Consider the following 261,001-nt stretch of genomic DNA (forward strand, 5'->3'; position numbering starts at 1 on the left):
AAGTTGATGTAAGGTTCTATATACTAAACCCCATTTTGTAGAATGCTGAATGCAAGCACTTACTACCTCGTGCAAAAAAAAAAAAAGTTTGTATTTAGATTATTAGATTAAATCTTTGTATTTAGATTTTTTATTTCAATCATTGAATGAATTAATGAATGATTGATTCATCTCATCTCATTATCTGTAGCCGCTTTATCCTGTTCTACAGGGTCGCAGGCAAGCTGGAGCCTATCCCAGCTGACTATGGGCGAAAGGCGGGGTACACCCTGGACAAGTCGCCAGGTCATCACAGGGCTGACACATAGACACAGACAACCATTCATACTCACATTCACACCTACGCTCAATTTAGAGTCACCAGTTAACCTAACCTGCATGTCTTTGGACTGTGGGGGAAACCGGAGCACCCAGAGGAAACCCGCACGGACACGGGGAGAACATGCAAATTCTGCACAGAAAGGCCCTCGCCGGCCACGGGGCTCGAACCCGGACCTTCTTACTGTGAGGCGACAGCGCTAACCACTACACCACCGTGCCGCCCTAATTGATTCATATTTATGTATTTATTTATTTGTGTGGCGGCACGGTGGTGTAGTGGTTAGCGCTGTCGCCTCACAGCAAGAAGGTCCTGGGTTCGAGCCCCGTGGCCGGCGAGGGCCTTTCTGTGTGGAGTTTGCATGTTCTCCCCGTGTCTGCGTGGGTTTCCTCCGGGTGCTCCGGTTTCCCCCACAGTCCAAAGACATGCAGGTTAGGTTAACTGGTGACTCTAAATTGAGCGTAGGTGTGAATGTGAGTGTGAATGGTTGTCTGTGTCTATGTGTCAGCCCTGTGATGACCTGGCGACTTGTCCAGGGTGTACCCCGCCTTTCGCCCGTAGTCAGCTGGGATAGGCTCCAGCTTGCCTGCGACCCTGTAGAAGGATAAAGCGGCTAGAGATAATGAGATGAGATGAGATTTATTTGTGTGCTTGCTCATTTGTTGACTATTTTACTTACTAATGTACCCACTTTATTTTTTGGTACATTTATTCTGTTTTTGTGGCCTCTCCTGTTCATGATTTCCTTATACTCTCACTGGCCACTTTAATAGGAACTTGTTCTTGATTCTAAAACCACACTCACAACCCGCTGTGCGTGCTGCTACAGGCGGTCTACGGTAAAAAATTTGGCGAAACCGTGCTTGAGACTTGCGCGACACTTGCGTGTTCAGCGCCATAGAAGGTCGCAGACTGGCCGTGGAGACTTTTGGTCCTGCACATGCAAATTCTAAGGGTATTGCGAAAAATCAAGAATACATACACTATGTCCAGGACCCGTACTCATTTTGTACGCCTGAACCAAGTCAGCAGCATGGCTAGTAGGGGCTTTTTGCGATGACAGTAAGATGCACGGTTTTTGTACAAGTAACGTGCCTCTACACAAGTACTCCACACTTGCTATTTGTGCGGCCCCCAAGACAGAAGTACATCTCACTTTCTACCCGTATGTGTGGCGTGCACGCAGCACACGTGACCCGCATGCGACACAAGGGGCAAGATTCTGGGGAGGAACCAAGGAACTGATTATGTAGCATTATAGAAGGGAAGAAGATGGCTGTCGCCATACTGTCGCAACAGTTGCGGGAGTTGGACCTTTATGGGCAGATGATAGAAGCTGAGGAGCAGCACGAAGCGATACTGGCTTTGCTAATACAGGAACACCGATGTCAGAATGCGAGGCAGTGGTCTCTGTTCCATCTTTTCCCAATCACTTCTTCTCTCTTATCCTCTGCTGAATGCAACCTGTACTTGACAAGTACTTTGCCCGTACTCCTCCCCCAAACTTTCCCCCGGGGTCACCGCGACCCTGCGGCGCGGCTGCGAGCTACCAAACCCTGCGACCCGTGTGTGTCCAAAACACTTACGGCAGGTTGAGAGTGTGGCATAAGATTCCTATTCTTGGCTGCAGGAGTGGAACCCAGTGTGGTGTTCTGCTGTTGCATGCTGAGATGCTTTTCTGCTTATCACAGTTGTAAAGAGTGTCTATATGAGTTACTATATACTTCCTGAAAGCTAGCTCAAACCAATCTATGATAGCACAAACATCATTAAATGGTAGAGCAAGCAGCACAATGAACACACTCTCTCTTTCCTAGTTAAGATGCTCTTAACATTAAGAGGCTTTTGGGAAACCTACAGTACCCTGGCCATTTTCCTCTGACCTCTCTGATCAACAAGGTGTTTGTTTCCATCATAGAACTGTCGCTCTCTTTTTTCACACCATTCTGTGTAAACTCTGTGTGTGAAAACCCCAGGAGACCAGCAGTTTCTGAAATACTCAAACCGGTCCATGTGGCTCAAACCAACACTCATGCCACAGTGAAAGTCACACTTCGAGAGCACGATTTTTCCCATTTTGATGTTTGAACATTGTGAACATGAACTGAAGCTCTTGATTTGTATCTGCATGATTTTATGCACTGTGCTGCTGTCAAGGCTGATTAGAGAGCTGCATAAAACAGCAAGTGGATGTAGGGTTGTACCTAATAAAGTGGTCAGTGAGTGTACAGTATTGTTTACGTACATGTATGACATCCTTATTTTGTTGATCTTTGCATTATCTCATCTCATTATCTGTAGCCGCTTTATCCTGTTCTACAGGGTCACAGGCGAGCTGGAGCCTATCCCAGCTGACTACGGGCGAAAGGCGGGGTACACCCTGGACAAGTCGCCAGGTCATCACAGGGCTGACACATAGACACAGACAACCATTCACACTCACATTCACACCTACGCTCAATTTAGAGTCACCAGTTAACCTAACCTGCATGTCTTTGGACTGTGGGGGAAACCGGAGCACCCGGAGGAAACCCACGCGGACACGGGGAGAACATGCAAACTCCGCACAGAAAGGCCCTTGCCGGCCACGGGGCTCGAACCCGGACCTTCTTGCTGTGAGGCAACAGCGCTAACCACTACACCACCGTGCCGCCCTCAGTTTTTCTGATATCTCATCTCATTATCTCTAGCCGCTTTATCCTTCTACAGGGTCGCAGGCAAGCTGGAGCCTATCCCAGCTGACTACGGGCGAAAGGCGGGGTACACCCTGGACAAGTCGCCAGGTCATCACAGGGCTGACACATAGACACAGACAACCATTCACACTCACATTCACACCTACGCTCAATTTAGAGTCACCAGTTAACCTAACCTGCATGTCTTTGGACTGTGGGGGAAACCGGAGCACCCGGAGGAAACCCACGCGGACACGGGGAGAACATGCAAACTCCGCACAGAAAGGCCCTCGCCGGCCACGGGGCTCGAACCCAGGACCTTCTTGCTCTGAGGCGACAGCGCTAACCACTACACCACCGTGCCGCCCTCAGTTTTTCTGATATAAAAAAAAAAATGAGACCACAATAAATAATTTCAAAACTTTTCCAACCTTTAATGTGATCTATAACCTGTACAATTCAATTGAAAAACAAATCTGTTAGGGGAGAAAACATAAAAAATAAAAAAAAATGTACAACAAGTTGGTTGCGCAAGTGTGCACACCCTTAAACTAATACTTTGTTGAAGCACCTTTTGATTTAATTACAGCATTCAGTCTCTTTGGGTCGGAGTCTTATCAGCCTGCCACATCTAGACTTGGCAATATTTGCCCACTCTTCCTTGCAAAAGCGCTCCAAATCCGTCAGATTGCGAGGGCGTCTCTTGTGCACAGCCCTCTTCAGGTCACCCCACAGATTTTCAATTGGATTTAGGTCTGGGCTCCGACTGGGCCGTTCCAAAACTTTTTTGGGGTCATTGTCATGCTGAAAGATGAAATTCCTCTTCATCTTCAGCTTTCTAACAGACATCTGAAGGTTTTGGGCCAAACTTGACTGGTATTTAGAACTGTTTATAATTCCCTCCACCTTGACTAAAGCCCCTGTTCCAGCTGAAGAAAAACAACCCCAAAACATGATGCTGCCACCACCATGCTTCACCGTGGGTATGGGGTTCTTTTGGTGATGCGCAGTGTTGTTTTTGTGCCAAACACACCTTTTGAAATTGTGGTCAAAAAGTTCAACTTTGGTTTCATCAGACCATAACACATTTTCCCACATGCTTTTGGGAGAGTTGCTGTCTTTTTTTTTTTTTCCTGCAAAATTTACTCGGGCCTGGATGTTTTCCTTTGATCTTACCTCATAGTCCAGACATTTGTTGAATACGGGAGATTGTTGTCACATGTAGTACACAACCAGTACTTGGCAGAAATTCCTGCAGCTCCTTCAGTGTTGCTGTAGGCCTCTCGGCAGCCTCCCTGACCAGTTTTCATCTTGTCTTTTCATCAATTTTGGAGGGACGTCCAGTTCTCGGTAATGTCACTGTCGTCCCATATTTTCTCCACTTCTTGATGACGGTCTTCACTGTGCTCCATGGTATATCTAATGCCGTGGAAATGTTTTTGTACCCTTCTCCTGACTGATACCTTTCAACAATGAGATCCCTTTGACGCTTTGTAAGCTGTCTGTGAACGCTGGCTTTTGCTGGAGGAGGCAACTGAGTAAATGTCTGAGCTTTATTTGGGGTTAATCAGTAATTTTAATCAATGGCAGGTGTGAACCCAAAAACACTGAATGCTGTAATTAAATCAAAAGGTGCTTCAACAAAGTATTAGTTTAAGGGTGTGCACACTTATGCAACCAGCTTATTGTACGTTTTTTTGTTTTTCAATTGAATTGTACAGGTTATAGGTCACATTAAAGGTGGGAAAAGTTTTTAAATTATTTATCGTTGTCTTTTTTTTTGCATCATTTTAACAGGGTGTGTACACTTTTTTTATATCCACTGTGTCATAAAAATGTCTTCAGGTATTGACTGAAGTGTGTTATTTGATGTTTGTATGCAGACTAAATATAATCAAAATATAAATTCATATATAGAATGAAAAAGCGAAACTTCTTGAAAACCTTTGAATTGAAAACCATACTGAAAACGTCCTTTTTATAAATAGCAGTGTCAATTTTATGAGCCATTTGGAATCATGTGAGCTGTAAAAGCCGTTCTGTTCATCCTTACAGAGCTTTTATTAACTCAAGGCAGGGTGGAAATTAAATCTCAGGGCCGCACTGCGAACGTTTTTGTCACATCTGACACTGCTTTTGTCTTTCTGTCATATTACAGGAGGGAACGTGCGTTCGATGCCTATCAGCGGAAAAAGATGCGTCACACAAGCGTTTGTTGACATTGCAACAAAGTGCTTTGATTGAAAGGATATTGGATTTTCACTGTCTCACTGTCATGTTCCATGTAATCTCGTTTACATGATTATGTTTGAGGAAAAAAAAAAAAAAAGTACCAGTGCAGGCAAAACATCTTGCTTGTATGAGACACGTAGCAGATTAATACCACCGAGTGAGTCCTTATCATTTGTCCCAATATATTTGAGTTATTTAAAAACACCGTGTATGCAGGGCCGGATTAACATGGCCAGGGGCCCCTAGGCTACAAGTTGCTGTAGGCCCCCCCCGGCCACCACCATCTTATCCCATCTACCTGCAAAGAACTGTCTATTTTCTACATTTTAAAGTTTTTTTTTTGTTTGTTTTTTTCATTATTAAACTTTGTACAGCTGGGCCAGCAAAAACAGAACACCAAAAACTATAAGGTTTAGATTGACAACAACTTATCACAACTTATGCAACTGTCAATTGAATGTGCCTGTAGGCCTTTTAGGCAACTGAACTTCTCAAGTACATGATGAAGAGGCTATAATGAAAGGCAATAAAGACAAAGTAAACAAATTAATGATCAACAACCAGTATCATTCTTAAAAGTTTGTCCTCCTAGCTTTTCTTGTAGAAAAGTCATCAATTAGACTTGAAAAATCCAATGAACACAGAATGTCACTTTCAAGAGACATTAGAGACAGGTGATTCAATCTGCATTGGCCCATGGTGGATCTCAGTCTACTTTTAACCAATCCCAGTTTAGAAAAAGACCACTCTCCACTGGCATTAGTCACAGGCAAAGTCAGAAGGAGTCATAGGGCAATGTCAACATTTGGGAACACCGGCAGCAAGTTCCTCGTTCTCAAAACTTGCAGAAGAGATCTAGCAGAGGTGCCCTGGTTCTGCATTTCACTAACAAACTGTCTAAACTGCACAAGCTCTTCCACAAAATCTGCTTCCACATCACCAGAATATAGTTTCTGGAGCTCACAGGCATCCCTGCGGAGATCTGGCAAGGGCATGGACACGATGTTATTCAAAAATCCGAATGTTTGGTTAACTGTTTTGTAGGAATTATATCTCCGATCTAGTTCTGCAACGAGACGGTCAATTATCGTAAGAAACACCCTTGTTCTAAACCAGTGGCGGCTGCTGGTTTTTAAAACACGGGAAGCCCATTTTACGTATTCATCGTAAAACCTCATCTCATCTCATTATCTCTAGCCGCTTTATCCTTCTACAGGGTTGCAGGCAAGCTGGAGCCTATCCCAGCTGACTACGGGCGAAAGGCGGGGTACACCCTGGACAAGTCTCCAGGTCATCACAGGGCTGACACAGACAACCATTCACACTCACATTCACACCTACGGTCAATTTAGAGTCACCAGTTAACCTAACCTGCATGTCTTTGGACTGTGGGGGAAACCGGAGCACCCGGAGGAAACCCACGCGGACACGGGGAGAACATGCAAACTCCACACAGAAAGGCCCTCACCGGCCCTGGGGCTCGAACCCAGGACCTTCTTGCTGTGAGGCGACAGCGCTAACCACTACACCACCGTGCAGCCCATCGTAAAACCTGTAGGCCGGATATCAAAGCATAGAAAAGTGTGCCCCATTAGCACAGTGAACTAGACAACCCTACCTAGTGGCAGAAAGTATTTTTGCTTGTACATTTCATGTTATAGTCTGGCTTGCCAGGCTAGTGCCTCATATCCTTAATCAAAAATATCAAACATCCAAAAATCACTGGCTATTCAACCAAGAGCCTTGAACATCATACCCTGATGTGCAACACAGTCTTTAACACAACACCCAGCTGTGCAACACATCCTTGAACATCATCTGCAACACAGTCTGGAAATTCATAACCAGGTAGGCTATGCAACACACAGAACCTTGAATATTATACCCAGGTATAACCTATAACACAGAGCCCACCAGTCTCTTAACATTACTGAACAATATACACACTTCACATTCATGAACACTATTTATACACAAATTCTGCCCTCCGCTCCTTTTCCAGAAAATGGTCTGTGACCCTGTCATACCAGCTGGTTGTGCTTTCCAGAGACTTCACCAATTTCTGTTAGCAGCTAGCACTGCAGATCCCAATAAGGCTCAAGCTAGCCTACAACCAGATTGAACTACAAATGAAATAAACGAGTGAATTCACGAATGATCAAACTGATAGAATGGATGAAAGTTAACGGAGCACAACGAGTAATATTTACATTTATTTACAGAGTAATGTACAGAGACATCAATGAGAAGAACCGTTTATATGAAAAGAAATTCGGACAGCACTTTGGCACACGACTACACTTTCTCGACATCCGCGAGGGACTGACTGATCATACTTCCGTGTTCCTCGCCGAAGTACCGCCCTCCTCATGTCTTTCAAACACCACCTCCAATAATCCTTCATCAGCCCGGCTTCTTGTCCCTCCCACTGTCTCGTTTAGTCTCAGAGAAGCCCGGCTTCCCTGGAAGTGACGATTTTGTTGATTTTAGCCAATAACAACTAGCCGAAATTGGCTGTTCAGAGCCGTCTCGTAGACTGCAACGGATACCCGGCTGCCAGTCAGTGTTGCCAGATCCTGCTGACGTTTTCCATCCCAAAATATATTCAAAACCCGCCAAAATGCACTTAAAACCGCCCAATCTGGCAACACTGCTGCCAGTCCATAGAGCCCATTGAAATAAGAAAGGTTACAGCCTGGCAGCAAAGGTGATTCTCGTAGCGAACTGCAAGTTCGTCAGACATCACTCAAATAAGTTACAGGATAGTTATGAACATAAATACCATCTTGGGCATATATTATGTTATGCAAGTTATTGTTTTAATGAGAATTCAACGTCGTAGATGCTGCAGTTTGGGGAGAGAATTTTAGGGGAAGCTCAGCTTCCCTTGTTGTCTCTGAGAAATCGCCCCTGTTCTAAACGCGTATGTCCTTGATTACGATCTACTGTACTCGATCTACACATTTTATGAAATTTGTCAGAAAAAAACAACAATTTGATACTCTGAAGCAAAGTCTTTATTTGAATCATGGCCATCCAAGTAAAGTGAAACACAGTACAAGAACTCACATTATCCAAACCCTGTTGAATTCTCGATTCTGAATGGTTCTAATACATTATCATTTCTATAGGAACAACTTACACAAGAAGACTACAAGTTATTCAACAAAGCAAACAAACATATAAACCTTTTTATTCTAGGCACATTCACTTGATATGAGCAATGGCGCACTCTGATTGGCTACTTTACTACTAGGCTAATCAGCTCATATACCGTGAGTAGAGGAAAAACAAAATGGTGAAGCATGTTGCTGAACCAACTGAGGATAAAATAAAAACTACTTGAAAACAAAACCCCAAAAATTATCAAGTATTTAAAAGAAACAGAAATAGCTAAAAGAATATAGTTTGTTTGTTTTTCCCCCCCAATATCGCTTGTTCCACACTCCAGCCCAGTTGGTGGTGGTAATGCACCTTTTAAGTTGGTTTGTCAACCGCCAAAAAACCCTAAAGAAGAACAAAGAAAACCCAAAAAATACAAAAAAAAAAAAAAAGCGCAACAAAATATGGAATGAAAGTATTTGATGGCAAGAACGTATCTTTTTTCTTTATTTTTCAAGAATTATTATTGCATTTTTCACAAACTGCTCCCGTCATTTCACCAGTTTGTTTACATTCCAAGCGGAACTTATTTTGTCGGATGTTTTGTATGAAGATTTTATTTATTGAATTTGCAAAAAATAAAAATGTTCCGTATCTCAAAATCCAGTGAACGTGGATAGAATAAAACAGTTATTCCACTCAATCTCGTCGTACATGGATTATATACGTACATCAACTCATGTACGACTCGATTTCATGGAATAACTTAAATATAGTGATGTTTAACTGACAGTGAGATGTTTATTATGATTTTATGGAAGGAGTCTCCAGTGTCAGTGAGGCATTTTTTCCAGAAAAGAGGAGTTTACTTATATTTAGCGATTTTTTTTTTTGATAGCTGCATGGTTTTTTTTTCTTATTAACTTCAAGACAGCAAAAAGAGAGAGAGGTGAGGGAATGACTGTTTATAGCTGCTATAATGCAAGTGATAACAGGAAAACAGATTTTTTTTTTTAAAAGCATGACGTGTTGTTAATTCATTACTACAAAGTTGTAATCGTTGACAAATTGCTGTGGTGCAAGAGGAATAAAACACTTCAGGACGTGATTCAGATTGGTAATAGTACAATCTCTGTTGTTGATTCTTTGCCTATAATAGCACACCTGAAGTGTTTTATTGCTTACAGTGTATGTGTGTGTTACTCCTCAGGGTCAGCATCACTCTCATCACTCAGGGGGAACTCTCTACATTGACGCTCCGTGCTGTAGCTCTTCACGTGCATGGGACACTCCTGGTTTAGAATCGCCTGCAGGAAAAATAAAAATAAATAAGCAAAGACTGAAGGCATAGTGTGTATGTGTGTGTGCGCATGTGTGTGTGTACCATCTTCTCCTCCTGAGCAGCAGGGTTTTTCAGAAAGAAGCAGAGGGGTGCGTAAACAATATTGACCACCCCGATGATCACCATAAGATACGGGAAGCCGATCGCTTGTACTATAGCGCCCCCAGTAGATGGACCTATGTCATAATAAAGGTCAAATGTCTCGGTTTATCTGCTCCATAACAATAAAAGAAAAAAAAAGCAGTATTTCACGTTTATCAATGCATTCATTATAAGGATATGGCACTCTTTAAAGGTGCAATTCGTAATTTTTTTTTTTTTTTATCCTCGAGACGTGTGTTTATCATAGAACTTCAAAGATCAAAGCTCCAACCAGCTGGATCAATTTCACCATCTGTTTACATTTTTCTGGCCCGGAAATGATCCTTGCGCACTGCTAAAACAAACATCAGCTACTCCACTTCACGCCTTCCTTAAATCCTGACTCCTGTGGCATTTAGAGTTTCAGCCGTAGTGTTGCAGATAACAGTTATTGCAATTCATCACATAAGCACCAGAGGGCTCTACAAATGACAAACTGCCGCTTTAAAAGTCTTACATCATCCTGTAATGATGCTGCTGGAATTTTAATTTCCCTGAAGGAACCCTCCAAAAGGGATCAATAAAGTTTTATCTAATCTAATCTGCCATAAGAACAATCGTTCAAGAATATTTATTTCTTTTAAAGTTAGAGCTAAATGTCAAATATAAATCTTTACCTATAGCGAATCCCATACAAAGTGCTACATCTGCTATGGCGTACACAGTTCCATACACAGAGATGTGTCTGATATCCACCAGGTAGCCCATTATAGCCATCATGGAAGAATCAACCATTCCTACAAACACAAAGTACGGATTCCAGCGTGATTAGAGGAAATGCATCAGCGTTCTTGATGCGTCAGCGTTACCAGTGCAGTGCTTACCGATTGCGAATCCTAGTCCTCCATTAGGGCCAATAAGGCCGTAGATGTTTTTGGCCAAAGGAACCTGTTAGAAATGACCAGTTTTAGTTTAGTTTTTTTTTCCCCATCACTAGCGAGTCACTTCCTGTACACAGAGACAGCTACTATTCCTGAAAATAGTATAATCTGTATAATCCGATTAAATAAACAGGAAAGATCACATTTACATACTGTAATTTACATTTTACCTCAAATGTTGGAAAAAAAAAATTTGATTGTCTTAGGGTTCAATCTTCGGTGTTCGCGAATGTCATGTGTGGACACCTGAGACTTGGATGAGGTTGCAGGAGATTTTGTACCAAGCATTATTTATACTGTAGCTCTACACATGTAAAGTAATAATTAAAGCTAGACGGCTTTTCAATTTCATAAAATCGGTGAAATTTAGTTCGCTCTGAAATGTGGTGATTGTGATACATGTTTATTTCTGTAATATCTCACAAAATATCTGGCCATTCTGTGGCTGGGAAGTTATTTAATTTGAGGGGATTAAAGCAAATAATGTGCATGAAATCGCTCGCTTCGCGCAGTCAAGCAGACAGAGGAAGTCCGTGTGTGTGCGCATGCGCAGGTTTACCTTTGAGCGTGCACTGACAGTTCCATCATTCTGTCGCTAAACGAACAGCTGATCACGCCGAGGTGCTCGCTGAGCGCCCATATTTATTAGTTTGGTCCTGCGTTTCCTTTCCTTCATATACAACCCTGATTCCAAAAAAGTTGGGACAAAGTACAAATTGTAAATTAAAACAGAATGCAATGATGTGGAAGTTTCAAAATTCCATATTTTATTCAGAATAGAACATGGATGACATATCAAATGTTTAAACTGAGAAAATGTATCATTTAAAGAGAAAAATTAGGTGATTTTAAATTTCATGACAACACATCTCAAAAAAATTGGGACAAGGCCATGTTTCCCACTGTGAGACATCCCCTTTTCTCTTTACAACAGTCTGTAAACGTCTGGGGACTGAGGAGACAAGTTGCTCAAGTTTAGGGATAGGAATGTTAACCCATTCTTGTCTAATGTAGGATTCTAGTTGCTCAACTGTCTTAAGTCTTTTTTGTTGTATCTTCCGTTTTATGATGCGCCAAATGTTTTCTATGGGTGAAAGATCTGGACTGCAGGCTGGCCAGTTCAGTACCCGGACCCTTCTTCTACACAGCCATGATGCTGTAATTGATGCAGTATGTGGCTTGGCATTGTCATGTTGGAAAATGCAAGGTCTTCCCTGAAAGAGACGTCGTCTGGATGGGAGCATATGTTGCTCTAGAACCTGGATATACCTTTCAGCATTGATGGTCTCTTTCCAGATGTGTAAGCTGCCCATGCCACACGCACTAATGCAACCCCATACCATCAGAGATGCAGGCTTCTGAACTGAGTGCCGATAACAACTTGGGTCGTCCTTCTCCTCTTTAGTCCGAATGACACGGCGTCCCTGATTTCCATAAAGAACTTCAAATTTTGATTCGTCTGACCACAGAACAGTTTTCCACTTTGCCACAGTCCATTTTAAATGAGCCTTGGCCCAGAGAAGACGTCTGCGCTTCTGGATCATGTTTAGATACGGCTTCTTCTTTGAACTATAGAGTTTTAGCTGGCAACGGCGGATGGCACGGTGAATTGTGTTCACAGATAATGTTCTCTGGAAATATTCCTGAGCCCATTTTGTGATTTCCAATACAGAAGCATGCCTGTAGAAGCATGTCGAACTCCTTTCTGATATTGCTCCACTATTTGTCGGTGCAGAATTAGGGGGATTGGTGATCCTCTTCCCATCTTTACTTCTGAGAGCCGCTGCCACTCCAAGATGCTCTTTTTATACCCAGTCATGTTAATGACCTATTGCCAATTGACCTAATGAGTTGCAATTTGGTCCTCCAGCTGTTCCTTTTTTGTACCTTTAACTTTTCCAGCCTCTTATTGCCCCTGTCCCAACTTTTTTGAGATGTGTTGCTGTCATGAAATTTCAAATGAGCCAATATTTGGCATGAAATTTCAAAATGTCTCACTTTCGACATTTGATATGTTGTCTATGTTCTATTGTGAATACAATATCAGTTTTTGAGATTTGTAAAATTTTTTGCATTCCGTTTTTATTTACAATTTGTACTTTGTCCCAACTTTTTGGAATCGGGGTTGTAGAACATAACGTCTTCTCACTTTCTTTCCGTTACTGTAGTCAGTCTTTCACATTTCATTCGTACACTCACGTCCTCCATTTTTCTCTCCTATTTCAAATTTGTATCCCACTATACCTTGTGCGAACGGGGAAAGCCCACCACGTGATGCATGACGTAGTATCTTGTATTGCGTCATGGTGAAGCAGGAAAAAATAGGGGGGAATTTAGGGCCATGTGGAGATAAATTCATTAATTGTTCCATTAAAAAAAAAAAACAACTAATAAAATTGGAAGTCTGTGATTTGAATTCAGTAGCTTTCGGTCCACTAAACAAAAATAATTGGGTGTTGGGGGAAATTCTTTTTATGACCTACACTTGAAAAATCTGAAACGCAGTGTAGCTTTAAAACCACCAGCTTACTGGTATAAAATTTCTTTCAGTATCCAAATATTTGCTAGTGTAGTAGTTATTTATGGAAAGGTGGTCTATAAATTAAACTTATTATTGGGGGCGTCGTGGCTCAGGTGGTTAAGGCGCCATACCATGAATGCGGGCGACCCGGGTTCGATTCCGGCCCGAGGTCATTTCCCGATCCCTTCCCGTCTCTCTCTCCCGCTCATTTCCTGTCTCTACACTGTCCTATCCAATAAAGGTGCAAAAAGCCCAAAAAAATATCTTTAAAAAAAAAAAAAAAAAACTTATTATTATCACTACATCAATCAATTAAACAATTAAATATGTCCAGCATTATGTGTTTTTTTATGCACAATTTTGTTCTGAAAATGTTTTAATATGAATTTTAATATTTAAATTAAAAGAAGTTATCTATCATTCTGTACATTGTGTTCTTCTTTACAGCAAGGCACTGCAAATTCCTAAAGTATTAGTCCTATCATTTCTATTAACGTTTCATTAAAAAGCAAATGATGTAATGATTTTAAGATGGTTGAAGAATTAAATCACTATTCGTTATTTATTTTGATTCCTGAAAAAGGCTGAGAAGTCCTGTTTTAGTTTTCTTTACATTTTCACGAGACCGACAAGGCTAGTGAGGCTAATGGAAGATCATAGACATACAGTACTGTGCAAAAGTCTTAGGCACCCTCTATTTTTTTTTATTACAAACTTTGCTATAGATTTCTATTTTATGACTACATTATCGAGTCAAAACTTTACAAAACGATTTTAGAGTTCCAAACGCCCCGGGGGGGAGGGGGGGGCCGGGTCCAGCACAAAATTAAATGTTACAGGAAAAAAAAAAAGTTTGTATCTGAGCAGCATATTCCATAAGAGAGCACTTTTCAGATTAAAAAAGAAAACATAATGAAGGCGACTGGGTTTTGGTGCAAAATGAAGAAGTGAGTGTGACAGTGTCCAGAAGAACTGTGGCTGGTTCTGTAAGATGCTCAGTAAAACCTACAGCTCATTTCCGCATAAAACTGCACTCACTGGACCTCAGACTACTATTGTTTTTTTTTTTTTTTAAAGTAAAGGGTCATCTCACACCAAATATCGACTTTGCATTTATTCATTTATTGTGGCTTACTGCTTATAGTATTTTTTAATGTTGAAACACTTCATTTCATTATTTTTAAGCCATTTTTGGTCTTACAGCATTTCTTTACATGTGCCTAAGACTTTTGTACAGTATTGTATATTTCTATGCCTTCACAATATGGTGAGAAAGAAAGTGATTTGTCTTCAACAAGACTGTCAAGTTCCATGACGTCCTTTTGTACATTTTTAAAATAAATTTGACAGAGTCTGACAGCGTCACAAACCACATCAGTAAGCCTGTCTGAGATAAACAACAACTTGACAAAGCAATTTGGGGCACACGTGTGATGTGGTTTGTATGACCCGACGTTACTCACACAAAGGAGGCTGATGCCAACAACGACCATGCCGATCATGGAGCAGAGCCACCTAGTTAAAAAAAAAAAAAAATGAAGGTTATAAAAAGTGACTCATCCGATTGTTTTAAAGCGCCATCTTGAACGATTTGCACTGCAAACATATCTTGAATATGGATAAAGTGCAAGATCTAGTTCACTTGATGTCACTTCTTACCCTGTACATTTGACCTAATAATAATAATAATAATAATGTCAAATTATTTTTAATACGAACACCATTAAATAATATTTATATGTTATTAAATTCACCAGAAAGACACTTTACCTGCCCATTTTGTTGGCCAGCAGGCCAAACAGGTTGGTTCCAATTAAGTAAGACACACTAGCTGGTAGAAAAGCCACCCCTGCAAGATCAGCAGCCTCATCAGTGAACAGAAGAAAAAAAAAAAAGAAAAGAAAAAGAAAAGAAAAGGCAGCACTCATGACGTCAACAGATAAATCAGACAGGGAACACACACGCCGCCGTCTTTGGAATACACTCTCAGACATATCAGTGCTTTAGATCAGGCGACTGAGCCTCATCGAAAAAGCAATTAAAGTAATACCCTGAGGCACTGATGTCCCGTGGAGAAGTCTGGAGTCACCTCACCTGTTTGCTTTCTGTCTTTTAGATCAAAAGGTAAAAGGCAGAGATTTTCACAGAATTTTGCTTTGAAAGTCAAAATTAAGGTACGATCCCTTCAAAGCACGGGCGATTGCTCCAAGACAACGAGGGAGGCTCAGCCTCCTCTAAAAATGACGAACATCGTGTAGGATGAATTGCGCTAGGCTTATGTTATAGCCGACCTTATAACATTGCTATTTCAGATCCAGAATCATAGAAATATATGTGCTCAACCCACTACAGTGTGAAATCATTCCGTTATAACTTTCCCCAGTTCGCCTAATGTGTGCGTGAGTTTTTCCCCCTCGTGACAGCGCGATGCAGCCCAGCCTCAGTGGACTTCCATGGCATTTGGGAGCTCTGCGCTTTCAATATCAAAATGCAAGACGGTTATTGGACTTGTTATTTCTGTTATTATTATTACTTATATCAGGGTTCTTGGTTGTTGTTGTTTTTTATTGTAATGTGATGCTGGGTATGAGAAAGGCACTATGCAAATGAAACATTCTTGTTATTATTTTCATTATTTCAAAACTGCTGACCCTACCTTTAATATCTGGTTCAACAGTTGCATAAGACCAGTTACAAGACCATTGCCAAGTGGTAGGAAATAGTTAGTATATTGTAAGATTTATTTATTTTTATTTTATCTGTAGTATGAAGGAATGAAGCTGGTATAGGAGATTCTTACCAAGCTGCCATTTTGGTGAACACATGGTTTGCATCATCCATATAGGGAGCGTGGGCTCCAACATGGCTATGCCCATGTTGGCAAAACACAAAGCTCCTGTGAACAACTTCACATCATTAATATCACATACCACTGTGTTGTAGTTTAGGAAAAAAATAATTTATTGTTCTGGAAATAATTCTGAATTTCGCATGGCAACATATAATGCTCATGTGATAGCTATACACAAAAGTAATTCCTTGATAGATGCTAAGTACCACACACACCTGCACTGATGAGTATGTAAGGGTCCTTCAGCAGAGTTAGCAGTGGTGTGCCCTCTACACTCTGAAAACAGAAAAAAAAAAAACAACATACTTATTCGATCTTTGCTCAAAACACAAAATCCCACAATTAAAGGTGGGATAAGTGACATACACCCTGAACATGTATCCCATTTTTATGGGCTGTAACCGAGCACAACCAACAATGGTATATACTGTATTAGGTTTACGATTTATTATCTCTCATCATCTCAGTCATCTCTATCGATAAACGGTTTTGCTACAGTGACTTCGGACTACCCTTACAAAAAAGAAGTTTATTCAAGTGTGCTTCGAGTATACTTCTTTTAAACCAAAAATAAGAGAGTATGCTTTCAGTTTACTTTTTATTTACTTAGAGATATACTTAATAAAGTTATACCTAAGTAAACTTGGCTTATACTGAAAAGTATATAGGAAAGTCTAAATATATTAAGCTTAAACTTTTGATCAAGATATACTTAACAAAAGTGTAATAAAGTATTAAAATATTTGTGCCTTATGTTTAAGCGGACTTGCCCTGTAGTTGTGCTTATCCTTTTGATAGTGGCCTATAAAATACGCCTTTTTCACACATATTGGCTTCTTTGTGATATATGGCAGCATGTTTTAAATCCCATCTTTTAAACCGACATGTACTACAAGTTTGTGGTCAGCTCAAAACACTTAAGTTGTCTCCTGGTAGTGTACATGAGGTAAGGGTTAGGGCTCGAAAACTAATAGTATACCTAGAAGTGTAATTGCAGTAAACTTCAAAACTAAAAAGTGGACTAGATGTATATAGCCAGTAACTAATAGTATATTTCCAAATGCTGTAAAGTATACTTTTATAAACTAAAAAGTGGACTAGAAGTGTGTAACGAGTAAACCAATAGTATATTTCCAGTATACTACAAAGTATATTTTAGTAAACTATAAAACAAGTAAACTCATAGTATATTTCCAGTATACTATGAAGTATGCTTTTGTAAACTAAAGAGTGGACTACAAGTATAGAACTAGTAAACTATTAGTATACAAGTTTACTTGTGGTATACTTGCAGTACAAAATAAAAAATACTAGTTGTATACTTAGAGTTTACTTCTCTTAGACTTAAAGTATACTTTTTATAAACTAAAAGTGGGCTAATTTAGTCCCAAGAAGTATTAGATTAGTTTACTTACAAGTATACTGTAAGTACATTGATATCAGTACACTTGGTACACAAAAGTATACTTAAGGAAATATACTTTAACATTACTTAAGTATACTTAATAAAATAAACTTGAAGTATACTTATTTTTGATAAGGGTACAATTGCCATTCTAACTTCATGTTAAAAACAATAATGAATTTCCTGGATACACAGTTGCACTTTTTGACCATATAGGACACAATTATAGAAGCAAATTATTTATCACCCAGATGAAACTGGGCTCCCTTTTGAGTCTGGTTCCTCTCAAAGTTTCTTCCCCATGTCTTCTTGGGATGTTTTTCCTTGCCATCGTCATCTCTAGCTTGCTCATTAGGGATACATTTATAAATTCATACTTGCAAAATTTATAGACGGAATTTATATATTTCTGTAAAGCTGCTTTGTGACAAAGTCCATTGTTAAAATCTCTAAATAAATACAATTGAATTGAATTACAGTTAACTATATATACACACATATATATATATATATATATATATATATATATATATATATATACACATATATATATATATATATATATATATATATATATATATATATATATATATATATATATATATTATACACTCAAGAATTTGGTGCACAGGTTTTATTTTAATGTTTGGTTTTCTGAAATTAACACAGGCTCAAAATTATGCATACAGAATCATACATTTACATACACCCACTTAGATTATAAATTCTTCGCTTCTTAAAGTTCCAAAATGTCTTAATTTGCCAAGGCCAATACAAGGCCTCTTAACTTCCTGTTAGTGATGATGATGATTGATTACAGCTGGTAGATTCTTTGTGCGCAACATAAAAAGGGTTTGTTCAAGATCATTCATTGGATTGACCAACACACAGGAAGGTCCCAGGAGCTCATTGCAGATCTGAGAAAGAGGATCACAGATTTACACTCAGGAAAGGCTCTTGGAGCCATTTCTAAACAAGTGCAGATTCCAAGATCATCAGTTCAAACAATTGTACACAAGTACAAGTTACTGGACGGTGTAGCCATTTTGTTGGAAGAAGACCCAAACTGTCACTGTCAGCTGAAAAGAAGAAGTTTCTAGAACTCTGTCTACAGTCAAGCAAGTTTTACATTACTATGGACTGAGAGGCTGCTATCCAAGAAGGAAGCCTTTGCTCCAAAATCAACACCTTCAAGTTTGAATAAAGTTTGCAGCTGACCACATGGACAAAGAAAAAGCCTCCTGGAGAAACGTTTTATGGTCAGATGAGACAAAAGATCAAGTTGTACGAGTACACCTGAGAAACACTGTACCAAATGTGAAGCATGATGGTGGTAGCATCATGCTCTGGGCTGTTTTGCTGCCAGTGACAGTGGATGGAATAATAAAGAACTTCAGAATTTTTCAGCATAACCTTAAATCATCAGAAACTTGGACACAATTGTGTAACAGGACAATGACCCCAAATACACATCAAAGCTGGTTACAGAGGATAAAGCAGGAGAACATTAAGCTTAAAACAAGTCCTGACCGAGGTGCTCACTGAGCTCCGATATTTATTAGTTTGGTCCTGCGATTTCTTTCCTTCGTATATAACATAACGTCTTTTCTTCTCGCTTTCTTTCCGTTACTGTAGTCGGTCTTTCACATTTCATTCGCACACTCACGTCCTCCATTTTTCTCTCCTGTTTCAAATTTGTATCCCACAATGCCTTGCACAAACGGGGAAAGCCCACTACGTGATGCATGACATAGTATTTTGAATTGGGTCATGGTGAAGCAGGAAAATATAGCGGGGAATTTAGGGCCACATGGCTCTAAATTCATTAACTTTTTTTTTTTTAATCGAATAAAATTGGAAGTCTGTAATTCGAATTCAGTAGCTTTTGGTCACCAAACAAAAAGAATTGGGTGTCGGGGAAAATTCTTTTTATGACCTACACTTGAAAAATCTGAAAGGCAGTCTAGCTTTAATCTGTTTGCAGTTACATTTAATGTTGTGGACTGTCAACAAAATGAGAGTTCCTGTTATCACTTCGGTTATAGCAGCCATAAAGTGTTCTTCTGTTGTGAATAAATGTAGTGAGGAGACAGGTGAGGTGTCCATGCTTACCCCGGGAGATATCTTGGAGGGCTGCAGGATACAAAGCTGGAGTGCTTTGTTGGAAAAAAAAAATTAACACAAAAACTCAATTATAAATCATGAATACAGAAAGAGAAGAATTTTAAACATTTCACCTTACCTCCATCAAACAGAGCGAGGAAGGCCAGGACGAGGAACGGAGAACTTTTGCTCACAAACTCGTACATGACGCTGCCGAAAGGAGCACCAACTACACACACACACACACACACACACACTTCAGCCACACTAATAGTGGAATCTCTTGCTGTATTAATTAGTGATTATCGTGACCGACTTCCAATAGTCCCGGCACTCACTGAGCACACCCATGGCGAGTCCTCCTAGTGCTATCCCCATTGCAATCCCTCTCTCATTATCATCAGAGTATACACTGGCCAGCATGCCCAGTCCTACACACACACACACAATGATATGCATGCAACACAATCAGTAATATATCTACTTTGGTTCCTGATATACACTACTTGGATGACTTCTACACCTACACCCAATTCTAATCTGAATTTAGGAAACTTTTTTATTTATTTATTTTGCATTTGCAGTAGTTTATGTTAAAATAAATCAACAGGGACCAACCCAATGTGTACACAAGGCCAAAATAGTCACATATTTCAAGCAGTATGGGGATATTTGGTCACCGTAAAGGAATAAATATATTCCTCACCCCCTCATATAACTAACACACACACACTCTCTCTACCTGCAACAGAGGAGAAGGAGGAGCCAATGCCCTGAAGGGAACGAGCAAGAAACAGCAAGGCGTACGTCTCTGAGAAAGCAAACACTGCACGGCAGACAGACAGACAGACAGACAGAGACACACACACAAGCTAATTATATTAGATCAAAACAAACCATTAAAACAGATGGCATTAAAACACACCCCCACAAACCACATTGTAGATGTACTGTAACGAACAAAATTACACAATAATGAATTCAACATGTAATTATTGCCTCACGTCATTGTTGTGTTATTTTTCTGCAAATCGTTTAAAATACATTTAATACATTTCATACATGGGAGACGTCCCTCTGGAGAGAAAGAACAGCACTGAGCGTCTTCCTGTAATGTCTAACAAGATTGGACACACTTGTAAAGGACCTTGTAGAGTTCTCTGTGCAGAATGTTTTAAATTCCTTGATATTCTTTATATTGTGCATGTGGACAGTTTTCAATTCAACGAGGGTTCAAACACATAAGCTGAGCCTCCTTATTGATAAACAGTGCTTCTGTGTCCTGCAAACGTTTCTCCGGGGCATGATGGTGGCACCTCATGCAGCCCATCCACTGCTCCTCACCTCATGGCATGGTTGGTGCTGAAGGGACAGCTACCTTCAGCACTGATGTTTTGGATAGTATGGTGGCACATGGCCGCAGGGTGGAGCCACATAACCAGTTCCAGCTGAAGCCAGTTAAGTGGTGCCTCTCTTCACCCTCCTCGACACAACAGGGGATGATAAGGAGGCACCACCAACACCCAAACAGGTCAGTCAAGTTTAGGCACAGCTACACTGCTCATGCTCCTCTCTCCACGTAGGCCACATAGTCGCTGCTACACTCAAGCTCCACCAAAAACACCCCAGTAATTCCTGCCTGCTTCAGCAAGGGACTGAAGAGCATCAGATCTCCCTCCAGCACTCTCTGTAACCCTCGTGCATCCTACTGCCTGACCAATGCCTCTCACTGCCCTGCACCTCTGGGACAGACGACTCATTCTCTCTGCTTACCTCGATGGCAGTGGTACAGAAGATGCCCGTCTCCAGATGGGCCTCACCTCCACAGCCCCGTTTCCCAAAAGTCACTGAATAAAAGAGCATTTTTCTTTCCCCTCATCTCCTGGGTTAGTGTTCTGCCTCGCCTAGTGTTCCCATTACAGTGGATTATTAATGGATCTTTGGAGACATTATCTTAACATCCTGGCAGAAGCAGACAGGGTTTGGACCAAGATATCCTGGTACATAGCATGGTAACATGTCATGATGAAATACATGAGGCATTTATGAGCTCATCTATGCAGAAGAGGGTAGATAGCTTCCAATTAACTCTGGTGTTCTCCAGGGGGACCCTTTAGCTCCTTTTTTGTTCATTGTCCTCGAATACGCTCTGCGACAATATCTTGTTCTCAGATGGCATCATCCTAAGGTGCCATCGCAGCTCTCGTCACCCAGCTGCTCTTGATTAAGTCGATGACATCGCTTTAATGGAAAACCTGATTCGGAATGTAGAAGCCCTCCTCCACAAAGTAGAAATAGCAACACAAGCCATTGGGCGCCACCTTAATGCCTCAAAAACAAAATGCATCCATTACAATCCCTCCTATGAAGAGCCTCTTCACGCTCTCAATGGCTCAGAAATCGAAAAAAAAGTCACTGACTTCAAGTATTTGGGCAGTTGGACAGATACAGCACGATATTGAAGTGAGGAAGGCACAAGCTTGGGGTGCTCTAAATGCACTCTCAAAGGTGTGGGCATCCCCAATCTGTACTGAGACCAAGGTTCGCAACATCAGTCAGTCAGTTGAAACCATCCTCTTCTACAGTGCTGAATCATGGACTCTCAGAAAGTCACTTGAGAAATCTATTGATGGTACTTACACAAGAATGCTCAGGGTGGTAAAGAATGTGTCCTTGTGTGACCATTTGACCAACAGCCAACTCTATGGGAACTTACCAAGATTAACCATTATAATTAGGCAGTGTCGCCTTGCCCTTGCAGGCCATGTGGAACCTCCAACTTCTGTCCTCTTCTGGGAACCCGAGGAGAAACGAAGGATTGGTCCCTGACTAACTTTGAAGGATGTCATTAAAAATGATTCTGGCCTTGATGGTGAGGAGCTGTTGGTGGCTATGAAGGGTCGAAGTTGTTGGTGAAAGGATTTCATATTGTCACTGACTGTTGTTGGATGACAGTAATGCTACCAAGTTAGAAATGCATAATGCTACCAAGTGGACCAATCATAATTGTTGCAGTCTGCGTTCCTGCGACATGTAGTGACATTTCTAAGGAGGCTGTGTCATAGGATATGGTGTAGGCTCTCACCTCACCATACCTACACCATAGAGTTTATGCAGATGTATAAACTGGCCTTAACGCTGACTGATGTAACATGAGCAGCCATCCAAAACAACATGGATGATTTTTGTCCCCTATTTTTTCCTTTAATTTAGTCAGTAACAGGACAGGTCCCACCCACCAGCCTGCTCTCACCTATCATACGAAAGCTACCAGCCAGGAAGGGTGAAGGCTAGCACCTGCTTCATTTGAGGTAGAAAAATGGAGGGGAAATATATGCAGGGTTAGTCAAAATGGTGTTAACACTAACGGATTATTTTTCTCCTGAATGTGTGGTGTGCCGTGACCATTGCTGGCATAATTGGGCCCTACTTTTTTTGACACCCCAACAGTGACGTCAGATGACTACTTATAGATGGTGCAGCAGTACGCCATTGATGAACTTCCACAACAGATCCGATTGGTTTCTCCCATTTAAGTGTTCACATAATTTTGACTAACCCTGTATATACTAAAAAAAAAAATTGACTTTGGCCAAATAACCACAATAAAACAGTCATATCTTACAAGAGCTTCTGAGTTTGTGTAAATTTACACATAATGAAACTCGCTAATGTGAACCTCAATTGATCATTTTCAAATTATACATTTTGGTGAGGAGTTATTCAGTGTTACTGGAGCTTTTGTAATTATGGCAGGACCTTACTAAAACTTTACAAAAAGAAAAAATGAGGCTTAATGTGTGTAATCTTTGTCCTATACAGTCATTTTTGCCCATTCGTCAAGGGTGCCAATAATTCTGGAGTTGAATACAAGCAGCAAAGGTTTTAAAAATGCATTTTTTTGTATTATTTAGTCACGATTATCAAACATTTTGAAGGTTTTATAACATCATGGCAGTTTGCAGGTGAATTAGTGTTACATACGCATGCTGGCTTGTTACTGGATGTACATGTTTAATGCCTTTGTATTTAAGCATTACGTTTTGCTTACTTATCGTGGAGACAAACATGATGACAAACCCAGCAAACATGGGTATATGGTACCCGATCCTGAAAAAGAAAGAAGCACGGATCACAAATCAGCTCACTGAAGGCTGTATGTTTTGTACAATTGCATTTGTTAAGCTTTAATTTTTAATAATTGCTGGCTTCACATGTCTTCAAAATACACAGCATTTTTTTTTCCTAACAAAACAAGTGATGTTTGTATTTCATTCATGGTAAACGGACTTAATCATTTGTATTTATTTGATTTAATCTAGGCGGCACGGTGGTGTAGTGGTTAGCGCTGTCGCCTCACAGCAAGAAGGTCCTGGGTTCGAGCCCCGTGGCCGGCGAGGGCCTTTCTGTGTGGAGTTTGCATGTTCTCCCCGTGTCCGCGTGGGTTTCCTCCGGGTGCTCCGGTTTCCCCCACAGTCCAAAGACATGCAGGTTAGGTTAACTGGTGACTCTAAATTGACCGTAGGTGTGAATGTGAGTGTGAATGGTTGTCTGTGTCTATGTGTCAGCCCTGTGATGACCTGGCGACTTGTCCAGGGTGTACCCCGCCTTTCGCCCGTAGTCAGCTGGGATAGGCTCCAGCTTGCCTGCGACCCTGTAGAAGGATAAAGCGGCTAGAGATAATGAGATGAGATGATTTAATCTAAATTCCTAATGCCCTTTTAAAAGTACCTTTATATTAAGAGTACCTTTACAGCTAGCAAAATAACCGTTTGGAAACTCTTTCATCCAAACCCCCATTTTCATTTTCAATTAATTACTATAAAGCTTTTACAAAGAGTTGTTTTTAGGCTGGTCCAAAACCACTACACTCTGGTTCTTCGATTTGTCTCACTGGAGGAATCTAAACCCAGTACGGTTTCCCTTTTAGAAAACGTTCCAAGAACCCCTTTTGAAATCAAGACTCATCAACTGTCCAAAGAACCCTCGAGGAAATCTTTTTTGCTTTGAATTGTTCTCCCGAAGAACATCAGAGAAACTCGGAAGTCTGAAAGAGGAAGCAATCTTCCAGATAGTGGAATTACAGAAGGAAGAATACATAAATACATAAACACCGTTAGATTACCAATGGAATTCGGTTCAAACAGAATAAAGATCCCTTAGATAAGATGAGGATTGATGTTGGCAGTCTATCAGAAAGCGGACAAAGAACATAATATTCTTCTTAGTTAATGTCCTATAAATTCTCTTCTTTTCCATCCTCTATCAAATTTCCGCACCATCACTTCCCACACCCCTCACTACTATATTATTCAAGCCTGTCCATCAGAAGCAACGCAGACCTCCAGCTTAAGTTCTCAGAGTTCTCTTCGTTCCACAATCACACGCCATACCATTTAGTTTAAGAAATGGTTTGAAATTCTCATTGGTATTAGCAGTCAAGCCACTGCACAACTACGCACCTGTTGGTCAGCGGACCCACGAATGGGTTGACCAGAAGCTGCACTATAGCTTTGGAAGCAAACATTAGGCCGACTCTCATGTTCTCATCCTCCAGAAACTTCCTGTCATCCTTGCAGTCATCCGAGTCAGAGATGCTGGCATTCCCATCAGAGTCTGGAGTAACAATTGAGGCACTGAGGTTATCCTGGGTTATGGTGTTGGTGTAGGTCACGTTATCAGAGAGAGAGAAGATGGAGGAGAAGGTGGGCTGGTCCATGGTGGGAGGAGATGGAGAGGAGGAAAGCTCATTTGGTTGATGCTCCATGGCATACAGGAAGGTAGGGATGATGGGAACTATCAAGCACAAGAAAGATGATTATCAAAAAAGTGTGGTAATGCTGGTAATGTTGTAAATTCAGGACGTGAGGGTAGTGTTACTGTCATACAGGAGGAGTTTAGGGGAAAAACAGTGTTACAGAAGAAGAATCCTTTATTTGTCACATATACATTGCAGCACGGTGGAATTCTTTTCTTTGCATATAGTGCAGGTTCAGCTATGATATGGCGCCCCTGGAGCAGAAAGGGTTAAGGGTCTTGCTCAATAGCCCAACAGTGGCAGCTTGGTGGTGCTTGGGCTCAAACCCCTGACCTTCTGTTCAGTAACCCATTGAGCCACCACTGCCCCATATACAATTTTTCCCATACCCTGAACGTAGTTACCACAAGTTAGCATGTCTGCCTCTCGACTGGGAGATTGACAGTTCTACTTGCGGTCGGGTCATACCAAAGACCATCATAAAAATGGTATCTACTGCCATCTGGTGAGGCCACAGTACAGATGTGAGTATAGAGTCAAACTCTTGCGGTTACCAGAGGACCAGCCCCCCACTGTAAACCTAGCTATGTAATAGGCAAGAGGCTGAGCGATACTGAAACGGAGATTGGTGTTGCTCAATGTGCCTTGTGGCATGAGAAGGACTTTGATTGACCTGGATGTAGTTGATTTGCTTCTCTAGTTTGCGATGGAACTAACAAGTACAGGAAGTCTATTTCACCCACAATGTTTAAGAACACAGTGTGACTTATTATAATCTACTGTATAATAATAAATTATACACTTCAAAATGTGGGTTTAAAATAAGTGTATGAAGATTCAAGTTGGCAATGATTTTACGCAGGTAGAGTTGCTGCCTCACAGCTCCAGGGTTTCTAGTTCAATCACATGTCTATTTGGGTTTCCTCCAGGTTGACTGGTTTTCTCCTCGCTCCCATAAACAGGCCAGTAGACCATCATAAATTGCCCCCTTGTGTGTGAATAGTGCCTCACAATGATCTGGCATCTTATCCAGGGTGTATTCTTGCCTCACACCCAGTGTGAAAGACCCTGGATCTACTGTGACCCTGACCAGGATAAAGCAGTTACCGAAGCCTTGTAGCTCCAGTGCAGAACTAAAGTAGTAAACTGCAAACACCAAACATGTCTTGAATAAGGGGAAAATTGTTGGAAATAAGCTTGATTCTTCTTCTAACATAATTTTTCCCACTTCTATGTGGGGTCAATGTGGATAGGTTGGGGCAGTATGGTTAAGTAAGGTTACTTGCCCAAGGGCTCAGTAGTGGCAGCTTGGCGGTGCTGGGGCTCAAACCTTGATGCTCTGATGAGTAAACCAGAACCTTAACTATTGAACCACCACTGCCCCAGTGGTGTCAAAGTCCCTCCCATGCCAAGACCTGTTCTTCCCAAGCAGTCTCCCATCCTAGTACTAACCAGGCCCTTAAGGCGCACTGGGTGGCACAAAACTCCGTTTCTATAGCCCTCAGCCTCTCGTCTATTACATAACTAGGGTTACAGTGAGAGGCCCGTCCTCTGGTACCCGCAAAAGTTTGACTCCCTTCTCACCAGATGGCAGTATGTACCATTTTTATGATGGTCTTTGGTATGACCCAACTGTGATTAGAACTTGTGATCTCCTGGTTGAGAGGTACCGGTATATACACTATCCACTAGGCCAGCTCGTGGTCACTCCAATAGTATAAGCCTGATTTTTTGTCCAGTTCAGTTAACACCTGATGAAAATCTGTTAAGAAAACTGTGGCATGAGAGTCAGTGTGGTCCAGATGCTAAATTAGCATGATCGTTAATGTGTGTAGGGCTACTGACTCACCAACGACAGTCAGCAACATGTTATCCAGCAGCAGAGCCACACACACCACCACCAGCACAAGGCGCCTGGAGCCCCTGCTCTTCCTGATCCACTCCATAGGATTCAACATAGCCATCGCCAAACCTGTTCACCACACACCAGAGCATTTTTTAAGGATTTTCCACTAGGAGACCAACTGGTCTGGGCAATACAATCACAGGACCCAGAGTCCATGCGGCTGCACCGCTGCGGCATATTCTGTGATGCAAAATGGTTCACCAATCACCATACAGACAAACACACTACAGTGACTACACACCTATCAAGAGCAATTACCAAGCACAAATGTTATGTCAAAGAAACTCAAAGTTACACAGTAACGACATCGGATTCTGACATCAGCCATCTCATGCCCCTTTTCCACCAAAGCAGTTCCAGGGCTGGTTCAGGGCCAGTGCTTAGTTTGGAACCGGGTTCTCTGTTTCCACTGACAAAGAACTGGCTCTGGGGCCAGAAAAACCGGTTCCAGGCTAGCACCAACTCTCTGCTGGGCCAGAGGAAAGAACCGCTTACGTCAGCGGGGGTGGGGGGGTGGAGTTGTTAAGATCAACAACAAGACCTCGAAAGATCGCCATTTTTAAGCAACGAGAAGCAGCAGCTGTACAAACGCGAAGTCATCCATTATTATTATTGTTGTTGTTGTTGCTGCTGCTGCTTCTTCCGTGTTTTTGCTTCGATATTCGTGCCAAGGTTTATGCAAACGTAGCGACGTAACTGACGTATACAACAATGTAACTGACATATACAGCGATGTAACGACGTGGCTTCCCTTAGCACCCTGAGCTATGGAAAAGCAAACTGGTCCTCAGCTGGCTCGCAAGTTGAACGAGTTGTGAACCAGCACCGGCCCCGAACCAGCCCTGGAACTGATTTGGTGGAAAAGGGGTATCAGTAACCAAATTTTAGTTTTGTTTTTCTTAACCAACACAATCTTGTGTGTATAACATAGATCTTCGTTTTCCTTGTTAAATGTATACTTACATGGTACTTGGTTAATTAATTGCAACTGATTGAACCAAATGATAAGACATAACTTGGTTTAAAATTTGGTCTCCCAGTGAAGCTGGTTTGGCATTGACTAGGAGACCAAATCTGGCCACTGGGAGACCATTTTGTCTCCCAGTAACTATGTTAAAAAATGCTCTGCCACACACACACACACACACTCTTGTGCACTGCAGTTATACAAACTTTTACCATGGGAGTACTTGATGTTTTATGAAAAAATGAGCATGTGCAAACATGTTGAAGATTTTAGTATACTTTTTAAACCTGGGACACAACACTTTGACTCTGCACATTGTTACAAGCCTCAATTGCATGGGTGTCACCACCATTGAATGCTTCACATTTCATAATTCTTCGTTTGGACCCCCCCCCCACATTTAACATAAAATATTCTTTTGTTATATGCCCTCAAAATTAACCCTAGGCCACGTTAAATTAACGTTCAACTAAACAATGAAATAAGCTTAGCCTAATAGGGTATTCTTGGTTGATGATGAATTGTTTGCAGTATTTGCTCCTCCCCAGACACAATGGACATAAGGACATTCTTTACAAAGAAGCAGAAAGTCCGTCAGAATTTCCCCACAGGACAGGGTTCTTTTTTTTTTTGTCCCAATGGAAATGTTAGTGCAGTTAGCTGGCTAGTCAATGTTAGGAGATGTATCAGCTAGCTTAATGTTAGCTATCATTTAATTCAAACCCAGTAGGCCTGCCTTACTGTAATGCCGAGAATGAGGTCAAGTCTGCTCTGATGATATTTATTGATTCCCTGTTGTGATTTGAAGAACTTGTTTTGTCTGGTCTTTGCCAGTTTTCTGGAAAGTAACATGGGAAATCAGTGTCTGGGGAAGGAATAGTACAACCCCGATTCCAAAAAAGTTGGGACAAAGTACAAATTGTAAATAAAAACGGAATGCAATAATTTACAAATCTCAAAAACTGATATTGTATTCACAATAGAACATAGACAACATATCAAATGTCGAAAGTGAGACATTTTGAAATTTCATGCCAAATATTGGCTCATTTGAAATTTCATGACAGCAACATCTCAAAAAAGTTGGGACGGGGCAATAAGAGGCTGGAAAAGTTAAAGGTACAAAAAAAGGAAGAACTGGAGGACCAAATTGCTACTCATTAGGTCAATTGGCAATAGGTCATTAACATGACTGGTTATGAAAAGAGCATCTTGGACTGGCAGCGGCTCTCAGAAGTAAAGATGGGAAGAGGATCAAGAGGATCACCAATCCCCCTAATTCTGCACCGACAAATAGTGGAGCAATATCAGAAAGGAGTTCGACAGTGTAAAATTGCAAAGAGTTTGAACATATCATCTACAGTGCATAATATCATCAAAAGATTCAGAGAATCTGGAAGAATCTCTGTGCGTAAGGGTCAAGGCCAGAAAACCATACTGGGTGCCCGTGATCTTCGGCCCTTAGATGGCACTGCATCACATACAGCCATGCTTCTGTATTGGAAATCACAAAATGGGCTCAGGAATATTTCCAGAGAACATTATCTGTGAACACAATTCACCGTGCCATCCGCCGTTGCCAGCTAAAACTCTATAGTTCAAAGAAGAAGCCGTATCTAAACACGATCCAGAAGCGCAGACGTCTTCTCTGGGCCAAGGCTCATTTAAAATGGACTGTGGCAAAGTGGAAAACTGTTCTGTGGTCAGACGAATCAAAATTTGAAGTTCTTTATGGAAATCAGGGACGCCGTGTCATTCGGACTAAAGAGGAGAAGGACGACCCGAGTTGTTATCAGCGCTCAGTTCAGAAGCCTGCATCTCTGATGGTATGGGGTTGCATTAGTGCATGTGGCATGGGCAGCTTACACATCTGGAGAGACCCCATCAATGCTGAAAGGTATATCCAGGTTGTAGAGCAACATATGCTCCCATCCAGGCAACGCCTCTTTCAGGGAAGACCTTGCATTTTCCAACATGACAATGCCAAACCACATACTGCATCAATTACAGCATCATGGCTGCGTAGAAGAAGGGTCTGGGTACTGAACTGGCCAGCCTGCAGTCCAGATCTTTCACCCATAGAAAACGTTTGGCACATCATAAAACGGAAGATGCGACAAAAAAGACCTAAGACAGTTGAGCAACTAGAATCCTACATTAGACAAGAATGGGTTAACATTCCTATCCCTAAACTTGAGCAACTTGTCTCCTCAGTCCCCAGACGTTTACAGACTGTTGTAAAGAGAAAAGGGGATGTCTCACAGTGGTAAACATGTCTTGGAATGTCTTAGGTCTATAGCATGGAGATTCAGTCGGAGAAAGCGAGGATCGAGAGGAGGAATCCGCCAGTGAGTTCGTGCAAGGGGATTCAAACCTCCACTCCCAACTATCATCTTATCTAACGTGAGGGCACTGAGGAACAAAGTCAACGAACTACACACTGCCACACAGCACCTGTTTGAATACAGGCAAAGTTGTATTTTATGCTTCAGCGAAACGTGGCTGAATAACTATGGAATCAATTTTGTGCCAAAATGTTCATACAATACTTTTGAAATATCAAATGAAAACGACAAATCAAAATACAAAAAAAAAACAAACCAAAAATAAGTCAATTTTTTTAGCCTGGCAAACAAATTATTCGTGTAATCGTGCAAAATATCAGTCTATTACTCTTCAGAAACCTTTTATTTTTGTTCCGCGTCTCTCTCAGTTTTGTTTGACGTAATTTATTTTGGTTGCGATTCCAGCTTTCTCGTTTGCGCTCCCTGACTTTTTGCTTGCAGTTTTGGCACAAACTTCACGTGTGGGCGGGCTGTCCAGGCACGCATTCCCATTGGCTAACTTGTGTTTGACTGACAGCTACGCTCAGCCATTTCCTACTCGGATTCTGGCGACTATGATACTGAATTAATTCAACAAAGTGTAAATTCAATATCATAGTCGCCACTGAAGTCCACTCGATCCTTGTTTACCGTCAATGGATTGCTCACTCGTCAAACAGTCCGCCAGAATCTGAGTAGGGAATGGCTGAGCAGAGCTGTCAGTCAAACACAAGTTAGCCAATGGGAATGCGTGCCTGGACAGCCCGCCCACACGTGAAGTTTGTGCCAAAACTGCAAGCAAAAAGTCAGGGAGCGCAAACGAGAAAGCTGGAATCGCAACCAAAATAAATTACGTCAAACAAAACTGAGAAAGACGCGGAACAAAAATAAAAGGTTTCTGAAGAGTAATAGACTGATATTTTGCACGATTACACAAATAATTTGTTTGCCAGGCTAAAAAAATTTGACTTTTTGTTCTTTTTTTTTGTATTTTGATTTGTCGTTGGGGCGGCACGGTGGTGTAGTGGTTAGCGCTGTCGCCTCACAGTGAGAAGGTCCTGGGTTCGAGCCCCGTGGCCGGCGAGGGCCTTCCTGTGTGGAGTTTGCATGTTCTCCCCGTGTCCGCGTGGGTTTCCTCCGGGTGCTCCGGTTTCCCCCACAGTCCAAAGACATGCAGGTTAGGTTAACTGGTGACTCTAAATTGAGCGTAGGTGTGAATGTGAGTGTGAATGGTTGTCTGTGTCTATGTGTCAGCCCTGTGATGACCTGGCGACTTGTCCAGGGTGTACCCCGCCTTTCACCCGTAGTCAGCTGGGATAGGCTCCAGCTTGCCTGCGACCCTGTAGAACAGGATAAAGCAGCTAGAGATGATGAGATGAGATGATTTGTCATTTTCGTTTGATATTTCAAAAGTATTGTATGAACATTTTGGCACAAAATTGATTCCATACATTCTCCAGATGGGCACACGCCCATTACTTTAAGTTTGTGAAAAATAAGGATGTGAAGAACATCGTAGTCAAATGCAGTTTGTGTGCTAAACCTAAAGAACTGTCCACTTCCCGAAATAGCACCAGTAATTTAACTAAACATTTCCAGAGGTGCCACAGTAACATGAAGTTAGCAAGGAAACAAGCGGAGGATGAGAGTGGCGATAAAATCACAAAGCAGCCAAAATGAACGTTCTGCCGCTCTGAGCTGCTCCTTCAGCCTCAGGAGGTTAGGAGACTTGTGGCGGAGTATGTTGTTGAAGATATGCTGACAGTTTGTTTATATTTTTGTCCTGTAAAACTGAGGGTTTTTTTCTGGTCGGAAGTCAGACTAAAGTGATTGAGCTGCCTTTCCTTCGAGAGCTAATAGGCCTAAGCACTTCAATATCATTAAAAGCACTTTGATTTTATTTCTAATTCTGTTTTTCGAAATGTGACTGAGTAGCCTCATATAGCTAATAGTCATTGTCTAGCTGTGATTTAAAAGGCTTGTGTTGTTTTTTTTTTTTCAGGCCAGTTTTATTGTAGGCTACGATTTGCCATAATATGTTCATTTTTGTTAAATTTCTGAAATGGAGTCATATCCCTTAGGGCTAATCTTTTTTTTTTTTTTTTTTAATGAAGCATAAACTATGCTTAATGCTGTAAACTTGAAAACAATAAAGGCATAGAAATGCTAATTTTGTATCCTGTCATATCTTTAGACATTACAATACAATACAGTTCAATTAATGTTAATATGAATAGGCCTGGCGGCACGGTGGTGTAGTGGTTAGCGCTGTCGCCTCACAGCAAGGTGGTCCTGGGTTCGAGCCCCGGGGCTGGTGATGGCCTTTCTGTGCGGAGTTTGCATGTTCTCCCCGTGTCCGCGTGGGTTTCCTCCGGGTACTCCGGTTTCCCCCACAGTCCAAAGACATGCAGGTTAGGTTAACTGGTGACTCTAAATTGAGCGTAGGTGTGAATGTGAGTGTGAATGGTTGTCTGTGTCTATGTGTCAGCCCTGTGATGACCTGGCGACTTGTCCAGGGTGTACCCCGCCTTTCGCCCGTAGTCAGCTGGGATAGGCTCCAGCTTGCCTGCGACCCTGTAGAAGGATAAAGCGGCTAGAGATAATGAGATGAGATGAATAGGCCTAAAGTTACAGTATTTCTATCACAATTTGCCAGACTTTGACCTTTTGTCTGTTCTTGCGATGATTGTTCCTTGTATTGTGCCATGAGCCGTCACTGTGGCTATTATATTCCAGAGTTTTTAACCATAAGCCGAGCTCAGTCAGATACCACATCACCTTCCACTGGATGTGTGATGAGCTAATTAAGCGTCTTGAGCTACATTTAGATTGCCAAATCCATACTTCCAGTTATTTTGGTAAGAGTAACTTAAAAGTAATGCAATAGTAGTGTAATGCCTTACATTTTAAATACAGTAATATTGTAATGTAACTAATTACTTTAAAATGACAGTAACAAGTAATAAATAATGCAAAACAGTTTTGAAGTAACTTGCCCAACACTGCGACTCACAGATGGTGTGGAGAGGAATTAAAACTATGATTGGACAAAGTAATCAGCCAAAAATTCCTGAGCACTCAGTCGAAGAGGGAAATGCCTTGAATAAATGTTTCGCTAGGTGGGAGAGCGGTCTGCGGCCTTTTCCAAACTGGCCGGACAACGTAACAGAAAGTGCATCAATCAGTGTTTGTAGCAGGGAAGTCAAGCGGGTGGTTCTCGCAAGCCAAACCCCGTAAAGCGGCTGGCCCTGACAAGCTACCGAGTATGGTTCTCAGGACATGTCATGAACAACTCAGCCATGTTTTCTGTGACTTGTTCCAAAAGTCATTGGACACACACATGGTACCTAAAATTTGGAAAACAGCTGAAATTCTGCCTCTGCCGAAAAAACCGAACCCGTCCATTTTAAATGAATTTAGGCCTGTAGCTCTTACCTCCGTAGCAATGAAGTGTTTGGAGCGGATCGTTTTGACCCACTTAAAAAAACAAACAAACCCAGAAACTCAAATGGACACACTTCAGTTTGCATATAGACAGAAAAGGGGTGTGGAAGATGCAATTACTACCACGTTAAATGGAATACACAAGCATTTGGAATTACCTTCATCATACACTACCGTTCAAAAGTTTGGGGTCACCCAGACAATTTTGTGTTTTCCATGAAAAGTCACACTTTTATTTACCACCATAAGTTGTAAAATGAATAGAAAATATAGTCAAGACATTTTTCTGGCCATTTTGAGCATTTAATCGACCCCACAAATGTGATGCTCCAGAAACTCAATCTGCTCAAAGGAAGGTCAGTTTTATAGCTTCTCTAAAGAGCTCAACTGTTTTCAGCTGTGCTAACATGATTGTACAAGGGTTTTCTAATCATCCATTAGCCTTCTGAGGCAATGAGCAAACACATTGTACCATTAGAACACTGGAGTGAGAGTTGCTGGAAATGGGCCTCTATACACCTATGGAGATATTGCACCAAAAACCAGACATTTGCAGCTAGAATAGTCATTTACCACATTAGCAATGTATAGAGTGGATTTCTGGTTAGTTTAAAGTGATCTTCATTGAAAAGAACAGTGCTTTTCTTTCAAAAATAAGGACATTTCAAAGTGACCCCAAACTTTTGAACGGTAGTGTATGTACGCATCCTGTTTGCTGACTTTTCATCAGCTTTTAACACTATTCAGTCACACACCCTTATTGAGAAGTTGAGAACAATGGGAGTTAACTATTCACTTTTGAAATGAATTTTTGACTTTTTAACTGACAGAGTCCAATATGTTAAGGCAGGTAATGGTCAGTCATCTGTCATTAGTATAAATAGGGGCGTCCCCCAGGGGAGTGTCCTATCACCCCTATTATATATACTGTACACAAATGACTGTGTGAGCCACGCCCCTGAATGTTCTCTTTTTAAGTTTGCTGATGATACTGCCATAGTGGGTTTCTTAACAGGTGATGAGACTGGCTACAGACAGGAAATAGACCAGTTCTATAAATGGTGTAATGAAAATTCCTTGATTTTAAAATATTTTGAAAACCAAAGAAATGGTTATCAATTTTAGGAAAAGGCCCCCTCTTAAACCAGTTTCTGTACATGGGAGTGATATTGACATAGTGGAAAAGTACTTGGGTACTATTATAGACAATAAGCTCACATGGAGGGCAAATACTCTTGCAAGATATACAAAGGCACAACAAAGACTTTATTTTTTAAGGAAACTGCGTAGCTTTAAGGCCGATACAGTGATTTTGAGATTGTTTTATTTAACTTTTATACAGAGTGTGTTGTGACCTTTGTAATTCAGTGTTGGGGGGGGGGGGGGGGTATCTGTTCAAAACAGGAATATACTGGATAAGATTACAAAACTTGGTAGGAAAATAACTGGATCAGAAGTGAAAAGTATCATGCAGATTTCTGATGAATACACCATTAATGTGGCCTTGAAGATACTGGATGATCCAGAGCTATAGCATCTTTTGTGCCAAGGAGCATGCAGCTGCTAAACAGGCTGAATTCAGACAGGTGGACACCGTTCTAAAATATGCACCTTTTATTTATATATTGTTTTAAAAACTTTTTTTTTGTTTGCTATTCTATGTATTATTGTGCAAGTCTGCATGTTTAAGTGTTGTTTTATGTAATTTATGGCTCCTAAGTGCAAGACAAATTCCCCTTGGGGCAATAAAGGTTTCATTCATTCATTATTTTTAAACACACAGTTGAGCGTCACTACTGCTTGGCACAGTGGCATGTTGTGTTACATCTAAAACTAAATAAAAAAGGAAACACAAAATAAAAAGTAAAATGCATCCATAAAGTCATTGTTGGTGATAAATTGTGTCACATTCATCTCATTATCTTAGGCGTAACAGTGGGTTTAAAAACAGGCTGATGAATATATGGACTATAAACCTGTTAAAAATACACCAGAATGCAGATTTTTCTGGGGGAGGACCCCCCCCACCAGTGTGTCCCCCCACATTAAAAATGCTTCTGACGCCCCTGCTCAACTGTGTATACACACACACAGATTGGGAAGAACGGCCTGCCCGATCTGAACCCGAGCAGTGTTCTGTTGTTGGACTTCTGTATCATGTATGGTTTGGCCATAATGAACACCATGTTCGAGCACAAGGGTGTCCATAAGTGCACGTGCCACGAGGACACCCTAAGCCGTAGATTGATGTTTGATTGACTTTGTAGTCGTTTCATCTGATCTACGACTGTATGTCTTGGACACTCGGGTGAAGAGAGGAGCAGAGCTGTCAACTGATCACTACCTGGTGGCGAGCTGGATCAGATGGCGGGGGAGGAGGCCAGACAGACCTGGTAGGCCCAAACATGTAGTGAGGGTATGCTGGGAACGTATGGCGGAGGGTCCTGTCCATCGGATCTTCAACTGCCACCTCTGGCAGGGCTTCAACTGCATACCAGGGGAGGATGGGGACATTGAGTTCGAGTGGACCATGTTCCGTACCTCCATTGCTGAGGCAGCCATGCAGAGCTGCGGCTGCAAGGTTGTTGGTGCCTGTCGTGGCAGTAATCCCTGAACCTGGTGGTGGACACCTGTGGTGAGGGGGGCCATCAAGCTGAAGGAGTCCTATTGGGCTTGGTTAGCCTGTGGGTCTCCAAGGCAGCTGACAGATACCGACGGGCCAAGCGGAACGCGGCTCTGGCGGTCACTGAAGCAAAAAACTCAGGTGTGGGAGGAGTTCGGGGAAGCCATGGAAAGTGATTTTTGGTTGGCCTCGAAGAGATTCTGGCAAACCATCCAGTTTACGAAACATAGTGTGGGTTTACAAAATTTTCCTAACACTTTTCTCAACAACTACAAATCTGCTTGATATTTGGTACCGAGCTTCAGCTTGGGGTTCTACAACCCCGATTCCAAAAAAGTTGGGACAAAGTATAAATTGTAAATAAAAACGGAATGCAATAATTTACAAATCTCAAAAACTGATATTGTATTCACAATAGAAAATAGGCAACATATCAAAATTTCAAAATGTGAGACATTTTGAAATTTTATGCCAAATATTGGCTCATTTGAAATTTCATGACAGCAACACGTCTCAAAAAAGTTGGGACAGGGGCAATAAGAGGCTGGAAAAGTTAAAGGTACAAAAAAGGAACAGCTGGAGGACCAAATTGCAACTCATTAGGTCAATTGGCAATAGGTCATTAACATGACTGGGTATAAAAAGAGCATCTTGGAGTGGCAGCGGCTCTCAGAAGTAAAGATGGGAAGAGGATCACCAATCCCCCTAATTCTGCGCCGACAAATAGTGGAGCAATATCAGAAAGGAGTTCGACAGTGTAAAATTGCAAAGAGTTTGAACATATCATCTACAGTGCATAATATCATCAAAAGATTCATAGAATCTGGAAGAATCTCTGTGCGTAAGGGTCAAGGCCGGAAAACCATACTGGGTGCCCGTGATCTTCGGGCCCTTAGACGCCACTGCATCACATACAGGCATGCTTCTGTATTGGAAATCACAAAATGGGCTCAGGAATATTTCCAGAGAACATTATCTGTGAACACAATTCACCGTGCCATCTGCCGTCGCCAACTAAAACTCTATAGTTCAAAAAAGAAGAAGCCGTATCTAAACATGATCCAGAAGCGCAGAGGTCTTCTCTGGGCCAAGGCTCATTTAAAATGGACTGTGGCAAAGTAGAAAACTGTTCTGTGGTCAGACGAATCAAAATTTGAAGTTCTTTATGGAAATCAGGGACGCCGTGTCATTCGGACTAAAGAGGAGAAGGACGACCCGAGTTGTTATCAGCGCTCAGTTCAGAAGTCTGCATCTCTGATGGTATGGGGTTGCATTAGTGCGTGTGGCATGGGCAGCTTACGCATCTGGAAAGACACCATCAATGCTGAAAGGTATATCCAGGTTCTAGAGCAACATATGCTCCCATCCAGACGACGTCTCTTTCAGGGAAGACCTTGCATTTTCCAACATGACAATGCCAAACCACATACTGCATCAATTACAGCATCATGGCTGCGTAGAAGGAGGGTCCGGGTACTGAACTGGCCAGCCTGCAGTCCAGATCTTTCACCCATAGAAAACATTTGGCGCATCATAAAACGGAAGATACGACAAAAAAGACCCAAGACAGTTGAGCAACTAGAATCCTACATTAGACAAGAATGGGTTAACATTCCTATCCCTAAACTTGAGCAACTTGTCTCCTCAGTCCCCAGACGTTTACAGACTGTTGTAAAGAGAAAAGGGGATGTCTCACAGTGGGAAACATGGCCTTGTCCCAACTTTTTTTGAGATGTGTTGTCATGAAATTTAAAAAAATCACCTAATTTTTCTCTTTAAATGATACATTTTTTCAGTTTAAACATTTGATATGTCATCTATGTTCTATTCTGAATAAAATATGGAATTTTGAAATTTCCACATCATTGCATTCCGTTTTTATTTACAATTTGTACTTTGTCCCAACTTTTTTGGAATCGGGGTTGTATACCGTTTTCAGGTCTGTCGCACATCGACTTCCTGTTTACCAACTGAATGTATTTATGAAACATATAAGGTGGATTTTGACGCCATTTCAAGAAGCAAAATGCTATTTCAGAATGACAGTTTCCCAGGATGCTGTTTGAAATCCCTGGGGAGAGACACGGCTCTTTACTTACTTGTTTCAGGATTCATTATTTGTTGAAGTCAACATTCATAACAAGTGTACTGTTCCTTCGATTGCTTGCATTCTGATATAAGCGACAGCAGGGGGACACATAAGTGAGCAGTAGCTCACAGTTGATCTTGTTAATGTTCACAATGTTCAAACATCAGAATGGGGAAAATTGTGATCTCAAAGTGTGACTTTCTTTCACTGTGGCATGGGTGTTGGTTTGAGTCAGATGGACTGGTTTGAGTATTTCTCCTGGGGTTTTCACACACAAACAGTCTCTAGAGTTCATACAGAATGGTGCGAAAAACAAATAACATCAAGTGAGTGAGCGACAGTTCTGTGGGTTGATAAGAGAGGTCAGAGGAAAATGGACATTGATTTGAGCTTTTTGGCCAGGAAGGATATAGTAACTCAATCACTCTGTACAACCGTGGTGAGCAGAAAAGCATCCAACAGCAGAACACCACATTGGGTTCCAGTCCTGCTGCCAAGAACAGGAATCTTAGAATCAACAACAAGTTCCTGTTAAAGTGTCCGGTGAGTGTTTCATGGAGGTGAAGAGATTTTTTTTTTAAATAATAATAATAATTGATGCTAATATTCAAGAACAAAGAAAAAAATACTTATGTAAAACACAGTTTCTTCTTAAAGCTGTATTTTGACACTGAACAAATATTTTTCATCTTGATTAAAAGAACGATTAACAAAGTGCAATCAGTTTCATTAGTTAAATACATTTGCTAATTGAAATATGATCACGCAAACAAGGTTAAATCACGTGATGCCTGTAAAATCCAGATTTCAACACTGGCATAGTGAAGTTTATATATAGTGTGCTTTATTCCCTGGGTTAGGTCCAAGATAAAATAAAATCGCTCAAATAAATGAGTAAAATGAGTGGAGCACATGGTCCTCGGAACAAACATACATGTGAGGAATGTCATTCTATATTCAATTTTACATTTCTATTACATTATTCCTGTAACGTTTCACTTTTTAAATATTTTAACACTCACAATAGAAATAAAAGTTTATCATATATCATTTTTAATAAGAGATGGTCATATTCATTTTCCTGTCATTTCACCCTGATTGATGTCTCTCGCATCATGCAAAATAAAATAAGAAAGCCGAAGATGAAAGCCTTTCAAAGTCCTCGGTATAAATTTATCATAATTAATAATTACACTGCAATAGATTTTGTGCAGTGAAAGTACAAGAGCATAAAAATAAATACTGAATACTATTAAAACTGGTCTTACCTTCAGTTGCATCACCCCTCACCGTGTGTGTGTCCAGGACAGGTGAGCTTGTGCCAGGTCACTTGTTGGACCCTGTGTGTGTTCTGTTAATGTTAAGAGACAGCCATTACACAGAGACCTTATTAGGACACACACACACACGTCAGAGAGAGGGTAATTGTCAGCATCTGTTGGTCTTTATTGTGTGGGTGAATAACCTGAAGGCTTCTGTTGGTCATGGTTTATCTTTTCCATCACATTCAGCATCACACACACGCCAAACACCTGTTTCTCCAATGTGCAGGTTTCTGTATATGAGTTGCATATGTGGAGTGGAAAAGGTTCATGTGCTTGTTTGTGGTACACACACACACACACACACACACACACACACACACACACACAATCTGCTGATATACTATCTGATTATTTTTTTTCCCTTCATGTACCCATCTCAGACTTTAAAGACTTTCTTCTTCCATCCATCACCTGCTTGGTGCTCAGTTCCCACTTATCTCCCCATACACACACTCACTCTCTCACACACACACGCGCTCAATTAGCTCTTTGAGACTTTGAGAACAGACCCCAAAATCCTCCTCATGGTTCATCATTTTAGCAGTACAGTGCACAGCAAAATGGATTTAAAAAATAAATAAAATAAATCAGAGCAATAATGGGAGGCCGTCGTGTCTTTCTGCTCCTCTTAATCCTCGTCTGTCTTTGAAGTCTCGTCTCTCTCGGCCATCCTGTTTGAACAGGCGGGATAATTACAGCTCTCCTGAGGCTACCGCTGGCTGGAAATCCCACATTTAATGCGGGTTTGATCAGGAAACTCGGCCTTGAACGGAAACGCTTTTTATCTCCTCTTGAAACACCATTCAGTGGCCTGCTCGGGCCATTCAAAAGCAACATTATCAGCCCTTGTAGATCAGTAAAGTCTAATCTTCTGGTAATTAACCGGCGGTTGAAAAAGGCCATAAAGAAGTCGGCTCAAGCCGAGGGCGCAGGTAAATCACTTGTTCCGGTGCAGGAAAGCAGGTTCCCATCCGGGGCCTACTGATGCGGTTAATGCGCGGGCCTCGTTCAAAGAACTCCAATAGTTTTGATGACACACACTTTTGTCAGAAGGTGTAACGTGTAAAAGAGCTTTTCATCTCCAGCTTACTGGTAGTAATTGGCCTTAATTACTGCTCTAGTGCCAGGTCTGTTATATAAATGATCCTGTTTTGACGTGCGTTCACAGTGCAGGCTGATGCAGAAGAGACACAGACTCTTCTTTCACACCTCTGGGACGTTTATGTGTTCGGCGTGACGGTCCTCACCATGTGGACGCTTGCTGTTTTTACGCTGTGCTTCTTCACCTCTGCGGTTCTCTGCTTGGACTCCAATGAGATTCGCTCCTCCAGAGAGATGATTACAGACCCTGAGCCGGTAAGAGCGCAACCTCATCCATATCCTCATCCTCACACTGACTCCACATCCAAAAATAACACACTGCTGATCGTTCTTTAACGTGCAGTGAAGAGCTTCAAGTTCATTCAGCACTGCAGATATGATAATGAGATTTTTTTTTTTTTTTTAAGTGCAATGATTTGGAAAAAATATGACCAAAAAGAGAGAAGTCTCTTGCAAGTTCTATATGCATACAGTTGAATGCACAAGTTTGCACAAGATAAAGCCATCAGAGACCTTTCACAGATTATAGATAAAGCATAATCAGGGTGTAATACAAAATGGTGGATGGATATTAAGATATAAATAATAATTTAAAAAGAAAAGTCAAGATTAAACATGAAAGATGGCTCTATTGATGTTCTTTGACTTTGGGTAGACGGTGATGCCGTCAGAGAAGGTTACAGTAAACGTGAGCATCCATAACAACGTGAGACGACGACAACAAAACACCGAATGCACTAATCAGCAGGTTGGTACAGAAAATCACTAATAACTGGATCAACTTCACACACTTCTGTCTTCTGCCCCATGATCACTTACCTTAAACTCTTCTCTGAATCCAGGGAAACGGATGCCGGGGCTCGAAGAAGAGACGTGGTCGTAAAAGGAAGCCATCGCTTGATGATACAGTCACTGAAAAAGGTAAAAATCTCACATCTACATCAAAAATCGAGTTTGTTTACAGGCCATGAACATCACAATCTCAACTTAAAAAGTCTTTATTTGTTTTGAGTTTGAGGTTTTTGAATGTATTAGTTCGAAATGGGGGGCGGCACGGTGGTGTAGTGGTTAGCGCTGTCGCCTCACAGCAAGAAGGTCCTGGGTTCGAGCCCCGGAGCTGGCGAGGGCCTTTCTGTGTGGAGTTTGCATGTTCTCCCCGTGTCCGCGTGGGTTTCCTCCGGGTGCTCCGGTTTCCCCCACAGTCCAAAGACATGCAGGTTAGGTTAACTGGTGACTCTAAATTGAGCGTAGGTGTGAATGTGAGTGTGAATGGTTGTCTGTGTCTATGTGTCAGCCCTGTGATGACCTGGCGACTTGTCCAGGGTGTACCCCGCCTTTCGCCCATAGTCAGCTGGGATAGGCTCCAGCTTGCCTGCGACCCTGTAGAAGGATAAAGCGGCTACAGATAATGAGATGAGATGAGTTCGAAATGGAAATCACAAGAGTTTTAGGAGCTTATCGCTAATCGTGACAATCACTTTAAAGAAACGGTTTACAATTTTTCAAGTCTTCTTAAACCAACCACGAAAACACACACAGACCTTCTCTAGTCCACAGGGTTGTTTTTGATTTATTCCAAAAACATCATGCGACTCAGGAGTTGCCTTTTAAAGAACTCGGTTTTAGCTGGAGCTCATTTCAGGGCCAGAAAGTTTAGTACACAGAAGCCTACAATGCAGAAGTGATGCAAATTTATCGCATACGAATCTTCAAATTACAGTTTTTTTGTTCTTGAGAGATCTTTTAGTCGATGTGATACAGATCCACAGACCTGTTTAAACATTACAGACTGCATCTTTAAGTCCAACAACAAAAACTCTTGCCGGAATTATTGTAAGAAGATTGTTATATAAAATCGAACAGTTGCATATATTTTCTGGGATAACTCCTGTCTGGGCAAACAACTCCTTTAATCCAGCATCTGTGTTTGTTCTTCGAGAATGATCTCCTCAGAGCGTTTGTGTGTTCGCGAAAGTTTGCAGTTAACTCAAAGCTAGCGAAAAACTGAAAATGTTTGCAAATTTGAACACAGCTCAGGATAACATTCTAGGTACAGGTCTAAATTTATAAACGAGTATGCAATCGCAAGACTCGACATAAAGCGAAGTGCTTAAAACTCCTTGACACGTGATATTACTTTATAAAATGGTTACAAATACGATATGCTAAAATCCAGCGTTTAAGAAATTATTCAAATTATTATTAACAATATTCAGCGTAGCCTGTTAATAGTTAACTTTGGTTGCTAAGCAATACAACGACTAAAGATTACGCATTCCGTAAACCAAACAACGGTTTTGGGAATATCGTAGCTATGAGTTTTGACAAACGTGAACACCACCACAACGTAATCGCAATTTGAGGTTGTATTTGGGGTGGGGGGAGGGGCGTGCCAATTTTTTAAAATTGTATTAGCAGCCTGTATTTTTTTCTGTGCGTAGAAAAATCTGAGTGACAATTTTGCATGTTTAGTTTTTTTTTTTTTAAATCTTCTTTATCCAAAAATGACGAACACACACCACGTCGTAATTACCACCTGTAAACTCGTACGCAGGAACTTCTGAGGAGGATTGAAGGCAGAATGAAGTTAAGAGTAACGATTATTTTCCGTTTAAAATCTTTCACATCTTCGAACAAGACTTAGCCAAATATATTTTAAAAGTTATCCATTTTCATTCGTTATCGATGCCACTTATCCATTGGGGTCGCGGGTGAGTTGAAGCCGATCCCAGCCGATATCAGGTGAGAGGCAGGTTACACCCTGGGCAGGGCATCAATCTATCACAGGGCTAACACAGAGACAAACAGTCAGTCATTCACACCTATGGGTAATTTAGTAGCTAGTTGACCACATTAATCCACATGTCTTTGGACTGTGGGAGGAAACCGGAGCTCCCAGAGGAAACCTGCACCACCATGCTGCCAGTTATGGCTGTTTTTTTTTTTAATAATAATCATTTATCGGGGCGGCACGGTGGTGTAGTGGTTAGCGCTGTCGCCTCACAGCAAGAAGGTCCTGGGTTCAAGCCCCGGGGCCGGCGAGGGCCTTTCTGTGCGGAGTTTGCATGTTCTCCCCGTGTCCGTGTGGGTTTCCTCCGGGTGCTCCGGTTTCCCCCACAGTCCAAAGACATGCAGGTTAGGTTAACTGGTGACTCTAAATTGAGCGTAGGTGTGAATGTGAGTGTGAATGGTTGTCTGTGTCTATGTGTCAGCCCTGTGATGACCTGGCGACTTGTCCAGGGTGTACCCCGCCTTTCGCCCGTAGTCAGCTGGGATAGGCTCCAGCTTGCCTGCGACCCTGTAGAAGGATAAAGCGGCTAGAGATGAGATGAATCATTTATCAACCATGACTCATTCCCATCCACAGGAGTGAAGAGGAGCAAGTGTGTGCGCTCACGTGACTGCGGAGAGGGCTGGTGCTGCGTTCAATACCCCGGTGGTGGACGGTGCCAGAGGGTTCTTCAGGAAGGCGAGATGTGCCTTTTAGGAGGGCGACCCAAATCTAAATCACGCAGACGTCTGGAGCGCTGCGACTGCACAGCAGGTCTGAACTGTCTCCCGAAGCCTGGTAACCCTAAGGGACAAGGAGAGTGCCGCGTTCATGAAAAGGAACCAGACACACCGCATTAGGGCGTGTCTGAAATGGAAAACACTAATGGTTTTTCAGGCAGTGCCCCAAATCAGTGTTTAGTTTAAAAAAAAAAGAAAAAAAAACCCTGCATGCTGAACACCTGGCCAATTATTTATGATGGCAGTGTGGATTAATTTTTATTTTTACTGGCCATGAAATCCCACAATCCTGTGCGGCACATCATTTCAGTCTGGTGACAAAACAAAACATGCAGGGTATTCATTTTGTTCTTCCTCCTCATGAATCCCCAGCTATTATTATTACGACTACTACTCTCACCGGCCACTTTAATAGAAACGTCTTGTTGATTCTAAGATCCCCGTCCTTCCCTGCAGGAGTGGAACCCAATGTGTTCTTCTGTTTTCTGTTGAGATGCCTTTCTGCTCACCACGGTTGTAAAGAGTGATTATATACGAGTTACGATATCCTTCCTGGCCAAAAAGCTCAAACCACCTCAAATCTGTCCATTTTCCTCTGACCTCTCATCAACAAGGCATTTGTTTTTTTCCACCCACAGAACTGTCGCTCACTCACTATGTTTTTTGTTTTTCACACCATTCTGTGTAAACTCTAGAAACCTGTGTGTGTGTGTGAAAACTCCAGGAGATGTTTCTGAAATGCTCAAACCAGTCCATTAACACCAGAAGTCCCAGCATTTTTCTGTCTACCTAGAAGACCCACATAGGGGCCATTTGGCCCGACCGCTTTTCCCCAATACACTAATCACTCATTTTGTTATGGTAATGAGGCTGTTAGTGGCAGTTTGTGGGGTGAGGAGGTCACATTTCACACACTTCACACTTCAGTGGTGAAGTCATGTTGGCTACTTCTGTGTGAATGTGAGAATGAGGAATAAAAACACATTCTATTCTAAAATGTGAACATGTGAATGTCCCATGTGACCATAACGACTCATGTGACTGCAACCAGACAATTGTTTGATGGATAAATACCTCAGTGCACATGGACTATCGCTTCAGTTTCCTCAAGAATTTTGTGGTGAAAGAAGCTCCTCTCCAAGGAACGAAGATGCAGAGATTCAACATTCAACAGGCATTGTAAGATTTCATTTCTAAGCTGTAAGGTAACTAACAGCCACATTTCCATAACAAAATGAATGTCTACAGGGAGGACTTGGGGCCAATTGGCCCTCTTGTGGGTTTTCTAGGTAAAAAGGCCAAATGGCCCCTGTCTGGGACTTCTAACACCCATGCCACAGTGAAAGAAAGTCATACTTCACTGTGAGAATCACAATTTTTCCCATTTTGATGTTTGATGCGAGCGAACATTAATGAACTGAAGCTCTTGATTTGTATCTGGCCGGTAAGTGTATTATTATAATAATACTGTACATCAGTATTAGTGCTGAAAAAAAGGAAAAACACTGCTGAGTCTTTAGATTAGCGCTAGAACCCTGCTTTCCAATTCAGTTCAGACACACTTAGAGCTTAAGACTTTTTTTTTTGTTGAAATTTTATGTTTTAATATTCTTGCGCTCCAGCAAGTGAATACTGTATGTAAAGTTGGAACATAAGCCGATAGGCTAAGATATGTTTGGTGACCAAAGTTTGCTTGAATTTAGCTGATTAGAATCATGCAAACCGCAGGAGGTATACATCACGCTTTTCACCTCACTTGTCTGTTGAAATGTTAAATGTTTCAAACAAGCTTGAGAAAGGCAGCACGGTGGTGTAGCGGTTAGCGCTGTTGCCTCACAGCAAGAAAGTCCGGGTTTGAGCCCCGTGGCCAGCGAGGGCCTTTCTGCGCAGAGTTTGCATGTTCTCCGCGTGGGTTTCCTCCGGGTGCTCCGGTTTCCCCCACAGTCCAAAGACATGCAGGTTAGGTTAACTGGTGACTCTAAATTGAGCGTAGGTGTGAATGTGAGTGTGAATGGTTGTCTGTGTCTATGTGTCAGCCCTGTGATGACCTGGCGACTTGTCCAGGGTGAACCCCGCCTTTCGCCCGTAGTCAGCTGGGATAGGCTCCAGCTTGCCTGCGACCCTGTAGAACAGGATAAAGCGGCTAGAGATAATGAGATGAGGCTTGAGAAAGTGGTTTGTCACACTCTTAGACATGCTGTGAGCTATAAAAACAGCAACAACAAAGAAAGGTTGGCGAAGGATTTCATCGAACTTTCAAATTTACAAATTTTGAAATTTCAAAATACTTTCAGTGGGAATTATACGCCGACCTCAGGCATGAACACAACAGTACGATTGAATTCTCGATTCTGATTGGTCAGATGATGTTGATTAATTTTACGCAACATTATCATATGTTAAATGAATTAAAGAAAGCAAAGAAAACTTTGCGTTATTGTTGACGTGGTGCTGTTTTCTATAAGGCGATGTTAACATTTCCGTCAGGAGTCTCCAGAGGATTTAAATTTTAAAAAATTTTTATAAAGGGGTAATGAATTTTTCAGACACATGAAAGTCTTCTTTGCTAAGCTTAACAATCATTAACCGTAACTATAAATGGATAAAAAATAAAACAAATGCAGTCCTGTAATAAATGTAAAATCTATTTAAATTGTAGCGGTTCTTGGCTAATTGTGATGGTATAAGAGGAATAGAACACTCTGGGACATGCTGTTACAGGAAAATAATTCACTGCGAGGTAATAAAACTTCGCCGTGGTTGATTATTTTCCTAAAACAGCAAGCGATTGCATACACAGCAAAATCCCCAGTGTTGAATCAACACCCAGTGTGTTTATATATTTCCAACTGGTCACAAATTAACTCTGAAAAGTACAAATTCCCCAGTGTTGAATTACCGTAAAATACCAAATAATAGCTGAGTTCCAATTAACCGCCGAGTTCCCTTTAACGGCCGGGTGTACGCGTGACAAATAAAGGCCGGTTCCGAATACTCGCCGGGGTCTAAAAAAAAAAAAAGCGTCCGAACGTTCTATCTAGAATCTTGAGGCCCAGCACTTTTCTGGTTTTCTGGTGTTTAAACGATTTTGCATTGCATAGTTTTCTACCGAAACAATATGAATGAATGAATGAATGAATGAATGAAATTATTACTACAATACTGTTTACAACATTTTGTTACGTGATAATAAACATGCCATTTCAATGTTATAATCTTGGTCTACCGTAATATTTCTTGAGGAATGCAACTCCGTAACTTTTGACAGATGTCTTAGCCAATTACGTTTGACATGGGTGTGTGGGATATCACTTACGTCATCGAATGAGGAATACCCCTTTGGGTATACCCAACGAAAGCCAGCGTGTGTGGTGACACTGCGGACTGCGGGTTTCCAAGGTTGGACTGCTGCTTCTGTTAAACGACCTAAATTGCCGAATGCATGCGTCAAAGCACACACTGAGTTTTATTAAAGACCTTATACCATTTCACTTGCCCTTACCCATTCGGATCTGGAAGACGCTTTACAAAAAAGGTGAGAGCGTTCTAACATGCATTTCAGTCTGCTCGCGGCCAATCTAATCCAAGGGGCCTTTTCAACAAGTAATCTGCCGTGCAAGTTGGGCAGAAGCACGCGTCAGGCAGGCAACATGTAGGCCTACAAGTCAGTAACCTATTCAACTAACTTTAATCCGAACTTTAAGTTTTCTACGGGGTCGAGCCACCGCACCAACTCACTCGGGGAACAGGCTCATATCGGCCAAATAGGGAGACGTCTTGGAGAGAAACGTGAGAATGCAAGATGACAGTATGTAGCCACTGCAGGTCACTTATTTTTCAGCATAAGAAAAAACCCTTTGGTTTGACACTTCGCACCCTAATTATGTTGCTTCAACGTCGCGCCCTCCATGCAATTTCAGATTGACAGACATCGCGAAGCGCAAAGGGTGGAGGCTGCATGGGTGAGGGTGATAGCAAGTGACCATAACTTTGCAGAGTAATTAAATCACAGTGCTGCGCACAGACAATGGTGTGGTTTCTTGATTATTTTGTAAAGCATGCGCTTAACTAGTCATTAACAGGAAAAGGTGTGTGATTTATCCTTTATCCACCCCGACTGTGCCATGCGAAGATGCATTCTGCGCGTCTTCAAAATTCCCCGAAGTCGGCACTGTGCTATCTGTAATCTAACTCTAAACAAACTAAGTTATACTGGTTAAAAGTAGGCCTATCTGAGAATGATTTTTCCCCGTTTTGAGGTAGATTTTGGGGAAGGTGTTTGTGAAGAAGGAATTAATCGCCTGTTCCAAATAGCCGCCTAGTCTCTAATACGCGCCGGGTCTCTTACGTCAGGGGTTCTCAACCTTTTGCAACCTGGGCCCCACCAAAGCTGGTTCATTGCAGTTGGGGGCCCCTCTTCTCGCCCCGCCCCCACCCCCCAAACACACTCACCCGCAGTGACGCCACCCGACCTACAGCACCTTATATCGACCGATAGATAGATAGATAGATAGCCCTGGGCTAGATTATTATTATTATTATTATTATTAATAGTAGTAGTAGCAGTAGTAGCATTATCCATAGTAGACTAGCAGTAAGAAAACAACAAAAACAACAAATTATTTGGGTAGAGCTGAAATGGGGAAAGCAAAAATACAGTGTGGGGTAGTAGTCTTTAAAAAGACTGTTTGGGTTTTGCGCTGTATCGATGGATTGATGATAGTAGACTAGCGAGAGTCGGCACAAGTTAACTCGGCAAGAAACCAGACTAGTGTGTCCCTGCATTCATGTGCTCTGGGAAGATGATATTTTCCAGTTGGGAAGTGGTATTTACCAGTGTGTTGTGTTCACATGCTTTTGTTGTGGTTGACAAATTAAAGATGGTGGACCAGATTCAAGTTAGCAATAGTTAGCTATCGTTAGCAATAGCGTCTGCTCTGGATAGGTAAAAACAAACCATAACAACGCATTTTTAAAGGAAACGGATTTCTAATGTATTATATTACACTTGTTAATGACGCAACATTGCATAGACACCAAAAACTACCCACTAGTACTAGTAAAAAAAAAAACTTTAGTAGCGTACAATGCTTAGCATTCAAGTGTCTTGTACCGCTCGCCGCCATGTTGAAAAGGTTAAAGTTCATCTCATCTCGGCAACTCGTGTATCAAAATTTTCTACGAGTTGCCCAGTGGAAAATACCACAAGAGGGGGCGTTCATGTGTGTTTTCCATGTCGGCGTTTGGTATTTACCATAATTCCCATAGCACATGAACGCAGCATGTGTGTGTGGCAAGCACTCACACGGTGGCCACGGTATGCAGACTCACTCACGTGACGTTGCGTCATGTTCGCGTCACGGGCTTAAAATAACCTACACACAAGATTTTATGATAGATTGATGATAGATTTTATAATAGTATTGATTTGTATGTAATAGTCCAATGTCCTGCATTTTGACATGGGTAAATGTGTTGCATCTGCTTAGCTACTATAGCCTGTTAGCCCCAGATTTTTTTTTTCCTCCATACATGAAGCCTACTCGCGACCCCCCTGGAGTACCTCCGCGCCCCACCAGGGGGGCGCGCCCCCCCGGTTGATTGAGACAAATAATAGCCCGGGCTATTATTTGGTATTTTACGGTAACTGTGTAGACATGCAGTTTGCACGATGCTAAACCGAAATTAGCTCGACGACGAAAAACTCCAAAAGCAAACTACAGGTGCTTCATGATTTGAAAAAGTCTTGATTTCTCAAGTTGATCAATTCTGAACGAAGACGGACATGGTGTACGTTTTATTTCATGGCCGAACTGTTCTTTTAAGCGAAGCTATTATTTTTTAGACGCTCGCTGAAAGCCATGCTAGTCTTCATTAATTTTGAGACATTAAATGAATGGTTAAAAAAAAAAGTTTACACAATTAACCAGATTTCCAAATTTTGCTTCTTTATTTTTAAAGTCGAGCGTAAAAGTTCATTAAATCATTCTTTTAATCTTCCTATCTATGAAATCATGTTTGCGTGTTGGTTTTAAGCTAATATGTTGCTATTATTATTATGCTTATACAATATATATATATATTTAATTTTTTTTAATGTAGGATGTGCTAGTTTTATTCATTACTATAGTTTCACTCCTGTTGGATTAGAGCGCCCTCTCATGGACATTTATAGCACTCACACGTTTCTCTTTTCTTTAGTAGCTTTGAATTGAAAAGAAAAAATTTGAAGAATTGAGTCATGATTTGAGCACTTGTTTTAGAGTGAAATACTTTGGTTTTAAGCTTTTTTGTTTTTAAATTCCACTTCCTAACACTTGTGCCTTGTGTATTATCTATGATGTGATGTTTAGTGTTATGAAGACATGACATTCAATTATTCTTTGTGTATTGATCAAATGATTAAAAACAAAACACACTTTTGTCGCCACCTAGTGACAACAATGCAGAAATGCATTTAGGAGGACGACACACCTGTAGTAGAACCACAAACCTTTTCAGCTTTCTTCTAAAAGCAGCTGCACTCCAGAGATACAGATAATACATTAGGACATTAGACACACAATGTCTTTTTGTTTGTCGTTTTTAAGTCAGGAACTTTCTGTCCTGCCTCCAGGCTCGGTTTGCACACATGCAGATCTTCTTACCCGAGTCCAGGTAACTAAACTGGCCCAGTGTTCCCTCAGAGCTAGGGTTACCCTCCACGCTTCCCAGCTGTCTGCTAGGATGCATTAGATGCTTTAGCGTTCAACGCAAACCAGTACAACGTCGTTGCTGGAGAAATCAGACACCTGTGGCTGAAAGTATCTGGGCTGATTCAGTCTCAGCAGAAACTTGAGCTGGGGTTCATTCAGCTGCTGTGTGGAAAAACCCAGACACACCTGTTCCACTCCACCACAAGTTACAGGATCAAGTGTGGAAGACGACAAACGGGGGACCATCCGTAGGTTGATGAGTTTCCTAGAACAGCACAACCTGAATAAAGCGTTTCTCATACGACAATATTCCAAAGAGTCTTTTTTTTCATTACTTCTTGCATCTGTGAAACAAGTTAGCTCTGGTTATTGCTCATGTCATATTACAGGCATTTAGCAGACGCTCTTATCCAGAGCGACATGCAACATACCCAGAGCAGTCGGGCAGGGGGGGTTAGGTGCTTGGCTCAAGGGCATTTCAGCAGTTCCTGCTGGTCCCAAAGTCGTTCCTTCACTAATCAATCAATTGCATTCTCCATCTCCATCACTCTGTAGCCTAGTCAGTCACCAGTGGACATTCTAGACTCGTTGCCTAGATAACGCTCTTGTATACTTATCTGTAACTCCACGTTGGCATCATGTACCAGTCAAGCCAATGGTATCCTTCGCTTCCATTGAGAGTCGCATCAACGTCGAGATTAGTTTAACCAACGCATTTTGCGTCGCCAACGATTACCGCACCCGTCATACAGCCATCGCTATGAATTTCGTTGACATTCCATTGTCCCTGGTCACCATGTCGCTGCTAGTCTTTTCCTGCACATACACCCCTTAAGCTAATAAAACAAAATATACTATTCCATTTTTTCCAGTGTTAACATTCAGCTACGTTAAATTTTTCCCCACCAAGTTTCACAGTTGAGATCAAGTCATGTTGTGTCCTACACTATATTCACGAGTGTGAGAGAAATTGCTTGTGGTTTGAGGTGCAAAAGAAGTAAACGCGAGTTCCATTCCATTGCTTGATCCATCCTGGTGCCCTGTGTCTGGTCGGAGTTTTATCGCACCGCTCCTGTGAAGGACGGCCCCATGAGGACAGTTGAGGGTTAAAACTGTTAATATTATAGTCAGGCTGTCTGTTGTTGCCCAAATGAGGATGGGTTCCCTTTTGAGTCTGGTTCCTCTCAAGGTTTCTTCATGTCGTCTGAGGGAGTTTTTCCTTGCCACCGTCGCCACAGGCTTGCTCATTGGGGATAGATTAGGGATAAAATTAGCTCATGTTTTAAGTCGTTCAAATTCTGTAAAGCTGCTTTGCGACAATGTTTATTGTTAAAAGCGCTATACAAATAAACTTGATTTGATTCCATTTGTGCTTCAACACTTGCGGTTTTTCCATTAATGCCGATATCCAGCCCAGAGCACTCTTACCAGTCCTAGCTAACTAACAGGGGCTAGGTTTGCTCTCTCGATCCTCTGCTGATGAGGTACCTTTTCTTTTCCTGTAGATTTGGAGACAGAAAAGCAAGAGAAGTGGAGCTGCTAAAGTGTTGGACTTTACTGTACGCAGTGCTAGTTATTCAAGTTGCAACATACCGCCAACAAAATATTCAGTTCAACATGGTGTTGTATTCACTCAACAACAAGATACAGAACTTTTTTTTTTTTTTTGCCACCAGCACTTTGTCCATTTTTTTTTTTGCAACCTGATTGGTCAGGAGGTGCTTGATGTCACTCGATGCTTTTTTTTTGTGTAAACAGAACAATTTTTGTTCAACTTTGAAGCTCCACTGTGATAAAAGGACAAAACAAACAAACAAAAAAAACAAACCCTCCCCCTCCAAATGCCAAACACCATGTCTGGGCTGACGTTTTGAGAAAGTGCGAAACATCATTTAACCAAATTATTCCACCACTTAACCGTCATGCTACTACCGTACTGAAATGGAATTTTATCAGCTAGCTGAGAAAGTTCCTAGCTAGTGTAGGAAATTTGTTAGCTAGGATCAAAACCAGCCATTTTAGCACACGAGCAAGTAGTGAGAAATGTCTCAAGCTTGTTGTTCCCCTTTTTATTTTCAGATTTTGATACACAAGTCTCACAGCCCATGGGCTTCTAGTTGCAAAATGAAAACCGAGCCCCCCCCCAAAAAAAAAAAAAATTAAAAAATAAAATAAATAAAATAAAAGGCAACTCGTTAAAACAGTGGACAGGGTAAGAGGGACATGGACTAGCAGGTGTCAAAGCAGGACAGGAACGCCATGATTTGAGCAGTGTTTCAAGGGGACTAAGAGATCAAGGTGTGTTGAGTAGGATAGGAGGCGGGACACATCTAGAGCTGGCCGCAGTCGGCGATGACGATCTCAGCACTGGTCTTGCCGCTGTTACTACCATAGGCCTCCACCTTCTTGATAACATCTATGCCTTCCACGACGTGCCCGAAGACCACATGCTTCCCATCCAGCCTGAGGAGACACAATCAAGGCAGTCCAATAATTCAGATTTTTAATGCGACATTTATAAGACCAAGCAAAAAAAAAAAAAAAAAACGCATCAATAAGCTCAAAAAAAAATTTTTTTTTTCCAAAATTAACACAAAGCTTTAAACCTATTAAACATGACGGAACTGTGTTGGACTTGTGTTAGTATGGTCTAGTTGATCTTTGCTGAAATCATAGCATAATGTTAAAACCTCACACCATTTACAATAAACCTTAACCCCTTCAGCGCCCTTGGACAAGTCACATACGTCATGAAATCTTCTACCTACCGCTGTGCCTTATGACGTACGCTACTCGTCATAAACGCCTCCTTTTACGTACCATACATGGCACATTACTTTTACTTCACGGTGGCACATACGAATTACAGTCTACGCCTAAAACATTCTTCCGTCATAAGGCACAGCGGTAAAAGATTTCACGACATACGTGACTCGTCCAAGGGTGTCGAAGGGGTCAAGTCTACTTCGAGAAATTAAATAGTTCCGTAACAACAAAATAATAATAAAGCCACTGACCAGCTGGTGAGTGCTGTGCAGATGAAGAACTGCGAGCCGTTGGTGTTGGGTCCAGCGTTGGCCATGGACAGGCAGCCGGCCCCCGTGTGCTTCAGAGAGAAGTTCTCATCCTCAAATTTAGGACCGTAGATGGACTTCCCACCGGTTCCGTTATGGTTTGTGAAGTCACCACCCTGCAAACGTTCAACGTTAATAATACATTCAGGTTGACTAAAAGCTTCAAAACGCACGTCTCGATGTGTAAATGTTTATCTGAGTGATGCTGTAGGAACTGAAATGTCCATCTAGTTTGGAGAAGCTATGGTAACGGTTTCCCAACACTGCGTGGACGCAAATATCCGATTTAAAAAACCCGAGCCTTGAGTCGCTTTCATATAGACTCCTAAATTGGATATACAGGGCGTCCCAAAAGTCTGGAACCACAGGGATTTTTCCTTATATGAAGATTTTTTTAAATTTCAGATCCAATATGACTTCAAAATGAACAATATTTCAGCGCATACACACACACACACACACACGTCTAGACTCTGGGACACCCTGTATATCTGATGTGTGGTGATGTGCCATTAAGGTGATCGGAATTTACATAGCTCTCCCACCCAAAACACATCGTCATGGTGATGAAAACAACCCATGGTTAGCAGTCCTGCGAAATAACAGACTATTTAGTGGCTGGAAGGCAGAAATTTATTTGATTATATTTCAGGAATCAAGGATTAAGGAACGGCTATACACCGTAGTAGGATGTTCTGGTTGAATGCAAAAATCAGAACTGTGCTCGTAATATGAACGCAGCTTCTGAGGCATGGTGCAAATTCAGTGCTGGACGAGTAAAGTCTGTACCTGGCACATGAAGTTAGGGATGACGCGGTGGAAGGTGGAGCCTTTGTAGCCGAAGCCAGGTTGCCCTGTGCACAGCTGCCTGAAGTTCTCTACAAAAAACACAAAACGTACTGGTTATACATTTCCGTCAAGATTTTAATCTAGAAAAAGACACGTGCGGGGGGTTGAAGGGGTGTACTCTATACATGTATATGTGGTGGTGGTGGTGGTTGTACCTGCTGTCCTGGGGACGGCGTCAGCCCGGAGCTGCAAAACAAAAAATAAAATTAAACAATTACAAAACATTTTTTTTTTGTAATTTAAAGAAAGGCTGGTAGGTTTTCTATAAACAGGGCAGTGCATTCTTGACTAGCCGCTCCCAGAATAGTGCACGACGCAGTGCACAGGGTGTGGCTTCAGACAGACAGACAGACAGTCTGACTGACTGCACCAGCCATGCACAGGTCCTCAGGAGGTTGCATGCATGTGTGCATATCTGCAGTCCAGCATAATTTACTGCTGCTGGTGGGTCATCATGCCCAGATCACGTGATTCGATTTATAACGGTTTTGTAGTGCAGCTTGAACGCGTGAACGCGCAGCATCAGCTATGAGTGAGGTATGCGGAGAGACGGGAACGCGCACAACGGCCACGCGCGCACACACCCCTGAATTCATACTTTTGTATGGAAAAAAAATAAAATAATAAAATAAATAAATCCATGACGCATAGCATATATATATATATGCACGTTTTTAATAATTATATTATTTTTAATTATTATTATTTTTTTTTAAGAAAGGCGGGGTCCTGCGTGAGAAATCTCCGCAGCGCCTCAAGGACGCGCTCGCGCTCCATCAACCTCTCTCGCCCCTCCCCCCACCCACTGTGGAACTTTCCAGAACATTTATAAATTCATTCAGGGACAGCTCCATACAGGACACACAGTGGGGGGGAAGAAAAAAATCTGACAGATCACCGTTATTATTATTATCACCACCATTCACTTTTGACTCAACCCAGTCTTAATTGAAAGAGGGTTCGAGATTGAATTAAAGGGGGGAAAAAAATTATACTGGAGAATAAAACACGGACAAAGAAGCGTCCGTTTTTGTCCAAAATTAGCATTAGCTTCGCTAGTATGCCGCATAGCAGCACAACAACGCATTTCACTTGTCATTCAACCGCAGCCTGTTTAAACTGTAAATGTGCCAAATTCATACACTAGCGGCATCTAATTAAGCAAATCAAGTATTTTTATGTAACCTACGGTTAAAAAAAAAAAACACGAGTATAGCGCTAACTTTTAAAGTTAGAATTAGAGAGAGAGAGATACGGTTAGCTGAATGTTAGCCGTGTAGTAGCCTAATACAGCTATAGTACATAAACATTTAAAATACTGGACCAAAAAAAATACAAAATAAACTGCGGTTTTATTCTTCATGGTTGCACACACTAGCTCTGCCATGCGTTCATCCTATCCAGACGGTTTGAAGGATGTGTGGGCTGCGAAATTAATCCACGTCGGATGCAGGGACTAAATATAGTCCAAATGATGCATCTAATTTAACAGCGTATTATTATGAGAGAAAAAATATAAATAAAAATCAACATCAACATGACCCGCAAAACATGATGCCGGTTAAAACAGATGCCCACACTGACTGGACATTGGGGTTTTGAGCAGCCAGTTTTCTTATTCTTTTGCACAATGCAGCTTGGAAGACAGACTGCCATTGCAAGCCAAATAGCCACAGATTATATTAGAGATATGTTTTTGTAGAGCAAACTGGCTGTAAAGGTTGGTGCAGTGATCATAATCATCTCTCTGTTTATAATAAATGCCTACAATAAAATCAAGGATGCATTTAAAATTCAATGTACACACACACACAAGAAAATTACAGCCACTTTTCCCATCTAAAGTCCACTTCATAACACGAAATAATAGCAATAAAGAATAAAAAAAATTAAAATATCTATATTATATCTATATTTCTTACCTCCATAACCACTCTCCCGAGCAGGTTCCCATTTGCAGTGATGTCAAAGAAAACTCTAGGGTTTGCCATTTGGGGTTTTATTTTAAAATTTTGTATATTTATATTAGCTTAAATGATGCTCGAAATAGGAATCTTTTGTCTGAGCCAGACAGGTTGCTATAGTCCTGGAAAAATGGAGAAGAGAGGAAAAGGAGGCCGGCATAGAGTTTATAAGGGTCAGGGAGGGTTTCTAAAAAAAAAAAAACCAGTATGAAAGCTCCAGTCCAATGAAAAACAGGAATAGGTTGAGTGACGTGGCGGACGGCCAATCAAATCTGCGCGTTCGGGAGACGTCATCGACAGTGGCAGAACCCCTAAATGGCGCCTTATTACCTCACAGATGGACTAGGGGTATTACATGGAATAGCAGTTTATAGACATTACACAGCATCAAGGCTGGAGGGTTAAAGTGGAAATCAAGCAAATGATCCTTTCCTGACCACTAGAGAAATCAGTGTCGTTGACACCTGTTTATCAGCAGATTCTGAGTTCCATTACGCTCATTCTTCTCCTCTGGTTTGGGGTGCGGTGGATCCAGATCCTATCCCGGGAACACTGGGCATGAGATAGGAACACACCCTGAATAGGATGCCATACACAAATTCGCACCTTGCCGCGAATGTGTCGCCTGGCATGCTTCTTGGAAGGAGGAAACCGGTGAACCCAGAGGAAACCACATGGGCGGACCATAAAAACCTCCAAGTGACACCCAGTTTCTCCAAAATACAGTTTGCATTCAGAAAGAACACAATACGTAGGCTTACAGATACACATGTATATACAACTGAAGGACAAAGCAATACAAACCCCAGTGGCCACTGAATAGATCACCTTTTTGCTTTGAAGCTCATATTTGCAAGTCTCATCTCATCTCATTAGCTCTAGCCGCTCTATCCTGTTCTACAGGGTCGCAGGCGAGCTGGAGCCTATCCCAGCTGACTACGAGCGAGAGGCGGGGTACACCCTGGACAAGTCGCCAGGTCATCACAGGGCTGACACAGACACCCATTCACACTCACATTCACACCTACGGTCAATTTAGAGTCACCAGTTAACCTAACCTGCATGTCTTTGGACTGTGGGGGAAACCGGAGCACCCGGAGGAAACCCACGCGGACACGGGGAGAACATGCAAACTCCGCACAGAAAGGCCCTCGCCGGCCACGGGGCTCGAACCCGGACCTTCTTGCTGTGAGGCGACAGTGCTAACCACTACACCACCGTGCCGCCCCTAGCATTAAGTGTTAAAGAAAAATATACATCAATCCTTGTAACCACGGACAGGTGAGGAAGTAAATTACATTGATTATCGCCTTACAATGGCACCTGCCAAGGGGTAGGATACATTAGGCAGCAAGAGAACAGTCAAGTCTTGAAGTCGACGTGTTGGAAGCAGGAAAAATGGGCAAGTGTAAGGATCTGAGCGACTTTGACAAGGCCCAAATTGTGATGGTGAGATGACTGGGTGTTCCCGGTATGCAGTGGTTCGTACCTGCCAAAAGTGGTCCAAGGAAGGACAACTGGTGAACCGACGAAAGGGTGTCGAAGGCTCATTGTTTGATTGGCATGGGGCATGAAGGTTAACCCATATGGTCCAATCCGACAGAAGAGCAACTGTAGCACAAACTGCTGAGAAAGTTAATGCTGGCTAAAACAGAAACGTGTCAGAATTAACTAAGGAGACAGACATTTATTTAAGGATGAAGTCTTGAGCGTCAACAGTGGGGAAATTCGATCCATATTTATTTAAAATTGCTTTTTGGGGCGTCGGGGGAAAAGATGGGGTTTTTCCTTTTTTCACCAAACACAATGTTTGTGGCCAAAAGGTTTGATTTTAGTCTCCTCTAACCACACAACCACTTTGTAGTTCCAGTGATGGTGAAATTTAGGCTCTACATTTTTGTAAAGTTGCTTACGAACATGATTTCCAAAATAGACACCCCCCCCCCCCCCCCCCCCAAAAAAAAAAAAAAAAAAAACCCACCCGACAAACTAAATCCATGATATTTGGTCCATCCTCCTCACCATACAAAGAAAGCATAACCTCATAGATCCAAATCCTGACTAAGTTACAGCGTTTATCATGGCGATCATCATGCTTCACAGTATTTCTAAGATAATGTTTGAGCGGGCGGCACGGCGGTGTAGTGGTTAGCGCTGTCGCCTCACAGCAAGAAGATCCGGGTTCGAGCCCCGTGGCCGGCGAGGGCCTTTCTGTGTGGAGTTTGCATGTTCTCCCCGTGGGTTTCCTCCGGGTGCTCCGGTTTCCCCCACAGTCCAAAGACATGCAGGTTAGGTTAACTGGTGACTCTAAATTGAGCGTAGGTGTGAATGTGAGTGTGAATGGTTGTCTGTGTCTATGTGTCAGCCCTGTGATGACCTGGCGACTTGTCCAGGGTGTACCCCGCCTTTCGCCCGTAGTCAGCTGGGATAGGCTCCAGCTCGCCTGCGACCCTGTAGAAGGATAAAGCGGCTAGAGATAATGAGATGAGACTTGCCCAAAAAACTGGGGGCAACCAATACGAGAACGACATGGTGTCAGAAGAAAGCAGTCGTTTCTTTGGAGTGGAACATTTAAATAATTCAATCGAAAACATTTTTTCCCTTCATGAGTGCCAACAATTCTGGAGGTGGACGTGACTACATCATGATCATCCTCATGTCTTAGTTTAATTCAAAATAAGGCACGCTAGTGAATAAAAACCAGGTCCCTGCAACTCTGAGAAGATAATGTGTTTATTGAATGAAGATAACCAAGGACAGGATCTCAATTTTCTAAAATAAAAATAAATAAAATCATCTGCTTCCACGAACGATAGGCGTGCATTTCCTTGCAGGAGGACCCCACACCAACAGGATTCAGTGCGAGTTCAGCAGCCAGTCCAATCAGTTCATGTTTTGGGTTTGGTTTTTGTTGGCACATGGTGTAGCAGAAGAGAAGCAGATGAAGGTGTAGTTTGCCGTACGCTGAGGTTTTTTTTTTAAGGGGTTTTAGTGTGCACACCTGAGAGAACAAGCTCAAACGGGATGAGGCGGCTGTCATGATGAGCTATGTGGAATATACACATGTACATATTTTTTAACCACCGGTCACGAGCCTCGTTGCGTTTTGCGCGGATATATTCATATAAATACAATCATACAACTTAAAAGAAGTGGCAGGAAAAGCGTCCCGTCTGTCGTGTATCACCACCGTTAGAAGAAACCACATTCGAATGAGCCGAGTGAGAGTGCATGTGTGTGATGTTAAATCAGAAATAAAACTAGAGATGAAGAAAATAAAATAGTACTTAAAGTCCTTCAAAGGGGGGGGAAAAAAAAAAAACCAAAACCAAACGTTTGGATGTCAGTAGCTTGGTGCAAGCACAAAAACCTCAAGATAAAGCAGCAAAGAGCAATTTACATCGTTTATACAGGAATATGGAGGTCATCGGGATCTGATATCGGATTATCCGATCGGATAGCGTGAGCACTGGATCATACTTGCCGTAATTTACAATCTGACTTTTTTTTAATCTGCGTGATGTGACCACACAGGATGCTGACTGACCACTTCCTTTCTTTGTTCGTCTTTCTTTCTTTCCTTCCTTCCATCAGAATCAAATACAGACAGATTTTGCAAGTCTTAAAGTCATTGTTGCATCTATTATCGGCTAATACTTGTATAAAAACTTAAAGAAAAAAAAGCATAATCTATACCTAAAACTAACTCCTCTAATCAATTAAAAAGCCACAGGGGATGTGGTGAGCAACCTCCACTTTTTTTTTTTTAATCTGAAACCCGTCACGAGCTGTGCTTTGGTTATCTGTAACTGTCACGCCAGCATTAGCCGTTAGCATGTATGCTTGTGCTGTTTTTTGTGGCCTTTCACAGGAACACGTCTGGAATTTAAAAAATAAAAAAAAAAACCTAACAGAAATCCAGAGTGGCAATGAGTCACAACTGTGTGCGTAGGACGGAAAGAAGCGCTCAGTGCATTTAGAGGACTGCTGTTTGTTGCAAGTGTGTGTGTGTACATGTGTGTTACAGATGAAGTGTGTGTATGACGATGTACAAGACTGAGAAAAGCAGCGTTTGGCAGCGCGGTAATGAGATCTGACTGGACACGCGTTTGGAGCAGGTGGGATAACCGAAGTGAGATTAGACGTCTGATGCGGGATTAGACGTGATCTTTGAAGGCGTCCAGGTTGAAGGCAGTGTCCAGGAAGCGCTTCAGCTCCAGGAGGTGGGAGTTCTTGCTGCCGGTGGCTGGAGCAGCAGCAGATCCACGACCAGCATACCTAAACACACACATTCTTAACATTACACCACAGCATGTGTGTGTTTCAATTAAACACCATTACAGAATTTCCTAAATGTGATTCCATGTGCAATAACCTCAAACACCATTGTGTTCTTCCCTATGTAGTGAGCAGTGTTGCCACATTGGGTGGTTTTAAGTGCATTTTGGCGGGTTTTGAACATATTTTGGGCTGGAAAACGTCAGCAATATCTGGCAACACTGGTAGTGAGCAGACAGGAAGTAATTTGGGATTTGTCCCAAGTGTATATTGACTAACCAGCTATACGATACGACTTCAATTCTTAAGTCTGCTCTGATATGATTTTGATTTAACAGCTGCCAGGATATCGTTAATTCATGAATCATGATGATGAAGCGAAGGACTAAAAGTATTTGAGTTACGAGCAAATCATGTTGCTAACCTATTTATACATCAGGTTAGAAATCCGAATTATTATTCTTTACATACCAGTCTGTTAGCCTGGCAAGCCAGACTAAATGTGAATATTTAGTCTGGCCTCGGTCGTAGACATTTCCGACGGGGGTGGGAGGAACAAACCACTGTCTTTCAAACTGTCTCTGTGCGTATAGGCCAACGCTCTGACCAATCAGCGCAACAGTGACTGTGACGTAGTCAGAGCGACAGAAAGCAGTGGGGGAGGCCTTGAAATAAATACATTTTTCAAAATGCGTATTAATTAATAAACAGGTTCGAGATATTAAGAAGTTTGGAGATAATGACCACAAGTTTGGAGTCTGTACCACATACTTAACATACACATTTATTTTTTTCAAGTGTTTTTCAAGGGTTTGCTTAAACTGTTTTTGAGAGTTTTTATTTAGTGGTGTTTGGTGAAATAATTTCCCTTAAATTTAAAATAACGGGAAAATAAGAAACAATCAAAAAGTAATGTTTCAAAGCTGTTTATTAATTCTTCGTACTGCACAAACTAGCCCCATCCTTTTGGCTACGAGCGGAGCCAGCTGGTAGATCAGACTTTTGCCATAGCCGGTCGGCAAAACAGCGAAAACGTCCTTCTTGGAAAGGAATGAGCGGAGAGCCTCTTCCTGCTCATGTTTCAACGAAAACTCCAAGTCTAATTCTTCTAAAACTGATTCCAAAGCGGAGTCAAACGCGCGCTGTTCACTAGCCGTAGCCATCTTTCCTGCTGTGCTTTCTCCAGCGTCGCGCAGCTTTGTCGTCACTCCTGCAAAAGCCCGCCCAAAGAATCCAAACAAAAACCTTGCGTTGTGATTAGCGGGCACGATTTGATGCCCGGGGTGTTTTGTTGATATGGTGCGAGGCTAGACCCACTCGTAGGCAAAAATATTTTTGGCCACTAGGCGGGTGGGTCGAGTTTACTAGGCTACCAGTCTGTCCCTTTTCAAAAAAAAAAAAAAATTACGATCAATAATAACTACTGATTTATGATTGTTGCATTTTCCCCCCAGTTATACGGTGAAGGCGATCACGTGCTTCCGTCAAGACACGTGAAACCCCATCTTTTTGAACTGCATCACGGAGCAGCATAAAAACACTGAGGAAAGCGCTATCCGCCCACTTCTGCATACATGAACTCGCAGATGCCCTCGTGCCTCAGTTTTTGACAGTATGCCCCTCTTGCCAAGAAAGAGCACGGCCAATTTTCTCGCAGTCTTTGACTGCTGGTCATGGACGGCTCTGGTATTGTCAGGATTCAAACTCGCAATTTCCGGACAATAACGTGACCGATGTTGCCTTCTAACAGGAAATTATTTTTTTCTACCTCGATAATTTGGCATTCCTGCCAAAATGATTTTGTTTACAATTTAAAAGCATTCAAATACGAAAATTCAAGTGAAAGGGAATTTGGCAGGCCTGGTTTTATTTGTCGTTGGCTTTGAAAGGAGTTCTTACGAGTTCATTAAAAGGCAGGCTGCGTATCAGGTGATCCGTATCTGCACAGGATAAACACTGCGTGCACTTTAAACCTTGAAGTATTGTACATTGTATGCTTGGTTAATAATTTGCGGCTGCAGATAACAGACAGCTTGTTGGTTGCATGGACGTGGGATGTGGTTTTCTGTTGCTATAGAAACGGTATATATTTGCAGTCCATACAAATGATTAAATCAGAGACACTTGTTTTGGTGGCACAGTTTGAGCAATGTATGCAATGCCCATTGTTTTGTGGTGTACATAAAACTTGTCTGGTGTAACAAGGTAGTTGGGGGGAGAGAGAGTTTACCAGACAGGCTTGGCGCGGTCAATAGTGGTGCGCATGCGAGGCTTCACGTAGTCGTAGTAGCCCTGGTTCTTGTGCTCCTCTTGACACCACATCAGGTCAGCGTTGGGGTATTTCTCCGTCTCAGCCTTGACCAGGTCGAAGGGGAACGGAGAGAGCTGCAGGAAGGAGGAGGGGTCAGAGGTCACCTTGGTTACACTGTAAACTGATACTTTCACTTGCACACCTAAAAACGCTCGAGGACATGATACAACACACATCATGATAGATATTTGATAAAAATCTGCCAAAAACTTCCAAGTAGAAGAAGAAGAAACCTTTATTTGTCACATGCACACTTCAAGCACGGTGAAATTCATCCTCTGCATTTAACCCATCTGAAGCAGTGAACACACACACACACACACCCAGAGCAGTGAGCAGCCACACCAGAGCGCCCGGGGAGCAGTCAGGGGTTGCTCAAGGACACTTCAGCCCAAGGCCGCCCCACGTTAACCTAACTGCATGTCTTTGGACTGTGGAGGAAACCGGAGCACCCGGAAGAAACCCACACAGACACGGGGAGAACATGCAAACTCCACACAGAAAGGCCCTCGCCGGCCACTGGGCTCAAACCCAGGACCTTCTTGCTGTGAGGCGACCGTGCTAACCACGACACCACCGTGCCGGCCAGTAGTGTCACTTCCTTTATTTAATTCTACAGAAATAAAAGTACGCAACACCGCAAAGGAGGAAAAATAAAAACTGTCCAAAACGTTGAATATTCTACAGGAATTTTAACATCGAAGCAGCTGCTTTGTAATTATTAAAAGCATACATCAGAAAAATGTACTGTGACAATTTATGATATCTGTATTGCATCAACCACGTTCTCTGTGCGTGTGTTGGACGTTGTACCTGTTCGATACGTGCGATGGCCACGCTGTTCTCCATGCCACGAGTTTTGCGTTCACGTGTGAGCTCGTAGTAAACTTTCCCTGTGCAGAAGATCAGACGCTTCACTGCATCTGGGTTCTGGGCTGCAGGACCATCATCTGGGATCACGCGCTGGAAATGTGTGCCTACACACACACACACACACACGTTATTCAAGACTAAAAAACAGTCACTGTACCTACCTACCTGTATAGAATTTTTAAGACCAATACTGATTTTGCCATTTTGACTGATCATGATATATCAGCTGATATCCCCCCCCAACCTTTGCTGTTGTGCAGCTATTTGAGTCCTCACCCAAACAACATGACTGACATCATCTCATATCATCTCTAGCCGCTTTATCCTGTTCTACAGGGTCGCAGGCAAGCTGGAGCCTATCCCAGCTGACTACGGGCGAAAGGCGGGGTACACCCTGGACAAGTCGCCAGGTCATCACAGGGCTGACACATAGACACAGACAACCATTCACACTCACATTCACACCTACGCTCAATTTAGAGTCACCAGTTAACCTAACCTGCATGTCTTTGGACTGTGGGGGAAACCGGAGCACCCGGAGGAAACCCACGCGGACACGGGGAGAACATGCAAACTCCGCACAGAAAGGCCCTCGCCGGCCACGGGGCTCGAACCCGGACCTTCTTGCTGTGAGGCGACAGCGCTAACCACTACACCACCGTGCCGCCCCGACTGACATCATATACTTGAAAAATACACTTAAATAGTATTTTGAACAAAAAAGTACAACTAAAAATAATGTGACAAGAGTGAAATGTATATAAATTTCCACCACCCCAAAATAAAATTAAATAAACTAATTATGATGTGTTGTTCCAATCACGTGTGTTGCCACCAGTGGTGCTGCAGTGTGCCCTCTGGTGGACAAACCGCGCAACGACAACGCTCAGAACAGCTCAGCTTCCATCTAGATTTATTTTTTTTTTTAAATTGTCATTTATTGGCCCAAATAAACAAACACTGATACTGATTTATCTTCAGTTAGCTCATATGAGATGTACTCATTAATTCTGTGACGTCAAGACCAGAATATTTATAAAGCTAAAGCGGACAGAGGCAGAAAGATAGACTGACGTATGTATAAAAGACAGATTTTGAGAGACACATGACTGACAGACAGGAAAAGATAAACAGATGGATGGATAGACAGACAGGTCACCAACAGACAAAGAAGAGTCATCAGGAGATGACATATCACTCCCCCCCCCCCCCCAAGTTGAATTGGTTGCCATGGAAATACGGGGGGGAATCACAGTAATCCCAAAATGTCAAAAGGCCCAACTCCTCAAGGCACTTAACATAACTGTCAGGTTTCGTGAAAAAACAGAACAGAAGGACAGACAGCTGTAGATGAAGGATAGACAGGGAACAGGCAGACAGACAGGCAGCAGACAGACCTACTGACCAACATGCAATACATAGCCAGAGACAGGCAGACATGTGATAGGCAGCTAGACAGAAAGATAAAAACAGACCTACAGAAACAAAATTAGACAGACACCTGTTTTAGAAAAAAAAAAAAAGGATGGAATCCAAAATAAGCTTGAACCAAAATAATAATTATTAAAATCAAACAGTTAAAAAAAAAATAAAATAAATAAATGCATGAAATCTGATCACATGACTGACCAAGCAGCATCAGGTCAAAGCTGGACTTGGCCTCTGGGTGGCGCAGCAGAGATTTGGGAGTGAAAACGATGAGCTGTAGAAGAGAGAAAGAGACAGGTTCATTAATCTGTACGTGCGTATGTGTGTGCGCGCGTGTGTGTGTTGCGGTGTTGGTGTGAACTCACAGGCTTCCTGAAGGGCTGTAGGATTTGCCTCCTGAGCACGTGGAAGTAGTTGGCAGGACTGGAGCAGTTCACCACGATCCAGTTGCAGTCGTACAGCTGACGCACCTCAAAATCGTCCGTGATTTTCTAGAGATCGGATCAATCATTTATTTACAAAACAGTAGAGATATTTCTATTAATGACGAACACAAACCGCAAGAAACCAGTGCTGTTCAGATTTTAAAGGTCCCATGGCATGAAATTTTCACTTTCTGAGGTTTTTTTAACGTTAAAATGAGTTCCTCTGACCTTCTTAAGTCACCCCAGTGGCTAGAAATTTCATAATGTGTAAACCAAACTATGCCCAACATTTGAGAATGGCGCGTCAAAACGGCGCATTGATAAACTCTTCCCTTGCCTACGTCAGCAAGGGAGATGATCCCCACGCCCCCCCCTCTGGATTCCCACCCACTGTATGGATTGCCCGCCCAGCTCAAAAGTTGCCACCAAACATGGAAGTTGCGCTGTACATGGATGTGACAACACAGAAAGGAGTCTGTTTTTACTGCCGACGGGAGAGCCCCTGAAGACGCAGTGGCTTAATTTTATTTACTCCAATAATACGCCGTCGAGTCTACCTAAGACGGTGTATGTTTGTCGGAAGCATTTTCCTGAGGAATGTTTCCACAACTTGGGACGGTACAGGGCAGGTTTTGCACATCAACTGTCACTGAAGCCTGGGTCCGTACCAAGCATCCCTGCCGCATCAGCAACAAACACCGAACAAGTAAGTGTATAACTGTTAAGTCGTTTTGCCGTGTTTTAAAATCGGTGCCACGTTAGCCTTGCAATGGCTACATTAGCTGTGCAGCTAACCGCTTCCTGCAGTTAGCCAGGTACTCTGGGCTACAAAACTAAAGAGCATGCAGCATGCTCTGTTATAATAGCCAATCAAAACAGTTTTTACAAAGACACCCACATTCTTTTTTTTTTTAAGTCACTCGTTCATTTTATTTGTTTGTTTGTTCAGTAAAAACCAAAACATTTGTTGAATTTATTTTATTTCCTCGCGTCGCACCTTAATGACGTCAGCGCGCGGTATTTTTCCCTTCGCGGTTTGTTCCTTCTCTCTCGCCATAGTAAGACACCCACATCCGCTTGTTCTGACCCACTGGAGGTAGCGTCACAGTGCTGTTAGCCAATCAGAGGTAACACGTTTACATGTCATGAATATTAATGATAAGACCCGCCCCCACCCTCTACCCTTCCCCGCCTCCTGCTTCTCATTAGCAAAACGACGCACTGGGAAAAGCGCTGAAACGGGGCTTTCTCCCAGGAGGCTATATCTACATGCCGAGGGTTCATTTCGAGAAAGGCTGCGGATATAACATCCGGAAACCTCCACGAGCCCGTTTAAAGCATCAACAAACCACCATGCCATGGGGCCTTTAAATAAAACTAGAAAGGTGGACACGTGCACGCACACACACACACGTGCTGATATTAAAAGATTTTCATGACAACTTTGACACAATTTCACTCCGTTGGATAAAAATCCATGTTGTCCTGCATCCAAAAATAAACAGTTTTATCCGTCATTCTGCTTAAACACACAGTTTAGAAAAGGACATGCTCATTTTTTTTTTTACTGTTATTTTTCTCTCTCTCCCTTTTTTTTTTAAAAATAAATTTAATACAGAGCAACAAGGTCACGCCCCAACCTGCTGTTTGTGTTTAACATCCTGGATGAGAAGGTCCTTGTATTTAAAAAAAAAAAAAAAAACAGCAAAATACAATCAAATAATATTGCACCATGTTATTAGGACTTCATGCAAGGTCAGAAATGACCGCTGATGATTTTCCTGTCTGTATGAAAAATGGTAAAAAAGATAAATCAGTACACATCTACAGGTAAATCTCCAGGAGAGAACGGATCACTGCTGGAATAAACACTGACGCACTGATGAGATTCTGTGAATGGAAACGTCACGTAACCAATACACACAATATAGATATAAATATATATTTAATAAAAACAAAACAAAACAAAAAAACCTGTCTTACAGGGAAAACATCAGGGTCGTCGTTGCACATTTGCAGGAAACGCTCAGGGCGAGCTGAGGAGTGCTCGGGACCCTACAGAAACAGACAGAATTAAATAATGCATCAACACTACTATGTACTGGCTCACACACTTAATACACTGTTTAAATGCTGTATTGCAATTTATTCTCTCCACATTCACTGGATATGAGCAATCGCATGCTCCGATTGGCTACTCTATTACTAGGCTATCAGCTCATATACCATGAGTAGAGAAAAACAAAAATGGCAGAGCATTTTCAAGGTGTCTACAGGTTTGTCCAAGTTAAATTTTAGACTTTCATACCGTGTTCCAAAAAAAATTAAGACCAAATCTAAAAAGTCACACAAAAACGTACTCTTTTGAAAAAAAAAAAAAAAAAAAAAAAAAAACTGTATAATTTAATGTAACTTATTGTTCTTGTAAACATTCACCAGAAAACACTATTCTAGTAGAAGTACTTCATTTCTTTTCCTTGACAGGCATTCACACACTCAGAACACAATATAAGGATCGGATAAACTTCTAACTATGTGACAATCAGAATGCAGTCACAACGTTTGAATCCAATGTGAAAATGTGAATGAAGTCACACACACAATCCAATGCAACAGTTTTTTTTAATTACAACCCCGATTCCAAAAAAGTTGGGACAAAGTACAAATTGTAAATAAAAACGGAATGCAATAATTTACAAAATCTCAAAAACTGATATTGTATTCACAATAGAACATAGACAACATATCAAATGTCGAAAGTGAGACATTTTGAAATTTCATGCCAAATATTGGCTCATTTGAAATTTCATGACAGCAACACGTCTCAAAAAAGTTGGGACAGGGGCAATAAGAGGCTGGAAAAGTTAAAGGTACAAAAAAGGAACAGCTGGAGGACCAAATTGCAACTCATTAGGTCAACTGGCAATAGGTCATTAACATGACTGGGTATAAAAAGAGCATCTTGGAGTGGCAGCGGCTCTCAGAAGTAAAGATGGGAAGAGGATCACCAATCCCCCTAATTCTGCGCCGACAAATAGTGGAGCAATATCAGAAAGGAGTTCGACAGTGTAAAATTGCAAAGAGTTTGAACATATCATCATCTACAGTGCATAATATCATCAAAAGATTCAGAGAATCTGGAAGAATCTCTGTGCGTAAGGGTCAAGGCCGGAAAACCATACTGGGTGCCCGTGATCTTCGGGCCCTTAGACGGCACTGCATCACATACAGGCATGCTTCTGTATTGGAAATCACAAAATGGGCTCAGGAATATTTCCAGAGAACATTATCTGTGAACACAATTCACCGTGCCATCCGCCGTCGCCAGCTAAAACTCTATAGTTCAAAGAAGAAGCCGTATCTAAACACGATCCAGAAGCGCAGACGTCTTCTCTGGGCCAAGGCTCATTTAAAATGGACTGTGGCAAAGTGGAAAACTGTTCTGTGGTCAGACGAATCAAAATTTGAAGTTCTTTATGGAAATCAGGGACGCCGTGTCATTCGGACTAAAGAGGAGAAGGACGACCCGAGTTATCAGCGCTCAGTTCAGAAGCCTGCATCTCTGATGGTATGGGGTTGCATTAGTGCATGTGGCATGGGCAGCTTACACATCTGGAAAGACACCATCAATGCTGAAAGGTATATCCAGGTTCTAGAGCAACATATGCTCCCATCCAGACGACGTCTCTTTCAGGGAAGACCTTGCATTTTCCAACATGACAATGCCAAACCACATACTGCATCAATTACAGCATCATGACTGCGTAGAAGAAGGGTCCGGGTACTGAACTGGCCAGCCTGCAGTCCAGATCTTTCACCCATAGAAAACATTTGGCGCATCATAAAACGGAAGATACGACAAAAAAGACCCAAGACAGTTGAGCAACTAGAATCCTACATTAGACAAGAATGGGTTAACATTCCTATCCCTAAACTTGAGCAACTTGTCTCCTCAGTCCCCAGACGTTTACAGACTGTTGTAAAGAGAAAAGGGGATGTCTCACAGTGGGAAACATGGCCTTGTCCCAACTTTTTTGAGATGTGTTGTTGTCATGAAATTTAAAATCACCTAATTTTTCTCTTTAAATGATACATTTTCTCAGTTTAAACATTTGATACGTCATCTATGTTCTATTCTGAATAAAATATGGAATTTTGAAACTTCCACATCATTGCATTCCATTTTTATTTACAATTTGTTCTTTGTCCCAACTTTTTTGGAATCAGGGTTGTATTATTTTCTCTGCTTGGGGAGTCACATTGTAAGCAGAATTGTTCAATTCCATCTTTGGTCAAACAACAATGCAGAAAACAAACAGTTAAACAATGTGAATGCACATACACCTGAAACTTCGGCTCACTCACTTGAAAGGTATGCTCACTTGCACTTCTTAAAACGATACCCGCACGCAAACAATACTATTCTCTCACATGCACGCAATAGAATATATTCTCTCTCTATCACACACACTATTCTCTTCCATCTCGCAGATCTATCCTCTGCTCCACGACCGTTAGTGGTGGCAGCGCTGAAGTCGGATATTTGAGGCTGATGCTTGCGGCCTTTAGCAAAAGCAACGTGCTTGGCGCTCTTCATATGAGAGTCCACCGCTCTTATCCCCATTGTGCCCAACTCAAAAGTCTTACAGCATGCTACACAGTATGCCTCGTTGGCATCTTTGGGTACAGCCTTCAGCCACCACGAGTATTTTGCATCTTGCAGCCAGTTATCATTAAATTTACATTTACCCATTGTGGCTCGGACTACCCTCCATCAACAGATCAGGCACTGAGTGGTTGTCAAGCACACGTGTGTCTAGCAACCGGTGGATTCGGAGCCTGCGCGGTATAATTGTGAGCATCAAAAACGATTAAACTTTTTCCCTATCCAAAGTGTACCACATTTTAATGATATGACTGAGTAAAACCTCCATAAATTTAAGATTGAAAATTTAAGACCACGGGGTTTGAAATTTAAGACAATTTAAGACTTTTTAATGGCCTTATTTTAGGGAAATTAAATTTAAAGACTTTTTAAGGACCCGCGGCCACCCTGATTTTGTTAAAACAACCGAGGACGAAATAAAAACTCCACTCAAAAACAAAACCCCAAAAAATACAAAAGCAACAAAAAATATGGAATGAAAGTATTCGATAGCAAGAACGTATCTTTTTTATTTCAAGAATTATCGCATTTTTCACAATTTACTCCTGTCATTTCACCTGTTTGTTTACATTCTAAGCGGAAATTAATTTATCAGACATTCTGTATAAAGTTTTTATTTACTGAATTTGAAAAAAAAAAAAAACAGCTCTATTTCTCAAAATCCAGTGAATGTGGACAGAATAAAACCGTTATTCCACTCAATCTCATCATACATGGATTATAGACACCAGCTCACGTAGGACTCGATTTCATGGAATAAAATGTTTTATAACAAGAATGAATATTGTAAATCCATGAACAATAGATTAAAAGTTTATTTCACATTTTGGAAAAAAAGTCTCCACTGATTTCAACCATTTTCAGCAATGTTATGAGTTGTTGCGTAGTTTCTCCACCAGAGGGCATCAGGCAACTCCACTGTTGGCAACACAACAATCAGCTGACCCAAGCAGAGCAGTAAAGGTGCGTCAGAGAGATGGTGTTCGGCTATTTTAAAAACTGTTTCAGTTGGACACGCTATCTAGTTTTCACAGATTTTTTTTGTACAGTTCCTATATAAATAAAATGAATTGAGTATCCTGAAGTATTCGATAGTTGTGTTAACATTGTACGTGTGATATCTGAGTGATGAAGATGGATTCAACTGCTTTTTCCCCCAATTAAATAGGCTTTACTTTGAAAACACATAACTAATAACTAAAATGTGCATGTTTCCAGAGAGTGAGCTAGTTAATAGTGAGATAGATAGATAGTTAATGGTTATTCCACAAAATCGAGTCATACATGAGCTGTTGGCTATAACAGAGATGCCAACCTTTTGTGAAATCAATGTGTAGTGACACATGCATACGAGTGGAGCGCCCGCAGGGTGCGTAGCGAGTCCAATCCAGCTGGGGGTTCGGGGGGCGCTGTAAGTCCCCCGAGAAAATTTTGGAAATTGGTGCTTTTTTAGGGCCATTCTGAGTGAATACAGGTGACTACAATGAAGTGGGACATGTTGGTTTTGGGGGGAGAAAATTGTTGATTTGGGTTTTTTTTTCAATTATCTGAAAAATAAAACCAAACCACAATCACTCATGATTTTCTCATGAGTGATACTCCTAACTCACCACATACACACAAAGTAAAGACTTCTCTAGTAATTTCTATACAATCAACTTTCAAACAGTGAATATTATTTTCTTAACTTTACTACACAAATGCAGATTACATACCATCAATATTTATAGATAACATACTGGAACATTCAATTAGCAAATACTCAAATAGTTTACTAAACAAATGCAGATTACATGCCATCAATGTTTATAGAGAATATGCTGGAACACTCAATTAGCAAATACTCAAATAGTTGTACTGGAACATGTCCATTTCCTTTTTATTCCCATGATTAAGGTCAAGTCACTTTGATTACTTTTAATTTTTATCAACTTCCTTTCACTTTTAATCTCACCAACATCAAGTCAGATTACTACGGCAGAGCAATAGGGCCACGGTTTTATATTTTATTTGGAAACTTCTGAGAAAAAAAACCTAAATTTCTTAGATTAAAGTCAAAATTTTCGAGGAAAAAAGTCAAAAGTTTCGAGAAAAAAGTCAAAATTTGAGAAAAAAAAAGTCAGAACTTGAGAAAAAGTCAAAATTTTCAAGAAATAGTCAAAATTTGAGAAAAAAAGTCAAAATTTTCGAGAAAAAAAAAAAGTCAGAAATCTGTAGAAGGCGGGCTTCCATACGGAAGTGACACTCACTCGCGGCCGGTAGACATGAATGGCTGAGACCAGAGCCATGGAATTCAGAGTTGTGACAACCGGGGTACAGGAAGTCAGTTGGTGATGTGATTCACGTAGATTCAAATACTTCTAGGCAGCGGCTTTCTGTTTGCTAGAGACTAACACAGAACCACTACATAACAAGCAAAGATTAAGTAGAAACGAATCACAATATTGTGATTCTGTGCCAAAACCGCAAGGATCTTTGTTATTAAACCCAATCCCGAAATAACATTTGATTAAGTCGTCCATTTCAGCAGCACTAAACACAGTTGTAGCAGACTAAGTCTCCGTCAGCTCTGAATGACCTGGTACTTCCTGGTAGCCTAAATTTGTGACTTTTTTCTCAAAAATTGAGTTTATTTTCTCAAAACTTTTGACGAAAATTGACTTCTTTCTTGAAAATTTCGACTTTTTTCTCAAAATTTTCGACTTTTTTTCCGCGAAAATTTCGACTTTTTTCTCAAAAATTTCAACTTTTTTCTCAAAATTTTTGACTTTTTCTCAAAAGTTGAGATTGTTTCTCGAAATTGACTTTTTTCTCGAAATTTCTGACTTTAATCTCAAATTCTGAGTTTTCTCAGAAATTTAAAAAATAAATAAATAAATAAATAAATATATATATATATATATATATATATATATATATATATATATATATATTTATTTATATTTCTTAGTGGAACTATCACTCTTCCGCAGATTACTTATTCAGTTCTGATTGATTTACTTCAGAAGATGACTGTTTCAGTTCCAACAGTGTTTCGTTTCTTTTTGCGAATATATCGTGAAATGTTCATTGCATATTCAGAACATGGCGTTTTGGGTGGATGACAACCCTGATTTCATGTTTTGAGTGATAGTTTGTGAGGTTACAACACCCCGACAGCCCCTCAATACCTAGTGACATGGGCTGCTCGACATTCCAACGCGGCATCGATAATTAATTCGCGTATGCGCAGAACGCTTGTCAACAAAGATGGCGGCGCCCATCGAAGCAAACTTTGACCATAAATACAGTCAAAATATTGAATTATCAAGCGATAATTGGCCTCAAATGTACTGAACACCGGCAAAATATCGTGAACCCTTATAGATTCACGCGTTTCGAACCGCATCCATGCTAAAATCGTATGAATCCCATATAAACTGAATAGACGGTCGTAGCCTCGTAGTGCTACTGTCGAAAACGTAGTGACTACGCACAAATCGTAGTGATTGGCATCTCTGCTATAATCCGTGTTCGACGAGATTGAGTGGAATAACTGTTTTATTCTCTCTACATTCACTGGATTTTGAGAAACAGAGCATTTTTATTTTTTGCAAATTCAATTAATTTAAAAAAATCTATACAAAACGTCCGACAAAATCATTTCCGCTTAGAATGTAAACAAACTGATGTAATGACAGGAGCAATTTGTGAAAAATGCTATAATAATAAAAGATACGTTCTTACCATCAAATACTTTCTTTCCATATTTTGTTGCTTTTTTTTGTGGTTTTGTTTTCGAGTAGAGTCATTTCATCCTCGGTTGGTTCAGCAACACGCTCCGCCATTTTGCTTTTCTCTACTCACGGTGTACGAGCTGATATCCTGGTAGTAGCCAATCAGAACGCATGATTGCTCATATCTAGTGAATGTGGATAGAATAAATTTTGTACATAGTACTAATTAAATAATTCTGTTGCGCTCATAGTTCACAATCCCCCACCATGGACATTTAGGCCTGTTTGACTACTTTTATACAATTCATAATATTTTAATACATTTCTAGTTTAACGAAGACATGTTTATCCCCCCCCCAAACCAAGAGCGAGGTATCGGGTGGCATCATCCGTTATCGGAAATAAAAAAATGTTTATTTTCGGTATCGATTTTGTGTCTAAAATCCCTTATTGGTTGAGTCCTAGTAACTGTAAACGGACTAAAACCAAGACGTGTCATTCTGTGATGAAGAATAAACAGTAACCATCATCAGACTGTCATGGTGTAAAATGCTTTGGGACGTGCCGTTATTGGAAAACGATCAACTTCCGCTTTACTCCAGGCCATATCACACCACATTGCACTATGTCATTGTTGATTATTTTCTTACAACAGCACAGCACATCCCAACATAATGTTTCTGTTGATATGGAGTACATGCACAAGAGGCTCAGAAGCCTCAGTAGGGGTTTAACTAAATAACAATAACAGAACGGGAAATTCTGGGTAACGGAGTCTCACCATGCCCTCCATTCCGTGCGGCAGCAGCAGGACGATGCCGTTCTGACGGACCCACTTGGCCTGTCCGGGACAGATAAACTGGTCGATTATACACTGGGCCGTGTTGTGGAAGTCTCCAAACTGAGCCTCCCACAGAACCAAGGCGTTCGGACTGGCCATGGCAAACCCCAACTCGAAACCTGAGAGCGGGAAGAGGAGGTGACGAGGACGGTGGGTTAGTGCAAGACGTGATAAAGAAATGTGTGTTTGTAGTGAGCGTTGTGAGCACACACACCCAGCACTCCGTACTCAGACAGCGAGCTGTTACACACGGTGTAGGGAGCCTGGTTTGGGGCTACGTGGTTCATGGGGATACACGTCCTCTTATCTACGTTCTGATCATGAAGGACGTGGTGACGGTGACTGTAGAGGAGAGACAGGGGAAAGAAGAAAAAAAAAATCAGAAAAAGGGACTCAGGGGTAAGAAACTGTATATTAGCTGATAATCGATGGGTAGATTAAAGATGGAGTTCCTGAGAAGACAAGAAGTGTGTTTTTGAGCCATTACTACAGGTGAGACTCAGGGAAGTGATGGGATTGGACAGAAGACACTTTTCCTAGACCCCACACGCATACGCAGTCTGAGAAACCTCGTTAATAATGCCAACATATGCAGCAGCACCTGAAGGTTCCTCTTTCCACGTCCTGGCCACTGAGACGCACGTGGATCCCCTCTTTAAGCAGAGAACCGAAGGCCATGTACTCTCCCAGAGCCCAGTCCACCGTCCGGTTCCGGATCATCTCAGCACGCCCCTTCAGGATCCGAGTCAGACCTGACACACAGAGAGAGAGAGAGAGAATTAAATGTATACTTAAATCCTTTTGTGTGTTTGTGTGCGCGCATGCATGCATACACACCCCCGTGAATGGTAAAGTCTTCCACAGGTACAGATGATGCCACCTGACCGATGTGTGTGAGCTCCTCCTCACTCAATCCAGTAGAAGGACAGGTCATGCTTTTGGGCTGGCCATCCAGTGTGAAAAAACCTGGGGACGGACGGGGACACACGACAGTGTTAATGGGCGTTGTCTTATTACAACATTTCAAAGAACATGCCAAGTGCTCACACACAAACACAAGGACATCCACACAAATACACACAACCAAGTGCGCGTGCCAAAAAAAACCCTGTACACAAATACAGGCAAGCACACAAACATGTACAAACAAAGCCAAGTACACACACACACACACACACCAGGCCAAGGGGAATCCAGCCAGTGCTTGATGTGGAGGATTTTCTCATCCTTAGAGCGAGCATAAGCCTCCTCACAGATCTTGTCATATTTGGCGATCTCCTCCTGCAAGCGCACACACACTTTTCACACGAGATCTGGTCCAGGTGATGTATTCATTATAGCAGGGCTTTTCAAAGTGTGGGGCGTGCCTCCCCTAGGGGGCGCCAGAGTTCTTCGGGGGGGGCGCAACGTGAGGAAAAATAAACCAGAATAAGTTACTATTGCGGACATTTAGCGAACTTCAGCTAGCCTTTACCAGAGACAAAACGGATCGATTTTTAGTACCTAAAGCTACAGTGAGTGAGGAGACAGAGTCTGGGCCAAGCAAAAAAAGAAGGAAGTATGACCACGATTATTTAAAGTTTGGATTTTCATGGACTGGATCTGAAGATGCTCCACTGCCACAGTGTGTTGTCTGCCAAGAGGTGCTAGCTAACGATGCTATGAGATGTTTAAAATGTGTACAACCCCGATTCCAAAAAAGTTGGGACAAAGTACAAATTGTAAATAAAAACGGAATGCAATAATTTACAAATCTCAAAAACTGATATTGTATTCACAATAGAACATAGACAACATATCAAATGTCGAAAGTGAGACATTTTAAAATTTCATGCCAAATATTGGCTCATTTGAAATTTCATGACCGCAACACATCTCAAAAAAGTTGGGACAGGGGCAATAAGAGGCTGGAAAAGTTAAAGGTACAAAAAAAGAACAGCTGGAGGACCAAATTGCAACTCATTAGGTCAATTGGCAATAGGTCATTAACATGACTGGGTATAAAAAGAGCATCTTGGAGTGGCAGCGGCTCTCAGAAGTAAAGATGGGAAGAGGATCACCAATCCCCCTAATTCTGCGCCGACAAATAGTGGACCAATATCAGAAAGGAGTTCGACAGTGTAAAATTGCAAAGAGTTTGAACATATCATCATCTACAGTGCATAATATCATCAAAAGATTCAGAGAATCTGGAAGAATCTCTGTGCGTAAGGGTCAAGGCCGGAAAACCATACTGGGTGCCCGTGATCTTCGGGCCCTTAGACGGCACTGCATCACATACAGGCATGCTTCTGTATTGGAAATCACAAAATGGGCTCAGGAATATTTCCAGAGAACATTATCTGTGAACACAATTCACCGTGCCATCCGCCGTTGCCAGCTGAAACTCTATAGTTCAAAGAAGAAGCCGTATCTAAACATGATCCAGAAGCGCAGACGTCTTCTCTGGGCCAAGGCTCATTTAAAATGGACTGTGGCAAAGTGGAAACTGTTCTGTGGTCAGACGAATCAAAATTTGAAGTTCTTTATGGAAATCAGGGACGCTGTGTCATTCGGACTAAAGAGGAGAAGGACGACCCAAGTTGTTATCGGCGCTCAGTTCAGAAGCCTGCATCTCTGATGGTATGGGGTTGCATTAGTGCGTGTGGCATGGGCAGCTTACACATCTGGAAAGACACCATCAATGCTGAAAGGTATATCCAGGTTCTAGAGCAACATATGCTCCCATCCAGACGACGTCTCTTTCAGGGAAGACCTTGCATTTTCCAACATGACAATGCCAAACCACATACTGCATCAATTACAGCATCATGGCTGCGTAGAAGAAGGGTCCGGGTACTGAACTGGCCAGCCTGCAGTCCAGATCTTTCACCCATAGAAAACATTTGGCGCATCATAAAACGGAAGATACGACAAAAAAGACCCAAGACAGTTGAGCAACTAGAATCCTACATTAGACAAGAATGGGTTAACATTCCTATCCCTAAACTTGAGCAACTTGTCTCCTCAGTCCCCAGACGTTTACAGACTGTTGTAAAGAGAAAAGGGGATGTCTCACAGTGGGAAACATGGCCTTGTCCCAACTTTTTTGAGATGTGTTGTCATTAAATTTAAAATCACCTAATTTTTCTCTTTAAATGACACATTTTCTCAGTTTAAACATTTGATGTGTCATCTATGTTCTATTCTGAATAAAATATGGAAATTTTGAAACTTCCACATCATTGCATTCCGTTTTTATTTACAATTTGTACTTTGTCCCAACTTTTTTGGAATCGGGGTTGTAAAACAAGATGTTAAAAAAAAAAAAAGCACGGATGCTTAAAATGTGTAAAAGAAAAAAAATGTGTACAGCAAACATTTTTTAAAAATACGAATGGAACATTAAGTATAGCAACAACAAAAATTGCAAAGGGGGGGCGCTGTTGTTTATTTGCTCTCTGAGGGGGGGCTGACTCTCTCACACTTTGAAAACCCCTGCGTTATAGATTAAAGTGGCTGATGTTTTCAGGTGGAGCTGAACATAATAAACAGTGTGTGTGTTTTTATATACTACTGAATACTAAATGTCCCCACAAAGACAGTAAAATCTGACTATTTTGACCTTGTGGGGACATCTGGATGGTCCTCACAAGGAAATTGCTGTTGTGTTTTTTTTTTTTAAAACAAAAATTGAAAATATATAAAAGAACCAAAAAGTTTCCTTTTCATTACTGAGGACAGATTTAGGTGCAGCACAGCATTAATTAACTGCAATAATAATTAAGTCAATGGAAGGTCCTTACAAGGACACTGAGACAAACGTGTGTATGTGTGTCCTGACCTCATACTCCTGGCGTGTGACGACTCCCTCAGCGATGAGTTTCTCAGCGTATTTCAGCAGCACCGGCTTCTGCTTCTTGATCTGTTTGTACATCAGCGGCTGTGTGAACATGGGCTCGTCCATCTCGTTATGCCCGTTACGCCGATAACACACCTACAGGAACAGAGGAGATGCACACGCACACCATTCCATTCCATTCGAGAACATAATAGTCACAATACTGGACATAACACACTCATTTCAGGATGAAGATGTAACCATGGAAACGCACTCACCAGGTCAACCACAACATCTTTGTGGAAGGTGGCTCTCCATTCGGCAGCGACGTTGCACACGTACATGACGGCCTCCGGGTCATCCGCGTTAACGTGGAAGATGGGAGCGTTCACCACGCGCGCTACATCGGTGGGGTACGGAGAGGAGCGGGCCATGCGGGGATCGGTGGTGAAGCCAATCTAAACCAAGAAAGAGGGGAGGGGGAAAAAAAAGTGCACAGGATTATACAATGCGTGTGGTTTTAAATTGTAAAAGGTGTGTGCGCAAAGGGTAAAAGAAAAAAAAGCAATATCATACCATCTCTTCTTCTGATTATAAAGGTGTAGAATCGTCTCGTACACAGAACATACGTGTGCGCGTGTGTACCTGGTTGTTGACGACGACGTGCACCGTGCCGTGTGTAGTGTAAGACGGCAGGTCGCTCAGATGGAAAGTTTCGTAGACGATGCCCTGGCCGGCGAACGCAGCATCACCATGGAGGAGAATGGACATCACCTAAATGTACGCACGCGCACACACAACAGTATTGAAATAAAGGTCTGTCTGTTCCATGGTCCGTTCTGGTTCTCGGAAATATTATAAAAACACTACGTAAGCAAACTAAGGAAAGATCTGAACACAGCAAGTGTGTGTGTGGCTGACCCGGTTGCCCTCAGTGTCTCCGCAATAGAACTGCTCAGCCTTGGTTTTGCCCTGCACCACCGGGTCCACGGCTTCCAGGTGAGACGGATTGGCCACCAGAGATAGAGTAATGTTCCGGTCCGTCACACGGTTTATCCTCCTGTGGTACATGCCCAAGTGGTACTTCACATCTCCTGATCCCTGCAACAAACGCACACCACACACACACAAAAAAAAAAAAGGCACCATGAACAGAAATGTACAATTATATTTAAAATGTTGGATATCCAGGGCGGCACGGTGGTGTAGTGGTTAGCGCTGTCGCCTCACAGCGAGAAGGTCCGGGTTCGAGCCCCGTGGCCGGCGAGGGCCTTTTTTTTTTTTTTTTTTATTAATGAAAGATACAGAGTTACAAACTTAGATGAAAGACATTCGTTTTTCACATACATTTCCAAACTACAACCCCCTGCCCACCCTTCCACCCCCCACCCCCAACAGAACCTGTGCGTTTTCGTATGTCACCAGTCAAACAAAAGACAGTAAGTCACTTGTACAAATCTTATAAAAAAACAAACAAACAAAAAAAAAAACATGTATACATTATCCAGTAATACCAAACCATACCAGTGGTACATCAAAAAATATTGCAGACTTCTTTAGGCCTATGCCATCAGACTATCTTGGTACTTTACATGTCATTACAGAGACACAGGAAGGGTCTTAAGTTTTTCAAAATATATTATTACAGGGTTCCAGATACCATAAAAAAGGTCAACAGACCCTCTAAGTGCATACTTAATCTTTTCTAATTTCAGATACATCATAAGATCAGTCAGCCATACTGATACTTTTGGTGGGTATGGGGATTTCCAATTTAAAAGAATTTGCCGTCTGGCAATCAAAGTTGAAAAGGCTAATACATCTTTGTACCCTGAAAGCCTCACAGAGTCACCTGACACAGTTCCAAAAATTGAGGTGTACATATTGGGCTCATATTCTATTTCTAAAATTTCAGATATCGTTTTATAAACCCCTGACCAAAATTGATCCAGACTTGGGCATGACCAAAACATGTGAGTCAATGTCGCTGGAGCACTATGACATCTACTACAATTATCATCCATGCCTGAAAACATTTTTGCCAATTTAGCTTTAGAAAAATGCATCCTGTGTAAAACTTTAAATTGAATTAAACTTAGACGAGCACAGGATGTAGTCCCATTGACCCTATGTACAGCTTCCTCCCATACACTATCCGGTATTGCCTCTCCAAATTCATCATCCCACTTTGCTCTAATCTTATCCAGGGTATTATCACCATGGGAAGTGATGATATTATAAATTCTAGAAATAAGCCCCTTTAAATTAAAAGACACATCCAAAATATCCTCCAAAACAGATGGATCTGGTTCATTTGGAAAATCAGTCGTATTACTACGAATAAATTGACGAATCTGTAGATATCTAAAATGATTTGAACGGGGGAGATTAAATGTTACACACATGTCATTGAAACTTACAAATACACCTTCCTTATAAAAATCTTTAAATCTGACAAGGCCTTGTCTACCCCATTTCAAGAAAGTGGCATCTATTCTAGCTGGAATAAATGAGTGATTATGACAAATTGGGGCTTGAATGGAGAAATTAGGTAGATCCCCATGTTTTCTAAATTGTTGCCAAATGCGTAAGGTATTAATAACCGTTGGATTTGAAGTATATGTTGAACTAGCCAGAGGGATTTTAGAAGTCACTAAGGCTGGGAGCGAAGTTGAAAGGCAAGAATTATTTTCAGACTCACACCAGCCCACATCTGATGACTGACACCAATACAGTATTTTCTGACAGTTTGCTGCCCAATAATAAAATTGTAAGTTTGGCAAGCCCAAGCCTCCATTGGAGCGATGTCTTTGAAGAAATCTCTTTTGAATTCTAGGCACTTTACCAGCCCATATAAAAGATGATATATGCCTATCCATAGATAGAAAAAATGATTTGGGCAAATAAATTGGAAGACACTGAAAAAGATAAAGAAATCTAGGGAGAACATTCATTTTAATACAGTTAATCCTACCAACCAATGACAAATTAATGGCATTCCATCTCTGGAAATCAGACTTTAACTTATCTACTAATGGAGTAAAGTTTTTATGGTATAGCTCAGGGAATGTACGACTTAAATGAATACCTAAATACTTAAACCCATCTCTGGACATACAGAAGGGTAAATCTGAGTCCTGAAGAGACCGGGCCAAGACATTTATTGGGAAGCACTCACTTTTAGTTAGGTTCAATTTATAACCAGAAAAAACACTAAATGTTCGCAATATATTCAAAACGTGGGGAATACAACGCATAGGGTCAGATATGTATAATAATAAGTCATCTGCATACAAGGATAACTTGTGAGTCAGACCCCATCTATTAATTCCACATATTTCTGTCTTTGACTTAAGCACAATAGAAAGAGGTTCAATAACCAAAGCAAACAGAAGTGGACTTATTGGCGAACCCTGACGTGTTCCCCTCATCAAGGAAAAAAAATTAGAATGGTTCCTATTAGTGACTATTGATGCTTTTGGGCTGAAATATAAAAGCTCAATCCATGATCTAAAATTGGGACCAAAACCAAATCTACTCAAGCACTCAAACAAAAAACTCCACTCTACCCTATCAAACGCTTTTTCAGCGTCCAGGGAAATGACCACTTCAGCCACCACAGTAGATGCTGGTGAGTATAAAACATTTAGAAGGCGACGCACATTAGAAAAAGAATGACGACCTGTCATAAACCCTGTTTGATCAGGGGAAATCACCTCTGGCATAACTTTCTCTAAACGGCGTGCAAGTGCTTTTGCCAATATCTTGACATCACAATTGAGGAGAGAAATGGGGCGATAAGACCCACATTCCTCTCTGTTCTTCCCTGGTTTTAACAATAGAATTATGGAAGCTTCAGTCAATGTCCTAGGCAAGGTTCCATTAGCTTTTGATTCTCTAAACATGTCAAGTAAAAGTGGAATTAATTGCTCAGAAAATTTCTTGAAAAATTCAACTGGGTACCCATCCGGGCCCGGTGCCTTACCATTTTGCATGGTCCTAATTGCATCAGCAATTTCAGTATGTGTAACTGGACATTCTAATTCTGCTCTACTAACTGCACTAATTTTAGGCATATCCAGATTACTAAAAAAATGATCCATAACAACATTGTCTATGGGAGCTTCAGATGAGTACAGCTTGGAATAGAATGCCTGAAATGTATCGTTAATTTCTACAGGATCAACTGTGAGTTCCCCATTCTCTTTCCTAATACCTAAAATATGCTGCTCAGATGATCTGCTTTTTAACTGGTGGGCTAAAAGACGTCCTGACTTTTCCCCATGTTCATACATAATGCCCCGTGATTTCAGCAACATCTTTTCAGTTTTTTCTGACATCAATAACTCATACTTGGCCTGCAGTTCCAATTTTTCTTTATAAAGTTCTGGGCTTGGGGAGGTTGAATATTTGCTATCTATCACCTGTATAGCTGTGATCAATCTTTCTTGCTCTACACGATTATTTTTATTTACCATGGATTTATATGAGATAATATTCCCTCTAATAACAACTTTAAGTGTCTCCCACAAAATAGTAGGAGACACACCATCGCCTCTATTAAATTTAAGAAAATCATCAATGGCAGATGAAATAATTTGGCAGAATCTCTTATCTTTTAGTAAAGAGGTGTCCAATCTCCAAGGAGTGTACTCCATTTGCTTGTGCGACAAGGAGAGGTCTAAAAGTACCGGGGCATGGTCAGATTCAATTATAGATGAATATTCAATTTTTTTAACCAAAGATAGCATTGCACTATCAATGAAAAAATAGTCAATTCTACTATATGTATGGTGTACATGGGAGAAATAAGAATAAGTCTTGCTCAAGGGGAAACAGAAACGCCATGGGTCAGTGCAGCCCACCTGATCCATGAACATTGACAGTCTCTTCGCCATTTTAGAAGGAGAATCAGATTTTGGGTTGGAACGATCCAAAGATGGAATCATTGTACAATTTAGATCTCCACCAAAAATGAGAGAATGAGAATTGAGACTTGGTATGGATGCAGTGACTTTTTCCATAAATCTCTCATCATCCCAATTAGGAGCGTATACATTCACCAGTATGACAGGCTTAAAATATAAAGACCCTAATACAATAACATATCGCCCCTGTGAATCTTCTATTATCTTTGTTGGGCTAAAAGGAACTTTTTTATGTATCAGAATGGCCACTCCCCTAGACTTATGATCAAATTTTGAATGAAATAATTGACCTACCCATGATTTCCTTAATCTAAACTGATCTTTTACCAATAAATGAGTCTCTTGCAAAAAAACAATTTCACCTTTTAAAAATTTTAAATGTGCAAATATCCTTGCTCGCTTTACAGGCCCATTCATCCCCTTAACATTCCAGCTTATAAATCTGACAGCTTCACCCAAGTCTTGATTATGCTTACTATTCATCATAATAAACTTAACACTGGTAGGCTACATGTACCCAACAAAACTGACACACAAAGACAACCCCGACGCACTTCCCCATACCCTTAACCCCCCTCCCCCCTTACAACAAAACCAAAACAAACTGAAACCCATAGCGCATAAACTGCCTATGTCTAGATCCCGAAATGGGATAAACTGCAGGCTCGCTAAACATGCCTTCCCGGTGAACATCCTTTAAGAACTACGTTATCTACACTAAAACTCCCCTATGTCAATTTACATCATTATGAAAGTGTCATATATTTTACAAACTAAGTAAAGCACAGGATAACAACAGAGTAGGCTACCTAGTTATCGTACAGTCCAGGACGCATACTGTCCATCACCTCCTTTCATTCACTGGACCGAATGCGTTTGTTGTAAAATTCCTGTGCTTCATCTGGTGATTCAAAGGTAAGCGTCTCTTCTCCCAGAGTCACTCTCAGGCGGGCTGGATAAATCAGGCGGAACTTCACCCCTTTCTCATACAGCGCTTGTTTAACTCCGTTGAAAGCCCTGCGTTTTTTCGCTAAGGTAACACTCAGGTCATTGTAGAATCGGAGGCTAGCATCATGAAACTTAACCTCATGGTTCCTTGCCCAACGCAGCACTGCTTCTTTCTGTTGAAAACTTCGAAAGCACACCACAAATGCTCTAGCAGGCTTCCCGTGCGCCGGTTTAGTAGCCCCGGATCAATGAGCTCTCTCCAGTTCTGGCGGGGCAGTGAACACACTCGACCCCATACATTCCATAAGTAGCTCTTCCATGAATTTAACGGGGTCTTTGCCAGTCTCGCTGCCCTCCGGAATATTCACAACTCGCAGGTTCGACCTGCGTGACCTGTTTTCCAGATCGTCAACCCGATCCAACAATTCCTGATTTGCTAATTTCAAAGTTTTAATGGTTGCTTCAGCAGTGTTCAAGCGCTCAAAATTTTCACCAGCTATAGCCTCCGCTGATGTCAGCCTGGCTTGAAACGAATTTACTGTGTCCCGTATAGCATCCACAGCAGTCTGGAGTGGTTTTAGCGACTCTTGAATCAACGTGGCAATGTCTTCTTTTAAAACGGACCTCTGCTTAGCTAGCTCAGTCACCAGTTGAGACATTGATACAGTATCAGCCACCTTGCCACTAGCCTTGTCCTCCGCCATAGCTGAAACTTTGCTAGCCAGACTAGCCTGTCGTGTCGACGGAGTTTGTTGCAAAGATTTCGATTTGCCACTCATTTCAAAGGTACCCTAAAAACGCAATAACCTTTGTCTCACCAATGTATAATCCCACAAAAACAAATATTTAAGACCAGAGCGATGTTAAAACCATATAATTTCACAAGTTCACTGGGAGCACTGTAGAACGCGTCTCACCCCCACATCGCCAAACCCGGAAGTCCCTCGCCAAACCCGGAAGTCCCGGCGAGGGCCTTTCTGTGTGGAGTTTGCATGTTCTCCCCGTGTCCGCGTGGGTTTCCTCCGGGTGCTCCGGTTTCCCCCACAGCCCAAAGACATGCAGGTTAGGTTAACTGGTGACTCTAAATTGAGCGTAGGTGTGAATGTGAGTGTGAATGGTTGTCTGTGTCTATGTGTCAGCCCTGTGATGACCCGGCGACTTGTCCAGGGTGTACCCCGCCTTTCGCCCGTAGTCAGCTGGGATAGGCTCCAGCTTGCCTGCGACCCTGTAGAACAGGATAAAGCAGCTACAGATAATGAGATGAGATGAGAACTTCCTTCATATTCATTATATTTACTTCAAACCAAATCCAAAATGTTCATCTTTTATTTCTGCTTCCATTGATATGCTACATGACGGGGTATCCCTCAGTTTTCTTAGCAGCTGGGGGTCAAATGTCCGGGGGGGGGGGGGGGGGGGGGTGTCAAGGTAATTGCTAAAATTTGCATATTTTTCATTATAACTCAAAAACGGTTAACGATAGAGACACATTTATCAACATATAAGAAGTCATATATGGGGTTTCATTTGGCTCCATGACTTTTGACCTTGTTTGTTTGTGTGTCTACCTGTTAACAATCTGGCATCTAGACAGTCGCACCGATTGACTTCAAGTTTTCAGGGTAGGTGAGCAATGGGCCGTAGATTACCTGATTAAATTTTGAGAGTAATCGGGCCAAGGTCACCGGAAAGGTCAACCTTTCAGTTAAAATATTTTCCATTATGACTCAAAAACGGTTGCCGATAGACAGATGTTTACCATTATGAGCATACAGGAACTTCCATATGGCCTTTCATTTGGCACCATGATCTTTGACCTTGAGTGAACCTGAAAGGTCAAACTCAAGGTTACGGATTTTCAGACAGCTGTAACTTGAAAACGATTGATGGTAGACGGATGTTTACCGTTATCAGCTTATAGGAAGTGCCATATGGGCTTTCATTTGGCACCATGATCTTTGACCTTGAGTGACCTTGAAAGGTCAAACTGGTGGTCATGGGTTTTCAAAGGGCTATAACTTTAAAATGGTTCATGATCGCCAGATGTTTACCATTATCAACATATAAGAAGTCCCATATGGGCTTTCATTTGGCACCATGACCTTTGACCTTGAATGACTATGAAATGTCAAACTCAAGGTCATGGATTTTCATAGGACTATAACCTGACAGCTAATGATTGAGAAAATATTACCATCATCAATAAGTATAAAATAAGTGCTGCTGGCAACACGTGTTATATTAGAGACTTGGATTACGTAGCGTCCATTGTACAAGTTGCTCTGAATGAGCAGTTACTATGGAAACGATAACATATTAAAGCGAGCATTGATGTGTTAATTTCCCTTAATTAAAATCATCTAACCAATCAGGATCTAGAATTGAAACAGATAGATAATCAAAAACAAATCAATGGTCTTTAATTCAATAAGACAGACCTACATTTTTTTTTTTTACATGGCAAAGAGGAAGACAAAAAAAAAATAAAATAAACACTGAAAATTCATAGACGACACCAGGAATCAAAGAAACGCTTTGCAAATTCTATACACTGGTAATTAAACAACTGATTCATATTTAAATATGATCCTACTAAAGAATAAGTTCTTAAAGGAGAACTGAAGGCAAATTTATCATCAAAATTGTATTTCTCATTTTATTAAATATACAGTGCCTTGAAAAAGTATTCATACCCCTTGAACTTTTTCACATTTTTCCACCTTACAACCACGAACTTAAAAGTTTTTTATTGAGATTTTACGTGATAGACCAACACAGAGTAGCACATAATTGTGAAGTGAAATGAAAATGATAAATGGTCTTCAAAATTTTAAACAAATCAAAATATTAAAAATGTGGTGTGCATTAGTATTCAGCCCCCTGTACTCTGATACCTCTAAATACAATCCAGTGCAATCAATTGCCTTCAGAAGTCATCTAATTAGTTAATAGAGTCCTACTGTGTGTAATTTACTCTCAGCATAAATACACTTGTTCTGTGAAGGCCTCAGTGGTTTGTTAGAGAACACTGAAGAACAAACAGCATCATGAAGACCAAAGAACTCACCAGACAGGTCAGGGATAAAGTTCTGGAGAAGTTTAAAGCAGGGTTAGGTTATAAAAAAATATCCCAAGCTCTGAACATCTCAAGAAGCACTGTTCAATCCATCATTCAAAAATGGAAAAAGTATGGCGCAACTGCAAACCTACCAAGACATGGCCGTCCACCTAAATTGACAGAGCAAGCAAGGAGAGGACTGGTCAGAGAAGCAGCCGAGAGGCCCATGATCACTCTGGAGGAGCTGCAGAAATCCACAGCTCAGGTGGGAGAATCTGTGCACAGGACAACTATAAGTCGTACACTCCACAAATCTGGCCTTTTTGGAAGAGTGGCAAGAAGAAAGCCATTGTTGAAAGACAGGCATAAGAAGTCCTGTTTGCAGTTTGCCAGAAGCCATGCAGGGAACAGAGCAAACATGTGGAAGAAGGTGCTTTGGTCAGATGAGACCAAAGTTGAACTTTTTGGCCTAAATGCAAAGCGCTATGTGTGGCAGAAAACTAACACTGCTCATCACCCTGCACACACCATCCCCACTGTGAAACATGGTGGTGGCAGCATCATGCTATGGGGATGCTTTTCTTCAGCAGGGACAGGGAAGCTGGTCAGAGTTGATGGGGAGATGGATGGAGCTAAATACAGGGCAATCCTGGAAGAAAACCTGTTGGAGGCTGCAAAAGACTTGAGACTGGGAAGGAGATTCACCTTCCAGCAAGACAATGACCCTAAACATACAGCCAGAGCTACAATGGAACGGTTTAGATCAAAGAATATTTATGTGTTAGAATGGCCCAGTCAAAGTCCAGACCTAAATCCCATTGAGCATCTGTGGCAAGACTTGAAAATTGCTGTTCACAGACGCTCTCCATCCAATCTGGCTGAGCTTGAGCTAGTTTGCAAAGAAGAATGGGCAAAAATTTCAGTGTCTAGATGTGCAAAGCTGGTACAGACATACCACAAAATACTTGCAGCTGTAATTGCAGCAAAAGGTGGCTCTACAAAGTATTGACGCAGGGGGGCTGAATACTAATGCACACCACATTTTTCAGATTTTTATTTGTTTAAAATTTTGAAGACCATTTATCATTTTCGTTTCACTTCACAATTATGTGCTACTCTGTGTTGGTCTATCACAAAATCTCAATTAAAAAAAACTTTATAGTTCGTGGTTGTAAGGTGGAAAAACGTGAAAAAGTTCAAGGGGTATGAATACTTTTGCAAGGCACTGTAGAAATGTATTTTTGATTGCTATTTTGTCGCTGCCATAGCAAGTTCTGAGTGTTTGAAATATGCTCTGTAATATATCAGTCCATATGTCAAAGCGATGGCCGTAAACGAGATTCGTTGAGACCTGTGCGAGACATCGTAGGACGGAAGTAAAACGTACAGCGGAAATCAAAGTGACCGACATCTGCCAACGTTGTCAAAAGACGCGTGCGCCCTATTTCGAATGCTGACGTGATCAAGCCGGAAGTTTTCCGTGTCCGAAATCGCTCCCTACTCACCATATAGGGCACTAAATAGTGTGGACGGCATTTTGTAGTGCTGTCCGAAACCTTAGTGAGGATTATGTGAGAAATGCGCTCAGTATAATATGTATTTATCACAAAAATACATGCATGTGATTTTTATTTTGAAAACCCACCAGCCGCCTGATCTGGCACGTTTTAATTGTGCGACAGTAATGACGTAAATACCAGCGTGACGGACTCGTCCTTATCCTGTCGCCTTTCCAACTCTTCTCTACTCCACGTTGGTTCGAAGTCGTACGGAATAATCTCCATGTCACGTACGCGAGAGAGGCGGATGTATGTGCAGAAGTATACAGTTTAATAAAGTGGCAGAAGGAGACGATATATACGCAGGCAAACTAGATCAAAAACGAGAATAAAGGCAAAAGGGTCAGTCGAGGCGCAAACAGTACATCAAAGGCTAAGCGAGGACAAGAACGAGAAACCGGCACAAGGATCGTGAAACAGGAAGTCAAGACAACGGGTAGAAAGGCTCGGTAATGCGTATTATAATACTTTGCGATGCAAATGCATCAGCACGGTCCTTAACTGAGCTCAGGTGCGCCTTGTTCACGGTAGAGGTCTGCGTGGGTCGGATTTTTCAGTCCCGCTCCCGCCCGCATTGTGCAGTCCCGCTCCCGCAAAGAATTATGATTTTCAGTCCCGATCCCGCCCACGCCTGCAAAGAATTATGATTTTCAGTCTCGCTCCCGCCTGCCATATTTTGTCCCACTCCCGCCCGCAAATCCCGCATGATGCAGACGTTCGCGTTATTTCTCAGGAAAGTTCTTGTCTTGACACAGCGTGATGGTGCCCCGCCCCCTACTTTGAGTGGATTTGAGCATAAATATCTACAGCTCACGTTCGTTATTATTTATAGTGCTGTCAAGCGATTAAAATATTTAATCGCGATTAATGTCGCGACTGTCATAGTTAACTTGCGATTAATCGCAATTTACTCGCACATTTTTGTCACATGAAAAACCATTGTAATTCTCTTATCAGCATAAAAAAGTGAATGGGCTTGCTTTGTACCAATGTTTTTTGTTTTTTTTATTGCAAAGCATAACACGTCTTGACACAGCCACCGCAAAGTGAAACCTAAGCCGAGCACCGTGAGTGAAGTGATCTACTGCTCGAGTTAGTCTACAACTCTAATCAGAGAGACAGGTTACACAGTGACGGTAGGCTTGACATGCTTGATTATAATATAAAAGTACACGATTATATTAAGTTTAAGTTGTTCGTTGATAAATATTGCATTGAATCTGATCTTTACTGTTTCAGCTCACTTAAGACATTTTGTACTTTTACACTTTCTGCCTGTTGATGCATCGCGCTGTCCAATCGGAGGCGGCCAAATTTGCATATTACAGGAAGGATTTCTAGGATAGCATTGAGTTTACAGTTCAGAGGGATCTGGCTTCTTTAGACGCTGTCTTCTTAAAACTGAAGAATATTTAAAAAGAGCCAAATTAGCCAGTCTTTTGAACGGCTCTTTTCAAAGAACGGATCACAAAGATGCGGATCCCATCAAAGAGCCATAAATCCCATCTCTACTAGCGCGCCCAATCTGACTCAATCTGGCAATCTGACTCTCTTTGCAAATTTAGGCATCTTAAAATGTTTTTATTAATGCCAAATAAAATATCTAGCACAAATTATATATGATAGACATAAATTAATAATTTATAAATTTTATTTTAAAGACGTTTTTAGTTAGCGGGACTGCAGCTTATCACCGCTCCCACCCGCGCCCGCATATGTGCACTCCCGGTCCCGCCCGCAATGAGCTTTCAAAATTTGTCCCGCGCCGCACTGCTTTGTGGCAGGTCCCGCGGGACTCCCACGGGAGTGCAGGGCTCTAGTTCACGGCACACGTGCTGGAGTTCACTTGGCACGCCTTCAGGTGCACGCGCCACAGCGTGCGAGACTGACACTCCATCACTGATGAAGCTGGCAAATCTTGAAATTAATCTAAATTGGAATGATATGGCGATCTGGCCGCTGTGTAAACAGTTTTCAAAATGGCGGCGCTGTTTGAAGTCTCGCGAAGATAAGCAACGCCTGCCGTGGACCACATTCAACATGGCTAAAAACCGAAACGGCTGATAAGTGTAATATAATATGCCAATACGAGTCACGATATAAGGTTAATAAAACCGAAAATGTAATTGAATAACACGTTAAGACATAAAGCAAGTTTAAAAATGACTTCAGTTCCCCTTTAACTCTATCTGTATTAACTTCAGGGCGTTACAAGTTGGTTTCTGTTTACTTAGTCTACTATTTTTAAATACTTTTTTTTTTTTTTTTAAATCAGAGCTGTTTAACTAAACATCCACATCCTCACCTCATCTGCAGCCTCCAGCTTGGAGTCGAACTGGCAGAAGATCTGCTCCAGCTCCTTCCTGATCACATTGGCTAGAACATTCAGTCGCCCTCTATATTCACACACACACACACACACACACACACACCACAAAATCACAACTGATACAAACCTTTTCTTCAAAAGCACTACCAAATCATCTCTAGCAGAAATGCATCACGGGTGGCACCTGTGCGGCATTCCCATGACGACGTTCTCCACGCCACACTCGCTGGATTTGTCGATGATGGTTTTGAGGGCAGGGATGAGGCTCTCGCAGCCCTCCAGGCCAAACCGTTTCTCTGAAGACCACTTCCTCTGCAGGAACTCTTCAAACCTGGAGGTTCATAATAACCATTTAATAATGACTGATGGATAATCAACAGTGAGAACGTGTGTGTGTGTGTGTACGCTGTGCAGCATCGTGTGTGTGTGTGTACCTGGTGGAGCGGACCATGCGGGCCAGCAATGTGCGTTTCTCCTCCAGGCTGAACTGCATGACCCCTGGAGTCTCAAACTTCTGACGGATCCACTGGCACTGCTCCAGGTCGTTAATGAACATGAACTCCACTCCTATGTGCTGGCAATACGCCATCTGACACACACACACACACACACACAATTTAAATCATATTTTTACCACAACACTACTGAATTCTCGAATCTGATTGGTCAGACGGTGTCGATTCATTTTCAAAGACCGTGTCTGTCAATCGCAAATCAATATTAACACAATCGTTATCGTTGCTATAGTAACGGCTCATCTCGAGGGACCTATATAACAGATTCTCATTAAAAGTAAGCCCAAGACTAATCAAACAAGTTATTTCAAAAATAAAAGTTAATCTAATAAAATCAAGATTTTTGTATGGAGACTGTATTTCTTGAAAATTTATGGAAGGAGTCTCCAGTGTCAGTGCTTCGGTACAGTCAACACACGCTCCCTGACAACTCTATATAGCAGGGATAACGTTAAAGACAAGGACTGACTTGCATGTAACTATAAACTAGGCATGTAACGATATATCGTGTGATGATAAATCGGGATACAAATTTATAACAAAAAAAAAAAAACCACGTGATCAATCAGGCTGCGTAATCTTAGATTTTCCTCGCTGTAATTGCCTTATTTAGACACCAGAGGGCGAAATAATGTACCACAGCAATAAGGAAGGCATGTGACTTCACAGCAGGTGGAAGTAACAGCTTTAATGCCATAAAAACACACAAATAGATCGAAAATGCGAAAGAGCTGTTGTGTGATGGACTGGACAAAGATTTAACAAGAAATCAGAGCTCTCTCTCCGTGTTTTTACAGACTGCTGAAAGATAAAGAAAAGAGAAGCAAATGGAGGGAGTACAAACATTCATGAAAGTTTATTAAAAGTAGACGGCCTTTCGATTTCATAAAATTGGTGAAATTTAGTCATTGTGATACATGTTTATTTAAATCAAGCCATTCTGTGGCTGGGAAGTTATTTAATTTGAGGGGATTAAAGCAAATAACATGCATGAAATCTCTCGCTTCAAGCAGACAGAGGAAGTCCGTGTGTGTGTGCGCATGCGCAGGTTTCCCTTTGAGCGTGCACTGACGGTTCCATCATTCTGTCGCTAAACGAACAGCTGATCACACCGAGGTGCTCGCTGAGCGCCGATATTTATTAGTTTGGTCCTGCGTTTCCTTTCCTTCGTATAGAACATAACGTCTTTTCTTCTCGCTTTCTTTCCGTTACTGTAGTCGTTCTTTCACGTTTCATTCGCACACTCACGTCCTCCATTTTTCTCTCCTGTTTCAAATTTGTATCCCACAATGCCTTGCGCGAACGGGGAAAGCCCACCACATCATGCATGACATAGTATCTTGTATTGGGTCATGGTGAAGCAGGAAAAAATAGCGGAGAATTTAGGGCCACGTGGAAATAAATTCATTAATTGTTCTATTTAAAAAAAAATTGGAAGTCTGATTTGATTTCAGTAGCTTTCAGTCACTAAACAAAAATAATTGGGTGTCGGGGAAAATTCTTTTTATGACCTACACTTGAAAAATCTGAAAGGGAGTCTAGTTTTACGAAAAGGCTGATTTGTTATTGATGTTTTCATTTTTGATAAAAAAGAATATTTTGGTTCACAGGCTACTGTGCTTTACTCCAACCTTTACAAATGTGGATAAATAATTTTTTTTTTTATTTAACAAAAGGAATATTTGATAAAGGTGATTAATAGGAAAACAAAATACTACATTTTATTTTGGGGGGGGGGGGGGGGGGGGTGTAATAAAATGTTTTGGTTTTGTTTTCCAAAAGTATTGGGGGGAAAATTGAATCATTACATACAGTACGTAATAAAAAGAGATGTATTTTATTACTAACTACTTATTAACCTCGCTTGCTCGGTCTTTACGGGAAAATATCAGACCGAGGTCGGAGCCATAGGCTCGGTCCGTACTGTCAAGACCCCGGTCTGATATTTTCCCATCAAGACAGAGCAAGCGAGGTTAATAAGCAGTTTATTATCTGCCTTTTTTTTTTTTTAAATTTCTAAGATTAAAATAGACGCTTATTATAAATGAGGCATGACGCTGCTTTCAGTCACGTCATATTTGTAACATAGTTGACTCACGCATGCAAAATAAACAGCTAGTCGTTTCAAATCAGAATCTCTGTTAGCAGTTAGCGGTTTCTGAATGCTCGTCGTTGCTCATTTCTTGAATAACTCGCTGACTCTTGTTTAGCTTTTGATTTCCAATTCATCTGTGTGTCATTCTGTTTTTTTGCAACACTGAAAGCCGGCACCTTGGAAAGAAATTCTGTAATCACTGATAGGCGTTACTGGAAAATACTGCCCGCCAAGGAACCAGTCAGAACGCATGATTTTACCACAAGTAGCTCGTGCTATATAATAAAGTGACATTAAAGCCAGGTGTGTTGAGCATTAATAAATTAACCGACAATTCACTGAGGTACAAGAGGAATGAAACATTTCAGGACAGGAAAATAAATCAGTTTTACAACAAATCAGCATTGTGGTAACAGGCGACTGGGGTAATTTTGTTTCATTATACCGCCTCCATGTTGATTATTTTACTATAAAAGCACAACATGGAGTGTTTTATTCCACAGTTAGAGAAGAAGACAGAAGGACAGTGGCTAAATGAAATGGGGGGAAGAAGTGTCACCTCCAAGCGGCGGATGATCTCCCGCAGAGGCAGAGCGCTCTCCGTGCCCCCGATGAAGGTAGTGGTGGGCAGGCGGAACACTTTATCCAGATCCGACTCCTCCAATCCGTAAAATCCTAAAGACCAGAGTCAGAGGAGAGGAGAGGAGAAGAGGGATAAAGGGGGGAAAAAAGACAAGTGCAGGGAAGAGAAGGGTAAGGAAAAGGGCAGAGGGGATGAGAATTGTTTAGAATGTGAGGTGAAGGAGAAAGGAGAAAACATACGCGGGGAGAGGTGGTGAACGCGTGGAACATGGGAGTAAGGCGTGAGCAAAACATTCCATACAGTGGGGGGGTATATATTTTTGCATTCCAAACATTGTTAGAGAAAAATGAAAAAGCAAAGCCACAATGATGACATGCAGGGTTAATGGATGGATGGATGGATGGATGGATGGATGGATGGATGGATGGATGAATGAATGAAAAGGAAAGGATAAGGTTAGGGGGTGAAAAAAAAAGGAGGAGAGTTATAAACCAAGAAACGAGAGAGAAGAAAGAAAGTCAACAGTGTCAACATTCCCAGCTCTTTATCCATTGGGTTATTAATGTTAGCATGGTGTGCGCTAAGGCAACTTCAGGATTATACACGTGAGGCTGAAGCACATTATGTGAAACATGATGGTGGTGACGATTCATGAGCCACAGTCATTATTTATTTACTCAAGGAAACGACATGAATAATAAAACTAGCGTCATGGAAATCAGAGCACGTCAGGAACCGGGTTACGCCTAATGACGCGACCCTCCAGACAAACAGCGGGATGTTACTATAATCACAGTGAACATGACGGAAAAAAGTGCTGAAGTAATACAATGGAAAACAATATTTTGAGAATCTTTATGTCCTCGCAGGAGTTTAGGGAAATTTCAGACATAAAACAGCACTGTGAGATTCTCCTGTGATCCACCAACAGCATACAGATAAAAGGAACACACACACACACAGGATGGTGCTGCGGTGTACAAATGGAAAAGGGGTCTGGTGGATATTATTATGGGATGTTGAGCATGAGACAGGAAACAGCAGTCATGCACCTTAGTGGGAACGAGTGAGAGCGCGGGAGAGAGAGGACCAGTTAGCCTGAGGATACAAAAAACACCTTCGACTGTGTGTGAGTGATGACTTGGATGTGAGACAGAGAGAGAGAGGCACCAACCATGGGGAGAGATGCACACAGACACACACAGAGAGAGAGAGAGAGAGAGAGAGAGAGAGAGAGAGAGAGAGGCGCCGACCATGGGGAGAGGGAGAGATGCACACAGACAGAGAGAGAGGCCAGTCATAGAGAGGGAGACGCCAGCCACACACACACCGGCCATAGAGAACAAGAGAAAGACAGCAAGAGAGAGGCTGGCCATCGAGACAGACATACAGACACACAGAGAGAGAGAGAGAGGAGAGAGAGAGACACACACACACAGAGGCTGACCACAGAGACAGAGAGCGAGAGAAGCGCCGGCCAGAGAGACAGACAGACAGAGAGAGAGAGAGAGAGAGAGACACACACACAGACAGAGAGAGGCGCGCCGGCCATAGAGACAGACACACAGACAGAGAGAGAGAGACAGACACAGACAGGCGCCGGCCATAGAGAACGAGAGAGGCGCTGATGAACGAGAGAGAGACACAGACAGAGAGAGGCACCGACCATAGATAGCAAGAGAGACAGAGGGGCCAACCATAGAGAGAGACAGACACACAGACAGAGAGAAACAGACACACAGAGGTGCACTGGCCATAGATAGCGCGAGAGAGAGAGGGAGGCCAACCAGACAGAGACACAGACAGACAGAGAGAGAGAGGCCAGCCATGAGAGAGACAGAACGCAAAAGACAGAATATATTGTGTGTCTGAAAATATACTGAGTGAAACACGTGTGTGTGTGTGTGTGTGTGTGTGTGTGTGTGTGTGTGTGTGTGTGTGTGTGTGTGTGTGTGCATGCATGCGTGGTGTTACATGAAACTAGAAAGAAGTGCTGTACATTTCAGGGCCAGAACACAGTGAAAGTCCCTCAGATGGAGATGAAAGTGACCATCTCTGTTTCCAGGGAGTGAGGAACCAAAACCCAACCACATGAACATCTGATCCAAACCGACCGCTGCAGCTCAGCGCGCTCTCCGACAGAGCTCATCACACAACCTGCACAACTGAAGACTCAGAGCAGCTGTGTGTGTGTGTGTGTGTGTGTGTGTATGTGTGTGTGTGCAGGCATGTGTGTGTGTAAAATGGGCTCAACACTAATGCACAGCGAGACACAAATCAGACAGCATAGTCCACCTCTTGAGCATACAGACCTCTAGTCAGAGCACATCTATTTACCCCTTTTAAAGCTTTGAGATAAGTCAGAATGGTAGTCACTCTCTGAAAGACAAAGGAGAGAGAGAGAGAGAGAGAGAGAGAGAGAGAGAGGACACAATGAGGGCAGAAAATTATTAGTCGTCTTATAAAAAAGTCAGTCGTTAGTTAACTGAATTGAAGTTCCCCGTTTACCCCAAATGCAGTCGATGTAGTGTTGAGTTGCACAGGAGCTATACGGACAGTGTAGCGAAACCACGTCAACATTTGCAGAACATCTGGATAAGCTGGCTCAAATGTCACATTCCTGAGAGAACGTCATTGTTGGCATCCATTTCAAACCCTGATAAGCTACCAGACTGGTTCATGATACGACACACTCATAGGTGCTACAAGTCCGTTTAATTTCAATTTTATACTGAAATTAAAGTGCAGTGCAGATTCTGTACTCCATTTCCCAGAATCCCAAACTGAAACGTCACACCTGACATCACACCATCGTGTGATCTGCGATTTTTTTTTTTGGATAAGATGGCTTCTTCAACATGGAATACACCTACTAGGAGACACTAATCAATCAGTCATTTGCGTTGGATTATGCAAACAGTAGTTCTTTCCTTCGTTTAAAAAAATACTTTTAAAATATTTGAAAGTAATTTTCATGAAATCCTGAGTCGCCTCATAGCTGGCGAGTTGCTGGTTCATTAACAATTTATTTAAAGAATTGTTCTGAAAATTCAGTGGAGAAAATGAATTTCCAGGAAGGCTGAAAAAGTGGGCGGACCCTATTGAGGCAGGGCCTGGGCGGAGCAAAGAGACAGCCACGTCAATTTGCATACTTTCAACATACAAATCAGAAACCTGGATGCGTTAGGGTAGTATCTCACTGGGCTGCGACAAGTTGGAGACACAACAATTGCGATAAAATATGTGAATATCAATTCAGTGTGATTCCAAGCGAAAATTGTCGCCAATTCGCATATTTTATCGCAATTGTTGTGTCTCCAACTAGTCACAGGCTGTCACAGCCCAGTGAGATACACTCGCACTTCCTGTCTCATGGAAACTGACTTGAGAAGGGTTCGTGACGGCTTTGCGACACCAGCAACGCATTTGCGGCTATTTTGAGAGAAATTTTGTCGCACGAATTTTTTGAACATGTTCAAAATTTCAGCGACGAAGGAGCGACACTTTGCGAGGAAATTGAGAAGCCCCGCGAATGTTTCAAGACACTTTTGAAACTCTCTCGCGAATGCCGTTCGCAATTTGTCACAGCCCAGTGAGATACTGGCTTTATGCATTTGAGTCATAGCTTTTGCTGTGTAGTGAAAGGACAGAGCCACCAGAGGGCACTGGTGTCTAAATTACGCCAAATGTTAAAAGTTCACGGATTTTATCCTGGTTTTCATTCCAGACACACAGGAGCTGGACCTCATGGTTGTTCCAAGACGACCTTTTAGGACTTTGGACATTTGAGTCACAGGCTAGCGATTCCGGTTGTCCAAAAATGGCCACCTCAGGGACACGTCTTCGTGTTTTGTTCATGTTTTCTGATTACACTTCGCAGCACTGGGTCCTGAACTACTGGATGCAGGTGTGGCTTCATGGCTCATAGCTCCTGTGCAAAACGTTCATACCATCATGCTACTCCAAGTCACTTGTGGTTTGTTTCTTTCTGGGGGCGTGGCCTGTCCAGCAGTGAATAATAGTAGTAGCTACGCACATCTGTGTATGCAGACATATTAGCGCTTCTAAATCTCAGTAAATAAACGGCGCACTAATCGGCAGGATGTGAAACGGTTGCCTGAGTTGCATGTTACGAGGTTTGTTGGAACTTTGGCACGTTAGCAAAGCAAGATAGATTTACTCGCCACACAGACAAGCTTCTTCCAAGCTTGATTCTTCTCTATTCCTCGATTTTTTTGCGTGTCATACCTAATTTGCATAGAATCAAGCAAACACACGCACAGAAAACGAACTTGGATGCTTGATGGTGTGAACATAGGGTGGAGCTACATGCCCCGCCCTTTAAATACGATCAACTACATTTAGAGTTGAAATCAGTGCAAATTTGAGGTTCGAGCTCTCGTTCCTTTGTAGTCTAGGACCTGGCTTAGACGTGTAGGCACGTGATTTAGGAGAGGGTAACTCAACTGTTATAGGCTAATTTGACCCCAAGGAATAGCTTGGGATGTGTGCCAAAATCGCTATCCCGGGCGAACAGAACAGCCTGAGAATTACCAATCCAAGATGGCTGCCGGTATTATTATTCTGTTCCTCTTCATGTTCCTGACCCTGGTTTATGTGACAAACTGTAATAATGCGATGTTAAAAGTTGTACTGTTGGCTGTTCAACATTTAGGCTCTCAAGATATCGCTGCCTACTAAAGTAATACGTTTTGCTTTGTATTTTCAAGTTAACATTCCACTGATCATAATAGTATGATTGAAAATACAATTTCTTTATGTAAACCAAATGCTTGCTTTCTTAGGGTGTTTTCACACTTGGTCCCTTTCAGCCATCTAACCGAACTCAGATCGATGAGTCAGCATTTTTTGCGCACATGTGAACACTCCAACCGTACCCAGACCCCTTTAAAGCGAACCGAACTGAGACCACCTCAGGAGGTGGTCTCAGTACGGTTGGCTAAAAATCAACGGTACGGTTCGCCTAATCTGCGCATTGTGAACAAAAAGCGCACCGGGTTCACTTCGCCTTTTTCACTGTAGTTTAACCTTCTTCGTTTGCTGTAGTTGGTCACGTGACTGTAGCAGGGAAACTCAACTTCCTTTTGGAACTTACCACAGCCGCTTTACAGTTCTCTGAACTTACTGACTGATGAGTCGGCCACAATAATATAACTATATTATAAATATATAATATATGAGTGATTCCACGCTTATGGGTACTGAAATGGGGACATGAACTTATTTTTAAAAATTCACCTAAAACCATTTCTTTTTTTTTACCATCAGGTCACAAAACATGTAATCTTTAATGAATGATATGTTAAAAGATAGCTTTAATTTTCTGAGATGTAATAAAAACATTTATATGCCAAAGTCAGAACGTAACAGAAGTGTTGTGGACATATAGATTCTCAATTTTAACAATGTAGAATTACTTTTTGAAACATAGGAAGGTGATGTTTTAGCAAATATAATTAATAAACGTGTAGTAGAATAAACATACACATTCTTTCAATAAGATTAACATGGTATATAGCTAGATTGTAATTAATTTGTAACGGACGCGAGATGGACAATCGTAACAGAAGTAATGTAACAGACATCATTTTGGAACTCATAGGCTTGACTTTGGCATATAAATATGTTTTTATTACATCTCAGAAAATTAAAGTTATCTTTTAACATATCATTCATTAAAGATTACATGTTTTGTGACCTGATGGTAAAAAAAGAAATGGTTTTAGGTGAATTTTTAAAAATAAGTTCATGTCCCCATTCCAGTACCCATAAGCGTGGAATCACTCATACATAAATTTATTTTCCTTAATCCGCACTATTTTGATCAAAGAATACAGCACGGCAGCAGACATTTTGGCTACGTTCACACTGCAGGCTGAAGTGACTCAAATCCGATCTTTTCGCCCATATGTGACCTGTATCCGATCTTTTATTGACAATATGAACGACACAGATCCGATTTTTTCAAATCCGACCCAGGCCGTTTGGATATGTGGTCCTAATTCCGATTCCTATCCGCTCTTTTCATATGCGACTTCAGTCTGAACCGCCAGGTCGCATTCATCCGACTTACACGTCATCAACAAGCCACAAACGTCACTATTCTGCGCTGAAGTAGGCGGCGGGTCTCTCAAAAAAAGTTACAACAACATGGCGCATAATCACGGGCGCAGATAGAGGGGGGGACTCGTCCCACCCAGATTTAAATTCACCTCGCTCGGTCCCCCCCACTTATAGGGAGGAAAAAACGTCTATGCTGTCTTTCTTTGCATAAGGCAAACCTCACGGAAAAATCAAAAGACTAATTACCATTCGGTTTATTGAGGTGCACAGCAGTGTATACATAGTCGCAACAACTCACATAAAACAAAGACTGATATTCGGTTGGTTGAGCTGCGCAGACTGCACAGGTTGCGAGCTCGAGCTTGGTTGCTATAGTAACCCACAACAAGTTTGACAGGCATATCGGGGTTGGGGTTGGTTTGCTGGCAGCTTTGTCCCCCCCAGTTCAAAAAACATATCTGCGCCCCTGCGCATGACATCAATGCGAGGGACGCTTCGGGCTGTGAAGGTTCTGAATCTTCTCAATGGAAGGACGCAGAGGTTAGGGAGCTGATTTCCATTTGGGGGGGATGCAGCTATTCAAGCTAGATTGGATGGGTCATACCGCAACCGGGCGGTTTTACTTCCGTAAACACTGGCCATGCTCACTGCGTGTGACGTCGTCGTATCCTGCAATGCGCATGCGGAACACTTTTAGGTCGCTTTTCGTTCATACTGAGGATCACATACAAGTCGCATATATTTGTTAATGTGAACGACCTCACAAAAAAATCGGATTTCACAAAAAAATCGGAATTGAGCATTAAGCCTTGCAGTGTGAACGTAGCGTTTGATTCAAGAGAAAATTAACCAGAATTCCGTGCACTGGGGGTCTGAGGGCTCTAGAGGACCTGGTGTGAACAGAAAGAGGACTGAGGCCCCATCAAAGCTTAACTGGACCAGAAAGAGAACCCAGTCCTCTTTGTAATAAATTCACAGTGTGAACACAAAAAGAACCGAGTTCTTTTTCTGTTGGTCCACTTTTTGGTCCACTTAAAGAGGACTGAGTCTGGTTCCTTTAAAGGGGACCAGGTGTGAAAACACCCTTATACTCTCTCCTAAATTCTGTGCAGTAGGTCTCCTAATTCCATGATTTCATAGGATTATTGTTTTTATTCATGTTTTCTGTGAAACTGCAATTTTGGCCAATTTTTGGTGGTTTTTATTTATTTTTTTTAAACCTTGCCCTTGAACATAGCTTGTTCCTTTTTCCTTCAATCATGAAAATGATGTCACTAATGGATGCCCCACATCCAAAAACCCATAAAATGAGGTCCTGCACACACTTCTGTGGTGAGTGGTTCAAAAATTTATATATTTCTTAATATGCTACTGGCGGCCATCTTGGATTGGTAATTTTCGGCCTGTTCGCCCCGGATAGCGATTTTGGGACACATCCCAAGGTGTTCCTATAAACAGTCGAGTCATCCTCTCCGAAATTACGTGCATACATATCTAACCCAGGTCCTCTACTACTGCAGCGATTCCATGACCTTGCATTTTCTGTTCACGATTTAAAGAAGAGCAGCTCCAAAGGAAGAAAGAGGACAACACAAACCAAGCGTTACGCCAACACCGCCGCTGTTCAGCAGCACACTCCAGCTCGCTGTTCTACAGGCAGTAAATCAAGGGATAGAAGAGTCACTGTGTGGAGCTACTCCTCATTCGATGGGGCTTACAAAGAAAACATTAACGCTCCCCAGGGTGACTGCAGACACCGACGAGGCTCGATTGTCAAGCTGAGAGGTCAAGTGAAAACATGTGGAGAGCTGAGCTGTTACTGCATAGGATTGTGTTATATCATGAAAATGATAAGAACTGCTTGTTTGGTTAGTGCTCGTGTTGTTTGTTTTCCAGATGTTTCCACTTGCCGACTAAAATCTAGGGAGTGCTACCAAGTGTGTGGTTCACTGACTAATCTACAGCGAGAAAGAAAGAGAGAGAGAGAGAGAGAGAGAGAGAGAGAGAGAGAGAAAGGGCGAGAGAGAAAGGGCACACAGACAGAGCTTGCTTGTCCTTGAGGCCTACCTCCGACGGTTAGAACACTTAGCCGATCCTTGAAATGTGAAAGGTCTGGAGAAGCAGTGACAGGAAAGAAACATCCGGAAGACGTTAATGACCACACTGATGAGACAAGAGTCAATTACTGTATTTTCCAGACATGTTGACACAAAATCCTTATTGGGGGGAAAAAAAATAAACCCTCCGTTAGCGCTACCCTAATAATTCAATGCTATAATATATACTTACATAAAAATTATACCCTACAAGATACAGTACAAGTTCAAGCACCTGCTCCAGGTCTGGACGGAAATCTTAAAGTCTGGAAAATACAGTAGTCCAAATATTACCAGAGAGAGATGTGATAATGCTGGCATTGATAAATCTCTCTCACACACACACACACACACACACACACAACCTACGAAGCGCTTAAAAAGCCGAATTTCAGCAACAGCACCTGTCCATGATTGTGATTGAGATTTTTTTAAATCTAATTCCAATTAACAAATACAGCCATCACCACACCCGTCTACTTCTACAGACCATAAGCAAAGCTCGGCAAAAAAAAAAAAAAAAGCCTACACAAACACAAACTCCTACAAAAACACAAACCGTAAAAGGCCTCAAGCCCTGCCGCAGCACAAACAGAACCTGCTCGACACCAAGCTCGGATTTAACCACCAAATTCCCACCGTGCTGCTGAAACGGATTCGCTGTGCAGAAAATCATGCAGCACGGTCACATGCGGTCAGTGGATTCGTACAAGGGATGTACAATTACACAATGATCAGGAGATGTAATCTCATCATCGATACTTCAGATTGCATTTGAGGTTCCTGGTAAAAACAAAATTGTTTGCCGGATGTGACTAACAAGAAAACCTGAACCATAACTAGCAGCCAAATCTCTTTCCGGTTTCGACGAACAATCAGGGTATTAAAGGTGCAATATGGAACATTGCAAACTTTTCTTTTTTGACTTTATAGAAGTTAATACAAGTGCTCCACAGTGGATCGTAACAGTTTTGCAACATTTTGGATATTGAGCCTTGTTTCCTCAGCCTCGGAATCCTTCGAAGACGGTTTAAAGGTGCGGTCTGTCATTTTTAGCACTGCCAAACTGAGGTCTGGTAAGTTCCTTCATTTCAGATGGTTCTTCTCCAAGTCAAGAGACCTCTTAAAAACAAACAAACAAAAAAATTTAGCTAGCTAATACACCTTAGCCTGACAAGCTCCAAATGAGGTTTTGTAAAAACAAAATTCTATCATGAAAACCTGAATCATAACTAGTGGCCAAATCTTTTTCCTGTTTCGACTGACAAGTCAGGGCATTAAAGGTGCAATATGGAACATTTAAAACTGTTTCTCGACTTTTTAGAAGTTAATACAAGTGCTACACAGTGGCTCGTAATGGTTTTACAACATTTTGGATATTGAATCTTGTTTCCTCAGCCTCAGAATCCTTCAAAGCCGGTTTAAAGGTGCGGTCTGTGGTTCTTTTTTTACATAATAAAAAGTAATCCTATACACATTAGCACTGCCAAACGGATGTCTGTTAAAGTGCCATTCCACCATTGGATGTATTCTTTGGCATAAAATACAATATATTTTATGACATGACTAGACAGAGAAATCTTTTAGCTTCAAAACGATATATCAAACAATTTTTTGGCGACAAGTATATTAATTTTGCGACCAAAGTCACCTACCCTTTTAATTTCCGCGCGTGATGTCATCGGCAGGTTCCCCTTCTTGTGTACCACGTCACGTGTGACGTGGCACAGATTATCAGCAATGGCGGATAGAACGCGATTTCCACTTGTCGATTGCTGTGCCGATATTCACCATTGACCGTCTCCTTTGGGCATCACTTGCTATTTTCCTTCGCTTCTTTTCCGAAGCTGACAATCGCGTTCTATCCGCCATTGCTGATAATCTGTGCCACGCCACACGTGACGTGGTACACAAGAAGGGGAACCTGCCGATGACATCACGTTTCACTACCGCGCAGAAATTAAAAGGGTAGGTGACTTTGGTCGCAAAATTAATATACTTGTCGTCAAAAAATTATGTTTGATATATCATTTTGAAGCTAAAAGATTTCTCTGTCTAGTCATGTCATAAAATATATTGTATTTTATGCCAAAAAAATACATCCAATGGTGGAATGGCACTTTAAGCAAGTTCCTTCATTTCAGATGTTTCTTCTCCAAGTCAGGAGACATTTTAAAAACAAAAATCAATTTAGCTAGCTAATACTCCTTAAGGCCCGGTCCCACTGCACTTACGGATGCAAAGAGGATGTAAAACGTAAAAAAATCTTTGCCATCCGTTGGAAAACACCATGCATCCATTGTGTACTCATTGCATACGTGCTTCATACGCTCTATCCATCGAGCATCCGTCAACTGTGATTTCATCCGCGCAAAAAGTTTTGAGCTGCACAAAACTTTTAGAACGGATGAACTTTCCGCCGTGTACGATGTAAATCCGCGACATATACGAGCAACAAACGTTCTATGTCCGTTATCATCCGTTAAACGTCTGCTGTATCCTCTCTGCATCCTCTGGGCATCCTCGCAACTCACATCCGCTGCAGGTGAAAACGGAAAGAGGGAGGAAAGATAAGGTACATGAAACGTCTATTCATCGTTAGTAGCACGGAAATAGAAAGGATGTAAGCGTATGCATCTCGTATATAAAGTATTCAAAACGGACAAAGCATTTATATCTGGGATGTATCTCGTATATTTAGGATGTCTGGAGTATGTCTAGAGTATGTAGAAGGACACCTAGCGGACAATCGATATTTTGTATAAAAAGGGGGAGAAAATCATCTAGTAGTAGAGATGTATCGATGTAGCCGCCAGCACGTCTTTCCGCTTTATGCTGACGGCGTGCGTGCTGCATCCCTTTATATCCGCGGAGCAGACGCAATTCATACCCCCCGCATGCGCAGTGAACGGTCTGCATCCGATATACATCCGCGCAACATCCCCTTTGTTTCCGTTAGGCGTACGTGATGCATCCCCTTCATCCGCTATGCATCCGCTCTTTCTGCTATGCGTCCGCTTCTCAGTTATCACCGGTAACCCCTTCGGAGCTGTCATCCACTTCCATCCGCTAGGCTTCCTACGAACATGCGTTTAACATCCCCGCTAAATACTACCCACGTCCGTTCTTTTCCTTTCTGTTTTCGCAAATTTTCGCCAATTTTGTCCATTTCTGGAGCGGATGAAAACGGATAGAGCCACCCCCGAAATTTTGCTCGTCCGCTGTGTCCTTTTTGCATACGTTTTGTGTCCATCGGCCAGTGGGACCGGGCCTTTAGCCCGACAAGCTCCAAATGCAAATTCAAATAAGGTTTCTTGTAAAAACAAAATTCTATCATGAAAACCTGAACCGTAACTAGTGCCCAAATCTTTTTCCTGTTTCGACTGACAAGTCAGGGCATTAAAGGTGCAATATGTAACATTTAAAACTGTTTCTCGACTTTATAGAAGTTAATACAAGTGCTACGCAGTGGCTCATAACGGTTTTACAACATTTTGGATATTGAACCTTCTTTGTTGCCTCAGCCTCAGAATCCTTCGAAGCTGGTTTAAAGGTGCGGTCTGTGGGTTTTTTTTTTAATAAAAAAGTAATCCTATACACATTAGCACTGCCAAACTGATGTCTAGTTCCTTCATCTCAGATGTTTCTTCTCCAAATCAGGAGACATTTTAAAGACAAAATCAATTTCACTAGCTAATTCTCCTTAGCCCGACAAGCTCTAAAAGCAACACGTAAGGTACCTCGACGTGCAAGAACTAACCCTTGTCAGGTTACTGTTAGTTCTCACAGTAATTACACTAATGATGTGTGATGCATCTATTCAAGTTCCCTTTTTTTTTGGATAAAATGCTGTTTGCTTACTTTTAAAATTAATCTTGACAATTTTAAAAATATCACATGCCTGCTAGGTGCTAAAGTGTCCCTCAAACACACTCCAATCCAATGCAAGCGCAATGTAAACAAGTTCCTGCCAACATGCCCTTTAGGCAAACTTTACTCTGCCCAACAAGATCTCAGACGGACTTGAATATTCAAATAGACGGAGTACTGAGATCAGGAAGTGGTGGATTTTTTTTTTAATATTTATTTATTTTTTTAAACAGAGGTCAAGGTTCTCTTACACATTGACGCTGGACTTTGGACACCTTGGAAACGTAGTGCGATTATCACTAGCTGTCTGGAAGCCGATCACATTTCACGTGGTTGCTGTGAGCGGATTATTTCAGTTATTAGGACGAGTGTTAGTTACGAAGGACGTTAGCGCTACGTACAGTAGAACGGAAAAGTCCCCCCCGTCTCACAGCGCAACAAATAATTCTCCTTTTTAGACGTTGCCATAGTAACTCATAATGACAACGTTCTCGGAGTAACTCTTGACAACGCAGTGCGGTTTTGTTTCGGTTTTTTGCGTGTATACTTCTCAGTGCATTATGGGATTAAAACAGAGCCCTGAATACATTTCATAGTTTCCAGACAGACATCTTGAAAATCGTGCACTATGTAATGAACAGGGCAGTTTCAGACACAGCCAAGGTGGTATTATTTATTAACGTGAAAATATATTGTTAGTACAAGTTTTTTTTTAACAGAATAAGCTAGTCGCTTTAGCTTTCAGAGGATGATACTCTTCAAAAATACACATCTTTACTTATACGACTTGCAGCGCTCAGCGTAAATGAGTCCACCCTCTTTGAAAAGTAACATTTTAAACAATATCTCAATGAACACAAACAATTTCCAAAATGCTGTCAAGACAAAGTTTAATATAACATCTGTTTAACTTATAACGTGAAAGTAAGGTTAATAATATAACTTAAATTACACATTTTTCAGTTTTACTCAAATTAGGGTGGTGCAAAAATGAGTGCACCCCACAACAAAAACTACTACATCTAGTACTTTGTATGGCCTCCATGATTTTTAATGACAGCACCAAGTCTTCTAGGCATGGAATGAACAAGTTGGCGACATTTTGCAACTTCAATCTTTTTCCATTCTTCAACAACGACCTCTTTTAGTGGCTGGATGCTGGATGGAGAGCGATGCTCAACTCGTCTCTTCAGAATTCCCCATAGGTGTTCGATTGGGTTCAGATCAGGAGACATACTTGGCCACTGAATCACTTTCACCCTGTTCTTCTTCAGAAACCCAACAGTGGCCTCAGATGTGTGTTTAGTCATGTTGGAAAAGTGCACGATGACCAAGGGCACGGAGTGATGGTAGCATCTTCTCTTTCAGTATAGAGCAATACATCTGTGAATCCATGAAGCCATCAATGAAATGCAGCTCCCCGACACCAGCAGCACTCATGCAGCCCTACATAAGGACACTGCCACCACCATGTTTCACTGTACGCACCGTGCATTTTTCTTTGTATTCCTCACCTTTGTGACGCCATACGGTTTTGAAGCCATCGGTTCCAAAAACATTTATCTTGGTCTCATCACTCCAGAGTATAGAGTCCCAGTAGTCTTCATCTTTGTCAGCATGGGCCCTGGCAAACTCTAGGCGGGCTTTTTTGTGCCTGGGCTTTAGGAGAGGCTTCTTTCGTGGACGGCATCCATGCATGCCGTTCCTCTGCAGCGTACGCCGTATTGTGTCACGGGAAATAGTCACCCCAGTTTGGCTTTCTACTTCTTTAGATAACTGCAGTGAACTCGCATGCCGATTTTCTTCAACCCTTCTCATCAGAAGACGCTCCTGTCGAGGTGTTAACTTCCGTGGACGACCTGGACGTCTCTGTGAGATGGTTGTAGTTCCATCTTTCTTACATTTTTGCACCACTTTTGCTACAGTATTCTGATTGATAAGTAAAGCTTTGCTGAGCTTCTTGTAGCCTTCACCTTTGTGGTGTAAAGAAATTATTTTCTTTGGGGAATTCTGAAGAGACAAGTTGAGCATCGCTCTCCATCCAGCATCCAGTCACTAAAAGAGGTCGTTGTTGAAGAATGGAAAAAGATTGATGTTGCAAAATGTCGCCAACTTGTTCATCCCATGCCTAGAAGACTTGGTGCAGTCATTAAAAATCATGGAGGCCATACAAAGTACTAGATGGAGTAGTTTTTGTTGTGGGGTGTACTCATTTTTGCACCACCCTAATTTGAGTAAAACTGAAAAACGTGTAATTTAAGTTATATTATTAACCTTACTTTCCCATTATAAGTTAAACAGATGTTATATTCAACTTGTCAACATTTTGGAAATTGTTTGTGTTCATTGAGATATTGTTTAAAATGTTACTTTTCAAAGGGGGTGCACTCATTTACGCTGAGCGCTGTATAAACCTTGGAATATTGGCTATAAAAATGTTGTGCCTTAAACATTCTCATTATTCGTGCACTAATGAGATGTTTTTCGTGCACCATCCTCCATGTTGGTTTTGAAACCTGGTGGTTTTCTTACGCTCCGTTGCTTCCTGTACTAATAGATGTAAAACATGCTGGTGGTTGAAGTGAAACGAAAAACCCAACATGTGAAAACAGCCTTCGACTGCGAATCTTAAATATTTGTCTTGGGCTAATTCTTGAGTCAATAGCAGCCTTGCTAACAAGAAAACACCACAGAATCAATGCTGGATTAACTGGTATCGCTCTACTCCACCCGACATGTCCCCAGTCAAGATTCTTCACACAAAGGAAGAGCGGTGTGTCCTGTGTAGGAGAAAAGGAACCGTGCAGGCAAAGTTGAACAGGAACTAAGAAGCTGAAAGTGTGCAGTGCGCAAGTCAGTTTAAAAGAGAAGGCAAAGTTTGGCAGGTTCTCCAAAGCGGTGTTTCATTTCTCGTCTACACCGAGCGGAGCTGTAACGCTCTGGAGCAGAACGGCGGACTCGTTTTGACTGAGACGTGCCAATCCAGATTTCTGCGTCACCGCCAGCCATCCTGGAACGGAGGTTTACATCTCCGCTCGGTGCTCACTGACGAACCGGTGCAACACGCTCCATAACTCCTCACCGAGTTTATCTGAAGACGTAATAATGTCGGTGGGGACGCACGAGTCCAGATCGGCATCCATAATCCCCAGAGGGTCCAGCTGCGACACGTGGTGACCCCGGATCTACAGGAGACGATGCAGGCGCCGTGGGGAGGGGGACAAAGAAAACGACAGAGCGCCCACGATGGGAGAGGATGAAGATGGAAGTGTGATGGAGTGGTGAAAGGTGGAAGGAACAGAAAGAAGGACAGATACAAGGAAAGAAAAAGAGAGAGAAATTGGAAGGGTGGGGTGGGAGGGGGAGAGAAGCGACAATAACACAAAACAGGCTCATTAATGATGTTCTGCAGAGCTGAAGAGGGGACAGAAAACATTTCTCACCAACATGTTGGTACCCAGTAGCTACTGGGGCTTCGTCAAAATTTACACAACTGATGCCGAGCGGGTCGAGGTTAGCATTGTGATGCCCCATGACCTGGAAACAAGGCAAGAGCAGTCACAAGAGGCCGTGACACAAACTCACCGTGCAGAGTCGGGGAAAATCCCAAAACGCTCTTCGGCTTGAGCAGAAAAACATTATAAAGCAAACAAACACAGTGTAGACCTTTATACTGTATACACACACACACACACCAGATACCAGGGCTGTCAGGAGGAACGGTACAGAAAACACAGGACAGAAATCATATTTAACAATTCAAATGATTAAGATCTGATCTTGAGGTCAAAATAAAGGATTAATTTTAGACCACAAAGCTCCTCCTAATAAAGATCAGTGGAGGAAATTTTATTTATTTATAGGGAAGAAAAAAAAAAAAAAAGGCAACAAAACTCCTCCCCTTTCTACACGGGGAGATTTTCTAAAACCTAAACTCTGCGGAATCGGCAGCATTTTTCACAAATGCAGCTAATATTTCGACTTTCATTCCATATATGCATTTATATGAACATTTTAAACAAATCTATTCATCGTTATTTCTATATCTTCAGTAACTAGGAGCAAAAAGTTCCAATAAAGGGTTTCTCTCATCTTACTTAATACAACCCCGATTCCAAAAAAGTTGGGACAAAGTACAAATTGTAAATAAAAACGGAATGCAATGATGTGGAAGTTTCAAAATTCCATATTTTATTCAGAATAGAACATAGATGACATATCAAATGTTTAAACTGAGAAAATGTATCATTTAAAGAGAAAAATGAGGTGATTTTAAATTTCATGACAACAAAAAGTTGGGACAAGGCCATGTTTCCCACTGTGAGACATCCCCTTTTCTCTTTACAACAGTCTGTAAACGTCTGGGGACTGAGGAGACAAGTTGCTCAAGTTTAGGGATAGGAATGTTAACCCATTCTTGTCTAATGTAGGATTCTAGTTGCTCAACTGTCTTCGGTCTTTTTTGTCGTATCTTCCGTTTTATGATGCGCCAAATGTTTTCTATGGGTGAAAGATCTGGACTGCAGGCTGGCCAGTTCAGTACCCGGACCCTTCTTCTACGCAGCCGTGATGCTGTAATTGATGCAGTATGTGGTTTGGCATTATCATGTTGGAAAATGCAAGGTCTTCCCTGAAAGAGACGTCGTCTGGATGGGAGCATATGTTGCTCTAGAACCTGGACATACCTTTCAGCATTGATGGTGTCTTTCCAGATGTGTAAGCTGCCCATGCCACACGCACTAATGCAACCCCATACCATCAGAGATGCAGGCTTCTGAACTGAGCGCTGAGAACAACTCGGGTCGTCCTTCTCCTCTTTAGTCCGAATGACACGGTGTCCCTGATTTCCATAAAGAACTTCAAATTTTGATTCGTCTGACCACAGAACAGTTTTCCACTTTGCCACAGTCCATTTTAAATGAGCCTTGGCCCAGAGAAGACGTCTGCGCTTCTGGATCATGTTTAGATACGGCTTCTTCTTTGAACTATAGAGTTTTAGCTGGCGACGGCGGATGGCACGGTGAATTGTGTTCACAGATAATGTTCTCTGGAAATATTCCTGAGCCCATTTTGTGATTTCCAATACAGAAGCATGCCTGTATGTGATGCAGTGGCGTCTAAGGGCCCGAAGATCACGGGCACCCAGTATGGTTTTCCGGCCTTGACCCTTACGCACAGAGATTCTTCCAGATTCTCTGAATCTTTTGATGATATTATGCACTGTAGATGATGATATGTTCAAACTCTTTGCAATTTTACACTCTCGAACTCCTTTCTGATATTGCTCCACTATTTGTCGGCGCAGAATTAGGGGGATCGGTGATCCTCTTCCCATCTTTACTTCTGAGAGCCGCTGCCACTCCAAGATGCTCTTTTTATACCCAGTCATGTTAATGACCTATTGCCAGTTGACCTAATGAGTTGCAGTTTGGTCCTCCAGCTGTTCCTTTTTTGTACCTTTAACTTTTCCAGCCTCTTATTGCCCCGTCCCAACTTTTTTGAGATATGTGTTGCTGTCATGAAATTTCAAATGAGCCAATATTTGGCATGAAATTTCAAAATGTCTCACTTTCGACATGTGATATGTTGTCTATGTTCTATTGTGAATACAATATCAGTTTTTGAGATTTGTAAATTATTGCGTTCCGTTTTTATTTACAATTTGTACTTTGTCCCAACTTTCTTGGAATCGGGGTTGTAATAAGCAGCACATCCCTGATCGCTTCTTCCCTGATCAAAGAGCTCATAACTCTGCCCACTTCTTTTCCATTCTCTTTCACATACCCATAATGCTTTGCACCTTGGGGGAGTAACTAAGCACGATATTTGTTTACCAAGTCAGATAACCTCAGCCATTTCTTCAAATTCCCACGAAGGGGGGGGGATTCTGATTTAAGTTTTATAGAATGCCTGAAGAATCCAAGCGTCAAAAAGCGCGGTTGGACAGAATTCGCCGTCAAAATTTTACACCAACAGACATCACGCGACTGTCTTCTGCACACTTCAGAGGTGGAGTAAAGTCTGATGATCCGAGTCACAAAGCTGACAACCCGTCTGTCTTTGGGGTTAGTCATAAAACGTGCGGAAACCGAAAAACGACAAGTCAAAGAACGACTTTATTGAAGGATCCAATCCCAAACCAAAGCGTAAACAATGCAGCGTCAGTAAGCTTGCATGTCCGTCCCCTTTTAGTGTTTCTGTAGGGAGATCGAATGTAGTGTTTGACCCTGTAGTCCGAACAGCTTCCTCTAACAGCCCAAAGATTGTCGCAACCTGGTAGCGTATGAGCTCAAATCAGAGTGACGGAAATCAAAATCAACTTAAAAAATAAATCTGATAGTTCTGCTGTGTTTACCGTATTTACTCGACTGAGTGAATTCTGTGCTCGTGTTCCCGTGCATGAAACGTTTTGTATTTTCTTACGGCTTTCTCGTCGTAACCAGCACCCAGCAAAAACCATTTCACTGTGGATTCTTCTACGATCAGCGTCCATCTTTCTCAGCTCTTCTGCTGAACTTTTACCTTCTACAGGTCCGTAATTCTTGGAACATCCGTGTTGACGCACAAAGGCTGCTGACTCACCGTCACCCAAAGTCGAGATGTTCAAAGCGTTCGATACGACATACGATCTTTACAAGCGCTTTTTTTACCGATTGATTTCTTGAAGCCCGCAGAAAAGGCTTTGCAGATTTCTTTAAGCTGTGGTTTAGCTAGTTTGACACTTATTTGAAGGTTTTAGGGAGATTTATATTTGAAAGATTACGGTCGGTGTGCGACGCCATGTTGTTTTAGTTTGTTTATATTTTGGTTGCCTCCCAAGGCGCAAAGCATTATGGGTAATGTGAAAGTAGTCAATTGGCCCTCAAGTCCGAAACTCTTAAATTCACAACTTAAATACGACAAAGATTAAAAACGTGGTCACAAAGTGGACTGCTCCCAGAAGCAAAACACATTCTTTTTACGTCCTGCGTCTTTTCATCCTTTCTTTTTCTGACGGATGTTTTAAATTCACGTTTGTTCTGATCGTTTTAGATGAAAAAGCAGAACGGCGTAGCTTCCAGGTGGCCAGCAAAAATTGTAAAATGTTAAACAATAGATATTGGTATCTCTGGAATTAGGGCTGGGCGATATGACTATTACAATATCGATACTGCGATAAATCATGACCGTTTCGATACATCTTTTCTTAATTAAAATATGTAATCTTTACAAACTGATTCGAAGCAGCTGATCTGAACATATTTCGACTGAGTTTGTCCTTTTCATCGTTGAATATGAAAAAAGGCAAAAGATTTTGCTTGAAGTTTCGTAGCAATCCGATAAATCACAATGCATTGTGCATTAGGGCCTTGCCAATATTATCAGCGAAAAATGAGCTAATTACTGATAAACCAGTGTCAGCGTTTATAACGGCTGATGGACGACAATTAAGAAGAAACCGCGATACAAAAGATGGATCCTTTAACCGTGTTATGAGTGGTGGTGTTATTGCGTAGTTTGTCCACCAGAGGGCAACACCACAAATCACAACAATCAGCTGACCCAAGCAGAGTCGAACAGAATAACAATGCCCGAATACATTTTGTAGACCCTATATCTCATCTCAAAAAAAAAAAAAGCAGCAATGTTATATTAACATTGTAGAAATGCTAATTTCGAGTGAATATGGATTAAACTTTTTTTTTTTTTTAAAAAGTCACGCACCTTAAAAAAACATAAGTAATAAATGTGCACGTTTCCAGATAAATAGTCCTGATGAAAATGGCTGTGTGCATTAGACCTGCTTGACTCTTTCAATACATTTCTATTTTACTGAAGACATGTTTGCTCCACCCCTCCCTCAAGGACTGGGCATCGGCTGATGTTGTTTCTCAAAAACGATTAAAATTAATTAAATAAGCCCCCCCCCCCTTTTTTTTTTTTAAAAATCACACACCGTAGAAATGTCATATCGCTCAGCCCTGTTTTGTTTTTGGTTTTTTTAACTTTTTTGGCCAATTTTTTTTTTAATCGCCATGGCGACCACCAGAAATACCTCACCCAAGAGTAAAATACAAATCTTAAAGCGAAGTTACAGCTGATAAATCTGATACTCATTAAACATTTGAATACACTTCTTTACAGTGGGAAAATACATATATATTAAAATATATATAAATTAAAAAAAAAAAAAAAAGACACCTCTATAGCTAGAACCAAAAAGCAGGAATTTATAATTTATATCAGACTTACCTTGTCTTAGTTTAAGATGGATGAGACTTAGACATGAACTTTATTAAAGGACATGGATGAAAACAGGTGGAGAAAGAGCAGTAATATTGGACCAACATGTGCAACATAATTCGGCTCAAATCACAGATTTAAAAAGAAGGCGTGGTCATCAACTCATCACACGTGAGCCCTGGACAAACCCGACAGCCCCGAAGAAGATATTTCCCATTCAGTTCTTTCACACATTACTTGTCTGGGTGGGGGGAAAAAAAAAAAAAAAAAGGCTACACAACAGTTATTCCACGAAATCGAGTCGTACATGAGTTGATCGCTATAATCCGTGTACGACGAGATTGAGTAGAATAACTTATTCTATCCACATTCACTGGATTTTCAGAAACGGAGCATTTTTATTTTTTGTTTCTGCAAATTCGATAAATAAAAATTTCATACAAAATGTCCGACAAAATCATTTCCACTTAATTTGTGAAAAATGCGATAATTCTTTAAAAAAATAAATAAATAAATAAATAAAAAATAAATAAATATATATATATATATATATATATATATATATATATATATATATATATATATATATTCCATATTTTGTTGCCTTTTTTTTGGTGGTTTATTTTTCGAGTAGTTTTTATTTCATTCTCAGTTGGTTCAGTAACACGCGCCGCCATTTTGTTTTTCTCTACTCGCTGTATATGAGCTGATATCCTAGTAGTACAGTAGCCAATCAGAGCCCGTGATTGCTCATATCCAGTGAATGTGGAGAGAATAAATGCATACACACACGTAGCTTTATGTTTAGCACCAGAAGGAAAGCCTGCTGTTGAGCTGCTTTATTTATGACGTCGACACTAGAAAATTTATGTGCAGAAAAGTGGAAGAATGAAGAGTTTCTTCACTATTCTAGGGGAAAAAATAAAAATAAAATAAAAAAACACCAAGTCTAGCAACTGAAAAAAAAAAGTGTGCATGTGGATTTTTCTTGTCTTTTAATTATGTAAGGGTGTAAAAATTTACATAATGTTTTGTGGCATTTATTTAAGGTAATCATGTGACTCACTGTCTCTTTAGCTAGAATTACATTGTAGACACACAAAAATATATATTTTTTTTTTTTACTGAGAGCACAATATCCCCCGCTGGCAGCTCCACCATAACTCCGGTAAAATGCGACCGAATTGAACGAAATTACAATATGCGTATTACTGGCATATAACAAAGAATCCCGTCAAGTTTCATGAAATTCCTCCAAAAATTGTGAGAGGAGTCGATTTCAGAAGGCGAATACCCTTCCTAGGATGGACAGACGGACATCACCATGACATAATCCCCCTTCGGGCCTTTCGGCCAATGGGGGATAAAAATCGTAAAGGAAGTTGTCAGAAAGCAAGCACACCGTGATGAAATTGCCAAAGTACAAGTCTGTTAATAATCAAGAGCATAACTCTGGTAAAATTTGCCCAAATTAAACGAAATTTCAATCTGCGTATAACTGTCATATAACAAAGCCTTCTGCCAAGTTTGGTGAAATTCCTCCACAAATTCTGAGAGGAGTTGATTTCAGAAGAACGTACACCCTCATGAAATCTCATCTCATTATCTCTAGCCGCTTTATCCTTCTACAGGGTCGCGGGCAAGCTGGAGCCTATCCCAGCTGACTACGGGCGAAAGGCGGGGTACACCCTGGACAAGTCGCCACGTCATCACAGGGCTGACACATAGACACAGACAACCATTCACACTCACATTCACACCTACGCTCAATTTAGAGTCACCAGTTAACCTAACCTGCATGTCTTTGGACTGTGGGGGAAACCGGAGCACCCGGAGGAAACCCACGCGGACACGGGGAGAACATGCAAACTCCGCACAGAAAGGCCCTCGCCGGCCCCGGGGCTCGAACCCGGACCTTCTTGCTGTGAGGCGACAGCGCTAACCACTACACCACCGTGCCGCCCCCTCATGAAATCGTCCAAGTTATTTAATCACGGGTCAAAACTCTGGGAAAATTTTCACAAATGAAATTAAATCGCAATGTATCCGTATTACCGTCATATAACGAGGCCTTTTGCCAAGCTTCGAGAAATTCGTCCAAAAATTGCAAGAGGAGTTGATCTCAAAGCAAACACACCTTCATGAAATTGTCAAATTATCATTTTGTTAATCAAGGGCTGTAACTCTGGTAAAATATGACTGAATTTAATGAAATTGCAATATGCGTATTACTGACATATAACAAAGAATCCTGCCAAGTTTCGTGAAATTCCTCAAAAAAAAATTGAGACAGGAGTTGATTTCCGAAGGTGAGCGCCCTTCCCGGGACGGACGCAAAGCACCATGACATAATCCCACTTCGGGTCTTTCAGCCAGCGGGGGATAAAAAAAATAAAAATAAATAAATAAAAACATTTTAAAAATGTATAAAAAGTATAATTTCTAAACCACAATGGTGTCAAAGAGGCTTCTTGCATGTGATTACCCATACAGTTATTTTTACACGGCCAAACAGTGCCCCATTTGGGCTTTTTTGGCATTTCAAGCTTAAAAAAAAAAAAGGCAGCTGTTTCCCTGATTTTTAACAGACACAATCTTGGAGACGCCAATGAAATCCAAATGCATAAATATTTTCAGGCACTTTAAAACGTCTGACCAAAACAAGGTTCATGTTTCTGATTGGTCCGATTGGCGTCTTGGACGTACCTGATAAGCTCTAATAAGCGACTGCACAGCCAGATGGTCCTCCACCAACTTCTCCACGTTGGGCTGAGCGCCAACCAGAGACTGGGCCTGCGTCAGCTCAGCCAGGCTCACACCCAGAGGAGGAGGGCTCTGGTAGGCCGTGCCAGGGGGCGCACCAGCATTAGCGTTCCTGAAGAAAATGTCCCAAGACTGGAAATTTGGCAGAAAGAGAAGCACAGAAAGAGAGTGAAGGGAAAGGAGGATGGATTTAGGAGCACATCTCTGTAATTATGTACTTTTTTTTTTTTTTAAAGCTGTTATGAAACTCTTAATATTAACTCCAGCAGTTCTCTTCAAGTCCAGCACTTGCACGCACTCTTATTTATTTATTTACACTTGCCTAATGAAAAGCTAATGCAGTCAGACAGGAAAGGACATGAGACAAAACTAGAATCGACTTTTCATAGTGGTTAGCAGCGTGGTTAAATTTAACCATGCAAATTTGCAAACCATAGAAGTCTAATCCAATAGAAAAGATGGCGGAGGTCATACAGGACATAGCGAGTCCAGCTCTGACATTTAATCTGTCATTACAGAACAAATCAAACCAACACTCACGCTCTGACTTTAACTGCGACTCAGACATTCACCAGACTCCATATAATACAGAATTAAATATTAACAGCTGCTACAAAAGCACTAAACTGACGAAATTATAATTCTAATAAAACCAGCTAGGCAAAGAACAATTATAACAGACATGACATGATTAGAGTCGGAGTAGAAAATGTCGCCATGTTAAACTACAAATGCAGCTTGAATCATTTCATAATTTTTTTCCTGCAGTTTCCCTTCCTTTGGTGCGGCCATATTTGGTTGTGATGGACTTTCCACAAGCTTTACATTAGAGCTGGCTTCTATATGACTGACGTGACATTTCCACTCATCTCTAGAATCATTTTGTTTGTGCAAAATGTACTTCCTGAAACTGTACTTCCTAAAAAACACCACTGTATAAAACATGCTCATGAAACACATGCTGCTTTAACACTCACATAGCACAGCCGACAAACAATGCTGCTCAGAAACGGGCTGCCAAGAAACAGTCCTGCAGTGAAACTCCATGGCCAAGAAGCTGTGCTGCAGTGACACGGCATGCTGCCTAATAACCGCACGCTGCCAAGAAACTGCATGATCGAGAAACTGACGCCTAATAACTGCACGACCGAGAAACCGCATGCTGCCTAATAACCGCACGCTGCCATGAAACTGCACGACCGAGAAACCGCGTGCTGCCTAATAACTCCATGCTGCCTAAAAACCACGCGTTGCCATGAAACCGCATGACCAAGAAACCGCGTGCTGCCATTAAACTGCATGACCGAGAAACCATGGAGGCTAATAACTGTGCGCTGCCGAGAAACTGCATGAACAAGAAACCGCGTGCTACCTAATAACCGTGCGCTGCCATAAAACTGCATGACCGAGTAACCGCACTGCTTAAAAACGCACGCTGCCATGAAATTACATGACCAAAAAAACCGCACACTGCCATTAAACTGAATGACCAAGAAACTGTGCACTGCCATGAAACTTCATGACAGAGAAACCTCGTACTGCCAAATAACTGCGTGCTGCCATGAAACTGCATGACAGAGAAACCGCGTGCTGCCTAATAACCGCACGCTGCCATGAAACTGCATGACAGAGAAACCGCGTGCTGCCTAATAACCGCACGCTGCCATGAAACTGCATGACAGAGAAACCACGTGCTGCCTAATAACCGCACGCTGCCATGAAACTGCATGACAGAGAAACCACGTGCTGCTTAATAACCGCGTGCTGCCATGAAACTGCATGACAGAGAAACCGCGTGCTGCCTAATAACCGCGCGCTGCCATAAAACTGCATGACAGAGAAACCGCGTGCTGCCTAATAACCGCACGCTGCCATGAAACTGCATGACAGAGAAACCACGTGCTGCCTAATAACCGCATGACCATGAAACCACGTGCTGCCTAATAACCGCACGCTGCCATGAAACTGCATGACAGAGAAACCGCGTGCTGCCTAATAACTGCATGCTGCCATGAAACTGCATGACAGAGAAACCGCGTGCTGCCTAATAACCGCATGCTGCCATGAAACTGCATGACAGAGAAACCGCGTGCTGCCTAATAACCGCGCGCTGCCATAAAACTGCATGACAGAGAAACCGCGTGCTGCCTAATAACCGCACGCTGCCATGAAACTGCATGACAGAGAAACCACGTGCTGCCTAATAACCGCATGACCATGAAACCACGTGCTGCCTAATAACCGCACGCTGCCATGAAACTGCATGACAGAGAAACCGCGTGCTGCCTAATAACTGCATGCTGCCATGAAACTGCATGACAGAGAAACCGCGTGCTGCCTAATAACCGCATGCTGCCATGAAACTGCATGACAGAGAAACCGCGTGCTGCCTAATAACCGCGCGCTGCCATAAAACTGCATGACAGAGAAACCGCGTGCTGCCTAATAACCGCACGCTGCCATGAAACTGCATGACAGAGAAACCACGTGCTGCCTAATAACCGCACGCTGCCATGAAACTGCATGACAGAGAAACCACGTGCTGCCTAATAACCGCATGACCATGAAACCACGTGCTGCCTAATAACCGCACGCTGCCAAGAAACTGCATGACAGAGAAACCGCGTGCTGCCTAATAACCGCATGCTGCCATGAAACTGCATGACAGAGAAACCGCGTGCTGCCTAATAACCGCATGCTGCCATGAAACTGCATGACAGAGAAACCGCGTGCTGCCTAATAACCGCGCGCTGCCATAAAACTGCATGACAGAGAAACCGCGTGCTGCCTAATAACCGCACGCTGCCATGAAACTGCATGACAGAGAAACCACGTGCTGCCTAATAACCGCATGACCATGAAACCACGTGCTGCCTAATAACCGCACGCTGCCATGAAACTGCATGACAGAGAAACCGCGTGCTGCCTAATAACTGCATGCTGCCATGAAACTGCATGACAGAGAAACCGCGTGCTGCCTAATAACCGCATGCTGCCATGAAACTGCATGACAGAGAAACCGCGTGCTGCCTAATAACCGCGCGCTGCCATAAAACTGCATGAGAGAGAAACCGCGTGCTGCCTAATAACCGCACGCTGCCATGAAACTGCATGACAGAGAAACCACGTGCTGCCTAATAACCGCACGCTGCCATGAAACTGCATGACAGAGAAACCGCGTGCTGCCTAATAACCGCATGCTGCCATGAAACTGCATGACAGAGAAACCGCGTATTGCCTAGTAACCGCACGCTGCCATGATACTGCATGACAGAGAAACCGCGTATTGCCTAGTAACTGCACGATTGAGAAACCGTGCTCCTCAATTTCAAATCAAATCAACTTCAAATCAATGTGAAACATCTCGAAACTCCAGGCAGCAAGAGAAACAGAACACTTCTACCCAGAATTCAACTTTGCAGTCAGAACCTTAAGCATTTCGGTTAAAATATTCATGTGTGAATTGGATCCTCCCGGAGGTTTACTCTTTCAGGATTAACTGGCGACCTTCATTAAATAAACTCTCACAAACCACACAGGGGCTTTTTCCCTCTGTGACAACACTGTGCTAATAAAAGCAGAGGCACAGATTGACCTTGTAATAATAATCAGCGAAGGACGTCCACGTGCTGGGACACTTCCAGAGTCCTGTAATCCACACACCACATGACTGAAGGGTGACAGGGACACAGCAGCAGGAATAAAACTCACTACTACTGCAGACGCACAGCACACACACACAAACACTCATGCGATGCTGATATTACATCATCGGGTCACAGTTATATAAACATTATCAAATCATTCTGACCGACCTCAGCGATACTGTATACATTAACCTGCTCGTATATAATGTAGAGAAATATCAGATATCTAAAATAAATGTCATGATAATTTGTCTGAATACACTATTTTTTTCACGGTCCGGTTTCCATCAAATCCTGAGCTCTGATTGGCTGGCGAGCGGGTCTGTATCCTACGATACGGACCCCAGTTACAGACCCCGGTTACGGACCTCTGGCGACTCGCTCATTCACAACAACAAACATAGTAGAATTTGTCAACATTTATCTTTTTTTTAATATAAGATTTATTTACAAGATTATCAAAAATCTTATAAATGTTTGCCAGCATTTCTCAGGAGAACAGCGTTAATTTTACAGCATGGATAGCGATAACGACAGTGTTCACAGCGAAAGCGAGTTTTACTACCCTGAGGAAGAAGAAATAAAAGAAAACATTTCAGGAGAAAGCTAAAAACCGCTAACTGTTGCTAAAGGCCAATTTATGCTGACAACGCAGTCCTCGCAGATGGCGTCTGCGTAGCCCCCCCCCTTCGCAGACGCTCTGCGCACACCTCCCAAAAATTGTGACCACCACAGAAGCCTCGCAGACAAGAGGGCTCTGATTGGTCCACTCTACATCCGCTGTACACGCACTTCCGCTTCCCTACTTTCCCGGTTTGGTTTGTTTTCACTACCACCATTTTTAAAAACACGAGCGAAGATGGAGCAGCACGAAGAGCGGTTGATCGAGGAAGTACGGACATCTATACGACTCCAGTTCTAGTCATAAGTAACCGGAGGATAAACACTCCACTAACCACACCCACCAACTACTCCTAGCGATTTCGCGACTCCTTGCGTTGTGGCGGTGAATAACATCATGCACGCCTATTATTCCCTGCTCAACGATAAATTACAACCGTCTGCGAAAAGATATCTGCGAAAGCCTTGTCGCAAGAGCATGCAGAGGCCCTAATGCCCAGCAAAAACATGGCTGAATCCTGAATGACTGTTTTGTATAAATAGGGGTACGGTGGCCGACAAGGGTCAAACGGACAGCAACGGCCCAATACGTCTCGGTTCGAGAAAACAGCTTCAAGTACAGAAACGATGCAAAATCACAAAAGTCTAAACGAGGTCTAAATGAAAAAATGTGCTGCAAAAAACAAAGACAAATGCATCATCATCAAACACGATGCAGAGAAACGATCTGCAAACGAAAAACGCTGCATTACCTGTCACTACAAACGGAGATGCTCCAAACCTGCAGGGGGCGCTCTCAGCGTAACAGCTCAATAGAGACACACGTATTGTATGGTTTGCAGATCGTTTCTCTATTTGCATCACGTTTGATGATGCATTTGTCTTTGTTTTTTGCAGCACGTTTTTTCATTTAGACCTCGTTTAGACTTGTTTGAGGTTGTGATTTTGCATCGTTTCTGTACTTGAAGCTGTTTTCTCGAACCGAGACGTATTAGGCCGTTGTCGTCCGTTTGACCCTTGTCGGCCACCGTATAGGGGACTACATAGGCAGCAAAATGTAGGGGTTTTTTTCCTGCCATGGAAGTGCACTTGTATACCGAGGAGGAAGCCATTTGCATTACAGCCGTGAATGAGGATTCAAAATGGCGGCTCGGCTCGGTTTTCCCTTTCGGGCGCTCTCGTTTTCTGTTAGAATTTGGTAAAGAAAAAAATAAATATGTTATTTACCAGCTTAAGGTCGGTCCGTATGGTGAAATACCGTGATCTCGGCCTTGAATACTGACCTCGGCCCAAAGGGCCTCGCGCAACACTTTCAAGACCTCGGTCACGGTATTTCACCATACGGACCGACTTTAAGCTGGTAAATAACATACATGTACTGAGAGTGGCATCTCATTTAGTACATTTACAATCGAATTAAAAGCAGTGTTGTGATTATGGACCATTAAAATTGTAAACATTTTAGACTTTTTTTTTTCCCTTGATTTCTGAATTTGTGTGTCTTCTAATTCTTTTTAAATGCAACGCTGCTTTATTGCTGACAGTTTGCAGAAATGCCTAATCATTCATACTTATCAAAACAGTTCCTGTTAAATATACACTAGTTTTGAGATTTGTTTTTTTTCCTTCCCCTTTTTAAAATCAATACTTTCCAGCAAACACGACAACCTACAGCGACAGCTCCATACGAATCCCTAAATAATACATATATTACGTTCATTATGTCTTCTTAAATCAAAATAATTAGTTTTCTTTTGTTTCAGACATGTAAAAGCTTTTTACCTTTACCGGACATGTTTCGACGGTGTAACCTCCGTCTTCATCAGAGGGTCACCCGGATGTTGGTGTGTGACGTGCTTTTATAATCAGCTGATGTTACGGAGGTGTGACCTCCCTGTCAATATTGACAGGTCGGTCACGCCTCCCGCTGTCAGTGTTGCCCCCTCAGGACGGCGCTCCAGGTGTGGGAGAGCATGTACGCCCCCTCATCCCTGTTTATTGTTCTTGGGCTACGCTTTCTGATTTCTATTGACTCCTTAATCCAACGGCGGTATCTGTTGTTCTCTTGCTGGGTGACCCTCTGATGAAGACGGAAGTTACACCGTCGAAATATGTCAGGTAAAGGTAAAAAGCTTTTACATGTCTGAAACAAAAGAAAACTAATTATCCTAAATAATACAATTAAAACAAAACTATTTTTTTTTAAACTTTCCAAAAAAGGTTTGGACCCAGTGATCAAGAAAATGCAAGGCATCTTTAAACACAATAATATTACAAAAACCTACAAAATCTAATTTAATTTAAAAAAAAAAAAAAAAGGCTGTGGACCACTCAGGCGTCGTATTTAAAAATCCTCCCAAATACAATTAAAAAAAAAAAAAAGAAAAAAGTCCTAAAAGGTGGTTTGTTTGTTTTTTTTAATCCTGTTGATCTTATCATTAGTTAAGCTTCCATTCTGGGAACTGAAGAGTCACTGAAATAAAAGCAGCTTGAGAACGTTCCTTCACCACCAACTGCTCCAGATGGATTTGGATAAAACCAATAAATAAAATGCAAACGCTGACTTGTACATACAGGAATGAAAGCAGAACCAGAAGGAGAGAATTAAACAGCACATCTGTTCAGAGAGCAAACGCCACAGCTGAACTCCAAACCCCGAGCTCCTCGGCCACGGTCCACTCTGTTCACACGTGTGCAGTTTGTACACGCTGAGATATGAACAATTAAAAAAAAAAAAAAAACCATCATCATCCAGTCCATTAGTGAGCTCCAGATCGAGCCGTTTGCTGTAAAGTGCGTCGCAGGACTGCTGAGCCAACGAGGCGTGCAGAGATGAAATACCGCAGTTCATTTAGCCCGAATTAGATGCTCCAGTACACGTCTAAAGCCTGGATGATGCAACCAACGTAATCACATCGGTACCATGATATCGATCTGCTAACAACTGTCCAAAACTTCCAAAAAAGTGTATATTGCATTAAAAAAAAAAAATGCATTTCTAAAAATAAAAACGTTAACAAGAAATAGATTGCATATTTGTAAAAATATAAGTATTATACTCTTTCTCTCTCATATATATACACACACAAGTATACAATTATCTAAATCTACACTAATCAGGTTTTGGGTTGTATTTTAAAAACCCACAACACCACCACAGCTGTGAACGCTGTGCGAAGTATTGAGTTGCGTTGCTGATACATTACCGAGCCTTATTTCCTTGTTTGGTTTCCTGATCCCTGATTTCCTGTTTCTTGTCTTTGATTCTGCCGAGTCTACTATAGCCCGTTTGTGCCTCGCTTGACCGTTTCACGATTTTTCCTGCCGTTCTGGATTGTTTACCGTCTTCACTTGTATTAATAAAAACACATCTTCTGCACTTCCATCCGTCTCTGACAGAATACTTCACACTCCCTGATAAAGAGAAGCACATTCACCTGTTCAGGAACAAACTAAATGTTAATGGCGCTGAAACAGACAGACACCGTCAAATGGTGCGGTCGGAGTCTTGGACTCAACTCGAAAAATTTTTTAATGACTTGGACTTGAACGCTGGGGACGCGAGACTGGACTCGGACTCGAAGTTTAGTGACTCGACTACAATGCTGGTGTTAAGGAGGTTAACTGAAACCCGGTGACTGTGATTTATGGTAAGAATATCAGAACTACACAGAACTTAACTGACTGTCAATTGTTTAAATAATTTAAACCTAACATTATTATTAACAGTTTCTACATAATTATCAAATTATTTCAGTTACAGCCAGTTCATCACTGCGCGCTAATAAAAACAAACGACATTTTAGGCCATTATTAAAAAATGTTCTGTTTCCGGTCCACCGGCCGGGTGAGTGACGTTTGTGCGGTTGAAATTTTTTTTTTTTAACGCCGGTTTTTCCGACATTTTTTTCGGGTTCGTAAATCTAAAATCGAACTTGACATTTACGCATTCCCAGAGCTTGCCACTAAGGCTCATACTAGCCAGCCATGACAAATAAGTAGCCAGCCGGGGGGGGCACAAAAACTCCTGTGCACGCAGTTCCCAGGATTAAGTGTATTTTCCACAGACCATTTATTTATTCACTTTACTCAAATACAAAGTAAAATGGCAGTAAATCTTCTTTCTTTTCTTGCGTATTGCATCATGAGGCGTTCCTGGCTTGTAAATCTCTTATTTTCGGTGCATGACACTCACGCAACTGAGCATGCTATGAATTAATAACGACAACGGTCTGCAGTGGGGCTACACAATTACACACTCAGCCAACATTTCTCCATTTGTATGAGAAAATACACTCCAACCACTCAGTTTGGGTTCATTTACAACCAACGGTGTCTTTTGATGCCAGCACGTAATTGAACGAGAGAAGACTGGTTTACCGGAGACAAAATAAGCGTCACCTCTGCTTCTGTTCCCTCCGAGCCACTACTGCCTCCACAGAGTGCGCGCGCACTCTGAACTAGAGGTCTGCGCGGGACAGAATTTTCAGTCCCGCTCCCGCATTGTGCAGTCCCACTCCCACAAAGAATTATGATTTTCAGTCCTGCTCCCGCCCGCACCTGCCATATTTTGTCCCGCTCCCGCCCGCAAATCCCGCATGATGCTGACGTTCGCGTTATTTCTCACGAAAGTTCTTGTCATTGGCTTGGGGAATTAAACATGCTGAGCTTAGCTGAGCTCTCCACTGACCGATCCTTCATTTATTGTAAGTTTATTGTTTAGACTCTGACATTCTGCTGACACATTCCAAGTTGAGCGCTGCATGCGCTCATGATTGACAGCTCTCGCTTTGCGCACTCGCACTCCCACTTCCGAGTCTGTGGCGTTATGATTCCAACCGCGATTTCATTCTCCTCTCATATGAAGTGCTGCGCAACCACAACCAGCTCCTCAGATTATACCCTGTCTATTTCTCGCTTTAAATTGAACAATCTGTGTGATACACAGTCCTTTTTAATACTAGTTAATACTTTTTAATACTTAGGACTAATACTCTTGACTTTTTAACGGTAAATGTACCTCTTTTTAAAGCAGCACTTACTTCTGAAGCACTATGAGCTTCACTAGAGGAGCTCTGCTCTTCTGCCGTGATCGGAGATCTCAACCACGGAAGAGCGGAAAGGAATCGGAAACGTACGCGAGATTAGACCACATCCGCAAATGTAGGCATCTTAAAATGTTTTTATTAATACCAAATAAAATATCCAGCACAAATTATATACGATAGACAAATTAATAATTTATAAATTTTATTTTAAACACGTTTTTAGTTAGCGGGACTGCAGCTTATCACCTCTCCCGCCCGCATTGTGCACTCCCGCCCGCAATGAGCTTTCAAAATTTGTCCTGCGCTGCACTGCTTTGCGTCGGGTCCCGCGGGACTCCCACGGGAGTGCAGGGCTCTACTCTGAACTGAATCAGCTCTGCGCATGCGCCGTGCGGCACAAAAAAAAATGGCAGCCACCATGAAGGAAGGAGATCCGGAGTTTTCAAACATTCGCTTAAGTGTGAAATCGGAAAATGGTATTCTAGCGAACAACAAAATAGTAAAGATTCAGAAAAACAAATCATTCAGTGATCATTTTAATAGTGTAATTTCATCCGAACTAGGCCTAACGCTCGATTTAGAACTACAAAAAGTCCGTGTGTCGGACATTTTAAGTACCTTTGTAAAAGTTTTGCAAATGTTGCAGTCAGCATTTAAAATGCGAACTTAAAGTTTTTGTACAAATTTCAGTTGATTAAACTGTCATTTTATTAAATGTGTCTGCTTTTGTAATAAAAAAAAGTACTGAAAGAAAAAGCAAACAGCATTGCGATTTCTTATCCATCCATTAAAAAAAAAAATCCCTCCCTTCCGACTGAAAATTTTTTTGCTCACCCGGTGGACAGGAAACGGATTTTTTTTTTAAGGATGGCCTTAGTTTAAAATTTCACTCCCTCTTTTAAAAAAAAAAAAAAAAAAAAAACTCCTACTAGCGGGGGAAAATAGTTAATTCAATATGATCTAACAATTAGATTTGGAATATTTTTTTCGGCCCACTTTACACGGGGACGGTCTGAAACAAAAACGTAAAAGTCCGTTTTCGTTCTCACTTTTTTCCGCGTCTACACGACCGTTTTCAAGGAGGAAATCTGCGTCTATACGGTGACGCAGAAATGTGTGGAATTCAATTGGATGTGCATGCCAGGCGGCTAGGTGGTGCTGTGAAAGACCTCCGCTATGTCTGCACGCATGCGCAACGTCTTCCGTCTTGTCTGATCTGCACATCTGCGCCGCGAAAAAACTTTGACTACTCTGGCTATGGCAAGTAAGAAAGTAAGTAAAAAAGTAAGAGCGTACTATACCCGCCTCTGTTCATTAACGGTATATGTGCAGATCCGGTATAGATGTTCGAAGGACTCCTGGACATTTATTAAAGCTGCCAGAGCAGCTTGAAGGTCCGTTGGATCGATGTAATCAGACATGCTCTTACTTTTTTACTTACTTTCTTACTTCCCGGGCTGGCATGTACAGTATATGACATATGTATGACGTAAACGCGTACCCGACGTGAGCAGATCCGAGCAGAGTTTCGCGTATTGGGTAGTTTAGACGGATATGCAACGGGGGCTGTTTTTAACTTATCCACTCTGGAAGGCGTTTTCAATTTTTTCCGTTTTTCAGCCTCGGAAACGCCGTCCCCGTGTAGACGAAAGGCACTTCCGATAAAATATTTAGTCGTTTTTACCCGACAGCGTCCTCGTGTAAACGGGCCCTTACCCTAGAAACAAACAAAAAAATAAATAAATAAATACCTTTTATATAACAGTTCGTGCTAATTTATTACACTCACACTATTCTTGATTACATTTGCAATCTAATTTAACTGAATAATAAACAGCTGAGGTTTTATGCTTTATATTTTATGCATTTTTCACTTTTAAAAAAGTAGTTTTTAAAGAAAAGAAAAAATTAAACTAACAGACATCGGTATCAATTTCAGATCTAATTAACATTTTTATTTTAGCTTCCTTGTAGTATTATTAGGTTCGATTCCTTTTTCCTTTATTTAATATTTTTATGATGTTACGTGACGTATTTACAGCGTGTGCACCTTTGAGCACTTTAAAGGCGCTTATAAATCAAAACGCCATTATATTTTTATTTAATTAACAAAATGAAAATTGATGAAAGCGTGGTGTACATGGAAAAGTAAAAGGCCGAATCCCATTTCACCCCTTGGACCAACCCCTTGGCCCTTCCCCTCCATTTTGCGCGTTCACGTGAAGGGGTAGGGGTATCCCAATCCCAGTTAACGCGGAGGGGTAGGGGAAGGGGTAGGGCTTCTGTACCCCTCCAAACGGAGATTTTCCTGGAGCTGACTCCGAACGAAGGGGTTTGAGTGATTTCCCACAATGCCATGCGGATTTCAGTGAGATTTCATGCGGATTTCAGAAAGATGGCAGTTCCCGCGGCGAAAGATTGTCATAAATGTATTTTCTCCATTATTTACGTGTTTTAAGTTGTTATCCAGAGGAAACACGCCGCTTGATTCGCTTTCGAGCTGAGAATGAGCAGCGATTTCTGAAATCCAAGCTGCTGCTAAAAAGCTTTGGGAGTGAGTATTGTTTTCGGTTGCTTGACTGCGTACGTTTTGTTCTGTTATTCTCGCTTTTATTGTTTACATGAGTGTTCTGACCCCTCATTCTGTCGGATGTGGTGCACGAAGCGCCAAAGATATCCCATTCAGTGGTGTTAGTTAACAAATCACACCCTGCCAGCAGAGATTTCTGGTTCTGCCTCTGGCTCTGACTGTAGCGGCTGGTCGCAGCCAATGACGCATTTGGTCGCGTTTTGCTAACGTAAACGCTGACGGAGGTACGCGATGACGTATGCGATCGTTGAAGGGCTATCCCAATACGTAGGGGTTGAATTTCAAGCCCTATCCCTTGTAGCTCAGTTTCAAGGGGAAGGGCCAAGGGGAAGGGGGAGGGGTAGAAATTAGAATTGGGATTGGGCCAAAGACTTTAAAAAAGGTTTCTTGATAAGAAACATCAACCAACTGGTTTAATGAGACATCCAGGGAACGGGAACATCTGGAATATCTTGACCAAGCTTGGTTTCCTGAATGGAGTGCAGTGATGAGTCATCACTGTGAAACGAGCACGCTAAAGGGAAGTGGTTCAGTTATCGGTTCATTTCGGTCCAGCATGTTCGCACTTATTAATTATATTATTGAGTGTGTTTGTTTTGTACAGTTCATTTGTTTTAAAAAAAAAAGTTCCTGGACGTGAATCATCTGCACTCTACTCTACTGAAAAACTGTTTCCTCCATACGAACAAAATTTGTTCAACACACTTGTGCGTTCTGATCTAAACTGGAAAATATTTCTCAATCCAAACTCCCACTGGAGAATGTGTGTGACTAGCGTCGGATCTAGAACTCGTCATCTCTGAGGTTTCTGAAACACTGTTCAGAGTTGGAGCTTCACTGAGGGGATTTCATCACGGTTTCAAGGGTAAACTTGGAATCATAAGATATTTTAATCTCTGTTTGTAAAGAGAAGACGTTTACCGACTTGTAGCTTGGTCAGGTCTTCATCTGTCTTGTGACAGGTCTGCCTGCTTGGTGGAACATACGATCCGGTACCATTTACAGTGGTGCTTGAAAGTTTGTAAACCCTTTAGAATTTTCTATACATTTCTGCATAAATAACCATGACCTAAAACATCATCAGATTTTCACACAAGTCCTAACAGTAGATAAAGAGAACCCAGTTAAACAAATGAGACAAAAATATTATATCTGGTCATTTATTCATTGAGGAAAATATTACATATCTGTGAGTGAGTTGCAAAAGTATGTGAATCTCTAGGATTAGCAGTTAATCTGAAGGTGAAATTAGAGTCCGGTGTTTTCAATCAATGGGATGACAATCAGGTGTGAGCGGGCACCCTGTTTTATTTAAAGAACAGGGATCTATCAAAGTCTGATCTTCACAACACATGTTTGTGGAAGTGTATCATGGTACAAACAAAGGAGATTTCTGAGGACCTCAGAAAAAGCGTTGTTGATGCTCATCAGGCTGGAAAAGGTTACAAAACCATCTCCAAAGAGTTTGGGTTCCACCAATCCACAGTCAGACAGATTGTGTACAAATGGAGGAAATTCAAGACCATTGTTACCCTCTCCAGGAGTGGTCGACCAACAAAGATCACTCCAAGAGCAAGGCATGTAATAGTCGGCGAGGTCACAAAGGACCCCGGGGTAACTTCTAAGCAACTGAAGGCCTCTCTCACACTGCCTAATGTTAAATGTTCATGAGTCCACCATCAGGAGAACACTGAACAACAAATGGTATGCATGGCAGGGTTGCAAGGAGAAAGCCACTGCTCTCCAAAAAGAACATTGCTGCTTATCTGCAGTTTGCTAAAGATCGCATGGACAAGCCAGAAGGCTATTGGAAAAATATGTTTTGTGGACAGATGAGACCAAAATAGAACTTTTTGGTTTAAATGAGAAGCGTTATGTTTGGAGAAAGGAAAACACTGCATTCCAGCATAAGAACCTGATCCCATCTGTGAAACATGGTGGTGGTAGTATCATGGTTTGAGCCTGTTTTACTGAATCTGGCCCAGGACGGCTTGCCATCATTGATGGAACAATGAATTCTGAATTATACCAGCGAATTCTAAAGGAAAATGTCAGGACATCTGTCCATGAACTGAATCTCAAGAGAAGGTGGGTCATGCAGCAAGACAACGACCCTAAGCACACAAGTCGTTCTACCAAAGAATGGTTAGAGAAGAATAAAGTTAATGTTTTGGAATGGCCAAGTCAAAGTCCTGACCTTAATCCAGTGGAAATGTTGTGGAAGGACCTGAAGCGAGCAGTTCATGTGAGGAAACCCACCAACATCCCAGAGTTGAAGCTGTTCTGTACGGAGGAACGGTCTAAAATTCCTCCAAGCCGGTGTGCAGGACTGATCAACAGTTACCGCAAACGTTTAGTTGCAGTTATTGCTGCACAAGGGGGTCACACCAGATACTGAAAGCAAAGGTTCACATACTTTTGCCACTCACAGATATGTAATATCGGATCATTTTCCTCAATAAATAAATGACCAAGTATAATATTTTTGTCTCATCTGTTTAACTGGGTTCTCTTTATCTACTTTTAGGACTTGTGTGAAAATCTGATGATGTTTTAGGTCATATTTATGCAGAAATATAGAAAGGGTTCACAAACGTTCAAGCACCACTGTAGCTCGATCCAGTGCACAAAGCTTCCCCGTCGCAATATCTTAAAGTGCATATCCTGGACCAATTTCGTTTTTTTTATATGAAAGTATGTCCCTTTACACACTCGTCCAGAAGGCTAATTTTGCACAAGGCCATCTGCTGACAGCAGAAAAAAATAAAATAAAACGCATCTGGAAAAATCCCAAGGGAGTCTGGAGCCAGATTCATGACGTCACGTACGGATCCGCCAGCAGGCTGAGCGCGCTTGCATGGATTCAGTGCACAGTCTGTGTAGACCAAGTTTAGCAGCGAGCGATTTTGCATTGAAATATGGAATTGTCGCCTGAGCTTCTAAACCCATGGATTCGTGCATCAATGCTCATCTATCTATCGTTACATAAATCATATTTTTTCTAATTACTATTATGTATTGATATATTTCTTCGTTTAGAAGAGTACTGGCTACTGTAGGAGAAAGACTTCATAAGCTACACGCATGGAATCGGCTAAGCAGGGTTGTATATACGTTTAACGTGTTTGACGGGTCCCAAGGTCTCAAGCCCTGACACGCATATCCCTTGATACGTGTCACGTAAAACAAAGAAAACGTGACCTTGGGTGCTGTGTGAGACGGCTGCCTCTCCAGTAGCTCTGTAGTTTTTAGCTCTTTAAACCTCTTTTTTCTACCTTTTTACTTTTCTGCTCTTCTTACGAAGACAGTGTGTGTTTTTCTTCATATCCTATGGATATTTTTAACTTTAACAGCCAGTTTTCTCACTTATTCGAGAGAGGAGCTGCTGGCCCTGAAAACAACGGGACGAGCTAGGATACGACACCCCGTCCCGACCGAGCTGAGGCGGAAACCCAGGGGCTGCAAAGCCGGGGCTAAGCTAAAGGCTAGGCTAGCGGACAACCGGCGGCGCTACAAACCATCCATTCCCTCCGTTATCATGGGGAAGGTGAACTCGCTGCCGAATAAGGTCGACGAGGTTCCCGCACTGAACAACCAGCGGATTTACCAGGAGAGCAGCTTATTTATTTTTACGGAGACATGGCTAACACACCTTGTACCGGATGCTAACCATGAGTGATTTACTGCTTGAGTTAGTCTACAACTTTAATCAGAGAGACAGGTTACACAGTGACGGTAGGCTTGACTCAATGCTATCCCAGAAATCCTTCCTGTAATATGCAAATGTGGCCGCCTCTGATTGGACAGACAAATTTGCATATTACAGGAAGGATTTCTGGGATAGCATTGAGTCAAGCCTACCGTCATTGTGTAACCTGTCTCTCTGATTAAAGTTGTAGACTAACGCAACAAGTAAATCAATTCACTCATGGTTCTCTTGCTAGCTGGGTGTGAACTGCGAGTCATTAGAGTGATCAAAGGATTTCCCGTTAGGGTGATCAATGGCAAATTTAAGATGCCATTTCTCTGGCAATCTAACTCTCTCTGCAAATATAGGCATCTTAAAATGTTTTTATTAATGCCAAATAAAATATCCAGCACAAATTATATATGAGACACAAATTAATAATTTATACATTTTATTTCAAACACATTTTTAGTTAGCGGGACTGCAGCTTAAAACCGCTCCCGCCTGCGCCACATATGTGCACTCCCGCTCCCGCCCGCGCCCGCAATGAGCTTTCAAAATTTGTCCCGCGCCGCACTGCTTTGCGGCGGGTCCCGCGGGACTGCAGGGCTCTACATCACATCACGTGGTGGGCTTTCCCTGTTCACGCAAGGCATTGTGGGACAAATTTGAAACAGGAGAGAAAAACGGAGGATGTGAGTGTGCGAATGAAACGTGAAAGACCGACTACAGTAACGGAAAGCGAGAAGAAAAGACGTTATGTTCTATACGAAGGAAAGGAAACGCAGGACCAAACTAATAAATATCGGCGCTCAGCGAGCACCTCGGTGTGATCAGCTGTTCGTTTAGCGACAGAATGATGGAACTGTCAGCGCACGCTCAAAGGGAAACCTGTGCATTCGCACACACACGGACTTCCTCTGTCTGCGTGACTGCGCGAAGCGAGTGATTTCATGCAAATTATTTGCTTTAATCGGCTCAAATTAAATAACTTCCCAGCCACAGAATGGCCTGATATTTTGTGAGATATTACAGAAATAAACATACATCACAATCACCACATTTCAGAGCGAACTAAATTTCACCGATTTTATGAAATCCAAAGGCCGTCTCACTTTAACAGCGTGATATTCTGAGACACATGAAGCATGTAGACATGAAGAGTGGGACGATATGACCGAAATATCACACCACGATACTTGAAGATTTATACAATAAATGAAATGCATCAGGTTTGCAAAAAAAAAAAAAAATACTGAAAAAGGAGAAAAAAAATAGTATATTACAATTTTAAACTGCATAAATTAAAACTATAAAATTTCAACTTCAGATCAGTTGCTTCACGGAATAAAAAAAAGTTACAAAAAGATGCCACGGAAAAACACAGTGAAATCATTCATGATGTTCCCAGAGACGTCAGCGAGGCCCCTCCTCCACGAAGCGTCCTCGTCCTCTTACCTTGTGCACGCTCTTGGGGTTCTCCAGCCAGGCGTAGTACATTTCCTCCACATAGTTCGAGCTTGTGCCGTTCAGAAACGGCTCGGCGGCCACCGGCGCGGTGTAGCGCCGGATTGGCTGAAACGTCCTGAGTGTGGCCGCAGGCCTCTGCTGTGTGAAGGTCTTAGCAGTCTGAGAGGCCGTGATCGGCCGAAGACGCGCCGCACAAGTCCTTAAGCGGTGCATCGCAGTCTGATAAAAGAGACAGAGCGCTTGCGCTCGACCAACAGCACACGTTCCTGGGTGTTCCTGCTACCAGAGAAGAACGACACGACGTCACGTCCCGAGCCCCCACACGGAAGACGAGCTTCTTTCCGACGTCCCAGAGACAAATTTCTCTTTCTAGTTCCACAGGGAAACAGCAAGATCTGACAGAGTTTCTCTCCCAGCCTGAGAAAGATCAAATAAATGCAATTAATTAAAAATAAGGACACAAAACTCAAAGAGTAGGAGGAGCTAGTGAAAAATTTTTCAAAAAATATCTTTTGAATACCTGATGGATTAAAGCTGCAGTATGTAACTTTAAGAAGTGTTTTTTAAACCTCTAATAATGACAAACTTAATGCTATCGTTTAAAAAAAAAAAAAGACCAAACTTATTCTCAAATTCTGGGAAATCTTTCCTGTTTTCAAACTCCTTTTAACTTTTCAGGACCAGAAATGAGCCAGCACAAAGAGCACTGCTCAGGGACATATTTCCAAGTCAACAGCTCTCTCAGGAATGTCTGCGGGGGGGACACACACCATGTGGTCGCTTTTTTTTTTTACTGCCCCACACAAAAATCAGCAGCACTCAAACTGCTCTTTTAATGAACCGTGGCTAACACACGGTGAGGGCGAGTCAAGTCCAGATGTCAAGGGTAAAATGGCTTCCTCTGTAATCGTACAAAAGGTCAGAACGCAGTACGAGTTCGGCAGGCGGAGGAAAGCCGTAGCGCTGTGTGTATCTGGAGTCCAGACCAAGTTTCCACCCAAAAAGTTGATTGTTTTCCTACATTAGCACATCTTGAAGTGTTATATTCTTTGATTCTACTACTGACCAATCCGACTCGGGCATTCAGTACCGCTGTGGGAGGAGTTTAAATAAACATATACGCCATTTTCTTTTTAATTTAAAAAAAAAAAAAAAAAAAGTGAGATATAAACTGACAGACTGATTTGTGGCTAGTTGAAGTCGTCTCATAGCTGCAGGGCAACTAAAGCGGAAAATACGACCAAATTGTGTAATTATCAATTTTCTTTTAAGCACACCGACGTACAGAAGATAACATGGAAAACAAGCTGCATCTTAAGCCTAGGTCACAACCGGACATACGACTTTTTGGCCGTGCGATTTTTGGCGTTTCCCAAATCGCTGCTTTTTTTATGTTCGTGGAGAAGACGCACGTTGGCCGTAAGTTTGTCTTGCAACCTGAAAAAAACGTAAGCGCCCGTAGAGTTTGTTTGACATGACAAAGAACCTCTGCGGCCGGTCTACGGCTCGAAAATCAGCACGTCACACGCGCGCCCTCCGTGCGTTTCTTGCACGTAGACCGGCCATAGGAGCACGTACGGCCGGTTGTGACCGAGGCTTTATACCCTGTCCACACTAGGGATTTTGTACCGATACGATACTACTTTCGTACCGCAACACCTGTCCACACTAGCAAATATACCGGTACTGTAGCGGTATAACTGTATCGGTACGAAACCCACAAATGTATGGGTTTCGTACCGGTACAGTATCGGTACTGTAGCGCTTCGCTGTAGTGTGGACAGATGAAGTGGTTCTGTATCGATACAAATATAACGCGCAAGCGCAATGAACCATTCCTACGTCTTCCGGGTTATTCATACAATACAATACGCCCGTGCTTTCCAGCTGCAAATAAAACGTCAAAATGGCTCAAAACGACCGTGGAGCTACATGGAGCAAAGACGAAGTTATGTGGTTTTTTTTTTTGGAGCTTTGGGGAGACGAGCGATGCCAGGAACAGCTGGAACAGGAGATTCGTTTTCTTTGTTTCTTCAGGGCTTTCCACAAGTGCCGACTACACAATTAAGTCCAGCCAGCTACTTTAATGACTTATTTTTGTAGCCTACAGGCTCTAAATATTAATTTTCGATTTTAATAAAATTAAATGTTTATCTAACGGACTGACAATAATGTCAAACTGAACTGCGCTCATTTAAGTTGTGATTCGCGCTGTTTGTACCGATAATAACCACAAATTCCCCGCAGACTTCGTTGATCAAGGGAGAGTAACTCATCCGCGCCCCGACATGCGGTGTGTGCGTGCGCGCACTCAGCGGAGGCAGTAGTGTGTCGGAGGGAACAGAAGCAGAAATGATGCTTATTTTGTCTCCGGTAAACCAGTCTTCTCTCGTTCAATTACGTGCTGGCATCAAAAGACACCGTTGGTTGTAAATGAACCCAAACTGAGTGGTTGGAGTGTATTTTCATACACAAATGGAGAAATGTTGGCTGAGTGTGTAATTGCGTAGCCGCCACTGCAGACCGTTGTCGTTGTTAATTCATAGCATGCTCAGTTGCGTGAATGTGTCATGCACCGAAAATAAGAAATTTACAAGCCAGGAACGCCTCATGATGCAATACGCAAGAAAAGAAAGAAGATTTACTGCCATTTTACTTTGTATTTGAGTAAAGTGAATAAATAAATGGTCTGTGGAAAATACAGTTAATCCTGGGAACTGCGTGCACAGGAGTTTATTTTGTGTTTACTCCTCCCCCCCCCCGGCTGGCTACTTATTTGTCATGGCTGGCTAGTATGAGCCTTAGTGGAAAGCCCTGTTCTTTCTCAACTGCCTCGCGCGTTTTATACGATTCGACTGAATAAATGACCACCAGAAATACAGACTGTACATTGACAACAAAAAGCACACACACGTTGTTTCATCCGCCATATTCTCGGAAGGAAGTTACTCGGTAACCACGGAAACATTTCGCGCACACGCATTTCAACTACCGTGAAAGAAAACCACAAACATTTCTCGCTAGTGTGGACAGATGCACTAAACTGTACCGGTATACTTTGTATAGATACAGTTATACCACTATCGTACCGGTATATATGTGAACACAGCTTTTGTGACTGCGCTGTGTTTACACATATGCATTTTTTTTTTTACACACACTCCTAACACCTTATCTGCGTGTATTAACTTAACTGTTGGACATCATGAAGTAAAGTATAGCATTACTGCTACCAGTGCGCTTTTAGCACTAATATAGGCTCCATACTGGAAAAACTCCTCATCACATGTGCTTCCTCTTTACTGACACAATCCTGCAAAAGAAAAATGTTACACATCTAAAATTTCCAACCCGTCAAATGACAAGACAGATGTGATTATTAGCAAGCCTGACTCGACGCTGCATCAGCGAACATACTGCGACGTGAAAGCTTAGCTCCATTTCAGAAAGAGTCTCCAGCATGAGCACTTTCTAACAGTCATGTGTCAAAATCTTCATTTTGGTTTTCCGCTGTGGGGAAGTCAAAAGGGTGTGAGAGAGAAAGAAAAAAGTGAGAAAGATGCAGGACAACACTTACTGTAGCTTTAAATGGACAAAAACAAAAGACAATGTAGGAACAAATAGATGAATTAGTGGCGTTAGAGGAAATTAAAAATCAACCCCAGGGTAGAGCCTTGCACTCCCGCGGGAGTCCCGCGGGACCCGCCGCAAAGCAGTGCGGGACAAATTTTGAAAGCTCATTGCGGGCGCGGGCGGGACCGGAAGTGCACATATGCGCGCGCGGGTGGGAGCGGTGATAAGCTGCAGTCCCGCTAACTAAAAACATGCTTGAAATAAAATTTATAAACTATTAATTTATGTCTATCATATATAATTTGTGCGGGATATTTTATTTGGCATTAATAAAAACATTTTAAGATGCCTAAATTTGCAGAGAAAATCAGATTACCAGATTGAGTGAGAAATGGCATCTTAAACTTGCCATTGATCACCCTAAAGGGAAATTCTTTGATCACTCTAATGACTCGCAGTTCACACCCAGCTAGCAAGAGAACCATGAGTGAATTGATTTACTTGTTGCGTTAGTCTACAACTTTAATCAGAGAGCCAGGTTACACAGTGACGGTAGGCTTGACTCAATGCTATCCCAGAAATCCTTCCTGTAATATGCAAATTTGGCTGTCCAATCAGAGGCGGCCACATTTGCATATTACAGGAAGGATTTCTGGGATAGCACTGAGTTAAGCCTACCGTCACTGTGTAACCTGTCTCTCTGATTAAAGTTGTAGACTAACGCAAGCAGTAAATCAATTCACTTCTTTTACTAGCTCTGCTTTGCAATAATGAAAGAAAAAAGCATTGGTACAAAGCAAGCCTATTCACTTTTTTATGCTGATCAGAGAATTACAATGGTTTCTCATGTGATAAAAATGTGCGATTTGCGATTAAATATTTTAATCGTTTGACAGCACTAGTTATTATTATTAGAGATACTACATGCTGAATTCAGAAACAAGGTAAACAATAACAAACGTGAGCTGTAGATATTTATGCTCAATTTATGCTCAAATCCACTCAAAGTAGGGGGCGGGGCACCACAACGCTGTGTCAAGACAAGAACTTTCCTGAGAAATAACGCGAACGTCTGCATCATGCGGGATTTGCAGGCGGGAGCGGGACAAAATATGGCAGGCGCAGGCGGGAGCGGGACTGAAAATCATAATTCTTTGCGGGCGCGGGCGGGAGTGGGACTGCACAATGCGGGCGCGGGCGGGACTGAAAAATCCGACCCGCGCAGACCTCTACCCCAGGGTGACCACGGGTTTTAACACACACAGTTTTATTCTTACTCTGATCTCTAGAGGAAACACCAATCCCAAGTTTTCACTCAGGAGTGAAGGTATCAATCCGCTGTCGAAGCGCGCAGAAGGTGTTAGCACGCCTGTCATTATAGTGCGGACTTTCCATAGCATAGAAAATCGCTACGTTTCAATTTGTGTAACTGAACTTATTTCATATCACTGGTCATATAAACCTATGTAAACAGGAAAAACGCGGAAGAGTTTGGTCGCATCTAACTACAGCCCCAAAAAATACCATTGGCCATACTGAGCCTAGCTACATTGCTAACAGGAGTGACAGCGCGTCTGACTGACTGGGAGGTCGCGCAAAGCTCGGAGAGGTACGGAGCAGCTCGTCTCAATTCAGAGAAGAACATATTTCATTATGGAAGTACGGTGGACTGTTCCTTTAATACCAAACCTACGCCCTTGCCTACATGTTATCTCATTCTAATCTAATCGTTATTACTTTTATCCAAATGACAACTGGCAACGCGTTGTTATTTTGCACTTTGTTTATCTGGGTACTAATCTCTGAGAAACTGGTTTGGCAGAATATTGCCTGTGAAGAAAAGAATGTCTTTATTACCCTGTGCCAAGTTAATATTTACTTAAGTGCAATTTTTAAGAGCCATAGATTGTATTTTATTTATTGTTTTTGTCTGTTTTTTTCTCTCTTTAGGTTATTTATTTATATTTTTTACATTCCACTGTTGAATTGAATGAGTTGACTTAATTAAAAAGCTTACTGCTCTTTGAAAGGGCAGAGAAGAGGACTATGGACAAACTACTGAACATCATGGACGATGCCAGTCACCGTCTGCACACCATCATCAGCAACCAGAGGAGCCTGTTCAGTGACCGAATGCTCCTTCCCAAGTGCAGGACGAACAGACATGCAAACTCCTTTGTCCCTCACGCCATCAGACTGTACAACTCCTCTCTGGGGGGAGGACGGGTAACAGGAGGACAGAGGATGGGAAGCAGCAGTAGCCTAACCTGACAATAAACAATACTGGACAATGTGCAATATCTCTTCTGTTGGCCCCCCTCTTCCCCTCTTTTTTATATTTGTATATACAAATACCCAATTTATCTTGAAGTTTTTTCTTTATTTCTATTCTCCGTTTATCCTTTTAACTCTTTACCCCTTAAAGCAGTTGCTACAGCCACCCTTGTATATGTATATACTGTTCACCCTGAGAACATATTTACAAGAAAAAAAGTCTAAAGACAAGGTTTTAGACAAGGCATCATATGTCGTCATTTAGGGATATACACGGGGGTCGTCATATGTCATCATTAAGGGTTAAGAGTTAATGATGCTACTGGAATTTTAATTTCCCCGAGGGAACCCGCCCAAAGGGATTAATAAAGTTCTATCTAATCTAATACCCCGATTCCAAAAAAGTTGGGACAAAGTACAAATTGTAAATAAAAACGGAATGCAGTAATTTACAAATCTCAAAAACTGATATTGTATTCACAATAGAACATTTCATGCCAAATATTGGCTCATTTGAAATTTCATGACAGCAACACATCTCAAAAAAGTTGGGACAGGGGCAATAAGAGGCTGGAAAAGTTAAAGGTACAAAAAAGGAACAGCTGGAGGACCAAATTGCAACTCATTAGGTCAATTGGCAATAGGTCATTAACATGACTGGGTATAAAAAGAGCATCTTGGAGTGGCAGCGGCTCTCAGAAGTAAAGATGGGAAGAGGATCACCAATCCCCCTAATTCTGCGCCCACAAATAGTGGAGCAATATCAGAAAGGAGTTCGACAGTGTAAAATTGCAAAGAGTTTGAACATATCATCATCTACAGTGCATAATATCATCAAAAGATTCAGAGAATCTGGAAGAATCTCTGTGCGTAAGGGTCAAGGCCGGAAAACCATACTGGGTGCCCGTGATCTTCGGGCCCTTAGACAGCACTGCATCACATACAGGCATGCTTCTGTATTGGAAATCACAAAATGGGCTCAGGAATATTTCCAGAGAACATTATCTGTGAACACAATTCACCATGCCATCCGCCGTCGCCAGCTAAAACTCTATAGTTCAAAGAAGAAGCCGTATCTAAACATGATCCAGAAGCGCAGACGTCTTCTCTGGGCCAAGACTCATTTAAAATGGACTGTGGCAAAGTGGAAAACTGTTCTGTGGTCAGACAAATCAAAATTTGAAGAAGTTCTTTATGGAAATCAGGGACGCCGTGTCATTCGGACTAAAGAGGAGAAGGACGACCCGAGTTGTTCTCAGCGCTCAGTTCAGAAGCCTGCATCTCTGATGGTATGGGGTTGCATTAGTGCGTGTGGCATGGGCAGCTTACACATCTGGAAAGACACCATCAATGCTGAAAGGTATATCCAGGTTCTAGAGCAACATATGCTCCCATCCAGACGACGTCTCTTTCAGGGAAGACCTTGCATTTTCCAACGTGACAATGCCAAACCACATACTGCATCAATTACAGCATCATGGCTGCATAGAAGAAGGGTCCGGGTACTGAACTGGCCAGCCTGCAGTCCAGATCTTTCACCCATAGAAAACATTTGGCGCATCATAAAACGCAAGATACGACAAAAAAGACCTAAGACAGTTGAGCAACTAGAATCCTACATTAGACAAGAATGGGTTAACATTCCTATCCCTAAACTTGAGCAACTTGTCTCCTCAGTCCCCAGACGTTTACAGACTGTTGTAAAGAGAAAAGGGGATGTCTCTCAGTGGTAAACATGGCCTTATCCCAACTTTTTTGAGATGTGTTGTTGTCATGAAATTTAAAAATCACCTCATTTTTCTCTTTAAATGATACATTTTCTCAGTTTAAACATTTGATATGCCATCTATGTTCTATTCTGAATAAAATATGGAATTTTGAAACTTCCACATCATTGCATTCCGTTTTTATTTACAATTTGTACTTTGTCCCAACTTTTTTGGAATCGGGGTTGTAATCTGCATGATCATTATTTTACTAGTGGCACAAAATTGCCTTGAAAAGACGACAATATCGTTTATCGCAATAATTTCTGAGACAATATATCGTCCAACGAAATTTGCTATCGTGACAGGCCTAACGGTAGCTTTATTATTTCTGTGTGCGTATCAATCACTCACTCTATGCAAACCCTTCTCGCAATCTTATCAGTCACGACTTCTGACGAATCAGACCTCTCGGACCCGCTGTGATGTTGGATCGCATCTCGTGACCTTTGCTCTTTTTCCACACATGGCACCTTAAGAATTAGAATCAGAATCCTCACGGCATATTAACAGGCGATTGAGCCTACGGACAGGCGAACCCCTTAAGAGACATTTTTAGATGTCTGAAAAACTGATATTTACAAAACCTAGTCCTCTGAGCTCTAGAATATCTTGCGTACAAGTTTTTCCTCTCCTTGTGTTCGACTGGAAGTGCCTCATTTAGTGTCTTATTGTTTTTCTCTCTTATTTATCTTGTCTGAGTGCTTTGCTTGCTTTTAAATGTACCATATAAATAAAAAAAGTTACTTTTTCAGTCCAGGCTAGGCATCCTTCAATCACAAACTCCACTGTTTGTGTTCACTGAGGTTTCTAACTTGAGCATTATGACCCATTTAGAGCCACTTAAACCAATTAGACAAGCTAAACTAAGCGCGAAAAGTCGTTCACGAATCACTCTGTAGCCCTTTAAGTCAGTAACGTGATAAAAGTAATAAATAACCAGCTTTAAATCTGTCTTTGAGGGCCACTGTGACCGGCCCCACACCTTCATGTTCTGACCTTGCATTCATTCGCTCCACTCGAACGGTTAACACGATACGCCCAAATAAGGCTGTTCAGAAAGCGCTCATTGGCTAGGTTGGTATAAACCCCGCCCAGTGCGCAGCACATCGAATATTCTGATTGGCTACAATCCCTGTCAATCAATTTGTCCTTTTATTTAACATGGGATCTCGGCGAAAATGCTAATAAGTCTTGCTAAGCTAAGCAACTCCCAGCGCGTTAACCGAGTCTGTGTGTGTTCTTGGTGTTATAAAGCACCAAAAACTTTTATTAAATGTTGAATTTAATATCAGAATGTTGTAAAAGAGAACTAATTAGACAGCAGAAAAACAAAAACGACACCCGCGGACATGTGGCATATTTGTGATATGATCTGCTACTACTGTGGCTGAATCCGAATTAGCACTACGTTCCCTACACAAGTGCACTTCGTTAAGCATGAAATAACTCTACATGTAGTGCACTGTGTCAACAATACGGAGCTATTTGGAACTGAACCGGTGTAATGGAGCCTTGGAGCTAATTCTGGTGGATTATTCAGGGATAGTTTGGAATTATTATTATTATTATTAAAAGAAGAAAGTGGACTAAACATGCGCTGTGTGGTTTATTTTTAATTTAAATAAGCTACCAACTTTCTAAAGAAGGATGCGGTGTTCATGATGGAGCCTGCTCTGCTCGCCCGGTTATATTATTATGATGATTATGTTGTTGTTTTTGAAATAAGCCAAACCCAAAACGATGCTTACTTACTTATGTTCAAGTTTCCGGTTGATTAGAATTATTTCCACACCCGAGTTTTAACTCTATTATGGTTAAAATCCCCCCTCCGGCGTCCTGATGTCCTTTGCGTCTCTCCGGCTTGAGGAAAAAAAAAACACAGCACCAGAGTCCCGCGAACCGGAAGTTGAAATCTCGTGCCCGGTGACGCCTTGTGTCGTCACACACAGCCTGATTTTCCCGCGAGACGCTGAATGCTTACGTCATTACAAGAAAAAAAAAAAAAAAATATATATATATATATATATATATATATATATATATATATCATTATTACCAGGAAAGTTGACCATTAAAAACATCTTATGAGGTAAAAAATTGCAGGAAAAAAATTATAATTTGTAATTACAAGAAAAGCCAGGACTCAGAGTGCAGATGTTATCCAGGTGTTTACTGTTCTGGGATGTGGATCCATACATGAACTATTGAATATCTCATCTCATCATCTCTAGCCGCTTTATCCTTCTACAGGGTCGCAGGCAAGCTGGAGCCTATCCCAGCTGACTACGGGTGAAAGGCGGGGTACACCCTGGACAAGTCACCAGGTCATCACAGGGCTGACACATAGACACAGACAACCATTCACACTCACATTCACACCTACGGTCAATTTAGAGTCACCAGTTAACCTAACCTGCATGTCTTTGGACTGTGGGGGAAACCGGAGCACCCGGAGGAAACCCACGCGGACACGGGGAGAACATGCAAACTCCACACAGAAAGGCCCTCGCCGGCCCCGGGGCTCGAACCCAGGACCTTCTTGCTGTGAGGCGACAGCGCTAACCACTACACCACCGTGCCGCCCCACTATTGAATATACTATATTATATCTCTCATCAAAAAATTCCCGTGTAGGGATTGGTTAAGGGTGGCTCACGTCACATAATATAGTTTAAGTAATCTATGACGTCAGAAATGGAAAAAAAAGGATATGGTGCGAGTCAGTCACAGTACATCCTGGATATACCATGACCTGTCGTCACAATTTCAAGGTATACAGCTGACTCAAGCATTTGTGAGTGTGTGTGTGTGAGAGAGAGAGAGAGAGAGAGAGAGAGAGAGAGAGAGAGTGAATGAGTGTGTGTGTGTGTGAGAGTGTGTGAATGTGTGTGTGAGAGAGAGAGAGTGAATGAGTGAGTGTGTGTGTGAGAGAGAGAGTGAATGAGTGAGTGTGTGTGTGTAAGAGATAGAGAGAGAGAGAGAGTGAGTGTGTGTGTGTGTGTGTGTGAGAGAGAGAGAGAGAGAGAGAGAGAGAGAGTGTGTGTGAATGTATCATGATCATGCCAAACGAGGCAGGTGATAGTATGGTACATTGCACGTGCACAGGTCAAAGATCGCTTCGACGTAAACAACAAACATGGCTGCCATCATGTAGTATGTCATCTGTTATGTATCTGTTATGTGGTATGTTGTTATATGTAGTACGTGATGTTATGTAGCTATGTAGTGTTATGTAATGTTATGTAGTGTTATGTAGTATGTTATGTAGTGTGCTATGTAGTGTGCTATGTAGCTATGCTATCCAGTGTGTTATGTAATGTTATGTAGCTATGCTATGTAGTGTTATGTAATGTTATGTAGTTATGCTATGTAGTGTTATGTAATGTTATGTAGTGTTATGTAGGTATGCTATGCAGTGTGTTATGTAATGTTACATAGCTATGCTGTGTAGTGTTATGTAATGTTATGTAGTGTCTTATGTAATGTTATGTAGCTATGCTATGTAGTGTTATGTAATGTTATGTAGTTATGCTATGTAGTATGCTATGTAGTGTTATGTAGTGTTATGTAGGTATGCTATGCAGTGTGTTATGTAATGTTACATAGCTATGCTGTGTAGTGTTATGTAATATGTAGTGTGTTATGTAATGTTATGTAGCTATGCTATGTAGTGTTATGTAATGTGCTATGTAGTATGTTATGTAGCTATGCTATGCAGTGTGTTATGTAATGTTATGTAGTTATGCTATGTAGTGTTATGTAATGTTATGTAGTGTGTTATGTAATGTTATGTAGCTATGCTATGTAGTGTTATGTAATGTGCTATGTAATATGTTATGTAGCTATGCTATGCAGTGTGTTATGTAATGTTATGTAGCTATGCTATGTAGTGTGTTATGTAATTTTATGTAGTACGTTACGTAGCTATGCTATGTAGCTGTTATGTAGTACTGTTATGTAGCTATGCTATGTAATACTGTTATGCACCTATGCTATGTAGTATGTTATGCATCTATGCTACGTAGTACATTATGTAGCTGTTATGTAGTACTGTTATGTAGCTATGCTATGTTATGTACCTATGCTATGTAGTATGTAATACATTGTGTAGCTATGTTCTGTAGTAAATGTTATGTACCTATGCTGCGTAGTACGTTATGTACCTATACTATGTAGTATGCTATGTAGTACTGTTATGTACCTATGCTATGTAGTATGTTATGTAGCTATGCTATGTAGTACGTTATGTACCTATGCTATGTAGCATGTTATGTTGTAATGTTATGTAGCTATGCTGTGTAGTACGTTATGTAGCTATGCTATGTAGCTGTTATGTAGCTGGACTTTCTGAATCCAGCAGCTCAGATTTAAAGGTGCAGCATGCAATTGTGTTTCTACTGTACATCTGTAATAACTGTTACGTTTTAGTAAAAGATACCAAAGAAAACTCCATATATGGATCATTGATTTAGAATTCAATTAACAGAAAGGAGGCTCGGAAATGATCAAATAAACCACACAGCTTATATACAAACATGACAGTAATATTTATTTGCATATGCCATAACAGTGATGATAAAATCTTTAGCGACACATCACAAGCAACCCAGAGTCTTCAAGCTCTTTCTCGATTTGTGAAAACACTGCAATAATAATAATAATAAAAAATCTTACAATGTACAATAATAATAATAATAACAGAGGAGTTTGCATGGTTTCTGGATTTCTTTTGGGATCAAAGTGCAACTTTGCACCTCAAACAGCGCTTAGAGGAGCTGGAAGTATCAGGAACGCAGTGCAAATCAGACCAAGAGGGAAAAGAAGGAAAAGAAAATCAAATAAATTCAAATGCAATATTAAAATCAATCAGTCGTCAAATAATTGTCATTTCAGCTTCTGTATGCACAAAAACACAGATGCTCAGTGTTATTAGAGACCGTATGGCACTTTGTCAGCTTCACACACACTTCACACACACGCTTCACACACAGTTATGTTATGTGAACACAGAATATTGCTGAAATATTGTTGGATCTGAACAGGGTTTTTCTCTCCATCTGTCTCCATCATGTAGCCCTTTAAAGATAATGCAATTAAGGCTTTAGTTTCTAAAATAAAATCCAAACAATACATTACACACCATAACACAACCGTTTCTAATAAAAAAAAAAAAAAAAGACATGAAAATAATCAAACAATACTTTTAGACATTTATCTGCTCCAAGAGACAGTCGATTACAAATATATTATTCAACATAAGAGAAAAAAAAAATCTACATGGATGATTGGGGGGGGGAACAAAAAAAAAAAGTTCACCGAGTTTCTTTTTATTGCAGTATTGAACTTTGACCTTTCACTTTGAAAAGCAATGTGGTATCTGAAAAAAAAAAAAACTGGAACAGGATTCATTATGCTGCTGGAACAGGAACGAAGACATAAAATAGAAATTGTAAAAATTAAAAAAAAAAAAATTCATTAAAAAAATTAATTGGCTTAGATTTGCATCAATAATATTCTGCATATATATTATTTCTTTTTTAAAAATATATAGATTCTCTTAGGACATGATTTGATTTTACTTCACAAGAACTGATTACAGATTTTTTTTCTTTATTTTTTAAATTTCATTTTAGTATAACAGTTTGTATTTTAACTCCCACTCGTCTAAAATGTAATTTCTGTCTTTCAAAATGACGCTAAATTATTTTAAATTCAAATCATCATTTTTAAAAAGCAGCATTTATGCATCCTGTATATTTAAAAAAAAAAGTCTGATTATGCCGAATCAGACAACTGATTATTGATTATTTCCAAAACAAGAAATCTGATGTCACATTTTACATTTCATGCTTGTTACCGTTCTCAGTAAAATGTCCCACATTTGTCACCAAAAATATAAAACAAAAAGTCTAATAAATCAGGAATCTTGACACGGTTATATTCTTTGTGCACTAAATATACTGAAGCATGAAGTGCCATCAGCTGCAGTGGTTCTGGTCCTTTACATCCCATAATAGTAGCAGGCAATAATACAAATTAAAGAATTCAACTTGCTGCAGCAGAAACCTGAAATCAGCGACAGACATTGATCCCGTTTGGTTGGCTGAGGCTCTCGGGTCCCGCCCTTTCCGTACGATAATCTCGCAGGAGGTGGTTCGTCTCGGTGTAGAAGCCACGGCTGGATCCAAACAGCGCACAGGTTCCTTTATAGTGCACTAAATAGGGTGGTTTTTTTTTTTTTTTTTTAAAAATGTCACGTGATTCGGGGTGTACTCAGATTCAGATCGAGTCTTTAGCTTGACAGCTGTTTGATTGACAAGTGGTCCAAGGCAGAGGAGGCGGAGTCCTTGTGGGCAGCGTAGGTTCGGGGGGAGGCAAGCAAGCCCTCACACGTCTTGGATGTGCTATACAGGGGGAGGAGGGGCAGGTCTCTGAGGTAGGTGGTGACTGGCAGGAGGAGGGGGTCTGGAGAGAGAGAGAGAGAGAGAGAGAGAGAGAGAGCACGTGAGGGGGGAGGGGGTAGAGAGAAACAGGGAGGAAGAGAGAAGGGAGAGGGGTAGAGAGAGTGCGAGAGAGAGGGACAGGGGAGGGAGAGGGGGAGGAGAGAGAGACAAGGGAGGAGAGGGGGAGGAGAGAGAGACAAGGGAGGAGAGGGGGAGGAGAGAGAGACAAGGGAGGAGAGGGGGAGGAGAGAGAGCGCGGAGAGGGGGAGGAGAGAGAGCGCGGAGAGGGGGAGGAGAGAGAGCGCAGAGAGGGGGAGGAGAGAGAGCGCGGAGAGAGGGAGGAGAGAGAGCGCGGAGAGAGAGCGCGGAGAGAGGGAGGAGAGAGAGCGCGGAGAGAGGGAGGAGAGAGAGCGCAGAGAGAGGGAGGAGAGAGAGCGCGGAGAGAGGGAGGAGAGAGAGCGCGGAGAGAGAGAGGAGAGAGAGCGCGGAGAGAGAGACAAGGGAGGAGAGAGAGCGCGGAGAGAGAGACAAGGGAGGAGAGGGGGAGGAGAGAGAGACAAGGGAGGAGAGGGGGAGGAGAGAGAGCGCAGGGAGGAGAGGGGGAGGAGAGAGAGCGCGGAGAGGGGGAGGAGAGAGAGCGCGGAGAGAGGGAGGAGAGAGAGCGTGGAGAGAGGGAGGAGAGAGAGCGCGGAGAGAGGGAGGAGAGAGAGCACAGAGAGAGGGAGGAGAGAGAGCGCGGAGAGAGGGAGGAGAGAGAGCGCGGAGAGAGAGAGGAGAGAGAGCGCGGAGAGAGAGAGGAGAGAGAGCGCGGAGAGAGAGAGGAGAGAGAGCGCGGAGAGAGAGACAAGGGAGGAGAGAGAGCGCGGAGAGAGAGACAAGGGAGGAGAGGGGGAGGAGAGAGAGACAAGGGAGGAGAGGGGGAGGAGAGAGAGACAAGGGAGGAGAGGGGGAGGAGAGAGAGCGCGGAGAGGGGGAGGAGAGAGAGCGCGGAGAGAGGGAGGAGAGAGAGCGCGGAGAGAGGGAGGAGAGAGCGCGCGGAGAGAGGGAGGAGAGAGCGCGGAGAGAGGGAGGAGAGAGAGCGCGGAGAGAGAGAGGAGAGCGCGGAGAGAGAGACAAGGGAGGAGAGAGAGAGCGCGGAGAGAGAGACAAGGGAGGAGAGAGAGAGCGCGGAGAGAGAGACAAGGGAGGAGAGAGAGAGCGTGGAGAGAGAGAGCGGAGAGAGAGACAAGGGAGGAGAGAGAGAGCGGAGAGAGGGAGGAGAGAGAGCACAGAGAGAGGGAGGAGAGAGAGCACGGAGAGAGGGAGGAGAGAGAGCGCGGAGAGAGAGAGGAGAGAGAGCGCGGAGAGAGAGACAAGGGAGGAGAGAGAGCGCGGAGAGAGAGACAAGGGAGGAGAGGGGGAGGAGAGAGAGACAAGGGAGGAGAGGGGGAGGAGAGAGAGACAAGGGAGGAGAGGGGGAGGAGAGAGAGCGCGGAGAGGGGGAGGAGAGAGAGCGCGGAGAGAGGGAGGAGAGAGAGCGCGGAGAGAGGGAGGAGAGAGCGCGCGGAGAGAGGGAGGAGAGAGAGCGCGGAGAGAGAGAGGAGAGCGCGGAGAGAGAGACAAGGGAGGAGAGAGAGAGCGCGGAGAGAGAGACAAGGGAGGAGAGAGAGCGCGGAGAGAGAGACAAGGGAGGAGAGAGAGCGCGGAGAGAGAGACAAGGGAGGAGAGAGAGAGCGTGGAGAGAGAGAGAGCGGAGAGAGAGACAAGGGAGGAGAGAGAGAGCGGAGAGAGAGACAAGGGAGGAGAGAGCGCGGAGAGAGAGACAAGGGAGGAGAGAGAGCGGAGAGAGAGAGAGACACAAACACACTATTAACTTCTCATCTATAATATCTGCATCACACTTCAGCCCATCATTGTTATTTCACATGTGAAGCTGCATGTCCCGCCCCTCCTGCTGTCGGCTCGTGTACTTTTCGTCCCGTTAGTGTTGCTGTAGCTCTCCACTGTATTCTTTCTGCCAGTCAGGCCTCAGCATCATCGGTGTCCAAGTCCATTCTTATGAAACAACATTACCGTCCAACATTTAATGCTAAAACCCTGTAATCTGCTTCATGAGCTTCCTGTCTTGGTTTGCTCACTGCTGCTGCTACAGTACAGCTAATTATCACGAGTGCACGACGACTCACAAAACGGCCGTAATTGCCAGAGCAGCATGTTTGAGCAGAATTCCTGACACGTTTACAAACATTTCACCAAGACCACTTTTTTCATAATCCTGCGCGTGTTGATAAATGCCGACTCGAGAGCGTTCGGCTGATTTACTTACCATTAGCCACGCCCACAAAACGAAAACATTGGAAAATGCAACAAAGTTCACAGACAACAAACCGGTGAAAGTGGACCCGCTCAATCGTCCACTAACGCAGCTCAGCCACTGCAGCGAATCAGCGAGCAGATCCACACACTACACTACACACGCCTACTTTCGTCCTCACTGAATGAACAGACGGACATGTTTTCATCGCTGCCTTTTACTCGAGTTTGTAAAGTCGCCGTAAATATATAATTTCCATATGTGACAAGTTCCACAGCTTTAAGAGAGAAACATTGGATACGAACAATTTTCCGAATTAACGACATAACGTTTGTTTGTCGAAACGCTCCTGCGATGGATTTTCTGTGTAATTTTCGGATAAAGTGAGGATGCGTGCGGTTACCGTGTAAACGCTGGGCGTGGAGGTCTGGAGGCGTACGGCGGCGCTGATGACGAGGTCTTACTCGTGTGAACCACCTAGAGAGAGATGAAACGTGACACAAAAACAGAAACACACAGATATTGAACACATTATGTGTGTGACTGATATGAACAAAAAAAAAAACAAAACGCGGTCAGTCAGTAAACCAGTCAGCAGGAAGACGATGTTCCAGTGGAACAGGAAGAACCGACTCTCACACTGAACTGAGTCTCATTCTGTAATCAATATACGCAATGACATACTGATAGATGACTGAATACTGCAGTATGATTATTTAGCAATTATTTCAGTCACATGATCATATTAAATTCACAAGATTTTAGAAACTTATGTTTTATAATATTTAATTACATGTTTTGATCTCATTGATGTCTCTTTTTTTTGTAGTTTTTAATAATTTAAAGTTACAAACTGACTTGGATATGTTACAATTTCGTATTTAATCTTTAAAGGAACAGTCCACCGTACTTCCATAATGAAATATGCTCTTATATGAATTGAGACGAGCTGATCCGTACCTGTCCGAGCTTTGCGCGACCTCCCAGTCAGTCAGACGCGCTGTCACTCCTGTTAGCAATGTAGCTAGGCTCAGCATGGCCAATGGTATTTTTTGGGGCTGTAGTTAGATGCGACCAAACTCTTCCGCGTTTTTCCTGTTTACATAGGTTTATATGACCAGTGATATGAAACAAGTTCAGTTACACAAATTGAAACATAGCAATTTTCTATGCTATGGAAAATCCGCACTATAATGACAGGCGTACTAACAAATATCAATGCGCTGCCGAAGCGCGCAGAAGGTGTTAGTACGCCTGTCATTATAGTGCGCACTTTCCATAGCATAGAAAATCGCTACGTTTCAATTTGTGTAACTGAACTTGTTTCATATCACTGGTCATATAAACCTATGTAAACAGGAAAAACGCGGAAGAGTTTGGTCGCATCTAACTACAGCCCCAAAAAATACCATTGGCCATGCTGAGCCTAGCTACATTGCTAACAGGAGCGACGGCGCGTCGGACTGCGTCTGACTGACTGGGAGGTCGCGCAAAGCTCGGAGAGGTACGGAGCAGCTCGTCTCAATTCAGATAAGAGCATATTTCATTATGGAAGTACGGTGGACTGTTCCTTTAAAAACGTGAAACAATTTTTCTTTCTTTTAAGTGTCAAATGTTTATGAATGTACATTTTTTTAGATTTAAACATTTTTATTTACAAATGTGTATCATTCATAGAAATACTAATCAAGAATCGTTATGTACAGTATTTTTGTTCCAAAAATGTCCAATGTTTGTTTTCTTTTTCTTTTTTTTTTTAATACCCCCGCTCCGAAGGACGGGAGGGGTTATACTGGTTTACCTCTGTCCTTCCGTCCGAAACACCCTTTTTCTCAGCAACCACAAATCATAGCCGCTTGGTACCAAACTTCAGCTTGGGGTTCTATACCGTGTTTACCGTTTTCAAGTCTGTCGCACATCGACTTCCTGTTTACTGACTGAATGTATTTACCAGGGATGAGAGTGGGTGGTCACCAAAAAAGCAGGAAACAAGACGGCGCCCGAAGCCGGGGTTCTGGGAGGGATACCCCCTCAGGAAAATTTTGAAAAATAAGGCCTTAAAAACCACTTTTCCTGCAATCTGAGCTGTAGTAGATAAAAAAAAAATCTGTTGTCTTTTTTATATATTTACATGAAAACATGTTTCAAATCAATAGGAGTATTGTTTGAATTCAAAATAAAATCACATTCTACATTCAAGGGTATGGTTATAATTTATGATCAACAAAAATGACAAACTAAATGCACATTAAACTTAAGTTCTATTAATTATCAAAATGTTCATATATTAAATAAAATTTCTTATGGTGACTGATCTTTTCTCCCTATGTCCTCATTAGTTGCATATGATTTCAAAAAGTCTTTTGAAATATTTAAGTTTTCAAAACGGTCAGCATTAATTCAGACTTACTGACCATCATATACATGTTCAATGTATTAAATCAAACGAATGCTAAGTTTATGGGATAATGTCTATGTACACTTTATAGTTCACAGTCACTTCTCATTTTCATTTAATCATTTCGACGACTTCTTCAGCCTTTTGGCCAAAGACAAAAGCTTGTCAGCTTGTCTCTCTGTTTTTTATACCAGCATCGATTTCACGCACCTTCGCTTCGTCTCGCTTGTCAATTGTATTCGGCATTTTGAGTAAAAAAGCCGATACGAAAGAGAAACATATTTTTGAAGCGCAGCGACGATGAACATGTGCAAGTTTCGATAAAATAGAACAGATGCGGGTACTTTTGTAAGAACTGTTATGATTGGCTTTTGTTCTCTCCCACACTCTTGTAAGAGCCGTTATGATTGGCTTTTGTTCTCTCCCAAACTCTTGTAAGAACTGTTATGATTGGCTATCATGCTCTCGCCAGCGATGTTTTGGCCAATTACATTGTAGAGAACACGTATTCTACCGCGAGACTTAGCGAGACTAAAGATGGCGAAAATGTAAACATGTAGCATCGTTGTACGCTTGAGTATCACGAAGGAACATACCCCAACCCCCCTCAATGAAAAAAAAATCAACGGATTTGGCATAATATCGATTTTCGCTCAGAAAAAGCGGAAATCCGCCGAAAAGCGGAAAACTCTCATCCCTGATTTACGAAACATATCGGGTGGATTTTGACACCATTTCAAGAAGCAGAATGCTATTTCACCAGGATGCTGTTTGAAATCCCTGGCGAGAGACACGGCTCTTTACTTACTTGTTTCAGGGTTCATTATTTGTTGAAGTCAACATTCATAACAAGTGTCCTATTCCTTCGATTGCTTGCATTCTGATATAATCGAGAGCGGGGGGATACGTAACTGAGCAGTAGCTCACAGCTGATCGTTTGTTTGCCCTGGAGCTATGAGGCTTGAATTCTTTTCTATAAATACACACACGATCTTTATGGAGCACTTGCATGTGACGTCACAGCCGATCCAGATTGTGACAGACGCCATCTTGTCGGTCAAACGCCATATTTCCACCTTCTACTTCTACCTGTGCACGTTTGTTTTTTGTGTGTATTTTTGCATGTTGTTCGTCTGTACCGGACTTCAATATCCACTACAACCGTATGGACTTACTGGACATTGGTTTCCAGCAGAAAATGACGGTTTGTAGCGATTTCCATCGCATGCACAACATTCCGGACGAGATAGCGAGACCAGCGGGGTCTCCGTGGATTGTTATTGGAAGCAAAGCGAAGGAGGCGGCGCCGGGAGCAGAAGCAAAAGCGAGGCTGCAGGCAGAGCCGGCCTGTTGACTAAGCTCAGAAAACAGCCACTCAAACCTCCACTGCTAAGCCTCTATCTCTCCAACGCCAGATCCATGGTAAACAAAACGGACGATTTAGAATTACAGCTGGAATTACCTTATTCTATTCTATAATCGGCTGGTCAGTGCTATACTCAATACTTAAGTGACTTACCCGTCCAATGAGGATTGTTATTTTCTTGTTTACAAGATGCCACATCTGAGTCGCTGACAAATCCTGAATTTCTGTAAAGATAACTGTGCAGAGATTTATAAGCACGCAGTGCTTCACCACTGAACAGCGAGGGGAAAGTTAATGAGGTAATTATACACGTCTGGGTATTCCGCTGGCAGTTCCATATCCACTGACACGGTCGTGAAAACTCCGTCCGGTAAGCCATAAGGGTCACTAATCTGTAGATCATTTATTTTAGACATATATCTAGTTATCTGTTCATTAGAAAAATGAACCGTGTAGTCCGTCGGTTGAAATTGATCCATTCTGTACACGAGTGCAGCAGTATTCAGCGGTGTTTTTTACCGACAAGATGGCGGCTGTGTACTTTCCGGTCACGTGACTGCAAGATCTCTATATACAGTATTCTGAAAGTTGGAAGTACTGCGCACACACACGTCTGCATGTCTTCTATAACATTCCACTGAAATACTGGGTTTGAGAAGGTGAAGCGATATCAAATTGCTCAGAAAGAAAGAAAATAATGATGAGAATAAAAATCCGTCAGCTGATCTGCGTTTGTCCAAGATGGCCAGGTTTCAGCGTTCACGTTTATACAGTAGAGGACAATCACATCTGGAGATCTGTGTGACCTCACTGAACAACTGGATGTGGTTTGAGGGTGAGACAGACCGCCATTACTTTACTTATTAGCTAAATTAGATCGACATCGTAACATCAAACATGCCCCGACTAATGATCGAATACATTCGGGAAAGTGCAATAAAAACAGTTTCATAAACAATTAAAAAGAAAAATCGCTCAGTGATAAATTAAAAATATATATCAAAATGTATAATTACATGTTCAGGCTTTAACACACGTACATGTAGCTTAGTGAAGATGAAGCAAAAATCAGAAACATTTTCACACAGGAAAGAAATTCAAGACCTGCAGGAGGAGTAATGCTCGAGTCATGCTTAATAAGGCGGAGCGTTTTTACAGCAGCACCACAAAGCCTCTATGGAACCTTTTCACGTGACGTCATGACAAACGCGGCCGCCATTTTGGACGTGTACTACCAGTAGTTTACCACAGCCAACATTGAGGAACGGCAGCAAAGAAAGTTTTTACTTTCAGCAAGACTTCCATCATGCCACTATATTGTTGTGCACCTGGATGTAGTAACCATCAACACACAAGGCAAGGGTTATCATTTTATCGGATCCCGACGGAGAAGATGGATAGCGGCCATTAACAGATTGGCAGCCCTCGGCATACCAACGCTTGTGTAGTGACCACTTTGTTGGAGGTAAGACGAATAAAATTAGCCAGAAAAGGCATTACATTGCTGTTAACATTCTGTGGCGGCGAGTGTGTAACCAAATAGGCTAAAATAACCCATTGTAATCTCTTTGTTCTTCTGTAGTAGCTATTGTTGACTAGCTAATGTCAACAACATAGTAGCTAGTATGTTACTGTAGCAATGTTTACGTTCAGTCATTTGGATGACTGTTAAAACCTTTCAGTCTCAAGTTTTTCCTTTACTGTATTTACTAGTTTACTGTAATTATGATCCAGCAGCTGTTTACACCGGATCCAGTGTAAATAGCTGCCGGAGCCAACGTCCGAGAATTAAGCAGCGCGCTCTGGCTTGCTCGCCTTCAAATTAAGCAGCGCGCGCCGGCTTGCTCCCGGAGTGTTCCGGCCGAGGTTCCAGAGCGCGCTCCGGCTTGCTCCCCATCAAATTAAGCAGCGCGCGCCGGCTTGCTCCGGAGCAAGCCGGAGCGTGCTGCTTAATTTGAGGGCGAGCAAGCCGGAGCGTGCTGCTTAATTTGAGGGCGAGCAAGCCAGAGCGCGCTGCTTAATTTGAGGGGGAGCAAGCCGGAGCGCGCTGCTTAATTTGAGGGCGAGCAAGCCAGAGCGCGCTGCTTAATTTGAGGGGGAGCAAGCCGGAGCGCGCTGCTTAATTTGAGGGCGAGCAAGCCGGAGCGCGCTGCTTAATTTGAGGGGGAGCAAGCCGGAGCGCGCTGCTTAATTTGAGGGGGAGCAAGCCAGAGCGCGCTGCTTAATTTGAGGGGGAGCAAGCCAGAGCGCGCTGCTTAATTTGAGGGGGAGCAAGCCAGAGCGCGCTGCTTAATTTGAGGGCGAGCAAGCCGGAGCGCGCTGCTTAATTTGAGGGGGAGCAAGCCGGAGCGCGCTGCTTAATTTGAGGGCGAGCAAGCCGGAGCGCGCTGCTTAATTTGAGGGGGAGCAAGCCGGAGCGCGCTGCTTAATTTGAGGGGGAGCAAGCCGGAGCGCGCTGCTTAATTTGAGGGGGAGCAAGCCGGAGCGCGCTGCTTAATTTGAGGGGGAGCAAGCCAGAGCGCGCTGCTTAATTTGAGGGGGAGCAAGCCGGAGCGCGCTGCTTAATTTGAGGGGGAGCAAGCCAGAGCGCGCTGCTTAATTTGAGGGGGAGCAAGTCGGAGCGCGCTCTGGAACCTCAGACGGAGCACTCCTGGAGCAAGCCGGAGCGCGCTCCGGAACCTCGGACATTGGCGTGTATGTGTATGGCGATGGGTTTTTAACGACATAGGTATACAGATCATGTGGGCCGAAGTCAGGTAAAGACGAGGGCTTCGTGTACTTCCGTACGTCAGTCAACAATCCTGGTGGAAGCAGGTAAACGTCGTTCTCTAAGCCTGCTAACCTCAATTTTTGCAAATACCTCTCCCTCTGCTCGCCCTGTAAATGCCCTACGTCGCTGGATAGTGAAGGTGTTTTCTGCATCTCGCTCCTTTTTCTTGTATGTTTTTCATTTGTCGCCTTCCTCGCATTCAAACTGATTCGAGCCGAAGTCCACTACATGTCCAAAATGGCGGTCGCGTTTACGAAGGTCACGTGACTGAAAAGGGTCTATACAGGCGACAGGATCTGGAAGTTGAGATGTAATCAGAGAGGTTGAAGAGAGGAGAGGAGAGGAGGAATAAGCAGCGACAGTCTTGCCCCATGGAACCAATCAACAGCCTGACTGATTTATATTTAACAATTATTCACCGAAGGTGAACTGAACATCAGTGCATAATAATGGAGATGAAGTCGAGGTTATTATTTCACCGATATTCGCTTCACCTTTGGCGAATAACTGTTTTAGTATAAATACACAGGTGATTATTTCACTTATCTACGCTGACTCACATAAAATACTTTGTTTTGAAATCGATAAAATAAACCACAATTCCACCTTCCTTTTAAATAGTTTTCGACCAAACTTTGTAGCATCTTTAGTGCTTTTATTTTAGGAACAGCGGTTTCTTTCATCATTTGTAATTCTTCCTCACTGATGGTGACGAAGCGATCGGCCGCCGTTTTGCCGAGTCACTCGAGGTGATTATCGAGAAATCATCCGAATTTCTCGACCAATCAGCGTGCGCAGTTTTCTATAAAAATCACCCGTGTATTTATACTAAACACACACTTATACCACAGTGCTGTTCAATCCCCGACTCTTCAATTTATACTAGTGCAGTTAGAAATCACAGGTTTATATTAATGCATCGTTCTAATATGTTACGGTTTCTATATTAGCAGCTCGTTCACAGGGACTTGGACAACAATTCCGCCAATAAATGTATACTGAACAGTTATTCCACAAAACTCGAGTCGTACGTGAGCTGATCGCTATAATCCGTGTACGACGAGATTGAGTGGAATAACCGTTTTATTCGAGCCACATTCACTGGATTTTCAGAAACGGAGCATTTTTATTTTTTTGCAATACAAAACGTCCGACAAAATCATTTCTGCTTAGAATGTAAACAAACTAGCGAAAAAAAAAATGCTCTAATAATAATACTTTATAAATAAAAAAAAAAAAAAAACCACGTTCTTTCAATCAAATACTTTTATTCCATATTTTGTTGCCTTTTTTTGTGGTTTTGTTTTCGAGTCAAGGTTTTATTTCGTCCTCCGTTGGTTCAGCAACACGCGCCACCATTTTGTTTTTCTCTACTCACGGTATATGAGCTGATATCCTAATAGTAGCCAATCAGAGCGCGTGATTTCTCATATCCAGTGAATGTGGATAGAATAAATTATTGATGCACTGATGTAACATTTATGGAAGGAGTCTCCAGTTTCAGCGCTTAATAGCAGTCAGAAGTAAAGCTGCGTTTTGTCCGCCCGTTTACTTCTGACTTTTTCAAGAAAGAAACGTGTGTGTGTGTGGGGGGGGGGGGGACCCCACAGTAGCGACAGGCCTGTGAAGGAACGACTGTTTATAGCTGCTATAACATAAGCGAGAGCAGGAACTAACTCGTTTAACATTAAAATGTAACCATAAACAGATAAAAAGTACTGTGTGTCATTTGTAATCGTTGGCAATTTGCTGTGGTATAAGAGGAATAAAACAGTAGTACACTTTAAAGATGTGCTGTTGTAGGAAAATAATCAACTTAGCAGTAGCACCGCCAATCATATTTCATTCCTTTAAAAAATAAAAAAAATGCATACACTGTAAATATATTTACCTCTTCAGCTGGTAATAACTGAGCCTGATGCTTTATAATAAACACAGAGAAAGAGAGAGAGCGCTCGTCATTAATCATCTTATTTACACTGTAGAGTCGTAAGCCGATGCTCAGTAACAGACTGCTGCTGCTGCTTAAATACTGATTGAGATGATTATTATACAGGCATGTAACGATACATCATACAACAATAAAAAAAATTCATGACTATTCGAATTGATGAAATAAATAAATGTATCGTGATTATTACGAGGCTGCGTAATCTCTTAGTTTTTCCGAGCCGCAACGTACAATAGCAACAAGAAATAAGTGTGACTTCACAGTAGGCGGAAGGAACACCGCTCTAATCCTGCGAAAACGCATAAAAACCATCTAAAATACCAAAGAGCTGTTGTGCAATTGACTACAAATAGATTTAACAAGAAATCGGAGCTCTCTTTTCACAGACTGCTGAAAGATAAAGAAAAGAGAAGCAAATGAATGAAGTACAAAATGTTCGTAATGGATTAAAAAGGCCGATTTGTTATTAACTTTAATTTTTAATAAAAGTTATATTTTAGTTAACAGGGTGTTAATATATTTTACTCCAACCTTTACAAATGTGGTAAATAATTTTTGCTGGTTATTAAGAAAATGAAAAAAAAAGGGGGGGTTCTTTAAATTTGACAAAAGGAATATTTAAGTTGATAAAGGATAGGAAAATAAAATGTTGCCTTTTTTCCGTAATAAAATTCTTCATTTCATTTTTTTTCTAAACATACTAAAATGGAATTGTGAATCGGGTGAATCTTGACATGCCTGTTATTGAATATTGTAAATATTACATTTTACAGGTTTCTATTTAAACAGGACACAGACACAAAACAACATTACGTTCAGACTGCAACCTGAAACGACCCATATCCGATTTGTTGTGAAATCCGATTTTTTTGTTAGGCCGTTCACATTACCAATTATATGAGACTTGTATGCGATCTCCAATATGAACAGAAAACGACCCAAAAGTGTCCCGCATGCTCAAATTGACACGTAATAAGCACATCTACGTAATACGTAAACAAAAAAAAGTGCACTCTTTAAGTTTGCAAGTAAAGCATGGAGATGAGGCGAGACCTGGCGATGTGGTTTTTGTAGCGGCGGCGGAACTCACACAATAATCTGATTAATGTGGGCAGCAGACTAATGAGACCGAAGGTGTCAAATTACTGGAAATTTCCAGAACAATCTTATAATCTTGTAATACAGGATGGTTTAAGTTATAAATCAGTTATAGAAACTGTTTTATTTAATCAGGCTAACAGATCAACATCCAGGTCCCTACCAAATCCACCATTAGCTTGATCAATTCTATAAAAGTCTATTTAAATTCTGAAAACTGTACAAATGTTGTTGTTTTCCACCAAAGAGGCGGGATTAGCCAACGCAAAATAGTGACGTTTGTCTCTTGTTGATGACGTGTAGGTCGCATGAATGCGACCTGTCCGGTCAGACTGCAGTCGCATGTGAAAATAACGGATATGCATCGGAATTAGGACCACATATCCAAGCGGCCTGGGTCGCATGTGAAAAAATCGGATCTGTGTCGTTCAGATTGTCAATAACAAATAGGATACAGGTCGCATATGGGCAAAAAAATCGGATATGGGTCGTTTCAGGGTGCAGTCTGAACGTAGTCCAAGTCTCAGTCTACTAAAGCTTGTTAAACAGATTAGTAAAGTCGACAGATTATTTCTCTTAGCCAGAAGCCTGGTATGATTTTTCCAGATTTTGGCGTACGTGTTAAGTGAACGAGGTGACGTGCGTGTTGTTGACTTACTCCGTCTCTCACGATGCTGCTGGGGTTGGCGCGCTGATTCGCAAGAGGCCGGCTGTTACTGGTCTGCGGCCTGCTGTCTGCTCTGAAAGAGCAGTGGGAGTTTCAGTGAAAAGGTAGATGCATCAAGAAAGAACACTGTTTAAGTGTTTCATATGAGGCAGAAATCCTGGTATTAGTGCTACTGAGGTCAGTTCCTCCTTTTCTATTTGTAGCCTGCGACATCATTAGTGTGCAACAGTTAGAAGGCGAAGTTGTGCACGCACTCACCCGTAACCCTGAGAGCGTTTTTTCCTGCAGAAGCGTCGCTGCAGCTCATTTCTCCTGAAAAAGATGTAGAGACCCAAAACCAGGAGAGGAAGAACCAGGAAAAAGAAAACCAGCAGACCGTCTCTCGTAGAGGTGTCTTTATCTGAAAGGAGAGAGAGAGAAATGAATGAGGGGGGGAACGGATATGAAGGAGAGAGGGAGGAAGGATGGATATGGGGGAATGGATATACGCGGGAGAGAGAGAGGGAGGAAGGATGGATATGAGGGGGGATGGATATGAGAGAGAGAGAGGAAGAGAGAGATATGGATATGTGGTGGGATGGATATGGGGACAGATGAGAAAGAGGGGGAATGGATACATGCGAGAGAGAGAGAGAGAGAGAGAGAAGGATGGATATGAGAGAGATATGGATATGTGGTGGGATGGATATGAGAGAGAGAGAGGAAGGATGGATATGGGGACAGATATGAAAAAGAGAGGGGGAATGGATACATGCCAGAGAGAGAGAGAAGGATGGATATGAGAGAGATATGGATATGTGGTGGGATGGATATGAGAGAGAGGGAGGAAGGATGGATATGAGGGGGGATGGATATGAGAGAGAGGAAGAGAAAGAGAGAGATATGGATATGTGGTGGGATGGATATGGGGACAGATATGAGAAAGAGGGGGAATGGATACATGCGAGAGAGAGAGAAGGATGGATATGAGAGAGATATGGATATGTGGTGGGATGGATATGAGAGAGCGAGAGAGAGAGAGGAAGGATGGATATGGGGACAGATATGAGAAAGAGAGGGGGAATGGATACATGCCAGAGAGAGAGAGAGAAGGATGGATATGAGAGAGATATGGATATGTGGTGGGATGGATATGAGAGAGAGAATGGATATGAGCGAGAGGGAGGAAGGATGGATATGGGGACAGATATGAGAAAGAGGGGGAATGGATACATGCCAGAGAGAGAGAGAGAGAGAGAGAGAGAGAGAGAGAGAGAGAGAGAGAGAGAAGGATGGATATGAGAGAGATATGGATATGTGGTGGGATGGATATGAGAGAGAGGGAGGAAGGATGGATATGGGGGAATGGATACATGTGCGAGAGAGAGGGAGGAAGGATGGATATGAGGGGGGATGGATATGAAAGAGAGACAGGAAGAGGAAGAGAGAGAGATATGGATATGTGGTGGGATGGATATGGGGGACAGATATGAGAAAGAGGGGGAATGGATACATGCGAGAGAGAGAGAAGGATGGATATGAGAGATATGGATATGTGGTGGGATGGATGAGAGAGAGAATGGATATGAGAGAGAGGGAGGAAGGATGGATATGGGGACAGATATGAGAAAGAGAGGGGGAATGGATACATGCAAGAGAGAGAGAGGAAGGATGGATATGAGAGAGAGAGAGATATGGATATGTGGTGGGATGGATATGAGAGAGAGAGGATGGATATATGAGAGAGACGGATATGAGAGAGGGAGGAAGGATGGATATGGGAGAGAGAGAGGATGGATATGAAAGAGATAGATGGATATGAGGGGGATGGATATGAGAGAGAGAGAGAGAGAGAGAGAGAGAAGGATATGGGGGGATGGATAGAGAGAAGAGAGAGGATGATATGAGGAGGATGAAAGAGAGAGAGAGGGAGGGAGGAAGGATGGATATGAGAGAGAGATGGATAGAGAGAAAGGATGGATATGAGAGACAGAGGAGGGAGAGAGGAATTTAATCTCATGTTATAGTCTACGACATAAATTATCACTTACTGTATATTCATTCATATTCTCTCTCTCTCTCTCTCTCTCTCTCTCTAAAATAGCATGGATACCAAAGCACTATCAAATTCTCCATTCTGATTGGTCAGAAGGGTGTTGTTTATTTTTCTCGACCAGCAGCTCGGACAGTAATTCAGCTGCACAACACAGGTTTACATTAACTTTCTTGTGCTAGTGTTATCGTTTCCATAGTAACAGTGTACACAGGGACTTATTAAACTTGAGTCTTATAATGAAAGGGTTAAAAATGCACTATTTAACAAAGACATAACAGTTGGTCTGTCGTCACGTGCTTGCCGTGTTTGGAGCGTACCATTCCAGGTGGGGCCGCTGTCTATACTGCCGCCGTAGCCTGCGGTTTCACAAAATGGTGGAGCCCATTTGGAGTCACAGTGGCAGTTCTTGTTGCTGTTACACACCTACAGTGAGTGAGACCAACACACACGCAGCTCTATCAAGTGTCAAGAGAAACAGGACAGCAGCAAAGCATTCTGGGTAGTGTGGAATAAAGGACACCCACCCCATGAGCGTGGCATTTGTTCTGTGCATCGCAGTCGTATTTCAGCTCGTCAGCGCTCCTGCACTCGTAGTTCAAACAAACCTGGAGTCCAAACCAGAACATTCCACATCATCACATGTCACAGTCACGACGGGAAGCACACGAGCCGCCGGCAGATTTCTTTGCTAGACTAGAAATTTATTTAAATAGACCATACACATTTATTTTACACACTCAAAGGAAAAAAATCTGCATTGAAGTGTTCTCTCTTTTCTTCACATTACATTCTTCTGTTTCTACTCTGTGTTAAATATTTTGTGATGTAAAGTGAAGGTGCTACAAAAAGATACTTTATAAATTGGAAATAAATGCATAAATAAATCTAAAAATATGGAAATTAATAAATGTATAAAGGAAATTCACAGATTAAAATATGTAAATAATTTAAACTCAACAGAGAGAGAAAGGGGAGATGGACAGAGAACAAGAGGCACTATATAAAAATTAATTAATTAATTAATTGTAGAAAGGAAATTCATAGATAAAAATAGGTAAATAAATAAAGTAAATGAGAAACAAACCCAAACAGATATTGAAGAAACATTTTAAAAATGTTGCATCAACAAGAAGAAAACATTGTTCAGTAATTGCTGAAAATATTGTGTTTATATAGAGGATATTACACGGTCACACGAAAATATGATGTTTATCTTTGATAAATCTTTGAACATATTCACGAGTGAGTGATGTATTTTTTCCTACGCAAGAAGATAAACTTCATATCTTCAAGCCAACGTATGATTTTCTATTTATTATATCGACACATTCACAAACAAAAAGTCCCCAAATTTATCAAAACAATTCATCGATTTCCTCACGAGTGACATACATACACACATATAGAGTGGTGCTTGAAAGTTTGTGAACCCTTTAGAATTTTCTATATTTCTGCATAAATATGACCTAAAACATCATCAGATTTTCACCCAAGTCCTAAAAGTAGATAAAGAGAACCCAGTTACACAAATGAGACAAAAATATTATACTTGGTCATTTATTTATTGAGGAAGATGATCCGATATTACATATCTGTGAGTGACAAAAGTATGTGAACCTCTAGGATTAGCAGTTAATTTGAAGGTGAAATTAGAGTCAGGTGTTTTCAATCAATGGGATGACAATCAGGTGTGAGTGGGCACCCTGTTTTATTTAAAGAACAGGGATCTATCAAAGTCTGATCTTCACAACACATGTTTGTGGAAGTGTATCATGGCACGAACAAAGGAGATTTCTGAGGACCTCAGAAAAAGCATTGTTGATGCTCATCAGGCTGGAAAAGGTTACAAAACCATCTCTAAAGAGTTTGGACTCCACCAATCCACAGTCAGACAGATTGTGTACTGACTTACATATCGGTGAGGTCACAAAGGACCCCAGGGTAACTTCTAAGCAACTGAAGGCCTCTCTCACATTGACTAATGTTCATGTTCATGAATCCACCACCAGGAGAACACTGAACAACAATGGTGTGCATGGCAGGGTTGCAAGGAGAAAGCCACTGCTCTCCAAAAAGAACATTGCTGCTCATCTGCAGTTTGCTAAAGAGCACATAGACAAGCCAGAAGGCTATTGAAAAAATGTTTTGTAGACGGAGGAGACCAAAATAGAACTTTTGGTTTAAATGAGAAGCGTTATGTTTGGAGAAAGGAAAACACTGCATTCCAGCATAAGAACCTTATCCCATCTGTGAAACATGGTGGTGGTAGTATCATGGTTTGGGCCTGTTTTGCTGCATCTGGGCCAGGACGGCTTGCCATCATTGATGGAACAATGAATTCTGAATTATACCAGCGAATTCTAAAGGAAAATGTCAGGACATCGGTCCATGAACTGAATCTCAAGAGAAGGTGGGTCATGCAGCAAGACAACGACCCTAAGCACACAAGCCGTTCTACCAAAGAATGGTTAAAGAAGAATAAAGTTAATGTTTTGGAATGGCCAAGTCAAAGTCCTGACCTTAATCCAATGGAAATGTTGTGGAAGGACCTGAAGCGAGCAGTTCATGTGAGGAAACCCACCAACATCCCAGAGTTGAAGCTGTTCTGTACGGAGGAACGGGCTAAAATTCCTCCAAGCCGGTGTGCAGGACTGATCAACAGTTACCGCAAATGTTTAGTTGCAGTTATTGCTGCACAAGGGGGTCACACCAGATACTGAAAGCAAAGGTTCACATACTTTTGCCACTCACAGATATGTAATATCGGATCATTTTCCTCAATAAATAAATGACCAAGTCTAATATTTTTGTCTCATTTGTTTAACTGGGTTCTCTTTATCTACTTTTAGGACTTGTGTGAAAATCTGATGATGTTTTAGGTCATATTTATGCAGAAATATAGAAAATTCTAAAGGGTTCACAAACTTTCAAGCACCACTGTGTGTGTGTGTGTGTATATATTATACATATATATTTATTAGAGAGAGAGAGAGAGAGAGAGAGAGAGAGACCCCAGCTGGGAGGTCCGTATCGTGAAACACTGTGAGCGAGGCCCTCTGGGTCGAGGTCAGTATTCAAGGCCGAGGTCACGGTATTTCACCATACGGACCGACCTTAAGCTGGTAAATAATATATTTATTTTTTTCTTTACCAAATTCTAACAGAAAACGAGAGCGCCCGAAAGGGAAAACCGAGCCGAGCCGCCATTTTGAATCCTCATTCACGGCTGTAATGCAAACGGCTTCCTCCTCGGTATACAAGTGCACTTCCATGGCAGGAAAAAAACTACATTTTGCCGCCTATGTAGTCCCCTATTTATACAAATAGGAGTCATTCAGGATTCAGCCATGTTTTTGCTCGACCAAAGTTATACAGTATTATGACCTTTATCCTGCATAAATAAAGCCATTTGGTGAAACTTTGAAGAAGAGATTGTACTGGTTTAAAGTTTTTACTGAGCGTAATATTATGCATTAGGATAACATGGTCCAAAATGGGCCTCATTAACTAATGAGATCAAACTGTTAGCAAGTTAGCGGTTTTTAGCTTTCTCCTGAAATCTTTTCTTTTATTTCTTCTTCCTCAGGGTAGTAAAACTCGCCTTCACTGTGAACACTGTCATTATCACTATCCATGCTGTAAAATTAACGCTATTCTCCTGAGAAATGCTGGCAAAAATTTATAACATTTTTGATAATCTTATAAATAAATCTTATTTAAAAAAAAGATAAAATGTTGACCAAAAAATGCTACCATGTTTGTTGTTGTGAACGAGCGAGTCGCCAGAGGTCCGTAACTGGGGTTCGTACCGTAGGATACGGACCCACTCGCCAGCCAATCAGAGCGCAGGATTTGATGGAAACCAGACCGCGAAAAAAAAAAAAAAAAAAGAGTTACGTCACGGTTTTGGTTCTCCATGTCCCGGATGGAGCTCATGTGAAAGGTACAAGTGACGTACTTCCCAGTAAAACACTGGTGTCCATATAATATAAAATGCATTTCGCGATGCAACCTGATGACTGGAGTAAATATTAAACAGACAGCTAAATACTGAAGAATGTACTTGGTGAGAAATAAAGGATTTGTCTTTTCTCAGTAAAAAGTAGATACTACGCATGGGCATGAAACTGTGCGTTTGTGTGTGTGAGACCTTGTTCTCTCCACACTTGGTACCCTCGTTGACCATGCCCGGGTCAGGAACATCCGTGCCCAGACGGAAGTCCACTCCCCAGCAGGTGGTGCCTCCGATCGGGGTCTGGATGATGGAGGGCTTGATGCCGAACACGATGATATCACTATTCACATCTATCTCACACTGCAGCTTTCCACACATGGCATTCCTGAAAAAGAGAGACAGACAGAATTGGGGTGGGTGTGTGCGCGCGTGCAACTGTGGCTTATTCTAGAAGACGGGCACTGCATAAATTGCAGAACCCTATATAGTGCACTCAAAGTATCCCACAACGCATCACGAAAAATAGTGTACAATGATGGTCACTAATCAGGCAATATATCCCATCATGCATTGCGGTTGTGCTGAAAGAAATCAAAAGTCTCAAATTTGATTGAATAAAAGGCAGCGGCGAAGAAGAAAGCATTCAGCCTTGATTTAAAAGGACTGAAAGGTACAGGTACTTTGTATTTATTAATGTTGGAAATACGCTCAGTATAATATGGATTTATCACAAAAATGCTAACATGCATGTGTTTATTATTTTGAAAACCCAACAGCCGACTGATCTGACACGTCTTAATTGTGCGACGGTAATGACGTAAATACCAGCACAGTGGAGTAGTGTCCGAAAGCGTTTTTTCATTTTACCAATGAGCTCACTAACTATATAGTCCTCTATAGAGTAATTCCCTATCTAGGGAGTAGTGAACGATTTCGGACACAGGGTTATTTTCTTATGTAGTTGCATGCTCTGATAAGTGTTTATGTTTGCAAATATTTGCAAATATCTATATAGGTGTATATTGTATATAATGCTCAGCGTAAATGAGTCCACCCCCTTTGAAAAGTAACATTTTAAACAATATCTCAAATGAACACAAACAATTTCCAAAATGTTGAAAAGACAAAGTTTAATATAACATCTGTTTAACTTCTAACGTGAAAGTAAGGTTAATAATATAACTTAGATTACACATTTTTCAGTTTTACTCAAATTAGGGTGGTGCAAAAATGAGTACACCCCACAACAAAAACTACTCCATCTAGTACTTTGTATGGCCTCCATGATTTTTAATGACAGCACCAAGTCTTCTAGGCATGGAATGAACAAGTTGGCGACATTTTGCAACATCAATCTTTTTCCATTCTTCAACAACGACCTCTTTTAGTGACTGGATGCTGGATGGAAAGTGATGCTCAACTCGTCTCTTCAGAATTCCCCAAAGAAAATAATTTCTTTGCACCACAAAGGTGAAGGCTACAAGAAGATCAGCAAAGCTTTACTTAGTCAGAGTACTGTAGCAAAAGTGGTACAAAGATTTAAGAAAGCTGGAACTGCAACCATCTCACAGAGACGTCCAGGTCGTCCACGGAAGTTAACACCTCGACAGGAGCGTCTTCTGATGAGAAGGGTTGAAGAAAATCGGCATGCAAGTTCACTGCAGTTATCTAAAGAAGTAGAAAGCCAAACTGGGGTGACTATTTCCCGTGACACAATACAGCGTACGCTGCAGAGGAATGGCATGCATGGATGCCATCCATGAAAGAAGCCTCTCCTAAAGCCCAGGCACAAAAAAGCCCGCCTAGAGTTTGCCAAGGCCCATGCTGACAAAGATGAAGACTACTGGGACTCTATACTCTGGAGTGATGAGACCAAGATAAATGTTTCAAAACCGATGGCTTCAAAACTGTATGGCGTCGCAAAGGTGAGGAATACAAAGAAAAATGCCTGGTGCCTACAGTGAAACATGGTGGTGGCAGCGTCCTTATGTGGGGCTGCATGAGTGCTGCTGGTGTCGGGGAGCTGCATTTCATTGATGGCATCATGAATTCACAGACGTATTGCTCTATACTGAAAGAGAAGATGCTACCATCACTCCATGCCCTTGGTCATCGTGCACTTTTCCAACATGACTAAACACACATCTGAGGCCACTGTTGGGTTTCTGAAGAAGAACAGGGTGAAAGTGATTCAGTGGCCAAGTATGTCTCCTGATCTGAACCCAATCGAACACCTATGGGGAATTCTGAAGAGACAAGTTGAGAATCACTCTCCATCCAGTCACTAAAAGAGGTCATTGTTGAAGAATGGAAAAAGATTGATGCTGCAAAACATCGCCAACTTGTTCATTCCATGCCAGGGGGGGATGTTTGGGGAGACACACTGACCAAAAAGGAAAGCTTATAATGAAAAAAGATTTGATGGAAAGTGAATGTGTTGTTGTTGATCTGCTGTACCTGCTCTCACACTTCTTTATGTTGTAGTTCTGGTAGCCGCAGTTTCCGAAGCGATCACCTTTGGAGTTTACGTCTTTAAAGCAAGCCTCCGGGGCAGCTTTTGCCTCTGTGAGGCGCACACACACACACACACACATATATTTCGGATTCCTAGGACAGTTCAGTATGTAGCTGTACGCTTGCTGCTACAGACAGTGCATCATGTTATTTGTACAATTAAATCTGCTCTAGTGTGCGCTACTGACACACATTCATGTTACTCTGTGGGCTTTGAGGCGAGACTCTGTTATGTACGTTTCAGTATGTACTGTATACGTGTAGGAGGAACCTCACAGCGTAGCGTGTTGTACTCACTGGAGCCGAACAGAGCCTGGCACTGGCTGTCGTAGTGCTGGCACAGACCGTTGTAGCAGTAAGCCACGCCGCCTCGGCACATGTGTCCGTTCTGTTTAAACACATCAGGCTGGCATAGAGCAAATGAGCCGTTACAGTACTCCGGCAGGTCGCACTCGTCTGTACTGTCCCTGCACACAGTGCCGCCAGGGAGGAACTGACGGAGAGACAGAGGGATAAGACAAATCTGTGTAATGAGAAAGATCTTAATTAAATGATACAAAATTGAATGCATAGCAATATATATAATTCCGTTCTGTATTTAAAGTGCCATCAATACACGCGTGTGTGTGTGTTACCCTGCAGTGCTTGCAGCACACTCCATCGGAACACTGAGCTCCAGCTCGGAGCTTACACGTCTTAGGCTCACAGCAGGGGTCCTTCTCACACTCCTACAACACACACACACACTTTATTTCCAGGAACACTGCCATTCCCTCCAAGTCAGGATCCGCAACATCACTACATGCTATAAATTTCAGCTTGTTTTTAACCGATTAACTTATTTAAAGCATATACGCAGAGCCATGGCCTCACTTTCGTTTATAAATGCCTTGAGACCTCAAGAATGGCACAGGAATAGTTTTAAGTGTGAACAACGAATCTAATATAATCATTTTTACGATTAAAGTGACTTGTATAGGTAACGGTCTGAGTGAATGACCTTGACGTCCGTAACGTCACACCAGGAAGTCTATCGGTCTCATCGCCATTTCCGCTATACTAAAACACAGCTGACTGCAACTTCAAGCTTCCATTTTGAGCTAATTTATCGCCATGCCACGTAGATGTGTTGCTGGCGGATGCAGCAACATGACAGAAGGTGGATTTACGTTGCATTCATGGCCCAAGAATGTTCAAACTGCAAAGATTTGGACACATTTTGCGAGAAGTTCATGGGCACATTGGGCGGCTATGAAGTGGCCTGTCCTCTGCTCTGAACATTTTACTGAAGACTCGTATGAGACCTGTGATCCGTTGAGGAGTGTTGGCTATAAGCCCGTATTAAAAGAGGGTGCAGTACTAACAATTAAGGAAAACTACAAGAAAAGGAAAGTATTTTATTTTAAAAGGAAAGTGAGTTCAGTTGCACCAGTCCTCCAGGAGTGAGCTGAGGGTTGTTGGTAAAACCCGGGACGGAACGGGACGCGACATATCGCTCGGGCAGTGACCTCCCTACGGTTGTTGCTAAAACCGGTGACATCCCGTTCCGTCCCAGGTTTTAGTAATTGCCTGAGCTGAGCAGTAATGGCGGAGTACACAGTATGAAGAAAAGTGAATGAGTGGAGCAGCCGCCTGATTTCTAAACTGGATATCGTTGCCATCTCGCCCTTACGTGAAAGAAGTGAATGAACGGAGAACTGAACGAACAACTGAAAGTCAGATTGTTTCAAAAACAATCTGCCACAAGGTCGGCCTTCAAGAAACGAGAACACAGACGGGTAGGCTCCGACTCTCATTTGGATAAAAAAAAACAACATGTTGTTTACCTGCATGTAGATCACTGGTGCCATGGTGGCGGCCCGCGGGCCGGATCCGGCCCGAATGAACATCTAATCCGGCCCCCTTGCTGATGGCCCTCTAATCGTTCGGCCGGCAGAGAGCCATCAATGTCTGCCGCACCCCATCGAACAATTATTACAGAACAATTACCTGTCTTTCACTGCCGATCGCATTGACGTCAGAGGCGGAGATTTGCCTGATGGCCCTGCCATTTGCATCGGTCCAATTCGCGCCACAGACTGTTTAAATTTTAAATTATATTGCCACTGTCAATTTTATCAGAGCGAGAGGGCTCAACCACCGGCAATTCGATGCATTTTTATCTGAAAATGACATCCACCAGGGCCTTCCCTATCACACCGATGTGCGTTGGTTGAGCCGAGGCGCAGTGCTCAAACGGTTCTACAAATTGTGCAAAGAGATAGCCGAGTTCATGCAGGCTAAAGGGAAGCCTGTGGAGGAATTGGACGACACCGAATGGACCAGGGACCTTGCCTTTTTAGTGGACATTACCGAACACCTGAACTTATTGAATGTTAATATGCAAGGTTGCAACAAACTCGTTACCGAGTATTACGACGGTGTCCGTGCGTTTCAACGTAAACTTGCATTATGGAAGGCACAGCTCTGTCAGCGCAATGCAGCCCACTTCCCCTGTTTGAAATCTCTGTCTGTCAGTCATCAGAGCATGGACAAGTATGCAAACTTGCTTTCCGGTCTCATGCACGAGTTTGCCAACCGATTCACGGTTTTCACTGAACTGGAAAAGGACTTTGCGTTTTTTGGCTCTCCATTCACCACGGATGCTTCCGAGGTCCCCGAGGCGATGCAAATGGAACTGATAGACTTGCAATGCTGCACGCGGTTGAAGGACATGTACAAATCTGTTGGTATTGAATCATTCTACCAATCGTTGCCACCTGAGTACCCGACTATCACTGCATTTGCAGGTAAAATACTCTGTATGTTTGGGACAACATATTTATGTGAGCAGGCATTTTCAGTTATGAATATTAATACATCGAAAATGCGCAATCGTATGACACATGGACATCTCAATGATGTCATGAAAATAGCCACGGCCCAGAGCCTGTCCCCCAATGTGGACAAGCTGGTGAAAAATAAAAGGCTTCTGGCTTCGACATGTAAAATGTAGCTGGCTTGTCTGCCCATGTAACATAGTGCTGTGAAGTAATGATTGGGAGGGTATGTTTGTGGGAGTGGGAGTTTGTGGGAGTTGTTTAAGTTAATGTACCATCTGTTATTTATGTCTTTTTATTATTAAGTTCTAGTGAATACTTAGTCACTTGGCCTGTTGGTGGAGTACTTAACCTTGGCACATCTTTTGACTTCTTTAGGGCTACTTAGGGCCATCTTTTTTAATTGGCCTAATTAGGCCTGTGTATTGACATGGTTTTATGTGCAAGTTGTCAATAAATCTGATCAAAGTAATTTACAGTTTAGTTGTGTTTTTATGTGTCCTTGTCCATTTTGTTGTTTTTTTATTATTTAAAAAAAACAAACATTTATAAATAATATTTATATTCCTAAATGATATCAAATAGTATGTCTATTTGTTTAGTGTTTGGTCTTGTCACGCCGGTAATGCGGCCCCCTGAGGTCCCACTTGAAAACAATCTGGCCCCCTGACCAATTTCACCCTGGCACCCCGATTTAGATTAATACCTGCAACTTGTATTGTGTGTTTAAGTTACCGGTATAAGATTATTTAATTTGCTTCAGAATGTGATTGTCTCAGTTCATCTGATTATTTAATGAGCCTTTAACATTTTATCAGTGAAAATGCATGCATGTACATGTATGTTGCATAAGTTATAACACCCATCCTGTTTTAATGACAGCCAACCTACAATCAATGAAGTCAAATCAGTCTTAGTAGAGCAAGTCGGTAACGGGATTTCTTACTTTCACCATAAATTTTTAATCGATATGACTGGTCTGTAGCTGTAAAAGGCCTCGGCCTTAAAACCGGTTATCGCTGTGACGTCACGCGCTCAGGGCTGGCTGGCTCAGCGAGGCAGCTCCAATGCCAACTTTGCGGTCGATTTTAACTCTCAAAAATATATATATTTTTATTCCCATTTATGCAGCATACAAGAGTCAAGGATGGAGATACTATCCACTCAGAAATGTATTTAAAAATAAAGGTTCTGCGCATCTCCATTAACTGACTAGTGTTTTTTCAGTCTTTTTGCGTATGTTGCGCAGGAGCGCCGCAAAATTCACATCAGTACAATTTATCACTCAAAAACACACTAAAGGGCAGTCTGACACCTCCACTGTTGTGCACTCTGTAAATAAAAGGATTCTCCTTCATCACTGCTCCTGACCTCAACGCTAATCCTGTGCATTACAGAGTTAACGCCCAGTCTGCACTGAGCCGAGCGCTCTGACCTCCTCAGAGCCGCAGTCACACTCCTCTCCCACGTCCACCAGCTTGTTGCCGCAGTAGGGGGCGCTGTAGGCCTCGTTGGGTCTCGGCACGTTCAGCAGGCAGCTCCCTCCTGTGTTCAGGATCAACTTCTCAAAGTCATCCTCGCTGCAGGTGCTGAAGTTCCGCGAGCCACTGAGAGAACAAAAGTAAATAAAGTAAACAAGATAAGACGAGAGGAGACGTGAGGGGGTGAGAAAGACGAGAGGAGACGTGAGGGGGGAGAAAGACGAGAGGAGACGTGAGGGGGGAGAAAGACGAGAGGAGACGTGAGGGGGGGAAGGACGAGAGGAGACGTGAGGGGGGGAGAAGACGAGAGGAGACGTGAGGGGAGGGAGAAGACGAGAGGAGACGTGAGGAAGGGGAGAAGACGAGAGGAGACGTGAGGAAGGGGAGAAGACGAGAGGAGACGAGAGGAAGGGGAGAAGACGAGAGGAGACGTGAGGAAGGGGAGAAGACGAGAGGAGACGTGAGGAAGACGAGAGGAGACGTGAGGAAGACGAGAGGAGACGTGAGGAAGACGAGAGGAGACGTGAGGAAGACGAGAGGAGACGTGAGGAAGACGAGAGGAGACGTGAGGAAGGGGAGAAAGACGAGAGGAGACGTGAGGAAGGGGAGAAAGACGAGAGGAGACGTGAGGAAGGGGAGAAAGACGAGAGGAGACGTGAGGAAGGGGAGAAAGACGAGAGGAGACGTGAGGAAGGGGAGAAAGACGAGAGGAGACGTGAGGAAGGGGAGAAAGACGAGAGGAGACGTGAGGAAGGGGAGAAAGACGAGAGGAGACGTGAGGAAGGGGAGAAAGACGAGAGGAGACGTGAGGAAGGGGAGAAAGACGAGAGGAGACGTGAGGAAGGGGAGAAGACGAGAGGAGACGTGAGGAAGGGGAGAAGACGAGAGGAGACGTGAGGAAGGGGAGAAGACGAGAGGAGACGTGAGGAAGGGGAGAAAGACGAGAGGAGACGTGAGGAAGGGGAGAAAGACGAGAGGAGACGTGAGGAAGGGGAGAAAGACGAGAGGAGACGTGAGGAAGGGGAGAAAGACGAGAGGAGACGTGAGGAAGGGGAGAAGACGAGAGGAGACGTGAGGAAGGGGAGAAAGACGAGAGGAGACGTGAGGAAGGGGAGAAGACGAGAGGAGACGTGAGGAAGGGGAGAAGACGAGAGGAGACGTGAGGGGGGAGAAGACGAGAGGAGATGTGAGGGGGGAAGATGAGAGGAGATGAAGATGAAATGAGATGGAGGGAAAAAGATGAGAGGAGATGATGGGAGAAATGATGAGAGATGTGAGGAGATCAGAGGAGGGGGAAAGATGAGAGAAGAGGAAAGAAGAAAAGAAGGAAAGATGAGTTGAAAGACAGAGTGAGGAAGAGGTGAGGAGAGAAGAGAGAAAAGGAGAGAGGCAACAAGAGAAGAGAAGAAGAGAAAAGGAGAAGAAAAGATGAATTGAGATAAAAACAAAAGAATGTGATTGCTGACAAAAGCCAGTTGACAGTGCCATCACACACACACACACTCACTTTGCCCCCGAGTTCATGATGCAGTCACATCTGCAGTCTTCCCTGTTATCGTCGTGGTTCATCCCGAGATTATGGCCGAGTTCATGAGCCAGAATGGAAGCAAATGATGCTACATTTGTATAGGTAAACTACACACACACACACACACACACACACACACACACACACACACACACTATTAGAGTATTCACTGGGCTCACACAACAGATCCAGTATAATTTGGCCAATGAGAGGCCAGGATGTGACGGCGTACCGCATTGATCCCGCCCCCATGACTCCTGGAGCAGACCGTGCCCACAAACGCCATGCCTGCTATAGAACCAAATCCTTTCTTCCTGCAAACACACAGAGACGAGACAAGATCATGAGAGGACATTTGGACTGTTACGTTATTACCATCATTGCTAGACTGTGATATTGTACTACATGGTCATGTCAATAAAGCGATCAGGAGTTGAATGAAACTGGTGCAAGACTTTTGTTGTTGCACTGTGAATTTACGAACAGGATGAGCTGAGCGCTGTCATGGCGACGGCGGGGCACGAGTTCCTTCTCCCTCCACTGAGTGAAGCGACCGAGCACCTCACCTGCACCACCATCTATACTGATCAAGTTCATCACCGACCAGATCTCCAACCCCACCAACACTACCCTGATATTCAGAGGTACATACATCTGAGAGAGAGAAGGGGGGGAATAAAAAGAGAGAAAGAAGGAGAAGAGGGGCCGAGAGAAAGAGAGGGGGGGAGAGCATAGAGGAGAGGGAGCGAGAAAGAGGGAGCGCAGGGGAGAGAGAGGAAGAAAGAGATAGAAGGGGAGAGAGGAAGAAAGAGGGAGGGAGCAAGAGAAAGAAGAAATAGGGGGAGAGAATGGGAAGAGAGTGGAGGAGAGGGAGCACGGGGGAGAGAGGGAGTGAGAGAAAGAAAAAGAGAGGGAGAGAGAGGGAGAAAAAGGGAATGAGGGGCAGGAAGAGAGAAATAAAGAGGGAGGGGGAGACAGAGGGAGAGCAAGGGGGAGAGAGAGAGGGGAGTGAGGGAAAAAGTGAGAAGGAGAGAGAGGGGGGAGAGAGAGTAAGAGAGAGAGGGGGAGAGAGAGAAGGGTAGATATGGGGGAAGAGAGAGCAGGATGGATATATATGAGAGAGAGAGAGAGAGAGAGAGAGAGAGAGAGAGAGGGGTGGAGCAAGAGAGAGGGGAGTGAGGGAAAAAGTGAGAAGGAGAGAGAGGGGGGAGAGAGCGCAAGAGAGAGGGGGAAGAGAGAAGGATGGATATGAGGGGGAAGAGAGAGAGAGAGAGAGAGAGAGAGAGGGGAGTGAGGGGAAAAGTGAGAAGGAGAGAGAGGGGGGAGAGAGAGTAAGAGAGAGGGGGAGAGAGAAGGATAGATATGGGGAAGAGAGAGCAGGATGGATATATATGAGAGAGAGAGAGAGAGAGAGAGAGAGAGAGGGGGTGGAGCAAGAGAGAGGGGAGTGAGGGAAAAAGTGAGAAGGAGAGAGAGGGGGGAGAGAGCGCAAGAGAGAGGGGGAAGAGAGAAGGATGGATATGAGGGGGAAGAGAGAGAGAGAGAGAGAGGGGAGTGAGGGGAAAAAGTGAGAAGGAGAGAGAGGGGGGAGAGAGAGTAAGAGAGAGGGGGAGAGAGGATAGATATGGGGAAGAGAGAGCAGGATGGATATATATGAGAGAGAGAGAGAGAGAGAGAGAGAGAGAGGGGTGGAGCAAGAGAGGGGAGTGAGGGAAAAAGTGAGAAGGAGAGAGAGGGGGGAGAGAGAGCAAGGGGGGGGAAGAGAGAAGGATGGATATGGGGGGAGAGAGAGAGAGAGAGAGAGAGAGAGAGAGAGAGGGGTGGAGCAAGAGAGAGGGGAGTGAGGGAAAAAGTGAGAAGGAGAGGGGGAGAGAGAGCAAGAGAGAGGGGGGAAGAGAGAAGGATGGATATGAGGGGGGAAGAGAGAGAGAGAGAGAGAGAGCAGGATGGATATGAGAGAGAGAGAGAGAGAGAGAGAGAGAGAGAGAGAGAGAGCAGATAAACATGAATAAATCCCGTACATGTAAACACATAAGCGTGGTGTAAATATTGCTCTTACACTGTCAACGTAGTTCGCGAGCTGCACCATCTCCTCTCTCACTGCCGTCTGATTGCGGTTTGTGAAGTTAAACTGAGGAACAGAGGTCAGAGGTCAGCATCTGTTTGGCAGATATTGTTCCACAATGAAGCAATTATTATTTCCAGCCTTCTTCTTGTATTAACATTTATACCAAAATTATTGGGGGAAAAACCATAAGCGAGACTGCCTTTCAGATTTTTCAAGTGTAGGTCATAAAAAGAATTTTCCCCGACACCCAATTATTTTTGTTTCGTGGATCGAAAGCTACTGAATTTGAATCAGAGACTTCCAATTTTATTTGTTTTTTTTAAATAAAACAATTAATAAATTTATCTCCACGTGGCCCTAAATTCTCCGCTATTTTTTCCTGCTTCACCATGACCCGATACAAGATACTACATCATGCATCACGTGGTGGGCTTTCCCCGTTCACGCAAGGCATTGTGGGATACAAATTTGAAACAGGAGAGAAAAATGGAGGATGTGAGTGAGCGAATGAAACATGAAAGAGCGACTACAGTAACGGAAAGAAAGCGAGAAGAAAAGACGGTATGCATGGATTAAAGCAAAAAAAAAAAAAAAAAAAAATCATCTGACTGAAAAAAAAAGCTCCATGTCGTTGGCCCCTACCACATCAGCGATGCGTCAAATTTTAAACGCCGTGTTGTCCATTATCCCCTCGGCCCCTACTTGTAGTACATTTACATAATTTTAACAATGACTAAAGCTAAGGCAAGACTTTACCATTGTCATTACTGGCTATAAATGATGAAACATCAAGTTTTCAGCGCAAAGTGCAAATTTATTTCAACAGTACTTTAGTAATGCACAACAGTGGTTAAGAGAAAAGTGCAAGTGCAGTCGAACATAAACCATGCTTTCAAAAGAGTGGAACAGAAAGAACTTGTAAGAAAAGTAAAGTGAAAGTTCACTTTTTCTGCTTCTTCGCAGTGAAGCCAAAGGCATCTAGTTTTTTGTCATTGCTTCCATAGACTTTTTTATATGGCAAACTACACAAAAGCACACACCTGCCATTTTCATCTTTTTGCACCATGAACTAAATGGCCCCTCCTAGAATTGCCACCTTATTGTGGTGGAGGGGTTTGTGTGCTTGAATGATCCTAGGAGCTATGTTGTCGGGGGCATTATGCCCCTGTTAGGGTTTCCCAAGGCAGACAGGTCCTAGGTGACAGGCCAGACCAAGAGCAGTTCACCAAAAACCCCCTATGGAGAAAAAATCCAGGACCGTGACGTCGCCCGGTAGGACGCAGCCGGGGCCCCACCCTGGAGCCAGGCCCGGGGTTGGGGCTCGTATGCGAGCGCTTGGTGGCCGGGCCTTTGCCCATGGGGCCCGGCCGGGCTCAGCCCGAAGAGGTGACGTGGGCCCGACCTCCTGTGGGTTCACCACCCACAGAGGTAGCAGTAGGGGTTTGGTGCAATGTGGATTGGGTGGCAGTCGAAGGCAGGGGCCTCGACGACCTGATACCCGGACACAGCGGCTGGCTGTTGGGACATGGAATGTCACTTCGCTGGGGGGGAAGGAGCCTGAGCTTGTGCGGGAGGTTGAGAGGTACCGGCTAGAGATAGTCGGGCTCACCTCCACGCATAGCTTGGGCTCTGGAACCCAGCTCCTCGAGAGGGGCTGGACTTTCCACTTCTCTGGAGTCGCCCGTGGTGAGCGGCAGCGGGCTGGTGTGGGCTTGCTTATAGCTCCCCAGCTCAGCCGCCATGTGTTGGAGTTTACCCCAGTGAACGAGAGGGTCGCCTCTCTGCGCCTTCGGATTGGGGAGAGGGCTCTTGCTGTTGTTTGTGCCTACGGGCCAAATAGCAGTATAGAGTATCCGGCCTTCTTGGAGTCCCTGGGAGAGGTACTGAGGGGTGCTCAGACTGGGGACTCCATTGTGCTACTGGGGGACTTCAATGCTCACGTGGGCGACGACAGTGACACCTGGAGGGGCGTGGTTGGGAGGAACGGCCTCCCCGATCTGAACCCGAGTGGTGTTTTGTTATTGGACTTCTGTGCTAGTCACGGTTTGTCCATAACGAACACCATGTTCGAGCATAGGGGTGTCCATAAGTGCACGTGGCACCAGGACACCTTAGGTCGGAGGTCGATGATCGACTTTGTAGTCGTTTCATCTGATCTCCGGCCCTATGTCTTGGACACTCGGGTGAAGAGAGGGGCTGAGCTGTCAACTGATCACCACCTGGTGGTGAGTTGGATCCGCTGGCGGAGGAGGAAGCTGGACAGACCTGGCAGGCCTAAACGTATGGTGAGGGTCTGCTGGGAACGTCTGGCCGAGCACTCTGTTGGGGAGGTCTTTAACTCCCACCTCCGGGAGAGCTTTTCCCAGCTTCCGAGGGAGGCGGGGGACATTGAGTCTGAGTGGACCATGTTCTCTACCTCCACTGTGGACGCAGCTGTTCGGAGCTGTGGCCGCAAGGTCTCCGGTGCCTGTCGTGGCGGCAATCCCCGAACCCGGTGGTGGACACCGGAAGTAACGGATGCCGTCAAGCTGAAGAAGGAGTCCTATCGGGCCATGTTGACCTCCGGGACTCCTGAGGCAGCCGACGGGTATCGGCAGGCCAGGCGTGCTGCAGCTCGGGCAGTTGCGGAGGCAAAAACTCGGAACTGGGAGGAGTTCGGGGAGGCCATGGAGAAGGACTATCGGTCGGCCTCGAAGAAATTCTGGCAAACCGTCCGGCGCCTCAGGAAGGGGAAGCAGTACTCTGCCAACACTGTTTACAGTGCGTGTGGGGAGCTGTTGACCTCGACTGGGGACATTGTCGGGCGGTGGAAGGAATACTTTGAGGATCTCCTCAATCCCACCGTCATGTCTTCCACTGAGGAGACTGAGGCTGATGACTCAGAGGTGGACTCGTCCATTACCCAAGCCGAAGTCACTGAGGTGGTTTGCAAGCTCCTCGGTGGCAAGGCACCGGGGGTGGATGAGATCCGCCCTGAGTATCTCAAGTCTCTGGATGTTGTGGGGCTGTCTTGGTTGACACGCCTCTGCAACATCGCGTGGCGGTCGGGGACAGTGCCTCTGGAGTGGCAGACTGGGGTGGTGGTCCCTCTTTTTAAGAAAGGGGACCGGAGAGTGTGCTCCAATTATAGGGGAAATCACACTTCTCAGCCTCCCAGGGAAAGTTTACTCCAGGGTACTGGAGAGGAGAATTTGACCAATAGTCGAACCTCGGATCCAGGAGGAACAATGCGGTTTTCGTCCTGGTCGCGGAACACTGGACCAGCTCTATACCCTTCATAGGGTGCTCGAGGGTTCATGGGAGTTTGCCCAACCAGTCCACATGTGCTTTGTGGATCTGGAGAAGGCATTCGACCGTGTCCCCCGTGGGGGGTGCTTCGGGAGTATGGGGTTCGGGGCTCTTTGCTAAGGGCTGTCCGGTCCCTGTACGAACGGAGCAGGAGTCTGGTTCGCATTGCCGGCAGTAAGTCAGACCTGTTCCCAGTGCATGTTGGACTCCGGCAGGGCTGCCCTTTGTCACCGGTTCTGTTCATAATTTTTATGGACAGAATTTCTAGGCGCAGCCAGGGGCCGGAAGGAATCCTGTTTGGGAACCACAGGATTTCATCTCTGCTTTTTGCGGATGATGTTGTCCTGTTGGCTTCTTCAAACCAGGACCTTCAGCATGCACTGGGGCGGTTTGCAGTTGAGTGTGAAGCGGCTGGGATGAGAATCAGCACCTCCAAGTCCGAGGCCATGGTTCTCGACCGGAAAAGGGTGGCTTGCCCTCTCCAGGTTGGTGGAGAAGTCCTGCCTCAAGTGGAGGAGTTTAAGTATCTCGGGATCTTGTTCACGAGTGAGGGAAGGATGGAGCGTGAGATCGACAGGCGGATCGGTGCAGCCTCCGCAGTGATGCGGTCGCTTCACCGGTCCGTCGTGGTGAAGGAGCTGAGCCAAAAGGCGAAGCTCTCAATTTACCGGTCGATCTACGTTCCGACTCTCACCTATGGTCATGAGCATTGGGTAATGACAGAAAGAACAAGATCGCGGATACAAGCGGCTGAAATGAGTTTCCTTCGCAGGGTGGCTGGGCGCTCCCTTAGAGATAGGGTGAGAAGCACAGTCACTCGGGAGGAGCTCGGAGTAGAGCCGCTGCTCCTCCACATCGAGAGGAACCAGCTGAGGTGGCTCGGGCATCTTTTTCGGATGCCTCCTGGACGCCTCCCTGGGGAGGTGTTCCAGGCATGTCCCCCCGGGAGGAGGCCCCGGGGAAGACCCAGGACACGCTGGAGGGACTATGTCTCTCGGCTGGCCTGGGAACGCCTCGGTGTTCTTCCCGAGGAGTTGGCCGAGGTGTCTGGGGAAAGGGAAGTTTGGGCTTCCATGCTTAGACTGCTGCCTCCGCGACCCGGTCCCGGATAAGCGGAAGAAGACGAGACGAGACGAGAACTAAATGGCTTGCCATTATCGCCCATTTCATTTAGCCAAGCCCATCTCCACTTATTCTTTACCGTTTTGTCGATGTCTGACACATCTGTGCTTTCATTTAAAAGAAGCGCGTCCATGCTGGCAAAACCGAAAGTAATTTGACGCACTCTAGTGATGGAAATCGAAGGGCCTGTGTCCGGTGGCCTTATACGTAGTACTCGAGTTGGGGGGGGGGGGGGGGGGGGGGGGGGGATGTGGGGGGAGGCATCCCCCTTCTGAAATAAAAATCTCAAATCATCCCCCTTATAAAACGGCCATCCCCCCCATCACATCCCTTGTGCCATTTTACCAATTAATGTGGAAATTAGCCTACTATTTTAATATTTTAACAAATATTACTACCATTTCAACATTAGAGGCTTTGCGCAGTGATAGCCTACATGTAGCCGGATAAAAAAGACGCATATTTATTTATTCGGTTGCACCTCTCATTCACACCTATACAGAGGTTTCAGTCACTGAAAACAGCTACTTTTGCAAACTCTGGGCAGAGTGGAGATTTCTGAAAACTCCATCTTCAGACACGCGTGTAAATCGGGAAAACGAAGCAGCAGTGGGCGAGAGGGCGCGCGCGAATATAATGAGTCATAGGTGTGAATCTTTCGCCGAATGCCAATTGTCCCGGTTCTTCATGAAATCGCACACGCACGCACAAATTCATTAGATTAACTTTCAAACTGTTCTTGTGCACTTGCGACACCGGAGCCACTTTCCTGAATTTTGAGCTTCGGAGTATTGGCTTCTTTATCTATTTAATCAATGAATTTATTTGTCACATACATTAAATTACTAACGTAAACCATTAGTAGCCTATTTAAGCAATCGCTGTTTTCTCCACTGTCTTCCGACCTTTTGTGCTTAGTGCTTGCGTGGCCAACCCGCGGCTCGCGAGCCGCATGCGGCTCTTTGCCCGGTGTCATGCGGCTCTTACGTTCATATCGAAGTTTGTGTTTTTTTTTTACGGTATGTGCGTGTGCGCTTTGCTTGAGTTCAGTATGGTATTTTCGCTTTGCTTGGGTAATATTACGGTATTTTCAGGTCATGTCAAATGCGCATGTGCGTGAGATAATCGCCAAGTTTTTGGGCAAGGTGTATCTTGTGTCAAGTAGCCTCTCAAAATGGCAATGAAAAAATGCACAGCAAAACGAAAACATGAAGACGAACATAGGACATTTTTAACAGAGTGGGAGAGTTTATACTTTTTTGTTGAACGTAATGGCAAGCCATTCTGCCCTATATATCAGTCATCATTAGGCCAAGAAAAAATAACTGTTTGTTTCCGGTTACCCAACCGACCGTTTAAAAAATGCCCCGACCCTAGACTTTTTTGTTAGATGTTTAAAAAAAATGTATCTTCGTCGACCAACAATAAATTTTGAAAAAAAAAAAACTGCATTACGATTTGCATAATATTGTCGATCTGACAAGTGACTAATTCTAAAACGCATATATCGGACAAGAAACACTCATTGATTTCTCACAGCCTCAATCTGACGTCATGACCTCTTTCCGGGAAACTCCGGCTTGTGTTGTACACAACGCTAGGCATCATGGCGGCCAACGAAGTGTTCTCGATTACCGTGATCGGTTGCGACCACACGGAAGATTGTAAGACAATAAGTTCATTTTATAAGTTTTCAACTGTAAAAGAACTCTACGAACATTATCATCCTCCGCTGGACGAGTCATGCAAACAGTATACACACAGCGCCCAGGCTAACGGCGGTATCGACATCACGATGTTCTTTGTATTCATATTAAACATACAAGTTCACAACATAGTGTTCCTAATAAAGTTAAGGTTCAACATTTGTAGTTGTTATGTTTATAGTTCCTTTAAGCGTCCGAGCACTCCATATTTTATCCATGGGCTCCGAATCCTGTATTCCACAAGCTTCACTGGTTTTCTTAGGCCTGGTTCTGGATGGTTGAGTCACAGAATGACACTTCCCCACTATGTGCCACTGTTTGTCCCACACCTAAAATTTATTAAAAAAAAAAAAAAAAAAACCTACCTACCCGGTATTTTGTGTGATAAAAAAAATAAAATAAAAAGACCTACCTACCTACCCTATTTTTTTTCCAAGATGTAATAGGAAACAAACAATTATTTTTTCTTGGCCTTAGCTCATTTCAAAGCAACATGCATAGTAAAGTGCACACAATATTGATTGCTGTAAATGACTGGCCTGTGGTATTAGTACTGACTGAAGGAGTAAATTTCTCTCATGTTGGCGTGTGACATTTACTATTAATCTGGCTGAGCAGAGGTGCGTGCGTGAGCGTGTGTGTCTGGGGGGGGCGATGTTCATGTGTATGGTGTGGCTTTTCTTTGGTAATGACCATAAGTCCCACTAAGCAGCATGCATAGTAAGTGCACACAATGTTCATTGTTAAAAATGACTGCCTGTGGTCTTAGTACTGTAGGAGTAAATATGTTGGTGTGTGACATTTACTATTAATCTGGCTGAGCAGAGGTGTGTGTGTGAGAGAGAGAGGGGAAGGGATGGGTGATGTTCGTGTGCCCATGTGTATGATGTGGCTCTTTGCGGTAACACAGTAAAAAATGTGGCTCTTGGTCTCCAACTGGTTGGCCACCCCTGGCTTAGTGAATGAGACACTTCATTACACTCCACTGACTGACTTCCAATTCCGGACTTTTTTGAAAATGTAAAATATAGGCCTACGAGATGGTTTTTTGGGACTTGATTCGCGTTGCTCCTTCACTATTAATTTTTGAGACTGACGAGGCACTAAATACTGTGGAATTATTTTCTCCTTACTATGAAGTTTGGCATCTTAAACAAGTGTCGGGAAATCGTGCAGCCCGACTCTGCAGCCTCCAGTGTTTAAGCGAACTGCTGAAACCATAATGTTTAAAGATTAAATCGTAGGCTAATCAAACCAAAGAAAAATACAGCCTTTCCAGAACGTTATCTGCCGAAGCCTGTTTAACCTACAAAAGGCTTAATAGCATAGGTCTCGCTGCGGCTTCAACTTTTTCACCTGATCACCTTTCAATAGGCAAATATCATTATTACTACTACTACAAAAGGCCTAGTATTAGTAGTAGACAAGTAACCTAGTTGCCTAGTAGTCGGACAGCCAAATAGTTTCATCAGTGGCCTATGCCGAGCCTCCCCGGGACTAGACAGTAGCGGAGGCTGTATTTATTTATTTGTGCCTATCTAGCGCAACAACTTATTCCTTTACATATACTCAAACATAGCACAAGAAAGGGTTCAACAACAGGCAATCACAGCAGCTTGGTGAAGTTCTAAATCACATCGGTGTCAGACCTATGGGCCTCCCCCCTTTTTCCCTCGGATCTGCATCACTCTCATTATTGACCTTTAGCGCTCCCAGTTGACGGAAATCCGTCGTAGCGACGGAAAACTTTAATCCATACGGTATGTTCTATACGAAGGAAAGGAAACGCAGGACCAAACTAATAAATATCGGCGCTCAGCGAGCACCTCGGTGTGATCAGCTGTTCGTTTAGCGACAGAATGATGGAACTGTCAGTGCACGCTCAAAGGTAAACCTGCGCGCACACTCACACGGACTTCCTCTGTCTGCTTGACTGCGCGAAGTGAGCGATTTCATTTCATGCACATTATTTGCTTTAATCCCCTCAAATTAAATAACTTCCCAGCCACAGAACAGAATGGCCTGATATTTTGTGAGATATTACAGAAATAAACATACATCACAATGACCACATTTCAGACGGAACTAAATTTCACCGATTTCATGAAATCGAAAGGCCGTCGTGCTTTAAGAATAAGCAGGAGATCCTAAAACACCATCCTGGGGATTTATATTGTGCTCCAGAGAACTGTTCCTCTCTCATTTGTTGAGTAAAAGACAAAGAAAGCAAGAGAACAGAGGGATAAAAAAGATAGAAGAATAACAAAGCCGACAGAAACAAAAGATAGACAGAAATAAATATATCAAAAATAAAGAAAGGAAGAATGCGGATACATCAGGAAGAAAGAAGGCGATTGTGCACAGATGAGTTATGAAAGCACTCCGCCCAATCAGGACTTACTCTCTCGTTATCGACCACCAGCAGGAGCTCCACATAATGTGTCTGGGGTAGCACTGCCCGCTTTTTCTACACACACACACACACACACACACACACACACACACCCTTCGTCACACTTTAACAATAAGTATATTTTGTGCATAAACTCACACACACACACTCAAACACTGACTCTGATCAGATGACTGACAGGTCGGTCAGGTGTGACATTGTGGGCGTGGCCTGGTGATACTTGGTCGCCATGGTGATGGGAGTGGGGCGTGCCGCAGGTGAAGGGCTCCGTCTTGACGTCCTCCAGTCGGTAGACGAGGTGCTCGTTATTGGACGAACCTTCGAGAGGCTCAATACCTAAACCGGTGTTCTGCATGTGAATCACACCTCTGTCTCTCACACACACACACAAAATAAATAAATAAATAAAATAATAATATACAACATTCTTTAGGGAATGAATGAATGAATGAATGAATAAATGAATATACCGTACCACTCAAAAGTTTAGAAACGCCCTCTAATTCAGTGGTTTTTCATTATTTTAAAATTTTCTGAATTGTAGATTAATACTAAAGTCATCGACATTATGAAGAAATATATATGGAATTATTTGGTAAACAAAAAACAAAAAAACGTTAATCAAACCAGAATATGTTTTATATTTTAGGGCGTATTCACACCTACGTTGTTTGGTCCGGACCAAAAGAACCAAATTTCCCTTGGTCCGGACCTTTTGGGTTGGTCTGAATACAAACCACCGAACTCTGGTCCGGACCAAACAAGCGGACCGAGACCGAGCTGCAAGGTCGGACTCGGTCCGGACCAAAGGAACCCTGGTGCGGACCTTTTGGAGGTGTGAAAACAGACCGGACCTAATCCGACAGTTTTGCTTTTTTGTACCTCGGGAGCTTCCGTCGTTTGTCGAGCATTATAGGAAACAGAGTCTTGACACTCCACCGCAAAGCGCAAACACTGTTTCGGTTGTCAAGGGAACCTTACAACAGTCGTTCAGTCATTCAGACCAGTGGTAGGCTAGACTACAGAGTACAAAAAATGAGTAGGGGGCAAACGTGGGCCGAGGAAGAAACGCGTACCCTTGTGGATATATGGGCAGATGTCCACATATCTGAGCTTTTGGAGAGAACACACAAAAATGGCGACGTGTTTGCTGTATTCAGTGAGAAAATGAAGGAGAAGGGGTTCACGCGCTCCCCAGAACAATGTCGGCTAAAAGTGAAGAAACTCCATCAGACCTACATTAAAATCAGGGACATTCTTTCAAAAAGTGGCGGTACTAGCGACGCAAAAAAGAAATTAATCTATTACGATGGATAAGGCGAATATCCCGACACATACCTCCTCCGTTTTGCGTGAAGAGCCAGAACTGTCACAACATGATGTGCGCTCATCAGCGCTATCCTCCGTAGCCGCCTTGCCCTTTGTCGTCGTCGTTGATAAATTACTTGTACAACGGCATAGTAATCGCACAATTGTGAAAACAGTAAAAACTGGAAAAAACATATAGCTTTGATGACATTAAAAAGAATAACAGCACGGAAAGCCTCCATGACTACTTTTGAACTTAACGCTTTGTGCGCGTGTCGTCTCTGACCAATAGCTGAACGACCTCAGGGCGCGTGGCTTTGTTGACAGATTTTGGTCCGCTTACTAAAATGTACAGTGTGAAAGCGAACCGCACCAAAATGAAAAAAAAAAAAACGTTTGGTTCGGACCAAAGCAAGTGAACTATCGAACTATCCTGGTCTGAATACACCCTTAGACTCTTCAAAGTAGGCAGCTTTTGCTTAGATGACAGCTTTGCACATCTTAGCATTTCCTCAGTCAGCTTTACGAGGTAGTCACCTGGAATGGCTTTCAGTTTACAGCTGTGCCTTGTCAAGAGTTAATTTCTTGAACTCTTAATGTGTTTGAGACCATCAGTTGTGTTGTGAAGAGGTAGAGTTGGTATAGAGTGAATGGCCCTATTTGAGTACTGCTCTAATCCATATTATGCCAAGAACTACTCAAATAAGTAAAGAAAAACGACAGTCCATCATTACTTTAAGAAATGAAGGTCAGTCAGTCCGAAAAAGTTTGGGATGAGTTGGACCGCAGAGTGAAGGCAAAGCAGCCAACGAGTGCTCAGCACCTCTGGGAACGTCTTCAAGACTGTTGGAAAACCATTTCGAGTGATGACCTCATGAAGCTGATTGAGAGAACGTCAAGAGTGTGCAAAGCTGTAATCAAAGCAAAAGGTGCCGACTTTGAAGAATCTAAAATCTAAAACATATTTCGGTTTGATTAACATTTTAAAGTTTACTAAATGATTCCTTACGTGTTGCTGCATAGCCTGGATGACTTCAGAAATAATTTACAATGTAGGAAAAAATATAAAACATCGAATTTGAAGGTGTTTCCAAACTTTTGACTGGTACTGTATATGTATATTCTGCTATAGTTAATGAAAATTTGTGAATCTCTCCTACCGTAATCCAGAGCAGAGACTCAGAGCAACGGAGGAGCCGTCAACATCCTCCACGTAACCACGGTAATGACAGTGATCCTGAAAAAGAGAAAGAGAGAGAGATAGAGAGAGGGGATATATAAAAACAGCATACAACCCCGATTCCAAAAAAGTTGGGACAAAGTACAAACTGTAAATAAAAACGATATGCAATAATTTACAAATCTCAAAAACTGATATTGTATTCACAATAGAACATAGACAACACATCAAATGTCGAAAGTGAGACATTTTGAAATTTCATGCCAAATATTGGCTCATTTGAAATTTCATGACAGCAACACATCTCAAAAAAGTTGGGACAGGGGCAATAAGAGGCTGGAAAAGTTAAAGGTACAAAAAAGGAACAGCTGGAGGAACAAATTGCAACTCATTAGGTCAGTTGGCAATAGGTCATTAACATGACTGGGTATAAAAAGAGCATCTCGGAGTGGCAGCGGCTCTCAGAAGTAAAGATGGGAAGAGGATCACCAATCCCCCTAATTCTGCGCCGACAAATAGTGGAGCAATATCAGAAAGGAGTTCGACAGTGTAAAATTGCAAAGAGTTTGAACATATCATCATCTACAGTGCATAATATCAAAAGATTCAGAGAATCTGGAAGAATCTCTGTGCGTAAGGGTCAAGGCCGGAAAACCATACTGGGTGCCCGTGATCTTTGGACCCTTAGACGGCACTGCATCACATACAGGCATGCTTCTGTATTGGAAATCACAAAATGGGCTCAGGAATATTTCCAGAGAACATTATCTGTGAACACAATTCACCGTGCCATCCGCCGTCGCCAGCTGAAACTCTATAGTTCAAAGAAGAAGCCGTATCTAAACATGATCCAGAAGCGCAGACGTCTTCTCTGGGCCAAGGCTCATTTAAAATGGACTGTGGCAAAGTGGAAAACTGTTCTGTGGTCAGACGAATCAAAATTTGAAGAAGTTCTTTATGGAAATCAGGGACGCCGTGTCATTCGGACTAAAGAGGAGAAGGACGACCCAAGTTGTTATCGGCGCTCAGTTCAGAAGCCTGCATCTCTGATGGTATGGGGTTGCATTAGTGCGTGTGGCATGGGCAGCTTACACATCTGGAAAGACACCATCAATGCTGAAAGGTATATCCAGGTTCTAGAGCAACATATGCTCCCATCCAGACGACGTCTCTTTCAGGGAAGACCTTGCATTTTCCAACATGACAATGCCAAACCACATACTGCATCAATTACACCATCATGGCTGCATAGAAGAAGGGTCCGGGTACTGAACTGGCCAGCCTGCAGTCCAGATCTTTCACACATATGCCGCTTTTCCACTACCAACGCGGCTGAGTTGGGCTGAGCCGTGCGGTGCCGAGTTGGGCTGAGTCGAGCCGTGCTGAGTTGGGCTGAGTTGAGCTGAGCGGGGCTGTTGGAGTTGCATTTCAACTACAACCGTGCTGAACCGTGCTGGCTGGAAGTGGGTGGACACATTGGGTGGAGTTAGCGAAAGTGGGTGGACGTCACGCGATGTCGTTAAGCAGCGCAAACAGTGACATCAGTGACCTTTTAAGCGGTAGTCTCACAACCCGGATAGTAAACAATAAACATGGAGTCGTTAGTGTTGCTGGTCTTGGTGCTGTGGCTTGTTGTCACTGACAACGCCAACAGATACTGGCAAGAGCGTATAGATGAGGCGAGGCACATAAGGCTTCAGAAATTCTCGTAATTCGTAATTATTATTCTTCCGGGTTTACGGTGTTTACAGATCCCAGCGTGCTCGCGGGGCGTGTGGGGGCATGTGAGGACACTCCTCCTCACCAATCAGTGCACAAGGGAGTGTCTGCTCACGCCCCTAGCCCCACTCGGCTCGGTTTGGCTCGCTTCAGCCCCACTCCAAAACCGTGCGAGTTTTGGGTGCTAAGCAGGGCTGAAGCGAGCTGAGTCGTGCTGCTCTGAGGTAGTCGAAACGCGAGCCGTGTCGGGCTGAAGTGAGCTGAAGCGAGCTGAAAAAGGGTAGTGGAAAAGGGCCAATAGAAAACCTTGCATTTTCCAACATGACAATGCCAAGCCACATACTGCATCTATTACAGCATCATGGCTGCGTAGAAGAAGGGTCCGGGTACTGAACTGGCCAGCCTGCAGTCCAGATCTTTCACCCATAGAAAACATTTGGCGCATCATAAAACGGAAGATATGACAAAAAAGACCTAAGACAGCTGAGCAACTAGAATCCTACATTAGACAAGAATGGGTTAACATTCCTATCCCTAAACTTGAGCAACTTGTCTCCTCAGTCCCCAGACGTTTACAGACTGTTGTAAAGAGAAAAGGGGATGTCTCACAGTGGGAAACATGGCCTTGTCCCAACTTTGAGATGTGTTGTTGTCATGAAATTTAAAATCACCTAATTTTTCTCTTTAAATGATACATTTTCTCAGTTTAAACATTTGATATGTCATCTATGTTCTATTCTGAATAAAATATGGAATTTTGAAACTTCCACATCATTGCATTCTGTTTTTATTTACAATTTGTACTTTGCACCACCTTTTTTGGAATCGGAGTTATAGATAGATAGATAGATAGACAGACAGACAGACAGACAGACACCAAAAGGAATGAACAAAAGAAGGAACAAAAAGACAGAATGAAAGTTCAGAAACAAAAGGTTTCAAAACCTTAGAAAAAGGAAGATAAAAAAGAAAGAGCAAAAGAAAGTTCACAAAGATCAAAAAGGAAAGGAAGGAGACTAAATTAAAGTTCAAAATGAAAAAAGGGAAAGTTAAAAAAGAACCTTCAGAAAGAAAGAACAAAAGAAAGAAAAGACTAAATGAAAGTTCAGAAAGAAAGAAAAAGAATCAAAAAGTTCAGAAAGTCTAAATGAAAGTTGAAAAAGAAAGCTCAGAAAGAACAAAAGAAAAGAAAAGGACTAAATGAAAGTTCAAAAAGAAAGAATTAAAGTTCAGAAAGGAAAAAGAAAAACTTCAAAAAAGTTCAGAAAGAACAAAAGAAAGAAGAGACCATTTGAATTGAATTTACAACCAGCCAATGTAGATACATTACATTAATTACACATGACCATGATATCTAAGCCATAAAGACTAAATGAAAGTTCAGAAAGAAAGAACGAACGAACGAAAGGAGACTTGACTAGCCTGATGTACCAGAATTGCATGAAATCCACATGAAAAAGGTGGTGAGTGAACAAGATCAGAGGCTAAAAGCTTTCATTTAAAATTAAATTTTAAAAATCTTAAATGATGTTTTTGCCGAATGACCGCAGCGACTCTCCCTAAAGCCCGAGCTGAGCTCCAGCGTCTCACACTCGACCCGTCCTGCACGTCAGCGCCACACACCTTTAGCCTCGGATCAAGGTGAGACACACTAATGGGATTCTGCCTCGCTCTCGTTACTGAGTACAGCTCTCTGCGTAGCACCTGCAGGCAGGGTCGTCATCATCACCTGGTGCTGTGTGGGGATCAGTCAGACGGGACAGAGCTGCTGTGCTAGAGGTGTTTGTGCACCCTGAATCCTCGAGGAAGGCAGCACAGAGTGTGAGCGATACGACAAACATAATTACATCACCATTCTTAATGATTCCTTCATTAAATTAACTTTACATTCAGGGAAATGGACGCGTTTGCCTTCGCTGTGTTTCGACAGTAGGACGGTACTTTGAGAAACACACACACTTCCTGTACAGCTCCCGTAGGAGTGTGTGCAGCACATCCCTTCCTGTGGTGGCTTCTGGGCATCGATTTGATGAGTAATATCTGTCTAAAGATCTTAAACTTTCCTCCACACACACACACACACACACCTCACATTCCACTGCCATGGGTGAACCAAAAGCACAGAGGCATTTACAGAACAGAGTGAATTTTCTGACACTCAGCTCGTACACAGACAAAACTGGCTAAAACACTACCATCGCTGTTTTGGACTAAAACATATAAATCGCCACAGGATCTGAATATATAATATATAACTGAGCACTTTAACAGGATTCATCATTGATAAATCTGAATGATGCTTTGTAACCTGAGCACTACTGCGTACACTGCACAGTCAACACTAGTTCGGTGTGTGTGTGTGTGTGTGTGTGTGTGTGTGTGTGTGTGTGTGTGTGTGTGAGAATTCAAAAGAGCTGAATCACATTCCAGACATACTGCAACGGAAACCAACATCTGACAGAGCTGAAAATTCTCATCCTCTCACACACTCTCCCTCCCTCTCTCTCTCATACTCTTTCCCTCCCCTCACTCTCCCCCGTACTCTCTCTCCCTTGTATTGAGGTATTTCACCTGACGTCACAGGGTCACGTGACGCCCCGGTGTCCGCCATCTTGAACGGCAAGCTACATACTAACGCTGCAGACAGAGAGGGAGAACCAGCTTGAAAAAAAACGTGTTACAGACACCTAGAATCGATTACCGTATTTTCCGGACTATACGTCGCTCCGGAGTTTAAGTCATATCAGCCAAAAAATGCATTATGAAGACGAAAAAAACATATATACGTCGCACCGGACTATAAGTCGCACTTTTTTGAAGGGTTATTCTATCCATAGAATCTGCGATTGTATCTGATAAGCGGCGCGTGGTTACTGCGCGACTGCATTGTTTATTTAATAAACGAACAGCTGAGCAGTGATAACGCGCCCTTTGCCCTGTAAGTAGCCTAGTCTGATTATTTTAAATATCTACTACTATCTTTAATACTATCACTATCGTTATTACTAATAGCCTATAGTATTATTATTATTATAACTAATATTAGTAGCCTATTACTGATGCATTAATCAGTTTGCTTTTAGAATATTTTTACCGGTAGGGCTTATTATCGCCCCATGGCTCTTTCATCTGTGTTATTAAAGCTGTAGTCATCATCGAGGAGAGTCATTCTTCATTTTTGTCGAATTTTATTTCATTAAATCAGAGGTCAAGTAGGCTATAGGTATATCATCTCCAAAGACAACCGTCTAGTGAAAAAAAAACAACCGCTTTTAAATACCCTACTTAAATCCTTAAAAAGAGTAATTTAACTCATGTCTTGTGTGATCTGATCTCCAATGGTGAAATAAACCGGTTGTGATATGAGTACAGTCTGTTATTTTAGAAGATAAATTTAATATACAATTTAATATATAGCCTAATAAAAATAACATTTTATAACACATCACGACATATTACTGTCTGTAACTGTTCGTCACTAAAGCGTTTTCTAAGATCATAATGTCTGATATTATTATTTTTTTACACACACAATAAGCGCGTGTGCGTAAAGTTATAGTAAACCACCCCCCGCCTTTTTTTTTTTTTTTGAGTCGCCGGACCCACCCACCTCCTGCGTTCCGGGACCTCCCACTTCACAAATTAAGCACTGGCTAAAATCATTACATAACTTATTTAAATAACTATAGGCCTATCATTAATAAAACACAGGTCAATCAAGTTTATCAAGCTGGTGATTTCACTCCAAATCAGCAAATCCATTGAATTCCTCATCCTCGGTGTCGCTTCTGAACAACTCTGCCTCCAGCGGCAGACGAAGCCCCGTTTCCTCTTCTTCTGCGTGGCTGTCGTCAGACTCGGCATCAGCTCCAGTTATTCCGCGGTGAAAAAAAAAACCCGTATATACGTCGCACCGGAGTATAAGTCGCATGGCTAGCTGAACCATGAAAAAAAGTGCGACTTATAGTCCGAAAAATACGGTAATTTGTCAGTAAGCGCTCTATAAATAACTATGGTGTTTGCTTGTTGTGCTGTGGGCTGCCACAACAGACAGGGACAGCGTGCAGGACGCTCCTTTTACCGGTTTCCTACTGACCCAGACAAGAGGGCCAAATGGATTGCCCTCTGTTGGCATGTTGGCTGTGAAGAGACGAATGAGCCCCCTAAAATAAATCATTTAATTTTTCCTGTTTTCTCTGTTTACCCTGTTCGAACTATGCTGATATTTTCAGGAGGGTCCCTTTTTTCCCCTTGGGGGGTGGGGTGGGGGGTGTGCTTGCGCTTGTCTCAGAGCGCGGATCTTTTTTTTTTATATTGAAAGTATCAAGTCATTACAAAACAAGTAGATAAAGTGACATCAGACATAAAGCGCAATAACAGAGGCTAGAAAGAAACGGGACAGAAATAAACAGGGAAATTACATAAAAAGAAAGAGAAAAAAAAAAAGAAAAAAAAAGAGCATGGATCTCCAAACACATGAGAAGCCTATCTTACGCACATATCACGCGGACTCCACACACATCGCGTCTGAAGTCATAACTCATCAGGGGAAATCGTGTCCGCATTGGCATGTTCAAAAAACAACCTCGCGTCAACAATGATACCACACGCAAGAAAAAAAAACAGTCAGGCTACTCAACAACCAACCTGGCAGCAGCAGTCGTTGTCATGTAAACACAACACTTCGGATATGCAAATGCTTCCCGTTACGCACGATTGCTATGTCAATAAACATCATTTCGCCAATATTTTAGAGACCCCCCCAACATTTCCCAAATCATGTTTTCAAAGGATCTCATGTCTGTTTCAGGGGATCTCAGATCCCCCGAGTAACAAGACAGTGTTGTGAACATAGCCTACCTTGTACCGTTTCAAACTGCTGGGGTCATCCTTCATCAAACTGTTGACTTCTGTCGACAACCTTGGCTCCATACCAAGGCTGGGTGCAGTGTTTGTGATAAAAGTCAGATCCAATTTAACACGAATCGGAGCTTAGGCTGCTGGGCCATAGAAGGTTCACGCTGCACGCTACACGCGTGTAAAGAAAAGTGGACAAACGTAGCATGACTTGCTCTGGGCCATAGAACGGCGTTCACGTTGCACGCTGCACACTTCACGCGTGAAGCATGAAATGAACATGCACACTTTTTTCTAGGCGTGAAGACGGAAATTCCAGTCAATGCATGCGGTCACCGCCGCGCCAGCCAATCAGAACGGGTCTAGGGAGATAACGCTATGCTTTCAGGGGAAAACTTCAGAAAAAATATAATTGAATGGTATAATTGAAAAATAGTTTTTCATCGGGATTGTCAAGCAGATTATAGAATGTTCGGTGAAATTCACCACGGGTTTCTCTCAGAAGGAAGTGTTCTCGGCTCCAAATTCTGTTCCTTTTTCTCTTCCTCTGTCTCAGTAAAAGCAGAATGAGGCAATCGTCGTCATCCGAAGAGTCCATATTGTTGGTTACTCGGTCAAAGTAGAACAGACGCAACACGTGAACATCCAAGCATGAAGTTTAATGGCCCAGGGTCCGGTTCTTCACGTGAACGTGTAGCGTGCAACATGCAGCGTGAACCTTCTATGGCCCAGCAGCCTTACTTTCTTGTTAAAACGCGCAAAGGTCTCCACCATCTCATACCGCCTTGCACTGAAGGACTTAAGCACGCCGTCCAAAATGGCGGCATCACGTGACTTGGTCACGTGGGTGAAATACCTCAATTCTCTCCCTCCCCCTCATACTCTTTCCTTCCCTCCCTCCCTCCCATTCGTACTCTCCCCCCAGGTACTCACTCTCTCCCATACTCTCTCCCTCCCCCTCGTACTCTCTCCTTCCCCCCACTCTCCCCCCCTTCTCTCTCTCGTATTCTCTCCCTCCCTCTCTCACTCATACTCTTTCCCTCCCCCTCTCTCATTTGTACTCTCCCCCTCATACCCTCTCCCTCCCATACTCACTCTCCCCTTCTCTCTCTCGTATTCTCTCCCTCCCTCTCTCGCTCATACTCTTTTCCTCCCCCTCTCTCATTCGTACTCTCCCCCCTCATACCCTCTCCCTCCCATACTCACTCTCCCCTTCTCTCTCTCCCCTTCTCTCTCTCCCCTTCTCTCTCTCCCCTTCTCTCCCTCCCTCCCTCATTCATACTCTCCCCCTCGTACTCTCTCCCTCCACCCTCGTACTCTCTCTCGCTCATACTCTTTCCCTCCCTGCCACCCACCCATTCGTACTCTCCTCCCCGTACTCTCTCTCCCCTTCTCTCCCTCCCTCTCTCACTCGTACTCTTTCCCTCCCTCCCTCATTCATACTCTCCCCCTCGTACTCTCTCCCTCCACCCTCGTACTCTCTCTCGCTCATACTCTTTCCCTCCCTGCCACCCACCCATTCGTACTCTCCTCCCCGTACTCTCTCCCTCCCCCTTTGCTCACTCTCTCTCATATTCTCTCCCTCTCACTCATACTCTTTCCCTCCCTCCCTCCCTCCCTCCCTCCCTCCCATTTGTACTCTCCCCCTCCCCTCTCGTATTCTCTCCCTCCCTCTCTCACTCATACTCTTTCCCTCCCTCCCTCCCTCCCTCCCATTTGTACTCTCCCCCTCCCCTCTCGTATCCTCTCCCTCCCTCTCTCACTCATACTCTTTCCCTCCCTCCCTCTCATTCATACTCTCCCCTGTACTCACTCTCTCCCTCCCCGTACTCTCTCCCTCTCCTACCCTTTCCCTCCCTCCCTCTCATTCGTACTCTCCCCCCGTACTCTCTCTCCCCATACTCTCCCTCCCCCTTCTCTCTCTTCATCATATTCTCTCCCTCCCTCTCTCATTCCCTCCCTCCCTCTCATTCGTACTCTCCTTCCCCCTTCTCTCTCTCTCCCTCGTATTCTCTCCCTCCCACTCATACTCTTTCCCCTCCCTCCCGTACTCTCCCCGTACTCTCTCTCCCTCCCATACTCTCTCCCCCCCGTATTCTCTCCCTCCCTCTCTCGCTCATACTCTTTCCCCTCCCTGTACTCACTCTCCCTCCCTCGTATTCTCTCCCTCCCTCTCTCATACTCTTTCCCTCCCTCCCTCTCATTCATACTCTCCGCCCCGTACTCACTCTCCCCCTCCCATATCCTCACACACTAAAGACGATCATTAAAAGCCGACTCTATAGCAGGATCTTTAGTGTGTGTCCGTGCTTGTACACATCCATCATTAAGAACATCACAAGTAGCATCAATAATGAAACAGGGTTTGTTAATGTATTACTGGTGAAAAGATTAAAATGATGCCCATTCAAAAGTTTGCATCCCCCACTTTCTGTTAACTCCCTCACCTCACCTCCGCTGGATCAGGTCCAAAGACTGAGAACCCCAGGACTCCATGTCAACACGTCTTTCCAAACTATTTTCACAGGACACACCCACATTTATCCCTACCTTCTGTCCAATTTTGTCATCCTGCCAATTCCCACCCAGGAGCCAGAACACATTTTGGTTTCCTGTCCTGTAGACTTTTCACATATTGCAGTAAAAAAAAAAAATCCACTTCTGAAACTTTAACCACTACTGGATTACTGAGAGCCAGAAATGTCTGAGTCATGTGATAAACATGATTTCCTGATTCCAGTCCCGAGAGAGACATTTATTCTGCTTCAACAGTGAATACTGCACCGAACACTCAGACTAACACTCAGTGATATTTACATCTGGATGCACAAACAGTCTGGAGAAGTGAAGCTACACTGTACTGAAACCGCCATAAGACAGAAATCTGTATGGCACAGTGGCCAGCTTGTAGGATTTACCCTTACAGTCAACTCGTCCTTTTATTCTCCTCTCTCACTCACTCGCACATCCCCTTTTCTCCCTGCTTTCCACTTCGGCTGCAGCAGAAACACGAATTCCTGTTGTCTTGCACAATCTTGCATGAAAATCTGTTTCTTGGCTCCAGCAGCCGGTTTCACTAAGTTAGACTATGACTAACTTAGACAGCGGGTATAGTCGGGCTTAGCATAGACGTCTAACAAATACCGTTGCACAAAGCAGTTAAGACTCCGACTATCTTAAGTCGTACTATGCTGCAAAGGATTGTGGGTATTTTAAGACTCTTTTCAAAACAAAAAAAATGGCGGACAGTGGTCGTTCAGTGCCGTTTAGCCACTCGGAAAATCTGGCTATATTAGAGGAATTTAATTCCTACAAAGACGTTTTATTAGGCAAATTCAGCGAAGAATGTAGCAATAAGAAAAAACATGAAGTGTGGGGAAAAAATAACGTCGTCTGTGAATAGCGTTAATCCATCTGCGAGAAGAGATGTTGCTGCCGTGCGTAAAAACACCCCCACTGGAGGAGGGGGTCTGAAGAAACTAAAAGTAACCACCGAAATGGTCATCAACATTTATGGCGACGAGTCGCCCTTATTCTGGGGAGTGAAAGGAGAGCGGAGTAACCGGCTTCGCCAGACCCAGCAGCAACTCCCTTAGCAACGTTGAAGCTGAGGCTCCTTCACCCTCGGAGTTGTCATCACCCAGTACCTGCGCGGATGTGACACTACACGAAGAGCCTACCAAAAGGAAAGACTGCAACTTAGGTGGGGTTTACATTAGACCGTATCAGCGGATCATCAGATTAACGTTTTTAAAAACGATTAGCGTGCACACAGCAACGCCAATACACGGATACGCTAATCACATGACTAATTCGGCACGCAAGTTGAAATGTGTCAGTGCGGCTCATCGCTTCCTCCTCAGCGGCTGCGCTCCAAATCACTCCGCCCTGAACAGCGAGTGCCCTCTGGAGGGTGCGCACTCCGGCCCTGCGCAGCTCACAGAGCGCGCGAGTGAAGCGCACGAGCAGTGATTCGGGACTGAGCCGCTGTGCGCAAGTCACTTACCACTTGCAAGTGGAAGGATGGCAAGCCTAAAGACCATCATAACTACACAATGGGCAGTATTTGCATCAGTATTTGCAGTATTTTCATACTTTTATACTCTTTAATGAAAGGTGATACAAGGCGGAAGTCCGCGCCGTTTTTCAGCAGTCGCGTCACATGACCAACGCCAGCGAATCAGGAAGGTGGATGTCACAGTGACGTTGTCCAATGACGACGCCAGCTAGAGCTCAGCACAGCGTATCCGCGTATCCTCAATGTTTACACAGCACCGGACCAGACACGATCTGGATTGAATACGTGGATCCTGGCGGATTCCCGTTTCCCGGCGTTTTAATGTAAACGGACAGTGCATCCGCGAAGAAAACGAGACAGATACGGTCTAATGTAAACTTGGCCTTAAACTGAAGAGACTCGCGCAGATGGAGGAGTGATGTAGTAATGTGTGTGTGTGTGTGTGTGTGTGTGTGTGTGTGTGTGAGAGAGTGTGAGAGAGATAAGTGATGAGTGGTGATGTAATTATATGCATAAATGAATTGATATATTATTTATATATATATATATATATATATATATATATATATATATATATATATATATATATATAAGTAATAAAATGAATAAGCTGGCATTACACGGTTTGTTCTTTATTGAATACTTTATAGTTAGATTATAATAGCCTAAATTTGTGTATTACATACTTGCAATGTACTTCACTGCCTTAACATTTCAAGCTTTCTTGTAGTTATTGACATTGATGGCACTTATGGCTTGACTTTATTTTTTAAAATTAAATTTTATAGCCCTTAGACCAGACCTGGGCATTTTACGGCCCGCGGGCCGTATCCGGCCCTTTGGTTCATTCTGACCGGCCCGTGTAAGGTTAATTAGAAATTACAAAATAAAAGTATTTTCTAATTTTAGCTCATGCATGGACTGAATGTGCAGTGCTTTTATTTTGAAGTTGTGTTCAACAAAAACGCAATGCGCACGACATGAATGTGACATGAAATCTCACGAAACCTAATCCCGCGATAACTACTTCCGTAATTTGTCCAGACCAACCACAAACTTGCACGTCATCCTTCAAACAGTCCAGCCAATCACATAGTGTGACGTCACCAGCAGGCGCCGGAGCCCGAGCCCATCTGTAGATCTGATACCTACACCGAATCGACGTTGTTGCGAGCAGGTCACATGAGGTGATTAGACTACAAATGTGGGCATCATTATTATAATATGATGTATCTTGCTTGATATTTGGAGTAGAAAGACAATATTGTGATGTCTTTATTGTGTTTTGGGCAGGGCTTTGAACCAGAATTTTTTTTCCTATTGGTTCGTTCCGAACAGAAACGGAATTTTAACGTTTCCGGTTTTGGGTTCCACCATTAAATAGACGTTCCCGAACCGGTTAGAACAAAAAAATTTCGTTCCCAGAACGGTTAATTACGTTCCCTGTCAGCTGTTTAACAAATGGCTATAAAATTATGTCTCGGTCTCATCCAGCTTAAGCCAAATGTAGGCTAATTCTATTACAACCTTCATTAAATAAGACAAGAAATAATTCAAAACAATTATTATTTCAAATGTTGGCGATTTGGATTCTCAGTATGTCTTCCCATCTACACAAACAGAAAAAGTGCCAAAAATGAAAGAGAATTCGTTTAGTGTGTTACCAAAGGCTAGTCAGGCCCTATAGAGGGCTACCGCATGACGTCACCGCGCCGCGAGATTTTGTTAGGCGCCATATTGAAAGACCAAGTACACATCTATGCAAGTACATACATACATAAAACAAACTACACCTGAAATGTAGCCAGGGCCGGTTCTGCCCTAATCTGGACCCGGGTGCAACATCGCGCAACCCCCCCCCAAAAAAAAGTCTAAATCAGGACAACCATCACATAACTATAAACATTTTATATCAACTATTTTAACTAAATGGGCTATAATAAATAAGCCTGCAGGCAGCCACGGCGGGCTGCCTCAGAAAAGTAACCATTTGTCCTACCTTAAAACTCGTTTTGCATTTTCTGCCTCCTTTTTTGTATTTTCGACCCTCCGTTTATTTTCTTTCCTTTTCTGAAAACCCGATTTGTGTCCAGACATTTTGTTCTGCTACCAACGAACTAACTCGTCAGGTCTCGTCCCTCGAGCCCGCGATGATTCCCGTGGGAAGGGCAACAACTGATACATTTTTACAAACAGCCAATAGGGAGGTTGCATCGTTCAGGCTCTTCTTTGCTCAGACACTCAGTAATGCACTTACTCACTTATTATCACGTGGAGACGTGATAGTAGTCCACCTTCCCGCTCTCTCCATTCAGTCAGCGAACGTCACACAGGAAGTGAACCCCAGCGGGTCATAGAAACTTGCGCAGGAGAAGAAATGACTTTTATTTGTAGGCTACAGAAACTTTGAGGAACGAAATAAAAACCGGTATTAACCGGTTACCATTATTTTTAATAAGCGTTTCTGTTCCGGAACATAAAAAAATAATAAAGTTTCTGGTTTCGTTTCTGTTCCATGTGAAATAGAAAAAGTTCCCGGTTTTCGTTTTCGTTCCTTGAACCGGTTCAAAGCCCTGGTTTTGGGGTGAATGTGACTGGAAAAAAAAAAAAAAAAGGTACAAACGTTCACATTTTGTCAACCATTGTTTTGGGAAATTTGATTGAATAAATTAATTTTTTTTGTAAGGCGACCTCGTTTTTTCCATACTCTTACCAGTCTTAGCAGCTTGTAAAAACAATGTTATTTACTGCTTTATATAAAGAAATACAATTAATATTATGCAGAATTTAGTTCAGCCTTTTGGTCCGGCCCTCCACAAAATTTTCTGTTTCTCATTTGGCCCCATGGAAAAAATAACTGCCCACCCCGTCTTAGACCCATATTAGACTGGGGGGAGGGTGTCTTACTTTTTAAGCCTAAAATTAGACTTAAAAAATTAGTCTTAACTTTTGTGAAACTGTCTTACTTGCATTAGACTGGTCTATAAAGAAACTTAAGACCAATCTTAACCCATAGACCAGTCTAAACTACTTTAGTGAAACCGGACACAGGAATCTGAGTGAAGAGAGAGAGACACGAGGGGCCCGTCTGCCTTTCACGCCACCCGATTTACAAGATCAGAGATGCACCGGTCGTGTTTTACACAAGCTGAGGAACCCTGTTCGCATTTACGATGACCTTAGATGTCTTTTTCACGTTTTAAACAAATGTTTGACATGATCTGCGCAATCCTGGTCATGCTTTACGCAATCGAAGGCGTCCTGTTCACGTTTTACGTGACCCGAGACACTTGTTCACGTTTACACAAGCGGAGAGGCTTGTTCACGTTTTATGATCTCGCGCTTGGCAGGCTGGCCGTGAAGCCTTGTACGCGTTGGGGTTTTAGTTCGTACCTTCATGTTGGGTCTTTCGGTGATCAGCGATCCGTCCTTGGCGTAGGAATACACGGTAAAATCAGCCGGCAGGAGAAACCTGAGAAAACACACACAGAGAGAAACTTAAAGCATGAACAAACACCACTGTGCGTACAGAGTAACGTGCTGAACGCATCATGAAAGTGTGAGTCATCCACTTCCTCACTGATGTACGTTAAAATAAGCGGGACTTCCTGTCTACAACCATGAACTGAACCTCACCATGGACCTGACTACTGGAACATGATGGAGGTGGCCATCTTAGAAAACCAAACCAATTTTCTGGTGTCATTCCACCCACCAGGCCCCGCCTCCTAAAGTTTCAGAACGCACTGGAAAGCAGGAAGTGATACGAAGGATACTTTAGTTTTGGTTTTTTACCTCCACCAACTGTGTTAGAGGAGGTTATGTTTTCACCTCTGCTTGTTTGTTCCCACTGTAACTCAAAAAGTAGTGAACGGATTTGGATGAAATTCGGTGGACAGCTTTAGTATAATCCGAGGGTCACGTGATTTTGATGTCGGTGTTGATAATGTGTAGCCTGAAGGTATGGACTCCACCATGTGCCCTTCTAGCCTGAACCTGTTTCTTAATAGGATTGTACGGATACAACAAAAAAAGAGGGGAAAAAAAAGGAAGGAAATGGAAAATAGTAAAGAAAGCAGCGTGCACACCCACACAGACAGAAGACGTGTATACTGAGAGAGGACTTTCAGTAAAGAGAGAGAGCGGATAAAGTCCTAATCCATCTGCTGGAGGGAGGAAGGGAGTTTCTCTTAGACAACGGGGATCAGTTCATACAGCATTCTGCCTTTTTAGATGTGTGTGTGAGACTAATCTTCAGGTCTGTAGAGTTTTACTGCTGATCAGAAACAGCTGAAAGGAATTAAAGCAGCTCATACACTCACACAGAGAGAGAGAGAGAGAGAGAGAGAGAGAGAGAGAGAGAGCAAAAGAGAGTACAAGCGAAAGCGAGCAAGAAAGCAAAAAAGAGCGCAAAAGAGAAAGCGCAAGCGAGAGAAAGAGGGAGATAGCAAGCAAGAGTGAAAGAGAGAGCAAGTGAAAGAAAGCACGAGTGAAAGCGAGCAAGAGAGCAAAAGAGAGGGCAAGCAAGAGCAAGCGAAAGACAGATAGCGAAAGAAAGAGTGCGAGCAAATGCGAGTGAGAACAAAAGAGAGAGCAAGCAAAAGAGAGCACAAGCGAGAGTGAGACAGCAAGAGAGTGAGCGAGAGAGAGAGAGATCAAGCGAGAGCGCAAGAGACAGAGAGAGCACAAGCAAGAGAGAGCGAGAGACAGATAGCGAAAGAAAGACTGCGAGCAAATGCAAGTGAGAACAAAAGAGAGAGCAAGCAAAAGAGAGCACAAGCGAGAGTGAGACAGCAAGACAGTGAGCGAGAGAGACCGAGAGAGAGATCAAGCGAGAGCGCAAGAGACGGAGAGAGCACAAGCAAGAGAGAGCGAGAGACAGATAGCGAAAGAAAGAGTGCGAGCAAATGCGAGCGAGAACAAGAGAGAGCAAGCAAAAGAGAGAGTGCAAGAGAGCACAAGCGAGAGAGTGAGACAGCAAGAGAGTGAGCAAGAGAGAGACAGAGATAGCGAGAGAGAGCAAGCGAGAGCACAAGAGACAGAGCACAAGCAAGAGAGAGCGAGAGACAGATCGCGAAAGAGAGTGCGAGCAAATGCGAGCGAGAACAAAAGAGAGAGCACAAGTGAGAGTGAGCCAGCAAGAGAGCGAGCGAGAGCGCAAGAGACAGAGAGAATGCACAAGCGAGAGAGCGAGAGACAGATAGCGAAAGAAAGAGTGCGAGCAAATGCGAGCGAGAACAAAAGAGAGAGCAAGCAAAAGAGAGCGCAAGAGAGTGACACAGCAAGAGTGAGCGAGAGAGACAGCGAGAGCGCAAGAGACAGAGAGAGCACAAGCAAGAGAGAGCAAGAGACAGATAGCGAAAGAAAAAGAGTGCAAGCAAATGCGAGCGAGAACAAGAGAGAGCAAGCAAAAGAGAGAGTGCAAGAGAGCACAAGCGAGAGAGTGAGACAGCAAGAGAGTGAGCGAGAGAGACAGATAGTGAGAGAGAGCAAGCAAGAGCGCAAGAGACAGAGAGAGCACACAAGCAAGAGAGAGCGAGAGACAGATAGCGAAAGAAAGAGCGCAAGCAAATGTGAGTGAGAACAAAAGAGAGAGCAAGCAAAAGAGAGAGCACAAGCGAGAGAGAGACAGAGAGCGCAAGAGACAGAGAGAGCGCAAGAGACAGAGAGCACAAGCAAGAGAGAGCAAGAGACAGAGAAAGCGAGCAAGCGAGAGAGCGAGTGATAGCGAGAGAGAGCAAAAGAGCTCGAGAGAGAGAGAGAGAGTGAAAGCTACAGGGAAAACTATTATACTATACATCATGCTGTTATTGGAAAATGTGGTGTGATGAAGTGGAAACACTGAGCCCAAGCCGGAGGTTGATTATTTTCCCATAACGGCACATCCTGGGGTGTTTCATTCCTCAGTACACTGCAGCATTCTGCCAACAACTACACATTTTACAGAGGAAAAAAACATACAACCCTTTGTTCTGTGGTTCTATGTGGTTCAGCATTTTCTAGAATTTTCTCTTCGTAAGGCTGTAATAAATCAGGACTGCGCGTCACATTCCTCATCAGCTGACTGTATAAATAACCGTCAGATTTCACAATAAACAGACGCAACAGCATTAAAGTTGAGCTGAAGTTAGCGTTTCTCTGCGGTTAGAAGGTCAGGAAGTGTGGTTTAAGTGCAGCGCTTTACCCCACTCTCTAATGTGTGAAGTGATCTGAAAGAGCGCACCTTTATGGCGTACAGAAATGTAGGATTTTAGTATGAACGTACTGTTATGGGGTTTTTTTTCCCCCTGTACATTACATTACTGCAGAATCACCTAAAAATCCACCATCCAGCTAAGTTTTCACAATTGCCACTGCCATCAAGCAGCTCCCGACTACACAGCTGATAATATTCACTAAACGCTCCTCCGGTTCATCAAGTATTATATCAACGAGCATGTAAAATATTTTCAGATGTACATTAATGTGTACGATTGTATAAGGGATGCTTATAGCTACCAGTTTAACATAACGCAACAATCGGTAAGAGCTGTACACAAGAGTGCGATCTGAGACGCAGCATGTGTTCAGTGCGTTTAAATATGACTGAGCAAGAGAGAGAGAGAAAATACTTACTCGTTCTTCTCCAGGATGACGACATGGTCTTTCCCCTGAGCTGGGATAACATAGGACACCTTTAAAAACACAACACACACAAAATTAAAAACGGCAAGGTGCTGCACATCAATCTCTTCTATTTTAAGGATTTCCTCATGACTCTGACATCTTTCCGGTCACTTACGCCACTTTTTCACTGCTTTCAACAGACTATATATCGGAACTTGTTCATTTTCGGAGAACGCACATGTTTCAGAAATGTTCAATTTGTATGACTCGACAGGATGCAATCATGTAACCGTCCAAAAAAAATTCATATATATTTTTTTGCAAGCTAGTGAGCTATGAAAGGAATAAAGTTGTAACAAAATAAATCCTGTAAAAACATGCCAGAAAGCGTTTTCTTCTTCTTGGCGTTTTCCCTGACAATTGCAATTTGCCAATGTATACAATTTTTTAAAAAATTAACGTCATACTTTTTATCCATTTATAGTTGCGGAACATCCATGAAAAAAAGTCCGCTCCTGTTATAGCAGCAATAAAAACAGTCGTTCCTTCACCAGCCTCATTAATAAATCTGATTTGTGTTATCTGTTATGGAAGATGACATCACACCTTCTCCTGACCAATCAGCGCTGTGCTGCGATTACAATAAAACTGCCCTGTCCTTTTAAAATGCATGTTATGCAGACTTTGTAAAGCGCTAGAGTACAGGAAGATTACTAAAGAGAACGTTTAGGACATTCCTGATGAACGGCATCTGTCCAAAAACATCCGCCTTTCTCAAGAAACATCATCGTGCTCTGTACAAATATTACTCCAGTACAACGTTGTACCCGAGTGTGTTTCCGTTTACGGCCTCTTTGCTGATGGATTAGTGTTTTTAATAACCGTTTGGCTGAAAGGAAACAGGAGAGAACACACCCAGGAGAATAACGAAAGCCCCTGTGATTCAGCTCATTTGATCATGTTGTGATGAACAAAAGTTGAAGACCTTCAAGTAACCTATAAGACACGACTCCCTCCCTCCCTCCCTCCCTCCCTCTCTCTCCTGTCTATTTGTGATTTATCAAAGAAAGAGTATTTTTGCCATATTTTTCTCAATGACACAAAGGTGAATGTGTCCGTGTGTGCGTGCTGCGATGCCCAGCATGACCCTGGCATAGGAAGTCTTTTATTAACTAGCCTCCTGCTGACTGGGCACCTGGACAAAGCAGATGGTTCCTGTAGGATTATCTCTCTCACACACACACAACTGGAGAGTGAGTGGGAGAGTGAGTGAGTGAGTGAGTGAGTGAGTGAGTGAGTGAGTGGAAGGATGGATATATGAAAGAGAGAGAGAGCAAGCACAAGTGGGAGGATGGATTGATAGAAAGAGAGCGTGAAGAAAGATGGATAGAGAGAGAGAAGATGGATGGATATATGAGAGAGAAGAAAGATGGATGTGTAAGAGGAAAGATGGATATGAGAGAGAGCGCGTGAGTGGGAGGATGGATGATATGAGAAGAAAAAGAGAGATAGAGTACAAGTGGAGAGAGCGCAAGTGGGAGGATGGATGGATATGAGAGACAAAGAGAGCAAAGATGGATATGAGAGACAGTGTGTGCGCAATTGGGAGGATGGATGGATGGATGGATATAAGAGAGAGCAAAGATGGATATGAGAGACAGAGAGAGAGAGCGCACAAGTGGGAGGATGGATGGATATAAGAGACAGAGAGCAAAGATGGATGAGCACGCGAGAGAGAGAGAGAGAGAGAGATCGCATGCGAGTGGGAGGATGGATATGAGAAGAGTGTGCAAGTGGGAGGATGGATGGATGGATATGAGAGAGAGCGTGCGTGCGTGCAAGTGGGAGGATGGATGGATGGATATGAGAGAGAGCGTGCGTGCGTGCAAGTGGGAGGATGGATGGATATGAGAGAGAGCGCGTGCGTGTGAGTGGGAGGATGGATGGATATGAGAGAGAGAGCGCAAAGATGGATGAGAGAGAGCAAAGATGGATGAGAGAGAGAGAGAGAGAGCGCGTGCGCGAGTGGGAGGATGGATGGATATGAGAGAGAGAGAGCGCGCGTGCGAGTATGGATGGATATATGAGAGAGAGAGGGAGAGAGAGAGCGCACACGTGTGAGGATGGATGGATATGAAAGAGTGGGATGTATGAAGACAGACTGAAAAAGAAAGAGAGAGTGATGACGGAGTGCGTGGGAGGATCGGATCGGATCGTGACCTTTTCCTCCTGGTCAGAACTCCACACTTTCATACAAAACATTTTAAAAATGAACCCTAACCAAACTTTCGGCTCTGGGCTTTTTTTTTTTGCCTTTTCTTTTGAAAGTAAACAGCCAATCAGAAAGCAGCTACTCTGTGTGTGTGTGTGTGTGTGTGTGTTTTTTTCACCTTATTGGAAGCGGTACCGTCCTGCTCCCTCCGGTGTCTGCTGATGCGCTTTGGTACACTCACTTCATATGAAGAGAACTGCGATGTCTGCGAAGCCGAACCTAAACACACGCACAAAGAATCGCACGATTCTGGAGGTCAGAGCTCCTTTCACTACCACGAAGCTGATTATTTTCCTATGAAAACAGATTATATTCCTCTTATACCTCAGCAATTTGCCAATGATTACATAGTTTTTTAAATCCATTTATAGCTACGTTTAAGTTCGTTCCTGTGATCGCTTTTTGTTGTTCCCTCACCAACCTCTCTTTCTCTCTTGAAGTTACCAAGAAACCACAAAAGTGTAAAAACTCCTCTGTCCTGAAGATGACGGAAAATGTTAAGATTAACCTCCGACACTGGAGACTCCTTCCGTTAACGCTCACAGAAAACCTCACCATGGTCATTGATCACACGTATAAAACTATAATAAATTTCCTGGCTGCTGTGCAATACTTTGTTTGCACATCTGTTCACACATCCAGACTTCAGGTAAGCGGTAACGCGCGTCACACACCGTGTTTAAATGCAGATATCCGTCCATTGAGTGAAACCGATGAAGCGGGATAGTCTCTTCTTAAATGACCTTGGTGTAATCATGAGGCTATGAAAGAGCTAACATGATCTAAATAACTGAAAAGATTCAGAATCCGAGATACGATTTCAATCTTTAATTGAACCAAATGAACAAAGTTTGCAATTTCCACCCCCAAAACTACAGACTCTTCGATAATAAAGCAGGCTTAATGCCAAGTCCACACGACAAGACTTAGAAAATCTTGTAGGAAAATCGCTGACTCTGCTCACACTACAGGATCTCGAATCGCAGACGAGTGAGTGTACGGATCCTGAAATCCCACTCTCACAGGAAAAATAAACCGGAGAGCTGTGTATCATGTGACCGTCATTATTTTGTATGGAATCGAAGAGGGAAAAAAAAAAAAAAGAAAAATTGAGGAAATATTAGTTATGGGGATGCGAGGATTGTCTGTTCCGCAAAGAGAACTGGAGGCGTCTTTAAAACAAAAGTAGCTATTTTTATACTTTGCGTCATGTTTGTTTTTATTTTTGTTCTTCCTAAGAACCAGTTGGGTGTGTCAAAACATACATCTTACAGAAGTGATATTATTATGAATACAAATACATGATAAACCAGATTCAGGGATCTGCTGCGCGTGTCAGCAGAGGAATCGGATTTCCCCTCGGATTCTCATTGGCTGTTTCTCAACGAGTCTCAACGTTCATGCTACTAGCTGATGAAGAGGATCGCTCTTTGTTGGTCATATTCAATCACCAAGAAACGCAAACATGCTTGAAAATATCAGCATGTCAAAGACTGAAAATTAGTTTTGGGGAAGAAAAAAAAAAAAAAAAAACTGTTAAACTCACACAACAGTGGAATTTTTACAGCCATTAAAAAAATAATAATAATAAAAATACAGACTTATTAATGATTTATACGCGTGTGCTATTCTATTATAACATGGGTCTGAGTAAAAACGTGCGCTCAAAGTTTATAGTTTGAATTTTCACAGCACGATTAACAAATATTCAACCGACTTTTAGGATATTATAAATAAATCACACGGCTGAACTTTAAATCAGAACCAATGGAGCACTTGCATGTGACGTCACAGCCGATCCAGATTGTGACAGACGCCATCTTGTCGGTCAAACGCCATATTTCCGCCTTCTACTTCTACCTTTTCTTCTGGAAAACCCTACTATATACAATTCTACTACAACGGCTGCGGCTACAAGCTCTCCCTACCTGTGCATGTTTTTTATGTTTTTTGTGTGTATTTTTGCGTGTTGTTAGTCTGTACCGGACTTCAATATCCACTACAACCGTATGGACTTACTGGACATTGGTTTCCAGCAGAAAATGACGGTTTGTAGCGATTTCCATCGCATGCACAACATTCCGGACGAGATAGTGAGACCAGCGGGGTCTCCGTGGATTGTTATCAGAAGCAAAGCGAAGGAGGCGGCGCCGGGAGCGGAAGCAAAAGCGAGGCTGCAGGCAGAGCCGGCCTGTTGACTAAGCTCAGAAAACAGCTACTCAAACCTCCACTGCTAAACCTCTACCTCTCCAACGCCAGATCCACGGTAAACAAGACGGACGATTTGGAATTACAGCTGGAATTACCTTATTCTATTCTATAATCGGCTGGTCAGTGCTATACTAGATACTTAAGTGACTTACCCGTCCAATGAGGATTGTTATTTTCTTGTTTACAAGATGCCACATCTGAGTCGCTGACAAATCCTGAATTTCTGTAAAGATAACTGTCCAGAGATTTATAAGCACGCAGTGCTTCACCACTGAACAGCGAGGGAAAGTTGATGAGGTAATTATACACGTCTGGGTATTCCGCTGGCAGTTCAATATCCACTGACACGGTCGTGAAAACTCCGTCTGGTAAGCCATAAGGGTCACTAATCTGTAGATCGTTTATTTTAGACATATATCTAGTTATCTGTTCATTAGAAAAACGAGCCGTGTAGTCCGTCGGTTGAAATTGATCCATTCTGTACACGAGTGCAGCAGTATTCAGCTGTGTTTTTTACCGACAAGATGGCGGCTGTGTACTTTCCGGTCACATGACTGCAAGATCTCTATAGGCCATTTGCAGGAATTGGTCACGTGTCAATTTTCCCCATAGCAACAAGCCTGTGGTGGGTAAGCTAACTTGACATTCCTTAACAACCATAAGAGTTTGACTGGCCATGTGAAGCAATCCATTTCTATAATAGCTGTTTTTACCTTTTCTACTGTCTTTTTCGACCCGAATTTTCGTGTGTACGTGGAAAAAGTTTGCGGTTTTAACTTCTGTCGTAAGTTAAAGTGAATCATTGGCCGCAAAAGAGAGTTTTTTAGACTCAAGTTGGTCGCTGCAGAAAGAAATAAATCTGCTTTTTATCGACTAAAATCACATCTACAGATATACTGTATCTGTATTTATTTTCAAGAATCTTCACGCATTAAGCGAATGATAAAAGGTAGAAAAGGAGAAATTATAAGTTATAAACATACCTGAGAAATCCGCCATTTCGCACATGAATTTCTTTCGGCGGAGACCAACTTGAGTCCAAAAAACTCTTTTACGGCCAATGATTCACTTTAACTTACGACAGAAGTTAAAACCACAAACTTTTTCCAAGTACACATGAAAATTCGGGTAAAAAAAAAAAAAAAAAAAGACAGTAGAAAATGTAGAAACAGCTATAATAGAAATGGATTGCTTCGCATCGCCAGTCAAACTCTTATGGTCGTCAAGGAATGTCAAGTTAGCTTACCCACCACGGGCTTATTGCTATGGAGAAAATTGACACGTGACCAATTCCTGCAAATGGCCTATTCTAGCAACAGATTGTACAATACAGGCTACTGATATTTATAACACGGTTATTACATTTTAACGACAACCATCATGTTAAAACTCTGACGGGGACTTCTGACTGGACTCAAAGCGTTTTTCTTTGCAAGGGTGGGGGAAGCTGGAGGAGGGAGGGTGCTCAGACTTTTGCACCCACCATACTATACAGTACATGCAGCATCACTCTGTGCATTATCATGGGAAAACGATGACCTTTTATTTACTCTTACAGACGAGGGTGGGAAGCTTTAACGTTATGGTCAGGGCTCCGTCGGCTTTCCCTCGTTCCCAAAGCTGAATGATATCCAACGTGACCACATTTCCCGTCAGCATAAAAAAAAAAAAAAAACCCGCAACTGGATCTGACTGAGATTTCGGCTGCCTACATCACTCTTTTTTAACCAGTTAAGATAAATCTCACGCCCTCTCACACACACACACTGTCCCAATTCAATATAAACAAACAGATTACAAGATAAACCAATTATAGAAAAATGTGCTTCTAATCTAATCTGCATTTTTTTTCTCTCTCTTATTAACTTAAAAGTCAGGGATTGAGAGTTTATAAACCAAGCCGTTATGACGCAAATGATAACAAGAACTAATGTTTCAAGGATGCGTCACAACACTGCACATGTAACATGTACTGTAACTATAAACGAATTAAAAAAAATACAACGCGTCATTCATTCCTTAATAAGAATTCCGTCAGTAGTCGCTCTCTTGAGGCGAGTGTTCGAGATACGCCATGGTGCACTCGTATCCAAATCTAAACAAACCTGACAGTTGTTTAACAAACTAACAAAAAAGTTAAAAGGTGCGATAGGGTTTTTTGTTTTGTTTTTTTAAATACCTTACTTATCTGGTATGTAGAACATTCTCATTCTCATCTCTAGCCACTTTATCTTTCTACAGGGTCGCAGGCAAGCTGGAGCCTATCCCAGCTGACTACGGGCGAAAGGCGGGGTACACACTGGACAAGTCGCCAGGTCATCACAGGGCTGACACATAGACACAGACAACCATTCACACTCACATTCACACCTACGGTCAATTTAGAGTCACCAGTTAACCTAACCTGCATGTCTTTGGACTGTGGGGGAAACCGGAGGAAACCCACGCGGACACGGGGAGAACATGCAAACTCCGCACAGAAAGGCCCTCGCCGGCCACGGGCCTCGAACCCGGACCTTCTTGCTGTGAGGCGACAGCGCTAACCACTACACCACCGTGCCACCCTATGTAGAACATGATTTTAAAAAATATACACATCATTAAAACCCCAATAGATTATGGCCAATATAAGGGTCATAAAAGATCCTAAGGGCGGAGCTTTGTGAACGTAGGCGGGATTTATTCAAAAAAAGTCAAACCCATCTAAAGGACTAATCTTTACTTATCAGTAAAGATTAATCTTTACCAGAAGTAGCATGAGCTACTTCTGGTAAAATCATGTGCTCTGATTGGTTCCTTGGCAGGCAGTACTATCCTGTAACGCCCGGAGGTGATTACGGACTTTCTTTCCAAGGCACCACCTTTCAATGTTGCAAAAAAAAAAAGTTAGCTGGAAATCAAAAACAGCCAAAACACAAACGAGAGTCGCTGAGTTATTCAAGAAATTAGCAGCGAAGAGCATTCAGAAACCGCCAACCGCTAACATAGCTAGCGGTTTCAAAACTGAATTTGTTTAGGTGGGGTTTACATTAGACCGTATCAGCGGATCATCAGATTAACGTTTTTAAAACGATTCGCGTGCACACAGCAACGCCAATACACGATTCGCGTGCACACAGCAACGCCAATACACGGATACGCTCGGCTCCGCAGGCATCCTGCGCTCCAAATCACTCCGCCCTGAACAGCGAGTGCCCTCTGGAGGGTGCGCACTCCGGCCCTGCGCAGCTCACAGAGCGCGCGAGTGAAGCGCACGAGCAGTGATTCGGGACAAATAGCAGGAAGTGAAAGTCCGCGCTGTTTTTCAGCAGTCGCGTCACATGACCAACGCCAGCGAATCAGGAAGGTGGATGTCACAGTGACGTTGTCCAATGACGACGTCAGCTAGAGCTCAGCACAGCGTATCCTCGTTTCTCAATGTTTACACAGCACCGGATCAGATATGTAATGGGTTGAATACGTGGGCCCTGGCGGATTCAAGTTGTTCCGCCTGTGGAGTCGTTTCCCGGCGTTTTAATGTGAACGGACAGTGCATCCGCGACGAAAATGAGACGGATACGGTCTAATGTAAACACCACCTTATTCTGCATGTGTGACTCAACTATGTTACAAATATGACGTGGCTGAAAGCAGCATCACACACCTCATTATAATGAGCGTCTAGTTTAACCTTAGGAAAAAAGTCAAAGTCCTTCCCATGCCATGTGGCGTGTAGGGCGGCACCGATCTCAGTTACCGTAGCCCTCGGCCTCTCGCCTATTACATAGCTAGGGTTACAGTGCGGGGCGAGTCCTCTGGTAACCGCGAGAGTTTGACTCCCCAGTCACATCTGTATTGCAGCATGCCTTGCCAGACGGCAGTAGGTACCATTTTTAGGATGGTCTTCGGTATGACCCGACCGTGAGTAGAACTCACGATCTCCCGATTGAGAGGCGTACACATTAAAAAAAAAAAAAGCGCATATAATAAACTCCTTATTAACCTTGCTTGTGATGGTTTTACGGAGAAATATCAGAACGAGGTCTTTTTCTACATACGACACGGTGGTGTACGTGGTTAGCACGGTCGCCTCACAGCAAGAAGGTTCTTTTTTTGGGGGGGGCTTTTTTATTGTTGGATAGGACAGTATAGAGACAGGAAATGAGCGGGAGTGAGAGACGGGGAGGGATCGGGAAATGACCTTGGGCCGGAATCGAACCCGGGTCCCCGGATTTATGGTATGGCGCCTTATCCACCTGAGCCACGATGCCCCCACAGCAAGAAGGTTCTGGGTTCGAATCCAGCGGCCGGCGAGGGCCTTTCGGTGCAGAGTTTGCATAGTTAATATGGGACTGGGCGCTGTATAACAGCATGGCATGCTCTGGCACATGTGCGTGTGTGTTCACTGTTTCAGATGGGTTAAATGCAGAGATGTGATGAATAAACTTGTGTCAAGTCTGATATTTTCCCGTAAAGACTTCGCGCTCCGTTAATAACGCACAAGAACCTTTTTATCAGCTACGGAAGAAGCCGTTTTAACCGATACCTTGGAAGAATACGAGACGCCAGTCTAGAGCAAGACACGCCCCTGTGGGTGGGACATATACATGCTAGAGATTTAATTGGACGAATACAAGACGAGTACAGGATGAGTCATGGAAAAAAATGAATCTTTTTTTCATGACAAAATTTAAATGAATTTTTTTTTTACCATTGGTGGTAAGACAAAAAAAAAAAGGAACTAAAAGCCCACTTTGGATTTGAGAGACACTTTTTAAAAGCAAGCAAATACTGTAAACACTCGGAGAAGAGAAATGAAAAGAAGAAGAAGAAATAAAAAGTATGATTTGTTCTACCAGGAAATATTAAGCTCAATGTTTAGGACTTGAACTATGTATGACATGTAAATAAAATGATTATAACTTGCCTTAAAGCTTTTCTGAGAGTCTGAGAGGGACAGTAAGCACCTGGTTTTGTGTCCTTACCTCCAGTGCTGTCGAAGAGCACAAACAGCACACATATGATGTGGAAGTGAGAAGATAAAACCACAGCCATGACTCGACTGAACCGAACCGAACCCTTTAATTCCCCCTCAGGTTGTGTTTGGGTTCTTTCTCCAGGCGTCAGGGACAAACAAAAACTCCTCCTCCTCCTCCGGGAAAGCTGGAAACAAACTACCTGCTCATTTTCTCTCAGTTTGTCTCTGTGTACAGCTATTTAATCAACAGATACAGGTTCCTTTTGACAAATTAACATTTTACAAAGTCATCCGCTCATCAATGGCGCCTCCGTGCTCTTAAAGCCCGCACCAATAACCAACCGCTCGACGCGAATTTCCCAAGTAACCCAAAGTCCACAGGGCTGGACTGCGCATGCGCACGGAATCCTTTCGGCGCTTCCATTTCCGATAATCCCCACCTCCTTCTCTGTTCGGATTGGCTGACAGGAAACGTGACCATGTTCTGATTGGACAGTACCGTAGTCAATCTGTTTTAATAGCCTGCTCATACAAATAACCTGCAAAATAAAATACGAGACCAGGGCCCTGTACTACGAAGCGGGTTTTCTGGCTTACCAGGGTAACTTCGAGAGTAACTTGATCACGTGCAGCGTAACTTCCCGATTAACCCATACTACGAAAGTTGGCTATGTTCAAACCGAGGTATGCTGCCATGGCAACTTACGCTGCATCTCAAACCTGCTCGTCTCAGGTTATGTTCTTGGTTAACCCGAGGTTTCCGATTAACCACACCCTTTTTAAACACCACCTCTCCACCGACATTTCCTCTAGAGACAATGCCAGCGTACCTGGATGACCCGTGCGATATCGGAGCGCAGATTAGAGATGGGATTTATGGCTCTTTGATGGGATCCGCATCTTTGTGATCCGTTCTTTGAAAAGAGCCGTTCAAAAGACTGGCTCATTTGGCTCTTTTTAAATATGTATTCAGTTTTAAGAAGACAGCGTCTAAAGAAGCCAGATCCCTCTGCTTAGACAGTGACATCAATATTTCTGGACATACCTTTTATATAAAGCAACCTAGACTTACATTATTGTAACCCCTAAACGCTCATAAATAACCATTAAAAAACAATGAGGGCTTCAATGAATGTCCATGCAGAACGGCTTTTCTGTAAAAAAAAAAAAGAACCCACTCAAGAACATAGTTATCAAGAACGCAAGAATATTTTATAGAAAAACACTTGTTTTACAAAAATATTTAAGTCTGAGATATAAAATAGATACAACTACAATAAATATAACAAGAACATTTTAATAGAAAAAAACTTATATTAAAAATATTGAAATTATAACAAAAATAGATACAACTAAACAGTCAGATAAATAGATAAAGCTATAACAAGAACACAAGATTATTTTAATAGGAAAAAACAATTAATGCAAAAAATATATTAGAAAAATAGATACAACTAGACAAACAGATAAATAAATAAAATACACAAAAATAGAACAAACAAAATGACGATAGAATAAGTTAAATGAACGTCCGTGCAAAGTAGTTTTTCCACAATATTATCATTAATATCACACAACTACATTATAAACTATATACAAAACAATTTGAACTATTAGGCAAACAGATAAAACTTGAATAAATAAAAGGCAAATGCTGTTTAGCCTACTTCTTGTCCTTGGGCAAAAGCTTTTTCATCTGAAACACAGTACAGAAAAAGAACGACACACACACACACACCATTATGAATGATGTTTTTATATTTCATTTTCACCTGTTGCCAGGTGCGTTTGGCACTGCTGTTGCCTCTGAAATGTTCACAGGACATACACCAACTTAGTCAAAGGGACTGAACAGTCAGTCATCCTAATTCATGTGACTCTGTGCACATATCAGTTTAAGTAGGCTACTCCATGAATTTACCATACCAAATTTTATTCAGGATTTTTCGGACATTAAACAAGCTATATATGACTGGGGCCACGTCGAAGGACCATTTTCTGTGACTTGTGATTGATCATGAAGCTTTCTCTCATCCTATACTTCTGTTCTGGAACATGTAGAAGGGAGAATGTACTTGCGCATTTACCCGATCGGCAATTCGTTGCCAACATGCTTGCCACTCCTTATTGGCAGCCGCTGTGTTAGATTTTGCTCTTAATGTTGTTTTGAACTCCTCGTAGCTTTGCATTATGACAGCGCATTCTTCCTCCGTGAAGTGCGGCGGCCGTGCCATTGTGAACAGTGGTGATTTGCGCTGATAACCTCCCCTTTCACGTGAACACGCGTTAACCCTGATTAGGTTAACACAGGTTCAACAAATCAACTTCATAACTGGCGTCGTAGTACCGTTTAACCCCAAACAAGATAACCAGGTTTTGTCAACCCCGGTTTAGCGGGGGAACCCTGGGTTACTTCTGGGTAGGTTAACCTCCGTTCGTAGTACAGGGCCCTGGGCTTTTCAAAGTGAGGAAAATAAACCAGAATAACTTACTCTTGCGGACATTTAGCGAACTTCAGCTCGCCTTTACCAGAGACAAAATGGATCGATTTTTAGTACCTAAAGCTACAGTGAGTGAGGAGACAGAGTCTGGGCCAAGCAAAAAAAGAAGGAAGTATGACCACGATTATTTAAAGTTTGGATTTTCATGGACTGGATCTGAAGATGCTCCACTGCCACAGTGTGTTGTCTGCCAAGAGGTGCTAGCTAACGATGCTATGAGATGTTTAAAATGTGTAAAACAAGATGTTTAAAAAAAAAAAAAAAAGCACAGATGTTTAAAATGTGTAAAAAAAAAAAAGAGGTTTTAAAAAAGCACAGATGTTTAAAATGTGTAAAAAAAAAAAAGATGTTTTAAAAAGCACAGATGTTTAAAATGTGTAAAAAAGAGGTTTTTAAAAAGCAGATGTTTAAAATGTGTAAAAAAGAGGTTTTAAAAAAGCGGATGTTTAAAATGTGTAAAAAAGAGGTTTTAAAAAAGCACAGATGTTTAAAATGTGTAAAAGAGGTTTAAAAAAGCACAGATGTTTAAAATGTGTAAGAGGTTTTAAAAAAGCACAGATGTTTAAAATGTGTAAAAAAAGCACAGATGTTTAAAATGTGTAAAAAAGAGGTTTAAAAAAAGCACAGATGTTTAAAATGTGTAAAAGAGGTTTAAAAAAGCACAGATGTTTAAAATGTGTAAGAGGTTTAAAAAAAGCACAGATGTTTAAAATGTGTAAAAAAAAGAGGTTTTAAAAGCACAGATGTTTAAAATGTGTAAAAGAGGTTTAAAAAAGCACAGATGTTTAAAATGTGTAAAAGAGGTTAAAAAAGCACAGATGTTTAAAATGTGTAAAAGAGGTTTAAAAAAAGCACAGATGTTTAAAATGTGTAAAAGAGGTTTAAAAAAAGCACAGATGTTTAAAATGTGTAAAAAAGAGGTTTTAAAAAGCACAGATGTTTAAAATGTGTAAAAAATGAGGTTTAAAAAAAGCACAGATGTTTAAAATGTGTAAAAAAGAGGTTTAAAAAAGCACAGATGTTTAAAATGTGTAAAAAAGAGGTTTTAAAAAAGCACAGATGTTTAAAATGTGTAAAAAAGAGGTTTTAAAAAAGCACAGATGTTTAAAATGTGTAAAAAAAGAGGTTTTAAAAAAGCACAGATGTTTAAAATGTGTTAAAAAAAAGATGTTTTAAAAAGCACAGATGTTTAAAATGTGTAAAAAAGAGGTTTTTAAAAAGCAGATGTTTAAAATGTGTAAAAAAGAGGTTTTAAAAAAGCGGATGTTTAAAATGTGTAAAAAAGAGGTTTTAAAAAAGATGTTTAAAATGTGTAAAAAAAAGAGGTTTTAAAAAGCACAGATGTTTAAAATGTGTAAAAAAAGATGTTTAAAAAAGCACAGATGTTTAAAATGTGTAAAAGAGGTTTTAAAAGCACAGATGTTTAAAATGTGTAAAAAAGAGGTTTTAAAAAAGCACAGATGTTTAAAATGTGTAAGAGGTTTTAAAAAAGCACAGATGTTTAAAATGTGTAAAAAAAAAAAGGTTTTAAAAAAGCACAGATGTTTAAAATGTGTAAAAAAAGAGGTTTAAAAAAAGCACAGATGTTTAAAATGTGTAAAAAAGAGGTTTAAAAAAAGCACAGATGTTTAAAATGTGTAAAAGAGGTTTAAAAAAGCACAGATGTTTAAAATGTGTAAGAGGTTTAAAAAAAGCACAGATGTTTAAAATGTGTAAAAAAGAGGTTTTAAAAAAGAGGTTTAAAAAAGCACAGATGTTTAAAATGTGTAAAAGAGGTTAAAAAAGCACAGATGTTTAAAATGTGTAAAAGAGGTTTAAAAAAAGCACAGATGTTTAAAATGTGTAAAAGAGGTTTAAAAAAAGCACAGATGTTTAAAATGTGTAAAAAATGAGGTTTTAAAAAGCACAGATGTTTAAAATGTGTAAAAAATGAGGTTTAAAAAAAGCACAGATGTTTAATATGTGTAAAAAAGAGGTTTAAAAAAGCACAGATGTTTAAAATGTGTAAAAAAGAGGTTTTAAAAAAGCACAGATGTTTAAAATGTGTAAAAAAGAGGTTTTAAAAAAGCACAGATATTTAAAATGTGTAAAAAAAAAGATGTTTTAAAAAGCACAGATGTTTAAAATGTGTAAAAAAGAGGTTTTTAAAAAGCAGATGTTTAAAATGTGTAAAAAAGAGGTTTTAAAAAAGCGGATGTTTAAAATGTGTAAAAAAGAGGTTTTAAAAAAGATGTTTAAAATGTGTAAAAAAAAAAAGAGGTTTTAAAAAGCACAGATGTTTAAAATGTGTAAAAAAAGATGTTTAAAAAAGCACAGATGTTTAAAATGTGTAAAAAAAAGAGGTTTAAAAAAAGCACAGATGTTTAAAATGTGTAAAAAAAAAGTTTTAAAAAAGCACAGATGTTTAAAATGTGTAAAAAAAGAGGTTTAAAAAAAGCACAGATGTTTAAAATGTGTAAAAAAGAGGTTTAAAAAAAGCACAGATGTTTAAAATGTGTAAAAAAGAGGTTTAAAAAAAGCACAGATGTTTAAAATGTGTAAAAGAGGTTTAAAAAAGCACAGATGTTTAAAATGTGTAAAAAAAAAAGAGGTTTTAAAAGCACAGATGTTTAAAATGTGTAAGAGGTTTAAAAAAGCACAGATGTTTAAAATGTGTAAGAGGTTTAAAAAAGCACAGATGTTTAAAATGTGTAAAAGAGGTTAAAAAAGCACAGATGTTTAAAATGTGTAAAAGAGGTTTAAAAAAAGCACAGATGTTTAAAATGTGTAAAAGAGGTTTAAAAAAAGCACAGATGTTTAAAATGTGTAAAAAAGAGGTTTTAAAAAGCACAGATGTTTAAAATGTGTAAAAAATGGTTTAAAAAAAGCACAGATGTTTAAAATGTGTAAAAAATGAGGTTTAAAAAAGCACAGATGTTTAAAATGTGTAAAAAAGAGGTTTTAAAAAAAAGCACAGATGTTTAAAATGTGTAAAAAAGAGGTTTTAAAAAAGCACAGATGTTTAAAATGTGTAAAAAAGAGGTTTAAAAAAAGCACAGATGTTTAAAATGTGTAAAAAAGAGGTTTAAAAAAGCACAGATGTTTAAAATGTGTAAAAAAGAGGTTTAAAAAAAGCACAGATGTTTAAAATGTGTAAAAAAAGAGGTTTTAAAAAGCACAGATGTTTAAAATGTGTAAAAAAGGTTTTAAAAGCACAGATGTTTAAAATGTGTAAAAAAAGATGTTTTAATAAAGCTCATATGGTTTAAATGTGTAAAAAAAGATTTTTCAAAAAGCACATGTTTAAAATGTGTAAAAGAAAAAATGTGTACAACCATTTTTTTAAAATATGAATGGAACATTAAGTATAGCAACAACAAAAATTGTAAGGGAGGCGCTGTTGTTTATTTGCTCTCTGAGGGGGGGCTGACTCTCCCACACTTTGAAAACCCCTGAACTAGACTGTATGATATTTTAAAACGTTTTTCAACTTTCCACCTTCCTCATATCTTATTCTTTTTATATTTGTATATGTAAATATTTAATGTAATTTATCTAGAAGTTTTTTCTCCATTTTTCTATTCTCTTTTTATCCTGTAATGATGCTGGAATCTCCGCTTCTCTGAGGGAACCCTCCCAAAGGGATCAATAAAGTTCTATCTAATCTTAATCTAATCTAACTGAATTAGATAACTAAGATAAAACTGTTTCCGCTTGTATGTATGTTGTTTTAATTATTAGTTTTCTTGCTTCCCTATTTTTCCTTTCTATCCATTAGTTTACAGTATTTCCTACATAATTTATTTTCAGTTTTTGTATTGTCAGATTGTTCCCTTTGGTAATTTCTCTGTTCTTTGCTATATTTAATAGCATAATAACATGATCATATTGGTTTTGTACATTTGTACTTTTTCAAGTTATTTTTTTAAAATAAAATACTGTATGTTGAACATAATTAAACTAGATTTGCATTTCCTGAAGGAAATGTTAGTGCTTCCAAAGCATAAAAAACAGATAGATCAAATTATAGAGAGAATAAAAAAGTGAAAGAAATGGGTTATACAGAGTTTAGATGCAAGAAATTAAGGCCCACTTTACACGGGGACGGTATAAAACAAAAACGCAAAAGTCCGTTTTTGTTCTCACTTTTTTCCGCGTCTACACGACCGTTTTCAAGGAGGAAATCTGCGTCTATACGGTGACGCATAAATGTCTCCGCTATGTCTGCACGCATGCGCAACGTCTTCCGTCTTGTCTGATCTGCACATCTGCACCGCTGTTCTGTCAAGTTATCCTACCAAGCCTACTACGCATGCGCGAAATCCAGGAGGGTTGGAAAATTCAACAGTAGTTTTGTCCCACCGATCAGCTGGGCTGATAGAAAATCGGTGAGAATTTCACGCATTTGCCGATTTTTATGTTTTGTGCGTATTGGTCGAGTCTTTGGCCGAGTCAAATAATTTGTAATGACTTGTTTTGAATAATAAAACGGTCTGTATGAGAACTTGCTAGGATAACTTTACAGAACACCGGGTAGGAAGAAATTATAGGTAGGAAGAAATTTCAGAACACCGGCTGAGGTACTGTAGTGCTCGAGGGAGGAGCAGGAGCAAACCGAAACTCTTTTAATCTGCCTTTATTAAGTAACACTCACTCTTGTTTCGGTGAAGAAGAGAAAAGCCAGTGTCCATCTCAGCAAAATAAACCCGTTCGGCTGCTGGTTTTGTTTTCAGTCTCGGGTTTATGGTTTCACGAGCGGCTTGAATAGGCGGCGCGCGCGTGCGTGTGTAACTTGGCGACACCAAACTGAGGAGCTCCAGCTGGGCGGGTGAGCAGGAAAACACATCTACTGCATTAAAACACAGAGCAGCTTGAAGGTCCGTTGGATCGATGTAATCAGACATGCTCTTACTTTTTTACTTACTTTCTTACTTCCCGGGCTGGCATGTGCAGTATATGACACATGTATGACGTAAACGCGTACCCGACGTGAGCAGATCCGAGCGGAGTTTCGCGTATTGGGTAGTTTAGACGGATATGCAACGGGGGCCGTTTTTAAACTTATCCACTTTGAAAGGCGTTTTCAATTTTATCCGTTTTTCAGCCTCGGAAACGCCGTCCTCGTGTAAACGAAAGGCACTTCTGATAAAATATTTAGTCGTTTTTACCCGACAGCGTCCTCGTGTAAACGGGCCCTAAGAAAGAGATTGGAACTTGAAATTACAACCCCAAATTAGAAAAAAAAAAAGCTGGGATGGTATATACTGTATGTATGTTGAACTTGAAATTAAATCTGAAAACAATGAGTTGTAAATAACATTTGGCCTGTATTGCACTCGGAAGAATACAACAGCACATGGGCGGCATAATGGTTAGCACGGTTGCCTCACAGCAAGAAGTTTCTGGGTTTGAACCCAGCGGCCGGCAAGGGTCTTTCTGTGTGGAGTTTGTATGTTCTCCCCATGTCTGCGTGGGTTTGCTCCGGTTTCCCCCACATGCAGTTAGGTTAATATGGGACGGCCTTGGGCTGAGGTGCCCTTGAGCGAGGCCCCTAACTCCCAACTGCTCCCCGGGCACTGTTAGCATGGCTGCCCACTGCTCTGGGTATGTGTGTGTACGTACGTGTACTCATTGCTCATGTGCATGTTCACTGCTCCAGATGGGTTAAATGCAGAGAGGAAATTTCACAAGTGTGTGATGAATAAAGTTGTGCTTTCTTTCATTATTTGATGTTTGAGCAGATTAATTTTGTTTTGTTTTTTTCAAAATGAAAACATTTCAATTTTGATTTTTGCAACACATTTTGAAAAATAAATTGGGACGGTAAAGCATTTATCACTTTATAAGGTTCCTTCTCACAACACTTCAAAGATGTTTACAGGGAAGCCATGGCCTAATGGTTAGAGAAGCAGCTTTGGGACCAAAGGGTTGCTGGTTCGAGTCCCTGGAATGGTTGAAGTATCCTTGAGCATGGCAACTGTTCGCCAGGCTACTCTGGGTATGTTGTACATCACTCTGAATAAGAGAGACTGAAGACGCCAAGTGATGAAGCGTTTCAGGTCTTATTTTGTCCCGTTCTTCCTGCAAACAGGTCTTAAGGTGTGCAACAGTATGGGGTCGTCATTTTCCATTTCAAAATTCTCCACACATTCTCTATTGGGAACAGACAGGACAGACAACCTGTTCTTCCACAGTGACAGGTTTTGATCTCGTCTGTACTGAATAAATTGGAAGTGACAAAGTACAGTATGATCTAGTCCTCTGCCACCTGGGAGATTCCGCCTCACGGATCCGGGAGCAACAACACGGACACAGACACAGCTGTTCGGAGTGTGCTGTAGCTAAATGATTGGAAGATGTGATTTCAGGATGTGGTGGTGTCTGCGTCTGACAGGGTAGCTTCAACAGGTGATGGAGAATTACATCACTGATCAGGATAGCCTTCTGAAAGCAAAGATAAGTTTCAAGGATTTAACTGGAACTAGTCAAAACAAGTCGCAACCAAACTGGCTAAAACCAGCTGCAAGAATACCAAACAGATATCTCTATCATGAAGCCACGCCTTTGTGATGTGTTCAGAAAGTGGTTTTGCATTGTCTCGTTGAAATATCCCTGGAAAAGATGTCGTTTTGAAGGCAGTATATGGCTTCAAACACCACCACGACTGGTGTGTTGATACAAAAAGCTACAACCCCGATTCCAAAAAAAGTTGGGACAAAGTACAAATTGTAAATAAAAACGGAATGCAATGATGTGGAAGTTTCAAAATTCCATATTTTATTCAGAATAGAACATAGATGACAAATCAAATGTTTAAACTGAGAAAATGTATCATTTAAAGAGAAAAATTAGGTGATTTTAAATTTCATGACAACAACACATCTCAAAAAAGTTGGGACAAGGCCACGTTTACCACTGTGAGACATCCCCTTTTCTCTTTACAACAGTCTGTAAACGTCTGGGGACTGAGGAGACAAGTTGCTCAAGTTTAGGGATAGGAATGTTAACCCAGTCTTGTCTAATGTAGGATTCTAGTTGCTCGACTGTCTTAGGTCTTTTTTGTCGTATCTTCCGTTTTATGATGCGCCAAATGTTTTCTATGGGTGAAAGATCTGGACTGCAGGCTGGACAGTTCAGTACCCGGACCCTTCTTCTACGCAGCCATGATGCTGTAATTGATGCAGTATGTGGTTTGGCATTGTCATGTTGGAAAATGCAAGGTCTTCCCTGAAAGAGACGTCGTCTGGATGGAAGCACATGTTGCTCTAGAACCTGAATATACCTTTCAGCACTGATGGTGTCTTTCCAGATGTGTAAGCTGCACATGCCACACGCACTAATGCAACCCCATACCATCAGAGATGCAGACTTCTGAACTGAGCGCTGATAACAACTTGGGTCGTCCTTCTCCTCTTTAGTCCGAATGACACGGCGTCCCTGATTTCCATAAAGAACTTCAAATTGTGATTCGTCTGACCACAGAACAGTTTTCCACTTTGCCACAGTCCATTTTAAATGAGTCCATTCTAATGAGTTGCAATTTGGTCCTCCAGCTGTTCCTTTTTTGTACCTTTAACTTTTCCAGCCTCTTATTGCCCCTGTCCCAACTTTTTTGAGATGTGTTGCTGTCATGAAATTTCAAATGAGCCAATATTTGGCATGAAATTTCAAAATGTCTCACTTTCGACATGTGATATGTCGTCTATGTTCTATTGTGAATACAATATCAGTTTTTGAGATTTGTAAATTATTGCATTCCGTTTTTATTTACAATTTGTCCCAACTTTTTTGGAATCAGGGTTGTACAAACAATAACCCAGAACGTGTTGTGTTCAATGTGCAGCAGATGCTCCATCTCACGTGTGTTGGTTCTCACAATTTTTAATCGACTTCTTGTATTATTGAGCTTCTTGGTGAGAGTGAAACATTAGCTGTGTTTTATAGGTTCTTTGGATAGTTACAGCTTCTCAGCTTTCTATTTAGAACCCCCTCTGACAGGAAATCACTTTACACACTTTCTGTTCTATTCAAATGAATGGGGTGTGGTTATGTCACAGATTCAGACCAAAGTAACAGCACCAGAACAGCACTGAATATACAAGAAGGATGTGAAACGTTCAGCTAACAGGCTACATGGTCATTGATCATCTTCATTCCGGGTCAAAAGAGTATCTGCTGATAAACCATGTTAAATAAATTTGATGCGCTATGGATAGTTCTATTGAATCTCCAGTAGAGATTCAACGCCGTGTTGCCACTACTGGGTCTCTGAAAAGTTGCTGGGCTATATTTTAACAATCTAAAACACATGGCACAAGAGCATTTAGGTAGGGCATGTCCAAATCCACTTTTGCTAGTTTAATGGTGGAAAAAAATGCTCACAACACCAGGCACATGGTTCGCAAGGGTTTGTACTTAGTCTCTTAATTAATCATGGGTGGGTTTGGGCGTAACATGCAGTAAACCAATCAGGTTGTCATGTCCTGTTTATTTTAAAAGCTGGGCATGCTTGCACCTTGGCAGATTTGCCAGGTAGTAGGAAGGAAAGAAAGCTTCTCTGCAGAGGAAACAGATGGAAGTGAAAGCATGCGAGCAGACCATCTACAGCAAAAGCACTATTCCACCAAAGATCCCGGATAAAATGTCTTGATGTACACAATAATAATCAATCAATCAATCATTCTCATTGTAATTTTTAAATCACTTGCATGTTTGTGTGCTGCTGTGTGTCCGTGTGTCACAAGCAGAGTGGACGTGTGTCACGAAGCCGCATGTTACGATCTTAAAATAACAGTGAAATACTGAGCCACTGACTTCAGACCAGGTTTTTGTTGGTCAATCACGTAATTGCTTTCTGCTGCCTCATGTGCCAACAACGCCCCTGATCACACCTCATTTTAAGACCGACACGCCCAAAGATGATCAGATGTTCAATGTTGGTGCTGGACTAGAAAATAAGTGCATCAACATCAGTCTCAAACTAGCACATAGCATCCTAAATTAGCAACACTGATTCAGTGCTGGGGCGGCACGGTGGCGTAGTGGTTATAGCGCTGTCGCATCACAGCAAGAAGGTTCTGGGTTCGAGCCCAGTGGCCGACGGGGGCCTTTCTGTGTGGAATTTGCATGTTCTCCCCATGTCTGCGATGTTTATCTCTATGTGTCAGCCCTGCGATGATCTGGCGACTTGTCCAGGGTGTACCCCGCCTCTCGCCCATAGTCAGCTGGGAGAGGCTCCAGCTCGCCCGTGACTCTGCACAGGATAAGCGGTTATGGATAATGGATGGATGGATGATTCAGTGCTTTGTGGTGCTGTTGCTTTGGTCTAAATCTGTAACATAACCACGCCCCCTTCATTTGAATATAACAGATGGGAATAATAAGAGCTGGGAAAGAAATGTGGAATTATGAAATAAAAGTCCTCCGATTTTTTTTTTTTTGAAAAATATCATTTTGAAATAAAAACCTGTTTACCTATTTATATTCATTGATAATATTTATACATGTTTATATATTTATTGTCTCGTTTATTAGTTTCAGGCTTTATTTCATAGCCGAATTAACTAATTACCAAATTAATTACTTGATCAATTAACTAACTAACCAATGAATTAATTAATTGGGCATGTTTATTTATTAATTTATCTAAATATTGACTGAAATGGCATTCCATACAGTGGTGCTTGAAAGTTTGTGAACCCTTTAGAATTTTCTATATTTCTGCATATATGACCTAAAACATCATCAGATTTTCACACAAGTCCTAAAAGTAGATAAAGAGAACCCAGTTAAACAAATGAGACAAAAATATTATACTTGGTCATTTATTTATTGAGGAAAATGATCCAATATTACATATCTGTGAGTGGCAAAAGTATGTGAACCTTTGCTTTCAGTATCTGGTGTGACCCCCTTGTGCAGCAATAACTGCAACTAAACGTTTGCGGTAACTGTTGATCAGTCCTGCACACCGGCTTGGAGGAATTTTAGCCCGTTCCTCCATACAGAACAGCTTCAACTCTGGGATGTTGGTGGGTTTCCTCACATGAACTGCTCACTTCAGGTCCTTCCACAACATTTCCATTGGATTAAGGTCAGGACTTTGACTTGGCCATTCCAAAACATTAACTTTATTCTTTAACCATTCTTTGGTAGAACGACTTGTGTGCTTAGGGTTGTTGTCTTGCTGCATGACCCACCTTCTCTTGAGATTCAGGTCATGGACAGATGTCCTGACATTTTCCTTTAGAATTCACTGGTATAATTCAGAATTCGATGTTCCATCAATGATGGCAAGCCGTCCTGGCCCAGATGCAGCAAAACAGGCCCAAACCATGATACTACCACCACCATGTTTCACAGATGGGATAAGGTTCTTATGCTGGAATGCAGTGTTTTCCTTTCTCCAAACATAACGCTTCTCATTTAAACCAAAAAGTTATATTTTGGTCTCATCCGTCCACAAAACATTTTTCCAATAGCCTTCTGGCTTGTCCACGTGATCTTTAGTAAACTGCAGACAAGCAGCAATGTTCTTTTTGGAGAGCAGTGGCTTTCTCCTTGCAACCCTGCCATGCACACCATTGTTGTTCAGTGTTCTCCTGATGGTGGACTCATGAACATTAGCCAACGTAAGAGAGGCCTTCAGTTGCTTAGAAGTTACCCTGGGGTCCTTTGTGACCTCGCCGACTATTACACGCCTTGCTCTTGGAGTGATCTTTGTTGGTCGACCACTCCTGGAGAGGGTAACAATGGTCTTGAATTCCCTCCACTTGTACACAATCTGTCTGACTGTGGATTGGTGGAATCCAAACTCTTTAGAGATGGTTTTGTAACCTTTTCCAGCCTGATGAGCATCAACAATGCTTTTTCTGAGCTCCTCACAAATCTCCTTTGTTCGTACCATGATGCACTTCCACAAACATGTGTTGTGAAGATCAGACTTTGATAGATCCCTGTTCTTTAAATAAAACAGGGTGCCCACTCACACCTGATTGTCATCCCATTGACTGAAAACACCTGACTCTAATTTCACCTTCAAATTCACTGCTCATCCTAGAGGTTCACTTACTTTTGCCACTCACTCAAAGATATATGTAATATTTTCCTCAATAAATAAATGACCAAGTATAATAGTTTTGTCTCATTTGTTTAACTGGGTTCTCTTTATCTACTGTTAGGACTTGTGTGAAAATCTGATGACGTTTTAGGTCATATTTAATATTTCGATCTTGTTTGTACAAAATAAAAATAAAAAACACTCCAGTTATTATTTTTTTTAATTATAAGTGCATTACAACATGTAATTATAGGCTATAAATAATTCCTTTAAAACGTTTCATGCACCACATCCAGAGCGGATCAAATGTCCAAAGTGAGAAAACGATTCCGAATCGAATCAGAGATACTTTAATAATCCAGAGGGGAAATTGAGTAAATTGAGATTCGGCTCTGAATCGACTCACCTGCAATGAGTGAATCAATTATGTTTGCCCTGGGTTTCGGACTGAAAGTTTATTTTTATTGCGCTGGAGAGAGTTTTATGGAGAAGTTTTCACTCCAACACCACACACACACACACACCTGTCAGGTCTGGTTACGCGCAGGTTGCCTAGAAGACGCTGATGCTTGGTGTTCCGATTCACCTCTGTGACGTCACTGAGAAGCGTGAACGGAGCGCCCAGGCTTTTTGGTCATCGTTCTCACAGCCGTCGTCCTCACAGTAGAGCGAAGACCAGAGATCAGCTCCTAAGTAAGCTCCTGATCATTAAGTTTCTAATAGAAGAAGTGGGCTCAAGCTGAAACAGTAAAGACATTTGATAAAATAACATCACTCTGAAAAATATCATTGCAAAGAGGACTTTAAATTATAGGGGAAGCAATGGCCTAATGCTTTGGGACCAAAGGGTTGCTGGTTTGAGTCCTTAGACCAGCAGGAATGGCTGAAGTGCCTTTGAGCGAGGCACCGAACCCCTGACTGCCACTCTGGGTATGGGATAAGAGATAAGGGATAAGAGCAGATGCTAAATGACTGTCATGTCATGCCATGCCATGCCATTTGGTCGAAGTAACGCTGCTCGTTTACCTGTAACATGAACTGAAACTCAAGCAAAAAAAGTCTTCCATGAAACAGTCGTCACTTTACCCCATCATTGGTGTGTCTTCTGATTATGTTCACAGATGTTTTTTTCTGCGCAAAAAACCCCCCACAATTCTAAACATGAGCAGAAGAAGTCAGAAGAAGTCCAAAGAGAAGCCCCAGCATAAAACTGTGAGGAGATTTCTTCTCCCCCCCATACACACACACTTTTAATCTTTGAAATACATGACTGCAGAGCAAATCAGTGTTAAAAAGATCATCTGATCATGTTTTATTATAATATTACAGATGCGGGCAAAAACGGGAACTAGAGCGCAGACACAGCCCAGGTAGAGACATTATTCCATTTCACACACAAGAGAATTAGTAGGATGAATTGCACTGTCAGAAATAGGAGTACAGTAGGAGTCCATTTCTGTCCCCCAAGGTACAATCTACACTAATGTACCCCCTAGGGCTTATTATTGGACCTCAAGGTAACTGGACCTTTTTAGGGCCAAAAAGGCACATATACTGTACGTTCCCAAGCAGGATACAAATAAGTACCGTAGACTTGGGTCTTGCCGCAGTGACGAGCCGTTGTCCTCCTAGATCCAATAATGTACTTTATTTTCTGAGAGTGTACCAAAAGGAGCCCAGTCTGAGAAACCATGAAAGCCAGTTTAGCGTTACTAAACTCTCTGACCTCATGATGGGACACAATTTGAAAATGTTTGGAAAGTAAAACGTGTAGAAAAATCTTTGATCTGAAGTGTGTTTTAATTTGAGTGAATGTATTTGCATCTTAAAGAACAAGTGAAGGAGCAGCAAATACGAGAGCCTCGGGATCAAGTAGTAGCCCTCAACAGGAAGACTTTGGGCAACAAATAGCAGGACGTGAACGTATACCTCAGAGAATCCCAGTAAGGACTTTAGCGGTTGATGTTTGTTTTATGGTATTGGATATTTTGTATGTTTTATTGTGTATGCCACAGAGCTAGATTATGGAATAGTTTTATGTTTGATAAAGCAGACATGATTTTACGGAAATGTAACAACCATGAATTAAGCTCCTGTGTGTTCCGTTTTAATGGACTGTGTTCAGAGCTCATCTCTGGAACGTGTAGTGAGAATTTAATCCAGTACAACCCCAATTCCAAAAAATGTTTGGACACTGTATAAAACAAAAAAACAGAATGTGAAGATTTGCAAAATCATGGAAACCCTACATTTCATTGAAAACAGTACAAAGACAAATGTTGAAACTGAGAAATTTTATCGTTTTTTGAAAAATATATGCTCATTCCAATTTTGAAGTCAGCAACACGTTTCAGAAAAGTTGGAACGGGGCAACAAACAAGACTGAAAAGGTTGTGTAATGCTAAAAAACCAAAACAAAACCTAATTTGGTTAATTGGCAACAGGTCAGTAACATGATTGGGTATAATAAGAGCATCCCAGAGAGGCGGAGTCTCTCAGAAGTAAAGATGGGGAGGGGTTCACCGCTCTATGAAAAACTGCATGGGCAAACAGTGCAACAATTTAAGAGCAAGAGTCATCATTAAGAGATGACATATCCCCCCGGCCCCCATATGAAACCCCACTCCAAATTTTCCTAAGTTGAATTGGTTGCCATGGAAATACAGAAAAAATAAACAGAAATCCCAAAATGTCAAAAGGCACAACTCCTCTCGTCACTTACGTAATATAACTGTCAGGTTTCATGGAAAAAAAATTCTTACTTTTTGAGTTATGCTCCGGAAACTAAAAGGTTTACAGACGGACAGACAGATGGACAGAGCGATAGCTATATCCCCCCCGTATTATATGCCAGGGGGATAATAACTTTCCTCAATGTAAAATTGCAAATACTTTGTGGATCACATCATCTATGGGACATATCATTAAAGGATTTAAAGAATCTGGAGAAATCTCTGTATGCAAGAGACAAGGCTGAAAACTGACATTGGGTGCTGGTGATCTTCAGGCCCTCAGGCGACACGGCATTAAAAGCAGACACATGTCTGTAGTGGAAATCACTGTATGGGCTCAGGAACACTTCAGAAAACCATTGTCTGTGAAAACAGTTCATTACTGCATCCACAAATGCAAGTTAAAACCAGATATAAATAATATCCAGAAACGCCGCCACCTTCTCTGGGCCCGAGCTCTTTTACGATGGACTGAGGCGAAGTGGAAAATTGTCCCAAGGTCTGACGAATCAAAAGTAGAAATTCTTTTGAGAAATCATGGACACCACGTCTTCCAGGCTAAAGAGGAGAGGGATCATCCAGCTTGTTATCAGCGCACAGCTCAAAAGCCAGCATCTGTGATGGTATGAGGGTGCATTAGTGCACATGACATGGGTAGCTTGGACATCTGGGAAGGCATCATTAATGCTGAATGATATAAACACGTTTCAGAGCAATATGCTGCCATCCAGACAAAATTTTTTTCAGGGAAGGCCTTCCTTCTTTCAGCAAGACAATGCTAAACCGCTTTCTGCAAATATTAATACTGCATGGCTCCAGAGTAAGAGAGTCCGGGTGCTAAACTGGCCTGCCTGCAGTCCAGACCTGTCTCCTATTTAAAACATTTGGTGCATTATGAAGCGCAAAATGACAAAGGAGACCTGTTTAGCAACTGTTGAGAAACTGAAATTGTATATCAGGCAAGAATGGGACAACATTTCTCTTTCAAAACTACAGCAATTGGTCTCCTCAGTTCCACAGTGTGTTGTTAAAAGTAGAGGTGATGCAACACAGTGGTAAACATTCCCCCGTCCCAACTATTTTGAAACGTGTTGCTGAGATCAAATTCAAAATGAGCATATATTAAAATAAATAAAATTTCTCAGTTTAAACATTTGATATGCTGTCTTTGTACTATTTTCATTATCTTCAAATTATCACATTCTGTTTATTTACAGTTTATACAGCGTCCCAACTTTTTTGGAATTGGGGTTGTAAATTGCAGATGTCGGTATTTAGACGTCAGACCGAACTACAGACTTTTTCTTTACAGGAGAGAGCATCAAAGTAACAAAAACACAAGCTATTTTATTAATTCCACAGATCATAATCAATTTGTACATTCTCTTCAGGCTGAGTTTTTGACACATCTAAAAATACTCATTTTCATTTTAGGCATCTGAGAAAGACAGAATGTACACTATACATCATGTACACTTTTCTGCTATGAATACAGCCAGAAATAGACCAACACGCACCATGAAGTTCATGAATGAACACGTTCAAGGACCCAGTGCTGGTAAGATATGAAATAGTACCAGCCCTATCAATAACTTTTGGAGTAGAGGGCATTTGGAGAAGAGTAGAAGGCGGACACAAAGTGGAAGCAGAGCTGTGGTGGCACTTCGTGATGGATCTATATCTTGAGTCAATCTGAAACATTACAGCATTTGTAAATATAAGTAAGAGATTGGGCATATCAGTACTCCTTTGCAGATAGCTGGCTTTCTCCCCGCACTAAACTTGGAATCATAAATTCAACCCCGCATATAGCAGCAAATTCTTCTTAGAAAGTAAAACCCCAGTGTGCCAGAATTTGGTCACCATGTAAATCTAAGAGTTTTGGATCCAAGAGTCCAGAGTTTCATACAAACATCACGAACCCTTCCACCCCAAGCACAAGCCAGAAAGGTAATTGCACCAGTTGGGCTGCAAACAATTAACACTTTCACAGTGCTATGCTTCTGATAATTGGAACATACTTCTGCAAGTTCTTTGAGTTTCTTGGGATGTTCCAGAGAAATTTTGAAACAATTTTATTAATACCCATCAAACATGGGAAATATGCCTTGAAGGCTGGTGGTATTGTTGCACGTACAATTTCATGGTCAGGCAGGCCATCTGACCAGAAATGATCATTTGCTGTGCATCAGTTCCAGCCATTGCCAAAATACTCAATGTACAGGGAGTGCAGAATTATTAGGCAAGTTGTATTTTTGAGGATTAGTTTTATTATTGAAAAACAACTATGTTCTTGATGAACCCAAAAGACTCAAATATCAAAGCTGAGTATTTTTGGAAGTTGGAGTAGGGCTTTCTTAGTTTTAGCTATCTTAGGAGGATATCTGTGTGTGCAGGTGACTATAACTGTGCATAATTATTAGGCAACTTAACAAAAAACAAACATATACCCATTTCACTCATTTATTTTCACCAGGGAAACCAATATAACAACTCAACATTCACTAATATACATTGCTGGCATTCAAAAACAAAAAACCAACAAATCAGTGACTAATATAGCCGCCTTTCTTTACAAGGACACTCAAAAGCCTGCCATCCATGGATTCGGTCAGTGTTTTGATCTGTTTGCGATCAGCATTGCGTGCAGCAGCAACCACAGCCTCCCAGACACTGTTCAGAGATGTGTACTGTTTCCCCTCCTTGTAGATCTCACATTTGATGAGGGACCACAGGTTTTCTATGGGGTTCAGATCAGGTGAACAAGGAGGCCACGTCATTAATCTTTCTTCCTTTAGACCCTTTCTGGCCAGCCATGCTGTGGAGTACTTGGATGCGTGTGATGGAGCATTGTCCTGCATGAAAATCATGTTTTTCTTGAAGGATGCTGACTTCTTCCTGTACCACTGCTTGAAGAAGGTGTCTTCCAAAAACTGACAATAGGACTGGGAGTTGAGCTTGACGCCATCCTCAACCCAAAAAGGTCCCACAAGCTCATCTTTGATGATACCAGCCCATACCAGTACCCCACCTCCACCTTGCTGGCGTCTGAGTCGGACTGGAGCTCTCTGCCCTTTGCTGATCCAGCCACGAGCCCATCCATCTGGCCCATCAAGACTCACTCTCATTTCATCTGTCCATAAGACCTTAGAAAAATCAGTCTTGTGATACTTCTTGGCCCAGTCTTGACGTTTCATCTTGTGTGTCTTGTTCAGTGGTGGTCGTTTTTCAGCCTTTGTTACCTTGGCCGTGTCCCTGAGTATTGCACACCTTGTGCTTTTTGACACTCCAGTGATGTTGCAGCTCTGAAATATGGCAAAACTGGTGGCGAGTGGCATCTTGGCAGCTTCACGCTTGACTTTCCTCAGTTCACGGGCAGTTAGTTTGCGCCTTTTTTTTTCAACGCGCTTCTTGCGACCCTGTTGACTATTTTGAATGAAGCGCTTGATTGTTCGATGGTCACGCTTCAAAAGCTGGGCAATTTTAAGAGTGCTCCATCCCTTTGCAATATATGTCACTATTTTTGACTTTTCTGAGTCCGTCAAATCCCTCTTCTAACCCATTTTGCCAAAGGAAAGGAAGTTGCCTAATAATTTTGCACACCTGATATAGGGTGTTGATGTCATTAGACCACACCCCTTTTCATTACAGAGATGCACATCACCTGGTATGCTTAATTGGTAGGAGGCTTTCAAGCCTATGCAGCTTGGAGTAGGCCAACATGCATAGAGAGGGTAATGTGGTCAACATACTCATTTGCCTAATAATTCTGCACTCCCTGTACTGAACTCTCAGTAAACTAAGAATAAAAGCCAAAAATTCAAATAATTGCAAAGTTTTGTGTCACAAAGCATTTGTTTTGAGGGACATTTCTTTCTTTTAGAAACTGGGAAAGATAAGTGGATGTGGTAATGAACACTCCTTCTTCTTCTGGCTGCTCCCATTAGGAGTCGCCATGGCAGATCATCCAGAGCCACATATTTGATTTGGCATAGTTTTTTTTTTTTTTTTTTACACTGGATGCTCTTCCTGATGCAACCCTCCCCAATCTATCCAGGCTTGGGACTGGCACCAAGTATGCACTGGCTTGTGCAACCCCAATGGCTGGGGTTTTGGGTTTACCTAACCTGTATGTCTTTGGACTGTGGGGAGAAACCCATACAGACGTGCCATGAGGCAGCACGGTGGTGTAGTGGTTAGCACTGTTGCCTCACAGCAAGAAGGTTCTGGGTTCGAGCCCAGTGGCCGATGAGAGCCTTTCTGTGTGGAGTTTGCATGTTCTCCCCGTGCCTGTGTGGGTTTCCTCTGGGTGGTCCGGTTTCCTTAACAGTTCAAAGACATGCAGTTAGGTTAACATGGGGCAGCCACAGCCTGAGGTTGGGCTGAAGTGCCCTTGAGCAAGGCACCAAACCCCCAACTGCTCCCTGGGCACTGTAGCATAGCTGCCCACTGCTCTTGGCATGCGTGTTCACTGCTTCAGATGGGTTAAATTTCACTGTGTGCTTAAGTCTGTGCTTGAGTGTCCATGTGACAAAGACACAGGGAGAACATGCAAACTCCACACAGAAAGGCCCCTGTTGGCCATGAGGTTCAAACCTGGAACCTTCTTTAAGCCATGGCCTAAAGGTTAGAGAAGCAGCTTTGGGACTGAAAGGTCGCCGGTTCGATTCCCTGGACCAGCAGGAATGGCTGAAGTACCCTTGAGCAAAGCACCTAACCCCCACTTGCTCCCTGGGCGCTGTAGTATAGCTACCCTGGGTATGTGTGTGCACTCATGTGCATGTATTCACTGCTTCAGATGGGTTAAATGCAGAGGAGGAATTTCACTGTGCTTGAGTGTCTCATCTCATCTCATCTCATCATCTTCCGCTTATCCGGAGCCGGGTCACGGAGGCAGCAGTCTGAGCACGGAAGCCCAAACTTCTCTCTCCCCAGACACCTCGGCCAGCTCCTCGGGAAGAACACAGAGGCGTTCCCAGGCCAGTCGAGAGACATAGTCCCTCCAGCATGTCCTGGGTCTTCCCCGGGGCCTCCTCCTGGGGGGACATGCCTGGAACACCTCCCCAGGGAGGCGTCCAGGAGGCATCCGAGAGAGATGCCCGAGCCACCTCAGCTGATTCCTCTCGATGTGGAGGAGCAGCAGCTCTATTCCGAGCTCCTCCCGAGTGATCGTGCTTCTCACCCTAAGGGAGCGCCCAGCCACCCTGCGAAGGAAACTCATTTCGGCCGCTTGTATCCGCAATCTTGTTCTTTCGGTCATTACCCAAAGCTCATGACCATAGATCATTGAAGGTCATAGGTGCTTGAGTGTACATGTGACAAAAATAAAGGCTTCTTCTTTTTCTTCTTCTTGCTGTGAGGTGACAGTGTTAACCACTGCACCACCTGTATGTAGTAATGAACACATTCCAGGATAATCCTGTTAAATGTTTCCATAGAAATGTGTATATACCTGTGATAAAATGATCAGAACATAGGTAGGTAAATTTTGAAGGCTCTGATTTTGACCCATCAGACATGACCATCTACATGCTTGTACCCACTTTTCCCACTGTCCCAGATATTTATGATGATCAGGATATATAGCCACACATTGTATTGTGGTTGTGACGAGCATAAGCAGCACAACTTTTTGGCACGTTTTTTGCAGATAAATATTGATTCCCATTACTATCATGTATGCAGTAAAGAGCTTTGTTTTCACCTGACGGAAGTGTAACTAAAGACCCAGATTGGCCAAATGCCCAGATGGTCGAATCAGTCAATCAGTCAAACCATGTGAATTTTCCTGGCAACAAAATCCACGAATCAACGGACTTCGTTTTTATGAAGCGTAAATCTCACTCGGCTAGATAATGCATGCACAGTACTGACACTGTCTGTAAAACAATGGCCGATGTCATAGCACAAACGATTCTTGCTGTCTAAAAAGACGTTATAGGCGACAAACTCGCCGGCTGCCAGCAGTTATTGACAGGGCTGTATTACCTTTTATCAGAGCAAAATGACTTCTAAACCAACCATTCTTAGTGTTCAGAAATTCTCATGAAACTAATTGCATGTGTTGTGTAAATTACCTGCAGCAAAGTACGCTGAGAGACCAAGACTTCTCCCAAAGAGGCCCAGTAAAGATCGGATTGGGCTTTCCCCAGTCAGAGCCAAGATACCCGAGGAAAAGGCAAATGATCAGGTACTGATTCTGAGCTCCAGACTATTTCCAAACTACAGGCTATCATCATAGATATAAAAATGTGTATACAGAAATTGTACTTGTCCCAGGATATGCTTGGGAATATGTTTATTTATCATTATGTACACAATATTGGCACTTCAGATCTAAGCTACTGTGTGAAACTAGACATTTATGTTTGTTGGTTTAAACAAGACGCAAATGGGAACGTACAATAATAAATTTATAATGGATATCTTTTTTTGCTCAGTAGTTTAAAACAAGTTTTCTTAACAGCAGAGAGAATCAAAGTAACAAACATTTTATTAATTCCACAAATCGTAATCGATTTGTATATTCTCTTCAGGCTGAGTTACTGACATCTTAAAATCGCTTCATTTTCATTTTAGGAATCTGGGAAAGACAGCATGGACACTACACATGTACACTTTTCTGTTATTAATGCAAGCAGAAATAGACCAACACACACTATGAAGTTCGTGGATCAACGCATTCAAGGACCCAGTGCTGGTAAGATATGAAATGGTACCAGCCCCGTCATTAACTTTTGGAAAAAGAGTAGTAGGTAGACCCAAAGTGGAAGCAGAGCCGTGGTGGCATTAGCCACCACTGCGATGCAAAAAAAGGCAGGGGGGTCCTCCCCCAGAAAATTTTTACAATTTAGATGTACAACCCTGATTCCAAAAAAGTTGGGACAAAGTACAAATTGTAAATAAAAATGGAATGCAATGATGTGGAAGTTTCAAAATTCCATATTTTATTCAGAATAGAACATAGATGACATATCAAATGTTTAAACTTAGAAAATGTATCATTTAAAGAGAAAAATTAGGTGATTTTAAATTTCATGACAACAACACATCTCAAAAAAGTTGGGACAAGGCCATGTTTCCCACTGTGAGACATCCCCTTTTCTCTTTACAACAGTCTGTAAACGTCTGGGGACTGAGGAGACAAGTTGCTCAAGTTTAGGGATAGGAATGTTAACCCATTCGTGTCTAATGTAGGATTCTAGTTGCTCAACTGTCTTAGGTCTTTTTTGTCGTATCTTCCGTTTTATGATGCGCCAAATGTTTTCTATGGGTGAAAGATCTGGACTGCAGGCTGGCCAGTTCAGTACCCGGACCCTTCTTCTACGCAGCCATGATGCTGTAATTGATGCAGTATGTGGTCTGGCATTGTCATGTTGGAAAATGCAAGGTCTTCCCTGAAAGAGACGTCGTCTGGATGGGAGCATATGTTGCTCTAGAACCTGGATATACCTTTCAGCATTGATGGTGTCTTTCCAGATGTGTAATCTGCCCATGCCACACGCACTAATGCAACCCCATACCATCAGAGATGCAGGCTTCTGAACTGAGTGCTGATGATAACTCGGGTCGTCCTTCTCCTCTTTAGTCCGAATGACACGGCGTCCCTGATTTCCATAAAGAACTTCAAATTTTGATTCGTCTGACCACAGAACAGTTTTCCACTTTGCCACAGTCCATTTTAAATGAGCCTTGGCCCAGAGAAGACGTCTGCGCTTCTGGATCATGTTTAGATACGGCTTCTTCTTTGAACTATAGAGTTTTAGCTGGCGACGGCGGACGGCACGGTGAATTGTGTTCACAGATAATGTTCTCTGGAAATATTCCTGAGCCTATTTTGTGATTTCCAATACAGAAGCATGCCTGTATGTGATGCAGTGCCGTCTAAGGGCCCGAAGATCACGGGCACCCAGTATGGTTTTCCGGCCTTGACCCTTACGCACAGAGATTCTTCCAGATTCTCTGAATCTTTTGATGATATTATGCACTGTAGATGATGATATGTTCAAACTCTTTGCAATTTTACACTGTCGAACTCCTTTCTGATATTGCTCCACTATTTGTCGGTGCAGAATTAGGGGGATTGGTGATCCTCTTCCCATCTTTACTTCTGAGAGCCGCTGCCACTCCAAGATGCTCTTTTTATACCCAGTCATGTTAATGACCTATTGCCAATTGACCTAATGAGTTGCAATTTGGTCCTCCAGCTGTTCCTTTTTTGTACCTTTAACTTTTCCAGCCTCTTATTGCCCCGTCCCAACTTTTTTGAGATGTGTTGCTGTCATGAAATTTCAAATGAGCCAATATTTGGCATGAAATTTCAAAATGTCTCACTTTCGACATTTGATATGTTGTCTGTGTTCTATTGTGAATACAATATCAGTTTTTGAGATTTGTAAATTATTGCATTCCGTTTTTATTTACAATTTGTACTTTGTCCCAACTTTTTTGGAATCGGGGTTGTAAAACAGTGCATTCTGAGTGATCCGGATTGCAACGTTTTGCATCTCAGTGTAAATAAAATGTTCTTGATCTCATGAGTTAGGTGGGTGATAAGTGAAAAATAGAAAATGAATGAAAATGAAAGTACGGTAAAGCCTCGCTGATAATTTCATGCCAGTTTGACCCATTTTCAAGTTTTATAGGTCAATCATGGGTCACAACTTGTAGGTCATAAATTTGTGAATGGGCAATGGGCAAGTTTATTTCTTGCATGAGAAAATAGACACTCCTGCCCTCCATGAGTCTCATTTGGTTATGCAAAGGCTAAGGGAGGAAACCCTGACAGCAAATCTGGAGTGGAGTCCCTAAGACGGCTGGAAGGCACATCTCACCTCCCGCTGGCAACTCCTGCAACCACGCTGGTACCAGACGTATTGGTTCTGCATTTCCTCTGGATCCTACCAACAAAGCTGAGAGGAGGACCTTGACGTTTGGGTAGCTCAGCTCTGGAGCAAACTCGGGAGCGAAGACCTCCTCCTTAGCTGCTGTGTCAGCCTTTGGAGTCTCAGCCCTCTCCCCAAAAAACTTCCATCCTGGAGGCCTGGAACCAGGACTTGAGTTCCTCAGTGAATGACTGGGAGCTCTGGAGACATGGGTACTGCATCTTCACTAAGCCTTTGGCCCATTGGCCTGCCAGTCTGGTGAGCCAAGAAATCATATAGCTAACCCACAGGCACTCTGGAGGTTTAGGTTCTACCAAGTCCTCGTGAAAGAAGCAGCACTGCAGCAAAAATCCATTGGGTGGTTGCTCTACCCTGTTATATTGAGCCGATACATTCAGCCCTAGCCCCTGAAGAAAAATAACAGATCCAGGCTGCCTACTCAACTCCGCTACATCCATGCGTCAGTAAGGTATCCTGTCAGGTAAGCGGCGTTAGAAGGATGTAATCGCAGAAGAGTGTTTATTTAAAAACAAGCAGGCAAACCATCCAATAACGTGAGGCAGAATAAAAAAAATGGAGGACAGGCAAAGGTCGGGCAAGGCACAAACCGACTAGAAGAGGCAAAGACGAAAGCAGAATCCAAAATACAAAATGGGAATGCAATACTTCGCAACGTTTGCAAGAGACCATTGTCCTTATATGCACATGCTGATCTGATTGCACTCTAATCCGGGATGGGGCATGTAATCAGTTGTTGAGGTGCGTGCTACTCAGAGCGCAGATGCACGCCAGTGAGAGTTCGAAGCGCGCCAGGCGTGAACGTGACAAGTACTGACACAGATACTAGTAAACGATGGTCATTGTCATAGCAATGCAATTAAAAAAAGATCACTTTTCTTAGGGAATAAAAACAAATAAAAGCATGTCACATAAATATACAAGGAAAATGTAAAATTTTTTGAGGAAAAGAAAAAAAAAAAAACAGTAGCTGGCGATGATGTTCATCCTTTGTGGTCGAACATGACCATAACTTCAATTTGATGGGTGGCGGTTGTGGGTCCAGAGGTGACTGATGAGGCCAATCTGGGCTTTGAAGGTATGCCCATTTGTCAGGCACGCATGGGTAGGTGCTGTAGTGGGGGTGATGATAGTTCGAGCCTTCCACGCAGCTCATTTCTTCTGGGCCTTGGCGATGCGTTTCGTCTGTTGGAGCATAAGCACTAATCAACGTTGTGTTCTTCTTGCCTCTAAGTGGGAACTAAGGTGTCATCAGGTGATCGTTGATGTCCTTTGGGAGTTTGGGAAGTTTCTGGGCGAGTTGGGACTTTATAGCAAATCCAACACCTGCCTCTCACCATTCAGTGCTGCTACGACCACTCCATGAAGAAGGTATAACCACCACCACGTTCCACGAGCCGGCCCTCGTCCACTAGACGTGTTTTACTTCATTGAGGGCAGCTACTGTATGTCCACGTTGCAGCAAGCTAGTTCCCTGGCGTTGCTGGCGATAACGTGTTTATAGGCGACAAGACCAGGACAGAGAGAGAGAAGAGGAATAGATCCTTTTCTGGAACAAAGGAAGTGAATGATGCTATTGTTTAGTCAGGATTGTCTGACTGTGTTGTCATGATGTTTGGCAGCGAGAAGAAAGTCCAGCTGTGCGAAGGATGTGGAGAAACTACAGGAGATGAGACAGGGGCAGCAACTGCAGCATCAAGAGCGAAAGGAGAAGAGAGCGCAGGTCAGTACATGCCCATCTCATCTCATCTCATTATCTGTAGCCGCTTTATCCTGTTCTACAGGGTCGCAGGCAAGCTGGAGCCTATCCCAGCTGACTACGGGCGAAAGGCGGGGTTCACCCTGGACAAGTCGCCAGGTCATCACAGGGCTGACACATAGACACAGACAACCATTCACACTCACATTCACACCTACGGTCAATTTAGAGTCACCAGTTAACCTAACCTGCATGTCTTTGGACTGTGGGGGAAACCGGAGCACCCGGAGGAAACCCATGCGGACACCATGCAAACTCCGCACAGAAAGGCCCTCGCCGGCCACGGGGCTCGAACCCGGACCTTCTTGCTGTGAGGCGACAGCGCTAACCACTACACCACCGTGCCGCCCAGTACATGCCCATGATTTTCAAAATGCCATAATCACGATATTATCGTGTCTTATGTTGATGTACGTCCTACTTGCATGAAAAACCCTAATTTATCGGATAACCTTAGGGATAAATTTGTGTATGGTGTGCCTTCTGTTTGGTCACTTACACTTGTGTTCAAAATAATAGCAGTCCAACACGACTAACCAGATCAATCACTGTTTTTGGTGGAAATTATATTACTACATGGCAAATAATTTACCAGTAGGTGTAGTAGAGTCATAGAAAACCAACAGACCCAACATTCATGATATGCATGCTCCTGAGTCTGTGTAATCGAATAATTAAGTGAAAGGGATGTGTTCAAAATAATAGCAGTGTGGAGTTTAATTAGTGAGATCATTCATTCTGTGAAAAAACAGATGTCAGTCAGGTGGCCCTAATTTAAGGATGAAGCCAGCACATGTCGTACATCCATTTCTCTCTGAAAACCTGAGAAACATGGGTCGTTCCAGACATTGTTCAGAAGAACAGCGTGCTTTGATTAAAACGTTGATTGGAGAGGTAAAACGTACCGTATACTGTAAAGAAGTGCAGAAAATGATGGGCTGCTCAGCTAAAATGATCTCCAGTGCTTTAAAATGGACAGCAAAGCCAGACAGACGTGGAAGAAAACAGAAGACTACCATTCGAATGGATCGAAGAATAGCCAGAATGGCAAAGACTCAGCCAATGATCAGCTCCAGGGTGATCAAAGACGGTCTGAAGTTACCTGTGAGTACTGTGACAATTAGAAGATGCCTGTGTGAAGCTAATCTATCGGCAAGAAGCTCCCGCAAAGTTCCACTGTTAAAAAAAAAAAAAAAAGACGTGCTGAAGAGGATACAATTTGCCAAAGAACACATCGACTGGCCTAAAGAGAAATGGAAAAACATTTTGTGGACTGATGAAAGTAAAATTGTTCTTTTTGGGTCCAAGAGCCACAGACAGTTTTTCAGACGACCCCCAGACACTGAATTCAAGCCACAGTACACTCTGAAGACAGTGAAGCATGGTGGTGCAAGCATCATGATATGGGGATGTTTCGCTTACTGTGGTGTCGGGCCCATTTATCGCATACCAGGGATCATGGATCAGTTTGCATCTCATCTCATCTCATTATCTCTAGCCGCTTTATCCTTCTACAGGGTCGCAGGCAAGCTGGAGCCTATCCCAGCTGACTACGGGCAAAAGGCGGGGTACACCCTGGACAAGTCGCCAGGTCATCACAGGGCTGACACATAGACACAGACAACCATTCACACTCACATTCACACCTACGGTCAATTTAGAGTCACCAGTTAACCTAACCTGCATGTCTTTGGACTGTGGGGGAAACCGGGGCACCTGGAGGAAACCCACGCGGACACGGGGAGAACATGCAAACTCCACACAGAAGGGCCCTCGCCGGCCCCGGGGCTCGAACCCGGACCTTCTTGCTGTGAGGCGACAGCGCTAACCACTACACCACCGTGCCGCCATCAGTTTGCATATATCAAAATACTTGAAGAGGTCATGTTGCCTTATGCTGAAGAGGAAATGCCCTTGAAATGGGTGTTTCAACAAGACAACGACCCCAAACACACCAGTAAGCGAGCAGCATCAGGATTCAAGACCAACAAAATGAAAGTCATGGAGTGGCCAGCCCAATCCCCGGACCTTAATCCGATAGAAAACTTGTGGGATGACGTCAAAAATGCTGTTTCTGAGGCAAAACCAAGAAATGCAGAGGAATTGTGGAATGTCAAATCATCCTGGGCTGGAATACCTGTTCACAGGTGCCAGAAGTTGTCAGAAACCGTGGTTATACAACTAAATATTAGTTTAGTGATTCACAGGAATACTAAATCCTTAAGATTTTTTCAGTTTATACAGTAAATATTTGGAGTTTGTAATGAAAAATGCAGACACTGCTATTTTTTTGAACAGCCCAATGTTCATTTTTCTTCATTTTCTGTCAAGTAATTAAAATATTCATACATTTTTCTTCATGTTTTGGTGTAGAATATAAATGTGCAGTGTTCCCAATGCATGGAAATAAAAAATATTATAAGGATTTTGAGCTTTACTCACGTTTTTAAATGCACTGCTATTATTTTGAACACAACTGTACATTAAAGACTAGCTTTGCAATTTCCCCCATGTTAATGTCTTAGTGTATGTTATACGATTCATGACCTTTTTTTTTTTTTTTTGAAGGATGTGCACACAGCAAACCCCAACTATAAAATAATGCAGATGATTAGAGACTTTAGGGCAAATCTGGATTGTAGCCAAATAACCGCAGCCGAGTTGGTGAGTATGAACTGAAGTACGTTGTTTATTATCTTGCCATGGTTAGCCAGACCTTTTGTGAAAGTTTTATGTGCTGGTTTTAAACAAGATTAAAAAAAAAAAAAAGTGGTAATGTAACGTAGCTATCATAGTAAAGAGACACTTAATGTTGGCAGATTGAAGAGCATCGAATAGGTGTTTGTGTGAGGAAGCGCCCTCTTAACGAAAAAGGTAAAAACAGACTTTATGTTTTTCTATTCACTTATTAAAATGCTGGAGCAGTTTCGTAACCAGCAAAAGTGTCTAGAAATTCACAACTGACGCTGAAGCCTTTTTGATTCCTTTTAGTAGGAATATAAAATAAAACCTAACACTGAATGGACTCCGTCAATCACTGACTGCGTGTCACTCCTGTGTTGTAGAACTCACTGAAAAGGATCTAGACGTGATCACCGTCCTTAGTAATGGTGTCGTCATGGTCCATGAGCCTAAGCAGAAAGTGGACCTCACGCAATACATCGAGAATCAGATCTTTCGCTACGATTATGCCTTCGATGACAGTGCAACCAATGAAATGGTTTACAGGTTTGCCTTTCCTTTTCTATGACGTAATTGTAATCCACTAGCGGTAAGAGTTTGTTGGTGGAAATGTAAACGAAGGTTTCTTCTGTGCAGGGTCACAGCAAGACCTTTGCTGGAAACCATCTTTGAGAGAGGAATGGCTACGTGCTTTGCATACGGCGAAACCGGAAGTGGAAAAACGCATGTGAGAGAACATTTCTTTTTGTAAACCTATGTTTTATATACAGTGTCTTGCAAAAGTATTCATCCCCCTTGGTGTTTGTCCTGTTTTGTCGCATTACAAGCTGGAATCTCATCTCATCTCATTATCTGTAGCTGCTTTATCCTGTTCTACAGGGTCGCAGGCAAGCTGGAGCCTATCCCAGCTGACTACGGGCGAAAGGCGGGGTACACCCTGGACAAGTCGCCAGGTCATCACAGGGCTTACACATAGACACAGACAACCATTCACACTCTCAGTCACACCTACGGTCAATTTAGAGTCACCAGTTAATCTAACCTGCATGTCTTTGGACTGTGGGGGAAACCGGAGCACCCGGAGGAAACCCATGCGGACATGGGGAGAACATGCAAACTCCGCACAGAAAGGCCCTCGCCGGCCACGGGGCTCGAACCCGGACCTTCTTGCTGTGAGGCAAGAAGGTTAGCACTGAAGGGTTAGCACTATTTGATTTACACATCGTCTCTATTAGCTTAGCACATCTAGCCACTCCTTCAAGTTAGATGGGTTGCGTTGGTGTACAGCAATCTTCAAGTTATGCCACAGATTCTCAATTGGATTGAGGTCTGGGCTTTGATGAGGCCATTCCAAGACATTTAAATGTTTCCCTTTAAACCACTCCAGTGTAGCTTTAGCAGTATGTTTAGGGTCGTTGTCCTGCTGAACTGTGAACCTTCGTCCCAGTCTCAAACCTCTGGCCGACTCAAACAGGTTTTCCTCCAGAATTGCCCTGCATTTAGTGCCATCCGTCTTTCCTTCAGGTCTTGACCAGCTTTCCTGTCCCTGCAGATGAAAAACATCCCCACAGCATGATGCTGCCACCACCATGCTTCACTGTAGGGATGGTGTTCTCAGGGTGTTGGGTTTGCGCCACACATGGCGTTTCCCATGATGGCCAAAAAGATCAATTTTAGTCTCATTTGACCAGAGAATCTTCTTCCATGTGTTTGGGGAGTCTGCCACATGCTGTTGGGCAAATTCCAAACGTGTTTTCTTTAAGCAATGACTTTTTTCTGGCCACTCTTCCATAAAGCCCCACTCTGTGGAGTGTATGGCTTAAAGTGGTCCTATGGACAGATCCTCCCATCTCAAGTCAAGTCAAGTTTATCTGTATAGCGCTTTTAACAATAAAAATTGTCGCAAAGCAGCTTTACAGAATTTGAACGACTTAAAACATGAGCTAATTTTGTCCCTAATCTATCCCCAATGAGCAAGCCTGTGGCGACGGTGGCAAGGAAAAACTCCCTCAGACGACATGAGGAAGAAACCTCGAGAGGAACCAGACTCAAAAGGGAACCCATCCTCATTTGGGCAACAACAGACAGTATGACTATAATATTAACAGTTTTAACATGAAGTCAGTTTCGTTGATGTTATAAACTCTTCATTGATGGAAACTTGAGTGCAAAACTGTTCATGATAACTGCAGTCCTAAAGTTAGCAAGTCCACTGTAGTCCTCAGCCATAAAAGCATTACTGTAAGAGTCCAGAGCGTCCTCCAGGTGTAACCCTCAACTGTCCTCATGGGGCCGTCATCCACAGGAGCGATGCGATAAGACTCCAACCAGACACAGGGCACCAGGATGGATCAAGCAGGTCCGAGGGGCAGAAGAGGCCAGCATCTCGATCCCAGGACTGACATGTCACTCAGAGGGACAGATTGGGGGGGGGGGGGGGGAGACACATATTGTTAGGTATGCCCTAAAAATGACAAGTATTAAGTCTGTGTGGTAGGCTCGCAGAGACGAGAGTCTTGACGTCAGGCATAATACACAACAATGGCATGTTAATATGGTTAAAAAAATATCATGACCTGCTCTCTGCTGTGGATCTTTGCAGCTCCTTCAGTGTTCTCTTTGGTGTCTTTGTTGCATCTCTGATTAATACCCTCCTTGCCCGGTCTGTGAGTTTTGGTGGGCGGGGCCTTCTCGTCAGGTTTGTAGCGGTGCCATATTCTTTCCATTTTGCTATAATGGAGCTCCGTGGGATATTCAAAGTTTGAGATGTTTTTTATAACCCAACTCTGATCTATAGAGGATTTCGGCCTACGTCGTCGTTTCCATAGCGACAATATGCCGCCATTTTGACGGTCACAAATATGGCGACTACCGGTAGCGATACACTGTTGATCATGACGAAGTCTCATTGTCGAGTATTTTATCCGGCCTAGATGACGCGAGTAAGAAGCGATATCACCAGAAAATCAATGATGCTGGTGTACGTGATCCGTACACGTTACCAGGCTATCTTTTTCTGGCTTTGCAGCGCGGGTGATCTTCCTGACCTGCAGTCAGGCGTGTGGGAAATACCAGGGAAAAAACATAAAAGAAAAAGGAGCGAGATGCAGAAAACACCTTCACTATCCAGCGACGTAGGGCATTTACAGGGCGAGCAGAGGGAGAGGTATTTGCAAAAATTGAGGTTAGCAGGCTTAGAGAACGACGTTTACCTGCTTCCACCAGGATTGTTCACTGACGTACGGAAGTACACCAAGCCCTCGTCTTTACCTGACTTCGGCCCACATGATCTGTATACCTATGTCGTTAAAAACCAGGCTGGGTAACATGCCTACATCAGCGGGTCGTCCCTGGAGCCGGTGGTCGCCATCTTATTACAGCTAAGGTTTGTTCACATTTTCATTTACTTTCGGTCCTCAGGATAAACAAAATGTTATTAAATGTCATTGAAATAACTTCTTAGTCTGTTGAGACATGGCCCGTTATAAATTTGCTGTTACCAGGCAATGACCAAGAACTGTATTATTAGGGTCGGTGTAGTTGTAGCAGTGCACTAGCAGCTAGCTGTTAGCACTAGCTAATATGTCAACAACATAATAGCTGGTATGTTACTGTAGCAATGTTTACGTTCAGTCATTTGGATGACTGTTAAAACCTTTCAGCCTCAAGTTTTTCCTTTACTGTATTTACTAGTTTACTGAGCTAGCGCGCTTGCTCGGGCAGGCTGGGAGCTAGCGCACTTGCTCAGGCTACTATGTTGTTGACATTAGCTAGCTTGACCTTCAAAATGGCGGACACCGGGGCGTCACGTGACCTGTGACGTCACGTCGAAATCCTCTATACTTCTTCACCACTTTGTCTCTGACCTGTTTGGAGGCTCCTTGGTTCTCATGTTGTTTGCTTAGTAGTGTAGCAGAGTCAGGGTCCTTCCAGAACAGGTTGATTTATATATACAGACATCATGTGACAGATCATGTGACACTTTGACTGCACACAGGTGGATCTTAATCAACTAATTATGTGAGTGATGAAGTTAATTGGTTGGACCAACTCTTATTTAGGGGTTTCATACGAAAGAGGGCGAATACCTATGCATACTCCGGATTTGTTTGTTTTTTTTAATCTTAATTATTGTTTGTGTCACAATAAAAAAAATAATAAAAATTCACTTTAAGTGGTAGGCATGCTGTGTAAACTAAATGGCGCTAACCCTCCAAAAATCCATTTTAATTCCAGCTTGTAATGCGACAAAACAGGACAAACACCAAGGGGGATGAATACTTTTGCAAGACACTGTAACTGGACAGTGCTTAATTCAGGTGGTTCCGTTTTGGTGAAGTTCTAATTGTAGTACACATTGCATTTTACACAGAACTCCACTTATCCTTGAGCACAAAGTTCACATTGATGTCTTGTGGTTTTTCAGACCATGGGTGGAGCCTTTTCAGAAAAGAACCAGGATTGTTCGAAAGGAATCTCTGTCTTAGCTGGTAAACGTTTAAGAATTTGCAGCTCTTCGATGTTTTTTTTTTAAAGCCACAGTTATTCTTTAAAAAAAAAAAAGCGACATTTTTGAATCGCTTCAAAATAAGTATTCTCAAAAATACGTTTGTTCTGTTACTCCATGCAGTTCACGAGGTTTTCCTTATGCTGAAGAAACCCGAATACCAGAACCTGGATCTTCAAGTCTATGTAACGTTCTTTGAAATTTACAGCGGAAAGGCAAGTGGCTTTAACACTTCTGGTTTGAATGTTGTAAAACAATTCTTTAGTGGTTATAAAAGGGTTAGTGGGCACACATCGCCACACCCAGCACCCCAGACAGACCAAACACAGGGCAGCGATGTGTGCCCGTCGGTGGTTGCCATGTCTGTATCAGGCACCTGTCTGCTTTGCCGGTGGCTGATGAGGGTTTTGCACTCTCTTTTGCATTGCAATCGTTGTGTAGTTTTTTTTTAACCTCCTCGGGCTTAGCGGTCACATGCGTGGACAGCACTTTTTAGAAATTCGGAACAAGAATCCACATATGTGGACATACTTTTTCTCTAAAAGTACATCTTATCAAAAGATGATGCTTAGTTTTTATTCTAATCAGGTTCTAATAAGCCCAAATAGCAAAGAGAAATAAAAAATGCATGTAAAAAAATAGCTTGGGCCTTAGGAGGTTAAATCTGTTTTTGGTTTATCTTTTCTGCTTTTTTTGTCACTGCTCTTTTGCTTCTGTTCTAATTTTTTTTGTATCCCCTTGTTTCTTATGTGGTCTGTCATTCCTCAAACGTAGATCATAAAAAGAATTTTCCCCGACACCCAATTACTTTTGTTTAGTGGACCGAAAGCTACCGAATTCAAAAATTGAACAATTAATGAATTTATCTCCACGTGGCCCTAAATTCTCCGTTATTTTTTCCGGCTTCACCATGACCCGATACAAGATACTACATCATGCATCATGTGGTGGGCTTTCCCCGTTCGCACAAGGCATTGTAGGATACAAATTTGAAACAGGAGAGAAAAACAGAGGATGTGAGCGTGCGAAATGTGAAAGACCGACTACAGTAACGGAAAGAAAGTGAGAAGAAAAGACGTTATGTTCTATACGAAGGAAAGGAAACGCAGGACCAAACTAATAAATATCGGCGCTCAGCGAGCACCTCGGTGTGATCAGCTGTTCGTTTAGCGACAGAATGATGGAACTGTGAGTGCAGGGTCAAAGGTAAACCTGTGCATGCGTGCACACACACACGGACTTCCTCTGTCTGCTTGACTGTGCAAAGCGAGATATTTCATGCACATTATTTGCTTTAGGGCCCGTTTACACGAGGACGCTGTCGGGTAAAAACGACTAAATATTTTATCGGAAGTGCCTTTCGTCTACACGGGGACGGCGTTTCCGAGGCTGAAAAACGGAAAAAATTGAAAACGCCTTCCAGAGTGGATAAGTTAAAAACAGCCCCCGTTGCATATCCGTCTAAACTACCCAATACGCGAAACTCTGCTCGGATCTGCTCACGTCGGGTACGCGTTTACGTCATACATATGTCAGACTGTACATGCCAGCCCGGGAAGTAAGAAAGTAAGTAAAAAAGTAAGAGCATGTCTGATTACATCGATCCAACGGACCTTCAAGCTGCTCTGGCAGCTTTAATAAACGTCCAGGAGTCCTTCGAACATCTATACCGAATCTGCACATATACCGTTAATGAACAGAGGCGGGTATAGTACGCTCTTACTTTTGTACTTACTTTCTTACTTACGATAGCCAGAGTAGTCAAAGTTTTCGCGGCGCAGATGTGCAGATCAGACAAGACGGAAGCCGTTGCGCATGCGTGCAGACATAGCGGAGGTCTTTCACAGCACCACCTAGCCGCCTGGCATGCACATCCAATTGAATTCCACACATTTATGCGTCACCGTATAGACGCAGATTTCCTCCTTGAAAACGGTCGTGTAGACGCGGAAAAAAAGTGAGAACGAAAACGGACTTTTGCGTTTTTGTTTCAGACCGTCCCCGTGTAAAGTGGGCCTTAATCCCCTCAAATTAAATAACTTCCCAGCCACAAAATGGCCAGATATTTTGAGAGATATTACAGAAATAAACATACATCACAATGACCACGTTTCAGACCGAACTAAATTTCACCGATTTTATGAAATCGAAAGCCCGTCTCGCTTTAATGCTTTTTGTTTGTCATATAGTTCCGTATGTGTGTTCCATATCCCAAAAAACCTATGAATGAGTGGGCGTATATACTACAAACCACTGATACTCTATAAATCACTTAAGGATTTAATTTGCACTTTGAAAATCTACCTCTTCCCTTGGTCCATTGCGCATCATCTTTGTTTTGTTGTATTGTATAGCCTTTGTGTTGGTGGTATAATAATTACAAAAAAAAAAGTGTTAGTGGATGTGGAAGATCAGTAATTTATTTTTTTAATAATTTTTTTTAAATTACATATATATGTTTTGTGGTTTATCTGGCTGAAGTCACTTCCTTCCCTCCTAGGTGTTTGATTTGCTGAACCATAAAGCAAAGCTGCTTGTCCTGGAGGACGGGAAACAGCAAATGCAGGTGCGTGGGCTGCAGGAGATAGAGGTCAAATGCACTGAAGATGTCCTCAAGCTCCTTGAGGTCGGAAAGAGCTGCAGGTAACCCTCTGCCGCAGTGTGTAATGCTCTCTGATCTGATGGAATACATACGTTGTGTGATTATATTGCACCATAACCTGGTGTTTAATTTTTTTCACCTCTCCATCCTCAGAACGTCAGGACAGACTTCCGCCAATGTTCGCTCTTCTCGTAGCCATGCCGTCTTCGAGATTATTCTGCGCAGGAAGGGGAGGATGCATGGCAAGTTTTCGTTGATTGACCTGGCTGGGAACGAGCGTGCTGCTGATATATCCAGTGCTGACCAGCAGACACGGGTCGAGGGAGCAGAGATCAACAAGAGCCTGCTTGCACTGAGGGTCAGTCACATTCTGTGTTCCCGATTGATTAAATGGTGAATCTGAGCATTGGAATACATCCTAATGCTAACTGAGTTGGCGTCTAAAATGGCTGGTGTCCTGTTTCCATCAAGGAGTGCATTCGAGCTCTGGGTCTGAACAAACCGCACAAACCGTTCAGAGACAGCAAACTTACACAAGTCCTCAGAGACTCGTTCATCGGTGACAACTCGAGGATGTGCATGGTGAATAGCCCCTCTGTCTCTGTCTTTTACATATCTTTGATCTGGTTTAGTTTTTGTTCAGCTCTGATTATGGTTGGTTTTTTTTTTTCCTGATCAGATTGCCACCATCTCTCCTGGAATAGCTTCCTGTGAAAACACTCTGAGTACACTACGATATGCCAAAAGGTAAAAATCCAGTCTCTTTGGTTTTCTGTACATATTTATTGACTTACTGGCTTTGATATTTTGCAGCTCGTCTATATTTATGAAATACTACCAAATGAACTGTTGTTTGTAACGCTATAAATAATTAATTGTTTATTAGCTCATATGGTTGTATACTGGGGCGGCACGGTGGTGTAGTGGTTAGCGCTGTCGCCTCACAGCAAGAAGGTCCGAGTTCGAGCCCCGTGGCCGGCGAGGGCCTTTCTGTGCGGAGTTTGCATGTTCTCGCCGTGTCCGCGTGGGTTTCCTCCGGGTGCTCCGGTTTCCCCCACAGTCCAAAGACATGCAGGTTAGGTTAACTGGCGACTCTAAGGTGGGGTTTACATTAGACCGTATCAGCGGATCATCAGATTAACGTTTTTAAAACGATTAGTGTGCACACAGCAACGCCAATACACGATTTGCGTGCACATAGCAACGCCAATACATGGATACGCTCGGCTCCGCAGGCATCCTGCGCTCCAAATCACTCCGCCCTGAACAGCGAGTGCCCTCTGGAGGGTGCGCACTCCGGCCCTGCGCAGCTCACAGAGCGCGTGAATGAAGTGCACAAGCAGTGATTCGGGACTGAGCCGCTGTGTGTGTGATCCCAGCGCATATCACTTACCACTTGCAAGTGGAAGGATGGCAAGCCTAAAGACAATCATAACTACACAATGGGCAGTATTTGCATCAGTATTTGCAGTATTTTCATACTTTTATACGCTTTAATGAAAGGTGATACAAGGCGGAAGTCCGCGCCGTTTTTCAGCAGTCGCGTCACATGACCAACGCCAGCGAATCAGGAAGGTGGATGTTACAGTGACGTTGTCCAATGACGACGCCAGCTAGAGCTCAGCACAGCGTATCCGCGTATTCTCAATGTTTACACAGCACTGGAGCTGACACGATCTGGATTGAATACGTGGACCCTGGCGGATTCCCGTTTCCCGGCGTTTCCAGGCGGTTTAATGTAAACGGACAGTGCATCCGCGAAGAAAACGAGACAGATACGGTCTAATGTAAAATTGGCCTAAATTGACCGTAGGTGTGAATGTGAGTGTGAATGGTTGTCTGTGTCTATGCGTCAGCCCTGTGATGACCTGGCGACTTGTCCAGGGTGTACCCCGCCTTTCGCCCGTAGTCAGCTGGGATAGGCTCCAGCTTGCCTGCGACCCTGTAGAACAGGATAAAGCGGCTAGAGATAATGAGATGAGATGGTTGTATACTGCGACTTGGCCTAGTGGTTAGCGTGTCCGCCTCTCAATCGGGAGATCGTGAGTTCTACTCGCAGTCAGGTCATACCAAAGACCATCATAAAAATGGGACCTGCGAATGGGGTCTGGCAAGCAAGGCATGCTGCGAGTGGGGACTCAAACTCTCGCGGTTACCAGAGGACCTGCCCCCCACTGTAACCCTAGCTGTATAGGCAAGAGGCCAAGGGCTACAGAAACGTCACCCGATTGCATGGCGTGGGAAGGACGTTAGAAATCTGGCTGTAAGGTCGATGAGCAGTTGCCATGGCGTCACGGCCGTCATCCACAATTCAGTTAAATCGCATCTCGTCCGTCAGTTCTCCACAGATTTCCGTTCTGTTGTTTTGTCAGTTTTTTAGGTAACGAGTTACTAATTCGGCCAAAATGATGAATTTTCCAGGCGTCTCACTAGAATTGCATCTCCTCTCCAATTTCTCATCGACTGTTTGTTTGTTCGTGTTGTAAACAATTTGTTTACTTTCAGTTAAATCGTATCTCCTCCCTCAGTTCTCAATGGATTTCAGTTCTGATTGTTTTATTTGACCTTCTGTACAACACTCGGTCATTGTGTTGTCAATTTTTTGCGAACAAATTAGTCATCGGGTCAACTTAACACATTTCCTTCTGACTAGAATTGTATCTCCTCTCTCATTTATGATGTGAATTCAGTTCTGATCGATGTTTTGGGTCGATCTTTACTCGGGGAACAAAATTTACTCCTCTGTTGATTTTTCTGTTGTAGACAGTTAGTCGTGGAGGTTGGTCCTCTCTTACATCGTCACATTTCAGTTTTGGTCGTCATGGCGGTTTTTGATGGCAGGTCTGATGACCTACTACGTCCTTGATGCTCTGGTTCGTGATATATTTTGTGTGCAGGGTGAACGGTCGCGTCCTGATTCTTCCTTTTATTCCTCTTTTTCTCCTGAGCAAAGGAGTTTGGGATTAGTCCCTCAGACGCCCCGTTTTCTCAGGGAGGAAGTCGCTCTGGGTTTCCCATCTTGTTGGCTGATTTTGACCCATCATGCACGAGAAGCAGCTTACACGTTCGTGCCGAGTCTTATGCACAGAGAACCTGCTCGGCCTCCCATTAGAGCTGCTTTTCTGTCTCATTTTGAGTGGTGTGCCCGGGGAATGTTTTTCATCAGCCTCCCACCTATTGTTCATCTGCTTTCGTTTCACTTTCTAACACTGGGAATGCGTGCTGTGCCTTTGTTGTGTGCATTAATAAAAGATCAAATGTAAATATAATGTTATGACACCATAAGCAGGAAGGTGTGTGTGTGTGGGGTCTCTAGACACCTTGGGGCTTGATTAGATTTCAAAACAACGTGCCATGCTACAGTTATAAAATGATTATTTATTTATGCACCTTGATACATCTCAGCCTAGATCTTTTTTTTTTTTACGCAAGTATGACAACTTGCTGCTTTTAAAAATGATATTATTTGGCACTAGGCTTAGTGTATTTAGAGTTGTCAGAACACATTTTACCATTTCAGTCTCGTCTCGTCTCGTCGTCTTCTGCTTTATCCGGGACCAGGTCGCGGAGGCAGCAGTCTAAGCATGGAAGCCCAAAACTTCCCTCTCCCCAGACACCTCGGCCAGCTCCTCGGGAAGAACACCGAGGCGTTCCCAGGCCAGCCGAGAGACATAGTCCATCCAGCGTGTCCTGGGTCTTCCCCGGGGCCTCCTCCCGGGGGGACATGCCTGGAACACCTCCCCAGGGAGGCGTCCAGGAGGCATCCGAAAAAGATGCCCGAGCCACCTCAGCTGATTCCTCTCGATGTGGAGGAGCAGCGGCTCTACTCCGAGCTCCTCCCGAGTGACTGTGCTTCTCACCCTATCTCTAAGGGAGCGTCCAGCCACCCTGTGAAGGAAACTCATTTCGGCCGCTTGTATCCGCGATCTTGTTCTTTCGGTCATTACTCAAAGCTCATGACCATAGGTGAGAGTCGGAACGTAGATCGACCGGTAAATTGAGAGCTTCACCTTTTGGCTCAGCTCCTTCTTCACCACGACGGACCGGTAAAGCGACCGCATCACTGCGGAGGCTGCACCAATCCGCCTGTCGATCTCACGCTCCATCCTTCCCTCACTTGTGAACAAGATCCCGAGATACTTAAACTCCTCCACTTGAGGCAGGACTTCTCCACCAACCTGAAGAGGGCAAGCCACCCTTTTCCGGTCGAGAACCATGGCCTCGGACTTGGAGGTGCTGATTCTCATCCCAGCTGCTTCACACTCGACTGCAAATCGCCCCAGTGCATGCTGGAGGTCCTGGTTTGAAGCAGCCAACAGGACAACATCATCCGCAAAAAGCAGAGATGAAATCCTGTGGTTCCCAAACAGGATTCCTTCCGGCCCCTGGCTGCGCCTAGAAATTCTGTCCATAAAAATTATGAACAGAACCGGTGACAAAGGGCAGCCCTGCCGGAGTCCAACATGCACTGGGAACAGGTCTGACTTACTGCCGGCAATGAGAACCAGACTCTTGCTCCGTTCGTACAGGGACCGGACAGCCCTTAGCAAAGAGCCCCGAACCCCATACTCCCGAGGCACCCCCCACAGAATACCACGGGGGACACGGTCGAATGCCTTCTCCAGATCCACAAAGCACATGTGGACTGGTTGGACAAACTCCCATGAACATATTACCATTTCAGTACTATTTAAATTTTTATTAAACATTCAAGGGTAAAAAAAAAAAAAAAACACTTTAAATGCACCATATTTAACAATAATTTGCCGAAGGTGAAGTGAATATTGGTGAATAATATCGGAGATGAAGTCGAGGGTATTATTCACCGATATTCACTGAGCCTGAGGCAGATAAGTGGTTTAGTACAAATATACAGCTGATTATTTTAAAAAACTTAATCATTTATTTCAATCTTCAAAAGCGGCATGCAAACGGAATAACTTTGCGGCGCAGACTCGTCTCACTTCTCTACACCGAGTCACATAAAATACTTTGTTTTGAAATCGATAAAATAAATCCCAACTCCACCTTACCTTTGAATAGTTTTAGACCAAACTTCGTAGCATCTTTAGTGCCTTTATTTAGGAACAGCATTTTCTTTCATCATTTGTAATTCTTCCTCACTTACAGCGACGACGCGATCGGCCGCCGTTTTGCCGAGTCGCTTGAGGTGATTATTGAGAAATAGTCCAAATTTCTTGACCAATCAGTGCACGATTTTCTATAATCACCTGGGTATTTAGGGCGGCACGGTGGTGTAGGGGTTAGCGCTGTCGCCTCACAGCAAGAAGGTCCGGGTTCGAGCCCCGTGGCCGGCGAGGGCCTTTCTGTGCGGAGTTTGCATGTTCTCCCCGTGTCCGCGTGGGTTTCCTCCGGGTGCTCCGGTTTCCCCCACAGTCCAAAGACATGCAGGTTAGGTTAACTGGTGACTCTAAATTGACCGTAGGTGTGAGTGAGAGTGTGAATGGTTGTCTGTGTCTATGTGTCAGCCCTGTGATGACCTGGCGACTTGTCCAGGGTGTACCCTGCCTTTCGCCCGTAGTCAGCTGGGATAGGCTCCAGCTTGCCTGCGACCCTGTAGAACAGGATAAAGCGGCTACAGATAATGAGATGAGACCTGCGTATTTATATTATACTGCTTTAGTCACCAAACAGACGGATCTAGCCATAACATACGTTTATTATTTAAAGCGAGACATCCTTTCGGTTTCATAAAATCGGTGAAATTTAGTTCACTCTGAAATGTGGTCATTGCGATGTGTTTATTTCTGTAATATCTCTCAAAATATCAGGCCATTCTGTTCTGTGGCTGGGAAATTATTTAATTTGAGGGGATTAAAGCAAATAATGTGCATGAAATCGCTTGCGTTGCGCAGTCAAGCAGACAGAGGAAGTCCGTGTGTGTGTATATGCATGCGCAGGTTTCCCTTTGAGCGTGCACTGACAGTTCCATCATTCTGTCGCTAAACGAACAGCTGATCACACCGAGGTGCTCACTGAGCGCCGATATTTATTAGTTTGGTCCTGCGTTTCCTTTCCTTCGTATATAACATAACGTCTTTTCTTCTCGTTTTCTTTCCGTTACTGTAGTCGGTCTTTCACGTTTCATTCGCACACTCACGTCCTCCATTTTTCTCTCCTGTTTCAAATTTGTATCCCACAATGCCTTGCGCGAACGGGGAAAGCTCACCACGTGATGCATGATGTAGTATCTTGTATTGGGTCATGGTGAAGCAGGAAAAAATAGCGGGGAATTTAGGGCCACGTGGAAATAAATTCATTAATTGTTCTATTTAAAAAAAAAAAAAACGAATACAATTGGAAGTCTGTGATTCGAATTCAGTAGCTTTCGGTCCACTAAACAAAAATAGCTGGCCATCAGGGAAAATTATTTTTGTGAGCTACACTTGAAAAATCTGAAAGGCAGTCTAGCTTTAATATCTCTGTTATTCACACTATTTGAGCACGCTTTTTCCTGTTCACACAGAGTGAAGGAGCTGACCGTGGAACTGAACACCCTAGCCAAAGGAGTCCAACCCAACATCAGCGCCATCTACGAGTCTGAGGACATCATGGAGGAAGAGGAGGAGGTAAGCAGCTCTCCTCAGAGACATGACCTCAAGCTGCGCTGTGAACAGAATGTATGAAACAGATTAAAGCGTTCTTAAGTCAGAAAGCATTGAAACACAAGTTGCTCATCTTCAGCAGTTTGAGATGGATTAGCCAGGGTGGCATGCTGGTGTAATGGTTAGCACTCTTGCCTCACAGTAAGAAGGTTCTGGGTTCGAGCCCATGTTCTGTCCATGTCTGCATGGGTTTCCTCCGGGTGCTCCGGTTTCCCCCACAGTCCAAAGACATGCAGTTAGGTTAACCGGCGACTAAATTGTCCATAGATGTGAGAGTGGGCGTTTCCCAAGCCCAGAAATGGGAGGCAGGAAGGGCATCCGGCGTAAAACTGTGCTTCAATTATTATGACGTGGATCAATAGACTCTACACGGACCCCGACCTGACAAGGGTGCTGGACAAGAAGAAGGATGAAGTAGTAGTAGTAGTTTTGAATTAGCCTGATCCTAAGTTTTTTCTTCATGTGTCTGGAAAGAATGGATGCTCTCAGTAATGTTAATGCAGAAGGAGTTTTGTTATTTTAAAGACTGTTCGGATAAATTGCTATGAAATTCCTGAAACAATATTTATCTATAGCACGCGTGATTTTCCTGAGATATTCCTATAAAGCAGGGGTTTTCAAAGTGTGGGAGAGTGAGCCCCCCCTCAGAGAGCAAATAAACAACAGCGCCCCCCCTTACAATTTTTGTTGTTGCTATACTTAATGTTCCATTCGTATTTTTAAAAAATGGTTGTTGTACACATTTTTATGTTTTTATTTTTCACATTTTAAACATCTGTGCTTTTTAAAACATCTTGTTTTACACATTTTAAACCTCTCATAGCATCGTTAGCTAGCACCTCTTGGCAGACAACACACTGTGGCAGTGGAGCATCTTCAGATCCAGTCCATGAAAATCCAAACTTTAAATAATCGTGGTCATACTTCCTTCTTTTTTCAGTCCCCCCAGGATTCCGCGGGTCTTTTTTGTGATTGTTGCGGGCTAAAATGTCTGATGTTGCGGGGGTTTCCAAAAAATTGCGATGAAAGTTGCGGTGTTTTTTAGGTTTTTGTTGCGATTACATTGCGGGAGGAAGTGAAAGTTGTGAGAAATTGTTGCGATTTTCTCTTTTTGTGATTAAAATTGAGTGATATATTAAATATTAAGTTATTACTGAAAAACTATTGATTAAAAAAACAAAGACACTGAGAAATGGTCCTATAAACAACTTTACCAATATAAAAGATTACCAGGACTACAAAAATGCAGAAAAATAGGCTTTACTTATCCAAATGCTCCTGTTGGTTCAAAAGTTAAAGTGCAGAGAACCTCACAGCA

General features: G+C 42.5%; 5 protein-coding genes across 11 annotated transcripts; 1 reads left to right on the forward strand and 4 right to left on the reverse strand.

Moving 5' to 3' along the window:
• Positions 1 to 8,246: 8,246 nt before the first annotated feature.
• Positions 8,247 to 40,055, reverse strand: LOC132892408 (chromaffin granule amine transporter). Of its 2 annotated transcripts, XM_060930671.1 has the most exons (16): positions 39,952 to 40,055; positions 27,180 to 27,302; positions 25,035 to 25,368; positions 23,624 to 23,682; positions 20,315 to 20,398; positions 19,911 to 20,003; positions 19,712 to 19,801; positions 19,582 to 19,625; positions 16,280 to 16,340; positions 16,014 to 16,109; positions 14,984 to 15,062; positions 14,677 to 14,728; positions 10,636 to 10,699; positions 10,429 to 10,548; positions 9,713 to 9,846; positions 8,247 to 9,635 (listed from the first exon to the last, which is right to left on the reverse strand). In XM_060930671.1, the coding sequence occupies exons 2-16, from the start codon at positions 27,292 to 27,294 to the stop codon at positions 9,528 to 9,530; spliced, it is 1,533 nt and encodes a 510-aa protein (XP_060786654.1). In that variant the 5' UTR covers positions 27,295 to 27,302; positions 39,952 to 40,055; the 3' UTR covers positions 8,247 to 9,527. The 2 variants fall into 2 exon arrangements, with proteins under 2 accessions (XP_060786654.1, XP_060786655.1); XM_060930672.1 differs by lacking the exon at positions 27,180 to 27,302 and having other exon boundaries at positions 39,952 to 40,040.
• On the forward strand, positions 30,504 to 46,148 carry LOC132892698 (uncharacterized). The gene is made up of 5 exons (XM_060931011.1): positions 30,504 to 30,555; positions 41,177 to 41,364; positions 41,765 to 41,857; positions 41,952 to 42,030; positions 44,477 to 46,148. The coding sequence occupies exons 1-5, from the start codon at positions 30,504 to 30,506 to the stop codon at positions 44,737 to 44,739; spliced, it is 675 nt and encodes a 224-aa protein (XP_060786994.1). The 3' UTR covers positions 44,740 to 46,148.
• A 6,697-nt stretch (positions 46,149 to 52,845) lies between these two features.
• On the reverse strand, positions 52,846 to 57,366 carry ppiaa (peptidylprolyl isomerase Aa (cyclophilin A)). The gene is made up of 5 exons (XM_060931224.1): positions 57,160 to 57,366; positions 55,393 to 55,423; positions 55,178 to 55,266; positions 54,332 to 54,504; positions 52,846 to 53,777 (listed from the first exon to the last, which is right to left on the reverse strand). Exons 1-5 carry the CDS (start codon positions 57,226 to 57,228, stop codon positions 53,645 to 53,647), a joined length of 495 nt encoding a protein of 164 aa, XP_060787207.1. The 5' UTR covers positions 57,229 to 57,366; the 3' UTR covers positions 52,846 to 53,644.
• A 2,552-nt stretch (positions 57,367 to 59,918) lies between these two features.
• ogdha (oxoglutarate dehydrogenase a) lies at positions 59,919 to 145,180 on the reverse strand. Of its 5 annotated transcripts, XM_060931229.1 has the most exons (25): positions 145,043 to 145,180; positions 135,663 to 136,091; positions 118,554 to 118,742; positions 110,707 to 110,809; positions 103,726 to 103,770; positions 97,912 to 97,953; positions 95,551 to 95,666; positions 92,816 to 92,970; positions 92,566 to 92,712; positions 92,358 to 92,448; positions 80,481 to 80,660; positions 80,205 to 80,333; positions 79,838 to 80,017; positions 79,563 to 79,715; positions 76,918 to 77,020; positions 76,577 to 76,705; positions 76,341 to 76,491; positions 75,954 to 76,081; positions 75,680 to 75,858; positions 68,500 to 68,571; positions 66,457 to 66,582; positions 66,293 to 66,365; positions 64,604 to 64,767; positions 63,710 to 63,864; positions 59,919 to 61,479 (listed from the first exon to the last, which is right to left on the reverse strand). In XM_060931229.1, exons 2-25 carry the CDS (start codon positions 135,885 to 135,887, stop codon positions 61,359 to 61,361), a joined length of 3,156 nt encoding a protein of 1,051 aa, XP_060787212.1. In that variant the 5' UTR covers positions 135,888 to 136,091; positions 145,043 to 145,180; the 3' UTR covers positions 59,919 to 61,358. The 5 variants fall into 5 exon arrangements, with proteins under 5 accessions (XP_060787212.1, XP_060787208.1, XP_060787209.1 ...); XM_060931225.1 differs by lacking the exon at positions 97,912 to 97,953; XM_060931226.1 differs by lacking the exon at positions 97,912 to 97,953 and having other exon boundaries at positions 145,039 to 145,180.
• A 2,633-nt stretch (positions 145,181 to 147,813) lies between these two features.
• On the reverse strand, positions 147,814 to 216,735 carry adam9 (ADAM metallopeptidase domain 9). Of its 2 annotated transcripts, XM_060931230.1 has the most exons (23): positions 216,341 to 216,735; positions 209,284 to 209,384; positions 206,903 to 206,961; positions 203,681 to 203,759; positions 189,674 to 189,750; positions 187,366 to 187,573; positions 187,194 to 187,259; positions 178,668 to 178,739; positions 177,093 to 177,262; positions 176,841 to 176,922; positions 176,588 to 176,715; positions 175,035 to 175,206; positions 171,416 to 171,508; positions 171,078 to 171,273; positions 170,724 to 170,829; positions 168,462 to 168,651; positions 164,836 to 164,916; positions 164,629 to 164,734; positions 162,535 to 162,676; positions 162,268 to 162,349; positions 160,452 to 160,481; positions 152,430 to 152,503; positions 147,814 to 149,755 (listed from the first exon to the last, which is right to left on the reverse strand). In XM_060931230.1, exons 1-23 carry the CDS (start codon positions 216,408 to 216,410, stop codon positions 149,695 to 149,697), a joined length of 2,445 nt encoding a protein of 814 aa, XP_060787213.1. In that variant the 5' UTR covers positions 216,411 to 216,735; the 3' UTR covers positions 147,814 to 149,694. The 2 variants fall into 2 exon arrangements, with proteins under 2 accessions (XP_060787213.1, XP_060787214.1); XM_060931231.1 differs by lacking the exon at positions 160,452 to 160,481.
• Positions 216,736 to 261,001: the final 44,266 nt, after the last annotated feature.

Source organism: Neoarius graeffei, chromosome 10 (genome assembly GCF_027579695.1).
Source record: "Neoarius graeffei isolate fNeoGra1 chromosome 10, fNeoGra1.pri, whole genome shotgun sequence".
NCBI classification, from domain to species: Eukaryota; Metazoa; Chordata; class Actinopteri; order Siluriformes; family Ariidae; genus Neoarius; species Neoarius graeffei.

What these genes read in the sequence shown, in the direction of transcription:
- LOC132892408 (XM_060930671.1), bottom strand. Translation starts at nt 27,294, where the DNA reads ATGGCTATGTTGAATCCTATGGAGTGGATCAGGAAGAGCAGGGGCTCC. An exon ending in CATGTTTGTCTCCACGATAA is followed by an intron (nt 20,399 to 23,623) that starts GTAAGCAAAACG and finishes TCTGCCGTGCAG; the next exon opens with TGTTTGCTTTCTCAGAGACG. An exon ending in ACTCGCCATGGGTGTGCTCA is followed by an intron (nt 19,802 to 19,910) that starts GTGAGTGCCGGG and finishes GTGTGTGTGTAG; the next exon opens with TTGGTGCTCCTTTCGGCAGC.
- LOC132892698 (XM_060931011.1), top strand. Translation starts at nt 30,504, where the DNA reads ATGGAGATTCAGTCGGAGAAAGCGAGGATCGAGAGGAGGAATCCGCCA. An exon ending in GAGGAGGAATCCGCCAGTGA is followed by an intron (nt 30,556 to 41,176) that starts GTTCGTGCAAGG and finishes GTGCGTTCACAG; the next exon opens with TGCAGGCTGATGCAGAAGAG. An exon ending in TGATTACAGACCCTGAGCCG is followed by an intron (nt 41,365 to 41,764) that starts GTAAGAGCGCAA and finishes GACTTTGGGTAG; the next exon opens with ACGGTGATGCCGTCAGAGAA.
- ppiaa (XM_060931224.1), bottom strand. Translation starts at nt 57,228, where the DNA reads ATGGCAAACCCTAGAGTTTTCTTTGACATCACTGCAAATGGGAACCTG. An exon ending in CGCCGTCCCCAGGACAGCAG is followed by an intron (nt 55,267 to 55,392) that starts GTACAACCACCA and finishes TGTTTTTTGTAG; the next exon opens with AGAACTTCAGGCAGCTGTGC. An exon ending in TGCACAGCACTCACCAGCTG is followed by an intron (nt 53,778 to 54,331) that starts GTCAGTGGCTTT and finishes GTGTCTCCTCAG; the next exon opens with GCTGGATGGGAAGCATGTGG.
- ogdha (XM_060931229.1), bottom strand. Translation starts at nt 135,887, where the DNA reads ATGCACCGCTTAAGGACTTGTGCGGCGCGTCTTCGGCCGATCACGGCC. An exon ending in AGCTGGAGGCTGCAGATGAG is followed by an intron (nt 80,661 to 92,357) that starts GTGAGGATGTGG and finishes CGTTTGTTGCAG; the next exon opens with GGATCAGGAGATGTGAAGTA. An exon ending in TCACACGCCAGGAGTATGAG is followed by an intron (nt 77,021 to 79,562) that starts GTCAGGACACAC and finishes GTGCGCTTGCAG; the next exon opens with GAGGAGATCGCCAAATATGA.
- adam9 (XM_060931230.1), bottom strand. Translation starts at nt 216,410, where the DNA reads ATGGCTGTGGTTTTATCTTCTCACTTCCACATCATATGTGTGCTGTTT. An exon ending in GTGACTGCGGCTCTGAGGAG is followed by an intron (nt 171,509 to 175,034) that starts GTCAGAGCGCTC and finishes TGTGTGTTGTAG; the next exon opens with GAGTGTGAGAAGGACCCCTG. An exon ending in AAACGCTCTCAGGGTTACGG is followed by an intron (nt 162,350 to 162,534) that starts GTGAGTGCGTGC and finishes CTGCTCTTTCAG; the next exon opens with AGCAGACAGCAGGCCGCAGA.